Source organism: Zalophus californianus, chromosome 10 (genome assembly GCF_009762305.2).
Source record: "Zalophus californianus isolate mZalCal1 chromosome 10, mZalCal1.pri.v2, whole genome shotgun sequence".
Lineage (NCBI taxonomy): Eukaryota > Metazoa > Chordata > Mammalia > Carnivora > Otariidae > Zalophus > Zalophus californianus.
Genome location: NC_045604.1, coordinates 104,826,132 through 105,106,736, shown reverse-complemented (window position 1 = coordinate 105,106,736; position 280,605 = coordinate 104,826,132). Strand labels below are relative to the sequence as shown.

The 280,605-nt window shown below is 51.7% G+C and overlaps 8 protein-coding genes across 21 annotated transcripts; 3 read left to right on the top strand and 5 right to left on the bottom strand.

Annotated features, from left to right (window-relative positions):
• Positions 1-5,588: 5,588 nt before the first annotated feature.
• Positions 5,589-30,450, top strand: YWHAG (tyrosine 3-monooxygenase/tryptophan 5-monooxygenase activation protein gamma). Its single transcript, XM_027611704.2, has 2 exons — positions 5,589-5,896; positions 27,025-30,450. The coding sequence occupies exons 1-2, from the start codon at positions 5,810-5,812 to the stop codon at positions 27,679-27,681; spliced, it is 744 nt and encodes a 247-aa protein (XP_027467505.1). The 5' UTR covers positions 5,589-5,809; the 3' UTR covers positions 27,682-30,450.
• A 13,767-nt stretch (positions 30,451-44,217) lies between these two features.
• On the bottom strand, positions 44,218-45,795 carry HSPB1 (heat shock protein family B (small) member 1). The gene is made up of 3 exons (XM_027611576.1): positions 45,219-45,795; positions 44,642-44,705; positions 44,218-44,536 (listed from the first exon to the last, which is right to left on the bottom strand). Exons 1-3 carry the CDS (start codon positions 45,586-45,588, stop codon positions 44,347-44,349), a joined length of 624 nt encoding a protein of 207 aa, XP_027467377.1. The 5' UTR covers positions 45,589-45,795; the 3' UTR covers positions 44,218-44,346.
• Positions 45,796-51,041: 5,246 nt separating this feature from the next.
• On the bottom strand, positions 51,042-105,936 carry SRRM3 (serine/arginine repetitive matrix 3). Of its 2 annotated transcripts, XM_035722602.1 has the most exons (16): positions 105,808-105,936; positions 84,986-85,250; positions 78,778-78,879; positions 70,766-70,894; positions 70,610-70,687; positions 70,135-70,164; positions 69,654-69,716; positions 69,499-69,534; positions 67,467-67,517; positions 66,918-67,022; positions 66,345-66,522; positions 55,726-56,120; positions 54,641-54,865; positions 54,401-54,538; positions 53,971-54,050; positions 52,386-52,589 (listed from the first exon to the last, which is right to left on the bottom strand). In XM_035722602.1, the coding sequence occupies exons 2-16, from the start codon at positions 85,216-85,218 to the stop codon at positions 52,528-52,530; spliced, it is 1,905 nt and encodes a 634-aa protein (XP_035578495.1). In that variant the 5' UTR covers positions 85,219-85,250; positions 105,808-105,936; the 3' UTR covers positions 52,386-52,527. The 2 variants fall into 2 exon arrangements, with proteins under 2 accessions (XP_035578494.1, XP_035578495.1); XM_035722601.1 differs by lacking the exon at positions 53,971-54,050 and having other exon boundaries at positions 51,042-52,589.
• Positions 105,937-126,041: 20,105 nt separating this feature from the next.
• MDH2 (malate dehydrogenase 2) lies at positions 126,042-141,823 on the bottom strand. The gene is made up of 9 exons (XM_027612632.2): positions 141,644-141,823; positions 136,118-136,286; positions 134,581-134,664; positions 134,005-134,114; positions 132,622-132,747; positions 129,676-129,753; positions 128,308-128,407; positions 127,847-127,998; positions 126,042-126,356 (listed from the first exon to the last, which is right to left on the bottom strand). Exons 1-9 carry the CDS (start codon positions 141,707-141,709, stop codon positions 126,225-126,227), a joined length of 1,017 nt encoding a protein of 338 aa, XP_027468433.1. The 5' UTR covers positions 141,710-141,823; the 3' UTR covers positions 126,042-126,224.
• A 47-nt stretch (positions 141,824-141,870) lies between these two features.
• Positions 141,871-201,107, top strand: STYXL1 (serine/threonine/tyrosine interacting like 1). Of its 8 annotated transcripts, none has more exons than XR_003523202.1 (12): positions 141,871-142,228; positions 150,993-151,045; positions 151,134-151,240; positions 163,588-163,649; positions 167,316-167,454; positions 171,497-171,642; positions 174,586-174,663; positions 177,321-177,466; positions 185,533-185,630; positions 187,232-187,344; positions 188,176-188,525; positions 200,859-200,982. XR_003523202.1 is itself a non-coding variant. In XM_027612640.1 (12 exons), the coding sequence occupies exons 3-11, from the start codon at positions 151,138-151,140 to the stop codon at positions 200,096-200,098; spliced, it is 900 nt and encodes a 299-aa protein (XP_027468441.1). In that variant the 5' UTR covers positions 141,871-142,228; positions 150,993-151,045; positions 151,134-151,137; the 3' UTR covers positions 200,099-200,119; positions 200,859-200,982. The 8 variants fall into 8 exon arrangements, 7 of the variants coding, with proteins under 7 accessions (XP_027468441.1, XP_027468439.1, XP_027468436.1 ...); XM_027612640.1 differs by lacking the exon at positions 188,176-188,525 and adding an exon at positions 200,084-200,119; XM_027612638.1 differs by lacking the exon at positions 188,176-188,525 and having other exon boundaries at positions 141,871-142,213; positions 151,137-151,240; positions 200,859-201,107.
• A 1,372-nt stretch (positions 201,108-202,479) lies between these two features.
• On the top strand, positions 202,480-208,640 carry TMEM120A (transmembrane protein 120A). The gene is made up of 12 exons (XM_027611339.1): positions 202,480-202,676; positions 204,336-204,454; positions 204,691-204,807; positions 206,691-206,750; positions 206,978-207,073; positions 207,150-207,239; positions 207,397-207,462; positions 207,591-207,652; positions 207,767-207,859; positions 207,973-208,037; positions 208,153-208,221; positions 208,301-208,640. Exons 1-12 carry the CDS (start codon positions 202,596-202,598, stop codon positions 208,412-208,414), a joined length of 1,032 nt encoding a protein of 343 aa, XP_027467140.1. The 5' UTR covers positions 202,480-202,595; the 3' UTR covers positions 208,415-208,640.
• Positions 208,641-208,775: 135 nt separating this feature from the next.
• On the bottom strand, positions 208,776-270,067 carry LOC113932354 (NADPH--cytochrome P450 reductase). Of its 6 annotated transcripts, none has more exons than XM_027611337.2 (16): positions 269,651-270,067; positions 235,193-235,383; positions 218,371-218,419; positions 214,929-215,057; positions 213,457-213,606; positions 212,783-212,907; positions 212,368-212,457; positions 211,913-212,011; positions 210,875-210,991; positions 210,652-210,770; positions 210,348-210,529; positions 210,110-210,259; positions 209,741-210,011; positions 209,500-209,645; positions 209,333-209,418; positions 208,776-209,246 (listed from the first exon to the last, which is right to left on the bottom strand). In XM_027611337.2, the coding sequence occupies exons 2-16, from the start codon at positions 235,369-235,371 to the stop codon at positions 209,102-209,104; spliced, it is 2,037 nt and encodes a 678-aa protein (XP_027467138.1). In that variant the 5' UTR covers positions 235,372-235,383; positions 269,651-270,067; the 3' UTR covers positions 208,776-209,101. The 6 variants fall into 6 exon arrangements, with proteins under 6 accessions (XP_027467138.1, XP_027467139.1, XP_027467137.1 ...); XM_027611338.2 differs by lacking the exon at positions 269,651-270,067 and adding an exon at positions 269,556-269,577; XM_027611336.2 differs by lacking the exon at positions 269,651-270,067 and adding an exon at positions 269,233-269,342.
• Positions 222,672-224,776, bottom strand: LOC113932356. Its single transcript, XM_027611341.2, has 3 exons — positions 223,841-224,776; positions 223,511-223,624; positions 222,672-222,749 (listed from the first exon to the last, which is right to left on the bottom strand). Exons 1-3 carry the CDS (start codon positions 224,028-224,030, stop codon positions 222,727-222,729), a joined length of 327 nt encoding a protein of 108 aa, XP_027467142.2. The 5' UTR covers positions 224,031-224,776; the 3' UTR covers positions 222,672-222,726.
• Positions 270,068-280,605: the final 10,538 nt, after the last annotated feature.

Genomic DNA, 280,605 nt, shown 5'->3' with positions numbered 1-280,605 from the left:
CCCAAGGTCCCGATTGGTGAAACATTTGGTCCAAGTTCACACAGCTGAGTTTTGGGAGAATATTCTAGATCAGGCTCCTCTACCTGCAATGCCCATCTCTTGAGAATGGCACAGTTTCTCTCTTTGTTTGAGATAATGGCACTTTTTTTTTTTTTTTAGCCATTTCTACCACAGACAGTTCTTGGTGTGGTACATTTTGAAGTTGGATCTTTTTAGCAGAATGCAAAACTTAAAATGTAAAGATATATTAGTGGTGCCTACCTGGCTTAGTCGGTGGAGTGTGTGACTTTTGATCTCGGGGTTATAAGTTCGAGCTCCGCATTGGGTGTAGAGATTACTTTAAAAAAAAATAAAATCTTAAAAATAAAATGTAAAGATATATTAGACTTTTCAATCTCTTCCTCTTTCCAGCTCCATCAGTTTTAGGGGATTTGAGAGTTAGGTCCTAGATTAGGGAGGCTGGTTTGCTAAGGAGTGGTCAGCCCCAGAGAGTCAGAATAGAGCATTTCTGCTGGTAGTGAGCTCCATGTCAACAGGCCCTTCTTTGAAATCCTGTGTGGATGCTCTTCCTACTGGGTGTGGCCCTATTTGCTCCTGGGACTGTTTACAGTTCTGCTTTCCTGAGTTTTTGCCGTAACTTGGTCGTGACCATTTATTTTGGGGGAAAACTTTTCAAATCCTCCTCAAGAGGTAAGACCATCACCAGGTCACTCCTTTCTTGAAGTGGAGAGTCTCTTTCATTGAACCAAACTTCTCTGAACACCTGTACCATGCTAGGCTTGGAGCTTAGAGGTGACTCAGATGGATCTCTGTCTTTGAGGAATCCATTTCTAAGACTTCAGGGAAAGAGAGACTCATATAAATAGAAGTGTAATAAGGAGATTCAGACCCCTTGCTGGAAGTGTGTAGCATAGGTTGGGGCCCTAAGGGGGAGCAGTCAGTTCAACTTAGAGTGTCTGATTGGGAAAGGTAAGAGGTAACAATTGAATGGGGGTAGGGGTAGGAGTTCCCAGCAGAAGGAAAAAAAAAAAAGAAATCTTGCCATTTGCAACGCCGTGGATGGAACTAGAGGGTATTACGTTAAGTGAATTAAGTCAATCAGAGAAAGACAATTACCATATGATCTCACTGATATGTGGAATTTAAGAAACAGAAGAGAGGATCATCGGGGAAGAGAGGAAAAAATAAAACAGGACGAAACCAGAGAGGGAGACAAACCATAAGAGCCTCTTAATCATAGGAAACAAACCGAGGGTTGCTGGAGGGGAGGGAAGTGGGGGGATGGGGTAACTGGGTGGTGGACATTAAGGAGGGCACATGATACAACGAGCACTGGGTATTATATAAGACTGATGAATCACTGACCTCTACCTCTGAAACATTATACATGTTTCAGATACATTACATCTGAATACATTACACGTTAATTAATTGAATTTAAATTTTAAAAAATGGGGGGAAAAAAGAAAGAAAGAAAAGGCCCAGAGTTAGGGCATCTGGGTAGCTCAGTCGATTGGGCAGCCACCTCTTGATTTTGGCTCAGGTCATGATCTTGGGGTTGTGGAATCAAGCCCCACATTGGGCTCTGGGCTCAGCATGGATCCTGCTTGAGATTCTCTCCCTCTCCCTCTGCCCCTCCCGCTTGTGCTATAAATGAATGAATGAATGAATGAATGAATAAAATCTTAAAAAAGGAAAGAAAAGAAAAGGCCCAGAGTTGGAAGAGGGTGCTGCATGGCTGGGAAATGCCAGTCCAGTGCCTTGTGAGAGGTGCAGCTAAAGAGGCGAGCAGGGGTCCTTAGGAAAGGCCTTTAACTCCAGGGTAAGGAGCAGGGACTTAGGCTCATGTGCAATGGGAGTGGCACATATGGTGGAGCCAAGGCCAGGGAAGGAGAAGTTGGGATGTATATTTGGAAAGATCCTTGAGATCTTTTACCGGGGAGGCTGGGCAGGTGCTGAGGCAGGCCAGTTGAAAGGCTGTTGCCACAGGCTAGATCTGAAAAGGCATCCATCCAATTCTTTTATTTTATAGATGCACAGTCTGAGGTCCAGAGAGGTAGTGACTTGCTCAAGGTCACCCAGCAAGATCAATAGCAAAGTTAAGGCTTCAACCTGTGGGTCCTGTCTCCCAGCACAGGCTTCTTTCGCTGCCCCACTCTCCTCAGGAAGGTGGGCAACACACTAAGATTTCCCTGTTGTCCTTTGCTTCTGAATCTTTTATGTGCTCTGCCCCTACCACAGCCCAGGGGGCTAGGAGAGTGCCGGGGAAGTGTTCCCAGAGGACAGGGTGGGGAGTATTGCCTGCTTCAGAAAATGTTCCTGCTGGTGCTACTGCTGCTCCCTCCCCTCCAATCAGGGAGCTTTCTAGCCGCAGGAGGAAGCCAGGAGCCAGGGGATGGGGCTGCAGTGATTTATGACTGCACAGAAACAGCAAGACAGTAATGTCTCTGGCTGGCCTGCTTGTCCACCAGCTCAGCCAGAGAGCATGCCTCTAAAGGTCATGTCCTCCAGTCCTGGGGTTGGGGCGGAGGGTCAGCCATACCGTGTGCCTGCCCTTGGTGTATCAGGCCCATTACCAGAGAGGGTCAGGGCCCCCCTTCCTGAGCAGATGCCGAAGGGTAGATCCCCGTAGCCTGGGCAGGGAGTCTGGAAGATCTGCCTGGGTTTGAATTCAGGCTCTTGGTCAGGCGTGTGAAATCTGGCTGGTCACACAGCCTGTCTGTCTCTCGGCTTCCTGGTGTCAAGAACAGGGATGATTCTGAGCCGCTCAACCCTTGGGCCTGAATCATCTCCCAGTTCTGCAGGTACCGATTGCCTGTTTCCACCGCTAAAGAGGAGGAACACGCCGAATCTAGAACTATGATTTGTCACAGCTGGGTGGGGCACTTGGTGCTCATTTTGTTTGATTTCTCACTTCAGATTTGGGGAAATTAAAACCCTGAGAAGGGACGGGCTTTGCACACAGAGCTGGGGGCCAGGCAGAAGCCAGAAGGCTAGTTTTCCACCTCCCTGCTCCAGGTTTTTTTTTTTTCCCCAGCAGTACCAGGCAGTGGAGAAAGGAGCCAGAATATTAATCCATTTGCTCTGTGTAATGCCGCCATGCCTCTGAAGCCGCCCTCTAAACAGCCAGGGGCTGCTGGGCTGCTGCAGCTTTAAGCTTAGAGTCTTAAAAAAATCAAAAAAGAAAGGAGGGCAGGGCCAGCTCTCCCCTGCACCAGTGGAGGAAAGCTTTGATGTGGAGACTGCAGATGTCATTCCTCTTTGACTTTGGAACATCCTTTTCTTTGCATCTGCTTTACTTTTCCCAAACAGATTTGGCCTGGATTTTTAAAATGATGATTATTATTAATGCACATTGGACTGGTGGAGGAAGGAAATGAGGTGGAGAGGTCAGAGAGGCAGCCTGAAATGTGCCAGGAAGTTCCCAAGATTTTGCTTCTGGGGCCCGAGTCATTGACACATACAATGCACATGAAGATGAGCCGGGTTGGCTATTAGGGCTCATTGCTGCGGACCTGTGATGCCCAGGCCGGAACGGCTCAGGCCTGGCCTGCAGGGAGGAAGAGAGAGGAAGAGGAATGACTTGGCGAACACTCATGTAAGAGACAGAAGGAAGTGGGAGGGTTTATTCACCAGCAGGACTGTATTTTGCTGGGTGTTGTAGTAAGAGAAGAGGGACTAGATCCCATGTTGATGGTGAGGAGAGCTATTTGCTCACTAGACCCTTTCCTCCACTAAGTCCATCTCCTCCACTTCTGCCAGAGCGGTCTCCCTGAAGAGCATGCATTCAATAATCCATTTATTTCATATGTTCCACATATTTACTGTGTGCCAGGCATTGTGCTAAGCTCCAAGGAGGCAATGATGCGATGAACACAAAAAACAAATCTCATCATTTTCTGCCCTCGTTAAAATCTCTCTGCAGGCTTCCTATTTATTTCAGGATAAAGACTTCACTCCCTTGCCTGCCATTCAGGGCTCCTCATGTTCTGGCTCCTGACTCCATCCCTGGTCCCACTACCCTTCACTTAAGGCAACAAACACATTGGATTCTTTGCCTAACGATAAATATGTCATGGAGAAACGTGCCTCTGAGTCCTGTAGCCTATGCCCCCTTCATGCTCTCAAATGCTACACATCCTTTAAGAGCTGGGTTGAAAATGTTACCAATCTCCCTGGAGAAGCTTTTCAGAACTGCTTCCTATCCAGCCTGAAGGAATTAACAAACAAACAAAACTTAACTGTACTTAAAACATTCTAAATTCCTTGAGGGTAGGGTTCCGTGACCTGTTCCTCTACCATGTAGCATAGAGCCTGGAATATTCCCTTAGAGACTCCTTCATTCTAGATTCACATACACAACTTCCTATCCTGAATTTTTTTTTTTACACTCCTTATCACTTCCTAACATACTCTACATATTTATCTTCATCTTACCTATTTTTTGGCTAGGGATTTTTTGTTTTGTTCCTTGCTCTCTCCCATTGCTTAAAACAGTGCTTGGAACACAGTAGGTGCTCAACAGATAATTGCTGAAAAAAATTAAGCAGATAAAATGTGCAGTCAAAACCACGGGCATGTGAGCTACATGGGATGTGGAAAAGGGAAGCATATGAGCAGGAATCTGTCAGCCTGAGCTCCGTGTGTAAGTCCTAGGTGGGCAGAAAAGGGTTGGTTAACCCTCAGATACAACCTCACGTTAAGCATTCAGTAGGCTCTTGGCAAGAGATTTGAATCTTTGACACTCCACCCTGGAGAGGAAGAAGGAGCTCCCCAGGGGTCAGCCTGCAGACAGCTGCATCCTTTTTGTAAATTAACCAGTATGCCTGGCCAGTATTTGTCCTTCCATGTTTTCACCTCTTCGGGTCCACGGACCTCAAAGTGGGTATGCGGAAATAGAATCTTGTGGGGGAGGGTGACAGTTTAGCTCCCAATATTAAGCTCCTTAATTCAACCCAACCCGGGGCGGGGGGCACTAACCTAACAAGTTTGGATCTACGGTGGACGCGCGTCCTCTCCTCTGTCCCTCCCTGGCCTGCTGCTACTTTATCTCAAGAGACAGGGGCCAGGGCTGAGGTCCTGGCCCCCTCCCCTCGAAATTTCCCGGAGACTATGGGGCGGGGCGGTGAATCAGCACTCGCTCGGACTGATGCAGCCTCAGTCCCCGCCAGGGGTCCCCAGCGGCCGCGGAATTAGAGCCCCCCCACTTCTCTACCTCTCACGCGCTATGACCACTGGGAGATGTAGTCCTGACCGCCCCTTTGTCCTTGCTATCTCCAACGTATCACGCCACCGCTGAGTGAACTACAACTCCCAGGGGCCCACGCGCTGGGGCCTGACAGGGCGGAGGTGTGAGGGGGGTAGTTTGGAGCATAGTCTGGAGAAACTGGGGTGCAGGAATCGGGGCGAAGTGAAAAACGGGGAGCACTGGCGGAGGGCACCGCGGAAGAGGGGGACGCCCAGAAAGCGGCAGCGAGCTGAGTTAGGGAGGGGAAGCCCGAGAAGCGGAAGGGCCGGGGCGGGGCCAGGGCGGGGTGCGCGGGCGGGTGGGCGGGTCCGGTTGCGTCACGCGGCGTGGGCGGGGCCGCAGGGGGTTGTCCGCCCGCGGCACGCACAACAGCCGCAGCCGCCTCGCGCCTGGTCCCGCGGTCGCTGCTCGAGCTACAGCCTCCGCGCCGCCGTCGTCGCCTCAGCTGCTCGCTTCGTGGGTCGGTCCCTCCGGCACACGGGCTCCAGCCGCGTCGTAGCCGCCCTCCGAGCCCTTCAGGCCGCCCCGGTCTCCTCACCCGGCCCGACCCAGCCCGCGAAGATGGTGGACCGCGAGCAACTGGTGCAGAAAGCCCGGCTGGCCGAGCAGGCGGAGCGCTACGACGACATGGCCGCGGCCATGAAGAACGTGAGTTTCTCCTCCCCTCCCCCCGCCTCGCCCCAGCCCCTTCGCAGACGCGGGTCTTCGCGTGGACAGCTCGGGGACTAGTCGCCAGTCGCGACTGCAGCGTTGGCTGCCTCTCCCCACCCACTCGGGGACCTGGGGAGGGCCCCGACAGCGATAGGGACTCGGGCTGTGACGCGGCCTCTCCTCGAGCGTCCCTCAGGGTTGGCGGCGCTGCCTCCTCGGCCCTCCCCGGGCTCGGGCTGGGGCGGGATCTTGCAGGTCTGGTCTCGGGAGCGGGGTCTCTGGCCCCGTGTCTCCGGGTCCGCTGGGGACCTGAGCGGGGGCCGTGAACATCCTTTGTGCCCCACTTCCCCTCCTCCCAGCCTGGGCGTGGGGGCGGGGGACCGCATGGATGCGGTTCCTCTTTCTCTCCCTGGTGTCTGGGCGGCGCCTTTCCCATTCACTCATCAGGTCTCCTGGTTTTCTAATACTCCCCCCCCACCCCGCCCCCCAAACCTTCCCCACTGCCTCCCCTGATGGATCCTTTAGAACCTACCCAGGAAAAATACAGGCTTTCCTGAAACCCTGGGCTCAGTGGTGCAAAACCGAAACCTCCTTGCTGCTCTCACGTTTTTCTTAACAAAAGGCTCTTCTTTCTCTGTACCCTAAAGCAGATCCTCTTGCTTTTAGGCAAGGGGAACGTATGTCTCGTTAGCTTTTTCATTGATCGTTCACAACATGTCTTCTCCATTTTTTTCTAATTTTTTTTTGTATTGTAAAGGGTAGGTATTGTCTTTAAAATAAAGGCTGTGCATTTAGCTGACTGGTTCAATTTGTGACACATGCTGTTTCTTTTTTAAATATAGGCACACATCTGTTGAAATTCCTATAAGTTGAAAAAATATTCTCTCTGATCTGATACTGCAAACAAAGCAGTGGTGGGAGGCAGTATCAAGTCATTCTAGAAGATTCTGCATTTGTCATATTGCAGAGAGCCTAGACAGGGTGGAGGCTGGGAGGAGTTATTTTAAAGGAGAAAAAGTCTTTTTTTAAAAAATAATTTGTTTTAGGTATATCTGAGGCTTTTTTTTTTTTTTTTAAGAAAAGCTAGCGCATCCTCATACTGATGAAAAGAGAATGCTGATCGCCAGTTGTCGCATTTTGTCTGGGATGCAGATTCCTGCCTGTATTGCACCATTTTGTCAGTAACACTACATTTATCTAATAGGCTATCAAGGAGTTTGATATTAGAGGAGGGGGCAAGTATTGGGCATTATTAAATGAAACATGGAGAATTATCTAATGAATGATTTAAGGTTTCCTACTATCTTAATATTTAATTTCCTGCCTTATGTAACAAAGGTTTTGAAAATGCATTTCCAGTGTGAAGTGAATTCAGGAGTGTATCTTCTTGCATGTTAAAGCTTTTTAATGAAGCAATATAGGTATCACAGATTAATTCTTGAATAGCTTTGCTATTTCATAAAAGATAACAATGCTGATGCTTTTTTATTTAAGCCAGCTACATTAACGAAAACGATTTTTATCTCATTAAGGAAGAGCCCTGATTCTGAAATTGGGAGTATTGCTGTATTAATGTATTGCCACAGATGCTGTCTTAAAACATTTTAAAGCTCAAATGATAACTTGTGCGTTTAATAGATAACAGTATTGGAAATATGTTTAGTTCATGCTATTTAGACTCTTCTAATTTTTCCATATTTCTAGTTTCACAGGAAAGTGAGTGACCTCGCACCTATATCCATAGCAACCCAGTGATGTCACACACAATGACACAGAGGCTGCAATGCACCTAAGGGCTGGTAGGGAGTATGCAAATGGCATTTGTCCAAGGTAATGCAGAAATTAGCAGATAAGCAGGTGGAATTGAGCACTTTACCTTATTCACCAGATAGGAGTTGGTCCAAAAAATAAGGATTTCATTTACCTTTAGGCATGCAAATCAGTGACCTCTAGATGTGCATCTTCATTTTCCAATTTCTAGTTTACTCACAAGAGTGTAAGATAATTTGTATTTTAAAACATTTGTTTCGTTAAAATTGAACAATAATGGAATAAAAATAGCAGTTTTAAACAAGAATATGTCTTCTGATCATAGTGCTGGGGTGGGCTGTATGCTTGGGTTTATTGCAGATTATTAAGTTGGCAGGTTTTAATAAAAGCCTTAAAAATTAAGACTTTCTGGGTCATATTCCGTAATGTTAGAGAGTGAGAATTCATTACAAAACATTTACATTGAGATTTGGAAAAGTTCTCTTTTGCCATATTTATACTTCTGCTTCTTGTCAGAGTATGGAGGAAAGAACAGTTTGTAAAATAAAGCAGACCTTTTTTCAAACCTGTTTACTGTGACTGAGGAAATATGCTTACCTCTGACCCTCATTTTCCTCATCTGTAAAATAGGTCAATATCTACTTGAAAAACTTGGGAGGATTAAATAAGGAATGTAGTAGGTGCTCAAAAATAGTAACTATTTATAAAACTTTGTTTCTTCCTGTGTTTATAAAAGTCATCTCATCATGGAGAATTTGGAAAGTACAGAAAGATACAAAGAAAATACTCAGTCCTGTCACTCAAGTGAGTGCCCTTCTAAGGCTGAAATCATCCTGATGATGGGATTAAATTTATTTGCATTAAATGAAATTACCCTAGTAATACTGTTGGGACATGTGCAGAGTGGTAGTTGTGTGTGGGTGACCAGGATGGGAATAGCATGCAGTGTTTTGAAGAAGGAAGGGGGAAGTTTGTTTTTTTAAGGTAATTTTTTTTAGCATTTCTTTTTTAAGATTTTATTTATTTGACAGAGACACAGCGAGGGAGGGAACACAGCAGGGGCAATGGGAGAGGAGAAGCAGATTACCCTCTGAGCAGGGAGCTCGGTGTGGGGCTCAGTCCCAGGACCCTCGAACCATGACCTGAGCCGAAGGCAGACGCCCAATGACTGAGCCACCCAGGGGCCCCTAAAGTTAATTTTTTTTTTAGTAATCTCTATACCCAGTGCGGGGCTTAAACTAACGACCCGGAGATCAAGAGTCACATGCTCTTCCAGCTGAGCCAGTCACGCACCCCAGAAGTTTAGTTTTTTAAGAGAAACCTGTAGTCTTCCATTTAAGGGGGAGTGAACGCCTAGATGTTTCTTATTAGACAATTCTGTCTTGTCCTTGGGATGCTAATAGCTTCTTCAGAAGTTAATATGCTAAGTAGGCTACTGGTACTTGCCTCAGGAGGGAGAAAAGGTTCTGGGCTACTCATCTTGTTGAGGTGACTGGGTTAGGGGGCACTGGCTGCAAAAGGCTATCTTAATTATAAAAAAAAGTGCTCTTAGAATCAATATAGTTTAAAATTCTTACTATCTTAAATATTCTCTTTTTCCTGCTAGTTCTTCCAGGACGCTAGATCAATAACCATTATCACTAATGGAGTAATGACACCTCTGCGGACTTCAGAGGTGGAGTTTTGCCAGCCATTATTCTGAGTCATGTGGTTTCAATTGTTCTCTTCTTTGGGGTGGAAAGAATACAGATAACAGTTGGCTTTTTATGTAGTATTCTTTGCAATAACTGAAATGACATATTAAGTGCTTTTTGTAATTATTTAAAAAACCTTTCTATATTTTTTGAATTACATCAACATAAAAGGTGTTGCTAAATGTATATTCTTGTTACAGAGCTTTGGGTTAATAGCAGACCATGGGGAGAATTTCATCCCCTAGTACCTTTGGGAAACATTTATTCATTAAGCCAAACTCTAAATTATTAAAAAGTAAAGAAAATGATTGTTTTTATTGAGGTAAAAGTCACGTAATAATTAAACTAACCATTTTCAAATGTACAATTCAGTAACATTCAGCACGTTCACAGTGTTGTGTAACTGTCATCTCTAGTTGAAAAAATGAAAAAATGGTATTTCTAAAAAGGGATGATGGTTTGGCTGTAGCTGGCTGGATTTCAAAACATTACTGATTCAGGAATGTGTCAATAATGAAGTAACCACAGCAGCTCACAGCCAATGGTAATCGGCACCCTTTTGTCTTTGTTTTCTGACATCTGAACCTTTTCAGCATAAATTGGAAAAAGAAACTTCTTTTAGCTAGGCTTATATTTAAGAAGTTACAGAGCTTTAAAACCAGATGATGTTCCCCCAAATTAATAAGAACAATTTATTTGAAATCGGAACAAACTATTAACTATTTGGAGATTATGGAAATGTTGCTGGGTTCTTACTTTGACTCATTTTCCACCCCAATTCTGACTTGGTTATAAATGCTTTCCCTGCTGTGGGGCAACGGTCCTCTAATGAACACTGTACAGCACATTGAGAAGGGTGAGCTTTTCAAACACAGGATGCTAAACTGATGGGAATCCCCTATGTATGATGTTAAATTCATCGTTAGGGGGCTTCTGAGGTTGCCAAGAGCGTCTCACTCCCATTATCACCAGCCTTCACCCTTTTATCTGGCCGGGCATCTGATTATTTCTGTATTGCTATCAGATGCCATGGGATGTCGAAGAAAAGCACAGACCATATTACAGGTTTAATAGTCAAGGGGGAGAAATCACACATAAATCACTGTCTTTTGTCTTTTTTGCTTAAGTAAACTCTGTGCCCAATGTGGGGCTTGAACTCATGACCCCAGGATCAAGGGTCGTATGCCCTATCAACTGAGCCAGCCAGCTGCCTTGTAGTCTTTCCTTTCATAATCATTTTCCTGTTGTCTTCCCCAAATTCTATTTTAGGTATCCAATATGATTTTGGTTCACTACCACCCTATCATCTTACTTTATTTTTATTTATTTTTTTTAAAGATTTTTATTTTATTTATTTGAGAGAGAGCACAAGAGGGAGTAGGGTCAGAGGAAGAAGCAGACTCCCTGCCGAGCAAGGAGCCCGATGTGGGACTCTGGCGCCCTTACATCATCTTACTTTAAATTGGCACTCGTAGAGGTCCTTGAATTTTGATTTTACTTGTTTATTAATTTGGATAAAAAAACAGTTCCATGAAAAGTGATCAGTAGAAGTTCCCAAAAGAGAGCTTTAATTTTAAGATAAATGGTTAAAGAATTGATTTGGTCCCATGATTTTGCAGCAACAATAAAAATTAAATCTTAAGGACTTTGCATTGGTCTTTTTTTTTCTTCCTTTCTAAAGAACTAGTGAAATCTAAGGCAAATTGTCATCAGCTTTTCACCTGTAAGGGTGTGTCCACAGAGGGAGATTTTTCTTTAAGTTGAAGACTGTTGATGTGCTGCTTAGTGTTAGCTGGGTTGTGAGTAGGTAAATGGGAATGAGTGTGTTCTCACATGTGTAGATTTTTTTCCATGGGATTTCGAAAGTACATCTCCAAGTAAACTCGGTCTTGGAGCAAGATCTTATTTTTGGAGAGATCAAAAGCCAAACTGAGTAGGATTCAGGTGTAGGGTCAGCTTTCTCCTCTTAATTCTGTTCCTAGAACAGGGGTGTCAGAACTGGGAATAGGACAGTGACAGCAATGGGCAGCTGCACAAGTAATGACAGGAGCTCGAGAGGAATCCCTTAGCCCTCCTCCCCCACAGCCGAGTGTGCAGAGCGGCTGCAGAGAAAAGGCTAAGAGGTAACAAGAGGAAGGCTTTTAAAGATGCAGGTTTGTTTTGAGGAGATAGGTCATTTCAATTTCTTGAGCTTTCTGAAAGGAATTATTAATTATTAATATGACACTTGAGCCTACCATATTTAAATAACCTGGATCTAACTGGTCTCTTGGTGCCAGTACTTCAAGGATGTGGAAATAAGCTTAAACTTTTTTTTTAACTGAATTGTTTCAATGCAGTACCATTCAGATCAATACAGTGTTCTTTTTGTAGCAGTCTAACATGAAAAGGTGGAGGAGTTGGCCTCTGCCCTGGTGGCCCCGGCGTGGATCTAGTAGCCATGCAGATGGTCCTATCCTCTTGCCAGCACAGTCTTACAGGAGGGCCTGCCTGACATGGGTGGACTGGTGGATAGATGCGATTTTCAAATGATACTCCACTCTTCACATATGACCTATATCTAGTCTTTTTAAACTACATCTGTGCAGTAGAAGTGGACCTCAGGCACTAGATTTTTTCTATTAAGTTAAAAATGACCCAGTCCAGACGGGCAAGGAGAGAATAAGATAGGCTAAGAACAGCAGGAAGGAACATCCCAAGGCACGGAAAAGCTCGTTGGAACAACTGGGTAGTAGAGAAGGAATATTCTTTAAAATTTTTTTTAAGATTTTATTTTTAAGTTACCTCTACACCCATTGTGGGGCTCTAACTTAGGATGATCAAGAGTCAACCAGGCGCCCCTAATTTTTTGTTTGTTTTGTTTTGAGAAGGAATATTCAGGAATATTTTGAATTTTGGGATGCTATTATTTTTTTTTAAAGACTTTATTTGAGGAAAGAGCATGAGAGAGAGATCATGAGCAGAAGGGGTAGAGGGAGAGCAGACTCCCTGCTGAACAGGGAGCCCCATGTGGGACTCTGTCCCAGGACCTTGGGATCATGACCTGAGCCGAAGGCAGACACTTAACCGGATGGAGCCACCCAGGCTCCAGGATGCTGTTATTTTCTAAGGGGGTCCGGTTTTTGGAAGGCTGTCATCAATGGGACTGATTACTGATGACAAAAATGTCTGGCCTTTAGGATGTTAGGAAATTTGGGGGAAAATTAACAGGTATCACCATAATAATTCCCCATGCAGGGATATTTCCACCGTGTCTTTTTCTGTAGGGTTTATTAGGCTTGCTTTTGTACCTTGCCTTCTCTCTTGACGTTATTTCAAGGGTCTTTTATTTAACATTTATACTCTTTCCAATTTTGTGTAATAGTGCCGTGAATACCTTTGTGGCTAAAGCTTTCAACATAGTTTATATATTAGAACAGAGACCCAAAAGTGGAATTGCTGAAAGACTAAGCATAATTTTTAAGGTTCTTAAAATCATTAGTAGGTGCTGAGTTTTCTTAAAAGTAGTGAAAAATGTAATTGAATAGGCATTACATACACATGGTTCAAAATTCAAGGATACCCTATGGCACTTTTACTACATGAAGAAAAAGTCACAGGGAGCTTGACTGCTAGCAGCAAATCTCCCTTTTGTTGCTTTCTTGTGGTTGGAATGATTACCTTTAAAAAAACACGGGGGCATCTGGATGGCTCAATCAGAAGAGCATGAGACTCTTGATCTCTGGGTGGTGAGTTTAAGCCTCACTTTGGGTGTAGAGATTACTTAAATAAACTTAAAAAGAAAACACTAATAGTGAAATTTTCAAACACTTGTAGAGATGAATAGTAGAATATGTGTCCATACAACCAGCTTCACCATTTGTCAGCATAGCAGTCAGTTTTTTATCTATGTACTTTCTACTGGTTGGCCCCCTTGGGATTTACCATCTTGGAAGATGGCTTCTTACCAAAAATTACCCCTCATTTGCCATAAATGCTCAGGTTACCAGCAAGATCTCTCTACATTCAAATTTGGCAACCTCTAATGTAGTTTCTTGCTTAAATCATTTAATCCAGATGACAGATGATTTTCATTTTTATCTTGATTTTCAGAGGTGTTTCTCTTCTGTTGAAATGCAAGTGCTGCCTACCATCAGCCTTTTCTCATGGGGGTGGGGGGATGAAAGCCTGGGTGGGTCATGAAGGGGCAGAGGATGGATGGTGTTAAGAGTTCAATCGTTACAGAACTGTGATTCCTCTCTTACTGCCTTAGTTTTTGTTTTATTTTTGGAAAGGTAGATTCTTCTGTTATTTCTGGCTTTTATCCCTAATCTGAAAGGAGCTAAAACCCAATTGGTTTGTTGAGGACGATGTGAGGAAACAACTTTGCTTTTGTTTGGCTTTGTTGCTTGCCAAACATTTTTTATTTGATTTTATTTTTTTTTAAGATTTTATTTATTTATTTGACAGAGACACAGGGAGAGAGGGAACACAACCAGGGGGAGTGGGAGAGGGAGAAGCAGGCTTCCCGCGGAGCAGGGAGCCGGATGCGGGGCTCGATCCCAGGACTCTGGGATCATGACCTGAGCCGAAAGCAGACGCTTAATGACTGAGCCACCCAGAATGACTGAGCCACCCAGGTGCCCCTGCCAAACATTTTTTAAAAAATCATTTTTGCCTTAAGGTCAGTATACTGCTGGGTGTTCAGATGGATGAATATGCTGGTGGGTAGGTAGTAAGCATATATCCTGGCTGTCTGGCCCCAGACACCCTGGCTTTGAATGCATGCTCACAGGTATGGAGCTGACCAATTTAATGAGATAGCAGTAATTTAGGTGGATATGTTGCCATTTTACTGTTTATTGCCATTTGAGGGTCCTGCGGGAAAACTTGAGATTTTTGGAAGGGGATCCATTTATTGAGGAAAGGAAAATAAGTGTGGTAAATTTCAAACAGCTATAATTGCAGTAATAGAGTAACAGGACATCGAAGTCACACTGGACTTCAGGGGCTATTTGGTATAGAAGTGATGCTGGAGTAGGGTGTTGGGCTAGAAGGGAGGGGGAGAGCATAGAGGAAGGAGGAATAGCCTGTGTAGTTCCAGAGTGTCTAGGAGCAGAACGTGCTGCGGTAGTGTGTGCATTTGCGGTACTCTTAGCAAGAGCCCACAGAAGTGAGTAGGGGCCAGTTCACAGAAGGCCTCATGAAGTCTGAGTTCTTCCTTAAACTATGGGGAGTCCTGGAAGGACTGTAGGCAGACGAGGACCATAATTCGATTTTTGATCTGAAAAGATTTGGAAATTGAAAAGGACAGTGAGGCAGAGGGAGAGAGACTGATTAGATTGTTATGGGGGTCAAGTCTGAAGGGATGAGAACCTGGACAAGGACAGTGAGGGCAGGTCTGAGGGGGAGTTTGATGGCTGGAAACAAAGAGGAGGGAGGAAAAATAATGGACGAGGTGAATTCCATTGTAGTCGAGCTGAGTTTGGGGAGCCATGTAAGTGGAGGCAGCTACATGTTAACACGTGCAAGGCACTTAGAACAGCACTGTGCACAGGGCAAGCACTGTTAATATTATTTGTTCATCGAATAAACGGATATTTTTGTAGGACCACTTAATGACCAGGCTCTGGTCCCAGAGCTGGGGAATACATGGCCCACCTTATGGGGTTCATGGAATGGACATTCGGGGTCACTTGTCTATCCATGATGATTAAAACCAGGCATAGTAAAGTCACCTAGGGAAAGCGGAGAGTTGGGAGTCAGAATAAGGAAGCTGAGCCTATTAGTTGGTAGTGACGAAGGCCCGAAACCAGGAGAGAATGCTAATGAAGGGAAGAGCGAGTCAGGAAAGGGGGAGTGGTTGGCAGTGTTGGATTCATTTAGGAACAGAGATTTAAGTTGAAGATGTAAGGAACGTTGGTTGGGGACTGGAAATAGGAAGGACAGTTGATGGCTTTTTTGAGTTGGGTGCAGGGGTGGTGGGGTGTGGGGTGAATGAAAGGTGAGGACGTGCTGAGAAGTGTAGACTTATTTTCAGGAACTTGATTTTGCAGGAAATAAGAAATGAGATAAATGAGATAAAAGGCATCACTTATTTTCGTCCTGAACTTGGGTGATGTGTTAATGGGAAAAAGCAGGTGAGGAGGAGGGAAGATCGAGGGGAGAGAATGACTGCTGGGCTTATAGTGAGGGGGAGGAAACACTGGGTTGGCACACAGGGAGGAGGCAGTGATAGCGCCAGTTGTCTGCTAAGAAAAGGCTCGGCTTCCCTCGTGGTCACTCTCTTCTGTGAAGAGGCCAGAGGAAGTAAGGATGGCGAGGCAGTAGGGCTCTGCTGAAGTTAGAAAAACCTTAATGTGCAGGGACTTGTCTTAGGTTGATGTCTCTCTCCCTGTCTCCTCTCACCTCAATAGGAAAGTTTATATTCATACAAAAATAATTGAATTGATGGACCTTAGAAGAAAGGAATAAAGCCTAAAAGAAAAGAGAGAAAGGATGGGGTTTAGGAGCACGAGCTAGTAGGTAGGCGTGAGGACAGGTATTACTGGATGGAGGTTGTAAGAGTTTGATTTTAAAGGTGAGTGATTTTGAACAAGGAGGTTAGTTAGGGGTGTGATTTGTGGGTTAAGTTGTCAAACTTGGTGAGATAGTTGAACTATTGTTTATAATTAATTTGGAGGAATAGCCTTGGATAATCGAAGTGGAACCAGAGATCTGGACACAGGTATGGACATAGGCGAACAGGACGTTGATTCCAGGGGAAGTTGTAGAAGCCCAAGAAAAGGCCTAAAAGGAAATTATTATGAAGGGAAGTAAGTATGGGTTTGTATAAGAAGCTGTTTAATTTTTTTTTTTTTTTAAGATTTTATTTATTAGCACGAGCAGGGAGGAGAGAGAGAAGCAGGCTCCTCGCTGAGCAGAGAGCCCGGCACAGGGCTCGATCTCAGGACCCTGGGACCATGACCTGAGCTGAAGGCAGATGCTTAACTGACTGAGCCACCCAGGCGCCCTGAGAAGCTGTTTAATTTTTAACTAATTTTGATTTAATTGCTTTTTAGAATAGGGTTATGTGACTACTAGCCATGGGAGTGCTAGAATTAGTATATCTGAATTTTTTCAAGACATTCGATCAGGTGTTTTCCTGGTATGTGGGGTTAAACAGCAAGCTACAAAGTTTTGACAAATGTCCTAATTGTTAGAAAGTCAGCGGGGGTGGGGCGCCTGGGTGGCTCAGTCATTAAACATCTGCCTTCGGTTCAGGTCATGATCCCATGGTCCTGGGATCAAGCCCCGCATTGGGCTCCCTGCTCTGCAGGAAGCTTGCTTCTCCCTCTCCCACTCCCCCTGTTTGTGTTCCCTCTCTGGCTGTCTCTCTGTCAAATAAAGAAAATCTTAAAAAAGAAAAAATTTTAGTGGGATCAGACTGGAGCCATGGGTGGAATCTAGGCTACTGAAGTGGCCTTATTTTTGCTTAAAAGTCTTGTACTTTGGCCCCCAAATTCAGCTTTTCATGATTACATTTGTGGCGGATGGCACCCAACAGTAGCACTTTGGGGGGAAAGTGACATAGGGCATTAACTGAGATCTCAGTATGAATTGAGACTGATTGACTTTCAGAAGTTAATTTAAGCAGAATTTAACATTGCAAGATAATAGTATTTTTTTTAAGATTTTATTTATTCATTTGAGATAGCATGAGCAGGGGGAAAGGCAGAGGGAGAGGGAGAAGCAGGCTCCCTGCTGAGCCAGGAGCCCGATGTGGGGCTTGATCGATGTGGGGCTTGATTGCAGGACCCTGGGATCATGACCTGAGCCGAAGACAGATGCTTAACCATCTGTTAAGCCACCCAGGCGCCCCTGCAAGATAATGGTATTAAAATGAGCATATAAGTTAAGTTAGTTTTTGTTTGTATCAAATTACCCAAAAGATTTCTTATTTCTCACAGTTCTGTTGATTGGCCAAGTAGTTTTGGTTTAGGCCAGCCTCGGTGTGGCTAGTTGAAACTGCAGTGGCCATGGATGTTTCCCAGCAGCAAGCCCTTTCTGATTGACAAGCACTTTTCAGGCCTCTGCAAAGGAAGTCACATGACAGAGTGCAGATGATAGGGGTGGGGAGCTACAAAACATACTGCAAAGGAAGGAGATCTATACAGGGTTGGGAGGAATTGTTAGTGCTACTTACTTTTTTTTTTTTTAAGATATTATTTATTATTTGACAGACAAAAAAGAGGGAACACAAGCAGGGGGAGCGGGAGAGGGAGAAGCAGGCTTCCCGTGGAGCAGGGAGCCCAATGTGGGGCTCAAACCCAGGACTCTGGGATCATGACCTGAGCTGAAGGCAGAGGCTCAGACGCCTAACGACTGAGCCACCCAGGCCCCCCTATTAGTGCTGCTTATGCAAACAGTCTGGGCTTGATAGATACATCATGTCACCTAAACATTTCAAAAGTGACTGTTCGGTACCATGGTGATTCATAGGTGAGTGCAATGTGGTACCTGCCCCTAAGGACTTCAGTTGTTCTGGGAAAAGAAAAGGTATGCATTTAACAGTACAAGGCATTAGAAGTAAGTATACAAGATGCAAGGTAAAAGTTACTCATACACAGAGTGAACAGTGATTAGAGCTGCCTGAGAATTTTTCAGAAGATTTCAGGAAGGAAGTGTATGTGGTATTGGAATTAGGACTTGAAGGATATATGACACATTTTTCTTTATGGGTTCTGGAAGTGTGTCTAGGTGGTTGGAAAAGCATGAGAGCACGGAAGTGTGCAGTATGAGGAAGAATGAGTATCATGACCTGAGCATTGATAACTTGGCACAGGGTTTTTCTACGTTGGTACCATTGATATTTGGATCATAGTCTTCACTCTTACAGAGGGGCTGAGCTGTGCATTGTAGGGTGTTTCGGAGCATCCCTGACTTTTGCTCAATAGGTAATCTCTGTAGAGCTGATTTTAAGAAACTGCAGCAGTGTACCATAGTTCATATAGCACTTGTATACACACCAGCTTGTTTAATTTTCTGCTGGGAGCGTACCCCTGTCTCCACCAAAACAGATCTATGATAAAAGCAGCAATTATAAATACTAGCTCATTTGTTTGCTTGCATTCAGCAGGTAGCCCGGCTGAACTTTGAAGTCTTGTATTCTCCGTAGCAGGCTGCAGGGTAGTGACAGAGCAGCTTACTTGCGGGAAGAGAGTCAGGAGGGTGAGGGGAGTTGTATACAGATCATGGAAACAGTAAGTAGACAAGACCAAGAGTTGAGGAGGGCTGCCTTCACCTGTTTTGAGGAATTGATTGTGGCCCTGGGAGATAAAATTCTTAAGGCTAGCACATGGCAGTTGTAGGGAGATAACCTTGGTTGTACCATGAAGTTAGTTTCTTTTTTTTTTTAAGATTTATTTATTTGAGAGCGAGAGAGAGAGAACACAAGCAGGGGAAGAGGGAGAGGGAGAAGCAGAATTCCTGCTGTGCTGGGAGCCTGATGCGGGACTCGATCCCAGGATCCTGGGATCATGACCTGAGCTGGAGGCAGACGCTTAACCATCTGAGCCACCCAGGTGCCCATGAAGTCAGTTTCTGAAGGTGGATTTAGGCTGAATTCTCACAGGTGTGTAAGTAGAGGGTGGAAGACCTTCACTTAGGATCTGTAGGAGGGGAAGGAACTGTGGTTTGCTATTAGTGTGGATTGTCTGTACTTTGGGAAATTACGTACATAATCTCAGTATGTTTCTCTCCTTGTTGTTACCCCTGCCCCAGTAGTGGCAGGATCGAATGCTTTACAATGAAAAATACTTGTGGTAGGGAACATAAATTTCTTAGCCCTTTTCAGATTTGCTTAAGCATACCCGAGCAGTAAACCTACACAGTACTCTCGTTCTCATATTGGGGGAGGAGATGAGAAATAGTAACATACATCAGACTACATAGGAGTTTATTGGAAACCACAAGAGGAGAATTAATTATTAGAGGTTTGTGCTCTGTGACGAGTGACTTTGTATAGGCCCACGTATTACGAAGTGTGAAGTATTTGGAATTCGGAACTCCTTGAACACACATGAGTTAATGTTTAATTGCTGGTGTGTGTGAAAGTGCTGTGTAGCCTATGGTGTAGTGCAGCAGTTTTATTTTTACAGCCTTATTGAGATATAATCCACATACTATACAGTTCACCCATTAAAAGTGTATAGTTTAGTGGTTTTTAGCATTTCAGGGTTGTGTTAGCTGGTCCAGGATCAGAATCCTAGAATAAATATCATTATTCCCCAAAAAGGAACCCTGTACTCATTTGGAGTCACTGCCTACTCCCCTACCCTCAAAACTCCCCAACCCTAAGCAACTACCAGTCTGTTTTGTGTTTCTGTAGATATTTGGGACATTTCCTGTCACTGGAGTCCTATAGTATGTGGTCTCTTCTGAGAGGCATTTTTCATTTGGCATAGCGTCTTCACTGCCATCCATGTTGTAGCCTGTGTCCCCATTCCATTCCTTTTTATGCTTGCGTAATACTCCATTGTTTGGATAATACTGCATTTAATTTAGTCTGCTTACCAGTTGACATTTAGATTGTTTTCGCTTTTGGCTGTTTTGAGGAATGCTGCTGAGAACCTTTGTGTACAAGTTTTTGTGTGGACATTGTGTTTTCATTTCTCTTGTATGTACTCACCTACTGGTGGAATTGCTGAGTCATGTGGTAACTCGCCATTTTCAGGAACATGGTGCTACCTTTTTTTTTTTTTTTTAAGGTTTATTTATTTGAGAGAAAGAACAAGTGGGAAGGAGAGGGAGAAGCAGGCTCTCCACCAAATACATTACTGCCTTTGGGCTTTTTTTTTTTTTAACTTGGTTCTCAAAATTGGTTTTAAACTTTAATTGTAGGTACAGTTATCAGGGTGAATTATGGAGTGGGTTTGTTTGAATTGGTACTGTAACAGGTCAAAATTCAGTCTTCTCAATCTTGACTGCTTCCCAGCCACTCTGTTTTCACACCTTTCTAGAAGTACACTGAGAAGACATACTTTTTGAATGGCTATCTAAGAATTCCACAGTATGGATGTGGCATAATCTTAATTAGTTTCTTTTTTTAAAAATAATTTTTTTAAACATTTTATTTATTTGATAGAGTCCACAAGCAGGGGAAGAGGGAGAAGCAGGCTTCCGGCTGAGCGAGGAGCCCAACGTGGGGCTCGTTCCCAGGACCCTGGGATCATGACCTGAGTCAAAGGCAGACACTTAACCACCCAGGCGCCCCTAACAAGTTTCTTGCTGAAGACCACTTAGGTGGTTCCAGGCTTTAGCTGTTAGCAAAAATGCAGTGAATCAGTTTCTGGAAAGGGAATTGCAGAGGGGTGCCTGGCTGGCTCAGTCCCAGCAGTGTATGACTCTTGATCTTAGGGCTGTGAGTTGAAGCCCCACGTTGGGTTTAGAGCTTACTTTAAAAAACGGGGGTAGGGGTGGGCATTGCAGAGTCAAAAGGTTGTTGAATATTTGTAATTTTGTTAGTCCCTTCCAGATTGTCCTCCATAAAGGTTGTACCGGTTTCTAGTTTCCCACCGTGGATGAGAGTGCTGTTGACACCATCACCTTCACACAAGTCACAAGACTTTGGTATTGCCAGTCTGATTGGTGGTTTATTCCTCTGCCTGTACAGTATATAGATAATGTGCCCATTATGTGGATACTGATGCCCATCCTGCACCTTGTCATCTTATTTTTTCTGTTTTTGGTATAGGGTGTTCATATATAGCAATCACTGTGTTTATCTTTTTCATGTTCTCTTGGCACTTCCAGGTGATTAGGGGGCACAAAAAAATTCAAGATGGGGCCAAATGTTATCCCTAGTGTCTGCTAGTCCCCCCCTTTTTTCATCTTTTCTTTACAAGACTATTTTTTTTTAGAGCAGTTTTAGGTTCCTAGTGAGATTGAGTGGAAAGCACAGAGCTCCCGTGTACCATCCCTGCCCACAGCCGCCCCCCTCCCCCACACACAGCATTCCCCTACTATCAACATCTCAGTGGTTTGTTATAATCAGTGTCCTGGGGGCGCCTGAGTGGCTCAAGCCCTGCATCAGGCTCCCTGCTGGGCGGGAAGCTTGCTTCTCCCTCTCCCACTCCCCCTGCTTGTCTTCCCTCTCTCTCTGTATCTCTGTCAAATAAATAAAATCTTAAAAAAAAAAAAAAATCAGTGTCCTGAGACCTACAGTGACACATTGTTATCAGCCAAAGCCCATGGTTTACATTAGGGTTCACTTGGGGTGTACATTCTATGGATTTTGGCAAGTGTGTAATGATAAGCATCCACCATTAGAGTATCATATGGAATAGTTTCACCACCCTAAAAATCCTTTCAAAATCACCTATTCATCCCCTCTGTCTTGTTTTTTGAATGTGAACCCAGTTCTTTGTGGAGACTTTCAGCTTTCTTAAATCAGTGTGTCTTACATTCACTACTGTAACTCTTATTTTTTTTTTTCTTAAGATCTTATTTAGTAGAGCAGAGAGCACAAGTGGGGGGGGAGGTGCAGAAGGAGAAGGAGAAGCAGGCTCCCCTTTGAACAGGAAGCCCAAAGCGGAGCTGGATCCCAGGACCCCAGGACCATGACCTGAACCAAAGGCAGAGGCTTAACCAACTGAGCCACCCAGGCGCCCCTTATTTTGTAACTTCTACACAAGCTTTTGCAAGATAGAAATAGATTTTAAATAAAATAAGCCTGATGGAGGTTTTTTTCTTATTTAAGAAGCTATCAAATATATGAAGTTGCATTCATTACAATTTAAGGTTCTTGATAAGTTGAGGATATTGTAAAAGACTGGGTGCTCTAAGTGTTGGGGTCAGAAAGTCATCTAAATAACTTTCCAAGATTCTCAAGGGTTGCTAATCTTCCATTGAAAAGTCTGCATCAACTCTTAGGGGAAAACAGTTGACGCTAATTAATATCTGATTCCTTAGCATCTGGGATTTGGGGAGTTCCAGTTCTTAAACTGTCCTTTAACTATCTGAGAATAACAGACTTTGGGGGTCTTTTTACTCATCTGTTTATCTTTAGCTCACTAAAAGAAATTTGAACTTGGGCTAGTATCCTAGTCATTGAGAAGAGAGAAACCTTAATTTTGTTTTTAGGCAGAACATGTGACATGCCAGAGGATGCAGACTTCCTACATCTTACAACAGCCAGGACAGTGTATTTTGGGGACCGTATTTACAAGTGTTGCATTCTTAGAAACAATTCAGTGACTGTTTGGAAAAATAATTACCTCCCTTCCCAGAAGATACATATCTCTCATCTTCCCAGATTGAATTCTCTCATTCTATCTTGGTTAAACCTTTTCTTGGACACTATTAGCATATTTTTTTCCTTTTAAAAGTTAACTTTTGGGGGCGCCTGGGTGGCTCAGTCGTTAGGCTTCTGCCTTAGGCTCCGGTCATGATCCCAGGGTTCTGGGATCAAGCCCTGCATAGGGCTCCCTGCTGAGCGGGAAGCCTGTTTTTCCCTCTCCCACTCCCCCTGCTTGTGTTCCCTCTCTCGCTGCGTCTCTGTCAAATAAATAAATAAAATCTTAAAAAAGTTATCTTTTGACTTTATATGTATTTTAAAGATTTTATTTATTCATTTGAGAGAGAGAGCATAAGCAGAGGGAGAGGGGGAAGCAAGATTCCCCACTGAGCTGGGAGCCTGATGTGTGGGGTTCCATCCCAGGACCTGGGGAGTTCATGACCTGAGCCTGCCAGATGCCCCATCTTTTGACTTTCAAAACTAGTACCTTTGGGATCTCTATTTTAATGTAAAAATCACAGATTGATTCTCTCACAAGTTCTTTTGATCTTAAAGATTTTTGAAATTCTGATTCAAGTTTTTTAGAGAAACTTTCCTTTGAGCAGACTTTTTAAAAAAATTTTTTATTATGTTAATCACCATACATTACATCATTAGTTTTTTTTTTTTAAAGATTTTATTTATTTATTTGAGAGAGAGAGAATGAGAGATAGAGAGCACGAGAGGGAAGAGGGTCAGAGGGAGAAGCAGACTCCCTGCTGAGCAGGGAGCCCAATGTGGGACTCAATCCCAGGACTCCAGGATCATGACCTGAGCCGAAGGCAGTCGCTTAACCAACTGAGCCACCCAGGCGCCCCACATCATTAGTTTTTAATATAGTGTTCCCTGGTTCATTGTTTGTGCATAATACCCAGTACTCCACGCAGAAAGTGCCCTCTTTATTTTTTTTTAAGATTTTATTTATTTATTTGAGAGAGAGAGAAGAGCACGAGAGGGAAGAGGGTCAGAGGGAGAAGCAGACTCCCCGCCGAGCAGGGAGCCTGATGCGGGACTCGATCCCGGGACTTCAGGATCATGACCTGGGCCGAAAGCGGTCGCTTAACCAACTGAGCCACCCAGGCGCCCAGAACGTGCCCTCTTTAATACCCATCACCAGGCTAACCCATCCCCCCACCCCCCCTTCCCTCTAGAACCCTCAGTTTGTTTTTCAGAGTCCATCTTCTCTCATGGTTCGTCTCCCCCTCCGATTTGAGCAGACTTTTTAAGAGTTAAAGGTTCTTCCCTCTAACTTAGTTTTTCAGTGGCGGAGAACATCTGGGTATGTTCCAAATGTGGTTGTTTACTGTACGTAAAGGTGATATTGACACTTCATAATCTCCATGTTCCTGTTTGTCTGAGGCAACTATGTAGACTTTACATAAGCACACAATGATGCCTCTGGGCTCTGCAGCTATACTTCACTTGCAGCAGGAGGAGACCCAGCAGTATAGGGAACTGGTGAGGTCATTTGAGCTTTAAATAGTTGCTGGCTCTGGAAATAAGGACAGCATGATTTAGGGGAAAGGCCAGAAATCGATCTCAATGGCCTGAGGCACTCTGGCTTCTCTTTGCATTGGAGACAGTGATCAGGTTGCACTAGAGGCAGCCAGCCTTTGGTATTTAGTGAATATAGGCTGCAGTCCTATGGTATGCGTGCCTGAGGCTTACAAAGGCCTCAGCTTGTTTGAAAGCCAGTCTGGGGAGTTTTTTCAGGCTATATGAAACTAAAGTTTATGGAAAGGAAGTGATGTAAGGTAGCTAAGGAAATTTCAATTTAGAAGAGAGAACAGGATGAAATGGAGATACGATACTTGATACAGGGATATAAGCTAGCAGATGGTTATGTAAGAAATTTAGAGGCTTCTTATGCTGAGAATTAAAATGGAAAATCATTCAAGGTATTCTCAAAAGTAATTGCTCACATCTCTGTCACTTTACTGGGTCAAGAGCACTTTATCGTTTATCTGATACACTCTTATAATAACTTTTTATGAAAGAGGCAGAAATCTGAGTTTAACAGAAAAGAAAATCAAGGCCCAGAGAGATGAAATTTTTGCCTCAAGGTCACTTAGTAAATGGTGGGACTGGGAATACCCATCTTCTGGGTTAGGTGAATACACATCAGAAATCAGCAGGAGTGACTGTGGTCTGTGGGTTGAGCAGAGGGTCTCCAAAGCCTAGAATATGTAAAGAAATGGATGTGGGGAGAAAAAAAAGAATTGGATGTAAGATGATATGAGCTGCCTCATGCCAGAGAAGTGGTGTTTCCACAGGGGAATGGGGGTCGAGGGTCATAGAACAGAAAGCACCTCTGTCCTGGTTTCCTTCTGCTCTGAAGTCCAGTAGTGCAGAAACCCTGTCTTCCCAACTCTACCGTCTGTTTCACAAGAAGGCCATGTCTGGTAGAGGTCTTATTCTTTAGTATAATGGGAGAATCAAAAATGCATAGTAAAACAGTAACATAAGAAAAGCTGCTAATCAGTATAGGAAATATTTTGAGTATAGGGCACCTGGGTGGCTCAGTCGGTTAAGCGTCTGCCTTTGACTCAGGTGTGATCCCAGGGTGCTGGGATCAAGCCCCACATCAGGCTCCCTGCTCAGTGTGGCATCTGCTTCTCCCTCTGCCCCTCTCCCCACTGGTGTGCGCTTGCATTCTCTCTCAAATAAATAAAATCTTTAAAAAAAATATTTGAGTATTTGTCATTTGCTATATATTGTGGGAATTAGTGAGCAAAGCATGATTAATTCTTTCAAAGAATGAATTGCTTGCAGTAAACTAATAAGTATGATTTGATTTGTGTTCTGATTTAATTATCTCCTGAGAGATACTATTTAATTTACACAACCAGTTGTGCTAAGCATAACCCTTCCCCGCCTCACGGTTTATGAAAGTGCCATACATACTAAATGTGAATGATTTCACACACAGAAAAAAGTCTCTTGGTATCCCAACCCCCCCCCCCCCAAATAGTTTTGGTCTTTCACTTTGGATTATATCTCCCTGCCCCCCTTCATATCTATAAGTAATAACAAATGTTATATAGATGCTATGGTTGATCCACACAGGGATCAGTGAGGATTAAAGAGAGTGGCCAGTTTTAACGGGGTGGAAGGAGGAGATGGGGAAGATTTCATAGAGGATGTGCATATTAACTGTTAACTTGGTTCTTGACACTTGTATAAGTATTCTGGGCAGGGGGAGAAGAACAAAAGGCAGAAGTATGAAGTTTTTGTTACACTTAACATGTTATGACTGGAGGCAAAGGTAGGAGAGGACAAGGTGAGAGAAGTATCTAGTCCTTCTGAAATAATTGATGACCTGGGATTCTTGATGTTGTGGCTTAGCCACTGAGTATACACCAGTTTAGATACAATAGCCAGACAAATAAAAATGTGCTGACTGATTAGGAATAAAAAATAAGCTCTAGCCTCCTTGTAAAAGTTTCTGTGTTATGTGGTGGACAGTAGTATATGGCTCTGATAATGACAGGCATGAGGTAACAAGTGAATGTAGTGTTACTGACTTGATTTAATTTTTTTGTTATAAGTAGTTGTTTGGTAGTCATAAAAATATAGATCATTGGTGTGACGTTGCTTTAGTTTCCTCAGGGTGATTAATTGTTGGGATGATGAAGATTGAAACTTAGAAATGCCCATATTGAAGGAAGCATTAATTGCTTTGGCCACTTCAGCTTAGAAGTACCTTGCTCGTCTCTGCATTCTTTTGTATCACTGATAGTGTTCGGCGTGCAACAAATGTGTTCTCACAGTTGCTAACATATCTCAGTGTTCAGACTCAGTCCCGTGCCCCCAGTTTTGACTTCCCTTCCTGAGGTTTGTAATTCATATAGTCTTAACCCAAGAGCAGAAAAGCCACCTCCTGTCTCAAAAGGCAACTTGAATTTGACTTCTGAAAAGGGATGGAACAAGACAAGGTTAGAAGGAAAGTGTCAGTTTGATTGCCAAAAAAACTGAGGCATCTAACAGTCATCTGTGCTTAAAATCCCCGGGATTGGTATGTATGTAATGTTAGAGGAGAGAACTATTGACCTTTTGCAATTTAGATCCAAATTTGGTTTGTCATCTAAGAGCTCAACTTGATCTTCAATGAAACAGCTATGTGAAAAGCATGTGTCCTTTTCTAGGGAAGAAGCAGGGGTTCAGGCACCACTGATCCAGCTGCAGTGTTTTCCTTCTTTGTCATTCGTTCCAACTGTCCCCCTTCCACGCACCTGCACAGTCTCACCACTCTGTCCATTGCTCTCGTCACCTGGTGGATCTGTTAGTGTTGTAGTGGCATGAAGATGTGGTTGACCCAAGCAACATCATCTGGACCATAACTATTCTTCATTCTCTCCTCCTCATAGGTGACAGAACTGAATGAGCCACTGTCCAACGAAGAGAGAAACCTCCTGTCTGTGGCCTACAAGAATGTTGTTGGGGCACGCCGTTCTTCCTGGAGGGTCATTAGTAGCATTGAGCAGAAGACATCTGCAGATGGCAATGAGAAGAAGATTGAGATGGTCCGTGCTTACCGTGAAAAAATCGAGAAGGAGCTGGAAGCGGTATGTCAGGATGTGCTGAGCCTGCTGGATAACTACCTGATCAAGAATTGCAGTGAGACCCAGTACGAGAGCAAAGTGTTTTACCTGAAGATGAAAGGGGACTATTACCGCTACCTGGCTGAAGTCGCCACTGGAGAGAAGAGGGCGACCGTCGTGGAGTCCTCTGAGAAGGCCTATAGCGAAGCCCATGAGATCAGCAAGGAGCACATGCAGCCTACTCACCCCATTAGATTAGGCCTGGCTCTTAACTACTCCGTTTTCTACTATGAGATCCAGAACGCCCCAGAGCAAGCCTGCCACTTGGCCAAGACCGCCTTCGATGACGCCATTGCCGAGCTCGACACTCTGAACGAGGACTCCTACAAGGACTCCACTCTCATCATGCAGCTCCTCCGCGACAACCTAACGCTCTGGACAAGCGATCAGCAAGACGACGACGGCGGCGAAGGCAACAATTAAGGCCCCAGGTGGACTGGCAGCGCCCGCTGATGCTACTACTGCAGTCTTTATTTTTTCCCATGAGCTGGGGGTCGGGTGGGGGAGGGAAAGGGAGGGACGACCTTCCTAGGGAGAAGCCCACGACCTGTCCTGTCTTTGATTGCCTCTTTTGACATTTTTGCCAAAATACCACTAGTGGAAAGTCAGGCTAGCTGTGCTGGTATTGGAATAGCAGCCTCACACTGGCGTATGGACTGTTCTGTAGAGAATGCAGGTGGAGCTGTCTGTCTTTAATCTAACTTATTGCTAGAGAATAGGGTTTTAAGACGAAAAGAAAACTGAAACGGGATGGCCCTCATTCAGTAAGTTCTGTGGTTCCAGTAAGGATTTGTATGTACATACGCTCTCGTCTTACGTTTTGGGTACTTTCTATCTCATCTTTTAGCTGTGCGTTTTTTTTCAGGGTGTACTCGACCAGCCATGGACTAGTTTAAATCCCAAGCTGACAGACTTGGCACATGAGGTGTGTTTATCCTTATGGTTTAGGCCTTGCCAGTTTCCTGAAGTCTCGGATTAGCTGACAGTATTAACACTAAATTGCAGTTTACAGTATTTCTACATTACAGCCATATGTAACATCAAGCCATTGATTGTGTATTTTTCTTTGCTAGTCATTCTGGCTTTACATCCTTAGTCAGCCTTATCCAGGTTGGTTTTGCTGTTCGCTGTCTCCTAGGCCAAAAGACTTGCCTGAGGAGAATTCAAAGCTACTTTAGGTTTTGGTTAATAGGTGCTTGGCAGGTGGCTGTGGGATTTTTGTCCTTTTCCTCTTAACTCAAATCCACCACAAAAATGATTAATCACTTTAATAGAAACGTTAAAACACCACAAAAATAGAGAAAATTCAGGTCTGTATGTCATTTATTGTGTTGATATTTTCAGAGAACTCCTGATTTTTAAGCTGCCACAGCTCCTTCCTCAGGGATCACGCTGCCATCACTCTTCACTTGAGTGTTCCCCACTGGACCTTCTGCTGGTGGCTCTTGGGAGGGTGGAGACGCTGTTGAGCTGGAGAAGCTGGGCAGTCATCTTGAGGAAGTTTGTGGTGCAGTGTGTGGAAATTCAGGTGCTAGAAGCTTACTGGTAGAAAAATCCAAAGGAAGAGCTCTTCTATTCATAAGCATTCTGTCCAATTTTGGGAGCCTCGTAAGCATGTCTGTTTTTCCTCCCTGAAAACACTCCTTCCCCAAGCAGTTGTTGTCGGAAGATGAACTAAAGTCATTATCAGATAATAAATCACTTATATTTGACCAAGATTTTTTCTAAATATTTTTTTTTTCTTTTTAACGAAAGCATTGAAGCGGGAGAGTCCTTTCTCTCTTGTACGGTTGACGCACGCTCTGGAATCGAAGGAAACTACATTGCTGTTTCCACAAATCTGTTCTCAGTTAGCCTTAGGTCCTTCATTCTCATTTTGGAAAAATCTGTCTGAAAACATGACCTGTTGAGTGTGTGTTCAGCCTTTTTTACAAGATCAGAAACGGTATGAACTCCCAAGATCTAGGTAATGACGCCAGACTTGTTTTGTCTATTCCTTTGGTTTATTTAGTCAAGGAGAGGTGAGTAGTAATTGAGGAAACACTGACAGTTGCTTTTGCTGTTTACCAAAATTGGACTTACAGTTGGGAAATGAAGATGTTTGACAGGATCCAGGTGACAGTGAAGAACAGAACGGTGATGCCCTGTAGCATGGCACAGTTTACCCAGCGTGACTTTCCTTAGAAGGTTCCCTCCATATGCTAGAGCAAAAGTCCCAGTTAACTGAACCCTAGCAGAACTAGAAGAGGGCTGTATAGCTTTTGTGCCGTCACTGGGGCCTAAAGTCAGTGCCATGGATGGGAAATGATGGGGGGGTGGGTAGGTGGGGCTTTCCTTAACTTATCTTCATGTCCAGTGAGCAGTGTTGTGTCCTTCCTTGTAGCCTTTGGAAATGATTTACTGGAATTACAAAACCTATTTTTTCTTTTAAATTTCAGCTTTGGCTCTGGCTGCTTTTTAGAATAATGCAAGATGCAATTATACCTGAGGGCTAAAAATGAAGAGGGAACGGGAGACTTGATATTTAAGCAGCTTGAATGGTTTCTTTTCTTTTCTTTATTTTTAAAGAAATGCACTTGCCTCTGATACTGTCTCTCCAATGAAATGATCACTCCTCCATTACTCTATTGATACAATATTGTGCATGCTAGTGTTGTATTTCTATACAGTAGCTTGAAATTTATTAACTTATACTGTAGGTGTTATGTATTCCTATGACAAAAAAAATTAAGTCTTCAAATTTTTTAAAGTTTTTTTTTTTAATTTAATTTTTTCCTTTTGGGGGTACAGTTTGCTCTACCAAATAGTGATCGTAACAAATTGATCTGTTTTGGATGTTGCTATAGTGACATGCAGTTATATATTTTGTTTTTTGGGCTGGGGGGGAAGCAAAAGAAAACACCAGTGTTAGCTTAATCTTAATGTCTGGTGTTTGTCATGGTGAAATTATAACTATTACAGTGTAGGAGAACAATGACTATGTTCTCTGAATGAGCCTTTGTGCTTTTTGTCATGTTATGCAGTGAACTATTTTTAAGGTCTAATCAGTGATTATTTTTCCAACTCCGTGTTTCTCTAATGAATTATTTCACACACGGACCATTCTTAGCAGTTTTCCTCAGTGATGGAATATCATGAATGTGAGTCATTATGTAGCTGTCGTACATTGAGCAAATAAACTTACAGATCTGATGTCAGTGCTACTTAGTTTTATTTAAATGACTTTAATTTCCCTTTGCTTTCCAAGGGTTGGTTGGATTGGGGGCAAGGGACAACACTGTCTTGGAAAGTGTTTATAGCTGGGAGTCAGACCTGTGTTTTCTGACCTTGAAAAATCATTGCACCTTTGGGCCTCCATTGTTTCTCCTACAGAATGAGCATGTTCAGATAGCTCTCTAAAGGCCTTTCAGGGGGTATGATTTGTGAGAAGCACAGATCTGAGTTTGAATTATGGCTCCTTTTGGTCCTTGGGCAAATTCTGAAACTTCCAAGCTTTGGGGTGTAGGTCTAAATGGAAACTGGGTCGTCTGCCTGGTTCGGTCTCCCAATGAGGCACCCAGTATTGTTGGAGATCTCATTAAGTCTTAGTTGAGGTGGTTCTTTGTGCTGAAAACTGTTCATAAATAAATGGTCTTACGTCTAGTCCCTCTGAGGTGGTTGGCAGCCTCAGCTGGTGTGGCCTGAGCCCTCAGTAGCGTTGCTGTTGCTGGTGGCAGCTGTCAGAATGCACCCCCCCCATGAATCACGTCCCGGGTGTGGGGGTGTTCTGCCTTGATCACTGTGGGGAGGGATATTTGTCTATAGGAAGGAAGAATGCCAAGGCAAAGGCGTTCCTCCATCAGCTTGGGTGTGCTCCAGCAAAGGGGTGGGGGGTGCGGGGTATTTGAAAGAGGGTGGCTTTTTAATTTTGGGGGTAATCAGAATTCACATTGTAGGAATAATGATTTGTGTGAACCAAGTTTTTGCTGCGTACTGGATGAATTCACCTATGTTGGCTCATTTGTCGCTCAGAACCACCCTGAGTGCCACCATGGGCACAGCTGGGGATACAGAAGCAGCGGATGTGCCTGAGTTCCCACGATGTCGGAGCCCCAGGCCTGGGCCGTCCTGGGCCCTCCTGAGCCTTGCCTACAAATACCAGGCTGTTTCTGCTCAGCCAGGAGACTAAGAAACTGAGTGGCAGCCACCATTCAGCACGTGGTGACAGCTCTTTCAGTGTAGGAGTTACTTAGGGTAGAGAGACGATCAGGCGACATCTTACCAACAGCACAGTACACACGCGGGCAACATCAGAGCAGTCATGTAACAGGCTCACCAGAGCTCAGCAGAACGAAGGGGTGGCTCCTGGAATTTGACAGAAGACTGGAAATTGCCCAGAGTACTTCCTCATACACTTAAATTTCTCTTAAGATAAAATGCTCTGTTGCATTTCTCTCCAGTTTGGAAGAGTTCCCCTTAATGCAGTAGTTCTCAAACTTTACAGGACCCCTTTACCCAACTCTGTAAGAGCTTTCGGTTATGGGGGGATGTATCAGAAACCAGAATTTAAAAATACTCATTTGTTTAAAAATCAATAGAAGCCCATTACATGTTGAGATAAGTAACAGTTTCAGGGCGCCTGGGTGGCTTAGTACATTAAGCGTCCCAACTCTTGATTTCAGTTCATGATATCAGGGTTGTGAGCCCCACATCACGCTCCACATTGGGCATGGGGCCTGCTTAGGATTCTCTGCCCTTCCCACCCCCCCCCAAAAATCAATAAAAGTAATTGTGTGTGGTCCCCCCCCCCCCCCGCCCCCGCAAAAAGGAAGGGGAGCATTGTTTTACAGTTTTGCTGATCTCTTGGTAGAGGTCAGCTATTGCTCTCAATCTGTTAAGTGTTTTTTGAGCTGAAGTATTTGGAAAGAAAAAAAACCTGGCATCACAAGGATAAATAGTCGGGAGATGGAAGGTCCTAAAGAGTTAAGAAAGTTAGAATTCAGAAAACGCACGATGCCCCATGTTAGGCACCAGTGATCGTGGTCCTCCTAAGTACACTCCAGAAAGTAAAGCTAACTGGTAGTGGGAAGCAGTTAAACAGTGGGTGATGGGGGAGGAGAGCATTTATAAAGGACTGGATCCCCTTCCCTTGGGCCATCCGTAGAGCAGAATTCTCCATTCCAAGAACTTGGAGGGTGGGGCGGAAGGGCTGTCCAATGAGATTCAGTGGCAGGGGACTTTCAGTGTAGCAAGTAAGTTGCTGTTCGGGGCCCTAGTTTCCCTCCACACTATTTATGTGTAATTACCACATGCATTGGCCTCTGTGTTGGTCAGCTGAAACTGCATGTTGACTCACACAGGCTGATCTGAGTGGCTAAGAATGGCAGCTGCCTCCTCCTGGGTGTACAGTTGTCAAAGCAAGCTTAGAGAAAAAAATCTGAAAACTAGCTGGGTAAGACTTCTGTGATTCTAGGAGTGACATTAAGTGGTAACTCAGCCTAATCAGAGCATTGAAATGTGGTCTGCCAGCTTGCTAATTAGCCTGCCAGTTTGAATTTTCCAATTCTGGTACGGATCAGGATAAATGGTTGAATCTGAATAGCCAAACTCTAGCTCTAATTAACTAGATAACCTGTGGTTGGTAGGCCGTGGGGCGAGAGTCTTTAATACCAGGTCAAGTTTGTTGGTATCTCATGTTCATGCTTTATCCACACCTGGCAAGACAAATGGGTCAGGATTTCCCAATTTCAGTAATGCTCTGAGACGGCACTCACTTATCCCCCTGTGGGAGAGGAAAGTCAGGAATTTGGGGAACATGATATGGTTTTTTTGGTTTATATTTCAGTAGGTAGTGCAGGCACATTAAAAATACAGAAGTGCAGTCTAAAACAGGTTTTTGTACTGCCTTCGAGCTAAGAATGTTTTTCACATTTTGAAAGGGTTGGAAAGGAAAAAAAGTGCAAAGGGACAGTATGTTGCCCATGAAACTTAAAAGTGTCTACCATCTGGCCAGTAGTCTGGTGACCCCTGGTTTATCAGTAACTCATTCTCCCATACCTGTTTTCAAACCGCCCATTTCCCCTTCTCAGAGGTAACCACACTTCTCTATTTTTTATCTGGCTCAGACTTGACTGGCTTTGAGATGGAAGGATTTCTGCTTTTGAGCAATAAGTGACCTTTGGTCCATAAAAGGTTTTGCCTTGTGATTCTAAATACGGTTAATTGAAATTTGGTGATCTGGGGAAAGTACCTCTTGAATTAGAGTTTAAAGGGTAGCTCCGTGGTGGTGGCGGTGGTGGTGGGTGGGGCATTTTACCTCCGACATTTTGTTGTTTAAAGATTTTATTTATTTATTTGACAGAGACACAGCGAGAGAAGGAACACAAGCAGGGGGAGTGGGAGAGGGAGAAGCAGGCTTCCCAAGGAACAGGGAGCCCGATGCGGGGCTCGATCCCAGGACCCTGGGATCATGACCTGAGCCGAAGGCAGACACTTAACGGACTGAGCCACCCAGGCGTCCCACCCCCAACATTTTATTTTGAGAAATTTCAAACACAAAAGCTGAAAAGAATGGTACAGTGATAACCGAATATTACTGGTACAGCAGTTAACATTTTTTTGTATTTGCTTTATATTTCTCTGTATCTTGTGGAACTTTGAAAGTAATGACATTTACTCTATATTCATATTTCTCTTAAAAATGATATTCTCTCACAAACACCTCGTTATCATCACACCTAAGGAAATCAACAATCCCCTAATGACAGCCCATACTCAAATTTCCCCAAGTTGGCCCCAGGATGCCTTTGAAAGCTCTAACCACTCCTCCCCACCACCAACTCGGATCTAATTAATTCATTCTAATTTCATTATTAGGTTTCTTTAGCCTCTATTCCTTCCACCTCCTCTTTATGCTAATGACTTTTTCAAGAAACCAGGCATCTTCAAGAGATGGGTTTTTTTTTTTTTAAGATTTTATTTTTAGGTAATCTCTACACCCAGCGTGGCACTTGAATTTACAACTCCGAGATCAAGAGTTGAGCACACGACCAACTGAGCCAGCCAGGCGCCCGCAAGAGATGGTCTTACAGAATGTCCCATGTTCTGGGTTTGTCCAGTTTCTTCCTGTGTCACTTAATTTGTTTCCATCCCTGTTGGGGCACATTTTTGTCTTGGGTAATGCTTATACTTTGCCCCTCCAATCCAGTCTTTTCAGTGGTTTATGTGGAATTGAATTTGAATTGAATGGAGGCCTGCTGGTGCTCTACCGGGAATCAGATGATCTTAAGCAGTAGTCAGCACCCGGGCCTGTTACCTGAGCCCATGAGGACTAAGGTAAAGGAAAGGCTAGAGGGAGTGCCTGCCACCCACAGGAACCAAATGTTTTCTGAGTCTTCCCAGCTAGGATGTTTTGTCTCCTTATAACCCTCTGCCTCCCCCAGATGGAGAAAGTGTTAGATAGGTGCCCAGTCATCACTTGCTTTGACATAGCAAGCCCAACACATGCACCCCACATGGTGAGTCCTGGTGGTCTACCGCAGTTCTGCCTCTATGCCTGGGGAAGGTGGTGAAATGGTATAGCCTGCCATGTTCCCAGGAGTTCTCAGGGACAGTCAAGCATGCCTGAGAAGCTGCCTTCATATGGAATCTACATCAGGAGAAAGAATCTCGACTTGGTTTAACACTATCTTGGTGTAACTGGTTCTTCCCACAATGATGGACAAGTTCCCCCTACTTACTGACTCTTAGGGACCAAAAAGGTAATCAAACCCTCTTTTCACTTAGCCTGAAGCTAGATTTTAGGGATTTTTTTTTTTTTTTAAGATTTTATTTGACAGAGACAGCAAGAGAGGGAACACAAGGAGGGAGAGTGGGAGAGGGAGAAGCAAGCCTCCCGCGGAGAGGGAAGCCCGATGTGGGGCTCAATCCCAGGACCCTGGGATCATGACCTGAGCTGAAGGCAGACGCTTAGCGACTGAGCCACCCAGGCGCCCTGGAACCTGCTCAGTTTTAAAAACGTTTCTTTTGGGGAGTGTTGTGGTCTCTCCGTGATGGGTTCTAGGTTGCAGAGGATTGGGTAGTGGGCAGAATAAGAGTGAAACCTATTCTCTTGCCCTAAATTAGGAGCCTGCATTAGAAATAGAGACAAGATAGATTTAGGGAATGGCTAGGTAACCGGTATAAAGGACGAGCAGCTTATGGCTGACTGCAAGCACTTTTGGGCGAGTCCCTTTCCATGTAATCTCCCCAAATTCTGTCCAAGATCAAACAGCTACTACATTCTACTGCTGGGCAAAAGGGGAAATAATTGCCCCCCGAAAAAAACCTAGATAGCAGAACTAAAACATCCTTGGTGCATCCCTCACGACCCCCCGCCCCACATGCACCAGCGACGACTGGTCAGGCCGCTCGTGTACTATTACCAGCGGTACCAGATGGCTTGCTGGGCCCTGTTGTTGGGAGTGGGAGGTGTTTCCCCGCATCCACCTGGGCCCAGGCCCCGCCTAGGCACTGTCCCCTGCAGGGCGCCGCCCGGCTCGGCCCGGCTCTGCCCGGCTCTGCGGCTGGCCGGCATACACGGAGCCCTACCCCGTACCGGTCGCCGGGTTTCCGCCGGGTTCTGCTTCCTGCCAGCCTCTGGGCCGCCTCCGCGCCAATCCACGTGGTAGCCCGGTCCACGGGCTTCTCTCGGGTCACCTCCCATCCCAAACACCTGAGCCCTGAAGGCTTCAGTTCCACGCGGGTACAGGGGCGAGGCCTCGTTGAGTGAGCCGCACGGCCCTACGCGCACGCGCGCGCCCCACAGGTGCTCGCCCCCACGCTCCCGCCACGGGACTACCGACGAGCTGACGCTCTAAAGCGCCGGGGGCTCTCACGAGCCTGGATCGCGAAGGTTCCAGGACCCGTCAAAACCCCCGGATATGAGCTGGGCGGGACGCGGCCCGCCTTCAATCTCGGGCAGTGGCGAGAGCCAATCACAGGCCAGTCTGCCCGGCTCTTCCAATGATCGGCCTGTTGCTAGCGCTGCGCCAGGATCTGCCTGCCCAGTTGCCCAGGTCCGATTGGCTCCCACCGCGGGGCTGGGCCCTCCCTTTCCGCCCTCCCGCAGCCCGCCTCCGCTCTCCTCGTGCGCAGTTGTCCCACAGAGTAGCTGGGTCCGGGCTCTGTGAGGTCTTAGGGCGGCGTCTGGCCCGTTGGTCGCGTCTCTGGGCACTGTCCATCGCCGTGGTCGGTGGCAGGAGCGCGCGGCGGGGGAGGGGGGTTGGGGACACGGCCTCAGACGCCAGCTTTCCCCCTGACCCCGTGCTTCTCCCTCTGCCTACCCCTCCGCCTCAGTTTCTGCACAGCCGGCACAACCGCAAGGGCCCTGAGCAGGTTTGCTGTGCTCTCTAACCCGCGCAGCCGTCGCTCTGGCACCAGCCCCGGGGGGGCTACATTTACCCCACGTTGCAGAGGAGGAAGCCGGGCCTCAGTACAGCCTGCCCGACCCTCACAGCAGTCGAAAGGGGCTCAGGGCGGGTGGAGACTTGGGTCTGTCACACCCTGGCCCCATGGCGCCATAACCTGGATGCACTGAAGCCGCCCCTGCCTGTTTTGGCATTCAAGGCTTCTGCAGCCTCACCTGCCGCGTGCCACAGCCCTGTCTTCCTGAGCGAGGGCGGGTTCCACCCCTGAAGGCCCTCTCTTCCCCCACACGCCTCCCGACTTGGAACTGATAGTGGCGGCCCAGGGCCAGCCCCAAAATCAGACGGCAGAAACGTTAGGGAGCGCGTGCACCCCAATCTCTGCCCTAAACAGCTCCCCGCCTAGAGCTAGTACGACCTGAGGGCCCGGGAGGGGAGACGGGTAGGTCAGCTTCAGCGTGGCTAGCTACTCTTTACAAAGGTGAAATGTCTGTCCCTCAGCAATGTCTGTCCTGTTCCAAATGAAAGGGCTGTCGGTAGCAGAAAGCTCAGGATTTGAATTCCAACCCTACCGCGTCCTAGTTGTGTGGTGTAACCTATCAAGTTCCTTAGCCTTTCAGACGGACAGTTTCCCAGTTTCCGTATCTGTAAAATGGGAATAATACAATCTACCTCATAAAAATGCCTAGCATGACTGGGTGTTCGGTGTGTGGCTCAGGCTCTGTGTCAGAGACTTAAGCTGTGTTCATTCATATAATCGGCTTCACTTTGCAGAGGAAGAAACCAAGACTTTGTAACTTGCTCAAGGTCCTCTACAGTTAGTAAGTGGCCCAATGAAGATTTGAACCTAGGCAGTTTTGACCAGTGACAGAAAGCATAACCACAAGCCTCTACTGCCTCTCAGCGGCATTCGGTTGCTGTGAGGATTTCATAAGCTAAGGAGTGATTGGCAGCTAGCAGGTGCCCAGTACATGCCAGTTGTGATAAGTAACAAACAGTGCTGAACACTTATGCAGCAGGGCACAGCAGGGGCTCTGACTCCAGGCCTTGGCTGCCAGGCCCTGCAAAGGCAGAGGCAGGGGTGGCAGCCGAGGGAGTGAACTGGGTTCCCCAGATGGGATCTTCTGGGAGGCTTGAGGGTTCTCAGAGAGTGAGGTGCAGAACAGAGAACAGGGCCAAAGGTATGGAAGGTGCAAGCCTCAGGGTGTCAGTGTTTTCCAAGACGGGGTCTCCTGACCCATTTCTGCTCGGGGCCTGGCAGGACCTAGAACCTGGGCAGAGATTCCTGAAGGTTCTGGGGTACGCAGTGTTAGAAATCTGAGTGTCTCTGAGAGAGCACCAGGGGGCAGTGATTTACTGTCCTGTCTGGGCCTGGGGGAGGGGAGGGGAAGATGAAGACACCCAGCCCCGAGGGGGCGTGCTGGGGGCAGTCAGGGCCTGCCTTGGCACTGCTCCATCCCCCTTGAATGGGGCCTAGGCTAGGCTTCCTTTCTGAATTTGACCAGTACTGCCCAAGGTCTGAGCTGGCAGGGCCTGCAGCCTGCTTGGTGGATATTGGTTTCTCCTCCAGAACCTTTCCGGAGGAGGGCCTTGGAAAAAGCTGGTCGGGCCTAGAGAAGAGGGTCTTCAGAATCTTCAGCAGGCCCGCTGAGGGGATTTTAAAAGAATAGCTTACCTACCAGGGTTCAGAGAGAGAGGGGTAGATTTCAGAGGGGGAGGGGAGCTCAAATGAGGGAGAGGTATAGTGATGGGAGGTGGAAGTTCAGTGAAAATGGAAGAACTCGGATGCCTGGGTGGCTCAGTCGGTTGAGCATCTGACTCTTGGTTTTGGCTTAGGTCATGATCTCATGGGTGGTGGGATCGAGCCCCATGACAGGCTCTGTGTTCTGCACAGTCTGCTTGGGTTTCTCTCCCTCTGCCCTTCCCTCCTCTCTCTCTCTCTCTCTAAATAAAATCATTTAAAAAAAAAGATGGGAGGGAGACGACTGGGTGGCTCAGTTGGTTAAGGGTCTGCCTTTGGCTCAGGTCATGATCCCAAGGTCCTGGGATCAAGCCCCATGTCAGGCTCCCTGCTCAGCAGGGGGTCTGCTTCTCCCTCTCCCTCTGCCTACCACTCCCCCTGCTTGTGAGCTCCTTCTCGCTGTCTCTTAAATAAATAAATAAAATCTTAAAACAGTTCTAAAAAAAGAAAATGGGAGAACTCTGAGAAAGGGGGGTCATTGAAAAGGCTTGGGGTTGGGGAGGGATGCAGTGAGGGGTGGGTCTGAGTAAGGGGGTGCAATCAGGAATAGGGAAGACCAACCAGGGTGGTGGGAGATCAGAAGGGTCTTGGAGAGGGCTGAGAGAGGGTGGGAGAACTCAGAGAGGGAGAGGGCTTAGGGGGAGAAGGCTCAGTGACCTCTCTGGTCATTCATTCACCTAAATAAGTCCTCAATTACCCGTCCCATTATCCCGCCAGCCTGAGCACACAGACTCACACAGCCATCCTGGAGGGACTTCCAGAGAAACTTTCAACCCATCTTGGGGGTTGGGGGCGGAATGATGTGAGAAGGAAAGGTTTACCCAGACCTGCCTTGGGGTCAGGGCCAAGCCTGAAAGCCTTCCCCATGCCAGGCCCTTCTTGGCCCTACAGAGAGCTGTCTTTATATCCTTGGACACCCTTGGGACTTTGGCCTTCCTACAATTGTTAGGAGACTCTGGGCAGCTGCCAGTCTTCATGATTCTCCCTTGATTCCCATCCTGCAGAGGGCTGACAACACAGACAGCCAAGGTAGGAGAGGGGCCTTAGAGGTCATCAAGACCCCAAAATGGAAACTGAGCCCACACAGGGTGGACCCCAGACCATACCTCTAACAGGGACAGAGCTGGCCTCAGCCCAGTGCTTTTTCCTGAACACAGAGCTGCTTTTGCCACCTCAATCCTTTCTTTAATCCAAGCCTTTCTGGAAGGTTCTGGCCTGTTCAGCCCAGGGGAGGGAGTGGGGATAGACTTTCTTCCTCTGAGGCAGCCCGTGAACCACTGGTGCCACATCTTGATTCAAACACTGCCACCACAGTTTGGACAGGGTGGTGTACCAGGCTGGTACGTGTGCTAGGCTGGAAGGAAGGGTGGCGGGGGTCATTATGCTGCGGAGACCCCTCACAGGGCTGGTGGGTTTTCCCCCAGGGTCCCCAGACATGATCTTTTCTCTCTGGATGTTGGGAACCCTGGCTGGGCCCTTAGCTTTCCCTTGCCTTCAGCCTGCCCCTCAGAAGAGATGGAGGTGGCTGGCTGGCCAGTGAGGCTCTTCCGCCCTCCATGCTCCTACATGAAGCCATCTAGCACTTCTATTATTGATCTGGAGCTATTCCTCTTCACTAAGCCTGGGATTCCTGGCATTTTTCATGCTGCCAGTTCTCCCACCACAAGGAGTGGTGGGCAGAGCTGTCTCCTAAGAAGCCCATGAGAACATGGCTCATCCTTGGGATAGAGAGTGAGGTGCACACAGTGAGGTCCAAAGCCACCTGGCCAGGTGGAAGAGGTGGGGAAGACCCAGAGCCCTTAGCTAAGAGGATTGTGGCGGGGATGGAGATATTTTCCACTCATGTGTGGGTCTCCCCCCGCCCCCCACCATGGAACCCTGTGCTCCTCAGGGCTGGTACACAGGGGCATTGTTTGGTGGACAGACAGTACGGATTTTGGGGTGGGGGGCACATGCTTGGCTTCTTCCATATTCCCTGGGGCCACTTTCCTGTTCCTGGGAGGGCAGCATGAGGGTGGGGCTTAGCCCCCATTTCTCTGGGTCTGAGCTGCCAGGCCCAGTGCCAGATCCTGGCTAAGACCAGCCTAGGCTTGCCCTCACCTGTGCAGCTTCCTCCCTACCTTGTTCCTGAGCTGGCAGCTCATTGCTGCTACACAAGTCTGGGTCAGAGGCCAAGCTCTGAACTCGAGGGTTGTCCCAAATCCCCACGTCCCACTGTGTGCATGGGGGGGTTATGCAAGGGGGGGTGTAGGGGAGTCCAGGGTAAAGCAAGCAGATAGGACCCTCACCAACCTGATCCCTGCCCAGTCTTAGGTTCTGCCAGGGTTGAATAGTACGTGGGTGGCTGCCAATAGACCAGGGGGTCTGGCGTGTCTGTTGACCCCATGGCCAGTCCCTGGGCAGGGCTCCTGTCCTGCCTGACCCTCCTCTCCTTTCTTTGCTTGGTTGCCCCTGCCTCCATCACAAAGGTGCTCTGACCATATGCCTGTTGGACCCAGCACTAGGGTCCTCTGCAGCCACTGTCCGGGCAGCTTTTCTTCCCACCCACCCTCTCCCTGGAGCAGTCTGTGCCTGACAAACCCTGGGTTGATTCTGTAGCAGGGAAGATGATGCTACTGGGAAACAATTTACTCCCCCAGCAGCAGAGGCGTGGGGTCTGCCCAACTTTGCAGAGACTGAGGTCAGCATGCCCTAGGCAGGGAGCCATGAGAGTCCAGGGCTCAGGGCCTCAGCAGATCCCTTTCTTCCCCTGCCCCCTGCACCTCCACATTCCAGTCTGTCACCCCACACCACAGAGCCTGCTGCTGCTACATCCTGGCACCTGGCACCCTTCCCCCCTCCCCCTGGCAGGACCCCTGCCCACTACACCTCAGCAGCACATTGTCCCCTGCCTCTTGACTGATTCCTCCCAACCACTCTCCTCTAAGATCTGGACCCTTGTTTCTAAAGCAGGGATGCTTAAACCTCTCCGGTAGCCTGCATTTAGTGTGGCCTGCAGTGCCCACCCCGACCAAGACTGGTCCCACCCACCTCCCTCACTGACCCTCTTGCTCTCCTTCCTCCAGCCTGACTGTGCCAGCCTGCCAGCCCTGGCCCATACCATTGCCACTTGCCTATCCAAGGGTCGCTTTTGGAAATCCCTTTTTCCCATTCCACTAAGACCCCACAGGATGTCCCGCCCCCTTGCTAATGGCATAATGCTGCTTGTCATTGAGCTGTTTCCTCCATTTGGCCCCTTGAACAGGGACTTGGACTGACTGGCTGGGTCCTGGGCCCAGAATAAGTGCCAACACGGGGGCAGATTTCACAACTAGGAGGGAGAGAGAAAAGGAGAGACCCAGGGATATAGGCCTGGAACTGAGGATGGCTTGTGCACTGCACAGATCCTTAGGGAAGCTGCAGCTGGTGAGGGGTGACTGGCAGCCACAGGGACTTGAGGCCTTCGTCATCAGTCTGGAGCACCGAGCATTGCCCCTCAGACACCTCCAGCTGAGCAGAGGGGCCCCGATGCTAGCATTCACTGAATCAAGGCCAATATCTTGAGTCTGCAGACTTGAAGGACATCAGAGGCCTTTAGACAGGGACCCACTGAAAATCAGGGAAAGGCCTGGAGAAGCTTGGAACTATTCCTGCCCCACAGCAGCAGTGCAGGGACTCACCAGGTGTCCCCATGCCAAGTGTCAGCCTGTCTCAGGGGAGACCCGCAGACCTGAGCCAGCCAGCCCTATTCACTCTGCCCAGAGGCCCTGCCCCAGACCCCACCTCTGAGTGGAGCTCTGGGCATAGGGCCGGCCCAGCTTCAGACTCCCCTCCTGTCTCTGCCCCCACAGTGGCCCAGCCAGGCTACAGTTCATCTCCTACTTTAGTTTCCCTTGGAAACTGGGCTCTGTTTCCTTTGCAGGGATGGAATTCTTCCCCTCTCACCTACCCTGTCCCCAGCTGTGTCCCAAATAATGGCCTGAGCCCCCAAGATCTCAAAGCTGTTATCCTTGGACTCACTCCTGTGGTAGGCACCCCCTGAGGGCTGACTCCTACCTGCTCCAGGCTGTGGCCCTGGACTCTGGGTCTGAGACCCCTGGCAGCTCCCTCCAGGTCATTTGCAGCCTGACCCCCTGTGAGCAGCCTTGGACCCCAGACTCAGCTGCATCCCTGTCCTCCTCTGTGGCCCCACCAAGCCTCTTTCGGAAGCACTTCAAGCTTGCCATGTGGAGCACTTCTACACCTTCCCCCCCCCCCCGCCCCCCACCCCCCGCCCCGCAGCCTTCCTGTGTGAGCTAACCTGCCCTCTCCTGCCTGTGGCCACATTGATGTCCCTCCGCCCCTCCAGGACTAGCTGTGTGGACCCGGGCAAGTCTGTTCACCTCTTCGAGGCTCTCGGTGCCCAGGTGTTCGGCACGACTAACCCCACCTCTGCAGAGTTGGAGTGAGGATTATCTTGTCAAAGGCTTGGCACCAGCTTTCCCACACTTGCAGGGCGCTGGCAGCCTTGCTCTCGATCTCTCTGACAGGACTGACAAGACCGGAGGAGCAGTCACACCCCTGCAGGCCGGGGCCATCCTGTTGCCAGCCAGAAGGGAGCTGGCACTACAGAGCAAGAGTGAGCCCTGGACAGGCTGATTCGGTTGTGACCACAGGAATGTGGACGTGTCCAGGAGACACCTGAGATGTAGCATGTCTGTTGTCAGGGAGGAGGATGGCAGATTGAGGAGACTGGAGCTCGTGCAATGAATGGTGGTAGGGGTGGCGTAGACCGGGCCGTGCCCTGGCCAACAGGTCCAGACCTGCTCTGCTAGCTGTTCGTGTGGTTATGTCCCTGGCTGGCCTCCCTCCAGGCCCGGCGAGGCCTCTGAGGCCTGGGACCTGCTTTGGCTCCTTGCCTGCTCCAGATTGTGGTATCCGCACCAGGGAGTGGAAATTAAGAAGCTGGGCAGTGGCGAGGGTAGTGAGTGTGTGTGCATGCTCCTGGCCCTTCCCTACAGGGTGCTGCTCCTTTCAGAGACCCTGGGAAAGTAGGGCTGTGGGCTTAGAAAACGATGTCATGGTGTCTTGCCACAGCTTCAGGCTCTGTGACCTTTGTAGGTGGAGATGGTGTGGGATCTCTCAAGTTCCTGGGGACCTGAGACCGGGCTCCAAAACCCCTTTCGGCTCTATCCCTCCCCCGGGTCCCTCCAAACCCTTCTTGGGCCAGGTGAGAGGGTGGTGGGTAGGATGAGGGCCAAGGAGAGGACCCAGGTAGGTGTGACTCTTCCTACCTGGGTTAGTCTTCCCTGTCAGGGTCTTTGCTTCTCTTCCACCAAAACCTTGACCACACGGCCCTCATTCTTTGCCGAGTGCCCTTGACCCAAAAGCCTAGGCCTCATCCTGCATGCACGGGCATCAGGGGATGGAACCTTTGACAAGGCCAACCTCCTCTCAGGAAGTCACCTGGAGTGCCACACCTCCCATGCCTTCTCCGTGGTCCTGCCCCTCTCTGGGAGAATAGTGAAGTCTCAATGAAGTGAGCAAGGGACTCTGAGCTCCTAAGAAGCTCCCCTCCCCAGGCCCTGCTCTGTCCCCCAGGTGCCTGACTCCGGCCTAGGTGTCCCTGAGTGCCCAAGCCTGGACCAGTTGCCTCACCTGGTTTCCCCCATCACTGCTGGTTCCGATCATTACTTCTCTCTTACTGGACTCAGGGTTGGAGAACTGGGGTATGCCCCTGCTGTACCCCACTGTACCCACAGGGCCTAGCATGGGGCTCGGCACACAGCAGGCCCTCGGCAAATGTGATCCATGTGTGAGCCAGCGAATGGCACCAACCCCCAGGCCTCCACAAACACCAGAATCTGAGGCAGTGGCGGGCAGTTGCTTTGAACTTTATTTGAGAAAAACAGAAGGTAAACGTATCAAAAAAGCATACAGATGGGCGGGTGGGGATAGTCAGTGATGGCTACTGAGGTGGGGGTGTGGACAACAGGGCTAAGGCCTTTACTTGGCTCCAGGCTGCTCCGACTTTCCAGCTTCTGGGCCCCCAATCTGGGCACGTGCCTCGAAAGTGACAGGGATAGTGATTTCTGCCGACTGGGTGGCTGGCTTGGGCATCGGGGCCTCCACGGTGAGCGTGCCCTCAGGGGACAGGGAGGAGGAGACCAGGGTGGGGTCCACACCAGGGGGCAGCCTAGACAGGCAGAAAGGGAGGACAAGAGTTACACACCTGTGCTTCACTGCCCCCCACTCCCTGCACCCCTCCTCAGGTCCCCCCGGATCTGGGGCCAAGACTTACGAGTATTTTCGGGTGAAGCACCGGGAGATGTAACCATGCTCGTCCTGCCTCTCTTCGTGCTTGCCTGGGTGGGAGAATGAGGTCAGAGGCTGCGGGGGGAGGGGCCCGCCCAAATCCACACAGGGGCCCGCCCAAATCCACACACGCCCCCATGGGTGGTCGGACTGTCTCAGGGCCCCTCAGAAGCTTCTGGAAAGTTGGGTTCAGTGCTTTGGGGGGGTGGGGCGCGGCGCCAAGGAAGCGCACCCGCCCCCTCCGCGGACCCGGGCTTAGGGGCAGGGGACAGGGACAGCGCCAGGGGACAATGGCCTCTTCGTCCGGGCCTGTGGGTGGCCCCAAGGAGACCTGGTCATTTGGGGGAGGGGCTGGGGGATCTGCGCTGGAAGGCGGCATTTTTTCCCTCAATAAAGCGTTTTTCGGGCCAGAGGGGCCCTGAGGAACTACCCGAAGTCCCCGTTCTAGAGTCGGGGCCACAGCCCGGGGGCAGGGTGAGTCCCAAATCTTCCGGGTCCCTGGTGGAGTTTCCCTGCCCAGTTCCCGCCCCGCCAGCAGGGTCCCCGCAGGGCCGGGGGCTCACCAGTGATCTCCACCACGCCATCCTTCGTCTTGACCGTCAGCTCCTCGGGGGCGAAGTGGTTGACGTCCAGGGACACGCGCCAGCGGTCGGCCGTCTGCCGGATCTCCGAGACGCCGCTGCTGAGCTGCCGGCTGAGTGCGCGGTTGTAGGCGGGCGCGGCCACCGCGGCGGGGCTCTCGACCGCGGCCGGGGGCAGCGGGCGCACGTAGCCCGGCCAGCCGCTGTGGCCGAACCACTGCGCCCACTCCTCGGGCAGCCGTGGCAGCCCGAAGGCCTGGTCGAAGAGGCGGCTGTGGGCTGGGTACCAGTCGCGGAAAGGGTCCCAGCTGGGGCTCCGCAGGAGCGAGAAGGGCACTCGGCGCTCGGTCATGCTGGCTTGGCTTTGCGCTTCTGGCTGAGGCTCGGAGAAGTGTGGGGCGTCGGCGCCGCAGCGCTTTTATGCGGCTCCAGCCGGGTATTTTTAGCAGGCGGTGTTTCAGGTCTCTATTAAAGGCAATGACGGGCTGGGGGCAGCCCCTCCCCCTGCATTCCTCCCCCCGCACACGGGGCGGGGGCGGGCCGAGGAAGGCCCTGCCCACATCTGGAACCTTCTTGTTCAAGAAAACAAATGACTGGAACACCGGTCCTGGTGCAGTGCCCGCTGCCGGACACTGTCGGGCCTGGGAGCTAAAGCTCTCGTCCAGGCCTGGTGGACAGCCCCGTCCGTTTGTCCCGGTGGACAAAGCCCAGAGAAGCTGGGCTACTTGTCCCAGACCACATGTATCTAGAAGTGGCAGAGCCAGGATTTGAAGCACAAGGCGTCCCGGGAAATAATGCCTTAAAAAGCAGCCTGGCGTCGCAGATAAGAGTGTGGGCGCTGGAGCCAGACGGTCTGACTTTACATCCTGTTCTGCCACTAATGGGATGGACTTGTGCAAGTTAGACTCTGGGCCTCGGTTTCCCCGTCTGGAAAACAGAGATGATGATGATAGTAATAAAAATGCTTGCATCATTGGATTGATGTGAGGATTCAGCAACTTAATGCAAGTAAGGACTTTAGTCCAGGGCCTGGTACCTGATAATTGTTCACTATTGTTATGTTATTTATCTGCAGTTAAAAGGGCTGGGGGAGGTGGTGGAAGGAGAGTGTGTAAGTATCCCAGTTGCAGAGGCAGTGACCCAGGTCAGAAACCCCGTGCTGAGAGGGGGTCAGGAGGAAGGCTGTTGTCAAATCCCCCCATGGATCTACTGTTCCTTGAGGAGCCCTGGACAGGGAACTTGAAGGGCAGTAAGTAACCTTGAATCTAGCCTGGGCTTTGCTGTTGATTTACTGTGATTTGGGGCAAGGCCCCTCCTTTCTCTAGGCCTCAGTTTCCCTTTTTGCAGATTATGATCTCGAAGTACAGTTCACTCAAACATGCTTGGAACCTGAGGCCTGCCCCTTGACCCCCACCTCCTGTCTGAGCACCTGTGGGATCCAGGCCCCCATCTCCCACCTTTGAGAGAGGGTGCTGCACCTAGGCTCCTGCCATAATCCTGACATTCCCTCTCTTCTGCTTTCACAGGCATGAGCCCCCCTCCAGTCTTCCTTCTCCCATTTTACACCCTGTTATCCCTCCTTTTTAGATGAGGAAACGAGTTCCAGGAGATACAGTGATTGGTGCACTGTCTCCTGTAAGACACTAGCAGAGTAAGCCTCTTGCCTGTCTAGTGCCCATGGCTCTCACCCTCGTGGGACTCCGACCTCGGGGAGTCTTCCACTTCCTCTCTTTCTGAGGCCCACTCTGCTTGCTGCCCCTTTCCCAGGGCTGGGCTGAGGCTGAACCCCCACCAGTTTTACCGGGGCCATTGCCCTGCCCAGGACACCTGAGAAATCAGAAGCCAGACTCCAGCCACTTGCTTCGATGAGCAGGGGGCAGCAACAAATCTCATGCCTTTTCTGTGTCTGCTTCCTCTTCAAGAGGGAGCTCCTGGATGCCTTTCTCTCTTTCTTATCCACCTGCTCCCCATCAGGGAAGAGCTAGGTCTGGGTCATGAGTCCGAGGTTGTTCTGGTTACCTCTGAGCTCCTGGGGCTTTCATGGGCCAAGGGTGTGAGGCAGACAGGACCCCATCTCTGCTCCGCCTCCCTTGTTGGATCAGGTCACGGGCCCAGTAGGTCTCCTTTGGGAACTACTGGCGCCCCCCCGCCCTGCCCCAAGGGTCTCAGCTTCAGCAAGCCCCAGGTCTTGGCTCCCTGGCACTTCCAACACCACCCATTCCCAGCTCTATAAAGTCGAGGTGAGGTCAGGAGCCAGGGAGGGCTCTCAACCGCCTCTGCTTGCCCACCTTGGCCCAGACTGGAGTCCAGGAGCCCCACCCTACAGGAGCTGTCAGGTGTGGTCATGGATGCTTTCAAGTGTGGTCCTGCCAGGCCCAGCCACGCTTTGGGTGGGGGCTGCCGGGCTGCCTTGCCTGCCAACCCTTTGTAGACAGAGGCTCCCTTAGTAGCTCTCTGCATCTTGCCTGAAGCCAGGGCAGGGAGGGTCCATTCCTGCTGCCCCAGCCAGGAAGTTGTGCAAACCAGGGCCCAACAGCTCCCAGCACTCTGCCCATGGTGGGTGGGGGAGGCAGGACTGAGACTTCATATCCATCTTCAGTGGGTCGCTTCTTGAGGGACCTTGTCAGTCACAAGGGAGGGAACATGGGTGGCTCTGGGTGGTGGCAAGAGGGGGTGGGGTTGCAGGAAAAACTGGGTTTTGGGGTCAGACAGGCTGGGCTTGAACTTGGGTGCTGCTGTTCACCGGCCTGGTGACCTCCTTGAGCCCGCTGTCCCCATCTGCAAAACGTGGGTAGTAATAACACACCCATCTTTTGGGGTTGTGGTGAATCTCAAATGCAATAATGTGTGGGGAGTGCTTGGTGCTCAGTAAGTGTTCACCTTTATTAAGGAAAGAGGGCCTTTAATTTTGGGTACTGAGACTTACTTAGGCTAATAAGAATCACGCAGTTGTATGCACTTTATGGCAGGTCTAAGTATCTTCTCAGAGTCCCATTTCTGAGATGAGAAAACTGAGCTGGAACTGCCCCAAGGTCACAAAGTTGGTAAGCGGGTGGAGGGATCGGAACTCAAGCGTCCTGACTCTCTTTGAGCAGGGGAGAGACTTCCTAAGCAGTCCAGGGTGGGCTGTGGGCTCTGGGCTGGTGGGCGCAGGGGGAGGTGTGCGGCCAAGGGGCAGGGAAGGTTGGGCCAGCCTCTCTGGAGTCCCTTCCAGCCCTGACCGTGCACCCTTCCCGGAGGTCGCACCCCGGTTGCTCGGGCACAGGGCAAGAGGAGCAAGGGCTGGATGTCAGCCCCCACTTGCCCACCTGCCGAAGTGTTCTTTGACAGTCTTCCACTCTATCATTCTGGGCACTGAGCTGCCAGGGCTAGTATTTCTGGGATTAAGAAGACAACTCCACCCCCAGGGATTTCCCAGTAGCCACAGGTGCAGTGATGGGGGAGGCAAGCTTGGGTCTGGGGTTCCTTAATCAGAGGGGCCCCTCTCCTCGTCCCTAGCCCCACAGTCTGCGGTACTCTGCGGCAGCCCGAGACCAGCCTCCCAGCCTCCTTGTCTGGCAGGGAGCGCCAGGCCTTGGCCACAGTAGCCACACCTTTGACAGGCCTTTGCCAACTGCGGCTGAGCCAGCCCCTCCCTCCCTGGCTCAGCCTCAGAGAAAACGCCGAGAGTCTTCAGGCAGCTGCCCGAGCTCCCTGGAGAGACCTGACAGCTGATGGATTGCGCCAGTCACTGGGTTTACTGGGAATTAAAAATGTGGGCAGCAGTAATTAGAGCACATGGGGGTGGGGGGCACAAGGTCTTTCTGGAAGCATCTAGACACTGCCTCTCTGGGAGTCCCTCTTCAGCCTGCCCATCCCCTAGGCTTCTGGCTAGTCTTGGGTGTCACCTCACCCCCTCACCACTAAAGGGGGGCCAAGGAGGGGCCGTGTGGGGAGGGCTGGCCTCCCCCCCGCTCCACTGTCTAGCAGAAAGAATCTGTCTAGCTTGGGAGTCTGGGGACCTGCTCGTCTCTGGCTCTGTGACCTTGGCCAGCAGCCGGCTCCCGTGACTCATTTTCTTCATCTGTACAATGAGACCATTGGACTGGATGTTCTCGAAGGCTCCTTCCAGCATAGTGAATCAACAGTTTCTCCTCCACTCGCCCTCACTCCCCCCACCCCCGGCCATCTGCACTGCCCACTCTGCCATCTAATACTCCTGGAGGGGTGTGTGTATGGTGAGTGGAGGGAGGTGGTGAGGGAGGACCTGGCATCCCCTGTGGTGGCTGCGGAGGTGGGAGGCCCTATGGCTAGAGCACTCTCGTGTCTTGGTTGTCCTTGAGTGGCGAGGGGCCTGGAGAAGGAAGGGCAAGTGTCTGGTGGTAGGGCAGGTTTGCTGAATATGCCCTCAGCATATTCACTCACTGGCCGGTGGGAGGCCAGGGGGCTTCCAAGACCATCTCAGAGAGGCAGGGGATGGGAGATGCTCCCTGGGACACCCAGACTGGGGGTGTGCACTGACTTGCTACCCTGGGTCTGGGGCTGCAGGAAACCAATTAAGGAAAAGAGAAAATATCTAAGAGGACACAGGAAGCCCTGCCCAGCCTGACTCCCGGCTGCTGTGTGTATTGGGAGGGTAAGGACAGAAGGGTCCCCGAGGCCCCCATCTGCAGAGACACCAGGAGAGGACCTGCATATGACACCCCAAAGGCCCACATCCTGGGAAGGTTCCCCCATGCACACATCCCCCCCACCCCTGGCTACCAGATGCAGAATTGGAGTTTCCTGTTTTCCTGCTTGCCTTCCTGGAGGTAGTTTTCCCCTTTTCCCAAGGTCTAGGGCAGAGTTCAGGCTGAACCCTCATTCTGTGGGAGGGCAGGGGCTTGGTACTCTCCCAGTCCTTCCTCAGGAATTGGACACTGCTTCTCCAAGTAGCCAGGATGGGCGCTGAGGACAGGAGCTTTGGGTTTCCAGGCTGACATAGAACCTCTGCCCAGGGCTCTCCATTCCGGCCTGTTCAGTGCTGACAGGCAATTTTCTTCCTCTCTGTTGCCCTCTAGTGTCTATCTGCCACCACCACACCTTGCCTTTGGTCCCTCCCCTCCCCCAAGGCTTCTGGACCCGCTCACTCCCTGGCTCCCCGGTTCACTTGTTTACTCATTTGACAGACATCTCAAGGGTGCCTATTTGGGGGATGGGATGCAGAGGCCAAGAAGGCATGGCCTGGGCTCCAGAAACTCACAGATTTAGGGAGAGATGGACATGCCCACAAATAAGCCGTACAAGAGCTTGGGACCCTAAAGGCAGGTATAGACCCGGAAAAGCGGGAGAGACCCAGAGGTGAGAGTGGCCACTGCAGCTGGGGACCAGGAAGCCTCCTTGGAGTAGGAGGCAGCTGAGCTAGGTCTTGAACCATGAGCTCACCGGAACCTTTGGTGGTGGAGAGGTCATGCATGGAGGGCCCAAGGAGGCAGGTCAGCTGGACTGGGGTGTATCGGAGTCAAGGACAATGATGGGAGAGGAAGCTAGGTGGGGCGTGGGGGTTGATGGAAGTGGGGATGTTCAAAGCCCCCAGAGTCTGCAGGCTGAAAGGAAAGTCTTCCTGGGTCCCTGTTTTCCTCCCCACTGAGCCGCATGCTCTGCTCCTGCACTGAGGCAGGGGGATGGACACACTGGCCTCTGGCTTGTTGGTGCCAGATCTTCTGTCTTGGGTGGAGTCTGCGCCCCTCCCACTTCTCGGAGGGAAGGACCCCAGGACCCTATGCCCTCCCCACACTCCGCAGGTGCCCAAATCCACAGAGGCCTGGTCTCACCACCTGTCATCCGGGCACCAAGTGTTTTATTAGAGTCCAATTTTTATCCGCACCGCGGAGAAAGAGGGAGGGGGAAATAGAGGGGGAACCCGGACCAGACCCCAGACCCCTCCCCCCATGGGAGCCCAGGGCAGGTGCCCTGTTGGGCCAAGGAAGACTTTGTGAGATCCCTGAGGGCCCCAGGAGGAGTGGGCTGGGAGCAGCAGAAGAGGGCTGGGGGTGGGGGGCCACTGCTTCCCCATCGATGCCCCAGGCCAAGGCCCTCAGTCTAGAGCTAACCCTAACCCTTTCTTCAAAGGGCTCTAGCACTCTTCTCTGGGTAGCCTCCACTGACCACCTCCCCACCAAACCCCGAGAGGGAAGTGCTCCCTTGGGCAGGCCCCGAAGTGCATGTTATCCCATGCCGGTGACCCTGTGCTGCCATCGGGCCTATGTCCCAGACATAGGGCACACTGGGACACCAGGGCTTGCTCGGTCATCGGACTGCATTGCTCTCCCCTGCTCCTCACAGGCTCTTCTTCCATCTACCCCTTCTCCCTCCCACCTCCTGACCTGAACCCCTTTTGACCTCAAGGTCAGATGCAGTGTGGTCCCAATGTCCCACCTCTTGTCATGCAGAAGGCCTGGCAGCTGTGGCCTTGGCTCAGGGCATGGGGTGAGGGCTGAAGGGGAAGGCCTGGCCTAGAGAGAAGAGGTGGGACCAAGAGTGAGCTCCCTGGCTCCTCAGGCTGGGGCTTAGGGGCCCACCTAGTGGGTCTGGGTACTCCTGGGCCAGGGGAGGGGCTGGAGGAGGCTGTGGAGCCGGCCTCCTGCCCTGCCCTCAGCCAGGATCGTGCAGCCAATTCAGAAGGAAGTAGCTCCCCAGCCTGGATGGTGATGCACCAAGGGTTAGACCATCCTTCCTTCTGGATAACTTAGATCCTGCTTGCCTTCCCACCTCCTTGTCTGCCCATTGATAGAGAGGAGCCGAGGGCCCTGTGGAGAGGGGAGAGGAGGCTCCCAGGTCTGGCACCTTCCGAGGTGTCCCTGGGTCCACTGAGCTGTCCCCAGCCTGGTGAGCTGGCATCAAGCAGGAAGGGGGACAGGGTGCTCCCTGTGTTCGCAACGGCTCTTTGTTCCCTGGACATGGTGGGCAGGCAGGAGGTGGGGGTGGGGACCCTCCAAAAGCAGCAGAACCCAGCTCCTCCTCGTCTGCAGGGCGCCCACCCTCAAGGTCTTCCCTGGCCCGGGGACCTCTTTGTAGCAGTGGGGTGCAGGCCCCTTCACAGGTCCTGGGGCCTGACCCCTCGCCTTTCCCTATGCCAGGGGGCACCAAGCTGGGTCTGTCTGGGCTCAGAAGCCCCCACTCTCTGAGCTGCTCCGGCTGTGGTAGCTGGGACTGGGGGTCCGGGAGGGGCTGCGTGTGCGGCTGCGGGTCCCGCGGCTGCGGCTGCTGTAGCTTCCGTGGCTGTGGCCCGGGCTGGGGCTGCGGCTGGGGCTCCGGCTTGAGTAGTCACTGCTCAGGCAGCTGGAGGAGGACGAGGGGCTGGGCCGGTAGTAGGGGATGGGACGCTTTCGGGCACTGCCGGGAGGGAAAAGCTGATTACAGGCCATTCGGGTCCCTGAGCTCTGTCTTGGGCCCTCACTCAGGCCCTGAGCCCTTCCCCAGCAGTGGCCAGGGCTTCCCTGCCTCAGTTTCCCCTGACCTCTGGCCTTGGAGTGTCCCCTGCCCCGAAAGGCCTGGACAGTCAGTGGTCTCTTGCCAATTTCCTGTGGGTCATTTTGTTTTTCCTCACTTGTCTTCAGAGAAAGGAGACCAAGTCTCTGCTTGGCCCGAGAAGGTGCTCAATAAATATTTGTTGAATAAATGAAACTTTTAAATATAGACAACTCACATCAACCAAGCTAAGCAGTGGTTTCTGGGCATGGAAAGGGTTGTGGATAAGGCCCAGCCCTGCTTCTCTGGTCCCCACAGAATCGAGGGTTTCGGTTTGTCAGGTCACTTCAAGGGAACAAGGAGGAGAGCCCTGGCCATTGCTGCCCATGCCCATGGCCTCCCGTCCCCACCCCCAGTCCCGCTGGCCCCTTCTCACTCAGCTACCTCCCGCCGGCCCGGAGTTAGTTTGAAGCCAGGAGGCTGTGACCCAGAGAAAAGAAAAGAGAGTGGTTAAGGGGGCAACAGTGCCCCATGGCGTGGGGTTAATTCTGAGGAAGAAAACAGGTGTACGTTAGTGGGAGGAGGAGGCAGCCTAGGAGAGGGGCTGAGGGGGTGCCAGGTGGAAGGTGCAGGGCTCCAGGTGTCTAGGGCCCTCCGCATATATGGGTGAGGTGTGTGGCCTGTCTAGGGGGTGTCCCAAGCCTGGCCATCTGGCCTCTAGCTCTGGGCTGAGGGGAGGAGGCGATGCCCTCTCCTCCCTCCACTTTCTGCATCACCAAGGACTTGGAAGGGCTAGTTTGAGAATCAGTCCCTGTTAGAGCTGAAAAGATGCTCAGGGAGCTCTGCTTATTGTTCAGACATGCACACCCAGACCCAGAGAGGCACACCAATCTCCTAAAGGCTGCCCAGCAGGGTCTGTGGCAGAGCTGGGCTCAGAATTTTGCCTGTAGCCCTCAATCCCAAGTCAGGGATCTAGGGCTTCGGACTGGTTTCCACAAACACAATATAATTTCATGGGGAGACCTAGGCCCACACCCTCCAGTCCTGGCAGAGAAGCTCTCTGATGTGGCTTCTGCCATATCTGCCACACACTCCCCACAGCCCCATTGGACTGGGGTGGGGGGAGGGGAGAGTGGAAGGGACAGGCCCTCCCACAGCTGCCCCAGAGAGCAGGCTGCTGGTGCCCCCTCCTCCGAATTCCGCCCCCTGGTTGGCGGGGGGGTTGCGTTGGGAGGTGAGCGGAGTGAAGTTAGTGACAACATGAGAGGCAGACAGATGACAGCTGAACAGAGCCAGATCAGCTCACATGGGCATCTCCCCTGCAGCCTGTGGGGAGGGGGTCCACTCGGCCCCCAGGCCGGCCACAGGCCACTCGGCAGGCTGGACCTTGAGATGAAGGAGAAAAGGAGACATCATTGCCAGGAGATGGATGTAGGGAGCACGAAGAGAGGGAGGGGCTCCAGGAGGATGGCTGGAATCTTCTGGAGCTGAACTCCATGCTTGCTGCTGCCCACTCAGACCCAAGTACACAGCCCCCTCCCCTCCGTGGGCCTTCAGACCCCTGCCTCTGAGTCCCACCCTCCCCAGCACCCCCAGTTCTAGCCTCTCTCATCCTCCAGGGGCCTCTAGCCCTCACCAGGCCCTCTTCCCTCTCCTGAACCCCACCTCCCCTGCCTGCACCCGGTTCAGTGCGTCCCCCAGGAGGTCCCTGCGGGCCCGGCCCGGCCCCTCCGTACCTGGTGATGCGCCGTGGCTCCATGAAGCTGGGCGAGTCCCGGCGCCGCTTGCGGATGGGCGAGTAGCTGCGGGAGCGGCGCCGGGCGCGGGCGGCCTCGGCCTCGGCGTGCCTCGCGCGGCCCTCGCCGTCCTTGTCCCTGCGGGCCCGGCCGAGGTGAGCGACGCGGCCCGTTGGGTACCCTCCGGGCCCGGGCCCGCCGCCACCCCTGCGCCCGGCGGGACCCCGGGTCCGCACTTACCGGCCCAGGGTTTTCTTGGGCGACGGCGAGCGGCTGGGGCTGCGGGTCCTCTTCTCCGCAGAGCGTGAGCGGGACTTGGAGGGCGAGCGGCTGGAGCTCCACGAGCGCGGGTGGGGGCCCGGGCTGCGCGACGAGCTCTTCCCCTCCGGGCCGCCGTGCCTGCCGTGCGCGCCCGGGGACGGGGAGGTGCTGGCCGGCCGGGCGCGCGGGGGCCGCTCCTTGGTCCTGGAGGAGGGGCGCGGTGACAGGGACTCAGTCAGCTAGGGAGGCAGTGGGCTGGGCGGGGGTGGGGTGGGGTGGCGGAGTGGGGTTAAAGGGGTGCCGGTGACAGGGAAGGGGTTCAGCTAGGGACAAAAGTGAGCTCAGTGGAGGGAAAGGGACTCGGTAGGGGAGGAGTTCTACGGAGGAGATGTGGATGAGGAGAAGGGTTAGTGAGGGGCGGGGGGGGAAGTGGTGCGTGAGTTGGTGGAGCGGGACTAGATTCCCAGAGGAGGGAAAAGGGCTAGGGGTGGGCGTGGGGTAGTGACATAAGTGTGGAAGAGTGTGTTCCGTGGTGTCGAGGGAGAGTGATCAGTGGGGGCGGTCAAGTGAGGGAGGCGAGTGCTCCTTGATGGGAGGAGAATCACGGGGGTGGGACTCTGTTGGGGAGGAGAGTGGTCAGTGTGGGGAAGGGAGGGCTCCTTGGTGGGGAGACAGCGATCGGTTCGGGGGGATCTCAGGGAGTGGGGAAGGAGAATGGCCGGTGACGGGGAGAGAGGGATCCTTGGGTGGGGAAGGGTGCTCCATGGTCGGGCGGGGGCGGGGAGGGCAGTGATCATGGAAGGGAGAGCTTACTGAGAAGGAGGGAGAGTGGTCAGTGCGGGGAGAGGGGTCAGTGGGAGGGGGTAGGGGGGATCTTTGGGGGCAGGGAGAGTGGTCAGAGGGGCCGGTGGGGGGCTGTTCCGTGGGGAGGGGGGGTCAGGGCGGGGAAGGGTGTTCCAGGGGGATGGTGAGGGCGCGTGGGGGCAGGTGTTCCTTGGGGGGGTGCGGCAGAGCTCAGGGAGGGGAGGGGAGCCCCGTGCGGGCCCCGGGGCCGTGCCGCTCACCGTTTCCCGTGCGCGCCGTGGCCTCGCTCGGAGCCGGGCTCGGGCCCGGGGCCGGGGGCGCCGCCGCTGCCGCCGCCGCCGCCGCCGCCGCCGCCACCGCCGCCGGAGTCGCTGCTGGAGCGGGCCCTGCTGAGCGAGCGCGACGAGCCTCGGGGCGGCGCGGGCCGGGCGCGCCGGCGGCCCCTGCGGCGGGGCGCGGACGCCGAGGACCGGGAGCGCCGCCGCCTCCGCCGCCGCCGCCGCCGCCGCCTGGCCGCCCCGCCCGCCGCGCGGCCTCCTCTGCCCTGGGACGACGGCGCCGAGCGCGGGCTCGGGCTCTCCTTGCCCCGCGCGGGCGGCGTGGCTGCGCCGGCCTCCGCCTGGTCGCGGGCCCTGGGCGAGGGCGAGCTGGGCTTCTGACGGGGAGAGAGGCAGAGAGGGCACGGAGGGGGTGGAGAGGGGACGGAGGCACAGACAGAGACGGGGCGGAAGAGACGCGCGCAGAGACAGAGAAAACCGAGGAGGTCGAGAGTCCAGAGCAGAGAAAGAGAGAGAGAGAGAGAGAGAGGCAGAGCCGGAGGAGAGAGAGCAGGGGAAGTTAGAGAAGCAGGAGACGGGCAGAGAGAGGAAAAGAGAGACAGACAGAGAGAGGACAGACCAAGAGAAGGAGCGAGGTCGAGGGTGAGAGAGCGGGCGGGTGGGGTGGGGGGAGAGAAGGAGAGGGGGCTTTCACCGGGCCCAGGCCGGGGGCTGCCAGTCCCGGAGCATCGCACACACGGTTCCCCGCGCCTGCCCTGCCTCTGCCTCTCCTGAGTGTCCACCTTCTGGCCTCAACAGTGCAGCTCATGCAAGGTTCTCGGCATGCAAAACACAAGAGGGACGGAGCGGTGGGGGGGAGGGGGGCTGAAACGGAGGGGGCTCCAGGACGGGCACGGGGGGCTGGCATTGGCCCCCGATGGGACGGACGATCCCGGCAGAGAGTAGAGAGAGGGCGGGCACCGGGAGGCCGGGCCAGGGCCAGTCCCCCCAGGCCAGGCCCCCCAGCGCGTGGGGGTGGGGGAGGAAATGGAGGGGGCACACGGCACACAGATGGGGGTGGGGGCGGGGCGGGACAACTGAACTCAAAACTGAACCGAAGAAAGGGAGGAAAAACAGAAATAAAAAAACCAAAATCCACAAATGTCATTAGATACCAAAATCAAAAACAATGTCTGAACTCCTGGGGAACTGACATTTTTTTCTGTTAACATTTTTCTTTGTTTTCCGGCCCTGCAGAGACCTGTGGAACTGTCAGCAGCACCCGACTGTCTTTCTGTTTCTCTCTTTTCTTTTCCTTTTTTTTTTTTTAAGTTCTGATTTTTTAAGTCCCTCTTGGTTAACGTCCACTTACCAATAAAGTGGCACTTCCTCCTTTAGTAGGTAAGATGTGTAAGAGAAGGGAAAAGTGTGGCAGCGTAAGTTCATCATCAGATTCACAAAAATGCAAGAGAGATAGAGAGAGAGAGAAAAAAAACGCAACCACCCCACTCTAGGCCGAGAGGAGGCCACACCGCCTCTGGAGGAAGGACTGGCAGCGCCCGGCTCCTCGGGCCTGAGCAGGCACCTCTTGGGTGACTGCCGGATAGAGATGTCAAATGTTTCTCCAAAAGTGCAGTTAGGACACAAGGGTTGGGATTCAGAAAACCAGAAAGGGAGCCTGGGACCATCAAACGGGCCCTGGCTGGCCACCAGGGGTCTGAGAGCCTGCCACTACCTCGCTGAGTGACCCTGGCCAAGTCCCTTCCCCATCCTGGGCCTCAGTTTCCCCATCCACAAAGTGAGAGGGTTGGGCTTTGCTTCCTGATGTCCCTTCCAGAGCAAATATTCCAGGATTCTCTGTGCACCCCTGGCCACCCTCTCCATCCTCCTCCCTTCACAGAACTGACCCCTCCTCCTGTCGTTGGGTTTCAGTCTGGTAACGGTTGATTACGCTCCTCTGTTTAGAAGTCCATCGCCCACCCTTACCCCACCCCCAATCACCAGCACCAACTTGACTTTGAGCACCCCCAGGGCAGATTATTTTGTTGGATTCAGCTCTGTAACCTCGGTTTTGATCACAGAACTTGGCATCTAGGAGGTCCTCAATGCCTCTTGCTGAGGAAGGAATAAATGTTTGACAAGGGTGGGGGACCAAATCAGGTTCGTCCTAGAAGAAGGGCAGGGTCCGGGCCAAGCTTTTTTGGCAGGCTTTTTGGATGGGAGAACAAACCAACTACCACCCCTCAGGGCACCTTGCTGCCGAGAGACTGGAAGGAGCATGGTTTCCTTGGCATGGCCCTGGTGCTTGCAAGAGGCAGGGTAATGCCAAGGTCTTTCTGTGCAAGCCTGGATCCAGCCAGGGCTGGGAGGCAGAGCCCAGGAGACAGTCTCCTTGGTGGAAAGGCACAGCCAGTTTGTGATTGGTGGCTGAAGCAGCCAATGAACACTGGCCATAGCAGGTGCCGCTGTGGTCCAGTGTCATATGGGCCATGAAGGCCTCCTGGGACAGCCTGGTGTTTCCCTCTGGGGCAGAGTGGATATCACTGGGTACTGAGATGCCCCCCTGAGCACCCCGACTCTCCTGATCACCCCTCATCCTAGGCTAGGAGACATGAGAACTGGGCTGACTAGCCAAGGCCCCTCTGAGATGGCAGTTCCATTCTCAACAGACCTCACCAGGAGACCCTTGGCTTCCCTGAGACATATCCCCTCCACCCCAGCAGGTGGCCCGTGCCTACAGCTCCCAAACCCTCAGGACTAGGTTCTGTCATACAGCATCCCTTTCCCTCCAGAGGAAGCAAATGAGAAAGAAATCTCCAGGATCTTCAAATTTCCAAGTTCTTTCCTATCTCCTGAGTTGTCTTCGAGAGTAAAGCGAACAGATACTAGGTGGGGGAGTGGGAGCCCTGGGAGTCAAGGCATAGTGACCCATACATACCCAGGAAACACTGGACCCAGCCTTTAAGAAGCCCCTGCTTACTACTGTGGTGGGGGCAGGTAGCAAGGCAAGCTGGCAGGATATTAAACTGGAGGTCAGGACCTGGCTGTGGACCCTGGCTCCAACCTAGACTCTGGATCTGTGCCACCTTCTCTGACTCCAGGAGAGAGGCCAGCAGTGGGGGAAGGAGACTGAAGGCCCTGATGTTCCTTTCCATAGACACCGTGGGGGCCCTCTCTACTTCCCACTGTTGGGCTGGGAGTGTGGTGGGAATGTTAGGAACAAAAAGGGTCTGGGTTGGGTGGATGCCCACGCCCACCATGTTGCCACCCACAAGCGCTGAGGCCCAAGCCTCTGCACGAGGCCCCCTGTGCTTCTCTGGATGCTTGCTGCCTGGTGTGCCTTGAAGTCGAAACCTCTCCCCTCCTCCAAGCCAAATACCATAGCTGCAGAGGATAGTAACTGGCAAAGTGGAACACCCTGGAATCAGCCCTGATGTGAGTTTGCTGTGAGACCTCAAGGAAGTGACCTAACTCTTGGGGGCCTCAGTTTCCTCATTGGTAAAGTGGGGATAACTGGGGTCTTTGCTGGGTGGGCCTGAATAGGGGCTGAGTAGTTCTTTTGAGAGCACCAGTGACTGACAGTCCCCTCGTGCATGCACAGGGTCAGAGCAGTGCAGGAAGGCCTGGGCACCCCCACGTGCCAGGATGGGGGAGGACGGGAGCAAGGCGCCACAGGGCAGGGTGGCACATAGCACCTTTCCTGGGGGAGGATTCCTAGGGTCAATCTCACACCCTTATCCATCCATTCCTCCCTGGAGAAAGGGTCGCCACGATCCTGCCAGAGGGTGAGCCTCATCCTCAGCTTGGCTGGGTCTCATTCTTCCCAAGAATTGAGGGAGATCCAAGTCCAGACACCATGGGATTTCATAGCTAGACAGGACTGCTGTGGCCAGGGACCTCCAAACATCTACTCCAGAAGCCTGCTCTTTGTGACTCCGGTCCCCTCTTCTCCTTCCCTGCCTCCCCCCTCCCCCCACCCTGCCAGCCTGTCTAATGCCTATGGGCCCTCAGCTCAAGACCACCTCCCCCAGGAAGCCTCCCTTGACCCTCACCCTGAGTCAGGTGCATTCCTCTATGATCCCACAGACCCTGGTGCCTTCCTTCAGTAGGGGCTGTGCCAGGGTGTGCTAGAGCCGGGCCTATGGTAGTGAGCAGAGCTCCCCAACCACGGTTCAGCTTTTCTCTCCAACTGTTCTGAGCCATTTTTGTCAGTCCTCTAGCCTGGCAGGTGGGAGCCTCAAACCCAGGTCGGCCTGCCTCTCGCCAGGCATGGACACCCACACGAGGCCTGGCATGGAGGGGCGTGCTCAGCAAATGCCAGCTTAGCGTGTGTGTGAACGAATGAGTAAGTGAGGGCACGGGACCTTGCCTGTCTTTGAGCCTGGCTTCCAGAAGCCGCTCTGCTCCTTGGTACCACCTGCTATCTGCTATCTTCTCTTTTGCTTACGTAAGAAATCTTTGAGGGGAAAAGACAATGGAAAAGAGTAGCAAGAGATGGTGCACTAGCCCAGTCCTGCTATTTTTAAGGACAAGAACACTGAGCATCTGGGATGCTTTACCCTTGCTCCCCCCAGGGCTCAGACAACTACCCCCCTAACTCAGCACTGGACGATCCCATTTCTGGGTCCCTGGTCACACCAGGTCCTCCCAGAGGATAGGGCCTCTACTCCTCCCATCAGGCTGGGATGGAGTCTCCCTGTGGGACCAACAGCTATTTCTCCCTCCCTGAACAACTTCCTGCCTGCCTTCCTGACACCACTCACAGATGAGGAATGTTCTGAGTGAGTGAACTCCTCACCACATGCCCCTGGGGTGGAGGGAGGGGGGAGGAGATGATGGGGGGAGGAGAGGATGGAGAGCCAGGCCTACTCTTTCCAAAGCTGAGGATGGAGGCCCACCTAAGCCTCACAAGGGCTGGGATGTCGGACTTCTGTAGCTACTCCCAGATGGGACAGGAAACAGCTTAAAGAGCAGGGATGGGGAGGCGGGTCCCCCGAGGACCTCCTCCTGATGGGTACCCTCAATGTGACTGGATGAGCACGGGGCTGGGAGTTGCAAGCCTCAGGACCTAGGCTTGGTTCTGCTCCAACAACGTGGGGGAACCTAGCCCTTACTGACTGTCCTTTCTGACTCCTTCTCTGCACATTAAGCTCAAATTCAGAAGACAGAAGGATGCTGGGGGGTTGAGGGAGCCCCTGTCTGGGATGGATGGGTAGTGGTCCAGGCAGGGGGAGAGTGAGCTGAGAGTCCCTTCCATCCCCCAAATTGCCCCACAGAAACTTTGCTAAGTAGGCCCTCTAAGTCCAGTGCAAATTCACTGGCCCCCTGAAGTTCAACTCCCATTACACCCAAAAGATGGGGCTGTGAGGTTCAGCCCTGAGGCCAGCTGCAGCCCCAGGTCTGTAGCTCCCACCCTAAAGTTCCACCTGCCACCAGGACAGGACCCTTGGGAACCCTTGGGAACCCAGCAGGCCCTAGAGGGTGGGGCAGGGCTCTTTCCTCAGGCTTGGCCTCGGCCAGAACTTCTTCCAGGATCTGGAGGCCAAGAGATCTGGCACAGGTGCCTCCACCACTGATTACTGCCCCAGTGGGCCCCAGGGGCTGGTAGGGGTGAGGGGTGGGGGGCTTAGCAGCTACTCCAGACAACAGAAATCAAATTGGCTCAACCGCAGCATACAGTTCAGGAAGGGAACACAAACTTGGAACGCTAACCACACAGAAATGCATTCGGACAACAAAATGAGAAAGAGAGGGAGTGGAGGGGGCTGGAGGTGGGCAGGGGTCAGGGTGGGAGAGGAAGAAGAAGGAGCAGGGCAGGTGGACAGGAGGGGAGAATGAACAAGAAAAGTTGTGGGGGGTGGTGGGAGGGAGTCAAGAAAACCAAACGACAAACCAGGAAACACAGCTTTGTAGCTCATTTGGAGAAAATGCAAGGTTACAAATGAGTAGTCACTAAAATAAAGAAAGAAAAGGGAGAGGGGGAGAAAACCAACCAGAGTGAGATCGAGAGAAAGAGAGAGAAAACCACATTCAAACCAAGCAGAGTGGAGGGGCTTATCTGGAGATGGGGAGCGAGCGGGCGCACAGCTGAGCCGGGGTACCTACCTTCTCAGTGGTCAGGGACAGGAATGCAATAATAAAAAAGAAAAGAAGGTCTCCGCATTGGGAATGCAGAAGGGGGGGGAGACAGAGTGACTCTAGGCTGCGCTCCCCCTTGGGAACCAGCACTTGTGCAGCCCGTGTGGCTTTTGTTCTAGTCCCAGGGATGGGAGGGGGCTCCTGCCCAGCCAGTTCTGTTTGCTTTTTTTTTTTTTCTTTCTCTCTCTCTCTTTTTTAAACCCACCGGCTCCAATAAGCCAAGCTTTCCTTAACTCTTTAAACAACAGAAAACCTCCAGAGGGCATGCAGGAAGCAGCTGATGGAAGCAGAACCAGAGGGTGGGCTAAGGAGAGGGGCTGGCAGCATGGGGACAGAGGCCCACGTTGGGGAGAGAGAGATGGAGAGAAAGAGACAGAGAGACACAAAGAGAGCGAGCGAGCGAGAGAAACAAAGGCAGAAGGAAATAGACAGACAGGCAGGGGATAGAGAGAGGTGGGCCCACATTGAAAAAGGAGAGAAAAGCTGTTTCAACAATGCAGAGTGGTTGGATGGGGTGAAGGGATGGGTGCATTTAAAAGGGAAGGCAACCACAGATTTGGTTGGAGGTCAGATCTTGCCTCAGGCCTGCCACTTTCCTGGGGCTTCTGCATCATTTTAGGAAAACTCATCCCTCCTACCTTCTGGCTTCATCCTGGAAGACAGGCCAAGATGCCCCTTCCTATTCTGACTGCCTCCCTCCAGCTGTGGTCACTGCTCTTTCTGGGGGCAGGTAGAGGGGAGGCCTGGGATGGGGCAGGTCAGGCAGTGCCATGGGCACCTCTGCTTGGGGTCACCCTAGGCTGCCCATTTTGTGATGACATTTGAGCCAAAACTAGAGGCCAGAGAGAGCCTATAGGGGCCTTGCTCAGGAAGCTTCTCTGCCACCCTCACCGAATAGTGAGTCTTCCCTTTGACACTTGCAATGCCAGGGACAGGTAGAGCCAAGGCAGGGGCGCTACTTCTAAGTCCTTAAACCCTGCACACCTTTTCTAGGACTTGGGCTCAACATCTGACTTCTCTGTCCCAAATCATGTGCCCCCTTCCCTCTCTGCTTCACTGTTTCTGTCCCCATACTGGGAGGGCATAGGGTTCCCTGAGTCATTGAAGCAGCCCTCATAGGGAGTTGGGCTTGCTGAATGCTGGGCCCACCTACACCCTGGTCTCTGTGTGGGCAGGCCCCAGTGCCAGGGAGTTGAGAGCTGGGGGTGTGTCACTGACATCTGGAGGGGTTCCCCAGGGGGAAGGCAGGAGCTGAGACAACCAGCATGCACCTCCCGAATCCTTCTCCCCTTACTCAGGGTTCCCAGAATGTGCTTTCCATTGACCACTCTCTCCACATCTTGGCTGTGGCTGGTGGTCTTGAGGTGAGAGGGCTGGAGTCTCCTTTTGGGTCTACCTCTAAAAAGCTGTGTGACCCTGAGCTGGTCCACTTGACCTTTTTGAGCTGCAGGGAGCAGTAAGTAGCAGAACCCAGAAATCCCTTTGGGGGTTTCTCCCTGGCGTGGTATGGAACAACACAAAGATGTGTTGGGAGCCAGCACCCAGCTGGCCCTAGTCTCAAGATGAGGATGGACTTGTTCTCTTGCTGGGAGTGTCTGGCTTTGAAGCCCTCACCTGAGCTAAACTCTCTTCGGGGTGTACAGCTCCCTCCTCTAGGATCTGAGGCCTGCCACAGAAGGTGCTCAGCAGACTGGCCCTGTCATCCCCAGCCATCTTATACTAGATGGAACTGGGGAGACACCGGGTGCTCACTGCCCTGGGATGCTCCCCAGGTGACTCGGGACAAGTCTCTCTTCCTCCCTGGGTTTCCCAGCTTCCCTCCAAGGTTCCTTATAGATAGGGACATGGAAGAACAGTCTGGGCCACTTCTGTTCATTTAAAAACTGAGGCAGTTCCAGCACAGGCCCTGGGGTCAAGGAGAGGATTTGCTGCCGCTGCAGATTTGGCAGGAGCTGTTGGCGTGGGAGTCACTTTTTAAGAGTTATCTTCCCTTTTAAATTCTGGTTACAAAGGAAAAAAGAATAAGTATATAGAAATATGTATACGATTAATGTTCGCTTGAGATTCAAAGCCCATCTCTGCATTAGAAGGAGAGGCTCCCACAGTAACACGCACAAAAGCAAAATTCTAGAACAACATAGAAGATAGGAAAAAAAAACAAACAAACAGAGAGATAGTTTGCATTTCTGTACATTACCAAAGGAAACAAAAAAAGAAAGAAAATACAAACAAAAACAAAGTAACAGGAAAAGTTACATAAACTTCCCCACCCTCTTCCCTTGCCAACTAAACAAGAAATGGAATCACAATATTACCACGGTTCAAATGGGAGGCTAAAAAAACAAGCAAAAACATAGACGGGGTTAAAAATGGTGAGCTTTTCTTTTTTTTCCCGTTTGTTCTCTCTCTTTTTTTTTTTTAAAGGTAGAGTCCAAGAATACCCCCACCCCCCCCAGTACTTGTCCCCAAAGACATTTTTGGTGAATGGCTAAGTCTATGACACCACCCTCCCCCTCCCCCCGCCCCCATCTCACCTCCCAGGAGGTGCAGGTGAAAGGCCTGGATGTCCTGAGGTCCCAGATCTCGCAGGGCCCAAGGGCAGGGAGAGGATTTGGGGAGCATGCTTTGTGAAAGGGGTAACAAAGTGCTGTCTCCCCAGAAACTCCCAGGGCAGTGCCAAAATGGAATCCCATTCTGGGAGGGAGTCAAGATTTGGGTGCTGCTGAGGCGGTGTCCTCCCCAAGGCTGGAAGCTAGGCCGCCTTCCTTGATTGCTCTCTCCTGGGGTCTATGTAGACCATGGCCACTCTGTCAGTACAAGCCCAGGGCCCGTGGTGGCCTATTGCTCAGGGAGGAGAGGCTACCAGAAGTGGGATGGAGCCTCCTATTGGCCCTGGCTGCCTTCTGTGCTTTTCCAGGAGGACGGGAAGCTCCCGTGAGAAGGTGTTTGGGCTTCTCACTCGGTGCCCTTGGTGGTGGGGGGATGGGTACACCCTCTCCTGGGTTTTCCCAGATGGAACCATTATCTCTGGGGCCTGTGGCACCAGCCGCTGTCCTGACTGCGTCCAGCTACCTCTGTGTGTCCTCTCCCACCCCCAAGGCAGATCCTGGGACACGGGTGTGATCCTTCCTACGTGGCCCAACCAGGCCCCTAGGAGCTCAGGAGCCTGGCACCCTGTCCAAGTGGGGCAGTCTCGAAACAGGTAATGTCCTTAAATAAAAATTAATCTTGAGATCAATAACCTTTTGTCAGCTGCCTTTGGCTTTCCTCCCTAAGGTCTTGGGAGTAAGGGTGTTTGAGAAAAGAAAGGGAGTGAAGGAAACAGCCAAAAATCAAAATGAAACTGACCAACACGGACATGTTTGCTGCTGAGACCTGAGGTCTGGGGAGGGGCAGCCCCCACCCTCCCTGCTGAGGCATCTGGGGCAGTTTGGGTCTGGTGGGGGGAACCTGCAGGCCTGCCCATCCCAAGTCCCCCATGCCCACCCCGTGCCTCTGCCAGTACTGCAGCCCCCTCTCCCTGAGGGGGCTCTATCCTGTACTTCAAAGTCAATAGACAAAAGGGGATGTGGGCCTCCCCTGGGGCTCAGGAGAGCCCCCCACTCCCAGCCCCAGCCCATCCACCCGGGAAAGGCTGAGAAGCCTGTCTGTTCTACCAGCCCCTACCATCACCACACCTGCCTGTGGGTCTCAAGGACTCTGTGCCTCTCCTGGAGGATGGGTGGGGACAGTTTTGGAGTGGTGTTGGTGTGGAGTCCCTGAGGGAGCCATGGGGACACTGGCAGGCGCTTTAGGAAGGATGGGACATGGGAACCTGCAGGGTTGAGACATCTGTCCACGTGTGGGCGGTCCCGGGGCGGGGGGGGGGGGGGGGGGGGGGGGAAAGGACAGACTCTCCTTGGAGCAGGGACTTTAGAAATGCAGCTCAGTGGCAGCGGCTCGGGGCCCGAGAAAGGGGAGGGCTCTGAGGGAGGGGGAAGTGAGGCAGTGAGGGGGTTGAGGAAGGGAGGGTGCTCAGAGAGGGGGGAAGGACTTGGTGGGGAGAGGGAGACTCAGGGCCTAAGTAATGCCCAGGGGAGATCCTGTCTCTTGAATCCGGTTCCTGACTGCGACCCCTAGCATCGTCCATGCCCCTCCCACCCCAATATGCCTGGGGGGAGGGGCGGCAGGAGACCCTGGGTTCTCCTCAGCTCTGTTCCCAACCGGCTGAGAGCCGCAGTGGTCAAGCCCCCTCTGGCCGTCCGTTTGCCAAGCTCCAGGGTGGCCCAAGCCTGCAGGCCCCCCTCCCCCTGACACTCGGGCCAGGTGGGCGCAACAACCAAGCATTCCAGATCGCCCCCCGCCAGCCGGTAGGGGGAAGCGGCGCATATCCCCCGTTGCACACTCACCGCGCCCTACCCGGTGGTGACGCCCCCACCCCTCCGCCCCCATCGCGGCGCAGCCCGCACGGCGCGGGAACCCTCTGCAAAGCGAAGCGTACGTACATCTGGCGGGCTGTGCGCCGAGCCGGGGCGGCCCCCGTGCGCTCCGCTCCGCTGTCTGTTGCCGCCGTTCTGCTGGGGCGACCCCCATCCGCTGCCGCCAGACGGGGAAGGCGACCGGCTCCCGCTGGACCGCTGGCTGCCCGTCTTCCGCCCGTCATCTCGGTGCTTGGGGCTCAGCCTTGGGGGAGAAGAGAAGATGGGGGGAGCCGGCGTGGGACGCCCCCTCTGCAAGTGGAACCGCTGCCCCCGCACGAAGAGCAGTCCCCCCCCCCCCCCGCCACCCGCCTTCTCCCTTGCATTCAGAGAGCAAAGCCCTAACCTGTACACTGTCTCGATTTCCAGTTCAGGGTCTGGGGCGTCTCTGGGCAGGGGCCGAAGCTCTTCGTCGCCCACTGCCAGGGTGGGTGGGCACATGCTCACCCTCATGGTAGACTTCCATCCCTCCCCCCGCCCCATGCTGTTCTGTCCACCCTCCTCCTCCCCCCGCCCCTTCTCCAGCCCTCTGGAGTGTTCAATCTGCAAGAAAGCGGAGCTGAACCACCTCTGGAGTGCTCCCAGGGGCCCAGGACCTACCTGCTGGGTGATCTGGAATCGCTGTAATGGGAGGAGAGGGAGGGGCTCTGAGAGCTGCCGCTGCTGTGGCGATTGGACCTCCGACCCGGGGACTCCGCATGTGGCCTGGGAGAGAAGCCCTCCAGTACCTAAGTTCTGCCTGACCTCCCCAAGGGGGACCCCCACCCCCTACAGTCTCCTACAGATATAACCTCCCTAGTCCAGGTGGTGGGTCATTTGTGGGAATTAGGAAAAGGCGTCCTTTTGTCTAGACAACTCTGGTCCCCGAGACCTCACGGACCCCTCAGCTGGTGCTCTTGTGACTAGGGGTGCAGGGATGTTGGGGGGAGTGACGAGGCCTGAGCTTGAAAGAACCCTGGACTAGGAGGCAGGAGGCCTGGGTCCCAGTTCCCGCTCCGCCACTGACTGGCAGGGGCTCTTGGCTTCCTCTCTGGGTCTGAATTTTTCCATCTGGGCAGCGGGGACAAAATGAAGTATCTCCAAGGGCCCAATTCTGTGATTCTAGAAGGGGGGAGGGGGAGGAGCTAGAGAATGGCGAAGGGTTCTCACCTCTTCTTCTCTTTGTTCTTCTCTTTTCTTTTGCTCTTGGGGCTTCGAGATCTGCAGAAAGCAGAGGCTGAGGTGACAGCTCAGCCTGAGCCCAGCAGGGGGGCAGGAGGAGGGCTGTGCCTGGCTGTGCATCTGAGATTTGTTCCTGTCTGGGACCCGAGTTCCCACCCCCAGCCGGGCGGACTTGCTCATCCCACCCCACTGCTTTGGTTCCTTTCACTCAGCCAAGCCTCCTTCCTTCCTTCTCCTGTAGGCCCTGGCCCACGACCACGGCCTGTCTGAGCCCCAGTAGCTGCTTCTCCTGGGGGTGCCATAAGTGATGTGTCCACCGCCCCAGAAAGAAGGCTGACTTGTCCTTTCCTTCTGGAATCAGTCTCAGGACAGGCCCTTCTATAAGTCTTCATGCTGGAGTGACCCCTCCACACCTCGTTTGTGTCCCCTGGGCCCCAGGTCCCCTCAGATGGGGCTCTCTAGGGCAGAGCCCAGGCTTTCCTGCCTCTTTGCCCCCTCAGACTGTGGCTCAGCTCTGGGCCAGCTCCCCAGGAGTTTAGGAAAGAAATACTCTCGCTTGGGCATGATCTCCCTGACATTTGGGTCCTCTGGATACTCATCGAGGGTTGCCCCTAAAGCTTCCCATCCCACCCAATCCTGCCCCATACTGTCCCATCCCATCCAGCTCTCTGGGGCAGGCCCCACAGTGCTCCTTCTATCTTTGACAAAAGGATTGAAAAGCTTCCTAGTAGGTGTCTAAGGTCTCACTCCACCCCTGGTCCCTGTAGGCCCCCTCAGCCCCACCCTCCCTGATGCCACCAGATTCCGGCTCGATCCTTCTAGCCCTGAACAGATGCCTTCTTCTGACCAAATATCCAGGTGATGCTAAGAAACAACAGGATGTGTTTTTCACAGGAGCAGGGTGGGTGGGGACAGGCCCAGGAGGCCAAAGATTTCATTTCTAGAACTCATGTTGCTTGCTTTGGGCCTCAGTCTCCCCATCTGGAGCTGGTGTAGCCCGAGGTCACCTTTAGGTCCTTCCCAGGACCAATGGGAGCTGGCCGGAGGATCGGTGCACACTGATGGTGACCACTAGGGGGCAGTAGGGGCCCACACTGGCCCCTAAGAAGAGGGGAGGAGAGGAAGGGAAGGAAGGGGGGATGGGAAATTGGGGAAATTGGAGGGTCAGGATTAGGGTTTTTTAAAAAAATGTTTTATTGTTATGTTAATCACCATACATTACATCATTAGTTTTTGATGTAGGGATTAGGTGTGTGTTTATGCTCCTACCCCACCTGACAAGTGGCCATGGGCAAAGTCCCACTGCAGGAATGAGACTGGGGACTCTGACCCTTTTCAGGGCCACTGGGAGGGGCTCTGTCTCCCATGCCAGCCCTGGGGATGTGACCGCCCTACATCTTCCTTTCCTCCTTGCTGAGTTTTATGCTTTTCCCACCCCAGCCTCTGCCAGGGCTCTTGACTTTCATCTCCTCCTCCCCCCTCCCCCAGTCCATCCTGAACAAGTCTCTGTCCTGCTCAGGGCCCCATGCTGGCTCCCAGCCCTGTCTGGTTGGAGGCTACCTCATTGACCTGGCAGTCAGGTCGTTTGGGGGCTGGCACCTGTCCCCTAGACACCACGGCTAGCCACAGCCTGCCTACCGGTCTCTTAGCTACTGAGCTTTCCTTCTGTATGGATGCCCTTTCCCTGCAATTTTGGGGTCCTGATGCTTCTTCCTTCTGACACCTCTATGGACACACCCCTTGGATAATGGACCTGCTGTGTTGTCTGGAAATTCTTAGGGTCCCCAAGTCAAGGCTGACTCATGGGACCAGCAAGTGTTGCAAACAATTGGCCTCCATCCTCCTCTCCCGCCCTCCTTCCCCTGCTTGGCTCTGGGAAGGAGTCCCAGGACGGGGGGAGGATGGAGCAGGGAAAGACCCTCACCACGCCCCTCCCATCATTGCTTCCCTTGGGCCTTGGCCCTTGGCCCTGCACGGTGGCACTGGCCTCTGTCCACATCCTCAGCAGGGCATCACTCACCTGTGTCGTCTCTTCCTCCGGGACCCAGAATCAGACCTGGAGGGTCACAAAAGAGTTCTCTTGAGTTTTCCTGGGGTGGCCTAGGGACACAGATCCGCACAGCCACAGTCCGGGGTCAACAGAGGTGAGAGGAGAACCCAGGGGAGAGAAGGTACCTGTCTCTGCGGTGCTTCTTCACACTCTTCTTCTTCTTGCGCTGCGGTGAGGAGCTCCCACAGCTGCGGACACAGGGGGGTGGGGGCTCTGGTGAACTGCTGCCCGGGAGGGGCGGGGCAGGGGCAGCTGGACATGGCTGGGAAGTCTGGCCGCCTGGGGCATCTAGCTGAAGCCAGCTGCCCGTTGCACAAAGTGAACCGGGGCCCCGAGAGTCAGCAAGGTCCCTAAGAGTGGGTGACGGAGCCGCCTGTGTTGTCCCCTAGCCACCCTTCAGCCTCCTTGGCATCCTAAGTGAGGGCTGTTTCACACCCAAACGTCAGAGGCTCCAGTGGTGGCATTCCTGGCCTCCGTGGGGAACACCGGCACACTGGCAGTTTCCAGGGTCCAGGCTCTGCTGTGGCAGGCCGCCTGCCTCTGGGGGATGGCCTTGGAGTCTCGCCCACCCAGACATCCCCACCCCTGCCCGCCTTTATCACTGACCTGCACTCGGAGTCCAGTCTCCTCTTTTTGCTGAAGGGCCAGGGAGAGAAAAGGACAGACAGACAGTTGGGGCTCAAACGTCTGCCAGGGTCTCATTAAGGACAGGAGAGGGGGACATACAGATGGGGAACCGCAGAGGTGACCCAGCTAAATCCTTCCTCTCCAGGCCACTCACACTTGGTGTGGTGAGTGACTGCAGGGCTGCTGGGGGAGGGAGGAAGGGGCACCTCCAGCAGATGGACTGTCAACCAGGGGTCAGTATTCCAGTTCTGGGGTTGGGTGAGTGCCAATGAGGGGACTCAGTGAGTCGAGGGCCCCGGCCAGTGAGGGGCCAGTGAGGGGGGTGTTGCTCAGCGAGGGGCGGGGCTCCCAAATGCAGCCTCTGGTCTCTTGCCCGCAGAGGGGTGGGCACCCGGGGACCGCCGCCCTTCCCGCCCCTCCCGCCCCCTCCGGCCTGGCGGTGAGGCGCTCTCACCGGCTTCTCCGGTGGCCGCCTTTCTTTTTCTTCTTCTTGGGAGGGGGCGACGCCGAGCTGCTGGACCAGTGCTTGGTCCTGGGGGAGAAGGGGAGGAGGGGTGAAGGAGGAGGGGCGGCCCTGCCCCCCCCGCCCCCTGCCGCGGTGGGCGCTGACCTGTACCCCCGGTGCCCGCGGTAGCAGGCGGCCGGGCAGTCGCAGTCCACCGGGCCGTCGTCCTCGTCGAAGGGCGCGTACTCCTGGCCCGGGTCCGCGCCCTCGAGCAGCCGCGGGGTCTCCGCCACGCTGCCGGCGACACGGACGCTCACCACCCGCGCCCCGGGGCCGCGCCTTCCGCCTGCCCCTTTCTCCGCGCAGCGCCCCGAGGCCTGGTCCCCCGCAAGGTCGTTGGGGTGCGGCCCCGACCTCTAGAGGGTCAGGCGGGGATCTGGGTGAATGAAGGGCTGCCTCCAGGGCAGGGCTCCCCCACCCCCCCACCCCCCCACCCCGCCTCAGCGGTGCCCTCCCGCCTCACTTGGTCCTCACCCCTTCTACGGTCTCACCTGAGCCGCCTCCTCCTTGGTGAGGCCCTCCCCTCACCGAGGCCCTCAGTTCCATTCACGGTGTTCCTCTCCTCTCCCCCGCCCCCCTTTCCCTCATAGAGCCCCTTTCACCCACCCCTAGCCCCCTGCCCCTTGCTCAGCCCACTCCCCCTCCACGGCCCCCCTTCCCTCGTGAGCTCCCAGAGAGCCCCTTCCCATCTCCTAGCTCCCCTTCTGGGGTGTCAGTCTTTCCCTAACTCGGGCTCACTGGCCCGGTCCCCTCCCCCCACCCCCGCCCCCAACACGCCGTCCCCCAGCCCCGGCTGCCGCTCTGAAATATTCATGGCCTGTCCTCCCGAGGCCTGGCTGCTCTTCTCCCGCTGCCGGGCTGTCATCAATCACTGCCCGGTGGCAGCGCCGCGGGCCCCAGCCCTCCACCGCCTCCGAGGCTCCCCATCCATCTTGCCTAGCCCTCCGCTGCACTCAGCCGGGGCGCCGCGGCTGGCTCGGGAGCCCCCAGCCATCTTCTGCCACAGATGTTTGCTCCCTGCGGGCACTTGGTGGAGGGAGGCTTGCCTCCTAAAGGCAGCTGGGCTTCCGGCAAGAGCATGAGCTTCCAAGCGACAGAGGAGCCCTCATCTCGCGCTGGCCCTGAGTCCCCGTGTGACTTGGTACCTGTCATGCCCCCTGCCCGAGCCTCTTCTCCAAGATGAGTGTGATGACTACGTTATGGGGCTTCTGGGAGAATTCGCTGAGGTAACCAGTACTGTGCAGCTCCTTTTTTAACTGAACAAGCCCAGAAGTGACCCTCCAAAGGTCAAGCTCCAGGGCAATGGCTTCAAGGAGGGGGCCTCCCCACCTTCCATTCTTCAGTTCACGCAGGTTCAGACAGTGCCCCTCCCAGATGGAGCCTCATCCCTGGTTCGGCACCACTACCCTCACTCCTGGGTGCCCTTCACCAGGCTCACTCTTTCCCTGCCCAGAGCATTAAGGATATGACATGAGCTTTGGATTCACACAGACAGGTCTCAATCCAGGCATGACAAATGCTCGTGGAGTCTCTAGCTCCTTATATCTCCACAAGCGGGAAAAGAATATCCCAGCTGAGGAGAGGATTAAGTAAGATTCTGTTTGTGAAGCTCCTGACAGGAGCAACAGGCCTGGCCCACGACAGTTGTCCCGCACATGGTCACCACTGTTAGAGGGACCTCTGTTAGACACTAAAGCACTGATACCTTCTCTTCCAGGGTTGTGACACATGAAAGAAAGAGCAAGAATTTTCAGGGGCACATCTCCAGTAGAGCACCCACGAATCTGCTCTTTGAAGGACTGATGTTGTATTAAAAAAAAAAAAAGAATGGGGGGCCCCTGGGTAGCTCAGTCGGTTAAGCGTCTGACTCTTGATTTTGGCTCAGGTCATGATCTCAGGGTCGTGAGACTGAGCCCCGTGTCAGGCTCTGTGCTGGGTGTGGAGCCTGCTCGAGAGTCTCTCTTTCTCCCTCTCCATCTGTCCCTTCCCCGGCTCTCTCTCTCTCTGTCTCTCTAAACAAACAAACAAACAACAACAACAACAAAAAAAAAACCTCCCCCCAAAAAAGAATGTAACCCAAATCTGACAGGGAAGCGATACCTCTTGGGGCCAATATCAAGAATGCCATTTGGTTCCTAAACACACACCTGGTCTGGGCAACCCTGAGGTCACACAGGTAGTATGGGAGATTTTTCTGGGATGGTGGAGGAGGGGTTCATGTCATCCTCCCTTATCCCCACAGAGCCAAACATCCCCACATCCCTCCATTCAAACCTCTCTTCCCCACATTCCTCTTCCTGAAGCCAGTAGCTTCCTCCTTCCTGTTTCTGAAATCTCCAGCTCCTCGGCCTGTCCAGCCTCCCACCATCCCCAGCCCTGTCACCCCCACACAGCCCTCAGCCACACAAATGCCGAACACATAAAACACAGTCTTTAGCAAAACTTAAGGGCCCCTCAAACATCGTGTGGGTGAGCTGATGGCTGGAGGGAGCCTCCGTTTATCTTGACACAAATGTGATGAAGGTTATTTACAAAATAGAATAGCTCAGTTTGGGCACTGCCCTCTGCAGGAATCCTTTTTTGCCTGGAACATCCGAACTCCTCCTTCCTGTGCTGTGCCCTCCTGCTCTGCTGGCCACACCCCTACAGACATCTTTCTTCCTCTGGCCCAGGGATAGAGCTTCTGCATCCTCCCTCCCTGGGGTCCTCTCATGTGGCCTTTTTCACTCTCTGGTCCCTTCTGAGAGGTTTACTTGGGATCTTGTCTGCTAGGAGCATTGAAAGACAAGCATAGAGCCTGAGTAGTGGGCTCAGGGAGAGGCACAAGTTCTCAGAACTTTCTGGTAAGACTTGCCTTGTATGTTCCAGGGCTATAAATGGGCCTAGGCTGCGGCCTCTCTTGCTGAATTTGTACAGCTGGTATCAGGATATCTGTTTTGTAGGATCTCCCAAGGCTAGAAACCTGCGTTCTCCTAGCCTGCCTTTCCTGGATGATAATATCACTAACAATAATGTTCTCTAACGTTTCCATGAGCTCCTCATGGTTCGCAAATCCCAATCTGAGCCACTACCTGATTAAGAGAAATCGCACCCCCCATTTTACAGATGAATAAACTGAGGCCCAGAGAAGGAAAGGAACATCCCCTTTGAGTAGAGAATGTAAGTTCACTTAGGCAGTTGGCTTTGAGAATTCATGGTCAAACAGACAGGCCTTGACTTTCCCAGCTGGCCTCCGCTGCAGATGTTAGCCCAGCCATGGCCTCTCTGCTTTATAGACACATTTGTAGGTACATGCACCAAGTTCCAGATTTGTTCAGCACTTCCTGCTCTTAAATTCGTGTTTGTCAGCTAGTCGACACCTCCCCACGTCTGTGGACTAGGCAGGGGAGGCGTTACTCCCCTGTGACGGAACAGTCCAAGCCCCACAGAGCTGGCCAGAGCCAGCCACGCACTCGGGGTCTACTGCAGAGGGACGGAGCACGGATGGAGGTTCCGCACCGCACAGGACACCTGTTGGGACTGGCTGCCCTGGGCAAGGCTCTGACCTGGGTAAAGACTGCCGCTCACACGCTCTTCTCATGCCAGTTTCTCTAATGAACTTGCTCTGCTTGCCACTAGCCGGGAGCATAATAGCTAACTGACAGATGAATGAGGCCAGACAGAGGAGGGGAGGATTCCAGGCAAAGGGTCTGCCCTCTCTGCTGATTCACACAGCCAGCGCCAGGCCTGCCAGGCCTGCCTGAGGCGTGGGCAGGGGGGGAGCGGGGGAGGGGCCCCCCACCGTGGCAGGAACAGGGATGAGTCAGGCCTGGGGCCCCCCCTCTGGCTCCTCACAGTGCCCTGGGGCGTATTGCGATAATTACTAACGCAGGTGTCAGGTACTATTCTAAGCGCTTGATGTGTGTTTATCTCATTTAGCCATTTAATGCACAGAACAAGTCAGTGACATGGGTACCATCATTAATATTCTCATCTTATAGATAAAATAATGAGGCCCCGAAAGGTGGCTCGATGCATAAAATTAGATGCACAGAAAAAAAACAACAACACTGGAATTTGCTCACTGTGTGAGGGAGTAGCTTATGAATGTTGTTTTCCATAAGCCCTCTCTCTCCCAAGCATTTTGTGATGTTACATAACTATGAAAGCAATTATTTCTTAAAGGTTGTCTATCAGAGTGAGGGACGAAAAAATAAAAAAGAACTGATAGCAACCACAAGAAGTAAGAAAGCATCGTGTGGTTCCAAGGAGGAGAAGATTTCACTTTTATCCCAAGAATATTGGGAAAGTGGTTTTTAGAGGCAGCCTTGAACGATGGGGCGAACTTGAACCAGGTGCAGAAGGGCCTAGAACGAGCAAAGGCATGAAAGGAGAGTGCACCGGAGGGAGCTGGGGTCTGCCAGCAGGTCGGACTGGCTGCTGCGTGAGGCTGGGAGTGGGGCACGAGGCTGGGCTGAGAGTGGGGAGAGCCTCCCAGCGCCAGGCCAACGAGTCCAGCTTGGTTGCATGGGTGGTGGGGAGCCACAGAGGGTTTCCAAGGAGAAACAGGTTCCCCACATTGATCAGTTTCCAAGGACAAAGGCGTGTCCTCTCTCAATGTCTCTGGGACGTGCTCTCTCTCGCCTCGCTTCCCGATTAGAGTGCTAGCTGCCCCACTAATCTCCCTGCCGTGTCACCCTTCTGATTCCTCTTCCCAAGAGGAAAGTGCCCAAACACCTGTCTGACCACATCACACCTCCCAGAAACCTTCCACTGGCTCCCATCATCTGTGGAATAGATGTCCTATATCCAGTGTGGAGAGTAGACCGAAGGGGGTCTGTCTTAAGAGGCTGTCACTCAGACCAGTCGATTAACTTAAGGAAAAAAGATGCTCCCTGGGGACAAAAAGCTCTGGGAGTGACCCTGCCCCATCGAGACTCTTTTCTTGAGTGGGAGGTGCCATGGGCTCTTACAGTCCATAGCGGGTTAAAATCAGACCTCCCTCCTCACTTCCTTCCCGTGTGGTGACCCTTCCACTGGCTCTGGCTTTGTCACCTCACTCTAAGAGGGCATCGGATTTCTCCATGTCTCAAAATGCCAGTGTATGAGGGCCTGGGGTCTCAGGGGCAGGAAGCCAGATGCATAAGCACAGGGACTGCCGGGTGGTCCACTGTATAAATAAAGAAGCAAAGGCCCAGAGAAGTCAAGGACCTGCCCACGTTACACAGCTGGGGTGTGGCAGAGTTGGGAACCAGGGCCCAGGCTGTTCACACTGAGCTTAGAGGTTGGGGCAGGTGAGGTGTCTGACGCCAGAGCCCATACTCTCCTTCCACTACCCCAGACTCTGAGCTAGGAAGTGAAGACAGGCTCAGATGCCCGGTCCGCAGGAAGGCAGGTCAATCTGTCACCAGCTCCCTGTCACCTCTCTGCCTTGGGCCTTGGGTTCAGCACCGCAAACAGCTAGCTCCTCCCAGCCTGTGAGGATTCCAGGCAGCCATCAGCCTCCTTGGCTTGCTGTAGTCACCAGAGTGCTATTTTCACACCATTTGGGCTGCCTGAGCTAGGAGAAGCCTCTGACCCTGTCCCTTTTCCCATATAGAGGAGGAGACAAACTTCGGGGAAAATCGGGGAAGCTGCACTGTTCTAGGCACCAGGGAGATAGCAGTAAAGAGAACCAATAAAGATTGTGTCTTCAATGTCTTCCAACATGAGAGTGGGATCCCAGGACCCCTGGTCAAGGCTATATTCTCCTCTGCCTCCAGAGCAGGAGTCCTCCCTGACCCCCAAGTCTTCCAGACACGGCCCCTTCCAAGGGACCCTTCCTGACTGACCACCCCCAGCTGCCTCTCTCTCTTCCTCCACTGAACACACACAAGGCCCAAGGGCTAAGGGGTTCAAGGGGCCACCCTGTTGTCTCTTCTGGTCAGGAGTTGCTGGTAATTCCTGGCTTCAGGTTGCAGAGGGCGGGGGCCCCATCTTCCCCGCTTCTCCTCCCCACCCCTAGCGCTGGCACAGGGGGAGGCGTGCAGCACTAGACCCTCAAGGACACGTCTTCTGATGATGGACATGGTGGCCGATTTCCCAGTGCGTCCCTGGTTCTTAAATGCATCATTCCTTCATCTGAGGGAAGATAAGATCAAGACGACTGAAGAAGACTGGAGAGTCACTGGCTCAGAGGAGGCAGTCCCAGCTGGCTCACAGATGAGATTCCCCCCAGGGAGTGGAGGGAAGGGTCCAACATCTGGGAGGAGGGCAGGAGCAAGAGAGACAGAGAGAGCCACCGGAGGGGCAGGGGGCGACACAGAACCGGACCCTGGAAGCCAGGGGAAGAGGAGGCTTCCAGATGGGGAAGCACCTGCCAGAGAGAGAGGCCAGGCCTGCAGAGAGGCACAGGGCCAAGAGGGGTAGGGCTCTGGTGGCCACAGGGCGAGCAGGGGAGGGCAGAAACCCACCATGGCTCCCGTGGCCGAAGGAAGTAGAGGCCAAGTGGGCCACACACTCCACGGAAATTCGGTTGAGAAAGGAGAGAAAAACGTAGGGTGGTGGCCAGAGGAGGAAGTGGAGTTGAGGAAGGATGGGAATTTCATTAAAAGGAAGGAGCCCGGGGGGGGGGGGGGGTAGAAGGGCAGGCTTCTTGCTGGAAGGGCCAGGGAAGATGGCCGGAGAGTCCACACAGGCCTCCTGCCCTCACACTGTGTGGAAGAGCGTGACTTTCCAGAAAAGCTCTGGGGTGATCTGAGGGGGCACAGGTCAGAAAGTCTTGGTTTGGAGGAGGCTCTGGTTGTCAGGAGCTCTGGGAAGGGGAGAGAGGCATTGACCCTGCCCTTGGGTGGGTAGGGCTGGATGGGCACCACTGAAGGGAGGGCGCAGGAGTGGCTGGGGGTGCTGTGAGTGCTGGGTGCCTGGAGAGAGGGAGGTGGTGGTAGCATCACCTCATCACCTCTGAGCCTGGCTCCCCCGGATCACCCAGGAGCCCCCCACGAGCCTGGGGCTGCTCTGACCATGTTTGCTCCTACCCGACCCCGAACCGGAGAGGTGAGGTTTAGGTGAGGTCAGGCGGGACTCCCCCACCCCTGGAGCCCTCAGCGGTCCAGAAGGAAGAAGAAAGCGCTTCCCCGCTGCCCATCCAGGTCCGTCTACTCCCGAAGGGCCATTTGTCCTTACGGCAACAGCAATGGGAAAATCTCTCAGGAGGTGTTGCTGTCCTTTTGATTTGTGTGAGATAAGGTGACAGGGGTTTAGGGCCTCAGCAAGAGGCTTGCTTCCCAAGTTCGTCCCACCGTGGAGGAAATGCCAGGGGCATTTACCCTGGCTGCTCACCCAGCCTCAGTCCCACCTAGAGCCAGGACTGGGTGGGCGCTCCGAGGCTGAGCAAGGGGAAGGTTCCACTGAGTGGATTCCATGATGCTCCTTCCGTGCACACTGCCTGCCGGGCATGGGGCTCGGTCAGCCATCGCCCCACCCCCACCCCTCGGCCTGGACACTGGCAGGGACAGGCTGCCTCCACCATCCTCACAGCAGCCTGCTGCATTCTCCTCTGGCTTGGAGTGGTTCCCAGGTCTCTAACGTAAGACAAATCTGCTGCCCCATCCCTTCCCTGTTGGATGCCCAGGGGCCTATGGCACGCTGGTACTCCTCCTGGCCCATGACAGGAGCAAGAGATGACCCGCAGAGCCCTTGTTCTTGTTGCCCGACGAGACTTTGGCCACACGAGCAATGGCATTTGGTGTGTTGGTTCCTACTTTCCAGAACCCATGTTTACTCTGGGGCCCATTGTACAGGTGGTAATAGTTGGGGAGGACGGACCGGCCCGGGGCCACACTGTCAGCCAGTGGCCATGCCTGGGATCAGAACATTTCTAAGTTTCCCCAATTTGCAGCCCAGGATTCCCCAAGTTGGGCTCTGGGCTGCCTCCCCACCACTGAGCCATAGCAGAGGAGCCCTGGGGGATGCTGGGGGGCCCAGTGGCCCCTGATTTGTGCCCAGGGCCAGCCTGGAGCTTCCAATGGATGGGATGCACGCCCTCTCCTCCACCTTGCGCCGCCCCCCGACCCCCTCTGGAAAGACCCTTCTGGCACCCAGCTGCTGCCTGAGCTCACATCCCCCCCTGTCCCACCCCCAGGCAGGGGAGCACTCACATGTGGCCCCCAGGCCGGTCCTCCCTGGTGAGCATTCCCTCCTTCTCCATCAGCATCTGCCGGAAAGTCCTGACCTTCTGCCGGGTCTCCTCCTCTGAGTACCTGTAGGGGCACAGGGAAGGTGAGGTCTGCTGTCTTGGCTTTCCTTCCCTCCCTGCCTGCCCCCACCCCCCCCATCACAGGTGCACCTTCCAGCTTGCAATGACCCGTCCGAGGTCCCACCACCAAGCAAGGCTTTCAGCGCTGGGGAAGCTCAAGGCCTACCCGTTTGGCACTGAACCAGGCAAACCACCAACTAAACAAACAAGCAACAACTAGCCAAACAACCAAATGAACTAAAGGAATTGTTGTTCTTAGAGGTGGGGAGACTGTGCAGCGGAGGCTGTGCCCTTCCTGCCAGTCCTCCTCTACTCCCAGGGCAGACTGCCCGCCCACATCCAGACTACAGTCACTCTCTGGAGACATATTAAGGGAGAAATGAAGATCCAGGCCTTTTCTGCTTTCCTGGCTTCAAAGACATCTGATCCTCACACCAGCCTCGGGAAGTCCTCAGAGCATCCCAACCTCTGCATGAGCAAGGCTGCCAAGTGGCCTGACCCAGATCCCAGTGCTAGATCCATTGTTTCCCAGTCTGTCCGGGGAGGTGGGTGAGGTCTGGTCTTGAATGAATCCCCTGACTTCTCTATTCCCTTCTCTCTCCCTCCCTAAGCCCAGGCTCAGGCTAGGGACCAAAGTCCAGAATGTTCACCCTTACTCCCACGCCCTGGGGTCCATCATGAGCCTCTCTCACTGCAGCCCCTGTGACAGTCGCTGCAGGACCTCTCAGCTCCTCTGGCATGTCCCCCTCCAGCCATGTCCATGCTGCCCCAGGGCAGGGGTCGGGGGGGGGGGAATCTTTGCTCACCCAGCCCCTTGCCCTGGGCCTGGCACACAGCACCTGTCTGTTGCTGAGTGAGTCTCAGGGTCCTAAACCCCTCACCCCCCCCTTCCTGGGCTGCAGGTCATTGTCCCAGATGGAAAACATGGTGGTGGCTAAACAGGAACCAGGTCCTGTCTCGTGCCTGTCCTCCGCTCACCAGCCGCTCTGTCCACACCGCAGACCCAGGCCTCCGCATGGAGCATGTCCGTGAAAATGGCACGTCGTCGCCCCTCGGGGACCCCATGGCTGTCCTCCCTCCTCTTCTCCTCCCTTCTCCCCCACCCCCAACTTCTCCAACAGGTGTTTGGGATTGGCCCAGCCTTTTTGGAGAGCAATTTGGCAAGTCCTTGCAAAAGCCTTAAAAAATGGGCACATCTTTTGACTCATAAAATTAACTTGCAGGTCGGGCGCCTGGGTGGCTCAGTGGGTTAAGCGACTGCCTTCGGCTCAGGTCATGATCCCGGAGTCCCGGGATCGGGTCCCGCATCGGGCTCCCTGCTCGGCGGGGCGTCTGCTTCTCCCTCTGACCCTCTTCCCTCTCGTGCTCTCTCTCATTCTCTCTCTCTCAAATAAATAAATAAAATCTTTAAAAAAAAAATTAACTTGCAGGTTTCCCCTGTGGAAATAATCATGGCTAAGCACAAAGACGTGACTCGTGGGATGTTTACAGCAGGACGGATACCCCCGCCCCACCAGGTTAGGTGACCGCGTTTGTGTTTCCTTCGCAGCCTGTACCTCCAGGTGGCTCTCGTGCTAGTCTACCTGTTGCCTGACTCCTCTGTGTCCTACACTGGCCTGGGAGTTCCCTGAGGGCAGGGCCTTGTCTGTCTGGATTGCCACTGTGTCCCCAGCATCTGACACCTTGTCTGCCACGTGTGGCATCCACATTTTTTTGACAAACAAGTGGCTGGTGATGGAGAGGCATCGAACTGTTTGCAGGCTGGATTTTCATTTTGGACATCCGGCTCTGGTAGCTGCACAGCTGGAGGGGCGGGATCTGGAGGCAGGGAGGCTGGTCCTGGGCTACTGTAGGGGTTTGTGCAGGAGACGGTGAAGTCGGAGCGAGAGAGTGGCCATGAGGAGGCAGGCGAAGAAGTGGACAACAATCCGTCAAGGACGCAGGACGACTGCGGCCTGGAGACCGACTGAGGATATCGGGGGCTACGTGAGGAGCACTAGCTCCTTCTTAGCACGCATCCCCTGACCCCCAGCTGTGCTCTGTCCTTCTGCAGGTCCAGGCACCTGTGTTGTGGCCCATCGTAGGGAGGATTAAGTCATGCCTGCAAGAGCAGGGGCCCCTCTCTTCCAAGCCTGGGTCTTGGCTCATCAATGTCCACCCCAGGCTCTGTTAGCCTCAGCCTTGGGCATTTGGCTGGAGGTGCCTTGGCCTTTCTTGTTGGGCAGTGCAGAGCCCTTGGTCGGCTGGGCTGTCCTGGTGCCCAGGAAGAAGGAGTGGTTGCACTTTCTGAGCAGTGGAGGCACGGAGGAACTCCTCCCACCTCACCTTCTCCTCGGGAGACAGGCTTGTCATTGGCAGCAGCATAGAGACGAACAGCAGAGGCCCTTCCACACTGCCCTGCCCCCCCTGTGGCTCACAGGGCTCTGGGAGGGAGAGACAGGCTGGCTGGGCCATTAGGCATGGGGCCCTGGGCCCAGAGGGGTTGGGGAGGAGATGGTCCAAAAGCGAGGCTGGGCCAGCTCCTCAGTTGAATGGGATGAGCTTCAGGCCAGGGTCCACATTCCCCGGACTCCTGGGGTCTGTGGAGCATATGAGGCTGGGCGGTAGGAGCGGAAGTCAGGGTTTCATTGAGACCTGGAACAGGACACGTGCAGGGAAGGGACTTAGGGCTCAGCCTAGAGCCGGCAGGCTCCAGGACTCCAGCACGTGTCACTGGGAGGCCGGGAGGGCTGGACTGAATGGATGTGGAGACTTGGGGAGGACCCCTTTATGCCCCGGGACATCTTCCTGGGAGAAGCTGGGGACCCGAGGATGGGCAAAGAGATCCTGGGTACAACCACTACCTCCAAGTCTCCTGCTCCCTCATGCCTCTTGAGGTCAACCCTTAGCCAAGGCCACATTGGACCATGAGTAAGGGAAGAGGCCAAGAGCCAGGAAGTCCTATTTTTGAGGCCTGGCACCCCCCACTTTCTAGCTCTGTGACCTTGGACAAGTCCATACACTTCTCAGCCTCAGCCTCTACATCTGTGAAATGGGGTAGTAAATTGTCTTTCAAGGCTGTCACAGGATTAAGGGAAATGATGCTTACAAAGCACTTTGTGCAGTGGGTGGCACATAGTAGCTGCTCAATAAATAGTAAGGACTGTTTGGGGGCCCTGGGTAGCTCACTTGGTTGTGCCTCTGCCTTAGGCTCGGGTCATGATCCTGCGTCCTTGGGATCGAGTCTCGAGTCGGGCTCCCTGCTCAGCGGGGAGCCTGCTTCTCCCTCTCTCTCGGCTCCTCTGCCCCAGTTCGTGCTCTCTCTCATGCTCTCTCTCAAATAAACAAAAAAAAAATCTTAAAAAAAAAAAAAGGACTATTTGTCTCAGAGCAGGAGGGACAGAGGATCTAGTGGTCCTAGGCTCCCTGCCTTTTTCCACGCTTCTTCTCCCTGGAGGCAAGGGCCAAGATAGGGAGGCTGGTACCAAACCATCCACTCCTTGGGGTGGCAGCACTTGGCAGCTTAAGGCCATGCAGGGGGTCCAGCTGCCGTGCCAAAGTCTCAGGCTAAAAGTCAAAGGTTTGGCCAGGGAACTGGGGACGGGGAGGGCGGTGACTCCTGTCTCAGTGTCCCTGCCAGGAAGGGGTCACAAGGGAAGGACAGGCCAAATTCGTTGTTGCTCCCTGGATGGCCCTCTGAGGTCGGGGTGTGGTAAGGAGACACTGCATTTTCAGAGGTCCCCAGATTAGAAATTGTGTCATTCTGCCCGTCTCTGCCCAGACCTGGAGGTTCCTAAATAATCGCTTCCTTGGTCACTGATTTGTCTTTCCCTGCAGCTCTGTGGCGGTGGGCAGCCTTCCTCTTCCCATCTGATGGATGAGGAAGTAGAACAGGGAGAAGGGAGGCCTCCAAGCTCCAAATTCTGTGCACCCTGTGAGTCCTCACAGGAAGGGGCATTAGGTGGGTGTGTGTGGAGGGAGTTGGGGCTGGGGTGGGAGCAGCATACCACACAGGGGGGGCTCTGATCCTGGCCCTCTGGTGATTGCAGGCTGCCCACGGAGGCTGCCGGGGAAGGTGACTCCAAAGCAGCATCAATCACCAGTGAATTAACCAGCCATCCATCAATATTAGGGAAGGGATTGCTTTTTAATGGGGCCAAAGAATGTGTGTTCCTGTGACTAGTGGGAATATTTGTCAAATGCCCGAGAACCTGGTAAATAAGCTCGAATGAACCAGTGTTTGTAGAAATGGATATTGATGACTAGATTCTATAACAGAGCAAGGGTGCCCCGTGTTTGTGGAGCACCTTATGGGGACTGGCTGGAGGTGGGGAAGCCCCGAACATCTTTAGCCCATGGGACTCTCAGAACAACTCCCTATTTTACAGGCCAAGTAGCCGTGGCTTGCTCACATCTGGGATGTGCCCTCCACTGACCAGACCGCTGCTAAGGGGTAGGAGTGGGGGGGCTGGTGACTTGAGAGCTAGCTTTCCGGGAGACTCCAGTCTAAGGACCACCTGGAGTGAGGGCTTGGGTGGGGGAAAGGGCACTCACTGGAGACCTGGTGGGTGCCTCCCAGAGAGGCATGGGTCCTTGATGCCAGGGGACTGACATCAAGGACATGGCCAAATGCCGACCCCTTCTGCCTGAGGCTGCTCTCATCTGATAATGACCCTCTGGTGTGCAGTGAGGGGCTGGGGGCTCCTGGAGGAGAAGGCGATTCAGCGAGGGGGAGGAGGCTTGGAGGGGAGGGGCGCCATGAGAGGGGGCCTTAGGAGTTCCCTGAGAGAATGGGGCTCTGCAAGGGGCTCTGCCTCCTTCCTCTCTGGGAGGGGAAGGAGGCAGTTCCCACGAATACAGCACAGAAGGCTGGCCCTCTTCTGGCCCAGGCACCCCTCCTGTTCCCTAACCTTGCCCACCTGCCCACAATCCCTTCAAGGCCTGAGTCTCCCAATTTAGCAGGATTTGTAGGTTGATAAGGTCCTCGGGCTCTCCTCTTCCCACCCCTTACTCAACCCTCTCCCTAAGGGATCTCGTTTCCTCTGTCCACATCCACGGCTCATCAAACCTGGTTTCATTGCCAGCTGGAAGCCTCCTTTCTGCCTGCCTTCAGCTGCCTTCCATCCTTTTATCACTCTCTGCAGGGACCCTCCCCACCCCCACCTGGACCAAGTCTCTGTGCCCCAGGGAGCCTGCCTGGCTGCCCCCTGAGGACCCTGGATCCAGGCCCAGCCTGGACATTCCCATGTTCTGTTTCTTTGCCTCCAGCCCCATGTGCTAGGCCTGTCCTGTCTCCACTGGACTTTTGAGGGAAGTCCCTAAAAAGATCCTTCCTGACTGATCAGTGCACAAGCCCTGACGAACTCCTACTCATCCTTCAAGGCCCATTCAAACATCTTTTCTCAGAATCTCTCCTCTGAGCTCCTGAAGCACTTGGCCCTCTCCTGTCCTGTCCTCTAACCATGATTCTAATTTGTTTTATGGTGGAGTTGGTTGTAAACATGCTTGTTTCTCTCCTGAGACGGGGAGGGAGTAGGGGGACGAGGGGTGGTCTTTGAGGAAGGGACTCAAATCTGGCTCTGGGGCCCAACATTGCCCAGCACAGTACATGGCGCCCTTGCGTGTCCCTGTGACTAGTTCTAAATTGGACAGGTAAAACCGAACCTTTCAGGTGTGGCTGCCGGCAGGAACTCCTCTGCTGAAACCACAGGCAGTCTCCCCGCCCGCGTAGTAAGGGCCCATTGTGCCCTCGGGCGTGGCTGCAGCACCTGCTTGGCAGAGTCCAGGAAGCTCAACAGAGCCGTTTTAGAGAAGGGCAAACTGAGACCTTGACTTGCCATGGATGTTTCGATGCTTCTTTCCCCCAACCTCCCCCCCCTCCCCCCGCTGGACTGGATGTTTCTGGAAGACACGGACTGTGTCTCCTTGGCGTCCGTGCATCTGAGCCTAGTTCAGAGCTCGACGGAGGGCAGGCGTTCAAGACAGCTTATTGGTTGAATAAACGAATAAATGAATGAAGTTCGTCTGGCCTTGCAAGGGCCCCACCCCAACTGGATCAGTCTGGCCCCTGGCCAGCCCGCAGGGTTTCAAGCCTCGCCGACCCCGCCCCGCCCCGCCCCCGGCCCGCTCACCCTTGCTCCTCCATCATCTCCTGCAGTTCCATGCACTTGAGCTCCACGCGCCGCTTGCGCTCGTGGTCCAGGATCTCGCGGTGCGCGCGCTTCACCAGGCCCGGCTCTGCGGCGCGCAGCTCCTCCTCCGCCCGCGGCCAGGTCCCCGAGGAGGCGCCCGGCTGCGGGAAGCCGTTCGCCGCGTCCGGTGGGGACGGCATGGTGGCCGCCCCGTTGTTCACGGTGGAGGACATGGCGGCTGGCCCCGGAGCCGCTGGCCTCGGCCCTGTGAGACAGACACAGACACCAGGCGGGTGGTCACTTCTCGGCCACCTGCTAAGCTCCTGTGCGCTCGGGTTAATCCTGGAGATTTAAAGGCCCACTCATGGCTCTAATCCGCTTCCCCTCATGCTTGGGTGGGGGGGCGGGGGCTGATGTCAGGTTAGCACCTTTGGATCACACCTCAGGGCATGAGGGGGGGATTGGACACCAGGCTTTCCCATCTGCAAAGTGGGTGGATGCTGGACTAGAATGCCTCCAAGGGCCGCCGGCTTGGAATAGTCATCTCCAGGGACCTAGTAACCACCTAGGCAACGCACGCTCCCTTATACCAATTCCTGGGCCCCTGCTTGCACACCTGCTAGTAACTTCCCCCAGGTAACCACATCGGTCTCTGGGAAAATTTGTTAGTTGTCTTTTTTTTAAGTTTATTTATTTATGTATTTACGTATTTATTTAATTAATTAAGTAATCTACACCCAATGTGGGGCTCAAACTCACAGCCCTGAGATTAAGAGTTGAGTGTTCTTCCAGCTGAGCCAGCCAGGTGTCCCAGGTAAAATCTGTCAGTTTTATTTTTGTTTTTCCTTCAGCCTCAGTTAAACTTCTCCACCTCACTCTGAACACCCACTGACCCCTGGCCTATGGGGTCACAGGCTACATGGACTCCCCATTCCCAGTAGGTTCCCAGGGCAGCCCTGCGGGAGATGGGAAGATGCAGTTGACTGCAATCCCACCCACACGTGCGGTTTTCAGTTGATCTGGCCAACTTTTCCAAAGCCAACCTTCCAGGTGTGGGCCGGATCCAGAGGGACGCCCACAGGTCTGTCCCCTCCTTTGTTCTGGAAACGCTGCTCCTGAAGATGTGACCAAAATGGCACTAACATTAGCTTTGCTGACAGCTGCATCCTCCTGCAGGCTGAGTGATGTGGGAGTCAGAATGGCCCCAAAGGTAGGAGGCCCTGGCTCCACACTAGGCTCAGAGTAGAGTATGCACATGCACACGGGCAAGCACCCTCATGTGCACCAAGGACCTATCTTGACAGAGGGGAGGCACCTCCTGCTATTTCCATTTCCTTTCTCCTAGGCTCCAGCTAGTTGCTAAGCAACAGAGAGGCCTCCTTCCCAGGGAGTGGGATAGGAAGGAGGGAATTGTGGAGGGAGGTGGGAAGAAGGGATTGGGCATGTCTGGACATCCTAGATGGGGCCTTTCCTGCAACACAACCCCACAACAGTCACTCCCCTCACTGGCCTTGTAGTGATGGGGTGGGGGTGTTCGGAGCCACAAAAACTGGAAGGGAGGGAAGGGGACAGAGTGACAGGCAGTAACGGTGACGATGAGACCATAAACTCTTTTCCCATGAACTCTTTTCATCCCCCTAAATCCCAAGCCCCTGGGTTCTAGGCCAGGCTCCCCTACTCCTTGCTGTGTGACCCTGAGGATGTCACTGACCTCTGAGCCTCTGGTCCCTACCTGTGCCTGGGAGCATCATCTAGACTCTTCTGGAGAGGAAGGCTCTTGGGGCTTTACAGACCAGACCTGTTCTTCTAACCTCTCTCTCCATCCCTAAGCCCTGCCAGCTTCCCACCTCTGTCCTAGCCCAGCCCTGCCCCCAGCTCCACCAGGACCTCTCGTGGGGTGACCCACAAGCACCACACATTTCCCAAGCCCCACTCGGAGCTCTGAGAGCCCTGCTCTCCACCTGCCTTGGCCACAGTGCTTGGCCATGGGTGACCCTTCTGGCTGTTGGTCACCCGCACCACGGACCAACATGTGTGGACATGTGTGGGGCTTGGAGACCCCTGTTGCCCTGGCCCACTGCAGCTTACCTGTCGCCAAGTTTGGTCCCCATCACCTCTTCTCAACATGGCTTCCATTTATCCACTTGGCTCCCCTCCTGACACCAGCAAAATCCAAGCCCCTCACTCTGATCCGCTGCCTCTACATCCTGCCTCCCTCATCCTTCACCCCTCACCCCACCATCACCATCAGCAACCTGAGAGATCAGTCCAGGAGCACATCAGACTGTGTTATGCCCTGGTTAATAGCCTCTAGTGGCTGTTGTCACCGTGGGCTCACAGGTCTGCCCTCCCCCACCTCCCCGCCCTGAGAGCTGCTTAGCTTTCAACTCCTAGTGCCAGCAAACTGCCTGAATGCGCAGGTGGAGCTTGATGCACATGGGTGGAACAAATAGAAGATAATTACAACAGGAGGCAGGATCGAGTACTGCCTGGCAGAGTCCTTAACAACGTGTAAGACCCCTTCACATTTTGCCTTATGCTATCTTGCAACTTCCTCCCTTGCTACGCCTCATCCTGCAGCCAACATCCAGCCCCTTGGCCTGGGTCATCAGTCCCCAGACATGTACTCTCATTCCTTTGGGCCCTTGCCTATAGAGTTCCCCTGTGCTGGAATTCCATTTCCTCTCTTTCCCACCTGGGGAGCTTCTGCTCATCCTTCAGGGCCCAGCCCAAATGTCACCTCCTCTGGGAAGCTGTCCTGGCTTCTCAGGAAGAGTGGGCCATTATCTATTTGTGCTCCAGCTTTTGTCCTCACCTCTATAGATACTGAAGTTCAACTTGTTGTTTGCATCTGACCCCCGCCTCCTGAACTGTGAGCCCTTTTTTTTTTTAAAGATTTATTTATTTATTTATTTGAGAGGGAGAATGAGATAGAGAGAGAGAACATGAGAGGGGGGGAGGGTCAGAGGGAGAAGCAGACTCCCCGCTGAGCAGGGAGCCTGATGTGGGACTCGATCCCGGGACTCCAGGATCATGACCTGAGCCGAAGGCAGTCGCTCAACCAACTGAGCCACCCAGGCGCCCTGAACTGTGAGCCCTTTGAGGGGAGGGATCCCTTCATTCTGGTTCCCCAGAGCCTACCCATCACTTGGAAGAGGTGTGCTGAGGGTATGGGGGGAAAGTGCTTAGGCTCCAGGGGAGCCCACGGAACCAGGTTCTGAGCCATGCTGCCCTGCATGCTTTTCCTCTGACATGGGCAAGGCTCCCCAGCCTAGAAGTTGGCCTGAGTTCCTTGAGGGCAGTGGGGAGAGGAAGCTGGTGGGAGCAGTTCTGAGCACACTCAGATCTCCAGGCCCCGTCCCGAGGAGTTCTATCCCCAGCACTAGAGAATACCTGGCTAAGATTGCTAGCCCGCTGAGGGCAATCTTTCAGGAATGGCTCTAAGAAGGAAAAGAGAGGGTATATGGGCACGGGGGCAGGGGCCATCTGGATTTTCACTGGGACGGATGGTGGATTTTACCAACTTCACCTGGTGGGTTGGAGGCTGCCACCAGGCAGGAATCAGAGATAGGTTATTGAAGGATGACCCCTGAATGCCAGGCCCCTAAGAATAGTCACTGCATGTGGAGCCCATTTCCTTCCAAGCTGCAGGTGCTGGGCCAGCCGACCAGGGAGTTACTGCAGGCACAAGGTCTCTCTGAGAGGCATCTGACCTTATCTTTTATGGAATCCCTGTGAAACTGCATAAGGAGAGAGAGATATTGCGGTTATTGGAATGAATATTCTGCACTGTTGTAATCGGTGGATAGACTGACCTGTGCTCAAAGGGAGCTGATTCATGGGTCAATGTCACATTAGATGGAGGTATTTAGTGGAGGACCACAGGGCTCTGTCCTCCCCCATGTCTGATCTGGTATGTTCACCACTGACTGGATGGAACATTGATAATCTGATGATCAGATTCATCGAGGACAGCACCTGAGAAGCCTCATAAATAGAGTCAGTTTCTAAAAGGACTCAGTAGGCTGGAAAGATGAAAGGAATTGAAGAAGGTGGAACAGGACAGAGACAAATCCCTCACTCTGAAGCTGGATCCCAAGCTAACTTTCTAAAATTGGAATGGGATGGACATGATTTAGAAGCAGCATATTTAGGAAGGATTTAGGGATCTTCAGTGGTCACAGACCCGATTTGAGTCAATATCATATTGTGGCATGTTATCTTAGGCTGCCTCAACAAAGATATGATGTCTAGAATAGGGAGGTGATAAGAGTATACAGGTGGTCAGAATCCCTATCTTCAAATACTTGAAGGATTGTAGAAGATTTAGGCCAAACCTGGCTGAATCTGTAGGGAATCAGATAGGGTTGGGATGCCTGGGTGGCTCAGTCGGTTAAGTGTCCAACTCTTGATTTCGGCTCAGTTTGTGATCTCAGGATCGTGAGATTGAGCCCTGTGACAGGCTGTGTGCTGAGCGTGGAGCCTGCTTAACATTCTTTCTCTCCCTCTCCCCCTCCTTGCACACAAGTCCGCATTCTCTCTAAGATTAAAAAAAAAAAGATTTAGGTAGGTTTATTATTATAAAAAATAATAGGGGAGGGTGCTTGGGTGGCTCAGTCGGTTAAACATCTGCCTTCGGCTCAGGTCATGATCCCAGGGTTCTGATATCGAACGCCACATGGGGCTCCCTGCTCAGCTGGGAGCCTGCTTCTCCTTTTCCCTCTGCCCCTCCGCCCTGCTCGTGCTCGCTCTCTCTCTCTCTCTCTCAAATAAATAAATAAAGTCTTAAGAAAAAAATACCAAGATACACAGTTAAATGAAATTTGAATTTCATGAATTTCATAGTTGGGGCATACTTATACAAAAAAAAATCATTGTTTATCTGAAACTCAAATTTAACTAGGTGTCTCATATTTTATAGGTCAAGCCTACCTGGGACCCACCCCAGATCTACTGAACCCGAATCTCTGGGGCATCATTCATGTTTCCTGAGTGATTCTGATGTAGACTCTCTCTGGACCAGCCATTGGGAGCTGGTGTCTGGAGCAGCAGTTCTCGGATTTTATTCAGCATCAGAGTCACTCAGAGGGTTTGTTAAAACACAGCTTCGGAGTTTCTGATTCAGTAGATCTGGGGTAGTGTCTGAGAATTTGCATTTATAACAAGTTCTCAAGTGCCCTTGATGCTGCCAGTCCTCCATCACACACTTGCCAATCTGGGCTGTTCCAGAAGAAAGCCAGGACTCCTGCAGGGAAGTCAGCTAGAGTGGACTTCAACTAAGCCCAAGACAGGATTTTTTTTTTTCCCCTTAGCAATGAAACCTTTAAGAAAAAAAGTAAGCAGTTCAGTTCATCCTAATATAAGTGAGTTCCCCATCACAGGAATGTTCGAACAGGAAGTAGACATTATAATCACTCAACAAACACCCACCCAGCATCTACTCGGGCCCGAGCGTATGAAAGGCTGGGCATTTGGAGATGAACATGACCCTATCCTGGCCATCTGTGAGCTCATCTGGGAGCTCATGGGCTGGTTTGGGAGACCAGATGGATGGTACAGCCGTTTACTGTAATGGGGAACATGGAAGGCAAATTGGGGGTGCAGTGAGAGTGAGGAGCTTGTGGGGGTCAAGCAGGCTCTCACTTTCACCCTGACCCTAACATGATAAGGTCCTTGGAAACATGTACATTGAGTTTCTTTGGAGGTAGAGCAGCAAATGGGGGAAGTCTTTAGTGCTGATTGGCTGTGAGACACTGAGAAAGTCACTCCCCCTCTCTGGACCCTTTCCCCACACTGGTCAATGAAGATGGTGGACTCAAAGATCCTGCAGGTCCTTTCCCCCTCTGGAAATCCAGGTAATACTAACTCGTATGTATACCGCCAAGCCTTCAGCCTGGCCCCTTCCTGCTGATGTAGTCAGTGGCCAGAGCCACACCAGCCACCCCCAGAGCTCAGCCCTGAGGCTGTCAAGGGCAAGCCCAGATGCGGGGGGGGGGGGGGGGGGGGGGGGGCGCCACACCCACGTGCATATTAACAACACTGGCTGACGGGGGAGCATCTTCTCTCCTGCTGGCCAGGAAGTGGTTCAAGAGCCAGAGCCCTGACTTCCAAGTCTTATGGCTGAATCCCTAGGCTGGCCTCGGTCCCTCAGACCCAAGCCGGGCTCCCCTGAGCTGGCCTGGCTGAGAACAGGATGGAACGCAGTCTGGCTGCAGGTACCTTCAAGCCCAGCTCTGCTGGGAGAGATTCACTGAAGGGGAAGCAGCCTGTCAGTATTGCAGGGTCCAGTCTGCTGACAGGCACAGAGGCTTCTCAGCTAATGAGCTCATTACTCACCCCGGGACTCAGAAGGGTAGGATGCTCAGGTACAGTAGTGACCTGGCCATGTCTGGGAGAGGGGGCAGTGGACCACATATGCATCTGAGGGGGGAGAGTGGGACCTGCCCTGGAGAACCTCGGTTTGACGAGGAGATATGGAGGCTTTTGGGGGGGAACTCATGAGCTGAGGGGACCTTGGTCATGTGACTAAAACTCTGTGCCTCAGTTTCCTTGCCTGTAAGATGGAACTAATAATAGCATTCTCCCTCTGGGTGTGTTGTAAAGGTCTAACCCCTGGGAAATGTTATCCCAGTGCCTGGCAGGCGATGAGTGTCTCATGGGTGGTGCTGGTGGTCACTATTGTTGCTTGTCAATGGTGACTGTCCTCTTTTGGACACAATGGGTGTGAGGAATCCCTACACGTTCAGGTGAAGATGCCTAGGAAACCTCAGATCAGGGGTATGAGGAAGCTATGATCTGGCGCCTGACTTGGGAGTTGTCATTACATTGGGAAGACTGAAACCCAGGAATGAACCAGGTAGTTGACTGGGGAGGGAGGAGAGGGCAGAGGTTGGCCAGGGCAGGGGGTGGGCACCATTCCAAGGAGTTTGTTGGACTGACCTCAGCCACTTTCCCTTCCTTCCCTGTGGCTACTTCTCGCCCTTCCCATTTCAGCCTCCAGCACTACAGAATCCCCAAGGTGGGCCCCCTTTGATCCCTAGAGAGCAGCACCCTTCCCTCGGGGGCTCCTTTACCTGCCCCTGCCCTCGAGAGACCCACCTCCCCAGATACAGTGCTGGGACTCAGGGCCACCACCCCCTCAAGGTACAGATTTCCACCGCTTCAAGCAAGCCCTGGATCCATGGTCACACAATTTAACCACCATCTTGCCACTAAGGTCCTTCTGTCTCCCGTTGGCCCAGGACCGGGTTGGGGAGTAGACAGGAGCATGGATTCAGAGCCAGAAGACTTGAGCTTGAATTCTGGCTCGACCACTTCTGTCTGGGTGACCAGGGTAAGTCCTTAAATCTCCCCAAGGCTCATTTTTTTCTCATCTGTAAAATGGAGACAATACCCTCTACTTCATAATGTGGTGGGACAGTTCATTCTTTCAGTGACAAGCTGTTATGAAGACAGATCCTGATGACCCTCCTCACCCTATCCCTTGCTGGGGGAACAAGAAAGAGACCAGAGGGCGTCTGTTTTGTGAAGCTCTGGGAAGGCTTCACAAAGGCAATGGTGTTTGAATTGGCCCTTCCAAAGATGAGTCTGTAGAACGAAGGAGTGGAGGCAGGGCACAGCACAGGCTGAGGACAAAGGCCTGGCCCGGGCCAGGGACCTGGGACCACGAGGGGCAGGGTGTGTGGGATGCATGATGCGGTGAAGCCAGTCTGTGAACAGAGGGTGAGCCCTTCCAGAGAAGAAGCCCAGTGTGTGGACAGGGGGTGGGGAGGGGCAGGCCTCCTGAGTTTCCTGGGGGAATAAAATTCTGATGTGGCACATCAGAAACGTGATGGAACTTACAAACACACAGGAAACTAGGTACTTAGGTTGTGAAACTAAGTCCGGGTCTTTGTAAAAATGAGTGCGCAACCATAGCGGTTTCTCAAGATATTTTATCAAGCTGGAAAAGGAAACCCATCTCCACTGTGTCCAAGGAATCTGGGTGTGCCCCTACCCCACTCCCACCCCTGGCACTGAAGCCAGGCTGCACCCCTGGCACTGACATGTCCCCTGGAGCTGAAGTGGGGGTTGCTCTCCTAGTACCCCTCCCTTCCCTGGGGGACTCTTCTCTCAACCCCCAGGCCATAAGCATGAGCATGGGGAGATGGGCAAAGGTCATCAAGTACTGGGTAGAACAAACTGGAAGGCTTCCCTGCAATCTGTGCAGGAGGGTGGGGCTGGGGGCTCAGGACCACGTAACAGCCCCCTCAGCCCTAGGTTCAGGTCACTCATTCATGTCACAGCTATTCAGTGAATGGCCACTCTGCCACCCCCCCCCCCCCCCAAGGATAAGAGACGCAGGGGAAGATGCACTAATGCCTATAATGTAGCAAGATGAGTGCTGGGATGGGGGATTTGGCAGAGACATCAACTGAGTTGGGTGTGTGGGGAGAAGCATAGCTGGGAGGTCCTCCTGGAGGCAAGATCTTAAAGCCTAAGGAGGAGTTTGTGGGACAATGAAGGGGAGGAAGGATGTCCTGGGCAGAACGTGGGGATGTGTGGGAAGAAGGCTTGAAGAGGAAAGAGGGAAGAACATGAGCTCTTGCATGGCTGAGCACAGAGGGCCGGAGGAGGGGGGCTGGGGAACTGAGGAGCTAGGATCATAAACCTGCAGGTAATGGGGAGCCAGTGAAGGCTATTGAGCTGGGGAGGTCATGGTTAGATTTGCATGGTTAGATTCAAGGATCTCTCTTGCTGCCCGGTGCCCTCACTTTTGGGGGTCCCTGCCCTTTGGAGAGAGGTCTGACTCTAAGGGTCAGCCCAGCTCAGACGTAGATCTGCAAGTGGCCGAAGAGCCAGCCAGGGTTCAAGGCGCTTACCATGTGCCCTAAACTGACTTAATCTCTGTGCTCAGTTTTCTCACCTGTAAAATGGGATTAATATAAATCCCCCCCCCCCCCGCCAGTTTAGGGTTGAAGTAATTAGCCCTTAAATTAAGGGTACATAGTAAGTTCTATGTATAAGCGTTAACTGCTAGTCTTACCCATAAACAATGCCAATGGGTCTTAAACCACTACAGGCGGGAGTTAACCAATAAGACCTATAGATCAGTATAAATCAGAACAGATCAGGTAGATAAGCACCGTTCCAAATCAGCACCAGCTTGTAAAGACTAGCAGGCCTACAAGGTCGCTTCTCACAGATACGACCCCCACAGAGCCTGCAGCATGACTGGGGAGTAAGGCACTCAGGCAGGCCGGCAATGAGAGGGTTAAGCAGAGTGAGCTTCCTCCCTGCCTTCTTGGAGTCTCTCTTGGGAGGTGTTGGCACTGCTGTTTGTTACCCAACCCTCGAGAAGATGCTGCAGAGGGGAGGGAGAGCCGCTGAAAGCCTTCCTTTTAATTATTCAGCAGCCGGAGCTTCCTGCTGCCCTGGGAGGCAGGCCCTGGGGCGGGGGTGGGGAGGGTGGGGTGGGTGGGGTGGGGGGGGGGGAGGGTGCTGGATCTGGCTGGGTTGGGGGAAGGGCTGGTTCCAGGAGGGGCAGGCAGCCTGGCCCACGAGGGTGCTGGCCCCACAGTCTGGGCTGCAGCCCTTGGGGGGAGGAGGGGTCCCACTCCTGCCCCACTGTCCAGCCAGGCCTGGGCGGGGCTTGGAGCTGTCCTCTGCCTACAGCCTGGGTCTGCTGTGGAATGGATGCATGGATGCAGCGGGGCTGGCCAAACTCCTAGAGCCAGGCTGGGGTGTCCGGGGCAGGCAAGGGAGGGAGGGCAAGCCCACTGTCCACAGGAGAAAGCCCAGGTAGGTTAGCCGGCACCTGAGTCCTGAACAACCTGTCCAGACCCCCTGTGTCTCAGACACACTGCACTCTAGAACACACCAGCCCCTGCTGCTCCCTCTCCCTGGAATGCCCTTTCTCTTCCATTTTTCCTTACAAGACACTGCTCAAGCATCTCCTCCTCTGTGAAGCCTTCCCTGACCTCCCGTGGGGGACGCACCTCTGCTGTGCTCTCAGAGCCTTACCCTTGGGCTGCCACTCCGAGCATCTGCTCCTTTCTACTGTGACTGCTCCCTGGCCTGGTGGGGGCTATCCCAGGGCAGTGGCTCCAAGGGCTCTCCAAGGGTAACATCCATCTTTGTGTCCCTTGTGCCCAGCACAGAGCTTGGCACAACGCAACCAATCTGTGAGCCTTTATTAAACCATCTGTGAACTTTTATTGAAATTCAGCCTGTGTTTGTGCTGATGGGGAGCTCACTACTTATTTTTTTACCACTTCCAGAGACCTCAGCAGGAAAGGTCCCTGGTTACTGCTTCAATGTGCCCAGAATTTGCGTCTCTTGGCATTTTTTGCACGGGTCACGTTATCATATACTTGGTAAACCTTGGAGTTCAGCTCTGTCTTTGAATGGGTAGAAAGGACTTGCCTGGCACCCAGGCTCCTGCCAATCAGCCCAGGGCCCCTGTCCCTGTTTCCGCTGGCTCTGATTTGGGGTCCCAGAGTAGAGGACTTGGGTGGCAAGTCCCTAAGGACAAGGAGGCCTCAGCTGTCTGCTCCCTACAGAGGAGCCCACAGTAGAGGTGGTACAACCCTGGCAAGACCAGTGCAGTCCAGGACAGGCCACAGAGGGCCTGAAGCCAGAGTTCAGACTGGATTCATCAACAGAGGACAGTGGCGGAACCCACAGACCAATGCAGACCAGCATTAAGACCAATGGAATAGAGCAGAACATGCAATACTGGTCATTGAAAATAATGCAGACCAGTTCAATTTGGAAGGGAGACCTGTATAGACCAGTGCTGATCCCAAACAAACAAGTAGTCTATTAGTCTCCCTTCCCTGCACTCCGGTGGAACAAAGGAACCCCGTCCCACCCAACCCACTCTGCTTCTCTTCAGAGTCCTCACTGGCCTTCGGATGGCAGACAGCTTCCCTGTGGCTGCCTGAGCTAGAATGGAGATTTGAGGTTTGGCGGGGGCGGTGGGGGGGGGGAGGTGTAACTGGAGAAAGAAGCTTTTCATGGCTGAGCTGTCACTGATGGCATGGGCTGCCAGGGAGGTGATCTCTGTGTTCTGGGGAGGGTCCAAGCCAGATGGCCTTGGCGAGGCATCCTGGGGAGAGATACCTGTGTGCCAGGACTCCGTACTCTCTGAGGACTCTCCCTAGCTGGCCTTGGGGGCTGAACCGTCAGTGAAATCAGACAAGCCTGTGGGCTGACATCAGTTTCCATCATGCCCTTCACCCCCTTCTCCCCACAAGGATCAGATCCCTCAGGCTCACACCTGGGAGCTGGGCTGAGGAAGGGTAAGATGGGCCAGAAGCTGTAGGATCAGATCTCTTTTCCTTTTTGAGACTCAGTTTCCCCATCTGGCCAAAGTGTCAGTGGCCTGGGTACTACTGGGGCCAGGGTAGCGCTGGGCTCTGAGTCTCCGGTGGTCCAAGACTTAGAAGAATCAAAGTTGGTGGTGATGTGCTGCCCTGGGAGTTCTCAGCAGGAAGGATGTGTGCAGGACAGATAGACAAGCCCCTTCCACCCACTGGGGATGGTGACAGGACAACCCAGGGCAGCGGCCATTCTCAGCAGGAAGGATGTGTGCGGGACAGATAGACAAGCCCCTTCCACCCACTGGGGATGGTGACAGGACAAGCCAGGGCAGCGGCCTCCACTGCCCACACAATCTCATTATGGAAAATTCCCTCTATTGACTCAGCTCTAATCAAGCAGTCTGCCCTGGGCATCCCCCCCAGGTTTCTGCTGGGCCGGGTGAGATCAAAGAGAGAGAGAGCCGGGCTGGGGGCTGGAGCCTTGCCTGCCATTCCCATCGATCCAGATGCGCCTCCCGTTGCTAGGCAACAGCCTCCAGTCTCTTCTGGTCCTTCCTCCCCCAGGGGCTGCAGGATCGGGCAGTAAAGGGGGAGAGAGAGACCCCACATTCGTTCTCTAGGTCTTCCCTTACCAAGCTGGAGATCTCTGTCACCCAGGTCCCCCTCTTACCCAGGAAGCACCCCTCCTATCCTGGCAGCTTGACCCTCACGCAAAAATGGACCCCTTTTCTCCTCTCACATTTGTATTCATCTCCAGAATACTCGAAATTCACACCTCCTGTGCTCCACATAAACACTCAGGAAGACAGGCCCAGGGATTCTGGAGAGGGCAAGGGACCCACAGGGGGTCTGCGAAAAAGTCAAGGCTACCAACTTCCAGCCCAGTGTTGGCCTCCTAGATGTAGAAGCCATTTAAGCTTCAGACAGCAGCTCTGAATTCACACTCCCAGTTTTGAGTGGGTTGGCACTCTTTTTTTTTTCTTTTTCCAAAACGTAGGATGCATTTCATAGTAGTTTTTTTCTTTTTTGTTTCAAGTGCTATAAGTTAAAACTGTAAGTTGTGTTTTAAAACAGGCATAAAAATGTACTGTGGGTTTTGGGGGCTGTAATTGACTAAATAATGCAAATCTGATCACTTGATCACATATGATATTTTGCATATTTTATCTGCCCTATACTGCTCATCTTTCCCTTTTTTTTCTTTAGCCAAATATATCCATGCCATCCAGCAGTTGTTATGCGGTGACCTACTTATATAATGGCTTATTTAGGATTTTAAGGTGTCTCCCCCCTCCAAGGTCTTTGCAGCCCTTAAGGTTGGAAAGTATCTCCCTTTTCCCTCTGGTCCCTCATCAGACCTTTTTTTTTTTTAATGCAACTAAGGGACAGGAAGAGGGATGTGTTTCCCAAAGCATGAAGAGCCGGAACTCAGGAGTTCAAGGGCCCAGCACTGAGAGCCACTGGGGGATGCACAGTCCCTGTGCAGCCGTCCTGGTGCCCTTGGCCCTGCCACTGCCGGCCATCTGTCCCCTCAGCTCTGCAGCACGGTGATAACTCCTCCCTGACTCCCCTGCTCAGCCCCAGTCACACACTTCAACTCTGAGAGGCACAGCTTTCCAGGGTCCTTGACAAATGGTAGCCAATTAATGTCAATTAATCTGATTAGCCTAAATAGTTAATTAAGCAGTTAATTAACAACATCATTGACAATAACCTACGGCTCCTGAGGGATTGTGGGTGGGAGGCAGGAATGGTGGGGGCTCTTCTTGCTCTGGGAAGGGGTGAGTCCCTTAAGGTCAGACTGGGTGATAGGGTGGGGGCCTCTCTCCGAGTCGCCACCTCGCTCTGCCTTCAGCCCCAGAATCTTCATCTGGGCTTTGTCTGATTCCCCCCCCCCGCCCCCCGCCCACAAGCCCTCCCCTGGTCCCTGGCCGGGATTGAGAGGGTCTGATTTATGCTGGACAGGCTGCACCTCAGCACAGCAGAAGAGGGCTATTGTCTGGAAAACTGTTCCACCCTAAAATCCCAGACAGGAGTCCCTGCCTCTGCTGCCACCATCCCCACTCCAGACTGGGCACCTCACTGCTCCAACCCCTGTTGGACTCCCCAAACAGCAAAGCAGCCCTGGAAGGGTATCGTCACCCTGAAGCCCATCCTACAGATGAGCGCACGGAACACCTCCCATAGGCCAGACCCTGTGTTTGCACTGGGGACCCACAACAGTGACTAACACAGGGGTTCTGCCCTCCAAAAGCTCCTAGTCTGCGCTATCATCGAACGGTGTGGCCTCTTTGTTCCTACCGTGTCTTAGCTGGGTGATGCTTGTGACTTTATTAGCCGCTCTGTGCCTCAGTATTGCCCTGCCGTGACCTGACTACCTCATAGGACGTTGTGAAGACTAACGAGTTAGTACATGGGAAGCCCTTAGAGCAGGACCCAGCACATGGGACATGCCCAGTGGGTGTTCACGGCCTAGGGAGACGGAAGGGTAAACAACCAGCCAGGACAGAATACAAGAGGGACCAAGGAGGAAGTAGCACGGGACACTTGGGGGCGCACGGAGGGAGGAGAGCTTGGAACAAGGTATTGTCCAGAAGACACGTGAGCAGAGGCTGAAGTTCAAAGAGGTAGAGGAAGGGGGAAGAAGGGCATCCGGGCAAAGGCAACAGCATGGGCAAAGTGATGAGGCGCTGGTTCCCAACTCTGGCATGTACAATCACCTGGAGCTTTAAAAAATGCAGGTCCCCAGACCCCACCCTGAATCCATCATTATGGGTGGGGCCCAGGAATCTGCTTTTCACGGGGTGTTCTGGAAACCCTGAGGTAGGTACTCTGCACCTAGAGACCCATGGTTGCCGTGGTTCTGGGTGTGTCAGGTTGGGAGGAGCTGAGCTGCAGTAGGAGAGGCCCCTGGCCATGTGACCCATGTTCTGAGAACACACTGCAGGCCCCCTCTCCATCTGTCCAAATCATGTTTGCCCTTCTGGGGTGACCTTCCCGAAACAGCTCTGGCCATTTGCTTACCTGCTGGAAACATCCCTTGGTTTCTCCATTGCCCACAGGAGAAAGGCCCGACCCCACCCCCCACCCCAGATTGGCACTAAGGCCCCTCATGAGGCCTCCTTCTCTAGCCTGATCCTCAGCCCCTGGGCCCAGACCCCAACTCTCCAGCTACACTGTTCCCCAAGACCTTGGTGTTCTTCCCTCCGCATCTCTGCTCATGCTGTTCCCTCTGCCAGAAATGCCTTCCCCTTTCCCTCCCCCTGGCAAACCTGTACTCCTATCAAGTCCATCTGTGAAGCCGGGTCCAAAGTCAACTGGGCAAGCAACCTCCCCCACTGCCAGTGACCCGGCTGTCCTTGGAACACTCCCTCATTAACCCATATTCTGTCTCAAAACATTCACCAGTTTATGGGCCTTGCTCCCCACTGAACGGAGGACTGCTGCTCCCTTTCTCCAGTGCCTAGCACAGAATTTGGGGATGACAAGGGTAATTGAGCTGTTAAGTTCAGAGGAGGTGCTGAGCAAAAGTTTGACGTAGGAATGAATGAATGAATGAATGAATGAATGATCACCTCTGCTTTCTGATACATGAGGAGCAGCGGACAGAGGGAGAGAGAACCTGGAGGCGGAGAAGAGAGGTGTCTGGGGACACTGATGGATGAGTCACAGGGACAAATAAACACGTGTCAGACAGGGCCAGACAGGGAGGGGGGACAGGGCTGCTTGGAGGCAGGACCTGCTGAGTGTCCCAGCTTCCTTCCCAGAAGTTCCCTCTGGTGCCCTCTTGGGAAAAGGGGTGGCTTGGCTCCTCTGCCAGTCCTGAAGCCTGCTCCCCCAGCCTGGGGTTCTCTGTCTGATTCCGAGGGCCAGGCCAGCAGCCAAGGCGGGGCACCCCCATCCTGCCCTGCCCCTGGCCCACAGGCCTTTCTCCCACGTGCACCTACACTCCTGACAATCTCCCGGTGGCACGTCTCCAGTACCTGTCCCCTTTGCAGTCACCTCTTCTCAACCCCCCACCTGTTTGTCCTTGGTCTTTTTCTTTCCATGTTTTCCCCCCACCCCCATGCAGCCAGAGTGGGCTTCCTAGAAGGCAGATCTGACCATTTCATGACGATGCTCCAAAGCCTTCTTTGACTTCCATTGCTTTCCAGATAAATCCCCAGCTTACAGTGGTTCTTAAGATCCTTCCCAACCTGGGCAGGCCTGTCACTGTCCCCTGGGCTGCCGTCCACCTTCTACTCCCAGGCATGCCCTGTGTGCTATGGCTACATTAGATTATTCATTATCCTTTTAGCTCACCAGGACTTTTCATACCTTTGTGTCCACGCTGTTCTCTGGAGTGTCATGCCCTTGCCTTCTCTGTCTGGCACCTTCCCTGTTGTTCTCGAAAGCCCAACTTCAATACCCCCCCCCCGCCCCCCCGCCAAAAGCCTCCTCTGGCTGCCCACATCAGCGTGGTCACCTCAGCCCTATCAGAACATCAGCTCTGTTCCCTCATGCCTGCCTTTCCCACTAGTCTGGGCACTCCTCAAGGTCAGGGTTGGTGTCTGGGTCACCTGGGTCCTCAGTGCTCAGACCAGGACCAGAAAACAGGAGGCACTCCGTAGATCTTGACCATGTGGTCTCACACTCAGATGGCTGCCATGTCTGGGGGGAGTGCACTGGATTTAATCCTGGCCCGAGTCACTTCTCATCACACATCTGGAGGCAGGTATCCTTATGCCCATTGTATAGGGGAGGAAACAGACCCAACTGTGGAGGTTGGGACCTAAATGAGATCAGAGCCCAGGAGACTGGCAATCACCTGATTCCCCGTTCTAAACTTTCTTCTGAAGTCTTTTTGGATCCAAGGGGATGTATGACCCTCACATGCTCCTCCTCCCCCAGCAGCTTTGGCCCTCCCCTCCTCAGTCTCTGGCTGACTGTCACAGGGCCCAAAGCCATCTCTCCAAGGGAAACCCCCATAGCCAGAAGACCTGAAAGGTGTGTGCCCCACCCAAGAAGGAAGGACGGAGGTCAAGCTTCTCCTCCCAGCTCTCACGGGCTCCCTTGGGAAGCAGTTCCACCCATGTCCAGCCTTCAAATGGCCATTAAAGAAAGCTTTTTGAAAAATCTTTAAAGACATCAGAGAATTCTCATGATAGAGTGAAAAATAGGATGCCAGCTTCCCTCAACAGTGTGTTTCCAGTTATTGAACTCTAGGTATCTATGAACACATGGACAAAATCCTGGAAGAAATATCCCCCATGTTCACAGTGGCTACCTCTGGGTGGTGGGACTACAGATGATTTCTATTTTCTCCTTGGCTTCTCTATTTTCTCAAGTCTTGTGCAAGGAAGATGTGCCGTTCTTAGAATCACAAGAATTCAATGAGACTTGCTTTTACCTGTCTCCAACCTGGGGAGTTTTGGAGGATGGTGGTGGGGATGGAGCTCAGTATGGGACGGGTCTCAGAGCCACAGGCCCTGCTCAAAGCTAGAAATAAAATAGGTAGGCCAAGAGCTCCCCAGCTCAGGAAGCTGCCTGTACCCCAGGGTCGGGTTCACTGGGCCCAGACCACCTCATAGGCCTCAAAGACCCCAGCAGGATGCTAAAGGAACTGTGGCCCTGCTTGCCAGCTTCGGCTGGCACGGCAGCCTCTGCATTGGGCGAGAGGCCAGGGAGGGGGTGGCAGGAGGCAGAGGCCAGGCTGAATGCCCAGGAAGCAGCACCGCAGGTGGATGGGCTGGCAGCATTTGGCTGGGGGTAGGGGTGTCCTTGGGGCTTGGGGGCTGCTCTAGAGCTAAGACACACATGGCCACTGTGGCCTTTCTCCCAGGCTGAGAGTCAGTTCGGGCAGCTGGACCTGCTCACCTGCCCCGGTCCCCTAGGCCCCCATTCTGGGTGACATGGAGTCAACAGGGCTTGGCCTCTGGGGATGGAGCTGTCACTCTTCTGTGCCCAGAAGAAGGTGAAGGAGCAGAACCCAGAGGTCTCGGCAGGCACTAAACCACAGTGAGAACCTAGGCTGGGCCAGCCTGGAGTCTGTAACTGTTGGTGATGAGCCCCTCCCTGTCATAAGCCCCTCTGCTCACTGGGGCTCCTGCCTCCTCACTGACCTCTCTCTCCTCTCACAGAGCAACCCACCACCCTCCTTCCTCTCTGAGCCCACTCTCACTGATTACCCTCTCTGATCCTTCCTCCTCTCTGAGCCCCCCACCCTTTCACACCTAACACAGGTGGGTGTTAGAATTGAGAAGGAACTTTCTTGCCTGACCTCCCCTCCCCACTCAGACTAGACTAGTCACCAGACCAACTCACTCCCTCTCCTGGACCCTGCATCTGCTCTTTAGAGCATCAACTGCAAAATCCCTCCCTCTCCAAGACACCATGAATAAGCCTCAACCACCACACCCCTGCTGCATCCCTGGATTTGGGGCCTGGGCACTTGTGTCCTGGGAGCCTCCTGGAGTCTAGTGAACAACTCTGGGAGGAGAATGGAGGGCATCTTCAGTGTCCCTGCAGGTCACCTCCAATCCTGGGCCAGGACAGCTAAATCCTGGCTCAGCGAAAGAATCTGGGGTCTCCGAGCCATATTTTCCCCCTTTAGTTAAGACTCCAAGATTGTAGATGGGAGGGACAGGTGAATTTTAAATCTCAGCTCCAACTAATAAATCAAGCCCTGAAACACTTGGAGGTGACTTCTACCTCTGCCGATAGAACCACAGTCTTCCCGACATACACATTTATAGAGCAGAGAGATCTTAAAATCGTGGTGCTGGCAGTGCTCTCGGGGGTCATCCAGCAAACCCCATCATTTTATGGCTGAGGACGTTGAGGCCCAGAGACAGGAAGGGACCTGCTCAAGGTCACACAAGGAGCCAGGGGCAGAGAGGGGCCCAGAAAGAAGGTCCTCGGACTTCTGTCCCAGAGCCCTTCAGCCACCTCTCCCGCCCGCTTCCTCCCACCTCCTGCTGGCCCACAATGCCCTCGCTGACCCTCACCCAGGAGAGCCTGGGGAATTGAGGACAGAGTGGTGTTGTGGAAGCCAACTGGGTCCCTGCGGCAGTGGGTGTGGGCTGCACCAAGACCTTCCTCTGTGACCTTGGGCTTCCAGGCCCTGTTTTGCTCCTCTGTGAAAGGAGCAAAAACACCTTTGATTCCAGGTTTTGTGAGGGGGAAATGAGGTCACGTATGTGAAGTGACAGGTGCATGGCAGGGGCTCGGAGGGTGTGCGGGAGTTAAGGAAGGGAGGGTGGGCTTCCCTCATCTCCTCAGCAGATCCCCTGATGGCTGCTGGGACAGGAGGAGCCTTGATTGTGCCCCTGGGGGCAGTAAGAAGTGGGCAGAGGAAGAGTAAAGTCAGTAGCGGAGGCTGACCCCAGCAGTGCTGCCAGCGGCTTGTGACCATGGCCCTGTCTCGGGGGTGGGGGCTAACCGCTCGGAAAGGAACAGGCAGTCACTGGCTTGCTGAGGTCAGCAAGAGGCTGGCAGGCAGAAGAGGTGAGAAGTGGGTATGGCAGTGAGCAGATGGGCCTGCCAGACCCAGAGTGCCCCTCTGGCAGGCGTGACAGCGGCAAGGGTGGGTTGTGGTGGGGGCACCCAGCTGGCCAGTTCAAAGCACGTTCCACCTCCAAATATCCCAGTGACCTTGGGGGAGTCAGCTCCTCACTGCACTGCACACCCTCACTCATACGCCTCAGGCTCCCCACCTGGAAAGCCCGCATCACGAATCAAGAAACTGGCATTTAACTGGGCCTTGCTATTAAGGGGCTGGGACAGGTCGTCAGCTGCACTTCTGCCCCAGGGAAGACAGCTTGGGTGGCTTCGTGACCTTGGGAAAGTTACTCCACTCTCATTTCTCAGCCGCGAAATAGGGACAACGATGGCTTCCTTGGGAAGCTTTTGTGAGGATTGAGTGAGTCATTTGTAGCACTGTGCCTAGCACGGAGCCTGGTACGAGGCCCTTGGCCAACATCCACCTCCTCTGGGAAGAGAAAGACGTACTTCAAACAATGCTGAAAACTTTCCCACCTTTATCCAGCTTCTCCTTAAGAAATGCTTACTTGCCTTCAATCGACTAACACTAGCCCAGAATTTTCCAGCCCCCAAGTCATCTCCCATCCATTATCTGGATTATTTCTTTGAATAGCAAAGTAGATGCTGTTAACATGACACCTGTTTTACAGATTGTGAAACAGGCTCAGGAAGGGTCAGTGGCTTACCTGAAGTCGTGCAGCTTAGATCTGAACTGTGTCTCAGACTTCAGAGTCCACGACACCCTACCTACCTACCCCCACCTCTTAAAATCCAATCAAGTCTTTATTCACCCTTCAGGAATCCTCCTCCACCCCTCACAGGAGAGTGGGATGGGGCATAAAGTTAAGGAGCCCAAAAGCTGGTAATGTGTGGGAGCAAGTTCCTAACCAGCTTGGTCCTATTTCTGGCTGGGGAAGAATTTGGTACCTGCTGGGGCCACGACCTTAAGATGCACAAAGAAAGTCTCCAGCCCCTGCCCTGCTCTCCATCTAAGTTCCTGCCTTTTCTCTTGACACAGGACCAAAGGCCAGCCCCGGCCCTCTGATGCCAGAAGTGGGTGAGTGAGTGAGGTCTTTGGGGAGTGAGAAGTCACAGCTGGGATAGAGCACAGGCATTGAAGTAGCAGCAGGCCAGACCTGGGTGCCCTTCTTTTGCTCCCCACCAAACCATCCCCACAATGGACCTGCTGCCAGGAGCAGGAACTGCAGGAGGCTTCAACACTGCCCTGGCAGGAGCCCTGGGAAGGAGGGGGAGGAGGATGTGAGGCAGAGGCTGCGTCTCTTCTCTCATCTCTCCTTTAGACCAGGAATTTGCTCTGAGCTCGGGCCCACTCTGAGCTTCAGAAACTCTCCCCGGGCATTCAGGGAGGCCACAGAGAACCCCCCCCAAAACTCCTCGTGGCTATTTTCTCTTCCTGTACCCTCCATCCTCTTTCCAGTGTTAGAGTAAATGCCATCCTGGGTGAGACCCAGTTCTCGTTGCCAGGCCTGCCTCCCTAGGGGCATTTGGGCAGCTGGGAAAGGGGCCAGCCTGTCCCCTGTGCTGCCACCCCCTGCTGGACAGAAGCCCAGCATTCAGGTGGGGGCCTGCTTCCTCCACCCCTCCCAGTGACCAGCATCTCCATGGGGGTCCCTGCATTGATCTCTCCCTTCCCTAGGGAGCAGGTCCTTCTCCACAGTTGGGGGAGGGCAAGTGGCCTGCACTTGGGGGCCTCCCTAGCATCCTTGTGGGCCAGGCCATGGTCATTTATGCCCAGGGGAGTCCTGCCCAGGACCCCGCGGGGTTCCCACTTTCTCCATTCCTCTCAATGAAATGAACAATGTTCCTTATCTGTTTCCCAGTGTCTCGCACCCTGGATCAAACACTCTTGCAGTCCCCCAACCTACCCTCTGCTCCGGGGCCTGAGGACTCTGAGCCCCTGTCCGACCGTGGAGGCCTGAGGTTCAACCCAGCCCCGGCCCCTCTGGGAAATGCCCCCGCCCCACTAGGGGCTCTCACCTCCCCGCTGACCGCCGCGCTCCGCCGGGTGCTGAAGCCAGGCCCTCTGGCCCCGCTAGTCCCGGCTTCCTCCTCCGCTCGGCTTGGCAGGGCAGCTCCGCGCCACCCACGGCCCCGCGCCCTCCGTCTCCCCGAGGACGCCGCCGCCGCCGCCGCCGCCGCCGCCGCCGCCGCCGCCGCCGATTGCTGAAATGCTGGACAGCGCACCACCATGGAGGCGGCCTCCCTGCCTGCCCGCCGGCCAGAGCGGCCCGGCCCCCTCCAACAGCGCCCCCTGCAGGCCCGGAGGGGCCCACGCAGGAGAGGCAAGGAGTGGGGCGTCGAGCAAGGACTCTCCACTGCAGCGACATCAGTTCCACTCCCTGGGGGTGGGAGCACACCAGCACCCGGAGGCGCCCGGGGTCCGGGAGGTTATTAATTTGGAACTGGAAGCAGAACTCGCTAACCTGAGTTCTCGCCAGGACATTGACTGCTCAGCTGGTGTTTAATGGGGCCCTAGGATGACCCTGGGAGATGCCCCAGGAGGCCCCTGTTATCATGAACCCCGCCTCCCCGTAGCCGGACCAAGGTTGGGAGGGGACGGGAGGGCCATCCTAACTGGGAGAGGAATTTGAGAACGGAATCTCTGGACCTTCGGTGGTGCTTGGTTGGGCGTCTGGCATCGCGGGTTCAAGTCACCCTTTGGTTACTCTCTTCGTGGCTTTGGGCGGCCTGTTGGTCCTGCAGCTAACACCTTCCTTTCCTTGACCGAACACTGAGCGGGCAGAGTGCGGGGAAATTCGTGGGGGGGGGGCTCCCGAAGAGGATTTGGAAGCCCAGAGACCTTTCTGCAGTGGAAGCCAGGAACGTGAGGTCTTTGTGGGGGACCCACCAGTGGAGTCCCTGTAGAAGCTTCCTGTCCTAAGGAACGGGGCTGAAAGTGCCAGGGCAGGCTTGAGCAGCGTCCAGACTAGGGTGAGGTGAGTGACGCTCTTGGGGAGCAGCTTTTAAGAAGGCATTTATAGGACACTGAGAGTCATTCCTGGATGGAGTGTGGTGGTTGTAAGTGTGTGCGGCTTTATGTGCATGTGTGTCCATCTGTATATACGAATGTCTGTGTGTGCCCCTCTCCCCTCCCCTCCCTGCCCGCCCCCCCCCCCCCGTTTCTTCACCCACATGTGTCTTTGGAGTATGTGTGCCTTTGAGTGGTTGGAATCCTGGCACTGCAGGCCCTTTCTAGTCTGCTGAACAAAGCTGGGGGTGGGAGAGAGGGGTGGGCCACAGCTGCTGCTGCCGTTACCACAGCCTCATAGCCCCAGGGGCGAGTCCTGGACTGGTCTCCTGCCTTCTGGCTGCATGAATATTTCATCGGTTGGGGCCTTGGGCTGGCTTAGCACCAGTGTGCTCGCTCCTCCTGCCCCCTTTGCCTGGCCGGGCCTCCCAAAGCAGAGCAGGGAGTAGATAGATCAAGGGCTGGGAGAGGGCCTCTGAAGGGGGCCTTGCCTTGCCTGAGGAGCCATGGCTGAGTGTGTGGAGGGGGTGTGGGGGAAGCCAGAGGAGGTGCAGGGAGGGGGCATTCTCAGGGGGAAGCCCGTTCCTTAAATGGAGTCAAGTTGGCTTTATGGAACCTCACCACACTGATTTGGTATCTGACCAGCCCTGGCTTCAACTGTTTGGGACTAGTGCCTGGGCACACCTTGCCCTAGCTGGGCACGCTTCCTCTGACCCTCCCCTCATCTGCCTCTGCAGCCCCTGGCCCTCTGGCTTCACAGTGGGAGGTACTTCAGGGCAGAAGGGGAGAGGGGCCTGCAGCTGGCTGCAAGCTAGCTTTCCCAGCTGCCTTGGGCCCTCTTTCTACCAGACGTGGGATGGGGGAACCCCGGATGCCTGGGCAGCCCCTCAGCACCAGTAACCCCTTTACCCCTTACACCTCCTTGCCCTGCCTTAAAGGAATAGGTATCTTCCTTGGGCTCTCTACCGGCCAGCTAATTTTCCAAGAAGGGTTCCTTCCCTTGTGTTACTCATTTCAACAAATGGCATCACCATCTGTGCTGTTTTTCTCCATTTGCCCCTCTGGGTCCATTCTCCTCCCTTCTCCGCCCTCTTCTGGGGCTTTCGAGGCTGACCTCTGCAGACCCATTAGCCAGGTTCCCTTACCCTTGGCTACTGGTTGAGTTCATTCAAGGGGAAGCATCACCAGGAGAATGAAAAGCAGGAGGAAAGAGAAGCTAGGTATTTATTCCCCTGAGGAGTTCCTCTCTAGCTCTGGCCCAGTGACCCCTCATCCCCAGCTCCAGGGCTCCTGGCCCGGCTCTGGCGTTGTTTTCTCTCTGTGGCCCTTCAGACGGTGTTGGTGGCCCCTATAGCTATGAACATGGGCACTTCTCTGTCCTTCTTGGCTTGTTCTTATATCCTGACCTGCAGCTCTGTGCACGGTCCCTTTATCAGGCTCTCTTCACTTAAGGCTTTGGAGGTGCTGTCTACTTCATTCTGGGTCCCTGCCCCAGGCACCTCCCCGCCCAAAGCCCAGCCTCTAAGTCAGAGCCCTGTGAGGCGTTGAGCCCTCTGGTTCCTCTTCTCCCTGCAGAACTTCTACCTCCTGGAACTGTCCCTCTTTTTCACCTCCGTGGTATCTGCCTGGCCTAGGTCCTGGACCCCTGCCTGGTGCCCACTCCTCCCCAGTCCCTCTCCCCTGGAACATACATCTCTACTTGAATCACACTTGACCAATGAGCTCTTCAAAGACCTCCCCATATAGAGTAGGGCTATTGTCCCCTCTTACCCTCCTTAAAAAAAAATTATATATATATATACATACACATAACATAAAATTTACCATTTTAACCATTTCAGGTGTACAGTTCAGTGGCATTAGCTCCACTCACACTGTTGTGCAGGCATCACGCAAACCCAAACTGGAACTCTCTACACTTGAAACATTAACTCCCCATCTCCTCTCCCCTCAGGGCCCTGGCACCTGGCGCTCTACTGCTGCTCTCTATAAATGTGACTACTCTAGGGACCTCACAGAGTGGAACCATATAGTATTTTCCCTTTTGTGACTGGCTTATTTCACTTAGCATCATGTCATCCATTTTTTTAAAAAAGATTTTATTTTTTTAAAAGATTTTATTTATTTATTTGAAAGAGAGAGCGAAAGAGACAGAGAGCACATGATGGGGGAGGGTTAGAGGGAGAAGCAGACTCCCTGCCGAGCAGGGAGCCTGATGCGGGACTCAATCCTGGGACTCCAGGATCATGACCTTAGCCGAAGGCAGTTGCTTAACCAACTGAGCCACCCAGGCATCCTAAAGATTTTATTGATTGATTGATTGATTGAGCATGAGTGTGGAGAGGGCCCAAGGGAGATGGAGAGAGAGAATCTGAAGCAGACTCTGGGCTGAGCGTGGAGCCCGACGTGGAGCTGGATCCCACAGCCCTGAGATCACGACCTGAGCCAAAACCAAGAGTCAGATGCTCAATCGACTGAGCCAACCAGGTGTCTCACCTCTTTAAAATTTTTAATAATAGGTGTGAAGTGGTGTCTGGTTTTGGTTTCTATTTGTATTTCCCCGATGACTAGTGATGTCAAACATCCCTTCGTGTGCTTAGTGGCCATTTGTCTATCTCCTGCAGAGAACCGCCCTCGTGTTTATTTTGTCACCACCATCGTATTACTCACCCACTTGTGTTTTTTTCTGTCTTCGCTCCCTACACCTTGAGCTCCATGAGGGCAAACACTTTGTTCCCTGCTCTATTCCCAGTTCTCACACATAGTAGGTCTGCTCACTAAATAGTTATTGACTGAATGTCTAGATGTTTCCCTTGATGTTTTCCCATTCCATCTTCTGCCTAGCCTCAGCAGCCAAAGTTTGTCTGTCTCACATTCTGCCATTTGTATCATGAGAACAATATTGACATGCATGAGAGGCACCTGGATAGCTCGGTTGGTTGAGCATCTGACTCTTGAAATTGCCTGGGGTCTTGAACTCAGGGTCCTGGGGTCGAGCCCCGCGTTGGGCTCCACGCCGAGCATGGAGCCTGCTTGGGATTCTCTCTCTCTCCCTCTCCCTCTGCCCTGCTCGCACTCTCTCTATTTCTCTCTCTCTCAAATACATTAAAAAAAAAAATAATGCCATGAATGAGCCTTTCCAAAGTAGATACGGGACCCAGGGTCTGATTCAGAGCCTGGCACCTGGAGCCCATTTGTGTTCTCCCATTTCCCCCATAGCCAGACTCACTTGCCTACGATCTATCCCTCAATGTGGCATCGCCCACATCCCCTGTCTCTTCCCCTCCCAACCCCTTCATCCCCCACTGGCCTTTGTAGTTGCTCTTCTCCCAACTATAACACCTGTTCCTCTATCTCTGTCCCTCAACATTCAGCTCCAGGGAGAACTCCCCTTCCAGGTGTCCTCCCCACACCCCCATGCCTGAGCAGCCCTTCCAGGGGCCTCACACTCAGGGCCAAGAGCAGGAAAGACCCTGTGATGAGGGGCCAGGCCAGGCTGGCATCCTTCACTCACCAGAGTTCCAGGCTCAGAGAGTGGGCTTGACCTCAGAACTGGCCCTGCCCTTTCTCTCTTACTCTGCTGCATCTCGGCCACCCTCTTTCAGTGCTACCTTGTGTCTAGAACATGACCTCCATGAAAGCAGGGCTGGGTCATGCCTATCTCCACATCTCCCACTCCAGCCACAGGAGGCAAGAGTCATTGCTTGTCGAATCGAGTTGTCTAGTTTTCTGTCTGTCTTCAAGCTGCTCTCTGTCTTTCCCCCTCTTTTAAAAATTTTTTTTGCCTCCCCACCCCTCAATCTACTCCGCTTTCTTTGTCTCTGGCTCTGTCTTGTCTCTTTCTATTTATTTTTCTGTATGATGTGATGTAGACGTGTACTTGGGGCCCTTGACCTTAGAGTCCATCCCTGTCTTCTGGTGCTAATTAAAGTGTTCCCTTGACCCTCCGCATCAGAGCCATCTTAAATGCTTGTTGAATGCATTGGTGTCTGAGCCTCTGTCCAGACTTACACTAATGATAGCTATTGCTGTGTAACAAATACTCTAAAACTAAATGACTCAAAACAACAACGATTTTATATCTCACAAGTTTGCAGGTCAGAGATTTGGGCAGGGCTTGGCTGGGGGTTCGTTTGCTCTACAAGGCATTGAATGGTGTCATTTTAATGGGGTGGTTTTTAGCGAATGGGTAGCTTATGGACTGGAAAGTGCAGGACACCTTCCTTCATTCATGTGTCTGGGGCCCCTGGTGAGGACAGCTACAGGGTTGGACTCACCTTGCCTTCTCTCTTTCTCCAGATAGTCTTGGGTCTCTCCATGTGGTGTCTTTAGCAGAGTCATCATGCTTCTCACATGGCAGCTCAGGGCTCTGAATGCGAGTGTTCCAAAGAAGAAGAAGTAGGGCACGACCTAAACTTCCCCCATTTTTTATTGGCCAAAGCAGGTACAGACACCACTGCACTTAGAATAGTGCTTTGTCACTCATATTCAAAGGTGGGGGACATAGATTCCCACCTCTTGATGGAAGGAGGAGCAAGCAGTGGGCGGCCATCCTTTCTTTTTTTAAAGATTTTATTTTTGGGGATCCCTGGGTGGCTCAGTTGGTTAAGTGTCTGCCTTTGGCTCAGGTCATGATCTCAGGGTCCTGGAATCGAGTCCCACATTGGGCTCCCTGCTCAGCAGGGGAGTCTGCTCTTCTCTCTCTTCTTCTTTCCCTCCCCCAGCTCATGCTCTCTCTCTCTCTCTTTCTCTCAAATAAATAAATAAAATATTATTTTATTTTTATTTTAAGTAATTTCTATACCCAACGGGTATAGATCCAGCCCTGTGGGATCCAGCTCCACGTCGGGCTCTCGCTCGAATTCATAACCCCGAGATCAAGAGTCCCATGCTCCACCGACTGAGCCAGCCAGGCGCCCCTTGGTGGCCATCTTTAATCTACCATATCTACGGAGTCATACTCTGCAGTAGACCCACGGATCATGTTCCTGAACTTGAAGACCCAATGCTATGGCCCTCATAACCCCGAGATCAAGAGTCCCATGCTCCACCGACTGAGCCAGCCAGGCGCCCCTTGGTGGCCATCTTTAATCTACCATATCTACGGAGTCATACTCTGCAGTAGACCCACGGATCATGTTCCTGAACTTGAAGACCCAATGCTATGGCCCTCACCCGCCCAAGAGCTCATGCTCCTCAACCCCTGGGCTGTTCCTTTGCCTGGCATGCCTCACTGCCCTGTCACCTTGGATTTAGACTATCATTCAACAGTCCCCTTCTTTAGCCTACCTCCCCACAGCACACAGTGACACTTGTGTGAGACACGTGGGTAGGCCCCAGAAGGATGGCAGGATTCAAGCACACGCGGCCAGCAGGCATTTGCAAGAGACTGCACCAGGCATATGGTGGATGTTGGGCGATTGCATAATCCTGTTCTCACCAGAGAGAAAGACCTGGAACTGGAAGACAAAAATAAGTCCCTTGAACCTCAACTCCAGGGGATTTGTGCAAAGCCACCAGGGCACATAAGAGGTGACAGTCTGAGGCCACCTGGACTTGTTGATCCTCCACTGAGTGATGAGTGTGTGTCTGGTGTGTCCCTGGCTAGCTGTGGGCCTGGGGACTCTGAAGGCATGGCCACTGTCCTCCGTGCAGGCAAGAGTGGGGAGGGGTCAAGGTGCCTAAAATGTCTCCCAAGACTGGCTGGATTTGAGCCCTCAGGAAGCTACGGGAACAATCTGGGAGGTATTTTTGGAGGAGAGTCTTGAGCTGGGCCCAAAGCGTGGGGAGGGTGTGACAGACTCTGTGGGAAGAGCGGGGTCTGGAGCCAGATTTGCCGCTGACTAGCTGTGTAGATTTGGAAGAGTGATTTAAGCCTTGCTGAGCCTCAGTTTTCTCATCTGCAAAATGGGGCCAATAATACCTACCTGACTATTGTGCTCCTTTTCTAATTATTATAGATCTTCTCAGGATGATAGCCTGAAGTAAATTGGTGATGTGGGTGAAAGGCCAAATGATGTTCTGGCAAATGACAAGCCTTGGGCATCCAGGTCACTCCCTCTGTCCTGGTACCTTAACTGCTCACTCTTTGCCCCCAGCCTAACCCATCAGTGTTTCTCTGCAGTGGTCCTTCTTCTTTCCTTGGTCCCATCCCTGTCACCCTGGTGCCCTCTCTGTGCCCAGTACTATGTGGGGTCCACAATGCATTCAGGGGGCTATCGCTTCTCTCCCTGTACCTCTGCCTAGCCCACCGCAGGCCTCCTCTTCCTGTCCATTTCCTTCCCCTTCTCTGGCACATCTCTCTCTCTCTCTCTCTCTGCAGAGCCTGGGAAATTGAGGAGTCCCTTGTGGCAGACAGGCAGGGCTGACCTTGAAGTGGATCTTTAATAAAAAATGAGCAGAAGCGGCAGCCTCCCCTGCTCGCCTCCCCTCCTCCCTCTTGCCTCCTGTTCCACTCTCCTTTGCCTGTGAATCTCCCATAAGGGGCACTTGCTCTGGGTTAAGCATTGCCTTCATTAGGGAACTTTTGGAAGGCGCAAATCCCTAGGGTGTGGGAGCGTGAAGGAAGGAAGCTTTTGGTGGCATTGGGGCAGTGGTATGGGGAGAGGGGCTACCCTCTGAGGCTGTGGGCCCTGCCTGATTCTGCCTTAGAGCTTTGCATGGGAATCCACCCCACCAAGACTCACAACTGTCCCAGTGGTTCATCCCCCATCCTGGCCCAAGGCCATCACGGACTAGAGTTGTGGGGCCGTCAGCAGCAGCAGTATCAAGTGGACCGAGGAGTGAGAGTGGCTCACACTCACGGCCCAATCCCAGTGTTGTGTTCATTCTCATTCTTTCAAATCCTCATGATGAGTCTATGAGTTGGAGATCATTGTCCCATCTCACAGATGAGGATGCCAAGGATCAGAGAGGTTCAGAGCTGCCCACAGGCACCTAGTCCATAGGTGACCAGGGCAATGACTTGAGTCCAAAACCCAACTCTCCCCCTGGAATCACTGGCCTCAGAGCTGCGCACAACCTTACTTCTCCTCCCTGGGTCTGGGGCCCTGACCACTGCCCTGACCAGGGCAACGAGCTTCTCTTCCCACTAAGGCTGGAACCCACTTAGGCCCTTGAATGTAGTCCCTGTAGGCAGGACAGACTTCCCAGAACTAGGTTGCCAATTTCCTGGCTCCTCAGTATGTCCTTCTTTCCCCCTGGACCTTTTGGGATCCCCACTTCTGAACTGTGCACATGGTGGGTGTGTGACCCTGGCTGGCCCAGCCACTGTGCCCTTAGGGCTTGAATAGGTCTTACAGGTATATAGGAGCTATAGACACATGTATGGATGTGTGTGCCCAGATGAGCAAATATAGCATGTGTAAAGCATGTGGGGGAAAATGACTATATGAATTTGCAGATGAATGAATGAATGAATAAGTCACTTGAATGGATAAGTGAATGAGGCGCTGAGTCAGTGGACTCTGCCTGCCAGACAAGGTAGATGCAAGAGCAGAGATTGCGTCCTCTCTGGGCTCTCCCTTCCCATGAGGCCCGCTGTGACAGAGATGCCCACCACATGTTCATGCTTCCCTTCCAGAGTGGATAGTCGTCAATGGGATCTGAATGCCCATCCAGGGACTACATCTCCCAGCATTCTTTGCATATAGATAGACCATGTGACTAATTCTCACCAATGGAATGTGGGCAGAAGTGACATTTTCCTGTCAGAGGAACCTAAGAAGCAGGTGTGCCCTCTCTCCCCTCTCTTCCCCCACCTGCTGGCAGGATGAACCAGGCCCTGGAGAGCGGGGGGAGGGGGGGTGGGGGTGGGGGGTGGGGGGGTGGGGGGAGGGAGCCACAAGATGGAAGGAGTCTGGGTTCCCGTGTCATCACGTGGAGGAGAGCTTGCCTGCCTACCAGAAACATCAGCATAGGACCCTTAGAGACTGAGAAATGCTAAATAGTGATAAGCTGCTGACACGTTAGAGTTCTCTGTCAAGCAGCTAGCATTGCCCTAACTAACACACAGAAGCTAGTCGTTCATTGTCAAGCTATGGAACTTAGCGGGGGCCGTGGAGACAACTCGACAGGCATCTGTGATGAGGGTATACAGCACAGCCTCACGGCTTTCTCCTCACTCCCACATTCAGGGAGGAGTTCATGTTGCTTCTGAGTCGAGGGAGGGACTCAGATGTGGGGGTTAAAACTGACTGATGAGCCAAAACTAATCTACAGTGTCAGAAGTCAGGATACTGGTTTTCCTTGGGGGGTGGGGACTAGAAGGGGCACACGGAGGGCTGGGCATGTTCTGTTCCTTGATCTAGATGCTGGGTGCTTGGGTGTGTTCCATTTGTGAAAATTCAGTGAGCTGTATGAGTGCAATTTCTGCACTTTCTGTATGTATATTGTATTTCGAGAAAACACATTTTAAATGCCCAGTGGAGAGAAGGTAGGGTGTGGAGAGAAAAGGGTGGAAGGAGATGGGGTGGAAACAAGGAGTGGGTGTTGATAGAGGGAGGGGGGAGGGCAGCCTGAGACGGATGCCTCCTCTCTCTTCCTGGCAGGCCACCGTAGGCCATCACACACCACCCTTCATCCCTCCATCCCACACAGGTCCAGGAAGCATCCAGGCCGTCCCCCTGGGCAGGTGCCATGGCCTGGGGACCCTTGCCCCCCGGGGAGTATACAGCGAGCGCTCCTTGGAAGCTTAGAGCACCACCCTCGGGTCCATGTGCTCCAACTGGGACAGGGCACGTGCGGTGGGGGTCAGGGTCAGGGTCGAGGTTGGGGGGAGGGAAGGGGGAGGATGGCTGCAGAGATGGCAGCTGAGGCTGTCTTGGAGGATGTGACCCAGTTTCATTTCCAGCGTCCATCTGCCAGCAGAATAGATTCCAGTCGCACACGTCTACACAGCACGCACACCAGACCCACACACAACTCGAGTGTACCTCATGTACATGCCACAGGCACTGTCCCATACACGTGCCACGTGCGTGCCCCCACACTCCTTCATATCTTATAAACACGCCCCATACACGTGTCCCATACCCGTGCCTCATGTACACACCCTACCCACATGTTCATACTCAGGTCACATACATGCCTCATACAAGCACCGCCCCCCGCCATATCCACTCATCCAACACACCACACTTGTGAAATATCTACACCTCTACACGTGTAAAACTCGGATACACACCACAGCACACAACTCCTGACACACAGCACATACCCACTCTGGCATCAGCGCAGGCCTGGCACGCGTGGGTGCATCCACCAACGCATCAGACCCTGGGACAGAGGTGGCTAGAGATGGCCTGCCTTGGGAGGAGCACACCCAGAGTGACTTGGACCCCAGGCACCCAGAGGCAGCAGTGGATCGACTGAGGGTCCTTCCGTGGGTCTTAACCCAGGCTCCATTACTCCTATGAGGGTCTTTCCTGACTGTCCTCCCTCACATGAAAGGTGTCCTTGTCGGGATCTGCCAGAGCCCCAGGCCCTGCCCCAGCAGGGTAGGCAGCAGCCAGAGCAAGCTGGGGGCAGAGCTGCGAGGCAGAGCCAGGTGGGAGGCACCCCCCCCGCCCCAGGCCAGGGAGCTCCAGGGTCCCCTGGCTGGACCGACTTCAGCATGCCCACCGGGGTGTCCTGTTCTGGGGAGGCACAGATGTCTGGGGACGGGCTGTCAGGGTGGGACAGGGAGCGAGCTGGCTACCTGGGAAAGGACTGTGTGTGTGTGTGTGCACACATAGCGATTGGTAGAAATATGGTGCATTTAATTGCACACTACCCAAAAGTCTCCTGATAAACTGACGGCAGCAGGACCTCCTTGGCCCCCCCGGCCCTGCTTTAATTACTTCTGCAGGGACCCTGGCAGGCTGAATTTGCCTCCTGAGCCAGAGGCCAGCTCAGACAAAGCGGGGTGGGGGCAGGTAGGCCCTGCATATCTGCTTGGCCGGTGGTTGCCCTGTGGACCCCCAGTTCTTTATCTCTGGCTCCCGCTGTACCCGACCAAAGCCCTCCTTCCAGCAGCCCCCCTTCTCAGACCAGGAGCCTCCCTGTAAGCCCCAGGAGGGTCCTGACCTCCAAGTGAGGAAAATGACAAAGACAGTTACCATTTATTGAGTGAATGCCTACGGTGTGTTGTGGACTTTGTTACTTAGTCCTCTCAGCAAGGCTGGCAGTGGGCATTATCAGCTCCGTCTTCCTAGTGAGGAAGCTGGGGCCCAGAGAGGTTAAGTAATTTGATGGAGGTTCCACAGCCTGGGTGTGGGGTTGGTGCTGGGGTTGGGGAAGAGATCTGGGGTCTGGAGTGAGGGGACCTCCTGTTGGCCCTCAGCAGCCTCATCTTCCAGGCTGTCCTCCTGGACTACTCCAGCCCTGCTGGGCTCTCCCTTCTGGAAGGTTTTGTGGCACTGGGGAGTATAGAGTCAAATTTATAATGGAGCACGTTGCCCGTGAAACCTGAGCAATTCGAGAGTTCCGTCTCCACATTCTTGCTCCTCTGAGTGCCTTCTGTGCTACTTGCTATTGAGCGCTTCCTTGAAATCAGCTCGTGTTTGAGCTCAGCCTTGGGTGAACAATGCTGCCCAGGATGTAGCATTCTTGACGTGCTGGTTTCCAACATTGAGACACACATCACAGTCCATGTGGCTAAGCCACGGCAGGGTCCCATGGAGAGGCCTGGCCTGGTGCCCAGCACCAGCGTGTGGTCAGTGCTCCCTGTCCTGCGGCCTCTCCCACCGCTGCGGCAGCGGTCCCTCCCCTCCGGCAGCCAGGCTGAGGACCCTGCTTCTCCCTGTAGAAAGCCCCCTGGGCCGGGGTCTCAGGTCCCAGCCAGCAATCACCACTGGCAAGGTCACTTGATTTGAGCTTCAGTTTGCTAAGTGTCCTCACACCATCCCCACGCCTAGTAGGTGTGCAGTACAGAGTAGCCCTCCCGTGAAGGTGGCCGAGGTTGCTCTGGGCTCGCATGGGGAAGGGGGCGGCTGGGCAGACCCTCTGTGCTTCCCGCTTTGTCACAGACGCCTCTGCACAGGCAGATGTGGAAAGTTCTGGTAGCACAGGATGCTCTGGGAGGCACACAGGAACTTCCTGGTTTGCTCCAAATGGGCAGCAGCAGGGGCTCAAGGGTCCCACCACACCCCCTCTTTCTTGAGCCCGGTCTTTCCCCTGAGCCCAGCCCAGCACAGGTATACCTGGCATTTGCTTTCAAAGCTTCCAATGTTGGCTCCCCAACACACACACCACACACACACACACACCACACTCAAGCACATGCACACCACATCACACACACATTGCGCGCGCACGCGCGCACACACACACACACACACACACACACAATCACCCCAGCCCACAAAAGGAGCATTTCCAATCACCCCCACCCCAGGCACCCAACCAGCCGACCTCCCTGGCAGGAGGGGAGTTAACCTAATTACTGGCCTGGTCTGCCTGTCACCTGGCTGGGAGAATAGTAACACCAGCAGGAGCCTGGGAGGGAGAGAGCAGGGCAGAGAGGAGTTATTTTAGGCCATGAGGTGGGGTTTGCAGTGGAGCTGGGCCTTGGCTTAGGGACGAGGGGGCTCAGAGAGATGGAGGAGGCAGCCTGGCTGGGCTGTGGCCTCCCTAAGAGGGCCAGGCCAGCCTGGAGTTCCCAGGCCGGGGGTGGGGGGGGGTGGGGGCACTGAGGGAAGGAAGGAGGGATTTGCCAGCGCTCCCTAGCAGAGGGGTCCCACTGGGTGGGGGAGGGGGCTGGGGAGAAGGATGATTTGACAGCCCCTCCCCCACACCCACAAACAGAGAGACTGGGTGGGAGGAGGGCGGTGCCTCTCTGTCAGGCCTTTGAGAGTGGCCGGGCAGTGGCAGGGACTGTGATGTGACATCTCAGGCATGCCAGTCCCTCTGCATATGGCCTCTATTTAGGCCCTGAGCAGGGATCCATCCCCTGTGGAGTTCTGTCAAGAATCTGCGTGCGGGGGGAGAGTGCCACGGTGGGGACCCTCCCTCTCCCCTCCACTGGCACCGCAGAAGCACGTAGGACATCAGAGCACCGATGAGCCAGGAACCCAAGAAATCCAAGGATCTGGTTTCAAGGGACAGAACCAACCCACATGCAGGGAGGGTCTGCCCCATGGTGGAGGGAGCTACTAAGAGGTGAGATGTCTGAGACACAGCCATGCATGGGCTGCAGGCGTTCAAATCCCAGCTTCTTTTACCTGCTGTGTGACCTTGGGCAAGTTACTCAGCCTCTCTGAGCATCAGTTGTCTTGGCTGTGGAATGGAGATGCTAATTGTACCCACTTTAGAAGGGTGTGACAAGGGTTAAAAGACATATGCCTGCAAACACTGAGGGAGGGGAGCGTCAGCTTCCTGTGGCGGCAACCCCAATTACCACAGACTCGGTGGCTTATTATCGAACAATTATCTAACAGTTCTGGAGGTCAGAAGTTCTAAAACCAAGGTGGTAGCAGGGCTGCTGTTGTTCTGGAGGCTCTAGGGGAGGCTGTGTCTCCTTGCTTACCCATCTGCCTTGGCTGGTGGCCCCTCGTCCGTTCTCCAGGCTCGAAGCAGCATCTTCAAATCTCACCCTGAGCTGCTTCTGTCCTCACACCTCCTCCTCTGGTTCCGACCCTCCTGCCCTCCTGTTGTGATGATCCAGGAGGCTCCCCCCATCTTACAATATTTCACTTAATCACATCTACCACGTCCCCTTTGCCATGTAAGGTCGTATATCCACAGGTTCCAGGAATGAGGAAGTGGACAACTTTGGGGGGCCATTCTTCTGCCTCCTGCGAGACTTGGCAAGTAGGCAGGACTTAGCAGATGTGAGAGAGGAAAAAAAATGTGTTCACGGCCTGGACAGGGTGATACAACAGGGAGATGGTGTCATCAATAGGGGCTTCCAGGGGCAGCCAGGAAAAGCTGGCCCTGTTTTAGGCAAAATGTGACATCAGAATCAGGTACCAGAGACATTACAACTCCCCGGTACACAGCTTTTATAGTTTGTAAAGGGCTTTTCGTGATCTCCTAGAAGAGGAAACTGAGGTTTAGCCAGTGGACGGTGCTTCCCCCCAAGGTCACTTGGGTATAAATGGCAGAGCTAGGACTGAATCTCGGACTGTTGGACTCCAAGGCCAGGGGTCTTCCCACCACGTGCCAGGGGCCCCTGTGCGCACCAGAGCTGATGAATGTGGGATGCGACAGAGGCCAGAACGCCGGGAGTGGGTACAGCCACTGAGAAGAGCACAGCGCCCTGGGTTTGGGGCCTGGCAGCTTGAGCTCCCACTCTGCACTGTCACTCACGCTGCGTGAGCTGGGGCAAGTCACCGTCATCCATAAAAGGGGCAGTAACAAGTGGCTGTTGCATTACATGCCAAGACCCATGCATAGACATACGGCGTGGTGCTAGAGTCTGGGGTCTAGAATCTCAATAACATGCTTTGGAAAGACACAGGTTTTAATTTTAATTTTTAAATTTTTTTTAAGGTTTGGGATTATGGAGGACAAATGACCTCTTTTTCTTTTTCTTTAAAGATTTATTTATTTGAGAGAGAATGCACGCTCGCCGATGCCTGTACACGCAAGTGGGGGGAGGGGCATAGGGAGAGAATCTTCAAGTGGACTACCCGTTGAGTGTGGAGCCCGACTTGGGGCTCAATCTCATGACCCATAAGATCATGATCTGAGCCGATACCAAGAGTCAGGCGCTCAACTGACTGAGCCGCCCAGGCGCCCCTGAATTTTAATTTCATAAGCGATATTCATTATGCATTCCAACCTCTGTTGGGAGGGATCTCTTTTTCACTGTGCAATATTGGACTCTACAAAGTGTGTTGGTGTATTGCGGCCGCTGGACCAAACTATCGCAGAGAAGTTCAGGCAACAGAAATTTATAGTCTGACAGTTCTGGGGGCCAGATTGAGGCGTCTGTGGTATCGATTCCTTCTGAGGGCCATGAGGGAGACTCTGTCCCATGCCTCTCCCCTGGCTTCTGGTGGTCTGCTAGCAATATTTGGCATTCCTTGGCTTGCAGATGCATCACCCATCTCTCTGCTTTTGTGTTCACATGATGTTCTCCTTGTGTGCATGTTTCCCTTTTATATAAGGACACCAGTCATTTTGGATTAGGGGCCCACCCGACTCTGGTGTGACCTCATTGTACCTAACTCCATCTGCAACGATCCTATTTCCAAAGAAGGTGGCATTCTGAGGTACGTGGGGTTAAGACTTCAACATGGGAATTTTTAGGGACGCAATTCACCCATAACACAAAGCATACAGGATAGAAAGCTGAGAGCACCATACCTGCACACTCTAGAGGCAACCCCCTTCCTCATTCTCGAAGTTAATACCAAGCTAACTGGCATGAATTCTTTGAAGACCTTTTCCTATGCATTTACCTTCAAATACAAATGGGTATTTTGGGGGTTCTGTGGGACTTTTAAAAAATATTGCTATTTTCTACCCTGCATGGAACCATATTATACACTTTCATTTTCATTTATTAGGTTGGGGAAAGCCTTTTTGTGTCAGACTGCTTCATTTACTAGCTTTGGCCCTGGGGAAGGAGATGGGGTGGGTGAAGCTGATGGAAACCACCCCCAAGCCCCGCCTCCACCCAAGCAAGGCTGTGGGGCGGTCAGAACCACCAGGGGGCGCTGTGCTGGGCGGGGAGCCTGTTCTCCAGCCTGCTCCTCGGTTCCTCTACAGAAGAGTCCGCCACTCCAGGGTGGTATTAAAATATTTAACCACCAAAAGCACTTTGGTACTGGCTAGTCGGTTTGGGAGATGCCATGCCACCAAGTGTTACCCTTTCACTGGTGGGGAGGCCCCCAGGGGTCCCAAGGGAGGGGGCCAGCAGACTGGGGCAGAAGCTGTTCACTAGTTGGTTCAGGGATTTATTTCACAACCAGATTAGCTCTACTGGGGCAAACCAGCCAAAGCTCAACAACCCACCTGGCCCCGCTTGGGGCATCCGGTTCTGGGTGACCCTATTGGATTTTCTGAGGGGATTTAGTTAAGCATCCAGAAGGAAAGAAAGGGCACGCAAGAACACATTTCTGGTTGGCCCCAGCTCTGGCTGCTTTTAGGAGTTTGCCCCTGGCAGTGAGCCCACGGGCCTGGGAGGGCAGACTGGGGGAGGATGTGGGGTGGCTTCTGAAAGTGGGTTAACTGAGGAGCTCGGTCGAAGCCCCAGGGGGTAGAATACATCATGTCACCATCCCTGTCCCCACTGGAGAGGTCCAGAAAGCACCGCGTGGGAACTCGGGCAAGCACCTGGAGGCCCCAGGCCATCCCCTTGCAGGGCCTGGTGGGGTCCTGGGGCTTTCTCTCCTGGCCGGCCAGCAGCCTTTGTCCACCCTGGGTTTGGGTTAATGAATCGCCACCTCCTCGGGATGCCAGAAGGAGTGGCCTGCCCTTGCTGTCCGCACAGGGCACTGCAGACCAGAGGAGTCCAAGGTTACCCAGTTAACGGAAGTGCGAAGTTATCCTCCTTGCTGTTCCACCAGCTCACGGCGGGGAGGCGGGGGCGGGGGCGGCGGCGGCGGCGGTGGTGGTCGTCGTGGTGCTCAGGGCCTTGAGTCTTGGGCCAGGTTAATGGGGAAGGGGGTGTTTCTTTCCCAACCCCCCCCCCCCCGCCCCACCTCCGGCCACCACCTCCCTGCCTATTGTGCCTCCAGGCCGGTTTCCACAGACTTCCCTGGGCTCGCTACCAGGTCCTTTCCCGTGTTAGAGGCAGCCACCCTCCAGTCTGGGTGAGCAGAAACGGCACAGGGCAGAGAGCCGGATTTGGCTCAGGAATGCTAATCCTCGCTCTGCCACCTGACCCGCCTGTCCCTAGGAGCCGCTTTGCAGCCTCCAGCTCCCTCTCCGGGCAATTTGGGAGAACTGCAGAGGAGGGGGGCAGCGTATAAGTCCCTCCTAAGCGGGCTCAGGGTCATTCCAGGTTAAGCTGTCCCAGCCCCTCTGCCGTAGCAGCGAGGCCGCCATACTCTGCTTTCCTTCTAATTAGCCAACGTGGCGGTGTCTACCCCGGACGTGCACGCGGTCCCTCTACAGGACTAAGTCCTCGGCCATGTAATTACCCTCGGTGGGGACGCCCCATGGCTTCCACACCAGGCCTCCCTCTGCTCTCTAAAGCCTCGTTCTTGGTCTCCTCCAGCAAAGGCCTCAGCCAGCTCATTATGGTCATAAACATCATACACCCAGCCCCTGGGTTTTTGTCCCTCGCTGAGGGGGGACAGGAGTCGTGTGTCAGGAAGGCGGCCAGAAGGCGGCGATGGCCGCCAGTCCCAGGACCGGGAGGTGCATCCCTGGAGTTTGGAAGCGGGGGCGCGGTGAGCTTAACCCTCCCCGATAACTGGCTGATGGACTTCTGCGTGGTGGGAACGGGGCTGGGAGTCGCTGCTTTGTCTCCGTGTCCCTGTCATCCCTTTCCTCCCACTCACTGCCACCCTATTTTGGGCCCTCAGCCCTTCTGCTGCCGAGCGTCCTGAGTGGGTCCTGCCGCCGCAGCTTTCCTGCTTAGAGGAAGCCTGCAGGCCTGGAGCAAGGGTGTCCCCTGGGCCTCACCCCAGGCTCCTGAGTCACACCCTGGGATCGTGTCACCATCCCTGTCCCCACTTCCACAGAAAGAGGTCCAAGTTCTTCAGCCTGGCATTCCACACCGTCCCCAGAATAGTCCCATTCCCTCCTCCTGTGCCCTAGGCTGCAAGCCAAATATTTGGCCTTTCCTCAAGCCCATCTTGGGCCCATTCCCTTAAGCCCAGCCACTCCTGCGGCTGCCAGACAAGCCCGTCCTGCTCTCCCTGCCGTGGGAACCCAAGCCAGCCCGCAGAGCCTGCTCAAGTGCTCCTCCCTTGCTCCCTGCCTCTGCCAAAATATCCAGAAAGAACCTGGTCCCGAGTCCTGCACTACTTCATCTGCACTCTTCTCCTGGGCTCTCACGTACCCGACTTGATCCCTGGACGGCAGGAGGCCTATGGAGTAGAAAGAGCTCTGGGGTAGCCAGTGTCCAAAACGTGGTGGGTCACCCCCCCCCCCCCCACTCCCCAGCATAATCTGGAAGAGCCTGCAATGTTTTACATTCTTGGCCAGCCCCCTTCTCAGACTGCTAGGTCAGAACTTCTGAGAGGTGCGGGCTCAGGAAGCTGCATCTTTAGCAAACCGTTTGGGAGGCTCCCCATGTGGTGACCGCCGGTATGCCCTGACCTTTTTTTTTTTTAAAGATTTATTTGAGAGAGAGAATGAGAGAGAGAACATGAGAGGGGGGGAGGGTCAGAGGGAGAAGCAGACTCCCCGCTGAACAGGGAGCCCGATGCGGGACTCGATCCCGGGACTCCAGGATCATGACCTGAGCCGAAGGCAGTCGCTCAACCAACTGAGCCACCCGGGCGCCCGTGCACTGACCTTCTTGAACCTTCCTGAACATGCTCTGAGTCACCTGTCAGGGCTGCCTCAAGGATCCCATGACAGAGCTGATGACCCCAGAGAGAGCTGGCGTGGCTTTTCACACACAGAACTGCTGGGAGGAATTAGTCCAAAGGCAGTATCCAGAGCCCTGCTCTTTACAGTAGCGAAACTCTCAGCAACCAAATTATCCAACGGCAGTGGAGCAGTTACCATGGGCCCCCCATTAAGGGTGACCCTGTTATGACAAGCGATAAGGGAAAATACATCCGTGCTTAAAGAGTGGTAGCTTGTCTCCAAAGGTGGCCCCTGAAGAACCAGGCCTTCCCAGGACTCCCGCCCTTGCGTGTCCGGTCCCCTCCCCCCACACGCCTGGGCCTGCCTGGGGACTCGCTTTCACCTCGAGGACGGGGCCAGTTCTGAGCCTGTCCTACTGCCGGGCAGTTTCTGCTTTTGCACTTTCGAGAACCCTGAGCCGCCAAGTAAGAGATCTGCCCGCTCTGCAGCAGGGGCCCCGTGAAGAGTGACAAGCCCTGCGGCCTCCCTGGCAGCTCCTACACACCAGCCACACACGAGCTACCGTCTTGGATGTGCCAGGCCGACTGGGCCCTGCAGCTGGGGCAGAAGCAGCTGGCAGAGCCTTGTCAGCCTGCAGAAAGGCTGCGGGGGGAAAGACGACAGATGACACAGAAAATGGCTTTAAAGCAACTAGACCCAGGGGGCGGGGTGGTGTTTCACCAGAAGAGCAGGCTACAAAATGGCACATGAGGCCCTATCTCAACTTTCAAAATAAACGAAAGAGGACAGATACCATCACCCATGATTATTTTCCTTTTTTTGGCTACATTTTAGGTTATTTTTAATTATTATTTTTTAAGATTTTATTTATTTATAGACAGAACAAGCAGGGGGGGCAGCAGAGGGAGAGGAAGAAGCAGACTCCCCACTGAGCAAGGAGCCTGATGTGGGGCTTGATCCCAGGACTCTTGAGATCATGACCTGAGCCGAAGGCAGACGCTTTAACAGACTGAGCCACCCAGGCGCCCCACATTTTAGGTTTTAAACCGTGGATGCCTATTACTCTTATAAGAAAACAATGATGTCATAATGATAACACCCATTTTAGTTTTAAGGAAAAGCTGCTATAGATTGAGGAGTGTCCTGCCCAGGGCAGAGTTCTGCCCCCACCTGCCCTTTCACCTGGTCACTGGAAGGTCATCACCTGCGGCCACCAACTTCCTTCTCAGGCACAGGGCTCTGTTTCCCTTTCCAAGGAATGGAACATGCCAGACACTAACGGGAACAGGTCCTGCTCTAATTCCCCACATTTCCCCCAAGCCCAGAGGATATAGCCAAGTTCCTGTTTAGGTCCTGCTGGAGACACGAAGCCAGCCCTCCTGCGTCCCCCATGCTGCCCAGCAGCTGGCGCTGCATTTCAGCCCCTGCTCCAGCCTTCACAGCTCTGGCCTAGGGTGGCCCCCGTCCAGGAGATTTGGAGCGGGACAGAGGTCGGCCGAGGCAGCTCCGATGTAGGAGACGGAGCTGTCAGCTGAGCCAGAAACCACCATATGGGAGGAGCCAGGGACCGAAAACGGCGACTGGGCATGTGCCACCAACTGTCACTCCGGGACACTGGGGAATCGGGCCGGAGCCGAGGGACGAATGGTGTGGAGCAGGGTTGGGAGGAACAGCTACTGATAAATTTTTCAGACTTTGTCGAAGCTACTGATGAAACCATCATGCGTCAGCCTGATATTTAAATAACATCTTGTTCTGATTCATGATGGAGACGCCAGACAGGCCCTCTGAAGCCAGCTCGAACGGGGAACAAAGCACGTTTGCCGAGACCTTGAAAAAGAAAATCAAAGCCTGCTTTTACTGATGCGCCCACAGACAGACCGCTGATTTGGAAGGGATGGCGACGCTAACACACTTGTGGTTAACGCAACTCAAAACACAGGGGGAAGGAGACGCCTTTACAGGGACGTGACGCCTTCGTAAGCTGGGGAAGCGGACTCGCTGGCTGCCCCTCTCATTTCATGTTCTTCACAAACTCCTCTCCCTTCTTGATGGAGGCCTTCAGCTCGGGGATGGCTTCCGCGATCATCTTCTCTTCGAAAGAGGAGATCTTGCCGATGCCTAGATTCTTCTCAATGCCCTTTTTCTGGAGACAGAAGGCGGTAAAATTGGACAATTTTAAGAAGGATCACTGAAAATACTGTAAGTTTTACAACAGGTTTCCAAGAACGAGGCTGTTAAGGAAAACCTGACGTGTAACTTCATGACCCTGCCCGGCCCACCTGCCCGGGGCAGCTTGCCGAGGGAGCCCGGCCCCCTGGGACGGCGTGAGCTGTGCCCGGAGCCTGGGCTTCAGGTAGACTGCCCCCCGGCTGGGATCCAGACCCTGACACTCCCTCCATGTGCACCTCGGCCAAGGCGGTTTCTTTATCTAGAAACCGGGCGGGCGTACTATCCACCCCAAAGGAGGCCATGAGAACACCTGTGGGCGGCTTGGCACACGGAGCACTCAATCCTTAGCAGCACTGAATGTCATTCTCCTCGACACGGAGCATACTTTTGGGTTCTCGTCTTTTGCTAAGTTGGTTAATATCCACCCAAGTCCAATGTAATCAAGTAGTGAGACGGAAGACATCAGGAAAACAGCAGGTGTCTGTCAGCCTGTGTGTCTGCAGCTGCATACACGGCTTCTGGGCCGCCTCCCCGGAGAGCCCTCCCTGATCTCAGGGCCTGCAGGCCAACCGCACACACCCGCGCCGCACCGGTCCCAGAACGGGTCTGCTTAGTGCCTGTCTCTCCACCACACGGGGTCCCCGAGGCCCGGGGCCATGTCTCAGGGATCTTTGGACACCAGGCGTCTGTGGGAAGGGCCTCTGGGTGGCCCGGCACATCGCCAAACTGTTTCATTCGGGGCAGGAGATGAAGGCAGCCACCCCTCTGTCTGATGTCAGCCACCCCTCTGTCTGATGTCAGCAGCTGCCGGCACATTGGAAATGGAAAGCTGGCTGGACGGTGTGTGAGTGAGACCTAGCGGTGTCTACTCCCCGAACACTCAGGAAGAGTCACCAGACTGGACAGCTGCCTCCAAAAGAGCCTGGCCGAAGCCAAGCCATGTGACCAGATGGCCTCCGTCCTAGACGCCACCACTTCAAGTGGACAACCTACAGCACGCTCCAGGAAGAAAACCAGGAGCATCTCACAGCTCAGCAACCTCTCTCTGGACCTCCCTGGAAGAGAAATCTGGCTCGGTGGGCCTGAGGTCGGGACAAGAAGGAACAAGTACGAGCCAAAGGGTACAGCATGCAGGCTGGTGGAGGGAGGCCTCTCCTTCAGAACTGTCCACGGCTGCCTTGAGGTGGAGCAAGCGTTTCATCAAGAAACACACCACGTCAGCTGCTGACCAGCTGGCTGATCCACGGGGAAGGAGGGTTCCCACCCCATTTGAAGTTTCTTCCTGCTCTTACTTCTGGGACTTGGGCCCACCCTCAAAACCCCCAGCACAGCCCAGGCACTGGGACGCAGTCACTGCACAGGGGAAAACTGAATTATGGAGCAAATACACCAGGGCTCCCCATCTTAAGTACAGAGAACGCACCTGCTTCCACCGTCACAAGACCCAACCTCTGGGATACATACCCCCAGCATTAACGGGGTGGAGAAATAGGCACACTCTGCTTCTTGGGACTTAACGAAGGAACACTCCACAACTCCTTCCTTTCCGTTCATCGCATCCACAAGGGAGAAGACAAACCGGGCTCCGGCGTACGCCATGGACAGGGTGGCCGAGCCTGGGAGGACACAGGCGGGTTAGCCGAGCTGGTACCACGACTGGAAGATCCGGGCAAGCCTGCCCTCCCAGCTAAATAAAGCAGCTGCAAAACCTTCAGCTTCAGCTGTGAAGAATTTAGGTCGTCATCTCTTCATTTCACAAACTCATGAATGGCACGGACGTCTACCGCCACTCAGCTCCACAAAGCCGGGCTGCCCCCTGCCACCAGGCTGGCTTAGCCAGTGAACGTACAGGAAGCCGAGAAGAGCATTCGTTGCCTGCCCAGGCCCTTCCGGTCTTCAACTGGGGACTGCCCCCAAGAACCCACCTGCTCCAGCTTTGGCCTTCACCACCTCTGTGCCGGCCTCCTGGATCCGCCCAGTGATGGCTGTTAGCTGGTCCTGGGGAAGGTCCACCTTGGGAGTGCACTGCGGGCCAAAGCCACAGGGACCACGTGAGCAGGTGCTGCCACCACTCCCAGACTCCACAGCCCTCCCCCGCTCGTGGCAGACCCCTCCCCCACCACACTGCCACGACAGGGGAAACCGAGACCAATTCTTCTTTAAAGAAAAAGTCAACTTTGTTGGGAGGTGTACTGTGGCCCCTACCAGCCCCCTCCCCGGCCTTTTTTAAAAGTGAGCTCCACATCCAATGTGGGGCTTGAACTCACAACCCTAAAACTGAGTCGAGTGCCCACTGACAAAGCCAGCCGGGCACCAACCTACCCCCCCTACCCCTACTCATTTTTAAAGAACTTTTAATATTTTGGACTAATTTTAGACTTAGAGAAAAGTTGTAAAAATAGCACAAAGATTTCCCTCACCCGGCTTACCCCAATGTTAGCATTTACATAGCCACAGTGCAATTAGGAAGATCTAGGAAATTATCATCGATACATGAACTACAGACCTTACTCAAATGTCACCCATTTCAACACCACCGTCCCTTTCCTGTCGCAGTTCTCACCCAGGACCCCACCTCAGTCCGTTTCCTAGCAGTCCTGTCTTCCCGGACACTTGTCAAGAGGACTGACCGCTCGTTTTGTAGAATGTCCATCATTTTAGATTTATAGTAGGTTTCCTCATACCTTTCTCATAGGGTTATGCATTTTTGGCAAGAACAGCACAAATATTTTGTGTCCTCAGTGCATTATACTCAGGGGTTAGGACACTGACTTAATATATCTTATTCTCAGTGGTGTTCACCTTGTCTCTACTCATTTTTTTTTAATTTATTTTTTTAAACATTTTATTTTTAAGTAATCTCTACACCCAGCATGGGGCTCAAACTCGGAGCTGAGATGAAGAGTCGTAAGCTCTAGCGACGGAGCCAGCCGGGCGCCCCTCTACTCATTTTTACACAAAGCAGCTTTACCTGCTCTGACCCAACCAGGAATTCAGTGGTTTCCTGCAGCAGTTTTCGTTGTGTGCTGGGAGCTGGCCACTGTGAGCATCTTCTGACCACACTCACTCCCACAGGTGTGGACCCCCGAAGTGCTGGAGCCTGACCACAGCCCTGCAGGCCACTCAAGAACCGCCCCCACCCCCGATAATGGCTGGGGCTATACCCACAGCAGGAATTCTCTCAAAATACGACAGATGCTTCGTTCTTTTTCAGTCTGTCTTCAGGACCTCGAGGTGGAACCTCTTAAAGGTGCTCCCAGTCTCACGGCTTCCTGGCAAGGTGACACACTTACCTGGGAGATCAGGGGGATGATGGTCTTCCCAGCATGGCCACCAATGACAGGAACATTGACTCGAGCAGGATCCAAACCCTGGCCACCAAAGTATGAAGCTTTGTTAATTTTTAAAGCTTTTTAAGTATAAACTATGTCATATCCACGCAAAGCACCAATACTGGAAAAAATCCACAGAAGTCAGAACAAAGAAACCACAGAAGCCTGAGTCCAGCTGTGTTCAGATCTCCTGCCATGGCCCCACCACCCGCATGGAACATCAGTTGGAGCGGCGCAGCAAGGAGTACGTGTCACTTGGTGAGGTCACTTTGAGGGTCTTCCTTTACAGGGAGCAGAAAACTGCCTCCTTGTAGGATCCCCCCATTGGTCCCTATCAGTCTGGTTATCTTCTGAGAATCAGAGAAGAGTCCTCTTCCCTAGAGCTAAGGTCATTCCCCATGCACCAGCCCAGATTCACGTCCCCATACTTGGTCACAGAGAATGAGTCCAATTCACTCCCCCTCATTGTAGAGCAAAATTCAAAACAATTCCAGAAAACCAGGGGGTGAGAAGTCTGTCAACTCACAGTGATCAGGACAGAATAAAACTGAGCTGTAAGGGGTCAAAACACCATGGTTCTTTGTCAGGGCTTAATAGGAGAGGCTGATTCATTTGTTAAACTGGAGGCACAATACCAATCTGCGGACCAGGTGTTTTTCTGTTTTTAAGATTTTTTTAATTTATTCATTTGACACAGAGAGACAGAGACCACAGCAGGGGGCAGGCAGACAGAGGGAGAGGGAGAGGGAGAGGGAGAAGCAGGCTCCCTGAGGAGCAAGGAGCCCGACTTGGGGCTCGATCCCAGGACCCTGAGATCATGACTTGAGCCGAAGGCAGACGCTTAACCAACTGAGCCACCCAGGCGCCCCGGACCAGGTATTTCTTAAGACGGTCCAAAAAAAAAAAAAAAAAGAATCTGGTGGGAGTTAAGGGAGGGATGTGAGCAGTCCCCCAACGATGCCACCTTCCCTAAATGCCGCAGCTGCTAAAGACAGCAGCCCTAAGTTAGGAATCCGCCTTGCCCGGGAAGGGAGACCCAGCGTTGAGGGGGGCAGACCCCGCAGGACCAAGTTTGCGGAGCAGGAAGCTCACACAGTGGCGCCTACGTGCCGAGGCAGTGTACCAGTCACCAGGGACACAGGCAGGAGGCCCTGCTTTTGAGACCCTCACTGTCGATTACGAGACAGAGACTAGTGACGTCCCCATGTGCTGGGCTGAGATGGCCACACAGGGCGGCTCTGGAAGCAAGGGGAGCACTTCATCAGCCCGGGAGAGGCTTTCTGGGACAGATTTAACTTCATCCGGGAAACAGCAGCATGACTTTGCCAAAGGAAGTGTATTCTAGGCAAAAGGAGCAGGAAGACCAAAGGCCTGGGGCCATAAAGAACATGTATCACATTAGCAGAAAAGCCAAGAGAAGGTGGCAAAGTGGCGGAAGATGGCTGAGAGGCTGAGGGAGGCTCCAGACACTGGAGCTTTAAGGGCCAACTTTCATTCCTGATACAAATCAGGATTTTTCCAGAATGCCAGAGAGCCTGAGGGAGAGGACAATTCACTTAACTGAAGCTTGACAAGCACTAGGTTCTCTGCCAGGGGCCAAGATCCCCCTTCCTCCACCTCAAACAGTAGAACTTCCCAGGCTATGACAGCACCATCCTGTAGAACTTTCTGCGAGAACACAGGAGCCACATGTGGCTACCGAGCATCTGAAATGTGGCCAGTACAATGGAGGACACGAATTTCTAATTTTCTGTAATTCTAAGTAATTTACATAGCCACGGGCAGCTACATGTAGCTAGTGTGTTGCAGCAGGACCAGGGACCCGGGGGAGATGGCGTGCTTTGGCCCCCAAGAGCTGGGAACACCCCAAAAGCCCAAAGAGAATGAGCACTGTGGCTCCCAGGAAGCTGGGCTGTGAGCCTCAAGAGGCCCGAACCCCACCCTCCCGGGCTGTCCTTGGTCAGACTCAGCGGGAATGCAAGCTCCTCCGGAAAGCCTGTCCCGACTCAGACAGCCACCCTCCACGTCCGCGCCCAAATGGTTTTTACATTCCACTGGCTCTTGAATCCCAAGGCCTGGCCCTGTCTTCTGGATCTCTGGGACCCCCGCCCCTAGGGCAGGGGCTGAGGATGTGCCACAGCATGAACGAAAGCAGGGCACCACACTCCAGAAGCAGACCTGTCTGGCACATGGGGCATATGATCAAGGTCAACAGTCTCATGTGTGCAGGACAACTGTTCCTACTTTAGAGAGGCCCCCTCATCTGCAAAGCCAGCAAAAACTGGCCTGAAGTTACATCTATCCCAGAAAGCCTCTCATGGGCTGATGAAGTGCTCCCCTTGCTTCCCCTCAAGACACTTCCACAGGCCGGAGGAAGTGGTTCTGCTGAGGATGCCAGCACTGGCGCTGGTGCCCCCCGCCCCCCCCCCCCCGCCCCAGGACAGGCCCAGTGGCCAGGTCAGCAGCCCAGCAAGCTGCAGGTGACTGCAGTCAGAACTACATGCCAGGATCGATGATCCTGACATCTCAGGACTTCAGGAATGTTCCCAATTCTTCATGTTTGCCGATTTTATTCATTTAATGACAGATACCATTAGCAGGTAAATCCTGTTAGTTCTAGTTTTTAGAGGCAAGGAACTTAGCACAGCCCAGCTGAGGCAGTGAGAAGTCCGGGGAAAAGCCTGGTCCCTCACACCAGAGAGGACAGAGAGGGAGCAGAGTCAAGACTCCAACTGGCTGCGGTTTAAACCTGCAGGGGTCTGTATGGATCCCCCAAGGAAACCTGAGAGCTCCTCTGCCCCACCAGGGCTGGCCCCAAGAGCACTGGAGATCCCCTGGTCTCCTATGCTCATCGATCAGCCAAGGACGGCCGGAAGGGAGCCTGAAGAACACCGATGCGTCCCTTACCTTCAGTTCCGCAATGAAAGTGTTGGCTCTGACAATGTCCAGGGTCGTCACCCCGAAGATTTTATTGGGGTTGTAGACTCCGTGTTTCTTGAAAACTTCCGTTGCGATTGGGATGGTGGAGTTCACCTGGCAAATGCAAGAGAGAGGCATAACTTGCCCTCACCCTGAGAGATGAGACATGCCACAGACGGAAACATCTCTTCCCCAGACCACTAACAAGTCCTAAGGGGCCAAACTGCCCCGGTAACTCTGTTTACAGGCAAGCTGCCCTCGTGGTGGAACAGGTCACGGTGGGCCAACTTTCTACTCCCCCCCATCCCCCACAAAGAACCCTTCATGGAGACAGGCGCTCCTCCCCGTAGGGGCCCCCAGGGTCCATGGCTTGGATGTGCACGCGACCTTCCAGCTGTCAACCTAACAGTGAGGCTGACTCCACAGGACACCTCCCGCTCCCACTGGGGCCGACACCTGAACAAAGCAGCGCACTGCGCAGGGCTAAAACCTCAGACGGCCTCGGGTCAAGTCCCACCTCGGCCACTCTGAGAGGTAAGCCTGGGCAACTGGTTTCCTCACGGCAGAGACGACCACCTCCCGAGGCCGTGAAGGTTACAGGACTTAAAGAGACAGCAAGCGCTGACACAGGGCCTGGTGCACAGAGAGAGCATGATAAAGATGCAACCCAACCGCAGGATTTACGTTAGGCGCTAGGTTAGCAAAAGCGGTGACTGCTCCCTACTGCAGACCGGTTGCCCTGAGAAGGGTGAGCTAGTTGGGGATCGGCTCCTCAGAGGCCCTGGGGACAAGCTCTGGGCGTGGATTGGCGGGCACAGCCCCCAGTCAACATCACTGTCACTGCATTTCCACCCAGGACCTGAGCCTCAGAGGCCGGCTTCACCTGGGAAGGAGGCACAGAGTGCGCTGCCGGCCGATGCAACCCAAGGGACTGCTGGGGAGGCGGGGGGGGGGGGGGGCGCATGTGTGGGTACTGCATGTGTGCTTTTGGGAATCAAAGGAGAAGCTCCTCACAAAAACCCACGAGCAGGGCCCGGGGTGGCTGAGCAAGCCTGATGGGGAACCAGGAATCGCAAACCCCGAGCAGAACAGGGTAAAAGCGGTTAATGGGCCACCACAATCAGGGCTGAACGGAGCCTCAAGAATGGACTTTGCAGGTGGAGAAACGGACACAGAGAGAAGTGACTTGAGTGATTTGCCCAAAGGCACATGAGTGGTGGGAAAACCAGGCTGGAATTCACACTTAGTTCATCCCACGTGCCTGCTGATGCCCCTTAATTGGATCTTGGGCCCTGTAAGCACCTCCACCTCCTTCTCCTCAATGTGGGCTCCTGGCATGGCATTAGCGGCCCACCGGCCAGCGGCACTCACCGGATTGGAAATGACGCAGATCATGGCCTCGGGGCAGTGCTGGGCGCAGGCAGCAGACAGGGTGGCCACAATGGAGGCATTGGTGTTGAACAGGTCATCCCGGGTCATGCCTGAGAAATTCAAGATGGTCACAAAGCACCAAATGAACCGCCCAGTGCTGTGTGTCAGTTGTTCCAGGGAAACCAAACATTAGAGACACAGGGTGCCTGTTCCAAGCCAACCTATCTTGTAGGAAAAACAACCTAGTGTGTCAAGTGGAGGGGGTGGAAGGCGGGGAGGGGCCTCAGGGAGGGAGGTATCTGAGGAGGATCCTCAGGGATCAGCAAGAGCTCCCGAGCAGAAGGTGGAGGAAAGACACTCCAGGCAGACAGCATGCACAGGAGCACAAGACCGGGCAGGGCACAGACATGGCAGACACGGGCTGGGCCAAGAAAGGGACGCCTCTCTATCCCAGAGGGACTGGGGAGCCTCTGGAATTCTTCTCTGCCACGGAGACACTGACTCGATCCACTGTAATGGAAAACCACATCCCCACCTCACTGCCAGGGATATGCGAGGCAAGGCTTCCAAACACACCTGGTTTTCTCGGGACTCCTGCTGGAATAACCACCACATCGCAGCCTTTCAGGCAATCCGGCAGCTGCTCAGGTCCGAGGTAGCCTAGACACCCCCGCCCCAGGAGAGAGCAAGTTCACCTTTTCTGATCTGGAGAGGCGAGCACAGTTGTGGGGACGGAGCCAGGGGAAGAGGGCCCCCGCTGGGTCCGACTGTTCCAGCCGCCTTTCACACCACTTTCCTCCAGCCTCCAACTGCCTAGGTCCCACCCCCCTGTGGAATGGATCAACTGTCTAGCCACCTCTCCCCCCGCCCCAAGTTCAGCCACTTGTCTTTATCGGACCCGCTAGCACCTGTAAGGCCTTCCTGGCTCCCAGTTCCAAGAGCTGCTTATTCCTGCCCCCCACCGCCCGGGCATCCTAACAAATGCTCCATCTCGGGGTCAGATCCGAAGACACACTGAAAGCCACGTGAGAAAATCATGGTGCTGATAAAGAAGGACTCTAAGTATTGGTATCTCTTGTTTATTCCTATCATCTGAGGAGAAAAAAAGGTCCATTTTCAAAGGCTGCAAGGGAAATTTGCTCCGACGACCAAAATCTGCTTTGATGTGGACTTTTCCCTTATTGCAGGAGCTTTCAGAAGCTCCAAAAGAAAATGAGCCAACAAATTCAGAGATTACGGAAAGCACAAAAACATCCGAGCTGACAGCTGACCTCCCAAGTTGTGCCCACCGGCTGAGGGCGCGTGTGAACACCATCACGCAGGGCATTCCCACGCATGGCCAGCAGAGACAGAAATGACTACCACCTTTCTGGACCGCAATTTGGGACTTTACAGTCATACCTACTGATTCGACTTCTGGCTTCTAAGAAACAAGATGTAAGGATGAAGATGTTCGTCACGGCTTACATATTTGAATTTAGAGTAGAGCAAAATAGGAAATTGCTCAGTGGCCAACAGTATAGGTAATACACTAAACAAATGGTAAATTATAGCGCCGCTTTAAAAATGACTTAACCAAGAATTTGGGGACGGGGGTAAATACTGCTATAAAGTAAAGGTAAAATAACCAGGATTTATGGTATGTATGATGACGAATTACTTCTTGGATGGCATACACCTGTTTGCCTGGCAGGAAGAGCACATCTCCCTAAGGAGGCTGTGCTTCTGGGAACCTGGCAGAGGAGCCTAGGGTGGCAGGAGGGCTGGCCCAGGGCACGGGAAGGCAACCTGCAGCCCCGGGGGGTACAGCATTCCTACTGCACCCCAATCTCCAGAAGTCCCCGAAAGTCCCCATCCTATTACTTTTCAAAATGAGAAAAAAATTAAAAATGGGAAGATTAGATCACCTTTGTTTTTCTGAAAGATGCTGCTATTTAAATTTTTTACAAGCTCAAGTCCAAAAAGATGTAGTCACTGTGAATTCAGTTCTACGATGCACGTGGAAACCCCGCGTTTCTGATCTACTTTCACTGAAGAACCGTGTTCTATCGCTTGGACCCTGCTCTACTGGGGAGAAGGGAAGCAAAGTCTCCAGGCTCAGCATGTCCAGTACCTTTCACGGTTGCTCTGGTCTCGATGTGGCTCAGATCGGCGGCCACTCCGGGCGTATGAGCAATATCGTAGAGGGTCAGGCGGCTCACCAAGGGACTGTTCTTGAGGAGAAGCGCAAGAGGCTGCCCGATTCCTCCGGAAGCCCCTAGCACGGCTACTTTCGCATTGTTCTAAAAGGCACAGAGAAAGGACTCTTAATACAGATCAGTATTAGAAGTAGGCACGTGATAGCCCATAAAATATCGTGCTGGGTCTCTTTTATTGCTGTGGTGCCAAATGAGACACCAGCGTCGAATTTCTACCAGTCCAAAGGTCCGGTTTTCTTCTGAAGCGTAGAGGCTTATCTCCGGGAAACAGGGAACCTATGTCCACAGCTGCTTTGACAGTCGGGGTCCTACTGCAAACACCCCCCGAACGATGAACAAGCTCTACTCGGGCACCTGCCACTCAACCTGCAGTTTTAACTATAAATCAACCTGCAGTTTTAACTATAAACACACACATACTGAGCACCTCCCAACAGGCCGTTCACTGTACGTGGAGAAGCAGAATGGGGAAGAGCTCTGCTGACTCTGGAGGGGACAAGGGAAAGGAGCTGATGGGGGAGGGGGGCACGCAGCATCAGGAGGGATGTGTGTTTCGAAAGGCTCCCTCCCTAGCAGTTAAGTTAGATCTGCAGCCTCAGGCACCTGTGCCCCACACTTCGGGGTCTATCAGGATTACCTGCCGGGCTAACAAAGCCCACAGAGGACCAGGCTCCTCAAAGTAGGACAGGGCTCAGGCCTCTGTATAGCCAACCATTTCCGGGTGACTCTGGCACTGGCCGAAGTCTGAGAATCACTACTGCACACCAAGCCAGGCAGAACGCGCAGCAGGTGGCTCTGGGCATGTCGGCCGCAGGGAAGAGTTAAAAAGTGATACAGTTGAGAGACTCGACTGCCTTGCTAACATCTAGAAGGCTGGAGCTAGAAGTCAAAAGACTTGACATTCGACAGCTACTTCAGAGCTGTCGAAATCTAGACCGCCATCACTTAATCCCCTTCTTTTTCTTATACCAAGGAGTGGGATTGAGGAGTCATGTGGCAACTCCACATTTAATCTTTGACAAAGTGCCCGACTGTCTTCCAAAGGGGCTGCTTATTCATCTTTAAGGCTCACCTCCAATTCAATAGGCATGGACTTCCTACCTGCCACACGCCAGGCTGACCTGCTAGCACCAATGACAAGACCTGCACACCAAAAGGCGTGCAAACCGAATAAACAGCATCTAGTGTGACAAGTGCCACGGAGGTAGACACTAGGAGAGAATTAAGCGTGAGGAGGTTTTGAAGGAGGAGCAGCAGTTTACCAGATGGACGCTAGGGGTTGGAGCTATGGAGTACGGCCTAGTGAAGGGAAGCAGTCCTCTACGGCTCGGGCATTGCTGGACGCATATGGAAGAAGGAAGTAGGTAAGGACAAAGCTGAGAGCCTAGCAGAGTCTATCTGGCCCTTCTGGGTAATGGGGAATCGGTGAAAGGTCTTAGAAGCTGGGGAAAACATGTCCAGAACTGTGTTTTTAAAAGATATGAGGCAGAATGGAAGACGGCCTGGAAATATCCAAGAATGGAGGCAGGAGACTACTGTAATAGTCCGAGCATGACTCAAGGGTGGGATCCAGGCAAGCAGGAAGGATGGGCGGGCTACAAGGGATTCAGTCACCTCTCCTCCCCTTCCATCTAGATGGTGAGTGGAGGGAGGAACCTGGGATGACAACACTGCCTTTAAGCAAGAGAGGGAACTCAGGAGCGGTAAGGGGTTTGGGACAAAGAATAATGAGTTCTGTTTTGCATGCTGAGTTTGAGCCCCTTGAAACATCCAGACACACACGTGCCCAGTAGGCTAAAGGCTTGGTCTGGAGGCCCTATGCATCTGCACTGAGATTAATGGTAGCCCCAGATGTGGACAAAATACAAAAGGGAACACAGTGACAGGAGCACTAGGGACAGAGCCCTGTGAACACCAGCATTTAAGGAGGAAGAGGAGTCTCTGAAGGATGACGACCAAATGGGACTTACAGCCACCCCCACCCCAGCCATTTCCAACAACTAAGCGAATGACTGCCTCTTGGTAACCTTTCCCATGAGGGGCAGAATTTATTATACAGAACTTCACCTGAAACTCCCGCGATCCAGCAACCTTATCTACTGGGAACGCCAGCAAGATGGTAGCCGCGGGCCATTCATCAGGTCTGCCCTGTGGCTGGTACTGAGCTACAGCTTTCCTTACCTGATTCTCAGACTCCATTAAGTCATATTAACGGACTCACTTCACAGATGAGGAACTAAGGCACAGAAGTTGTAATATACCCGGGCCCCAAAAGATAGCAAATGAAGAAGTAGGATACAAGCCAAACACAAGCAACTTGATTCTTCAATTTGGGCTTAAAAAAAAAAAAAAAAAAAAAAGGAAGAAACGCTTAGGAAAAAACATCTCTTCTAAGCCATGCCCTACAGCTCTCTCTCATTATACAAAAGGTACCCTTCCCCACTAGGGCTCCCTCAAGGCCTAAACGAAGCTCCTTGGTGAGCTTATTGCTACTCTAACCTTACAAATGAGAAGGGGAGCCTATTCTGGGCCAGCAGGGAGCTGCCAAGGAAGGAAACAAACTAATAGCAGGGACAAGAACCTGAAGCACCACATGTGGTCCTCTCGGGCAGATTCATCTGCTTTGGGTCCCTATACTCACTGCAGACCGCATTCTACGGCAAGGGCCACTAGGAATAATGGACTTTGGTTAGCAAACCCCGAAACCAAAGCCCAGACAGACAAAACCCACACTGTGTCATCTGCTTAAGAAAGGTAAACTCTAAAAGCACATACAACTTAAAAATCTTGACTTCAGTTGTGATTTTTTTTTTATTAAATTGGTGCTGTAAAGGGGGACCCTTGACTTCCCAGAAAATGTAACTAGCCAGATCAGCCCAGAATCGAGGGCTGGCAATCTCACCACTTCTCGATCTTCAGTCAATCACTCTCACATCTTGTCTCTACTCCTAGGGACCTCCAATTCCAACTCCCACATTCCCAGCTGTTAGGCATTCCAATGGTCCCATAAGCCCAACCGTCTAAATAAATGGATGCTTTCTACCTCTCCCACCCTGTTCCCAAATAGTACCTGTGTTCTCCCAAATTCAAACCCTTAGAACCACTTCCTGCCTCTTCCCTTATTAGAGACACCCAGTTAGAACTTGGAGGATTTGGCATCTCAAACATTTTCCCAACCTTCCCCCCACCTTCCTTCCCATTCTATTATCTACCCTAGGCCCTCAGCTCCACCTCAAAACCATCCTTCTGAAAATTAACTTTTGATCATTTCACTTCCTTACTCAAAAATCTCCTTGAAGTCCCTCATGCCCAGATTACTCAGACTGGCTTCCAAGGCTGACTAGTGCAGTGGTTCCACTGTAGAGCCCCACACTGGGTGTAGAATTACTTGAAAATGGGAAAGTAAAAAAGAAGGAAGGAAGGAAAAGGAAAGAAAGGAACTGACCTGATGCCCTCACTAGGGTCTGTAAGTGAATCAGTCCCTTATGACACATAAGATGACCTCCTCACTCATTCTGTTGCTTTCAGTGTTGAGGTGATGTCATTATTTGTATATTACAAAGTTTCATCAATTTAGTTAATATGTATAAAAATACAGTCCTTCAGTGGTGGAATCTTCACAATGTAGAAAGAATCTGTGGTATTGCAGAGATTAACTCATGATCTCTTTGCAGAAGACCAATTTCCAAACTTGCTCATCTTTTCTGCACTGAGTGGTTGTTAACAGCACACGCGCTCAGCAACTTTTGCAAATGGGTAACACTTCATTTATAAGTTTGCTTTAAAATATGTCTATTATGATTTGTTTTTAAAGTTCTATTTTTTGCGTTGTAACATATATATTAGTATATAACTGCAGAAATAAATATATTGAGTCTGTGCTCTTGATACATTTTTGCTGTTAAGGATCCAGGAGCACCTGGGTGGCTCAGTCAGTTAAGCCTCTTGATTTCCACTTGGGTGGTGATCTCAGGGTTGTGGGATTGAGCCCCAGGCTCAGCGATGGGAATGGGGTCTGCTTGAGATTCTCTCTCTCCCTTGCCCCCTCCCCCACACTCTTAAAAAAAAAAAAAGATACAGGATCCAAAGTCTCTAGACCAATGTACCTACTTCACTCAAGCTCATCATTCTCACTTACCCTAGTGCCTTCCAGTATCACCACTTGTATGTCCCATATGCATTTTAAATTCAACATCTCAAACTGAGCTCCTGATATCCTCCCCCTACCCAAATCCACTCTTCCAGCAGCCTTTCTCATCTCAGCAATTTCAAAGCCCGAAGTCTTTGTGTCCTTCATTCTGATACCCCTCACCCAACCGTCCCTTAGCAAATCTCACAGTCTTAACCGGAGTTCAGTTCCCTTCTCCCACGCCTCAGCATCAGTCTTCAGTACCTCCACCTGTCCTAAGTTTACTCATTTGGGGCCTATCTCAAGTACCACCCCTTGCTCATCTTGGTATCTCCTGCAGCACCCAGCACAGATGTTGGCGAGCACGGATACTCAATGCTCTTACTTGTGTACTTATTTTTCAAATGAACTGAATGCACAAGAAGCTGATCTGAAGGACAGAAGCTAAAGCAGAAATCTGGAATCTCCTTTACTCCTCAACTCCCTCTTGGGTGCAATAAAGAGGCAATGTGAGTATCTCCTGGGTTCTCAAACTATAGTTATATTAGAATCACCTGGGGCACCTGGTAAACATAGAAAAGGTGCAGGTCCTACCCTCCCTCAATGCACCCTGGCCTGTTCTTCATTAGCTTCCAGGTGATTCTAACACACACCGGAGTTAGAGAACCACCATCCTTGAAGAGGACTAAAAATAGCTTAGGCTTAAGCACTACCAAACCAAGCCCTGCACAGTCACCACACCTGGGGGGCAGGCCCAGTCAGCCCACAGCAAGCAGGAGCCTTCAAAAGGGTCCTGAAGAGGAGGCAGCGTCTTAGCGTTCTTAAGAGGGAAAGCCTGATGATCCAAAACCCACTCACAGCGGGCAGGAGAGCGGACTTTTAATTCTCTGGACGAATGACTGTAACCTTGGACCAGTTCTCTACCTCGGTATCTCAGTCCGCCTGCACTATGGAGTTAATACACGTTATTTGTACGGATGCTACAAGAACAAGGTTAGTCGCTTAAAGTACTACAGAAAGTTGCCTACAAGCGTAAGTTATTTTCGGCCCTACAGCCAAACCTTCTCAACCCTGAAGTTGTGCGGACCAAGTGGAGGCTCTCTGGTGGTCCGGGGGGAAGAGCCGGACCCGGCTTTCTTTCGGCACGTCCCTTCCAGTGTCCTGGCCGGCCCAGGGCGCCACAGGCGCGGGTCGGTACCGGACGACCCTGCGGTGTAGGCTAGCCCGGGGATCAGGGCTGCTCGCGAGCTCAGAACCCACGTGGCCCCGGCCGGGGGCCCTCCACCTGCAGGAAGCCCCTCATCGGGCCTACCTGGGCCGAGGTGCTGAAGCTGCGGCGGAGAACGGCGCCGGCAGGGCGGGCGAGGGCGGAGAACATAGTTGAAGCTGGCGGGGAGCGGAGCGGCAGGAGAAGGCGCAGACGGCTGGCAAGTGACACCAACGACCTCCACACCGTACGGGGCCTCCCAGCTCCGCTCTGCCCGGCCTCGCGAGAGTGGCCTGGCTTCCGGCCCCGCCCACCTCCCGGATCTCGCGGTAGCACGTCGGTCTGGGCTGTGGAGGAGGAAGGCCGAGGGGCGCTTCCTGCGCGCAGGGAGCACGGTCCGGGGGGTGGCCGTAGCGCATCTTGTGTTCCGTGCGGCCGGTGTGGGAGACGCGGTCGCGAGTGGGAGGGAGAGTCCGCACCACAGAGGTGGAAGAGGACGGGATTTAGGCTGGAAGAGCCTTAGAGGAGCCATTTCCAGCTGGGGCCCCAGACTGACGCTCTGACAAGGAGACAGGTCAAGGTCGCGCTGCAGGCCCGGCGGAGTGGGTGCGGTCCGGGCCCTAGACCTCAGCCAAAGCCACCTACTCCTGGAGGCAGGAGGGCCTCCGAGCTCCGGAAAGCTCTGGAAAGGGAAGTGGGGAGAGAAGGTTGAGTCCTGGGGTGGGTGGGGTGGGAGGATGGGGTTCTCTCTAATCAGTCACTTCAATGCACAGCGCCCCCCCCCCCCGCAACAGACACACTGCCCACCGGCCAGTGCCCTCGTCCCTCAAGGTGCTCGGGACCTTCACAGGCACCGCCATTGAGAATGGCAGACGCAGCACAGTGGGCGAGGCCCTGTCGTACGAGTTTACGGGAAAGCAGCCCGGTGTTACAGACGAGGAAGCTGGTATCCAGCGGGTAACTTGCATGGTCACCCGATCCCTAATGCTCAGGTCTACGCAGCCATGCTATGAACATGGCTACATTGTTGCTGCTGTAGGTACGAAGAAACTGTGGCTGAGCCCAGTTAAGTGGATTTGTTGAGTTTGTCCAAAGTAAAGATACGGTTCTTGCTCCCAAGGAATTTAAATTTATCATTTAAATTTGTGAGTTGAATTAGAGGCTTCATTCTTCCCCCCACCCCCAACTATTTTCTGGGTGTATAGAATTCCTCAAAAAGTTCAGTCAAGTGGGGCAGATAGATGTGCAGCAGGTTGTTGGTGTATCAAGATCTGCCCATTTTCTGACTTTTAAGGAGCTGAGTCTATTGGAGACAGGTGTATTGCAGGCAGCATGATAGGGGCAACACTAGGAAAGTTATGAGTGTGGGAACAGAGGAGATACATCTAACCCACGTTTGGGGTGGGGGCCATTTGAGAAGGACCTCAGGATGAAATATGTAGGCGGAGACATTCAGGAAGGAGTTACTCAGTGGGACCATTCAACTCCAGAGGAGGGAGAGATCCTTGCCTGGGCATGGGAGTTCAAGTTTTAGATGAGCAAGAAGAGCCCAAAGTAAAACCTGGGGGTAGAAAAGCCTAAGTCTACGGGTGTTGAACAGATCCTCTCTTTTGGAGTTGGGGACGTGCAGATGAGCAGTGTCCTTTATCTTATCACTAACTGTTCTCTTGTTCATTACCCCTTGTATCTTACCACTAGAACTGAGTTCCTTGTGGTCAGATAGGTCTCTTATCTCTGAGTCTTTATTCAGCCATGTCACCAGGTTGAGGGTGGGTCTCTGAGTTTTGGAAGAGTTGAATAGTTTTAGATAAGGCTGGGAAAAGCAGGTTGCAAAAAACCAGATTGTGCAGGACCTCCGAATGTTCGCTGAGAAGTTTGTATTTTATTCCTTGGGCAGCAAGAGTTTATCAAAGGCGTTTATGATGCCACTGACACTATAGGGAAGATTGGACTGACTTTGGCGTGCCAGGGTTTCTCATGGAAAGATGTGGAGGGCAGGGAGATTGTTCAGGAGGCTATCTTAGGAGATGTTAAAGATCTGAGTTATGACGGTAGCCATAGGAATGGAGGGAATGGGGCCAATGAGGAAGCAGTCTCAAGAAAAGGATTGATTAGTCTGTGCCTATCTGGGTTTAAGAAATGAATACGAGGGATGCGGAACATCAGGCTGAGAGAAGTATGTATGCGCAGAAACAGGGGACTTGGGGTTGTGGGGAAGGAGAGCTGGCTGGAGGCAAAAGATAAAGAACTCCATTTAGATGGGTTGAATTGGAAGTGACGGTGAGTAGGCCACATAGAAGTACCAGTGGGCAAATGGGGAGTTTCTCCAACATGAAATGTGGGATTGAACGCCCAAGAGAGGCTAGGGCTGAAGGTATCCCTGTAGAGGGGAGAGGGGAGGCCGTGAGAAATAGAATCACAGATTCTCAGGCTCACTCCCAACACTGGGGGCTTGAGTCCCTCCCCCTCCCTGCCAAGTGCTCTACTCAGGCCACCCAAACAACTTGACTGTTAGGAAAGCCCGCCTCACATTCAGTTCCCAGCTGCTTCCCTTTCAATCCCAAGATGGTTCATAACGGTATTAACAGCTACTGTATTAAGCACTGATTCTGTGCTCTGCTTTGCATGTGTGACTGTAATATCAAACATGTGGGGTCTCAGGAAGCCTCTTGCAATCCTAAAACAGTTTTGTCATCCCACACTTTCTTGCTTGCTTTCTTTGCTTGCTCTTTGGGTTACACCGAGGCACCAGAACAGACTCGCTGCCATCGCCTTCGTGTCCAGTTCACATTAGTTGTCAAATCTCAACTTGATTCAGTGGCAGAGCTTCTCTTCCCCTCTCAAGCTTGCTTTAGGCTCCCACCGTTGGAGGGAAGGGTGCTTGGCTTCTCCATTTCCCCATCTTGCTTCCTCACAACGCCCCTCCCCTTTTAGATTGTGGCTTCAGACCCATGGGGGTTGTAGGAGTAGAGATGGGGGCAGGAAAGTTCCCCTGTCATTGGCATTAGCATTCTCTGAGCCGGACAGGAGTTTGTAGCTGACTGTCCTCCATGTGGTACTTTTGTGGTGTGTTTCCTTTGACCTAGGTGGTGATGCCTCAGTCTTGCTGCTTTCCGTAGTTCCTTCAGCCCCTGGGTTCTAGAATTCCATACTACCTGCGTTGGCCCATGGTCCCTTCAGGTGGCAAGTCTTGGGCAAAGTCCCTTTACCATGGCTTCTAGTTGACCACCTCTCTTGCCAGCTAGCCAGCCTCAGACTTTCCCAGGCTGGGGCCCAGCACCAGCCTCTCCGCCCGCACTAGCGTCAGAGGGCACAGGCCAAGCTATTCTAAGGGTTTCCCGGTTTCTTGAGTTGTTTCAAGAAAGCTAAGGCTTGTGAATGTTGGAATTCAGAAGGATGCTAATGGAGGGAGACAGCTTGGAGATTGCAGAAAGGAGAGAAGGTTTAGGTGGGAGAGGATAAGGTCAGAGGATTCCAGGAGAAAGCATGAAGCCCCATCACTCCCACCCCCCAGGGGCAGCTGGCTGAGGAGGGGTGTTCACACTCAGTGGCCTTAACCTTCCCAGGCAAGAACTGGGAAATGAGAGAAGTTGCTCCATGGGGAGCCAAGGAGGGTTGCGGAGGTTTGGATAATTGTTACAGCAGTTGGGGAAAATTCTGGGCAAATGAACAGTGACACGGGGATTTGTGGTACCTGTGAAGCCTGAGCTGAATTCTGCAGTGTGTACTTGCTGTGTGTCCAAGTCCACATGGTTTCCACAGCCCAGACCCCACACCAAGGTCATCCATGTGCAGGTGGGGCTACACACGTAGGCTCCTATCCACACATACACACAAACACGCATATTCATATCTCTGAACACAGAAACACCTGGATCTACACGGGATTTATTCTTACGGCCATATAGTTTACATAAAATACAGTGCACAGATCTTAAGTGTTCAGTTGGATGGTTTTGACAATTTACACCCTTAAGCACCGCCCCCCAAAATCTGTAGAACATTTTCATGTTCTAGAAAGTTCCTTCATGCTCCTTTCAGAGGAGCAGAGGGTGAGGCTTAAGCCCGATCAAGGAGCAGAGGAGAAGCAATGCTGAGGGCAGAGTTGGAGGGGTGAGACCAGATGTTACGATCACAGCTTTTGGGAGACTGCATTACAGTTGATCAGCCCCTGTGTCTGCCAGGTGAATGGCATGGACAGACCTGTCACTCTCCCAGGACTGCAAGGGTCCCTCTCAGGTGTGTAGTGGGCCTAGGTTTGGGGACACAGAAGTGAGGGCAAGATAGAAGACAAGGGACAGGGATGTGGGCGCCTGGGTCTGGGCCTCTGGCCCATACCTGTTGCCTCAGAAATCCAGAGATTCTAGCAATCACTAACGATAGGAGCAGGTGCTCATCTGAACCGAGAGACTGATCTCAAGACCACTTCTGACCTCCACAGCTCGGGGGTGCTCTAGCCTGGAACTATGTCCTCTGGCTTTGTCAAGGTTCAGGCCACAAGGAAGGTGTCTGGCTGTGATTGAGGAAAGACCATACCAGATCCTGGGGGATCCTGCCCCTCAGGCAGCACCGAGGCTTGCTCCACTTAGAAACGTGGTCAGCTCCTTGGCCCGAGATGCTCTGAACAGTGCTCTCTGTCTATGGGATTTGTAGCTATCAGAGGCTCCTGGGCGAAACTGGGAGGAGAGAGCTAGGGCAGAAGTAAAGGAACGTCTGTTTCCCTGAGCTCCTGCTCTGTGCTAGGGCCGGTGCTAGTGTTAGGCAATTGGTGTGTGTCCTCTCGACGTAACCTTCCTACAGCCTTTCCAGTGGAATCCCGTGTAAACTGCCTCCCTTTACAGGTGAGGCTGTTGAAGTCTGTCACTGTATTAAGCCTTGGTCATCTTTGCACAGCCTCCTGCTTCATACAGAGAACCAGGGTGTAGTGGGGTTCTCTCTGGACCCTGAATCCTATCTCTGCAGTCTTCTGGTCCCTGCTCAGTCTGAGGCAGGAGCCCAAAGTAAAGCTTACGGCCTGGCTTCTCCAGGAGCGTTGTGCCTCTCCTCTCCACCGGAAGCAAATGCCCATCAATTGTGTCCACCCAGACTGCCTGAGGCTGAGCAATAGACCAAACTCTCTGTCCTGGAAGTCCTTCAAGAAGCCTGATGTGAGGCCTGGCCTCTGACAGCCATGCTGTCAGTCAGAATGAAAGGCCTCATGTGTTGGTGAAGCCCAGGGAGGCAAGAAGGGCTGGGTCTGGCCAGTTTCCAGCTTCATCTCAGGCTATCACAACCCCTAAGGAAACATCCCTTCCCAGTTGGTTTGTGTTCCCCAAATATAGACATGTGTTCTCACTGGAGCTGCATTCAGCAGCCCAGCTGTGTCTAGACAGCTCTGGGCTGGCAGAGAGCCACATACAAACCTCCTGGTTTGGAGAGAGGCCAGGCCCCTGCAGGGGAGGGTGAAGAACCTTCCTACAAGTGGGTGTCCAATATGCAAGGACAAGTCTTGTGCTGGCACCCTGCTCTCTTGACAGAGTTAGCGGCTTTGCTTGCCACCCAAAAAGCTGTGTGGATTTCCCAGACTGGTCAGTTCATAGGAAGATCGGTCTCTCTGACCCCATGAAGCCAGATCCTCAAAGTGCTTCCTCTTACCACTCTTGTGTCTGCCTGCCCCATTCGCCTGCAAGAACCATCACACTGAACCCCTCCTGAAAGTCTCAAAAAGTGCTCTCTCTGCTCAAAGAATCTACAGGGGGATGTCTTAAACTTGCCATTTTGATGCCACTGTTTTTGAACAGGTCACTAGGAAAATTACTTCTACTTGGTAGAAGTAATCATTACGTACGAAACAGTGGGCAGAAACCATACTTGGTCGATGCTGCTAGGATAAGAATCTGACTAAGGAATCAAATCTTTATTGTAAAATTCACACGAGAGAAAGACTTGGTCTTGGGAAAACTGATTTTGGCTAAACAAAATTGAAAGGGGAAAAAATAGGAATTGGTGAACTATGAAATAAAATCAAGGCATTATATTGGCTTAATGGAACTCACTAAGGACAATGCTTTTGGCAAAAACTTGTCACTAATAGTTTAATGGTCTGTGTAAATGCTCAATGGCAAAATATTCTTAGGGTGCAAATGGCAGAGCCAAGAACATCTTAAACCTTGTAGAGTTTGGAGTACGCTGAAAGGGGGCGGTGAGCACTCCGTCGTCCTCCTGCCCAGGCTAGCAGCACCCCGATCTCAGCTCACAGGGCTGAGTCCTCCCTCTCCCCCTCTCCCCCTCTCCCCCTCTCCCCCTCTCCCCCTCTCCCCCTCTCCCCCTCTCCCCCTCTCCCCCTCTCCCCCTCTCCCCCTCTCCCCCTCTCCCCCTCTCCCCCTCTCCCCCTCTCCCCCTCTCCCCCTCTCCCCCTCTCCCCCTCTCCCCCTCTCCCCCTCCTCCCCCTCCTCCCCCTCCTCCCCCTCCTCCCCCTCCTCCCCCTCCTCCCCCTCCTCCCCCTCCTCCCCCTCCTCCCCCTCCTCCCCCTCCTCCCCCTCCTCCCCCTCCTCCCCCTCCTCCCCCTCCTCCCCCTCCTCCCCCTCCTCCCCCTCCTCCCCCTCCTCCCCCTCCTCCCCCAGAGGAGTTGATCCCTGGGGCTGGGTTTTCACCTGGATGCCTGGAGACCATCCCGCCACTCACGAATAAAGGGATAGAGGTTGCAGTGGGGAGAAAGCCAGGTGGGAGTTTGAGGATGGGCTCTGAGCTACAGACGAGACAGGTTCGGAGCCAATTTTTAGGTTGGCCTATGGAAGCTGTGGGGCTAGATGCAAAGCTTGTCCTCTCTCCTCTACTCACTGCCTCCCAAATATTCTGAGCACTGGGCTTTCAGAGACAGAGGATCTGGGATCTGACTGGGGGGTGGGAGTGGGGAGGTCCTTAGGTACAACCCACCTGTGGCATCTGTATGTATGGCATCAAGTCAAGATGGCCCCATTAGTGAAGAAGGCAGGAATGATGACTAACAATTTGTTCACTGAATGCGTGCTTGTTGAGCACTACTCTGCATGAAAAATCCTGGGCCCTGTGTGAGGATACAGTGAACCAGCAGAACAAGGTCCCTGCCCTTGTGACCCATACACTCCAGTGGGAGAAGATGGATAATAATGCAAGCAAACAAACGAGTGCAGTAATGTCGGATGGTGGCAAGTGAGATGAAGACCAAGAAACTCACAGTTTGAAAAGACACCCCCCCCCCAACAGCCATGTAAAGATGAGATTGTGGGGAGAAAATATGAAGCAAGAGGTACCGCTGGGGAGTATGACATCCTCAGAGAGAGAGAGGACAGTACCTTAGTCTAGGATGTTAGCCCCGGAGCTGGAGTGAAATTGATGGGTTTGGAATATATTTAAGTACTGAAGCTAACAGATTGGGTGTGAGGGGCTGGGGGAAAGAGGGATTTGAGTCATGGACTTGAGTAACTAGGTGGATAATGGTGCGTCCTTTGAGGCTGAGAGAATGAAAAGACAGGCATTGGAGGTGTGGGCACGTGTGAGTGAGAAGTTCTGTTTGGGCTGTGTTACATTTCAGATGCCCATGAAGCATCCAAGTGGAGTCCAGATCAGTGGAGAGATCAAGCAGGGGCTATGATTTGGGACTCACTGGTATACAAATGGGATTCAGATCCCTTAGACTCTAGATCTTAGGGTGGTGGTTCTCCAGTAGTGGTGACTTGCCACACCCTTCTTCCAGGGGACATTTGGCAACATCTGGAAGCATTTTTGGTTGTTACGCCTGGGTGGGGGGAGGTTTGCTACTGGGTGGAGGCCAGGGATGCTGCTAAAAGTCCTGCTATACCCCCCACAGCACAGAATTATCTGGCCCCGAATGCCAGTGGTGGTGAGGTGGAGAGCCCTGTCCTAGAGAGAGTGTAGACAGAGAAGGAAAGAGAGGACAGCCCCAGGACCTACTTAACGTGAGGAGGCAGAGCCTCCTGCACGGAAGACTGAGTAGCAACAATCAGAGGTAGGAGAGAAGCCTGGAGAGCGGAGTGTCCTGGAAGTAGAGAGCATTGGGAAGGAGGGGTGCTAAACTGGGCTAAATGCAGACAGACTCCATCCTTCGAGCCCAGAGAGAAGCGACAAATGGCTTAGGCAAGGTCACTGTTGATAACCTTGATTAGAGCAGTTCCTGCGGTCTGATGGGTTAGAAGCTCCAGGGGAGAAGGTTGCATTTCTTCCCTGATCAGAATGTCTCATGTGTGTGCTTTCATTAATCCACACGCAGCAGGGAGGTTCTATTATCCTGGCTTTACAGAAGTGGCAGAATTACTATTACCCCATTTTACAGAGGTAGAAACTGAGGCATGGAGAGGCTAATTACTCCCCATGGTCAGGCAGCCGACAGTAAGTGGCACAGCCAGGAGAGTTTGGAGGTGAGGAATTGGAGGCAGTGAGAAGTGTCTCTGTAAAGGAGAACAGAGATGGGTACAGAGGATGTTTGCTGCTGATATGAATGATCCATGTGGAGGCTGAAATTGACCATGTTGGAGGGGAGGCTGAGAACCAAAGTCTGAGTTCATGAGAAGGATCCCAAGGCCCCTGTTGAGGGGTTGACCTTTCCCAGTAACATGATACCAATAATCCTAACTATTTTGAGGAAGATTACCCCTAGACTCAGCTTCTCTCCCACATGCCCCCTGCTGGCCTCCAGAGGCCTGCTGGGCAGCTCTCTGTAACCCCCCACCCCGACCCCTGCTAAAGGGTGGCCTCCCTGTAGGAAGCTGCTGCACGGGCCCAGCCCTTCCCGCTCCGTGTCCTTGGGGCACCAGAGATTTTATGTGCTCAGGAACCAGGATAGCAAGTAAGGGCAGCCCTGCAGTCAGGAACCAGAGCCCAGGCTGGCTGGGCAGTTCGATCGATACACATCAGCGATTTTCCACCCAAATTTGACTGCCTCCATCCTGATCCTAAGCCTACAAGGCCCTGTCCCAGGGTCTTTGCTCATCACTCTCTCCCTGCGATCACCACACACACCAACCTCCTTTAGGCTCTCAAGTACTGAATGTTCTTGCCTTCTTCACCTTCTCTCCCTTCACTACCTGGCTAAGTCTTGCATAGCCTCCTGAATCAGGAGCTAGAGAGGGCTTAGCTAGAGAGGGCTGTCTGAGAGGTGACTGCTAACAGCCCCAACTAGATGAGGTCCTCTCGTTCGCTCATCCTCCAACACTGGATGCTGCCTCTTTGGTAGCGCTGTTCCTATGTATAATGTGTTTTTTTGGTGCAGTGTCTGTATTCCATGCTAGGCTGGAACCTTCATGACGGTAGTCTAGTGTACTGGTTATTTCCAGGGCCTGGCATACAGTAGGTGCTCACTAATTATTTGCTGACAGAGGAAATGAATCGCTGACTATAGTATAGCTACTTGGTATTTCTCTGGCTCATACATGCTGTGTTCAGCACTTTATTCTCCTCGACACACATTTTACTACAGATTCTTGAAGCTTTCCTGATCACCTGCACGGTTACTTTCATCTTGGTTTGAAGGTGTGTAAAGGGGTTTAATCCAGTATCTTTGGCCATTCATTTAAAATAGAAAGAGGTACTAAGCTTTTACATTATTGATTCTACCCAGTAGGATGGCTGGTTTGGTTTTATGTGAACCAACAGAGCTTTACAACATCTTGAATCAGGTCACAAAACTATCCCGACTGACTGAACCCAACTATCTCTGCTTATTGGGTAAGTGCTTTAAAAAAACTATGTTGTGTTCAGTATCCTTCCAATACTATTTTAGGTGAATCACCAAGCTTACAGGGATCGGGGAATAAATGACTATAGGAAACTGTTAGACTCCTTTGACATAGCTTAAAATGCTTCTACTAATTGTCACTTGACTTGGAAATAACTCCAGATTAAATCTAGAAGTTCTCGTAAGACTTGTGTTCTTGTTTAGTGAAACATTTCGAACATCTAACAAATATATAGTAAGACTAATAAATGCCCATGTACCCACCGCTCAGATTTAACATAAATGTTATGCATAGATGTACCCCTCTTTTGTACCCCTATCCCAATCCCATCGCTGCTTCTCCCCAAAGATGACAGCTTCTGTATTTTTTTTACATTTTTACTATAGATGCAGGCATCCCAAAATGTGTGGTTTAAACATTTACACAAACTGTACCGTAATGTACAGTTATTCTGCAACTTGCTTTTTCTTGAAATCTTTGAGATTCCCAAGTCTAAATGTGAAGATCTATTTTAACTGTTAGTTAGGGTAGTAGCCATTCCTAATCAGTTGTGGTGTGTTGCCTGCGTTGTTTCTGTTATGAACAGTGTTGCCCTGAAGAACCTTGACCTCTTATTTACATGCAAGAGTTTCTTCAGGATACCGATCTAGAAATGGAATTGCCAAGTTGCGAATTCTGCTTCATTACATTATTGTTAAATTGCCCTCCGAAAAGATTGTATCAATTTGCATTCCCATCATCAGTGTAAGAAATATACCTCCCAATACCTGTTTTCTTCAGCCTTTAAAATGTTTGCAGTCTGATTGGTGTGAACTTGTATTATGATGTTTGCTCCCCCAATTTAAAAAATTGATAAAATGGGCGCCTGGGTGGCTCAGTCAGTTAAGCGTCTGCCTTCGGCTCAGGTCGTGATCCCAGGGTGCTGGGATCGAGTCCCACATCGGGCTCCCTGCTCTGCGGGAAGCCTGCTTCTCCCTCTCCCACTCCCCCTGCTTGTGTTCCTGCTCTCGCTGTCTCTCTCTGTCAAATAAATAAATAAAATCTTTAAAAAAAATAAAATTGATAAAATGCACATAACGTAAAATGTGCTATCTTAACCACTTTTAAATGTACAGTTCAGAGGTGTTAAATATGTCCATCATGTTATACTGCCTTATGTGCACCACTTTCCATCTCCATAACTTTTCCTCTTGTAAACTCTAAAAGGAACTCTATACCCATTAAATACTGTCCTTCCTCCCATCCCTTAATCCCCTGAAAATCCCCATTCTCCTTTCTATCTCTATGATTCTGACTACTGTAGGTCATGTAAGTATAATCATATAGTATTTTGTCTTTTGGCTTATTTCACTGAGCATCATAATGTCCTTGAGGTTTGTCATGTTGTAGCATATTGCAGAATTTTCCTCTTTAAGGCTGAATAATATTCCATTGTATGGATATACCACATTTTGCTCATCCATTTATTTATCAGAAGATGTTTGGGTTACTTCCACGTCTTAGCTACCGTGAATCATGACGTTATTACCATGGGTGTGCAAATATCTCTGAGACCCTGCATTCATTCATTCCTTCATTCATTCATTATTCACTCATCTATTTACACATCCATTTATTCATTCATTTATTTATATATTCATTTATTTACCTATTCATTTATTCATTCGTTTGTTTATGGTATATAAACCAGAAATGGAATCACGGGATCTCTTGGTAATTCTATTTGTAATGTTTGAAGAGTTGCCATACTGTTTTCCATAGCAGCTGTGCCGTTTTACATGAACCCAAGGGTTCACAGGTTTCCAATTTCTCCACATCACTGTCAACACTTGTTATTTTCTCGTTTTGGGGGGATAGTAGTCATTCTAATAGGAGGGAGGGAGTATCTCATTATAATTTGGATTTGCATTTCCCTAACGATTAGTGATGTTGAATATCTTTTCCTGTACTTCTTGGCCATTTGTATGTTTTTGGAGAAGTATCCAAGTCCTTTGCCCATTTTTGAATCAGGTTTTTTTTAACTGTTGGGTTTTTAGGAGTTATCTACATATTCTGGGTATTAATCCCTTATTAAGATTTAATTGTCATGAAGTTCAGTTTGTCTTTATTTTTTTTTCTTTTGTTGCCCATGCCTTTGTTGTCCTATCCAGGAAATCATTGCCAAATCCAATGTCATGAAGATTTTGCCCTATGTTTTCTTCAAGTTTATACTTTTAGGTCTTGCATTTAGGTCTTTGATCCATTTTGAGTTAATTTGTGCATGTGGTGTTAGATAAAGGCCCAACTTCATTCTTTTGCATGTGGATATCCAGAGGGAGTGGGAGAATCTCAAGCACGCTCTATGTCCAGTGTGGAGCCGTATATGGGGCTTAATCTCACGACCTGAGATCATGACCTGAGCTGAAACAAGAGTTGGATGCTCAATCGACTGAGCCACCCAGCTGCCCCTCATTGACATAATTTTTAATACATACAAATCTGTAGTTTTAGTTTCAGAACCTAATACAGGCCTGACAATCAAAGCCTTCGTTTTGGAAGAAAGGTCTTAGGTCCCACTCAATCTCTAGTAAAATATTTTCACAGGCTGTAGTATTTTTATGCCGTTTTTTAAAAAATATAAGGTGCCCCCATAGCAACACCAGGATAGTTACAATTCATTTGAGGCCTCACCTGTAGAAAGAGGCGGTCATGGGACAGTTTGTTAAAACTCCACTCTCAGAATTTTTTTAAAAAGTTTTTATTTATTTGACAGAAAGAGAGCATGCAAGTGCACAAGTGGGGCCGGGTAGCGGGGCCCTCTGCTGAGCAGGGAGCCCCATGTGGGGCTCGATCCCAGGACCCTGGGATCATGACCCGAGCCAAAGACAGACGCGTCACCGACTGAACCACCCAGGTGCCCCAATCAGAATTTTTCATCAATGCTTTTCCTGATCTTTCATATCGTACTGCCAAAATCTGAAACCTGCCTCAAAGAGATCATCCGATAAAAGAAAATCTAAAAGTGATTATTTTGGAATAGAACCCAGGAGATCAGAGTGGTTCAAGATTCCCTATTGGGACCATACTTCATATTTTACTGCAATGCGTAATGATTTTCAGCAAGAATTGCCAAAAATCCTATGTTGCGTGCTTTCATACTCTCTGGTGACTGGCCAGAGAAGCTACAAAAAAGTTTGGGAGTCCATACCCTTTTTAATGCAAGTGCCCCCATAGGCTGAATTGCAGGATAAATACCATTCATTTGAGGCCTCGCCTGTAGAAAGCTGTCGTGGGACACCCAGGACACCTACTAGTTTGTGAACATCCCTGAGATAGCATGATTTTGTAAAGATTTTATTTTTTTAAGTCCTCTCCACACCCAACGTGGGGCTCAAACCCACAACCCTGAGATCAGGAGTTGCAAGTTCCACTGAATGAGCCAGCCAGGCACCCCAAGTGTGAATTTTTAATCCAGATTGTACTTGAGTTTCACCAGCCTTTTTCATTGTATTTATAGGAAGTTGCAGCTGGTCAGCCAACAATCCTACCACCTCTCTTATCCTGAGTTTGTTCTCAAGCTATCTATGGCTTTGGAATCTCGCAAGTGATATTCCGTATCATTTGAAAGAATAATCCTGCCTCCTCCCTCCAGCTTTGCAGTTTCCAAATATCACTTAGAGTTTTTTATTCAGCTGAGTAGCTGAGTATGGACAGCAACCACCTATAAAGAAAGGGTTTTCTCAAATACATGACTTAACACTATGATTTAGGAAGTAGATGTACTAAAATAGGCCAGAAAAAATTACTGATGGTTGGTATTTGTGATAAAAATCCATTCAATATAGAGCCTAGTTGTTGATCTCCCGCCAAATCGAAACTGAGAGCTGTGAATTTACTATATCCATTAAAAATAAATAACCTATGAAATACAGATTTTGGCTTAGAAGATGGGAAAATCAAAATCAGTGTATTGAACCTGCATGTTTCATTTGCTCACAAACTTATACACACTAAGATTCTACAAAAAAAACTATTGCACCAAAGAGAACTGCCCTTTTGATTTTTGCTTGATTTCTTCGTTGACCCATTAGCATGCTGTCAGAAAACTGCCTTTTTGCAAATAAGCCTAAAAGTATCCTTCAAAGAGACCTATATAAATATTCATATATAGATCTAAAGTATTACTGTTCAACATAAATGTTATTTCTAGAAAAAACTTAACAGCAGAAGTTAGAACAACCAACAATGTATGACCTCTTCAGCCACTAAAAAAACACCAAGTCAAAAAAAAATTCAAAATCACTGTTTTTATGATAATATATATAAATAAATATTGATCAAAATTGAGGAAGTAAATACCTGGATTGACACATGTCAATAGTTGGAAGATTTTTGTTCAATTTAAATGTCTTATCTCTTAAAAAAAGTTTAAGTGCTAACCTATAAAGCAGGCAAATTCTTCAAGTAATTTGCTGTTAGGAATGCTGACTTTTATAAGAGCTGAACAAGGAATGAGAATAAAATGAAACAGGAGGGTAGACACAGGGGAAAAAACTGACCAGTTGTAGCTGGACAGATGCTACTATATATAATCCTGGCCCGCTCATTTCAATTAAATGCATGAGCTAACAGATTCGGTGTCTGCTGATTTAGTATACTAACTCCTTAGATTTGCTAAAATTCCTGCAACAATCAGTAGGCACACATGAAGTTTTAAGGCAAAGACTACCACTTAAAAATCAGCATTGGACACCAACTAAAGCAGTCTTTAAAATGTTTTTATTATCCACTATTACTGTGAATGAATATAAACTGTAATCAGTATTCCAAATTAAGAACTCTAGCCTCGTCCAAAGTTTAATGACTTCCGGAGGGGGCACCTGGCTGGCTCAGTCGGAGGAGCGCGGGACTCTTGATCTTGGGGAATGAGTTCAAGCCCCACCTAATGACCAGAAGTCCTTGGACTTCTGCCTATCAGCTGTTCCTTCCAAGAAGTTTTCTATTAACCAAATGGTGATTTGCTGTAATCTTTTTCCTTCCTACAAGAAGGAGCGGTCTATTTTCTTCTGTGCCAAGAGCAATTTTTGGCCTTTTTGACTCCTTTTGAGTTTTCCTTTAGCAGCAGTGGTGATCATGGGAAGAGATCCTGGGCACTGTACTTTCTTTTAGATTCGTTTCACATATTGGACTTTTCCTTTTTAGGATCTTTTCAGGAAGGAGACTTTTTGGGAATTGGCTCCTTGGGAAGAGGAAGCTCCAAGGCAGGAGGTGGTCCCCTCCCACCGGGGGTGTGGGGGGGGCAGGCCCCTCCCACCGAGGGGCCCCTCCTGAACAGGCTCAGCTGCTTTTTTTCTCTTGATTCATGTTTCAGCATTTTCATCTTTGTGCTTTTTTTCTTGCAGGTATTTTGCTTTTTACTCTCTTCCATTTTGCTGTCACCTTTTGGCACTTACTATTTTTAAAATTTGCTTTCTCTTTTTTTTTAAGATTTATTTATTTTAGGGAGAGAGGGAGCATGAGCAAGTCACGGGGAGGGGCAGAGGGGGAGAAGCAGACTCCCCGCTGAGCATGGAGCCAGACACAGGGCTCCGTCCCAGGACCCTGAGATCATGACCTAAGCTGAAATCAAGACTCGGCTGCTCAACTGAATGTGCCACCCAGGTGCCCTCTTTTTTTTTTTAGTGTATATGCAGACATTTATTACTAAAATCTATATCTATAGGCTTTTTTTTTTTTGTAGAAAAGCAAAGATACAGGACCCTCTCTTAGAAGGGTGCAGGCCCAGGCAATGCCTGCAGCGGGAGCTACCAGGCTTTCCTACTGTCTACATAGAAGCCATAATAAGAGGTTATACCACTGTACCCACCCCCCAGCTCCCCAATTCCCCAACCCCTGCAGTTGCTGAACCTAAGGAATGGCTTGCCACTCTACATACGCACCTAATATCTTAGATTATAAATATCACATACAAAGCCTGTTTCTGGAAGGATAAGCAAAAACCGATAATAGTTTCTGGGACACCTGGGTGGCTCAGTCAGTTAAGTGTCTGCCTTCAGCTCAGGTCATGATTCCAGGGTCCTGGGTGGAGCCCCATGTCAGGCTCCCCCACTGGGCAGGGAGTCTGCTTCTCACTCTCCCTCTCCCTCTTTGATCTCTCTGGCTCTCACTCTCTCATATAAAAAAAAATTTAAAAGAAATCCTGTTTCCAGTGGAGAAAAATGTAACTTTTCACAGTGAGGGTGTGGTAACGGTACCAAGGACTTCTCCTTGCCCTCTAGAAACCTATTATGTTTAATAGGAAGAAAACACTGGAAAGAAGAGAAAACCCATTTCCCAGCAGCCACCTATGTTCCCAGCATGCTCCTGCTGTTTGGGTTTGCAGGAAGAGGGCCTGCTGCTGGCCTCTGCAGAGAGCAGATGGTCCCCCTTCCTCACTGCTCCTGGTCACTGTGGGTGACAGACGCAGACCCAGGCAGAGAGCCTCTTGGATCTCCAACTGTAGGGATCTTAACTGCCTGATGGTCCCAGATGCTGGGCCTCAAATGCATCACTGCATTCTTCCCAAGGGCACACTGCCCACATTGGCTGCACCCCACCCCCCCACCACCTTGGCCTTCAGTGACATGAGCAGCAGGAATACTAAGGCAAGCCCATTCCTGCAAGATGTAGGATCCCTCTTATGGGTGTCTTTGACTTGAAGACTCCCCATTACCTTGACAAAACTTTCTTAGAACTGCGCTGTTGTTTATGGACCTACCTTCCCTCCCTCCCTCCCTCCCTCCCTCCCTCCCTCCCTCCCTCCCTCCCTCCCTCCTTCCTTCACAGGGCTCCTACCTGCATCATGACTGGTAGATCCCTGTCTCCTTTTCTTGCCATACGTTTCCCTCATAAATCTCTTGCACATCTTATCCTATACTGGCATTCGCCTCAGGCCATTGCAAATCATACAGAAATTGGGGGCTGAGAAAAACAGATGGAAAGGTGGGATTTATGCCTCACCGCTTGGCAGGTGCTGAGGGTCCTGTCCTGAATGGTAGAGGAGTGTGGATGTTTCTCTTTGTCACCGGTTCTTCATCGCTCGCAGGATCACTTAAGGAATGGGCTTCGGTTGCTACTTTCCTGTAGCTTTTCCTGGTTTTACAGGATTTTGCTGAACCATTTTCTGTATGCACATCCATTTCTTTAGTCTCTGTTGCTTGGGTCATCAGGCATTACTGCAAGTCTTTTCTCTTTTGAAACCTTATCTTTTCCCCCTGACTTTTACAGCCCATTGTTTTATATACGTATATACACATATATGTGTGTATATGTTTATATGTTGTATCTAGCAACCTTTTTTAAAAAAGATTTTATTTGAGAGCACACGCACGAGCGTGTGCATGCACACGAGCGGGGGGAGAGGGAGAGGCAGACTCCCCGCTGAGCAAGGAGCCCGATGCAGGACTCGATCCCAGGACCCCGAGATCATGACCTGAGCCAAAGGCAGACGCTTAACCAACTGAGCCACCCAGGTGCCCCATCTATCTAGCAATCTTGATGTGCTGTCCTGTTAATACTAATTGTTTGTGGCTCTGTTGGATTTTCAATATAGACAATCCTATTTATGACGGCTCCAGTTCTTTTAAATTCTTATACCTTTTACTTATTCTTATCTCACTGCATTGCTGTGCCCTTTGCTCTCCAGTGTGGTGTTAGAGACACAGGGACTGTGAGCGTTTTGTCTTGTTCCTCCCTTTATCAATCACTGTGATGTTTGGTGTAGCTATTCAGTAGTTTTTCCCATGAGGTTAAGGAAGTTCCTGTATATATCTAACTTCCTAAGGATTTTTTTTTTCCGTGATGTGAATTGAAATTTTCTGCGTGCCAAAGAAGGTTCAAAACAGCGAAAGGAAAACCAACAAATCATTGAAGTAGTAGTTAGTAAAAAAATTATTGTATACACACCAAAAAGACAGTTTGCAAACTGGGAACATTCAGACCAGACTGTGGGATGAGGCTCAGGGGTGTATTTATGATCAAGCTTCATAGTGAGAAAGCCGTGAGGATTTATTTTTCAGGGACTGGTCACAGTATTACAATTTTCTGTGGTTCCCTCTTATCAGCCTTGAGAAACAGTTCAAAGCTTGCTTATTCTTTCCAGAGACACAAGCAAGAGATAATCCAGGTCAAGTTAGCCTTGTAAAATAAACCGAATTCAGCTTTGTTCGTATGACTGACCTGGTTTTGTCTGCTCAGGGAATTTGCAAGGTTGGTCTCCATTTCTGATTTTAACAGCATCTGTGGAAATAAACGTACAATTTTTCTCCTTTAATATCTTAATATGATTTCCTAGTATTACATAGTTCCTGCTAGATTATCTTGTATTTTGTGAACACTGTTAGATTTGGTTACTATGATTTCTGATTTTCACATCTATATGAATGAATGAAATGAGCTTACAGTATATATACTCTGCTTGGTTTTGCTTGTTTTTAAACCATACAGACCATGTATCTGACTTCTTTTGCTCAAGGTTATATTATAAGATTCACTCATACTGTTATATGTAGCTACATGTGGTTGGTTTGTTTTTGTTGCTACACAGCATCAAGGGTAAACAAAGCCAGGCTGTGGTTAAAGTGGTAAGGACACTACTAGGTATTTATCCAAAGGATACAAACATAGTGATTCAAAGGGGCACATGCATCCCAATGTTTATAGCAACAATGTCCACAATAGCCAAACTATGGAAAGAGCTCAGAGGTCTGTCGACAGACCAGACGAATGGATAAAGAAGATGTGGTGTATATACAATGGAATACTACTCAGCCATCAAAAAGAATGAAATCTTGCCATTTGCAATGATGTGGATGGAACTAGAGGATATTGTGCTAAGCAAAATAGTCGGAGAAAGACAAATACAATGATTTCACTTATATGTGGAATTTAAGAAACAAAACAGATGAACATAGGGGAAGGGAGGGAAAATAAGATGAAATCGGAGAGGGAGACAAACTGCAAGAGACTCTTAACTCTAAGAAACAAACTGAGGGTTGCTGGAAGGGAGAGAGGTGGGGGCATGGGGTAAGTGGATGATGGGCATTAAGGAGGGCACTTGATGTGATGGGCAGTGGGTGTTCTATGCAACTGATGAATCCCTAAACTCCATCTCTGAAACTAATAATACACTATATGTTAATTGATTTTTAAATAATAAATAGAAAGTGGTAGGGGAGATTTTAATCAGTAACATACTGTTGCAATAGGAAAGAGTCCAGCATGAACCGAACTCTGCTTTGGTTTGTACAGAGGTGACTGGCTAATTGAAGGGAGAGTGAAGGAGGGGGGAAGGAGGGAGTGAGGCTCAGGGGACTGGGAGAATGAACAATTACAGGAAGGGTAGGGGATGTGGTCTGTGTGAGACCCATCTGGGTTTGCTAACTGGCACTTATTAAAGTTAGGCTCCTACCCTTCCCCGGAGACTGGGAGGCAGGGATCCTATCTTCAGGTGTTGACTGGGACAAACAAAGTTCTTTTGATAGCCTTGAGTCTTTTCAGGCAGGCACTTTAAGGGGAGCTGGGGTCAGCCTCAGCCTATGGCCTTTAGCTGTTTCTAAAGATGTCTTAAATGTATCTTCAGATGTCTGAAGTTTTTGTTACTGTTTTTTTCACCCGTTGAAAAACTCTGGATACAAGTCTTGTTACTTGTATTGCAGATTTTTTTCTCACTCTGTGCCTTGCCTTTTCACCTTTTTTTTTTTTAAGATTTTATTTTATTTTATTTTTTATTTTTTAAAGATTTTATTTACTTATTTGATAGAGAGATGGAGAGCCAGAGAGCATAAGCAGGGGGAGTGGCAGAGGGAGAAGGAAAAGCAGGCTCCCCGCTGAACAGGGAGCCTGAGGCGGGGATTGATCTCAGGACCCTGGGATCATGACCTGAGCCAAAGGCAGACGCTTAACTGACTGAGCCACCCAGGTGCCCCAAAGATTTTATTTGAGAGAGAGAGAGCGCGCGCGCGCGCGCGAGCATGAGCAGGGGGAGGAGCAGAGGGAGAGGGACAGACTCCCCACTCAGTGGGGATTCTGACTTGGGACTGGATCCCAGGACCCTGAGATCATGACCAGAGCTAAAGTCAGATGCTTAACTGACTGAGCCATCTAGACACCCCTACCCTTTCACCTTCTTAATGTTGTATTTTAACGAGAAAAGGTAGACGTTCTTAATTTTTTAATTAACATATAATGAGTTATTTGTTTCAGGGGTACAGATCCGTGATTCAACAGTCTTGCACAATTCACAGCGCTCACCATAGCAGCTACCCTCCCCAATGTCCATCACCCAGCCACCCCATCCCTCCCACCCCCCCACCACCCCAGCAACCCTCAGTTTGTTTCCTGAGATTGAGTCTCTTACAGTTTGTCTCCCTCTCTGGTTTTAGACGTTCTTAATTTTATTAGGATTAGGTTTGCCCGTATTTTCTTTTTTGGTTAGTGCTTTCTTGTGTCTTTTTAAAAAAGAAATAGACTTTATTTTTTAGAGCAGTTTTAGGTTCATAGCAAAATTGAGCAGAAAGTACAGAGATTTCCTAAGTCCCTCTGTCCCCCCACAAAAGCATTGCCTCTCAAACTATGCTCAGCCCCCACCAGAGTGGCATTTTTGTTACAGTTGATGAAACTAATTTAATACCTTGGTATCACCTGAAGCCCAGAGTTTACAGTAGGGTTAGTGGTGTACGTTCTCTGGGTTTTGACAAATTTATAGTGACATGTGTCCATCATGACAGTATCATATAGGATAGTTTCACTGCCCTAAAAATCCTGAGTGCTCTGCGTATTCATCCCTCCTTCCCCACTAACCCCTGGCAACCACTAATCTTTTTACTGTCTGTACAGTTTTGTGTATTCAGGAATGTCCTATTGTTGGAACCGTATGGTAGGTAGACTAAAATTGGCTTCTTTCACTTATATTAACTCTCCTCCATGTCTTTTCCTGGCTTGATAGCTCTGTGTGTGTGTGTGTGTGTGTGTGCATGCGCATGCATGCACGCGCGCGTGCTCAATACTCTTCCATTGTCTGGATGTGCTGCGGTTTATCCATTCACTTATTTAAGGACATCTTCGTTGCTTTGAACTTTTGGCAGTTATGAAAAAAGCTGCTATAAACATTTGCGGTCATAGATTTTCAGTAATTCGGGTAAATACCAAGGAGCAAGATTACTGATAAGAGTATGTTTAGTTTTGTTAGAAACTGCCCAACTGTCTACCAAAGTGACTACCATTCTGTGTTCCCACTAGCAATGAATGAGAATTCCTGTTGCTCCACATCCTCACCAGCATTTGGTGTTGACCGTGTTTTGGATTTTTGACGTTCGAATAGGCTTGTAGGGGTCTTGTATTTGTCGTTTCAATTTGCATTTCTTTGATGACATGACATGGAGCATCTTTTCCTGTGCTTGTTTGCCACCCGTATCTTCTTGGGTGTGCTGTGTCTGTTCATATCTTTTGCCCATTTTTAAATCAGGTTGTTTGTTTTCTTGTTGAATTTAAGAAGGATGTCTTGGGGGTGCCCGGCTGGCTCAGTCAGTGGAGCATGTGACTCTTGATCTCGGGGTTATGAGGTTGAGCCCCATGTTGGGTGTAGAAATTACTTAAAAAATAAAATCTTAAAAAACAATGATGTTTTGGATAACATCCCTTTTTAGGATTTAGGGATAAGGCTCTCTGTTCCTGTTCACATTCCTCCCAACTTTGAGGACATCAGTCACACCGTGTGCCCTAGCAGGGGCATTAGAACCTCAGTTCTTGGGTTTGAGTCTGAATTTGGGTCTAAAGTTCCATGAGGCATTTAGTATGAGCTCACTCTGGCTTTGATTTCTCCCCTCCCCACTTTTTTGGACCTCAGAGAAAACTTCCCTTAAATCAAAGATACAAAGATTCCCTACCCCTTAAGGGGATGTGTGGGAATGGGTATGATGGGGCAGGAGAGCCATGTGGCAGCTTAGAACAGTGGGACTATACGCCTTGAGTTTTATTTTTTCTTATTTTTTCAAGATTTATTTATTTGAGAAAGAGCATGTGCTAGTGGAGGGGGGCAGGGGGAGAGGGAAAGAGAGAATCCCAAGCAGACACCCCGCTGAGTGTGGAGCTTGACACAGGCTTCATCTCACGACCCTGAGGTTATGACCTGAGCCAAAACTGAGAGTCGGACGCTTCACCGACCGAGCCACCCAGGTACCCCACATGCCTTGTTTTAAACTGACAATTAATATCACCCAACTGCCAAACAAACATGTGTTGAGGATGGTGCAAGTATTCCAAGTAGTTTGATCGTATGTTCCTTTGCAAATACGGTTATTAAATACTTTTCCTTTCTAGATGTGCGTTCCAAACGGGAGTATGACGAAAGCCATGTGATTACAGCCCGTCGAGTGAAGAAGGTAGAGTGGCAGAATCCGAATGTGGGGCAGGCTGGCCACCTTACAGGAGGGTCGGGGGAAATGGGGGATTTTATCCTAGATCCAGAAGGTGGCAGGGTGGGGGACACTGAGCAGCAGAGGCAGGACCACCCCTGTGCATTCACCAGGAGAGTCTCCCACACCCCTCACATGCTCCCTACGGTGTCCCCACCCCCCATCATGGCCAACAGCTTCACTGAGCAAACGCTGATTTAATTTCTTGATGGGCCAGGCACTGTTCCAGACCTTGGGGGATACAACCGAATACAAGATGCCCTCGGCTCACTGTCTTCTGTCCTACTCAGGGAACAGACAATAATAAACCATCAAGATAATTACTATAATCCAGCCTGACTCAGACTCAAGGGCAAGCAACTCTTGATCTAGGGGTTGCAGGTCTGAGCCCCATTCTGGGTATAGAGATTACTTAAATAAATAAACTAACAAAAAACTATAATCCAAAGATGGAAGCCACTTTGCTTCCCTTCCCTATTTCCCTGCTCCTCCCCCATTCCATCTTTTTAAAAAAAAATATTTACTTGAGAGAGAGCGCAAGCACACAAGCAGGGGGAGGGGCAGAGGGAGAGGGAGAAGCAGACTCCCCGATGAGCAGGGAGCCCAACGCGGGGCTCCATCCCAGGATCTTGGGATCATGACCTGAGCCGAAGGCAGACGCTTAACTGACTGAGCCACCCGGGTGCCCCTTATTCCACCTTTTTTAAAAAGACTGAGCCCTGCATGCAGTCACCATGCCCCCCTCCTGCACTGAGGCCTCTTTCTCCACCCCCACAGGATATCTTCTCTGTCAGGTCATTGCCAAGCCTGGCAGCCTCCGCTCAAGATCCCAACCTCATTCTCCGCCCTCTTCTCCCAAGGTCTGTCTTCCCCGGTTTCTCCTCTGTGCCCTTGGTTCAGCTTCCTTTTCTCCTGCTGCTGCCTGAAGAAAATCACTGCTTCATCCTTGCTCTAGATCTGTCAGTGTACCTTCTTGCTCAGAGATTTCACTCAGGCTTCCAGTGTCAGCTGTCCAACTGCAATTAGCTGTCCTGTCAGTTTTTTACTTCTAAAGTTTTGTCTGGCAACACTGACCCCTTCCCCTCCCACTGCCGCTGTGCTGGGATGCACTCCATCTCTGGCCCTTTGCCATGCTGAACTTGACAGGGAGCCTGGGCCCTGGCTCAGGCATTTTTCCAAGATAAGCTTGCTGCTTGGGGGGCATAGCTCAGTGGTTAGAGCATTTGATTGCAGGATAAGCTCACTGCCTAACACCCCCCTCTTCCCACCCCCAAACCCATCATTACCTGCTTCTCCCCGCCCCACTTCTGGGGTTTTCAGTTGGCTGGCTTCAACCTCTAGTTTCTGGCTCTACTCTCATATCTGCATATTCTTTTGATTCTGGCAGCACCCCCAGCTCTGGAAGAGACATTCTTTGGGCCTCAGCCAGGCTGACACCTCTTGGCTCCCCTCCCCAACTTCCCTGCCAACAGCCCCAGCACGGCCCCAGCAGGACACACAGCCCCCAACTGGGTGCTCCTGGCCTCCCTCTCCAGCATGCATGCTTCCCTTTTTTTTTTTTTTTTTTTAAGATTTTATTTATTTGAGAGAGACAGAGTACAAGCAAGGGGAGGGGCAGAGGGAGAAGTAGACTCCTGGCTGAGCAGGGAGCTCGATGTGGAGCTCCATCCCAGGACCCTGAGATCATGACCTGAGCCGAAGGCAGATGCTTAAGTGACTGAGCCACCGGGGCGCCCCGGGCATGCAAACTTCCATTCTCATCTGGCACCTCAACAGTACTGCCCTACTGCGTTGCCTTGGTTCTAAGATGCACATATCTACCCCCCCCCATATTCAAACATTTCTGAAATTGCAATATATCCTACAATAGGTGTGTACTTTATTATTTTTTTTTTTAAGATTTTGTTCAAGAGAAGGAGTGAGGGAGAGAGCAGCAGTGGGAACGGGAAGGGGGGAAAGGGAGGCAGAAGCAGACTCCCCACTGAGCAGGGAGCCCGATGTGATGCATGGGCTTGATCCTGGGACCCCAGGATCATGACCTGAGCTGGAGGCAGATGCTTAACCGAGTGAGCCACCCAGGTGCCCCAACCAGTTCTCTCAATCTAGGACAGAGTACCTGTGCACACCTCCACCCCTCCCACCCCCCCCCCCCCACCCCCCGCTCCACGCCAGTGCACTGCTCTCTCAGGCCTCCAGACCTTTTGCTGGGAGCACAGGGATGCGTGTTCCTTGCTCATCACCGTATCCTGGAGGCTCCATCTGGTCCTTGAGGCATCTGGGATGGGCTCAGCACGTTTATTGACTAAAGTGAACGATCGGAAGCTGTTCCTTCTGCCTGGAACGTTCTCCCCACTCTTGTCTGTCTGGCGGATTTCTCCTTACCCTTGCCGCCCCAGCCTCCCACTCTGTACAACCTTTCTGAGTCCTCTGGGCCAACTCGGGGTGTTTGCCTGTGCTGCTTTGAACCTCTGTATTCCAGAACCTCACACGGCGTAAGCATAGGGTGGACCCTCAACGTATACTTATTGAGCAAACAAGTCAATGTCCAGCCACATCTGTCCTGCCCTCCCACTTGCTCCACGTCTCCACTCCCTTCCCCTTTGCTCATGTTCGTCTCCACACCCAGAAACCCCCCTTCCCTCATTATCCATGCAAACCCTGCTCGTCCTGAACACCGGCTCTCTCCTAGTTCCTCCAGACAAATGGGATTCCTCCCTGCTCAGTCCCAGAGAACTTTCTGGTTTGTCCCTCCACAGGCCTTGCTTGACTGCCTTGTAGCAGAATCGATATAAACTCGCCCTACCCCACCTGCAGGTCCTCTGTGGGGCCATCTCTGTCAGCCAGACAAGGTTGCAAGGGACAGAGTCAGGCTCGGGATCCCCTTAGTAGTGGGGGCCTTAGGGAAGCCTGTAAACGCATGAAGACTGACCTCTCAGCTGCCACCCAGCCAGGCCTCCTCGAGCTCTGGGACACCCTTTGGGGTCCTGGGCATTGTTCCTGCCCCCGTGGTCTGCCTTCCTGGCAACTCAGCAGCTCCTGGCTACTCATGACCGTCCTGGTTTCTGCTTGCCCTTTCCTCCCTCTGACCGTATTTATAGCCACATGCCAGGTACTGTTCTAGAAGCTCAGAGTACATCAACAACTACAAAAGAACAAAAGTTCCCGCTCTCAACAGAGCCTACAGGTGAGTCTGCCGCATTATATCCGCTTGCTTATGATTTCTGCTTATCTAAGCCTTCTGCTTATTGCCCTTCTTATGGCAGGTTTTGGATTTGGCCTCCATCACCAACTACCTTCCCCTAGAGAGAGGATGCCCTCACTTCGGTTGCTCTGAGAGCATGCATGCCAGGCCCCCTAGTGGGCCGCGGGCTGCTCGGTAGACCAGCTCTTGGGTGAGGACACCGTCTCTGGTCCGGTCAGCTCTGGCCAGCTTTGTCCATAGCAGGTCATGTGGGCGTGGAAGGTGCTCGGCGTCCAGCACACTCTCTGGCCCCTTCTCGGTGCTTCCGGGCCTGTGTGTGTAGTCAGGGGAATGGGCACGGTCCTCCCTCCAGCTGCAGCCAGGGCTGGAGTGCGGGGAGTATGTGCCCAGCCGAACCACCCGCCAACAGACCTCTCCTGTGGTTTCTTTAGAGGGCAAATGAGTATCTTCTCCCGGGGTCTGTGGATCTGGAGTGCGTGAAATACTGTGTGGTGTATGATAACAACACCAGCACCCTGGAGATCGCCTTAGGAGGGGAAGACGAGGACAGCACCGAGGACAGGAGACACGGTAGGTTTTTAGGAGCGCGGCCGGAACAGCAGCTGGTGGTGATGGAGCCCTTTCGCAGTACGCCGGGAACCACACCGAAGGTGCTCCCTGGGTCAGCTCCCGCAGAACACGCCCTGGAGAAATGGGTTATGCCAAGAGCGGGGGAGGGGCTGAGATGTTTCCTTCCTTGCAAAATGCCAGGTGAGCCTGCCACAGCCTCGTGGGTGCTGGCAGAGGACGTGAGGCTCCCGGGTCAGAGCAGTGAAAGTAGCCAGACTGTCCTCCTCTCCTTGCCCCGATGCCCGAGCCCCCATTCTCACAGGGTGACAGGGAAGAGGGCCAGAAGAAAAACCTACCCACACTGTGGGTTGTATTACAGGAGAACCCTGAGCTCGGGGGACCGAATCTTCTTTCTTTTTTCTTTTTTTAAAAAAGACTTTGAGAGAAAGCATGAGCACAAACAGGGGGAGAGGCAGAGGGACAAGCAGACTCCCTGCTGAGCGCGGATGCGATGTGGGGCTCGATCCCAAGACCCCAAGATCATGACCTGAGCCGAAGGCAGATGCTTAATTGACTGAGCCACCCAGGTGCTCCCAGGGCCTGAATTTTTTATAATGGGCAGAAAGCCTTCCCGCCCCTAGCTCTAGAGGGAGAAACGATCTATCCTCCGAGGCTGTTTGATATACAGATACTCTGGAAAAGCCAGTACCTTTGCTCACAGGACACGTAGAAACCTGAGAGGCCATGGAGAATGGTCTCTAATAGGTAACATCCCCATTTTATAGATGCGGAGATTGAGGCCAAGAAAGGTGCATGCAGTAACTCACTCAAGGTCTCACACGTGTTGAGTTAGTTATTTATTGCCATATAATGAATTGCCCCCAAACTCAGTAGCCTAATACAGCAAATATTAACTGGTACCAGGTTCTGGTATGGCGTGTCTGCTGAGATTGCAGTCGAGGTGCTGGCTAGGGTCCCTGTCATTTGAAGGTCTGACTGGGCTGGGATGATCTGCATCCGAGGGGCCTCACATGGGTATGGCCAGGAGGCCTCCATTCCCTTCCACCTGGATCTCTCTGTAGGACCGCTTGGATGGCCTCACGACACGGCAGCTGGTTTCCCCTGGAGCGGGCCATCTAGGAGAGCGGGAGAGTGAGGGACATCCACATGCCTCTTGCAACTGAGTCCTGAGACTTCTGGTCATTTCTGCCCCATTCTGTTCATTAGAAAAAAGTCACTAAGTGCAATCTACCCTCAAGGGGTGGGGAATCAGACTCAACCTCCCTTTATATTCTTTCAAATATTCTTGTATTTGAAAGAATTTGTGGACTGTTTTTGAAACCACCACACCTAGTAAGTGCTGGGGTTGGGATTCGAACCCCGGGCAGGTTGGCTCTGTCTGGTCTCCTCCCAAGGCCTGGATAGCAGAGCAGGAGAGCAAAGCAAAGTTGCTCCAGTCCCAAACTGGAGCATTAAATCGTGGTGGGCTCTACTCTTCTCTGTGTTCTGAGGCACCCCTACATTCTCCACGCAGCCCCTGGTTTGGGGCTGACAACCCCTTTCCTTTGGCCTAGGGGCTCTGCGGCTTGTGGCTCAGCCATGAACCTGTGGGGGTTTCCATGGGCGCAGGCGCTCACAGTAGCGGTCACTGGGTGGCGCTAGGCTTCCACCTTTAATACCAGTCTTCCCAGGCGGTCCTTCACCAGGATATCATGCCCTCTTCCCCAAGTTTATCGGGTTGGTGCCAGTCTGCAGTCCTAGGATTGTAGGCTGGACCCTAAAACCATAGCAAATGGTGGTCAATAAAGATAACCCCCTCTATGTTCTATAAATGACCTCATGGAGCCCCCATTCTCAGTAGGAAACCACAACAGCAAAACAACACAGCAAAACCCCAAACTGCATGCACGTGTACATACATACACTCGCACATTCGCACGTTGTCCACTCAAGGCACTTTTCTCCTTTAAAATGGCATCTTTCAGGTGAATGCAGAGTCTCTGGGGTAAAAGACCATTTCGAGGTTTCTCTCCCTATCCCCTTTCTACTGTTAAGCACCCACCTCCCCACCCCCCAAGGGAATCTGGTCATGGGTGGAGCCTCCATCACCTCCTAGAAGCAGGGGTCCGACTCTGTGTGGTCCTCTCTTGCTGGCCTTGGGCCACGGGCCTCTGTCCTTGCTGTGTCTGTGGCTGAAATGTCCCCATCTAGGGTGAGTCAGGGGGGGTTCCCTCCCCTTAGCACTGTGACCTCCTTCCCAGGTGTTCCACAGGTGCTGCTGGTCCCTGGGCTATGGCAGCTTCTCTCCTCTCCTGCCCTGCTGGGGGGGCTGTCTCAGGATTCCTAGTGGGAAGCGGGGCACAGGTGCTTTTTAGCACGCCTGCCCCTGCAAACATGGTGTTTTTACCTTCTCAGCTGGGTCTCTTCTTAGGAACCTGGAGAGTACCTTCCCTTGTCTTGGCCCATGGGGCTCTTTCTCTAAACTCCTTTTACCAGGCAAAGGGCAGCCCCCTTCTGGGAGGAGAGACCTTTCCCTTACGTTAAATCGGCCTGCCTTCCTTGCAACATATGAATTAGAGACCCTTCAAATGGGGCTCTTGATAGGTGTGGGTGGAGTTCCCTGGGCTGGGGCATTCAACACAACTGTGAGGGGAAGCTTTGGGAACATGGGCATTTTTCCCCCCTCCTCTCTGAACAAAGCCTGACTTTCAAGCCAGTTGCCTGGCTAAGGACCCAAAGTAATTTAACTTAAAACTCTCTGCTGAGCGGAGAGCCCGTTGGCCTGGATGGGGTCTCTCATCCTCCTGAAGCAGTGGGTGCCCCAATTCAAAGTGTGCGAAGCCTCGTATCATTGGTGAATTCCCGATTAATAGGATTAAAAATAAATTTAATGTTAATAACCCCATCATAGCTGGGTAGCCTGGGCTCCGGACTGTCGTCCTGGCTTTCCTCTGAAATCTCTAATTATTCTCCTGGAAACTGGGCTTTCTCCGGCGCTGACCCCATGGCATACCAGTGAATAAGCCTCCAGGGGGTCATGTGACATTGGTGGGAGAGCGGCTGTCTGGCTTAAAGGCAGCAGCAGTGTGTCCTGGGACTCCGCTCTCCTGAACCCTCTGACCCCTGAGCCATTATTCAGTCACTTGCTCAAGAGGGAGACGGTGTTCAGACACCGGGGACTCTGGCTTCTAAGCCAGGCCTTCTATGATAGGGTTTGGCTCCTGTCTCTCGCCTGCCACAGTTTCTCTCCTGGCCTGGCTGCTGACCCCAAGGCTCTTTCTCCAGATCCAGTCCTCCAGACGGGTCTCAGGCCCCTGTTGTCCTCAGTAGCCCCTGCTGGAACCGGCTTTCTCTGGCCAAAGGTTCAATATAGAAGTCAGAGTCAGAGTCCCAGCCTTAACCTTTCCCCTTTTAGCTGGTTCTCCAGAGTCTGCAGGGAGGTATTTGTCTTCTTTAGGGCTTAGATCGTCGCCTCGGGGGCGGGGGTGGGGGTGGGGGGGCGGTATCTTGGCTTAGCCTTAATTGTGCAAACTTGCTGATAGATATCTAATTTTCATAGAGTCTCCTAGTGATTCTGCAGAGCAGTGAAGGCTGTTGGTATCTGACCAATACTAACACGTGTCGATGAGGATGTGGAGAAATTGGAACACTCCGCCTGGGTGTTTGAAGGGAAAGGAGTGAAACCTAGCTCGTACAGGGTTTCTTTTTCGGGTGATGGTTGCACAACTCTGTGAATATACTGAAAACCATGACTTTACCCACCTTAGGTGAATGGTTTGGTATATGATACGTGATGTATACATGCGAGAGACCTTTCCCTTCTGTTAAATCCTCTTTCCTTGCAATAATGTGGAGATCTATATCATCTAAGAATTTACAGAAAAGAAGGATCAACTTACTTGGTAACAAGTGGCTTAAATTTGAGTTGTTAACACTCCCCTCCATTTAGATTTCCTTCAGGTTCCCAGACCGTTGCTTTTCCAAATCGAGTGGCCGTCAACCGGAGCTTTAGGCAAACGATGAGCACACGGGGGCTGTTCACCTCTTTGGTCTCTGCTCTTAGAACTGGTGCCTGGAGCTGCCGTGGAGTGTGGCAGGGCGCTGGCCCACCTCACCCACCACCCCATCTGCATCCTGAAAGGAGGCTATGAACGCTTCTCGGCCACGTACCACTTCCTCCGGACACAGAAGATCATCTGGATGCCACAGGTGAGGCAGGGTACTGAGCCCAGGCAGGCTCGGATGGAAGCATGGTCTCCCCCTGGTTGACCAAGGGATGGGGAGCAGGACAGGGGAAAGAGGAGGTGGGCCACGTGGGAATGACGGAAGGGATGGAGACTGTGCTCGGGAAACGGACCTGGGGCAGCCAGGAGGTCCAGGCCACGAAGGTGAATTTCTCATCGCTGGATTCAGGCCAGAGTCAGCACGGTGGTGAAGAGGTGGGGCCCGTCCAGAGGGCAGGGGTCCCAGGGGGAGCTCTGGATGGCAGGCTGTCATCAAAGATAGGCAGAGGCGCCACAATTTGAGGCTGCCTGTCCGTTCTCAGCTGTCTGGACCCACAAGCCCAGAGGACACAAAAAGGACAAGCTAGCATCCTGCCTGTGAGGAGTTCTTGGCTAGCGGGAGAGACAAGGGCCGCCCCAGGTGAGGTGAGGCCCCTCCTGGAGCCAGACCAGAAGGAGGAGGAGGAACTTGCAAGGAAGAGAGGTGGGTGGAGGGTGGCTGAGGCAGGCACGGGGTGGCCATGACCGACAGGCAGGGGCTGGTCCCTGGAGGGCATCATGCAGCCGGGGGCTTACTGAAGAGTCTGAATGCAGTGGGGTGTAGACATGCAGGGGCTTCATTCTTTCTACTAATTACCTTTGGCTCTTTGCCCTTAGCAGCATCTTGGGCACATTCCAGAAATTCTGACTACTTTTAAGCGAATCATAAAATGATGGGGGAAATGTGTGTATCAACTGGATCTTTCAGAGATACAGAATGAAATATTTATGGGGTAAAACAATATGACATCTGGCATTTCAGAATAGTCTGGGGTGTGTTGGGAAGTGGGTGAGGATAGAGCTGAAATAAACTGACCATTAGTTGATGATGTTTGCAAACGGGTGATCAACCCAGGCGTTTATTATACTATTCTCTCTCCTTTTGCATATTTTTAAAATAATTTCTTAAAAGCGAAGAAAAGCGATCAGGCCAGTACAAGCGAGGCTAGTGTAACCTTCCAATCTCAGATCTGAATTAAGTCTCATCTATTCCCATCTCCCAGAGCTGGGCAGTCTTCAGTTTGCTGGGGTGGGAGTAGCCAGGGGTGTGGGTTGGCTGCAGGGACCTCTCCTCCTCTCTTCCTTGCTCCTGGGCCTGTGACTTCGGTGCTGGGGGTTCAAGGTGGGGCCTGTCTTGTGGGACTGGCTGCCCGTCAGTGGTGGGGCCAGGCCTTCTCACTCTGTTCCAGCCCGGTTCTGTATGTTGCTGGTGGCCTTAGCTGCTGGTTTCCTTGGGGCCCGGTTTAGGGGCCCCATCCGCTACTAAGAATCTTCCAAAGAAAACCATCTGAGACTTCCTCCCAGGAGCACCCCCAATTCCTTGTTTTACTTTGGCATTCCATGACTCCCTGACCACATCTGCACTCCTTCACACTATGATTTTCAGCTCCACTGGTGTCCCCCCAGTCTCCCCGTCCTGCCAGGCACTGCTCACTCCTAGAGGAGCACCCCTTACTGGCTTTTCCTTGTGCAAAATAAGTATTTCTCTGCAAACCTCACCCTGCTGATAACTCACTTCCTTCCCTTTGGAAAACAAGCTTTAGTAAGGTTCAGTAACCTGTAAGTAAGTTCATCAGGAGGAACAGCACATATTTAAATGTACATTTTGGTCAGTGTTGGCATGTGTACACACCTGAGACTTGCCCTCGCCCCGTCTTAGGTAGATTGGGAAGAGGGGTGCGTGGTGGCTGGTGGTGGCAGCTAGCAGGGCTCTGCCCTAGGTGTCTGTGGCCCTCCTTAGAGTGTAGGCACCTAGTATTTGTCGCTCCCTGCTTTGGGGCTTTTGTTAGTAGTTCAGGGGCACGAGTGAAAGCCCCACTCCCCTCCTGCTATGTGTTCTGAGACACTGGAAAACAGGGGTGTCCCTGCTGCTCCCCAAGGAACTCCTTCTAGGAGGGCAGGTGGCGGCGCTGAACGTGACCTTTAGACAGAGCGACTTCTCATTTCCTCTGCTTTAAACGTGGCCTCCCTTAAATGAGATTTCGCTTGGAGCAAAAGGTTCGGGGACCAAAACGTGAAGCCCACACCAGAGAGAGATGATGGTGAGCCCCGGGCTGCCTGGTGCTGTCAGATTGCACTTGAGAAAGTTCACCAGTGATCGTGGTGTGGAAAGCAGACCCGTGGGGGCTGCCAGGGGGGTCTGGGGAAGGCGGAAGGCCGCCATGGTGAGGAGAGGACAGATTCAGGAAACACTTGGGTAGTGGCACTGATTAGACACAGGGAGGGGTGGGGGGGTGAGGGCGGGACATGCGGGGAGGGAGGAGCCTGGAATTAGTACCCTGGTTCCCTGTGTGGGTGACAGGTGGGGGACACGGGAGGCAGAGACAGCGTGGGGGAGGGCAGCGGGCTCAGTTTGGACATCCTTATGGATGTGGGTGTCAAAATCATGGCATCTAGAATTAACATGCGCTTGCTCTTACCAGCCTGGTGTGTTTTTCCCTGCCACACAGCCATAGGAAAGGAAGCTGGTTTGAAAGCAGCAGGAAGAGTTGATAGATCTGTGTCGGGTGTTCAGTGAGATTTTCCGGATGAAACTAGGAGGGTGTCCTTTGGCTCCAGCAAGCTGAGCATCCTGGGTGTGGTCAGCCCGAGCTCTGGGGAGGCTTTGGATCCTATCGAGCAGGCCTGTCTGCAGGTAGAGGGGTCCTGCGTCCCTTTCGCACACTTGAGCATCGGCTCAGCTTGCTGTCTGCTCTTTGAGAAAGGCTTTTTGAGGCTGACAGCTTGGGAAGGATGTAGGCTTGCAGTGGGCTCACTGGGAGGGGTTAAGGCTAAGGCCAGAAGGCTCTGAAGCCTCTGGACAGCCAAAGTAGCCTGCAGTGCTTATTTCTGAGTCCGACTTGGAGCCAGAGGAATTTTGGAACTAGGTTTGACCTTTGAAATTACGTAGGTCAGCATTTCCCGTGGAACACTCGCGCAAGAAAGGGACCTCCAAACAGATCATATTGGAAACAACAGTTTATACAACGTGAGTGTGGTTTTTGTTTGTTTTCTTGAGACTATGCTTAGCTTTTGTACTAAATATCACGAGTGATTTTCAACCCATGCCAATAATAAACAAGTAGCCACTGTGTTATGATAAACATCTGGGCTACAAAGTCAGCCCGAGGAACCAGTAGGAAGGTTTTTAGCAGTTCCTCGGAGGTACGCTTTGAGAATAGTCTTAGCCTGCCATGCTTTACTGGCTGTTTCCCAACTAGTTTGTAAATTATTATTTGATGACAATTTTTTCTAACCAATTTTTTCTAACCACCTGGTTGACACTCATAATCTTTCCTTGGAACAATCAGATTTTGTAAATTTTCCCCTTCAGTTTTATTGAGATATAATTGACATATAACATATATAAGTTTAAGGTGTACAGTGTGTTGACTTGATACATCTAGAGTATATTGTGAAATGATCACCAAATAGGTGATCGAACCTATCCATCACCTCACCTAATTACCATTTTTTGTGTGTGGTGGTAAGAACATTTAAGATCTACTCTCCCCACAACTTTCAAGTATATAACACAGTATTAACTAAAGTCCCCATGAACTTGTGCCTCTTTATGTCTGGAAGTTTGTATCCTTTTGATGAACATCTCCCATTTCCCCCACCCCCCAGCCCCTGGCAACCACTGTTCTACTCTCTGTTTCTATGAATTTGGCCTTTTCAGACTCCACATATAAGTGAGATCATGCAGTAGTTGTCTTTCTCTGTCTGACTTACAGGCATGTCCTGAAAATATTGTGGATCTGGTTCCAGACCACTACAATAAAGCAAATATTGTAATAAAGCAAGGCAAATGAATTTTTTGCTGTGTATAAAAGTTATGTTTAGACTATACTGTAGTGTGTTAAGTGGGCAATAGCATTACGTCTAAAAAAAATAGACATACCCCCCCTTTTCTTTTAAGATTTTATTTATTTGACAGAGAGCGAGAGAGAATGAGCATGAATCAGGTGAAGGGCAGAGGGAGAAGCAGACTCCCTGCCAAGCAGGGAGCCTGATGCAGGGCTCAATCCTGGGACTCCAGGATCATAACCTGAGTGGAAGGCAGACGCCTAACCGACTGAGCCACCCAGGCGCCCCAATGGTGGACATACCTTAATTAAAAATACTTTGTTACTGAAAAATATTAACCATCATCTGAACTTTCAGTGGGTCATAATCACTGATCACAGATCCCCATAATACATATAATAATAATGAGAAGGTTGGAAATTTTGTGAGAATGACCAAAATGTGACAGAGACACGAAGGGAGCAAATGCTGTTGAAAAACGTCACTGATTGACTTGCCCGATGCAGCGTTGCCACAAATGTTCAATCTGTAAAAATTGCAGTATCTCTGAAACAAAATAAAATGAAGCACGATAAGATGAGGTATTCCTGTATTTCACTTAGAGTAATGCCCTCAAGCTCACAAATGGCAGGATGTCCTTCTTTCTCATGACTGAATACTATCCCATTCCGTATACATGACACATTTTCTTTATCTGTTCATCTGTCGATGGACAGTTAGGTTGTTTCTGTGTCTTGGCTACTGTGAATAATGCTGTAAGGAACACGGCAGATACTCCTGCAACATCGTGATTTTATTTCCTTTGGATATATACCAAGAAGTGGGATGGCTGTGTCGTATGGTAGTTTTATTTCTAAGTGTTTTTGAAAAAACTCCATACTGTTTTCCATAGTGGCTGTAGTTAGCGGATTTCTTTGCTGCCGTTTACTTCTCCGGCCTTTACTTGGTAATGTACATTGTGAATTTCTGAGACAGGGATATCCTAGGTACTGCTTCCCATATGTACTTGATTCTCTAAATCCTTTTTTTCACAGTGCATTGCGAGGGACCACTGTTTTCTAGGACACACTTTGGGGGAATGTAGGAATCATCTTCCTCTTTGTGTCTTTGTTTTTCAAAGAAACCCCAATTTTTCATATCTTAACTTTGGACCTGGAATTCCAGTGAGCTCCCATTTAAGTGGTGTCCTGACCTCCCTACCTGTCTACATCAGAACTCATCAGAATTTACTTCCTAATGACACATAGGCTCTATGTGAGTAGTTTTAGTGGTTTTTTTCTTTTAAGAAGGTGTTAAAATTCTGGTGGCCTCCAAAAATATAATACAATTATAATTGTGTCATTAATAAGATAATTATAATATATAATTATATAATAAAAGGGCTGTCCCATCAATGATAACATAATATAATTATAATATGTAATAATATAAGGCTTCCCACCCTCCCCCTCCCCCTACTGGACACGCTCTGGATTTATGCAGTTCTGCATCAAGGGGTTTCAGATGCCAATCTTTGTGCACCCAGCAAAGTGCACACAGGTGCCCTGGGGGGTAAGTGGGATGTCCACGTTCAGATGCAGCATACTGTCCCATGGCTCAGTGGCTCCGTCCTGTTACTATCAGCCTTCTGACTCCTCATGCCAGTCAGTCTCATTCATTATTCTGGAGTATCTTTCTAATGCTGAGCCACATTTCAAGAACCAGAAAACAAAAACAAACAAAAAAATCCAACAACAAAAACCAAAAACAGTTTCTTCCCTGGGGAAAGAATATCTTCTTCTATGACATATAGCATATGTATTCTATACAGCACCCTTTCTCCTTCCTTTCCCTCAGGAACTGGATGCCTTTCAGCCCTACCCTGTTGAAATCATCCCAGGCAAGATCTACCTGGGCAATTTCAGGCAAGCCTGCGACCCGAAAATTCAGAAGGATTTGAAAATCAAAGCACATGTCAATGTCTCCATGGAGACAGGGCCATTGTGAGTAGAAATACTATTGATTTTTTTTTTTTAAATTAAGCATTTATATAAGATTCCTAGTGCCATGCATTTATAGAGCTGAAAGGGCCTTAGAAATCAACACACACTGGAATAGGCTCTGTACTTACCTTCAGCTGTTCCTGGTTTGTAGTCTATTTCCTGGCTTAGCCGTGGCATCCTCTGCCACTGAGACCCAATACTTGCCCTTCAGATCTTACCACTAGGAATGCTTTCCTAGTGTTTAACATTATGGTATGGAGTATTCCATTTTACCCTACTTCTCAGGCCCTCTGAGAAGTGACCCCTGTCTTAGCCCATTGGGGCTGCTCTAGCAGAATACCATAGACCAGTGGTTCATAAACAGAATACATTTCTTTCTCATGGGTGTGCAGGCTGGGAAAATCCAAGCTCAAGTCACCAGCAGACTCAGTGTCCAGTGAGAGCCTGCTTTCTGGCTCATAGACAGCCCTATTTTTACTGCGTCCTCTCATGGCAGAAGATCACCTTCTGGCCCCTCTTTTACAAGGGCATTAATCCCATCTCTTAGGGCTCCACCCCCATGACCCAGTTTACAATTCCACTTTAAATGACCCCCAAATCCCAGACAAAACCTTAAAACAGGGGTTTCCAGACAATGGCCAATAGGCAGCATAGGACATTGATTCCTGAGAGGAGGGAGAAAAAAAAAAGCAAGATGAGCCCCTCAGTTGACCCAGCTTATTAGTAGGAGACTGCAGGTCATAGTACAGGAAGCAGGCCAAGACAGATCCTGTCATTCCTTCTGAGTTGAGCGTATAGAGTTGAGAAGTCAGAGAGGTCAAGTTGGCTGGAATTTGCAGGAGAGAGTAGCATGGAGAATAGAGAATGGAGAGCTGAATATAAAGAAAAAGCTCTTAACATCTGCAGAGTCCCCCCCCCCCCCCAACCTGAGTCTTCAGCTGAGTACTGATAAGCACGTACACGTGAGGAAACGAGTCAAGGCTGGGAGAGAAACCAGTAGAAATGAGCACACAGTACAACCCCCAGAGATCATGTAGGGCCAAGAGTAGTTTGCATTTCCAATCAGAGTAGACAAAACTCACAACATACTGGGCCTCAAAGAGGGCACTGAGAAAAGTGTTGCTTCAGTTGTGAGGAAAAACTAGCTCTAGGCTAGGGATGAGGGTGTCTGAAGTGAAACATACACTGGATGGATTTAAAGGCAGATTAAACACTGCAGAAGAAAAGATTGGTGAATTAAACACTGCAGAAGAAAAGATTGGTGAATTTGAAGACACATTGGTAGAAAGTGTCCAACATGGAACCCAGGGAAGGAAAAGATTAAAGAAAGACCAGAACAGAAACATGTATAAGTTGGAATCTCCAAAGAAGAGGAAAGTGGAAAGACAGAAAACATATTTAAAGAAGTAACAGCCAAAATTTTTTTTCTAAATTTGATAAGAACCATAAAGTTTATCACCAGAAATAATTATGTAGATAAATATAAAACACTTTCGCTGTCACTTTTATATCTCTTCAAAACACAATTTATCACATGGGCTGCCTGGGTGGCTCTGTCAGTTAAAGCATCTGACTCCTGATTTTGACTCAGGTCGTGATCTCAGGTTCATGAGATTGAGCCCTGTGTTGGGCTTGTGCTGAGCCTGGAGCCTGCTTAAGATTCTCTCTCTCCCTCTCCTCTGCCCCCCACCCTCTAAAACAACAAAAACAAACAAGACAAAAAAATGAAAAAAAAATAATTGATCACAGAAAAAATAGTAACAATGTATTTTGAGATTATAACATATGTAGAAGTAACACGTATGCCCATAGTTTACTAAGGCGGGAAGAGGCAGAATGGAAGTATACACTTGGAAGATTCTTACTCTATGTACATGAAGTGTTATAATGTAATAAAAAGTTAAAGATGTGTTCTAGAAACTCTAAAGCAATTACCAAAAGCTAGAACAAAACAAAAAATAAAACAGTTATCAGTAATAAGACAAAAAAAGAAAAAAATGGAATCATAAAAAATCCAAAAGAAGGCAGGAAAAGAGGAACAGAGATGAGGCCAATAGAAAACAAATAGCAAGGTGATCATGTCAATAATCATACTAAGTGCAAATGGTCTAAATACCCCCAATTTAAAGGCAGAGGTGTAGTAGGCTATTTACAAGAAACATACTTTATTTTTTTTTAGGTTTATTTATTGAAGTAATCTCTGCACCCAACGTGGGGCTTGAACCCATGACCTTCAGATCATGAGTTGTATGCTTCTCTGACTGAGCCAGCCAGGTGCCCCAGAAACATACTTTTTAAATACAAAATGAAGATAGGTTAGAATGGATGGAAAAAGATACTTCAGGCTATGACTAATTAAAAAAAGAAACACACCAACTTTTGGAATGACTCCATTATTAGATGAATTGAACTTCATAGCAAAGAATACTACTGGATATAAAGAGGGTCATTTCATTATGGGAAGATGATCAATTGATCTAGACTCTAGATTCTAGAGAAATCCACAGTTATAATCAGATTTCAACATCTCTCTCTCAACAGACAGAAAATAGGCTATAATTTCAAAGAGTAGAAGAGCAAAATTGCCTAATTGACAATTATAGAACACTCTGGCCAATAACAGTAGCGTTCTTCTGGTCTTTGAATGTATTCTACAGTATACATTCTTTTTAAGAGAACATGGAACATTTTTGACAAGATAGACTATTCTGGGCACTAAAACAAGTATCAAAAATAATTTATAAAGAATTATGTTCTCTGACTACAGTGGAATTAAGTTAGAAGCCAGTAAACCAAACAAGATATCTGGGAAGAATTCCAGATGCTTGGAAACTAAGTAAAACACTTCTAAGTAGCCTGTGGGTTGCAAAGAAACCAAAAAGGAAGTTAGAAAGTATTTTGAACTGAATGAAAATAAAAACCCCACATATCAAAATTTGTGGATGCAGCTAAAGCAGTGCATAGAGGGAAATTTATAGCCTAAATGCCTATATTAGAGTCTCAAATCAAATCAAGACCTAAACTTTCACCTTAAAAAAATTAGAAATCATAAGAAGGAGGAAGGAAGGAAATTATAATGATAAGAGCAGAAATAAGTGAAATAGAAAACAAAACAATTTGAGAAACACAATGAAAACAAAAGTTGGCTCTCTGAAAAGAGCAATACTGGGGCGCCTGGGTGGCTCGGTCATTAAGCATCTGCCTTTGGCTCAGGTCATGATCCCAGGGTCCTGGGATAGAGGCCCACATCGGGCTCTCTGCTTGCCGGGAAGACTGCTTCTCCCTCTCCCACTCCCCCTGCTTGTGTCCCCCCCCCCCCCCAAATAAATAAAATCTTAAAGTACTATTGCTAACCTATGCCAAACTGATCAAAAAAGAAGAGAGAGAAGACAAAAATTATCCATGTTAGGTGTAAAAGAAGGTATATTTTCATTACAGATCCTACAGATATTAAAAGACATTCTCTGGGCACTTACCCCACAGAAGTGAAAACTTAAATTCACATAAAACCTGTACATGAATGTCTGCAGTGGCTATTCAGCTGGTGAATGGTTAGACAAACTGTGGTATACACATACCATGGAATACTACTCAGCAATAAAAAGAATGAACTATTGACATATGCAACAACTTGGGTAAATCTCTAGGGAATTAACACAGCCAATAATAAATAAGAAGAAGGCAGCAGTCCCAAAAGTTTAGATATTATGTGGTTCCACTTAAATAGCATTTTTTATATCACAAAATTTTATAAATGACAGATTAGTGGTTACCAAAAGTTAGGGAAGTTAGAGGGTAGGGGGTATGGTTACAAAAGGGCAACATGAGGCATTTTTGGTGTTAGAACTGTTCAGTATTTTGACTGGTGGTGGACATGAATCCACCCAGGTGATAAATTTTTATAGAACTTCTTACACACACACACACACACACACACGCACGCACGCACGCATGCACGCATTCCCAAAATACAAGCAAAACTGGGGAAATCAGAATACAATTGATAGATTGTATCAGCATCAATATACTGATTGTGCTATTACAGTTTTGCAGAATGTTACCATTGGGGAAACGAGGCAAAGTGTACAGTGGATCTCTCTGTATTTCTTACAACCGCATGTGAATCTACAGTGATCTCAGTAAAATTTTTAATTAAAAATTTAAAAATAATTAGGAAATATTAGGAGTTATTTTATGCCAATGCATTTGAAATTTAAATTAAATGAACCAATTCCTTGAAAGACTCAAGCTATCAGTGCTCACTTAACAAGAAATGGGTCATCTGAATAGCTCCATATCTATTAAAGAAATTGAATTCATAGTTAAAAAACCTTTTCACAAAGAGGACTCTAGGCCCGTATGGCTTCACTGGTGAGTTCTGCTGAACATTTAAGGAAGAAATAATACCTGATCTGCACAGTCTTCCAGAAAATAAAAGAGGGGACACTTTCCTATTCATTTATGAGACCATCATTACTCTGATACCCAAAACTGACAAAAACTTTATAATAAAACGACAAACCTCATGAACATAGGTATAAAAATTCTTGATAAAATTTTAGCAAATTTGACCCAAAAATATATAAAAGGGATTTGATCCAGAAATATATAAAAGGATCCAAAATTTTTGCAAATTTGACCCAAAAATATATAAAGAGAAATGCATGACCGAATGTATTTCTTCCAGGAAGGTCAGTTTGGTTCAACATTAGAAAAATCAATGTAATTTACCATATTAACAGACTAGAAAAGAAAAAAACTTAAATTATCTTCAGAAGAGAGACAGAAAAATGGCACCCTGCAACTGCTGAATCTGTATTTTTTAAAACGTTTACAGGGAGGGGGACGCCTGGGTGACTCAGTAGGTTGAGCATCCGACTCTTGATTTCGGTTCAGGTCATGATCTCGGGGGAGGGGGTGGTGGTGGTGGTGATGGGATCAAACCCTGGATCGGGCTCCCTCAGTGGGGAGTCTGCTTCTCTCCCTCTCTCTCTGCCCCTCCCTCCACTTCCATGTTCTCTCTCAGATAAATAAAATCTTTAAAAAAAAGTTTACATGGAGGGAGCATTTATAAAACTCGATCCCAGGACCCTGGGATCATGACCTGAGCCAAAGGCAGATGCTTAATGACTGAGCCACCCAGGTGCCCCATACGTTCATGATTTAAAGAAAAACTCCAAGCAACTGGAAATCGAGGGGAATTTTGATCTAATGAAAAAAAAAATCTATGCAAATCTCTATAGCAAACATCACATTTAATGATAAAATATTGGAAATTGTTCCTCTGAGTCTGGGAACAAGGCAAAGGCGCAGCTATCACTAGTATTTAACACTGTACTAGAGGCCCTAGTTAGTGAATATGACAAGAAAAAGAAGATAGGAATTGAAAGGGAAAAATACTTTATTCAGGCAATATAGTTATATAAGCAGAAAAGCTGAAACAAGCTCCCAAGAGATTATTAGACTTAAGTTTGCTGGATTCAAGAAATACACAGACATCAATTGTTTTTCTGCACACAAACGAGAAACAAACTGAAGATTTAAAAACATACAATAGCATAAAAATATTAAATACCTAGGATTATACCTAATTAAGGATGTGTAAGCTCTCACCAGAAAATTACACAGCATGGCTGGGAATTATTAAGACTACCTGAGTAAACAGAAGGTGTTATTTTATTTTTAATTAAAAACATTTTTTTTAATTAAAAACATTTTTAAGTAACCTCTGTACCCAGTGTGGGGCTTGAACTCACAACCCCAAGATCAAGAGTCACATGCTCTACTGTGACTGGAGCCAGCCAGGCGCTCCACAGAAGATGTTATTTTAAATTACCTGAATAAACAGAGGATGTACTGTGGTTATGGATTAGAAGCATCCATTTTGTAAAGATCTTGGTTCTTGTCCAATTGATCTATAGATTCAGTGTAATGCCCATAAAATTCCAGTAGGTTTTAGAGTAATGCTAAAATTTATATGGAAATGCAAAGGCCAAAAATAGCTGAATATCAAAGAACAACAAATAGGATACTTGCTTGACCAGGTACCAAGTCTTAAAAAACAAGAAAGGCATTGTGATATTGGTACAGGATAGAAGAATACACCAATGGAGCAGAGTAGAGTCCAAGCAGACCCATGCCTATACAGACGCTTGAATTTTGACAAAGATTTTCTCCTATGTTTTCTGCTAAAAGTTTTACGGTTTTAACTTTAAGAATTTGTGATCCATTTTGAAATAATCCTTGCATATGGTGCCAGATGTAGAAGGTTTTCTATATGGAAGCCATTATTTGTTGGGGGGAAAAAAAAGATCCTTTCCCTTTGACTTATTAGATACCTTTGCTGGAAATCAGTTGACCATATGTGTGTGGTATTATAACTGGATTTTTAATTCTTTTTTATTGGCCTGTGTTTTTCTTTATATCCATCTGTATTTTTGACTACTATAGCTTTATAAGAAATGGTGAAGTCAGGTAGAGCCAGTCCTCCCCTTTCGTTCTTTTTCAAACTTGTCTCCTTTGCATTTCCAATAAATTTTGGAATCACCTTGTAGGTCTCTACAGAAAACCTGCTGGAATTTTGACTGGGATAGAACTGAATCCAATAGGCCAGTTTGGGGAGAACTGACATCTTACCAATGTTGAGTCTCCTGATCATGAACAGGGGTCTACCCCTCCATTTACTTTGCTCTTTCATTTCTCTAAAAAATGTTTTATAGTTTCCAGTGTACAGGTCTTGCACATCTTGTGTCTGATTTCTTCCCAAGTATTTGGTATTTTTGAGGTGGTTATAACTGGTATTTTTAAAATTTCACTTTCTGATTGTTTGTTGCTAGTGTGTAGAAATGCAGCTGATTTTTATATAGTAACCTTCTCTCCTTCCACCTTCTCCATCTAGATGCCTCCTACATTGTGAAGCTTTTCCCAGCTCCCTCAACTTCTCCCTGCCCTTCCTCTCCAGTATCACATGCAGGTCTTTATCCCCAAATCTAGCCAGTTGGATTGGGGTTATTTGTTTCTGTGTCTGCCTCCGCCAACAGACTGGGAGCTCCTTGAAGCTGGGAGAGGCTGGCCCTCTTTGGTTCAGCTTCTGTCCACTAGGGTCCAGCCCAAGGTCTGGCACACAATAGGCATTGAGGAAAGAATGAATAGATGGATGGATGGATAGATGGGGGAGGGGGAGAGAGAGAGAGACAGAGAGACAGAGAGAGAGAGAAATGGGGAAGAAAGGATGGATGGACAGATGGAGGGATGGGCATTGTGCTTGATCTGCTGAAACTAAACCAGCCTCCCTTTATTTCTGAATCCACTGCAGCTTCCTGCATGCTACAGTGGTCTACATGCTGCCCAATGTCCTCAGTAGACCAGTCTTCATAATTAACATTGCCCAAGTACTTAATGCATGCCAAATGTTTTGCAGGCTCCTTGCAGGCATCTTCTACCTCCTGGCCGTCCCCTCTCTGCCTTGTTCGGGATGTTCTAGCCACTCTTACCTCTCTGTTGTTTCTCGAGTCCATTAAACACACTGCCTCTCAGCACCTTTGCACTTGTGTTCTCCCCTACCCAGAACCCTCTTTCCTCAGATGGCTGCCTGGCTTGTTCCGTTACCTCCTTGAAGCCTCTGCTCAAAGCCTTTGCTGACCACTGTGTCTCAGACAGCCACCCGCCCCGCTCCACTCTCCATCTCTCTTACCTGGCTTTCTCCATTTAACGTAGCAGGCTCATTCTCCAAGCTCATTACATATTCCTGCCCATCCTCATCTGGCTTTCCGCACCATACTCTAGGAAAGTACCATGAGTGGTTAATGATAATGATGTCACATTTGTTGAGCATTTACTATGTGCCAAGCAGATTGCCAAATGCTTTCCATAGATGAACTGATTTAATCTGCACAACACCCCCATGAAGCGGGTGCTTGTTTTCTGAGACAGGCTCAGTTATTTGCCACCTCTCCCTGAAGCCGACTCAGCATTGCTGCAATGTGGTCCCGCTGCTGTGCACAAGGCTCATTCCAGGGGGGCTGTGTGCCAGTCTGCCTGATTTCCTGGGCTTTCCTTCTGTTTAGTTTTGTAGATGACAGTGACAAACTTCTGCACATCAAGATTGAAGATTCCCTGGAAGCCAACATTTTCCCCTTTTTACGGCACCTCTGTCACTTCCTTGGTAAGGAGCAATCTCTGATTAGGCAGCGGATGGCCTGTGCCCAGGGGCCAGAGGGGCTGTGGCACCTTGTCTACACGGCTGTTCCTGATCAGGACAGCCAGCACTGAGGAGAGGAAGGGCAGGGCCCAGCACAAGCCCAGCCAGGGGTGGCCAAGCCCCAGGACAAGCTCAGCCCTCAGGAGCCCTTGGCCATGTGGACAGCCACACATTTACCTCTGGGGACATGGGGCCAAATAAGAGCACCAGATTGTCGATTGAGTACCCCATGTTGTGGCCCTGGCTGAACCACTAGGACCTCTGGGGGCTGACCAAGCCCCAGTCCTGGCCTCGCTGAGCCTCTTGGGCAATGGGCGGGTTGACCCACCGTGGGTGCAGGCGTTCAGGGACGCCTGCTCTGGGCTGGGCTCCGGGGACCCACAGGCGAATCGTGCTCCATCTCTTCCCTACTGTCTGGTCTGCAGGGTGGGGTGGAAGGAAAACTCTGGAACCCTCCCAGCCCTGACTTCCATGATCCCTGGTTGTGTGCACAGCGCCCTTTCGGCTCTCCCACCACACATGGCAGTGACTGCTCATTGAAGGTGGAATTTTCAGTCATTCCGGGGCCAGGATTGCCCAAGGAGAGCAAGATGGGCTGGAGAGAGTGAGGTTGAGTCGGGTCCACACCAATGCAGCCCCAGCTTGAGGGGTTGCACAGGAGGCTGGAAGATGACGTGTTGGCCCAAACATCCCTTATTTGCCCAAGAGGTTGCAACTATCACTTGACGAGTATCTGAGATTGTGACTTGCCACGTGTCCGGCCACGGGATGGCAGAGCCCTGTGGCACAGAGGGCCCCTATCCAGCCCTACCTTGCTGGGTGGCTCTGGGCCAGTCCTTAACTGCTCTGTACCTCTGTTTCCTTGTCCATACGATGAGGCACTTGGCCTTCATCATCTCGGGGTCCTCCTCCAGTGCTGATAGTCTGTGATTTCACGTTTGATATGTTTATCTCCAGTTTTTTTTTTTTTTTTAAGATCTTATTTATTTTTGAGAGCAAGAGTGAGAGAGTGCACAAGTTGGGGTCAGGGTAAGGACAGAGGGAGAAGCAGGCTCTGAGTCCAATATGGGTCTCGATCCCAGGACCCTGGGACCATGACCCAAGCCGAAGGCAGACACCCAACCGACTGAGCCACCCAGGTGCCCTGATACGTTTATCTCCAGTTCTTAGGGGTGACCGGGCTAGCTTAGGAAGCCAGCTTAGATTTCCTCCCATCTCTGTCGGCATCCAAGTGGCTGGGAGTCGGGTGGGGGGAGCATCTTCTCGTCCCACCTGGGGACGCCAACTGGTAGTAGAGCTTCCTGGGCTGGCAGCCTGGGGAGCCAAAAAGAGGCCTTTGCAGGGTAATGCTGAACACCCAATGTGATTCTCTTGGACTGCCAGTGAGGTCTGAGGGTCCCTGTTTGCCAGGTGACAAAACGGTGTCCTAGAGAGGTCACGGAACTAGCCCAGGACATGGTGGGCTGGGTCCGAACTCACTCCTGGACCATGGGCCCACTGAAGCCAGCAACTCACATCCCATGTGCCCCACTGCCCCCTCCCCACACCTTTCCTTCCTCTTGCAGAAATTCACCTCCGGCTTGGCTCGGTCATCCTGGTCTTTTCCACCCTGGGCATCAGTCGCAGCTGTGCAGCCACCTTGGCCTTCCTCATGCACTGGAAGGAGCAGACCTTGAAGGTATGCATTGCCCGGTCAAGGCTCAGACTGCAGCTACCTCCAGCAGGCAGGGTCAGAGCTGGACCTGGGAGGAAGGGGGCCCTAACTGGGGGGTGGGAGGAGAAGGATCTGGAAAGGGAACTCCCAAGTCCAGTGCTTCACCCAGCATACCACACCCAAGGGCAAGGTCCCAAAGATCTGGGTCAGAAGCTGAGGCTGTTGCATGGCCTATGGGACAGGCCCAGGGACTCAGGCTGGGCAAGGCCACGGCCAGCAGCACCATCCGCGTGTCCCCCTCTGCTATCAATCTCTCTACCAGCGTTCATTCAGGCTTCTCAATGGAGGCGCATTTTGGTTATTGCTTGGAGCCAGAGAACTACGACCCTGTCAGGGCTCCAAGGGCACCTACTCCAACAGTCTTGACCGGGACCAGAGAAGGGGGTGGAGACCTGTCACCACAAACCCCGTTCGACCAGCGCTTGTGAGGCCGAGGGCAGTGCCTTCCCACAGCACGAGGAGATGGCGGCCTGCCCCGAGGGGAGGCACAGCTTTTGCATGACTTCAGAGGGCTTTGGTGGGACCCGAAAAGCTCCCAAGTATGCCCAGGGCTGTGCTTGAAGGAAGGGGGGAGGGTCAGAGAATGACCATGGTCAGAGCCCATTGCCAGCGGTTTAGGATGTTGGCCCCACGTGCTCTTTGGGGGTGAAATTGCCAGCTAGAAAGAGTCTCGGGTAGCCAGCAGTTCCACCTGTAGGAGTGGAAGCCAGGGCTCAGATGTTTGTGGGGCCGTGTTCGGAGCAGCATTACTCACCATAGCCAACAGGTGGGAGTAACCCATCTGTCCATTGACAGATGAAAGCATAGTAAACGAATGGTCTGTCCACACAATGGACTGTTACTCAGCCTTGCCAAGGAAGGACATTTTGACACCTGCTGCCACATGGATGAACCCGGAGGACATTATGCTGCGGGAATGGGGAGTTGTTTCATGGATGTCAAAGTTCTGGAGATGGACGGTGTTGACGGTCATACAACATGGTGAATGTACTTCTTGCCATTGAACCGGACCTCCAAACATGGTGAAAATGGGGAGTTCTCTGTTACGTCTGTTTTACCACAATTGAAAAAGAAAAGTGTCTGGAGGCAGAATCACGGGGCCTGGAGCGAGAGGCCCAGAACCCTGTTCTCTCACCCTGTGCAAGGTGAATTGTCAGGGATCCTTGCCCGCTTGAGTATTTTGGGGTGTGCTGGGGGAAAGGGGGTGAAGTTTCTCATAAATCTGGGGAGGGAGGCCTCTGCCGTTGCTCCTATAGAGATGTGTCTCCAGCCACCTTCCCAGGAATGGGTTCAGGCCTGCAAGGAACCTTCTTCGCTGCCTTGTTGAGCTGGAACATAGAGAAAGAGAAGATGGGGAGCTGGGGGAAGGCAGGCCGAGCCCTCTGCCTGCAGGGGGCGTTACGGGACTCGAGGTCCCCTGGAGCTTGCATGGGGCCATTTGGAGACCTGGCCTGTGGTGGTCCTGGCTTCCTGATCGCTCACAGTGAGGTTTGGGCACAGAAAGGTTGATAGCCTTGTGACTCTGATGTTTCATGATGCTTCCCAGCCCTGACCAGCAAGTCACAGTCGTCTCTTTGTTCATATCACAGGCAGATGACAAGCTGCTTCCCCAGCTGGCTGGGGGGAGAACAGAGAGAGGACTCCCACCTGGCTCCTCTGAGTTCTCCAGCAGTGAGGGCCAGGCCCCCTCAGCGACGGGGCACATGTAGGCCCACACCCTGACCTTTACTGGCCCCTGCATGACTCCAGCAGGGAGGGTGAGGCCTGTCTGGGTGTAGCTGTCGCTGTCAGTGGTCAGTGGGTGGACAGGTGCTTGGGCCCCTGAGGGCCAGATTGCCCTTGCTCTCGGCAGAAGCCCTGGGGCTCCCATCCTGGGGCAGCAATCTCTGTCTCATGTATAGGGAAGTCCCGTTGCTGGGCATTGTGTCCTGAGATGCCATCTAGATAAGTCTCGGCAAAAGCAGCTGTGCCCCTGGCTGTTGTCAACGGTGATGGTCAGAGCCCATGGGACTGGCAAAAGGGTGTGGGCCACTCTTGGGCAATAGACTGCTTCCTGGGGCTTATGGTCCCAACTCAGTCCCTTGGGGGTACCAAGACCAGGAATGGGAAGTTGAGGAGTGAACTGGGAAGAATCTGGTATCCAGGGCCACCCTGTCTGCCCTTGGCTTTCAAAGCTTTGGCACAAGGTCGTATGGGCTCCCAGAGCCAGTGAGCCCTTAAGAAACCTATTTCAGTTCCTTTAAACTACTGGGAGTAACTTTGTCCCTGCTTGTGTTCCCTCTCTCACTGTGTCTCTCTCTGTCAAGTGAACAAATGACATCTTTAAAAAAAAAAAAAAATCTTCCGAGGAAAAAAAAGAACAAAATCGCAAACCAACTCCTGAGGTATTATAATAGCTAACATTGGCAGAATGCTTCCCACATGCCTTTGTGAATACTTTATGTGTGATGAAAACACAGTGACCCTGCAGCATGTTATTAACCCCGTTTTGCAGGAGGCTTATAGAGGCTGAGTAATTTGCCCAAGGCCCCATATCTGTAAGTGGCAGAGTTGGAATCCAAAGCCACATGACCCAGTTTTGGAATCTGGGCTTTCCACAGGGCCCTAAGGCAGCAGGGAAAGCACAGGCCTTGAGTCTGAAGAATGGGGCTGTGGGCTAGCTGCTTCCCCTTACCAAGAGTTACCTGGCCATGACCCTTTCCCCTTTTAACCCACTGGTGTTTGCTGTGAGTCCCAGCAGATGCTTTGTGGGCCAGAAAGGGGTTGTGAGCAGAGAGCATGGGGGGCTATGGTTATGGTTTGTCCTCAAGGGCCCAATCTGACCTGACCAGGACTTAGTAAACCTTATAACTACATAGCTCCCCCCAGGGTACCATGGATTTTTTTTTTTCATAATGGCAAAATGCACATAACACAAAATTTACCATCTCTGTCATTTTTAATTACACACAATTCAGCAGTGTTAAATACAATCACATTGTTGTGCAACCCATCTCCAGAATTCTTTTCATCTTGCAAAACTGAAACTCTATATCCATTAAATAACGTCTCCCCATTCCCCTCTTTTCCCAGCCCCTGGCAACTACCATGCTACCTCCTGTATCTATAAATTTGACTATTCTAGGTACCTCACATAAATGAAATCATACAGTATTTGTCCTTTTGTGACTGGCTTATTTCACTTAGCATAATATCCTTAAGGTTCATTCATGTTATAGCATGTGTTCAAATTTCCCTGCTTTTTTTTTTTTTTTAATTTGACAGAGACACAGCGAGAGAGGGAACACAGCAGAAGGAGTGGGGGAGGGAGAAGCAGGCTTCCTGCTGAGCAGGGAGCCTGATGCAGGGCTCAATCCCAGGACACTGGGATCATGACCTGAGCCGAAGGCAGATGCTTAATGACTGAGCCACCCAGACACCCCAAATTTCCTTACTTTTTAAGGTTGAATCATATTCTGTTGTATGTAGTATTCACCAGTGAGTCCATCTTGGCCTGGTGCTTTCTCTTTTGGAAGATAATTTTTTTTTATTTATTGATTCAATTTCTTTATTTTATTTATTTATTTGACAGAGAGAGAGAGAGAGAGAGAGAGCGAGAGCAGGAACACAAGCAGGGGGAGCGGGAGAGGGAGAAGCAGGCTTCCCATCGAGCAGGGAGCCCAATGCGGGGTTTGATCTCAGGACCCTGAGATCATGACCTGAGGCGAAAGCAGGCGCTTAATGACTGAGCTACCCAGGTGCCCCTGATTCAATTTCTTTAATAGATATAGGCCTATTCAGATTGTGTGATTTTGTGTCAGTTTTGGCAGATTGTGTCTTGCAAGAAATTGGTCTATTTCATCTAGATTCTATGTGGACATGGAGTTGTTCATAGTATTCCTTTATTATCCTTTTAATGTCCATGGGCTCTGTACTGATGTCTCATTTTTCATTTCTGATATTAATAATTTGTATCTTCTCTCCTTTTCTTAGTAGCCTGGCTAGAGGCGTATCAATTTTGCAGATTTTTTTTTTCCAAAGAACCAACTTTTGGTTTCATTGATTTTTTTCTGTTGATTTTCTGTTTTCAATGTCATTGATATCTGCTTTAATTTTTTAAGGATTTTATTTATTTTTGAGAGAGAGTGGGGGGGGAGGAGCAGAGGGAGAGGGAGAGAGAGAATCTCAAGCAGACTCCCCACTGAGCACAGAGCCCAATATGAGGCTCAATCCCACAACCCTGAGATCATGACCTGAGCCAAAACCAAGAGTTGGAAGTTCAACTGACTGAGCCACCCAGGCACCCCTGCTTTAATTTTTATTATTTCTTTTTTTTGACTTATCTTGGGCTTAATTTACTCTTTTATTTTTCATTTCCCAAGAGGGAAGCTGAGATGATTGATTTAGATGAACATTCATCTTGGTGAATATTCTATTTGAGTGTGAGAAGAATGTGTGTTCTGTTATTGGATGGGATATTTCTATAGATGTCAGTTATATTGAGTTAATGATGCTGTTGGGTTCAGCTATGGTCATCCTGATTTTCTGCCTGTTCTATCTGTCCATTACTGAGAGAGAGGTGACGAAGTCTCTGTGACAGTGGATTCATCGATTTCTCCTTGCAGTTCTATCAGTTTTTGCCTCACATATATTGATGCTCTGTTAGATACATACCAGTGTGTGTGTATACACACATTTTATTTATCCCTTCATCTGTTGATGGGCACTTGGGTTCCACCTTTTGTCTGTTTTGTGAATAATGCTGCTGTGAACATGGGTGTATGAATATCTCTTTGAGATCCTAATTTCAATTATTTTTTTTCTGCTTTACTTTTTATTAAGATATAATTGACATGTAATATTATAGGTATACAACAATTATTCAATGATCACTATAAAATGATTAACATCCATCACCACATATAGTTAAAAAATTTTCTTCTTGTGACAAGAACTTTTAAGATCTACTCTCTTAGCAACTTTAAAATAAACAATACAGTAGTGCCTGGGTGACTCAGTTGGTTGAGCATCTGCCATTGGCTCAGGTCATGATCCTGGGATTGAGCCTTGCATTGGGCTCCCTGCTCAGTGGGGACGCTGTTTCTCCTTCTGGCCCTCCCGCTGCTTGTGCTTGTGCTCTCTCTCTCTGTGTGTCAAATAAATAAAAATAAAAGCCTTTAAAAAATAAAATAAATAATACAATATTAACTGTAGTCACCATACTGTATATATCCATAGGACTTATTTATTTTGTAAGTGGAAGTTTGTACCTTTTGACCACTTTGACCCATTTTGCCCAGCCCTGGCCCCTACCTCTGGCAACCATCACTCTAGTCTCTGTGTCTGAGTTGAGTTTGTTTGTTTGTTTTTTAGGCTCCATAAGTAAGGCTCTCTTATAAGTGAGATCGTATGATAATTGTCTTTCTCTGACTTATTTCACTTAGCATAATGCCTTCAGGGTCCATCCATGTTGTCACAAATGGCAGGATTTCCTCCTTTTCAATGGTTGAATAATATTCCATTGTGTGTTCCATTCCATTTCACATCTTCTTTATCCATCCATCAAAGGCCACTTAGGTTGTTTCCATGTTTTGGCTATTGTAAATAATGCAGTGAACATGGGGTACAGATATCTTTTTGGGTTAGTATTTTTGTTTCCTTTGGATAAATACCCAGAAGTGGAATTGTTGGATCATATGGTAGTTCTGTTCTTACTTTTTTGATGAACCTCCATACGTTTCCTAGTGGCTGCACCAATTTACATTTCTATCAGCAGTGCATAGGGTTCCCTCTTCTCCTTATCCTTGTCAGCACTTGTTATTTCTTACCTTTTTGGTAATAGCCATTCTAACAGGTGTGAGGTGATAGCTCATTAGTGATTTTGATTTGCATTTCCCTGATGATAAGTAATGTTGAGCACCTTCTTAAGTACCTGTTGACCATCTGTATGTCTTCTTTGGGAAAATGTCTATTCAGATCTTTTGCTCTTTTTGAAATAAGATTTTTTTTTTCTATTGAGTTGCAAGTGTTCTTTATATATTTTGGGTATTAACCCCTTATTAGATATATGATCTACAGATGTTTTCTCCCATTCTATAGGTTGCCTTTTCATTTTGTTGATGGTTTCCTTCATTGTGCAAAAGCTTTTTAGTGTGATGTAGTCCCACTTGTTTATTTTTGTTCTTGTTACCTTTGCTTTTGGTATCAAATCCAAAATATCATCACCAAGACTGATACCAGGGAGCTTACTGGATATGTTTTCTTCTGAGCATTATGGTTTCAGGTCTTACATTCAAACCTTTAATTTATTTTGAGTGTATTTTTATGTATGGAGTAAGACATGGTCTAGTTTCACTATTTTGCATGTGACTGTCCAGATTTCCCAATGCCATTTATTGAAGAGACTGACCTTTATCCATTGTATATTCTCATCTCCTTTGTCATAAATTAATTGAAAATATATGTGTGGGTTTATTTCTAGACCATTTCGTTCCATCGATCTATATGTATGTTTTTATGCCAATACCATACTGCCTTGATTACTGTAGCTTTGTAATATAGTTCAAAATCTGGATGTGATGCCTCCAGCTTTGTTCTTCTTTTTAAAGATTGCTTTAGGTATTTGAGGGTCATTTATGGTTCCGTACGCATTTTAAGATTGTTTGTTCTATTTCCGTGAAAAATTCCATTGGAATTTTGATAGGGATTGTATTGAATCTGTAGATTGCTTTGGGTAGTATGGACATTTTAACAATATTGATCCTTCTAATCCATGAGCACAGAATATCTTACTATTTATTTGTGTCTTCTTCAGTTTCTTTTATCAATGTCTTATAATTTTCAGTGTACAGGTTTCCACCTCCTTGGTTAAATTTATGCCTAGATATTTTATTCTTTTTGATGCAGTTGTAAATGGGATTGTTTTCTTAATTTCTCTTTCTCATAGTTCATTATTAATGCATAGAAGTGCACTTGATTTTTGTATATTGATTTTGTATCCTGTAACTTTACTGAATTTGTTCATTAGTCCTAACGCTTTTTTGATGGAGACTTTAGGGCTTTCTTTTCTTTCTTTCTTTCTCTCTTCCTGCCTTCCTGCCTTCCTTCTTTTTAAATTTTATTTATTTGACAGTGAGACACACAGCGAGAGAAGGAACACAAGCAGGGGGAGTGGGAGAGGGAGAAGCAGGCTTCCCACCGAGCAGGGAGCCTGATGCGGGACTCTATCCCAGGACCCTGGGATCGTGACCTGAGCCGAAGGCAGACACTTAATGACTGAGCCACCCAGGCCCCCCTTTTTTTCTTTTTCTTTTCCTTTCTTTCCTTTTCTTCTCATTTTTTCTTTCTTAGATTTTATTTCTAAGCAATCTCTATAACCAGTGCGGGGCTTGAACCCACAACCCTGAGATTAAAGAGTTGTATGCTCCACCAGCTGAGCCAGCCAGGTGCCCCTCAAGATATTTTTGATTTCTCTTTTGATTTCTTCATTGACCCATGGGTTCTTCAGTAGTATCCATATATTTTGCATTTTCCAATTTCTTCTTTTTTTTTTTTTTAAAGATTTTATTTATTTATTTGAGACAGAGAGAATGAGAGAGAGAGAGCACATGAGAGGGGGGAGGGTCAGAGGGAGAAGCAGACTCCCCGCTGAGCGGGGAGCCCGATGCGGGACTCGATCCACGGACTCCAGGATCATGACCTGAGCCGAAGGCAGTCGCTTAACCAACTGAGCCACCCAGGCGCCCTGCATTTTCCAATTTTTTCTTATAATTGCTTTCTAGTTTTATGCCACTGTGGTCAGAAAAGATGCTTGATAATATTTCAGTCTTCTCAAATTTATTACGATTTGTTTTGTGGCCTAATGTGTGATCTGTCCTGGAGGATGTTCCATGTGCACTTGAGAGGAATGTGTATTCTGCTTTGGGATGGAATGTTCTGTAAATGTCTGTTAAGTCCACCTGGTTTATTGTGTCATTTAAGGCCAGTGTTTCCTTATTGATTTTCTGTCTGGATGACCTATCTGTTGATGAAAGTGGGGTATTAAAGTCCCCTACTATTATTATATTGCTGTCTATTTCTCTCTTTAGGTCTGTTAATATTTAGTTTATATATTTAGGTGCTCCCATGTTGGGTGCATAAATATTTATAAATTTTACATCCTCTTGTTGTATTGACCCCTTTATCATTACATAATGACCTTTTTTGTCTCTTATTCCAGTCTTTGTCTTAAAGTCTATTTTGTCTGATATAAGTATAGCAGCCCCAGCTTTCTTCTGGTTTCCATTTGCATGGAGTATCTTTTGCTGTCCCTTCACTTTCAGTTTGTGTGTGCCCGAACATCTGAAGTGAGTGTCTTAAGCAGCATATAGACACTCTGTCTTTTGATTGGAGAATTTAGTCCATTTACATTTAAGGTAATTATTGATAGGTATGGACTTACTGCCATTTTGTTAACTGTATTTTGGCTATTTTTGTAATTCCTTTTTCGTTCTCTTGCACTCTTCCTTTGTGATTTGGTGATTTGTCCATAGTGGTATGCTATTCCTTTATCTTTTGTGTATCTATTATAGGTTTTTGCTCTGTGGTTACTATGAGGCTTACATAAAACAACTTATAACAGTCTGTCTTCAGTTGATAACAACTTAAATTTGAACACAGTCTAAAGCTCTGCATCTTTACTACCCAACTCCCACATTTTATGGTTTTGATGTCACAATTTACATCTTTTTGTTTTTTATATCATTAAAGATGTAGTTACAGCTATTTGTACTATTTTTGTCTTTTAACCTTCATACTAGATTTATAAGTGAACCTACCACCTTTACATTAGATTATTCTGAATTTTACTTTACCAGTGATATTTATACTTGCCTGTTTTTCTGTTACTTATCAGCTTAAATCCCTGTAACATTTCTTGTAAATCCCTGTAACATTTCAGCTTAAATCCCTGTAACATTTCTTGTAAAGCTGGTCTAGAGGTGATTAACTTCTTCAACTCTTGATTGCCTGGAAAACTCTTTATCTCTCCTTCAATTCTGAAGGACTGCTATGCTCTGTAGAGTATTCTTGGTTGGCAGTTTTTTTCTTTCAGCACTTTGACTATATCACATCACTTCCTTCTGACCTGCAATGTTTCTGCTGAAAATCTGCTGAGAGTTTAATGGGGCTTCCCTTGTGTGTACCAAGTTGTTTTTCCCTTGTTGTTTTTAAGATTCCATCCTTGTCTTTAACTTTTGACAGTTTAATTTTGATAGGTCTTGGTGTGGATCTCTTTGGGTGCATCTTTTTTGGAATTCTCTGGGCTCTGGATATCTATTTCCTTTTCCAGGTTAGGGAAGTATGCAGTGTTATTTCTTCAAATAAGTTGGCTGCCCCTTTCTCTTTCTTGTCCTTCTGGGACCCCTGTAATGTTAACATCGATCCTCTTGATACTGCTCATAAGTCCTTTAAGATATGCTCACTGTTTTCTCCTTCCTTCCTTCCTTCTTTCCCTCTTTCCTTTCTTCCTCTTTTCTTTTCCTTTTCTTTTCTTTCCTCTTCCTTCTCTTCTCTTGTTTTCTTTCTTCTTTTTCTGCTTTGATTCCACTCCACTGTGTTTGAGTCCACAGATCCTTTCTTCCACTTCATGTAGTCTGTGATTGAATCCTTCTATTGTATTTTTTTCAGTTCAGTTATTGTATCCCTCAGCTCTGTGATTTGTTTGGTACTTTGTTTTCTGTCTCTTAGTTGGAATTCTCATTTTGTTCATGCATTGTTCTCCTGACCTCGGTGAGCATCATTATGACATGAACTCTTTATCAGGTAAATCACTTCTCCCCATTTCATTAAGAGGTTGTTATGAGGTTTTATCTTTTTCTTTCATTTAGAATGTATTCCTCTGTTTTTTCATTTTCCTTGACTCTGTTGGTTTCTATGCATTAGGGAAAACAGCCACCTTTCCCAGTCTTGAAGGAGTGGCCTGGTGTAGGAAATGAACCTTATGGTTAAACTCTTTGCTAGTTCTTGGTTATCTCTCAGACCTTTCCCATTGTCCAAGCAGCCTGCTTTGTTCTTAGTGGCTCTCAGTAATTGAGGGTTTGCCAAGACCTATCAGTGCCCTAAAGGGGAGGATCTCGGTCTGCACTTGGATTCAGGCTGATTGGAAGCAACTTTAAAAGTATGTAAATATATCTATCTCAGGGGAAGACTGGAAGATAGGTGTTTCTGTCTGCTCCTTTTGCACTGAGCCTTGGGATGATAGCCAGTTAAGAATTATTTCTTGTTTTGCTACTGTCCTTTTGAGCCCATAAACACAAGCCCCACTGGCCACCTGCTTTCAGTTATTTTGGGTATTATATACCCAGAGTGGAATTGCTGGATCATATGGTAATTCTATTTTTACTTTTTTGAGCAATCACTCTACTGTTTTCCATGGCAGTTACACCATTTTACATTCCCACCAACAGTGCACAAGGGTTCCAGTTTCTCCACATCCTTGCCAACACTTGTATTTTCTGTCGTTTTTTATTAAATGGTAGCCATCCTAATGGGTATGAGGTGGCATCTCATTGTAGTTTTTTTCTCTCTTTGTATTGTGTTAGAATACACATAATGCAACATTTACCATCTTAACCACTTTTTAAATGATTTTATTTATTTTAGAGAGAGAGCACATGCAAGAGGGGGGCAGGGCAGAGGGAGAGAGAATCTCAAGCAGACTCCACACTGAACGTGGAGCCTGACATGGGGCTTGATCTCATGACCCTGAGATCATGACCTGAGCCAAAACCAAGAGTTGGACATTTAACCGACTGAGCCACCCAGGCACCCCTTAACCATTTTTTTTAAAGTGTACAGTTCAGTGGTATTAAGTACTTTCTAGTGTTGTACAGCCATCACCATCATCCATCCCCATAACTCTTTTCATCTTGTAAAACTGAAACTCTATGCCTATTAAACACTAACTCCCCATTCTTGCCTCCCTCAGGCCATGCAGCCACCATTCTACTCCCTGTCTCTCTGATCTCAACTACTCTAGGTACCTCATATCAGTGGATCGCACAGTATTTGTCTTTTTGTTGCCTGGTTTATTTCACTTCTCATAATGTCCCCAAGGTACATCCATGTTGTCTCGTGTGTCAGAATTTCCTTCTTTTTAAAGATAGAATAATATTCCATTGTGTATGTATGCCACATTTTGTTTTTCTATTCATCCATTGATGGACACTTGGGTTGCTTCCATGTTTTAGGTATTGTGAATAATGCTGCTACAAATATGGGTGTATAAATATCTCTTCAAGACCCTGCTTTCAGTTCTTTTGGGTAGATACCCAGAAGTGGAATTGCTGGATTATATGGTATCTCTATTTTTAATTTTTTGAGGAATCTCCATACTGTTTTTCCATAGCGGCTGCACCATTTTACATTCCCACCAACAGTGCAGAAGGGTTCAAGTTCCTCTACATTCCTGCCAGTGCTTGTTGTGTTCTGTTTTTGTTTTTTTTTTTTTAAATATAATAATTATCTTAATGGGTGTGAGGTGGTATCTCATTGTAGTTTTGATTTGCATTTCCCTAATGATTAGTGATGTTGAGCAAATCTTTTTATGTGCTTATTGATCATTCATTTATCTTTTGGAGAAATGTCTATTCAAGTTCTTTGCCTGTTTTTTTAGTTGGGTTGTTTGGGCTTTTGTTGTTACTGTTGAGTTTTAGAAGCTCTTTCTATATTCTTCATATTAACACCTGGATATATATCAGACATATGATTTTGGAATGTTTCCTCCCATTCTGTGGCTGCCTTTTCACTCTGTTGATCGTGTCTTTTGGTGCATAGAAGTTTGTTATTTTGATGTCGTCCAATTTGTCCATTTTTTAATCACCTGTGCTTTTGGTGTCTTATCAGAGAAATCATTGCCAAATCCAATGTTATGAAGCATTTCTCCCATGTTTTCATCTAGGATTTTTATAGTTTAAGCTCTCACATTTAGGTCTTCAATCATTTTGAGTTTATTTTGTACATAGTGTGAGGTAGGGGTCCAGCTTGACTCTTTGCATATGGATGTCCAGTTTTCCCAGCACCATTTGTGGAAAAGACTGTCCTTTCTCCTTTGAATGGTTTTGACACTCTTGTTGAAGCCATTTGGCCATATATGCAAGGGCTTATTTCTGGGCTGTCTCTCCTGTTCCTTTGGTCTAAATGTCTGTCTTTATGCCAATACCACACTTTTTGATCACTGTAGTTTTATAATAACTTCAGAGATTTGAAATCAGAAAGTATGAGAATTCCAGTGCTATTCTCTTTTTTCAAGATTGTTTTGGCTACTTGGGGGTCCCTTGAGATTCCATATGAATTTTAGGATTGGTTTTTCAGTTTCTGCAAGAAATGCTGTTGGGATTTGGTAGAGATTGCATTAAATCTATAGATACTTTGAGTAGTACTGACATCCTAACAGTATCAAGTCTTCCTATCCATGTGCATAGGTTGTCTTTCCATTTATTTGTGTCTTTTTAAGTTTCTTTCAGCCATGTTTCATAATTTTCAGGGTACAGGTCTTTTACCTCCTCGGTTAAGTTTATTTCCAAGTATTGATGCTATTGTAAATGGAATTGTGTTCTTAATTTACTTTTCAGATTGTTCATCGTTAGCGTATAGATATGCAACTGATTTTGAGTGTTGATTTTGTAATGTGGCAACATTGCTAAATTCATTTATTCTGACAGATTTTTTTGGTATAATCCTTAAGGTTTTCTACACATGAAACCACGTCATCTGCAAACAGGTAATTTTACTTCTCCAATTTGGATGCCTCTTTCTTTTCCCTTGTCCCCTCCCCTCCCTCCCTCTTTTGTTCTGGTTAGGACTTCTAGTACAATGTTGAATAGAAGTGATGAAAGTTAGCATCCTTCTCTTGTTCCTGATCTTAGGGGAAAAGTTTTCAGTCTTTCACCACTGAGTATGATGTTACTCGTGGGCTTGTCATATATGGCCTTTATTAGGTTGGGATGCATTTCTTCTCTTCCTAGTTTGGCCTTTTCCTTTTTCCTCTGTCCTCCATCCAGACAGAGACCAGCTTGTCCTTTTCCCTCCTGCATTTTAAGGTGGACGTCTGAAAGAAAGTGGCTTCAGTTTCCCTTTTTTGGAGAATTTCCCCTATAGTTCTCTTCCCCTTTCCATGAATTTATCCATTCACAGCGCAAACCTTTGTTGAGGTTGCATTGTGTGCCAGGCATGGGCATGGTGCTCTCCTGCCCACAGGAGTTTTCAGCCATGTTGTCTGAACCTTCACAGGGGCCATCTGAAAGAAGAATGATCTCTGTCTCCATATCTAGCAGCAGAGGGGCTTGCTCAGAACAGAGCCAGTTCCTATGACTCCTTGCCCTGATGTATTAACCTTGGGCTGCTGCTATCTCTGTCTAGCCGTTAAGCCATGTTGCTGGCCCATGGGCAGGTGCCTCCTGTCCCTTCTGAGCTGGCCTCGGTCCAACCCTGAAGTCTGCTTTCTTTCCTTGCATTGACAGAAGTCCTGGGCCTATGTCAAGAAGTGCAAAAACAACGTGCATCCCAATCGGGGCTTGGTGGCTCAGCTTTCGGAGTGGGAGAAGGTCATCCTCGGAGACTCTATCACAGACATCTGGGATCCACTCTACTGATCTTCTCTGTGGTCCAGCTATGGGTCCTGAAGAACCTCGCTTGGGGACCTCTTGTGGGTAGTGGGCCAGGCTGTGTAACCAGATTGGTGTGGAAAGAGAAGGCCTTTGCTGCCTGGAGTCTTGTGTCAGCCTCTTGCAGTGGTTCTTCTCAGGCTCCTCGTTCACGCCCCAGAGCGGGCGTACTCTGCTCAGACTCAGCGAGAGCCCCCATCCCTGGGTTTTCCTGGCCCACCCCCACTGCTCTTCTGAGGCTGCCTCTGGAAGAGCATCTGGCTCCTGAGCAGCTATCCCGCATGCCCCCGATGACCTGGACCCTTTGGAGGCTGGCTTGGAGGAGCTCCAAGGGTTCCCCCTGCCTTGTGTTGGTCCACAGGGTGTCACAGTGCCCCCATGGGTGGAGATCTGCCAGGCCCAGCGTTGGCCCAGGTGCCAGGCTCCACAGCTCTGAGAGGCTCCTGGCACAAGTACACCCTGTATCATCCCGGGTGCCAGCACTCCCCACCACTCTGCCCGTTGATGACTTGTTCAGATTTCCTTTCCTTCCTCCCCATTCCTCCTGGCTGGCTTCCCCAAGGAGAGATTTCCACCCCTCCTATCTACTACACCCATGTTTCTAGAAATTCCCCAGGTCTTAAAGGGAATTTTCTTCAGAATGTACTTCCTAGCGCTGGTTGCACCACAGCACCAGTCAGGAGAGGGCAGAGGATGGGACTGACGGGGGCTTCCGGATGTCCATGTCATTCAGCAGACACTCCCTGCCACCTGCGTGCAGCCCGGGAGGGACAGAGAGGTGAGGGCCATCTCACCTCCCAGGACTCTCTGCAGGAGGGTGGATTCCCCCTCCCCCCAACGGAAGCCCAAGCCCTCAAGGAGTGGGGTTTTGCTCTACGGGTAAGGGCTTTCCGGTCAGCGCAGGCTTGGGATCAGGATAGGAGCTGGGACCGAGACTGGGAAGGCTGCAAGCGATGGCTCTGTGGGTTAGGGACCTGGTGGGAAGGGCAGAACCACTGGTAAGTTTCCGTCAGGGACATGGTGGGGATTAGGCTGGTGCATTAGGACCGGCAGGCTGGTGGCTCTGAAAGAACAGTAGCAGTGAGCCTGGAGGGAGGGAGACAGTAGGAAGGTGGCCGCTGTAAAAATCCAGCCGAGAAAAGAGGCTCAGAATCGTCTCCGGGCAGAGGCGCAGCTTTCCCAAGGACGAGAGTGTTCGAGGCAGGGGTCACCTCCGTGGGCCTCGGTTTACTACCAGCATGACGGGCCGGAGCTCTGTGGGCCACACCACGCGGTCCGCACGACCCGCGGAGCCACAAGCCAGCAACCACCGCCGCGCCCGCCCCAGGCCCGCCGAGAGTGGCGGGGAGAGCGCCCCTGCTGCGCTTGGCCCCGCCCCGGCCCCGCCCCGGCCCCGTCCCTGGTCCGGATTGGCTCAGACGGCGGGCGGGGTTAGCACGCTGGCGGCTCCAGGCCTTTTACCATTGGTGGTGGCGGCGGCGCGAGCCCGGAAGCGGACGGGGGCGGCGGCGGAGGCGGTGGAGGCGCTTCGGGAGGGCCGGGGTTGCGGCGGGGTCCTTGACTCGGCTTGTCCGGCGCGTGGCCCCGGCAGCCATGCATCCCCTGGCTCCGGGCCCGCTGGGGGACTGCCTGCGGGACTGGGAGGAGCTGCAGCAGGACTTCCAGAGCATCCAGGTGAGTGCCAGTGCGGGCGCCCATTGGCCCTGAGCCACGTTTCTCTGGCTCGAGGTCAAGGGTCGGGCAGCCGTGGGTCAGCAGTGGGGGGTTCCGGGTCAAGGGTCGGGGACCCCGGCGTCGCTCCGGAGGGTGGCGAGGCCCCGGGTCCTGGTGGTCCTGGCTGGCCCCTCCCCTCAGCCTCAAATGAGTGTCCGGCGGCAGCCCCCATCGCCCGCGCGGCCGCTGCGACCCTGGCGGAAACCCACTGAGCCTGGCGGACCTGGGGCCTTCTGCGGGGGGGTCGGGGGGGGCTCCTTCAGGCCCCGACCCCTACCCCGTCCTCTCCTAGGAGAGTGGCCCCCTGAGTCAAAGCCGGACGGGCCCAACCTTGGGTCAGTCACTCAGCAAACATGCTGTGGGCGCCGGCGTGGCTCTAGGGCAGCTCAGGGGGTCTGGGCTGAGTGCGGCGAGGGGAGCGGCCCGGTGGGGGAGCTGCCCGGCCCAGCCAGGGGAAGTGGTGTTTAGGTGAAGTGCCTGGATGGGGGCGGGGCCCCGTCCAGGCTGGAGGACAGCGCCCACGAAGGCAGGGTTATGTGGCTGGGGAAGGAGAGGGAGGGGAGAAGCGGGTGGGCCAGACCCTGCAGGGACGTCATGGGCCCGGACGGGCTTGGAACATTTCTGATACCACTGGCGAGCCATGGGAGGATTCGTGGGGATCTGGCTTGTGTGGACCATTGTGCCGTTCTGTGGGGAGGCCAGCAGGGGAGAAGGCTGCTGGTCTCCATCAGGAGAAAGTGGTTGGTAGGGACAGACAGATGTGGCCCATGTTGGGTTTTGAAGGGGTGTGGTGGCCCCTTTAAGGCATGAGAAACAAGACCTGGAAAGGGTAGAGCCTGGGCTGGCTGTGTATTCGGTCATGCCTTTGTCTCTCCTGGACTGGTTCCAGCCCCTTCCTGTCTGCACGGAAGCCTTGCTGCCCCCCTGGCCAGGCTAACGCTGCTGCCACTCGTGCCCCTGCCAGTCCTGAGCAGGGCAGACCTTTCCCAGCCTGGCCACCCCTGCCTGACCTTCCTCACACTGCGCCTTGTTGTCTCCAGGCTGCTCTTCTGGAAACTCACCCACCAGGGCAAAGTGCTCTGGGAGGCTTTGGGCCAAAGGTGCTGGGGGAGGGGTAAAAGGACTGGTCTTAATGGCAGGAATTCTAAGGGCTGAAGCCTGATGACCTTTAACCTGGGAGGCAGATGCTGGGAGGGCCAGAGCGGCAGGCTGCTTGGACAACCCCAGTTCCCTCTGCACTAGTAGGCTGGGTAGGTAGGAGGATCACAGAGAACCAGACTGGCTGCCTGAAGGCACCTGACTGGTCCAGAAGGTAGACCCTTGCGCCTGGAATCCGAACTCAGGGTGGCACAGATCTGGGCGGGGCCAGCTAGTAGGTGGGCTGAGATGAAACAAAGCCTCTGGGACCTAGTCTGCTTCTGGGACAGGGGTGCTGTTTCTGGGCTTGCAGGGGGAGCCCCATCTCCTGGCCTGCCTGGGGGGGAGGGCAACCTCAGGGGGCCCCTCGGCTGGCTGCCTCCTTTCCTGCTCAGACCCTCCCAAAGAGCCTGGGGGGAGTCTTTGCCCCACCTTCTGCTCAGCAGGCTCCGGCTCACTCTGGTCCCCCGCCCACTGCCCCAGGAGACCCACCGGCTATACCGCCTGAAGCTGGAGGAGCTGACCAAGCTGCAGAACAGTTGTACCAGCGCCATCACTCGGCAGAAGAAGCGGCTCCAGGAGCTGGCTCTTGTCCTGAAGAAGTTAGGACCCCCGCCCCTGCCACTGGCCTTGATTCCCCCAAGCCTCCAATACCCCCTGGCCTAGGGCTGGGGGTCAGATCTGGGGTGGGGGGAGAGCAGGCACTGACCCTTGAGTGTCCCAGGGCATGGCTTCTCCCCCTGCTGGGCCATGTTCACCTCCTGCCCCGCAGGTGTCAGGTGTGCTACTGGGTGGGGGGGTGCTGCTCTGACTCTGGCTTCCGTGGGCCCACCTACAGATGCAAACCCTCCCTTCAGTCGGGGGCCAAGGAGGCCGCCCAGGAGCTGGAGAACCAGATCAAGGAGCGCCAGGGCCTCTTCTTCGATATGGAGGCCTATTTGCCCAAGAAGAATGGGTGAGACCCTCCCTCCCCCAAGCTCAGTTCCCAGATGCCCCAGGAGAGTGGCCTGAAGCGTGGTCTCCTCTGCTTGGTCACTTGGCCAGCAGATGGTGCCTGGACCCACTGTGGGCTGAGCAGTCAAGCTGGCGGGGCAGCTCAAACGACGGTGACAGCTGACGGAGATGGGTGTTTTGTGATGGAAGGACAGGGAATGAAGGAGCACAGTGAGGGTGCCTCGCCCAGCTTGGAGGTCAGGGAAAGCGTAGAGGATCAAGGAGGGAGCCTGGCAGGCACAGGAGGGTGGAAACAGCGTGTGTGGCCAGAGCTCAGGGTGGGGGGTGGTGATGAGACCAGAGGCCAAGCCAGGCTTCGGAGCTGGCATCGGGCCCAGTAGGCTGGGCAGAGCGACCCTTAGGCCAGCCATGGTCACTGAGGGGAATGGCAGGGGCCAGGGCGCAACCCTAGGGTGAGTAAAAATCATCCAGGGGAGGCCTGGGACAGCAAGATGGCTGGAAAGGAGCATGTCCCAGAGGGCGACGGGGGGAAGGAGCAGCTGATAGCCTCAGATCAGACAGCCTGGTGGTGGGGGTGGTCAGGAGCCATACAGAAGGGGCAGTGTCTCCTGGAGTCAGGGAGGGAAGCGCTCTGCAGGTTAGTGGAGGTGGAGGTTGCTAATGGGGGGACAGGCGAGTGTAGGCAGCTCTTCAAAGCTTGGCTGGGAGCAGAAGGCGAAACCAGCGAGTGGAACTCGGGGTGGGGGCGGGAGGAGGCTTGTGCTCACGGGTCTGTGTTACTTGGTACCCAGGGAAGACTGGAGCTCGTCTCCCTGCCGAGAGCCCGGGCCCTTGGAGCACAGACCCAGCAAAGGGAAACCGTTGGGGAGGTGGGAAGGGCGGGGCGTGGGCCCTTCTCTCTTGCGATGGGAGGGTGTTGAGAGCGCGTGAAGGGGGGGGGGCCTCCCCGGAGATGTGAGATGTCAGCCGGGAAGGAGGGTTTGACAGGGCCTCTGCAGGGATGGCGTAGGGAGCCGGTGGCGATGCTGAGAGGGGGCCTGGTCCAAGTGCCCACTGCACCCCAGCGTGTCTTTGCGGCCTGGGGCAAGTCCCTTAACCACTCTGAGCCTGTGCCCGACGGCCCGAGCATGAGCAAGAGCTCGTGTGTGGGTGTGCTGCGTCCTGCACACGTGGGACTTGGTCACCTCTTGGGGTTCGTCTGGCAGAGAAGGGCCGGACAGGCTCCGTCGGCGGGAGTGACGGTGGCAAGAGGCTGGGGGCGGTGGGGTTGACAAGAAAGGGGCTGACGTGGAAGGGGGGCCTGGGGACTCAGCTGGCCTGGGAAAGGAGAACTGGGGTCGGGGGGCCTGGAAGCCTCAGTGAGGGTCAGGGTCCGCCCGGTGAAACCGGCTTGGGAGGCTGGGCACTCGGGGTCAGAGTGCGAGCAGTTTTTGAGGGAGCCCTTCCTGGCTGGGAGGGGGGCCCTGGTGCGGCCATGGTGTGGGGTGCTGCGGTGGACTCAGGGCCGAAGGTTCTCGGAGGTAGTGGGAACCCGGGGGTGAGGGTAGGTGACGGGGTGGGTGTGCACACAGGCGTTGAGTCCTGCCCAAGGCCCACAGGGGCAATAGGGGCCGCGGGCACGGCTCCCATGGGGTGGGAGAGCCCGGCTGCCCCGGAGGCCCTGAGGGGGGGGCCCCGGGAGGGGGGAGGAGAGGGAGGGGATGTCGGTTTGCCCCGGAGCAGGCAGAAAGGCTGCGCCCTGGTGTTTCCTTCCCGTGGAGCTGGTGTGCCTAAGCCGCCGCCGTGGGAAGCCGCGGGGTGGGGTGGGGGGGTCGTCCCTGGCTCTGTGCCACTGGCTTTCCTCTCCTTGGGGGTCTCTCCTTACCTGGTGTCCCCCTCCCCTAGGTTGTACCTGAGCCTGGTTCTGGGCAATGTCAACGTGACACTCCTGAGCAAGCAGGCTAAGTAATTCGCTGTCGTGGGCTGGGTCCCAACTCTGCTCTCCACCCTCCCGGGTCCTCTCTGCTCTGGCCCCCCCCCCCCCCCCCCGCTTCCCGGGCTCAGCCCCCCCAGGGCGCTGGCCCCGAGCCGCCTGCGGGAGCACCGTCCAGAGCGGGAGCCTCCCTCCGGGCCGAGACGAGGGTGGGCCCTGCCGGCAGCCCAGCCTGCGCCACGAGTGTGTGCCCACCCAGGTTTGCCTACAAGGACGAGTATGAGAAGTTCAAGCTCTACCTCACCATCATCCTCATCCTCATCTCCTTCACCTGCCGCTTCCTCCTCAACTCCAGGTGGGTGTCCTGCTGCTCGGGGCCGCGCCCCGCTCCGTGCAGGCGCCGGCACCCACGTCCTCTGTGCCCTCTGCAGGGTGACGGACGCTGCCTTCAACTTCCTGCTGGTCTGGTACTACTGCACGCTGACCATCCGGGAGAGCATTCTCATCAACAACGGCTCCCGGTGGGCTCCCGGGGCGGGGGGGGGCGGGGGGGGCATGGGCCCCGGAGGAGCAGGCCCGGGATCGGGGTACTGGCTTCCTCCCACCACAGTCTGGCTCCCCGTCCCCGAGCGCCGATGGGGCCACGGGGAAAGGAGTGACAGCGGCTTCCCGATACAGGATCAAAGGCTGGTGGGTTTTCCATCATTACGTGTCCACCTTCTTGTCGGGAGTCATGTTGACATGGTGAGTGGCCAGACTTGGCTCCCAGGGCCTGGGGGGTGGGGGTGGGGGGCAGGGGGTGCAGGGGAGCGCGGAACAGAGAGAGAGGGGGTCCCTGAGCTCCCTCCCCTTCCTGCTGCTTTCTGCCTTAGGCCTGACGGCCTCATGTACCAGAAGTTCCGGAACCAGTTCTTGTCCTTCTCCATGTACCAGAGTGAGTGTCTCAGGGGGCCCCGCTCCGCTCGGGAGCCGCCCCCCCCCCCCCCACGGGGACGGGGGTGCCGAGGACTGTGAGCTGCAGCCCAGTTCCGCTGCCCCCCACCCCCAGGCTTCGTGCAGTTCCTGCAGTACTACTACCAGAGCGGCTGTCTGTACCGCCTGCGGGCCTTGGGCGAGAGGCACACCATGGACCTCACTGTGGGTGAGCCGGGCCCGGCCTCCTCTCTCGGGAATCCTGACGGGGGCTGGGGAGGGCCCGTCCTTTCCCGACCACGTGGGGCTGAGAGACCGTGTCTCCCCCCCCACCCCCCGCAGAGGGCTTCCAGTCCTGGATGTGGCGGGGCCTCACCTTCCTGCTGCCCTTTCTTTTCTTTGGACATGTAAGTTGTCTCTGCCCCCCACCGGGTGGGGGCCGGGCACCCCGGGTTCTGGCTGTGGACCCTCGTGGGGACCGGCTTCTGTTTGAAACCCTCCATCCCCCCCCCCCCCCCCCAGTTCTGGCAGCTTTTTAACGCACTGACCTTGTTCAGCCTGGCCCGGGACCCCGAGTGCAAGGAGTGGCAGGTGAGCCCGGGGCCCCGGGGAGGAAGGAGCCTGCGCAGGCCAGCGCCCGGCCCGGTACTGACCCCGCCTCTCCCCCCAGGTGCTCATGTGTGGCCTCCCCTTCCTCCTCCTCTTCCTTGGCAACTTCTTCACCACCCTGCGGGTTGTGCACCAGAAATTCCACAGTCAAAGGCATGGGAGCAAGAAAGAATGAGTCTGGGCCTGCCCGCCATGCCCCCCCCCCCCCAGCTTGGCAGGGGCTTCTGTCCCCTTTGAGGGCGTAGGGGGGGGCTCCCCTCATCTGGGAGGGCCCCTTCTGTTCTCCCTGGGGTTTTGTGGGCTCTGTGGGCCCCGAAGGCGATGCTGGAGAGGCCTGGGCCTGGGCTCCGGGCCTGCAGGCAGCTGGGGGCCAGCAGCCTGAATAAAAGAAGAGTGGCAGAGAGGTGGCTTGAGGTGTGTGCTCTCCCAAGGGTCAGGCGCGGGCCTCAGCGCCACCCCTGCACGGCCTCTTGGGGGCTCTGAGTTAAGTAGACCCAGGGGGAGACCCCGGATCTACCCAAGAAATAGCAGTGAAATACAGAAAACAGAACTTTATTCCAAGGACCAGAGATTATTTAAAATTATTTACAGTCATTGAAAATAACGTGGAGGGGCTTGGGGCCCAGCTCAGCTGAGAAGAGCCCCTTCTGTACGGCCCCCGAGGGCCTGAAGTGTTTGTTTACAAAATACACACCCTTGACCCGGGGCCGGTGTGCGCCTGGGGCCTGGACCAGTCTCTGCCCCCCGGGGGCAAGGCCGTGCAGAAACCACCCAGGACACTGGCAGAAGGGAGCGAGGGAAGTGATTACATGGGGAAGCAAGTCTGCAGGGGCCCGAGGGGCAGGGGCAGGCCGGGCGGCCCCTAGCTCCACACGTCCAGGGAGTAGCGGCCCTTGGTCATCAGCTTCTTGATGTAGTCCACGGCCTGGGCGTGCTCCATGGGCCCCCCGTCGGCCACGATGTCGTAGAAGGCGTTCTGCACGTCCCTCGCCATGTTCCGAGCGTCCCTGGGGCAGGAAGGAGGGGGTGCTGGGTGGGGGGGGCCCCCCCGCGGGCGGGCCTCGCCCCTCCCCCCTGCTCTGCCCTCACTCACCCGCAGACGTAGATGTGGGCGCCGCCCTCGTGGATCAGCTGCCACAGGTGCTCCTTGTCCCTCCTCAGTAAGTGCTGCACGTAGACCTGGGGGGGGCGGGGGGCACTGTGAGGAGGGCCCCCCCCACCCCAGCCCCGAGTCCCAGCACCCCGGGCCCGAGGCCTCACCTTGTGGGGCTGCTCCCGGGAGAAGGCCACGTTGAGCTGGGTGAGGGAGCCGTCCTGGTGGAGCCCGGCCAGCTCCTCACGGTACAGGTAGTCTTCGTCCGAGCGGCGGCAGCCATAGTAGAGCAGCGTCTCCCCCACCTCCTTGCCTGGTGGCGGGGCAGGGGTGAGGCTGTGCTGGGCGGGGGGTGGGAAGAGGCACGCCCCACCCCCGCGGGCCCCCGGCCCGGGCCCACGCGCTCACCCTGCCGCCGCAGCCAGGCCCGCTCCTGGATGAAGCCGATGAACGGGGCCACCCCGGTGCCGGGACCCACCAGGATGACCGGCGTGGTGGCCTTGAAGGGCAGGCGGAACTGGGACTTGCGCACGAACATGGGCACCAGGGCCCGGCCGCCGTTCTCCCCGGCGGGCTCCTTGGCCCGCAGCCAGCTGGTGGCCACACCTTTGTTGACGCGGCCGGACTTGGTTTTGTACTCCACGGCCACCGCACAGATGTGCACGGAGTTGGGGTGGACCTGGCGGGGGCGGGGCAGGGGTGAGCGCGCGCCCGAGGCCCCTTGCCGCTGCCCCCCCCCCCCCCCCCCCCCCCCCCGCCCCGAGGCCGGCCGCGCACCTTGGAGGACGAGGCGATGGAGTAGTAGCGGGCCTGGAGCCGGGGCAGCAGCTCGCACAGGTGGTCGATGGGGGGCCGCAGGGACGGGTAGTCCTGCAGGATGGCCAGGATGTGCCTCCGGGCCTCCACCACCCAGCTCAGGTACAGCTCCTGCGGAGGAGGCCGGCAGCGGGGTGAGGCGCGGGCGGGGTGCGGGCGGCGGGGCCGGGGCCGGCGGCGCCGGCGGGGCCGGGCCTACCTTGCCCTCGCCCGAGGAGGAGGCCATCCTGCGCAACCGCTCCTGCTCCGAGGGATCGGAGGCGTGCTGGGCCAGCTCGTAGAGCACGTTGGTGCGAGGCGGGTTCGTGATGTCCAGGTAGTAGGTGAGGGCCGTGCGGTAGGAGGTGGGGCAGGGGAAGGGGTGCTTCTTGTTGGACTCCTCTGCGGGGAGAGAGGAGGACGAGGGCCTGGGCTCAGTGGCCGCTGACCAGCGGGTCTGCTCCAGCGCCTGGAACTGTAGGGGGGTGGGGGGGTGGGAATCCAGCCTAGATTCGGGGACTCACCATCGAGATTGTTCAGGGACATGACGACGTCCAGGTCGGCACCCAGGATCTCACCGAGCTGGCTGACCAGGGTAGAGTCATTGGCTGGGTAAACGGCCACATGGTCCCCAGATTCATACCTGGGGTGGGGGGGGTTCGGGGGGAACGTGAGGCTCAGGAGGGGTCCAGGGAAAGGCGGCCCGGAGGCCCTGAGTGGGCTGGGGGAGGGGGCGGCTGCCGGCACCTGAGTTTGGAGTCTGAGATGTCTAATTCCAGGTGCATGAAGTGGCGCTCCGTTCCCTGGTTCAGCTTCCGGTTGGCGGTGACAGCAGCCAAGAAGGGATTCTTGGCATCGAAGGGGCTGGGTGGGGAAGAGGGCAGTGCAGTGATTGGCCGGGACTTCAGTCTGAATCTCCCTGCCCCCAGGGGACCCCTCGGGTTTCACAGAACACAGGGAACCTTAGAGCCGGCCTCCAAGGGCCCCAAGAAGGCTCTCCAATTATGTGAAAGGTTCTCCCAGCCTGATCCAAGGCAGGGCCCCCAGCAACCCCCCAAAGTGGGCAGAGCTAGGTTATCAGTTCCCTATTTGCAAACAAGGAAACAGAGGCTGGCCCCTAAAACCTGGGGAGACCCTCCACATGCTACCTGTTTGTGGGCGGAGTGCGCAGGGGGACCCGGCCCCCTTGAAGATGGCTCCCCAAGACCGAGGGTGCCCAGGCCCCCCAGTGACTGTGGAGCAGAGCTCCTTCACCCCACATGCCCTGGACCGTGCACCAGCAGATAGTTTTACTCTGCACAGTCGCTGGTCTTAAATTCTGGGGATGACCTTCTCCTGGGCGGCACCCAAGAGTAAGGTGAGTCAGGGGCCCGAGACAGGAACACTGTTTTTGGACAAAAAAGTCCAAATACCAAGGTGGGTTTTAAGGAAAGTGAGCCCTTCTGCCAGAGTTCAGCCGGACTCATGCTGTCCTGGTCCAGGCACGGATCTGGGCCTGGATCTTTACAGGGCAAAAATGTCAAAGGAAGCGCTAACGGAGCCGGTGCCAGTCTCCCAGGTGCCGTGCCCTGGCCTGAGGGACCGCTGGGAGGGCCCGGGGCGGGCGGCCTCCGCCTCTCTGCTCTGGGCCTTATGCCCTCCTGTACGGTGGGGAGGAAATCATGGGTGCCCCCACCCCTGCCCGCTCCGTGACGAGGGTGGAGATAAGGAGGGGACACAGGACTGCTGGCTGCTCAGTGGCAGTGGACCCAGGGCCCCGGGCCCCCACGCGCGCCCTCTACTCACGGTTTCTGGTTCTCGTAGCTCTTCAGACGGCCCATCTCTCCCACGTACACCTTGGCCGGGTCTATGTCTGGGTGGACCACCAGCCCATACTGGCGAATGCTGGAAAGGGGAGACAGGGTGAGGCGGGGAGGGGCCCGAGAGGAGGGAGGCTGCCTCAGGGACAGGGCCTGAGACCATGCCTGCCACCCTGCCGCGGGGAGGGTCCAGAGGTGGTGGGAAGGAGAGGGAGCTGCCACGGAGGAGGGCCGGGGCGGCCTGGTGAGCTGCCGGCTTCGAGGCCATTCCGTGAGAAGACAGGAAAGCCCCCTACTGCCCAGCACTGCCAGGCAGAGCCCAAGTGCCTGGACCCAGGCCCCTCGCGCTCTGGGACTCGGCTGCTACCGGCTTCTCGCAGGCCAGCGCTCCCACCCCTGGGGGGCCCTCACCCCCTGCCCGGCCCACGGGCACACACTCACCTGCACTCCTCTCCAGTGGCCTCCACCCCGAAGTGCTCGCACACGGCCGGCCAGAACTGCTCACGCCATGTCAGGAAGTCCTCCTCCAGGCTGGCGACACGAGGGAATGAGCCCGGCCCCAGGGAGCCCGAGGGCCGCTCGGGGATGTAACCCACGGCGCCGGGCAGCATTTGGAGGGTCTGTGCAAATCCCGGGGCCGGGCCAGCCGAGAGGAGGGGGCAAGGCAAAGAAGGGGGTGCAGGTGGGGGGGTGGGGACCGCCTTCCCTTGCCCCGGGGTGTGCCTGGCAGGAGGCTCGTTGACATGTGGCTTTGCACTCCCCTCCCCTCCCCTCCCCTCCCCTCGTGTGCCACAGTCGGCCCTAACCCCCTAACCCCCGTGGGCTCCGGGTCGGGCGGCGGGGGGGGGGCACTCACTTCCCATCGTCATCGCCCATCCCCAGCTCAAAGATCCGCTGGGCGCCGAGCTGCTCCAGCCGCTTGTCCACGTACTTGCCCATGGCATTGAAGTGCTCATAGGTCTTGTTCCCAAGACCAAACACCTGTGCAGACAGAGGGGCGGGTCTGAGGCCTGGTCAGGGTCAGGGGTGGGTTTCCCCAGAGCCGGCCACGCCGCACGCACGCTCGGGCCTCCACGGCTGCCAGATGCCCGGCCTGGTGAGGTGGGCCACCTTGGCCCCCGGAAGTAGCTGGGTTTTGGTGACCTGCAGCCTCTAAGCCTCACCCCTGGGTGAGCAGCAGGGGCAACTCACCGTCCCTACCCGGCGCTCCTGGCGCAGCCAAATCGGGGCCAGCCTGCTCCACCCTTCCCACCTGTCGTCTCCCGCAGCCCGTGCCCCCGGGGAGCAAAGTGGGGCTGGGGACAGGGGAGGAGACGCTTTCAGCACGGGGCCCAGGCCAGAAGAGAAGGCTGTCCCCGGAGCAGCCTCCCCACCGGCCTCCCTGCCAGGCCCCCCAGCTTGAAGCACCCTGGCCGATCAGAGCGAGGTGGGAACAGGAGGGAGGCTTTCCCCTTGGACACGGGGTTCCAGAGGCCCGGGAGAGGCACCACAGGCAGGGAAAGCCACTGCAGGGAATATGGGGTGACTCACCGCATACTTGACTCCAGTGAGGTCCAAGTCAGTCTCCTGGAGCCAGTCGTAGAAGTCCTGGGCGTTGTCTGTGGGGTCCCCCTCACCGTAGGTGGCCATGCAGAACACGGCCAGGGAGTTCTCGATGTCTGGCAGGCTGCCCAGGTCGGCCTGGGGACACAAGAGCGGGGCCCGGGCCCAGCAATCCCGACTGAGCCACGTCAGGTCTGTGCCTGATGGGATGCAGAGAGGCGGGCCCAGGCCCTGCCCGGGGCAGCTGCCAGGCAGGGACGTCCCACAGGCTCCGGGTCGGCCGGGGATTCCTTCAGGATGGGGCACTGAGCAGTCAGGGAGGGCTGCACGGAGGGGGCTGGCATCTGAACCGGTGCGTGGGGCAGTTAGGCATCTGCAGTTTGGAGTGGAGGGGGGGTGCATTTCCCGAGGGGAGGGAACAGCAGGCACAGATGAACACGGGTGAGGGCCTGGGTGCTGAGCCCCCAGCTGGCACTCAGAACCTGGGCCCCTGGGGGAGAGCCTCCTCGTCCTGCAAAGTCCCAGGAGCACAGCGGAGCCGGGCTCTTGCAAATTCCTAACCAACCGTTGACCAACCTAACACAGAGATCTGCAGCCAGAGGGGTGGCTGTGCTGGTCCCTGAGACTGAAGGACGCTGGGCCGCGTGCAGGTCAGGTCTGGGCCATGACCCACAAGGACCCCATCCGAGCAGGACAGCAACTCCGGACTTCTCCCAGGACCACCTGTTCCTGGCCAGCCTCTTCCCCTCCCTGGGGCCAGGGGCCTGGCTGGCATTAGCTCTCCTACCTCCCCGCCCCATAAACGGGCAAGCAGATGGCTGGAAGTTTCCATCGCCATGCTCAGGGAAGGACAAACAGCCACTGCCAGGAGGCCAATGAGCAAGGCGAGCCTGCCCTGCACCCCACCTCCAAGAGAGACGGGGCAGCGGAAAGCAGGACGTGAGCACTAAGTCTGGCAGACAGGCCTGCGGTGACCTGAGGGGAGCTGATGGGAGACAGAGGCGTCCTGCAGCTCCCAACAGGGGGCCTTAATCCCCAATTCTCAGGCTCCCTGGGCCCTTCCCTCCGGCCCTGTTCCTGTTCCAGTTAATACATGAGCTAATACAGCCTCATTTCACAGCCCAGCGGCAGGGCTCGGTGCGGTGCCCCCCCTCCCCCTCCCAGGGCTGCCCAGGCTGCCTCCCCTGCCACTGCGGTTTGGGGGCGCAAGGGAGAAATGGGAAACACTTCCTCCCTGGACTGCTGAGACCCGTTCATCCACTAGGTGCTTGAGTCCCGTCTCCCTGCACCGGCCAGCCCGGGGAAGCCTAGGGCGTGCAGGGCAGGGGAGGCTGGACGTGCACGGCGCGGGGAGCTCACACCTGCACACTCCTTCCGCTGGCTCAGCCCCTTACGTGTCTCCATGCTCCGGACGTCTTCGTCAATGCTACTGGAAGGGCCAAGGTGCGGGGAGTGCTCACCAAGTCATACTCCTCGGGGTCTGCAGCCATGCCCCGCATCCCGTAGCGGTGGGCGTCCTTGGACAAGCGGTTGGCAAACTCTTCCGCCGTCCCCGTCTGGGAGCCGTAGAACACGATGATGTTCCTGCCCTAGAGAAGACCAGACACGTGGGGTCAGTGAGGGACCAAGAGCCACAGGCTTCACCTGAGACTCCAGGTGACCGCAGGGCAGGCTAGGCAGGTGGGGTCCCTCAAGGGGACCCTCTTCCTTCCTGCATCCAGTCCTCCTAAGTCACTCCGGGGCAACCCTCTTGCTGCCACGGCTACTGTGACAGATGGTGACCAAGGCCACCCAGACACACGGCTGCTCGAGATCACGCTTTGGACAGATTATTAAATGACACGGGAAAAAAAACACAATGTAATGTTCAGTTAAAAAAAAAAGTGACCAAACAGGTGTGTACAGTATACTCCCATTTTGTTCCAGACATCGTGTGTACCCTCTATGCGTTCTGTTTATACACACACGCACGGGGGGGAAAGACTAGCAAGCGGCAGACCAACAGTCTCCACATGGAGAACTGTGCGTGATTACAAAATATTCTTTATAAAAATCCAGACGATAGGAAAGGTACCCAGTGGATGGGCTCCCATGCTCTTCACTCCACCCCCCTCTTCCTGTGGCCTCTCCCGCAGCTGTTGGGAAGCCAGACCCCTATTCCCCAGACTCCCTTGTGGCTTGGGGTGCAGCAAATTAGGCCCAGCTGACTGGATGTGTTCTGCAAGAGCTGGGAGGCGGAAGTGAGGCATGTCCACTTTCCGGTCCCCTCTGTAACATGAGGTCTCTCTGCGGTAGGTTTCCAGTGCCCTCAAGCCCTAGACTGCTGTCTGGTTTTTCCACGGAGCCCTAACGTGTGGGTACAAAGGGGAAAAAAAAGTATGGATTATAATTGCTTTAAATTGTTCTCATATCTTTTCTATTTCCTGAATGGCCTACAGATCATCTACAAAGGTTCTTTTAAAGAATCGTTACAAAAACTAGTAAAACAGGGAAGTCTTAGGATTTCAGGTTAAGGGGACAAAACAGGGTATGAAACAGTACCTAAATGTTTACAGTGGCATCAAAACATATGAAGTACTTAGAGAGAAGCCTTCCGAGGAACCTGCAAGAAGCTCCCGATGAAGGCTTCAGCTGAAGCAAGAGGCCCGGAGTTTGCACACAAAGACTCAACGTTCAAGAGGTCCGTTCTCCCCCCATCAATCCAGAAACCAACACCAGCCAGCGCAACATCCGAACAGCTCTTTTTACCTCCACAACTTCATCCTCGAGGTCGTGTGGAGAAATAAATCCCTCCACTGGAACGTGATTTGGCAACGAGAAGGAAAGCAGGGCCGGCATGTGCCACAAAACGGAGCCCGAAGCCACGAGGCTCAGTGAAAGGTGCCGGACATGAAAGGCCACACACGGAATGATTCCGTTCATCGGAAAGGTCCCCAACAGGCAACTGTCCAAGGGGCCCAGGAAGTGGACGAACGGTTGCTTCAGACTGAGGGGGGGTGCGGGTTAGGGAGTGGGGAATGGCTGCTAATGGGTACAGGGTGGCTTTTTGGGGTACAGGATGTTCTAGAACGGACTGTGGTGGTGGTCGGTGCAAATCTGGGAATACATTCAAAGTACTGAAGTGTATACTTTAAAAGGGTGACCTGCATGGAACGTGAACTGTATCTCACTAACGCCATTACCCCAGACAAATACATATAAAAATAACGGCCAGGAAAACAGGAAAGTAAGAGCTGGGGTGGGGTTGGGGGCGGGGCCTAGCAATATGGAAATTAAAGCAAGCTTTGTAAAACCTCAGTAACTGAAACAGCAGGATGTTGTCCACAGATGGCCAGATCAAAGTACTGCGACAGGAAAATCTAGAAAAAGGCCCAAATACAGGTAGGAAACATATACTTGATAAACCCAGAGGGGAAAAGACGGGCACAACTGCATGGAGCTTAGCAGTGGATCCACACCTCGCATCGTACAGCAGGATAAATTCCCAACAGACTGAATTTTAATTATGAAGGAGAAAGTATTAGAAAGCACTGAAAAAAAAACGTGCAAGGATTCTTTTCTCTTTAGTGTTAATGACTCAAACTGCAAATAACTGAAAGTCCAGAAGTCATAGGAGGAATAAAGTGCACTCACTGAATAACTTCACACGGCAACACACACACACACACACGTGCACATGAACCAGGTCAAAACACAAATTTTTAACTGGGAAAAATATTTGTAACTTGTGTCACGAGCAAGGGGTTACTCTCCATCATTTTAAGGAATTCCTCGAGAAGGATCAATCCCGACAGAAGAGTGGGCAAAAGATTTGAAGAGAAAATCTATAAAAAAAAGAAATGCCATTGGCATAACCCACAAGAATCTGCTGAAACCCATTCATAAGAAAAATGCAACTTGGAGATGGCTTTTTTTTAACCTAGAAAACTGGCAAACCTCCGAACTTGGATGATAAACTCTCCTGGCAAGGCTGTGGGCAACAGGTTTGCCCACACACAGCTAACAAGGGTGCACTGGTGTGACCCCGGGACGGGCGGTGGGGCGGGGGGGCGATCTGGCAGCTTCTATCACAACTACAAATGCACACACCTTTGGAGCCAACGATTCCCCTTCTGGGATTTTACTATATTTGCAGATGTGGACACTGGTCTCCAGAATCCCAGCAGCATCGTTTGTAAGAGCTAAAGGTTAGAAATAGTCCAACGGCCCCCCCCACAGGGCAGAGCAAAAACAAAGGATCATATTCACGGTCACAGAATGAAATCACTAGGCAGCTACAGTCAAGGACGGGGAGTCTTGAAATTGCTATGGAAGGAGCTCGGACACACAAGTTTAAAAAAAAAAAAAAAACAACCAGGTACAGAAAAGCATGGTTTATGACATGTATGTAACTGCCACCTTTTGTGTTCTGAAGAGATGTAAAATAAGGACCTGGGGGTTTTTTGGTGGCATAGAGGAGCCCTAGAAGGATCCACAAAAGGCTAAGAACAATGGTGATGAGTGGCAGGGACAGGAGAGTTCGGGATTTTAAGCGTTTGAATGTAGTACTTTCCCATAAAACGAAATACTTCAACAAAACCAGAGAAAACCATAGCTGAGCTCCGGCCACAGCTGTATGAGGTTTCTACCTGCTCGAGCCCGGGGCCTGGACCGGGAGGGTGGACAAGGGAGAGCCCCCCGAGTCGGAGGGAGGGGCTAGTCTTACAGTGCAGTTGGTTCAAGACGTAAACATCCGAAAAAGAGGGTAAGCCTTCTGGGCAGGGCAGAGCAGCTTCAGGCTTTGGTTAGCTGAGAATGTTCGCGCCCGCTCTCCCCTCCTGTCCAGCGGAGCTGGCCTTCCTCCCCCGTCCACCAGGGCCACGACGCCCCCCGGGGAAGGGCACAGACATGGAGAAAACTCACCGTCTTCTTCATCTTTTCCACAAAGCTGCTGTCTCTGACAGAGGAAGTCCTGAAAGACAAAAGCACCCGGTGGGCATGGGATGCGCGTGGCCCGGGGGCAGGACTCTGAGCTCCCCTCCGGCTCAGCCTCCGCACATCCTCTGCAGCCAGTCCAAAGTCTCTTGAGCCCTGACCGTGACCGCTGCCAGAGGGCCTGCCTCTGGGGGCCAGCCCCCAGATCCATGCGAGCAAAGAAGGGTCAAGGACATTACTCCCGTCCCTCGCCATCCAGCCAGGGGTCCCGATGGCCCTGTCTCACCTCCAATCCCTGCAGGCTCCCACCCCCACAGACTGGGGCATGGAAGTCCCTTCAGAAGCTGTCCCCGGCCTCGCCTGCCACTCCCTTCCACACGCCATACTCGGACGCACCGATCGGTACACCACTTCCTCCGGGATGGCCCCCAGGACTGTGCCCCACCGTGGGCTCTAGCCCAGTGCTCCCATCCACTGCCTCACCCCACAGACCCCTGCTCCGCTCCCAAGCCCGCCTTCCCATCCCCGCGCAGGGGCCACTGTGACCTGTTCCCTGGGGCCGTGGCACCTTCTAGAACCCTGCGCCTTGTCCTCCCCAGACAGCAGCACCACTGCCGGCCCCCCCTCCACCGCCCTGCTGCTGGCCCCCCCCCCCCCCCGTTCCATTTCCGGTCCTTTGCCTTCCCTTCTTCCTTGCCCAGGCCTGCAGCGTCATCCAAAGAAGCCCAGTGAGGGGCGCCTGGGTGGTGCAGTCGGCTGAGCGTCGGACTCAGTTGGGACTCAGGTCGTGATCTCGGGGTCGTGGGATCGAGCCCCGCGTTGGACTCCACGTGCCATGTGGAATCTGCTGGACATTCTCTCTCCCCCTCCCGCGCGTGTTCTCTCCCTCTCTCTAAAATAAATAAATCCTTAAAAAATGATAAAAAATAAAGATGCCCAGTGGGCCTGGCCAGGGACCCTCAGGCCTAAGACAGCAAGGCGCCAAAACCAGACCTCTCTCTGAATGGCAAATCTTCGAGATGTGTGCAGTGTGGCCAGTCTGAATAAAGTGACAAGTCTGAACGCTAAAGTGTGGCTGTCTCCATTCAAAACGGCACTGTTAAGGAAATGAAAGGCGAGCCATGGCACGGCAGATGTCTGCAACTTCTGTATATCTGACAAAGGACTCGGGTGGAGAACATAAGAAAACCCTACCAATCAACTAGCAAAAGACTGGATAATCCAACAGAAAAACTGTCAAAAGACCCGAGCAAGCGCTTCCTTAGAGCATCTAACGCTACTGTCGAGAGTGGCGGCATTATTATTAGCCGCCCGGGGAAACGGGAAATAAGACCACAGCGCAGTGTACCGCGTGCTCGTTAGAACGGCTCCTACCAGGAAGAGAGCCGAAGCCGCTGGAACGGACCTCGGCTCCGCTGCTCCCGAATGCTGCTTGGCAGTCTCGTCTGTCCGCCCATAACCCAGCACCTCACTCCCTGGTGCACACCACACAGAGCACAGTGGGGCCCGTGCATCGAGATACGCGCAGAGAATGTTCCAGCAGTGTTAGACATGTGGGTGCCAAACGGCAAACAACCCTCATCAACGTCCACCCGTAGGAGAACAAACCAACCAACCGACGGTGGCATATTTAGACAACGGAATGTTCTCCACCGCGGCATGAATGAATGATCACTACGCGCCCGGGAATGAATAAGTCCCAGGGCGGGGTGCTGAGCGCGAGAAGCCAGATGGAAGAGAGAGTGTGAGTACGACTTCATTGTACAAAGTCCCCAAACAGGCGAAACCAATGCACACGGACCGGAGTCAGGACACAACGAGGGACAGCAGGGGTTCCCGGGGCATCGAGAACCACCTGCGCTTTGATCTGGGCGGTAACTCCCCCTTGCTCACCTGCTGAGATCATCTCTCTGCGTGTTACCTGTCTGGGGATATTCTATTTTAATAAAGTTTATGCTTCCACAATTTGCTTCTCAAACCCACTTTTCCCCCCACAAACAACACCCTCGGACCGGCAGGGGTGCCACGAGGGGGAGGGCTGAGCAGGGGCTCTGGAGCCGGGCAGCCCGGGCTGCAGCCTGCAGATTTGCACCGAGTGAACTTGAACCTGGGCTCCATTGCTCCTCAGCTTGAAAATGGGACTAACAAATACCACTTTGCAGGCTTTTGCAAATGTCACATGACACAGACATAAAAGGTGCAGCACTGTGTCCTGTGGGGGGAATGGGTGCCCACCTTACAGAGGCCCAACAGCGTATTAGTTTGTGGCCAGTAAGGGGGTCTGGCAAGGGCCCGATCGCAGTCTGACTCTAAGGTCTTTGCCCTTTCCACGACATCCTGCGGCCTCCTGTGCATGGGACAGTGTGATAAAGTCAGGCGCACACCCTACCACTGCATGGAAGTGCTGTCTGTGGGGGCCAGGGGGCTGGAGTCTGTGGAAAGACCAACAAGGAAGCTTCCTTTTAAGGAAGGCTCTGCCAAGCTGTTTAGACACACGATTTTGCAAACGTAAAGGTAGCAGAAGTTCCTGTCTACGCGCCCCCTGGGTTTTTCACTACATTAGGTCCAGGGCCCCAGAGCTCAAGGGCGTTACCTGTGGGGTCCCCTGGGAGGCAGCAGGGTGCCGCTGCCCAGACCTTCCCGCCCAGCCATGGCCCCGCTGCCCAGGAACCTGGAGCAGGCCCTTCCTGACTCCGCATCACCGCACCCAGAGGCCCCCCCCATCCCCGCTGCCCCCCGGGGGGTAGGCCCACCCCTCCCGGCAGCAGGGCAAAGAGCAAGCCTTGGAGGCCCTCGGGCTCGCACCCCTCCCTTCCCTGCTCCAACATCTCAGACTGCATGTCCGGCTTCTGTCCCTGCCCCGCCTCGAACAGCCCCGTCTTCCCTGCCCTTCCCGTCTGTGTTCTGCCGGGACCAGGACACTCTCCCAGGGCTCGGAGCTGGGACTCCCACCACTGCGCGCCTGCTGAATTCTGAGCCGTGGGAGCGGACGACCTACACTGAAACAAACTAGAATGTGAACGGACGCTTCAGCGACACAAACCTTGCTGACGAGACACTAGAAGAGAAGAGCAGGGTCGAAACCACACGTGATTTCCCTTTGTACGTGGCCACGGCCACCCGAGAGCCACTGATCTGTACGTTTTAAAAAAATGGTCAGAATGGCGAGATTCACAAGGTGTGAGTTTCCCTCCAACCGAAACCGAAAACAAACGAAATGCACTCGGTTGACACCTAAAAAGCGTCCACCCAGTTGTGCCCCCCAGTGCTGACCACGACACGGCCTCCCTCCCACGCGGCCGCTTCTGGGGGAGGATGCGCGACCCAGAGGAGCAGAACAAGAGTGTGTGTCCTTAAAGTAATGGAACGCACACCATTAATTATTCCCAGAGGCAGGGCTTCCAGGGAAATACCCCAGCACCTTGAGAGGGGATATTTCGGGCTTAGAACATGAGGCAGGTGCTTCCTATGATGTTCCCAATTTTGGTTTTTCATATTACAAACGCATTTTACAGTTATAAAGGGGGGGGACAACTCCAACGTCTAAGAATCAGGGGGAGGCTGGACAGGGGAGCGCGGATCACATCCACCAGCGGGGAACGATGTTCATGATACGCTGCCAAGTGGAAAAAGCAGGTTATAGAATAACGCAGGTGGCACAGTCCCATTCCGATGAGAAGGGAAGGTACGGAAGGGCACACACGAGCACACTGAAAACTGTTCCCTCCCAGGGCTGAGGACTGTCTTTTTTTGTTTCCTTCTTTGGCTGATTTCTATTCCCATGTCCCCCGCCCCTCTTTTTCCTACGAGCACGTAACGCTTCTGCACCAAGAAAATAAAAACTGCATCCTAGGTTTAGAAACGTGCGTGCAGACAGATCTGGAAGGCTCCGTCCAACGAGGACAATTAGAATAGCGAAGCCCCGAGCAGGGACCGTATCACAGAAGCTACTCCGAGAAGCACAGAGGCCTCTGGTGTGGAGCACGTCTCGCACCTTCCAGACGCCATGGGCCACGCCAACCTCCCGCTCACAGCTGCCCCAGTGCCTCTCCTCACGATGCCCTTCCTCTCTGGCCCAGAGCTCCTACATATCCCTTAAGACACAATGTACAAGTTCCTCTTCAGAGCACCTCTCCCTGCTGCTCACGTGGCACAGGCCTCCGTCCGGGCCCTCAACTCCATGCTCCCGACTCACTGCTGGATCTGAGGCTCGGGATGAGCTGCTTGGGCCTCCGCGCTCAGCCCCACGCCCGGAGCCGGAGAAGGCTGTTGGAGGGCTCCTGACCCACCTGACATCAGGGTCTGACAGCAGCAGAAAAGCCAACTCCTGCCTCTTCTCAAGGACTAAGGTTTCGTAGAAGCTGCATCTGAGGAAGGGGGATTTGAGACTCGCTCATGGAAGGGAGGAGGGGTGCCCCCACCACCCTGCGAGTGCCAGCACCAGCCTCCGTGGACAATCATGGAGGATGGGAGGCCCACCCTCCGAAGTGGGGGAGGCTCGAGTTTGAATCCCGGATCTGCCACCAAATGGGCCTGTGACAGACGAGTGGTGGCCTCGCAAGGCCTCGGATTCCTCTTACTGAAAACACTGTGTCTTGGCTTCTGCACCCTCCCCTCCCTGTTCCTTGTAGAGCATCCGGAGCCTGGTTAACTCTCAGGAATAAAGAGGGTGTTCCCTAGAAGAAAGCCGTTTGGGTCACTCTGGGGCTTGAAAGATGCCCAGTGGCACCGGGTGGTACGTGCTAAGACCAAAAGGGTGGACCACATTGTCCACCCACAGGGCGTCTGAAACACCAGCAAAGGCCTCGCGGAAGAACTGGGCTCTCTTCTGAGACAGAGAACGGTTCCCAAGGGAAAGCCACAGAAACCGGGCAGCCGACGGGCTCTTGGATGAGGCCCATGCAGCCGGGGGTGGGGAGGGAAGGTGGGCGGAGCTCAGCTCTGGCCGCCCAGGGGTGCGTGGCTCTGACACATGCATGGGGCGGGAATTCCAGGCTGGCAGCTCGGGAAGTGGGGGGCAGGGAGGTGGGGGGCTCGCCAGGCAGGCCTGGCTGGGAACGTTCGAGGGCGGGCAAGATGGGCTAGCCCTCCTGCTCGGAGGGGAAGTTCTCTCTAGAAGCATGAGCACCTCTGGAGGCCAGCACGGGCCCCTTCAGTAGCTTCAGCCCTGGGAAAGCACGAACACTCCCACCCTCTCCCCTGGGCTCCGGGGGTGGCTTCCAGAGATCCGGGGCGGACCGCGCTGCATGGGGAGAAAGGGAGAGCTGAGGAGATTGAGGAGGACCCGGTGCCTCTAGTCACCACCCCAACACGACCCGGTGCAGTTTGCTGATGTTCCCACCGGTTACACGCAGCCTCGAGGAGCAGGAGAACCTGCCCACCCCACCCCCCCCCCCACCCCACCCCCACTGCCACCGCCACAAAGCCCGGCTGCCAGCCTCGGGGCGGGAGAACTCACCTGCTCCGTCCACGTGGGTCCACACCTGAGTGCCCTCAACCGGCCCGACCCCGCCGGACAGCTCCACACTGGGCTGTGTGCCTGGAGCCCGCTCTTTCCCAGGTTGGGGAGCCGGCCACTGGGGCCTTCCTTCGGAGGCAGGGAATGCAGCCTGCAAACCGGGACCCAAGCAAGAGACCAGTGGTCCCATGCACCCGGTGGGCCCCCCCGGGGAACCGCCTGACTCTGCTGGTCAACTCCACAGGGCACCCTCTTCATGCCTCCAGGGCAAGCCTGCCCAGGCGGGGGCCCCCTCCCGAGGTGCATCGGCGCGGGCCGCCGCAGGGACACGTCTGGAACTGACCTTCTCAGGCTGGGCTCGTCCCGCGGAGAGGAGTACGTGCACCCCATGGCTTCTCTCCCGACCCCAGGACTTAAGGGAGAAGGCAGGTTCCGGCCGTCTCCCGGAAACGGGCAGGGAGCCAGCGGCCAGGAACTCGGGCTCTGTCCATCCCTCCGCAGTGCTGGCGGGGCGGGCCGTGAGCTTGGAGAGTGCCCTGGACACCCCAGCCCTGCTGGAGCCTCTGCCGAGCCCTGGCCTGCACCCGTCCCCACGGGCGCAGGGAGGACTCACCACTACAGCCCGGGACCTCCCGCGATCCCCCGCGTTTGGGCACCCGCCCCTCCTCCGCCTGTATGGACCGAGGGAAGGAGAAAACCTTTCCAACCCCGACTCGGGTCTCCTTGGTAACTGCTTATATCGGAGCCCTTTCTCCCTACTTCCTCCCCCCTTCCCAATTGAAAAAAAAGGCGGGGGGGGAGTCATGAGGCTGAATACCGCTCTTCTAGACACTAGAAGGCAGGTTGCTATGGCAGGGCTGACTCTCCACAAAGGAAGCCGCATCCATCCCGCTGCCAGGGCGCCTCAGGACCCTATTAAATTAGCTCTGGTTCCCGTCTTCCCCGCCACAAAAGAGCCGTGGGCAACGGAGCCCCAGCCCCCGGGCCTGTGTCACCTGGCAGCAGCCTGTGTGCAGAGAGACCACATCGTGCCCTCCCACTGTGCGGGGGGGGGCAGGCACCCCGCACGGCGGGCCCCAGATTCGCTGCTAAAACATTGCCCCCCGAGGGGCGGCCCTTCCGAGGCACCCTGAGTACAAAGAGCCAGCTGAGGAGGCTGCAGAGGGCTCAGGCTCGGAGCCCAGTGACCATGCGGGTCCAGTTAGGGCTTTCCACTCCTAAACTGGGAGCAGGAGTCTCTCTGGTTCGGGCCTCAGACATCATCTGCAGGCCACCCAGTGGGGAGGACGAGAGAGAGGGCGGACGAAAGCACTGAGTCACTTGGCAGGGGACGAACCCAGCCGTCCAGGTGGTGATTCATTTCATCCCTACTCCCGGGCAGTGCGCAGAGTTCACGAAACTCCCAACTCTAGTGCAATTCTCTACGGGGCGGATGTCTCCTGAGACTTTCCCTGCCCTTGGCGAGCCAGGGGGCAGCTGCTGGGGAACGGCTGCCTTCCAGAGCCCGGTGTGGAGGCAGAGTCTCTGCTCCCCGGGGGCGAGGTGCCCACGACTGGAGAGTGGGGAGCTCTGAGCTGCCACGTGCCGGGCAGCGCCGGGGTCAGGCTGGCTGGCACGGGCTCCAGGACGGGGCCCAGATTTCTCTACCGCAGGCAGGGCAGTTCCCCGGGCCCCGAGGCTGAAAGCGAACGGTTTGCAAGAGCTGCCTTTGATGAAAACAACGTGATGTGTTGGAGCTTACATACGACCCAGCGGCCCTCTCGCCTACGGGAACAAGAACGGACCAGTAGTGGTGCACCCAGTGGGGACGGGGCCTCTGGCAGGTGGGAGGCCACGGGTCAAAGCCAAAACATGGAACGGGAACTCCGACTTATTGAGTGCCTACTGTATGCCAGCTAGTATTCAAGGAGCTCTATATTGTATTTCATTTAATCCTCTCTACCCCCATTTCACAGCCAAGGACAGCGAGGATTGGGGTATGGTGGGGGGAGGGGGGCAGGAAGCCAACTCCGGGCCACGAAAGCCCAGAGCCGTGGCAGGTCACGACCGCCCCATGAGCAGAGCAGGCTGTGCCTCCCCTATCCCACCCTGTGAGGCTGAGCCCGGCTCACCGGAGTCCCCGGACACGCTCAGAGAGCACCTCATGGTCCTTCCCAGCAATGTCCAGGGCTCCTCGGCCCCCAACGTGTGGGGTGCTGTGACGCTCAGGGGTTACGGTTTCCCTCAGGGACACCCTCCTATATTCCCCAGCATGCAGACCAGGACTCTACACCTGCCGTGCATGGCCCAGGTGGCCCTGCCTTCCCAACAGCACGGGGCAGCATGCTGGCTTCGCCCTTCCAGCCCTGCAGACCCCCGGGCAGTGACCCCCAGTTCCCTCGGTGACCCTCAACTCCCTTCCTGACAACAGACTCCCTTGGTGACCTCCCGTGGTGACGCCTCTCCCAGAGCCGCCCTGCCAGTCCTCACCCTGAGCTTCTGCACGTGCTTCTGCTCTGTGTGCCCCGGCTGCGTCTGTGCTGTGGGCCCGCTTTCTACTTAGCTCCCCAAACTCAGTTTGGGGGCACCTCAATCCTGACACAAGGGGAGGGGTGACCCTCTTCTGCATTCCCACCGTCTCTAGAAACACTCATTGCTCCCCAATGCGCGGAGCCCCCGGGGACACTGCCTGGCATGGAAATGGAGTGAGCAGCAGCGAGCCCTGGGTGAGGCCCAGCGATGCCCAGGGGTCCACGGACGCCCAGCTTGGCAGACAGGCCACCTTCAGAGCTGCAGGCACTAGATCGAACGGCAAAACCACTCCGATCTCAGCAGAGGACGGAGGAAGGAGAGGCAGTGAAGTCCTTCACGGTCAGGCGGCAGTGGACAACCCAGCCCTGCGCTCGAGGGGGCGGTGAGAATACCCCGAGCCCCTTCTCCCACCACTTCCCCTGACGGTGGGAGGTTTCGGGCACTGCTCACCCTCCACGTCCGCAGAGGCCTCTCCCCCGTGCCTGCCTCTTTGTCCAGCTCGTGTGAGCCTGTTTTCACGTTCGGCAGAGCCCAGCACCTCTCTACAGAGAGAGTGACCCTGGACTGGACATGGAAGAACTCTGGCCTTCTTTCCATCTGCCGGCGCTCCAAAGAGGCAGACGGATGGGCATGAGGCTGGCAGCCTTGACTCGTGGCTTTCCCGGCCCTTCGGTGGAGAGCAAGCCCCAGGATGAAGGTCACGCGGGAAAATGAGCTCCTCTGTGGCTTTTCAGAAGCAAGCCCCAGTGGGATGCCACCAGCAAAATCCAGACTGTGGGAAACTGTGAAACAGACGATCTGGTTTCTGGAACAAAAACGCTGCAGGGAGACACCCGGGATGGAGGGGCAGCCCATCCAGCGAGAGACTTCCTGTCACGTTAAGGAGGAGAGGCCAGGCACCAACGGCTGTAGCTGTGTCATTCCATTCGCATGACATTTGGGAAAAGGCAAAACTACAGGGACAGAAGTAAGATCGTGGTCACTTGGCGGGGTGCAGGGTGGGTGGGTGTTCACTGCACAGGGACACGGGGAATGTTGTACGTCTTGACTGTAACACTGGTTATACAACCACATGTCTCTGGCAGAATTCACCAAACGGCACTTTTTTTTTTTTTTTAAGTAGGCTCCATACCCCACGTGGAGCCCAACATGGGGTTTGAACTCACGACCCTGAGATCAAGCCGGGAGCTGAGATCAAGAGTCGGATGCTTAACTGACTGAGCCACCCAGGCACCCCGAACTGCATACTTTAAAAAGGCGGGTTTTGCTGCAGGTAAATTACACCCGACATATCTGACCCCCCAACAGAGAGTCTTACAAGATTTATTTATCAACTACCGTCTTGCTTAGATCCTGAATTAAAAAAAAAAAAGGTGTTAAAAAAAATCTATCAGTTAATCAGGAACTATCAACAAATGCTACTGAGTGTCTGAGGATCCGGAAGCTTGAGGCTGGACAGCCCCGAGCTGCGTTCAAAAAGGAGGCCCTTGAATTTTAGAAGGCTGGACTATTTTAACATTCCATACAATTCCATATGAAAGATCTCCAAATCTGCTACGAAATCATGATTCCTTTATTCAGATTTCACATGGATGGCATGACTACTTCTGAAATATGATGGTTCTCAGATAAGCCAGGAGCAGTGGGGAGGGGAGGAAACATGACTCCATACGGGTGGAGGGCTGTTTACGCCGGGTGATCGGGGCTGATGCTTGAGTTCACTCTTTTGTGCTCTGTGCTTTGGGGTTTGTTTGAAATGTTCCACAGTAAAAAGCTTTGTTTCTCTTTAAGGCACTCTCAGGCGCCAGACGTGAAGCCGAGGTATGCGTGGGGGCACCACGGCGCTCCTCACCTCCAACAGAGCAGAAGAGTCCAGCGGCCCGGGCTGGGTGCAGGCCCCCCTACAAGGGCGGCCCTGTTCAGCTGCACACTGCTGCCAGGCCTCAGCGGGGGCCCAGAGCCTCTGATTTCTTTTTTTTTCCTTCAAGAGAAGCTATAAGTCTGGATTTTATGTACCAGCCTTTGCCATGTTCTAATTTATTTTTTGGGGGGGGAGGGGCAGAGAGAGAGGGGGAGAGAGAGAATCCTAAGCAGGCTCCACGACCAGTGCGGAGCCTGATGCAGGGCTCGATCTCATGATCCTGAGATCATGACCTGAGCAGGAATCAAGAGTCGGACGCTTAACTGACTGAGTCAGTCAGGCGCCCCTAAATGTTCTCATTTAAAACAATGTTCTAATTTAAAGATCTAAAACCCCCGTGTAAGCCAAGGCCAGCCTGTGGGCCAGTCCGCCCCAGAGGCAGCCGCGGGAACAGGCTTAGTGCTGACTAATAACAGCCGTTCTCCGAATGTCCCACGCGAGGGTCCCACACAGGGGAGGTGCCCAAGGGGAGGCAGAAATACCAACGCCCATCCGACAAGACAGGTGCTCCACGCAAAGAGGGGGCAGCGGGGCCCCTGGGGCTTCGGACTCCTGTGGGAACCATCATACCCTGGTGGTCTTTGACCAGGAGCCACCCTGGAACGTTCTGTCCAGGGGCACAAGCTGGGTGGAGGCTGAGGACTAAGTGGGAGTGGACAGGAAAAGAGCCACTTTCGGAATTACTACCAGCATCGTTAAGAGAATGAGCTGCTCTCTTTAACAAGCCTTTAATTGCTATTACAAACAGTTCAAAAGGCCTCCCCAGGGCGTACAACCGTGTTCGTGGACCAGAAGACTCCATATTGTAAGGTGCCAATTAACTTACAGATGTGATCCAATCCCAACTAAAATCCAGCAGGGCTGGTTTTATTCCCTCTTTGGTTTTGGTGGACATTGACAAGCTGGTTCTAAAAGTTACACGGAAATGTCAAGGGCCCAAAGAAGCCAAGCGAATCCTAAAAAAACAAAGCTGGAGGACGTGGCCTACCAGATATAAAGTCAAGAGTGACTACGAAAGCACAGAAAATAGAATAGTGCGGTACTGACGAAGGGACAAAAAAGCAGATCAAAGGGACAAAACAGTCTAGAAACTGACCCGCATTTTGCAGGTCAATCACGGTTCCCTGATTTATATCAACAGTGATGCTGAAGGGCAGTGGGAAGACAAGGGCCTTTTTCAATACCTGGTGCTGGGTCCAGTGGATGGATGCCCACGGGGGACAAAATGAACCTTGAAGCGCCACACACAACCGGCCAATGCCAAGTCAATGTCAGCTGGACAGAGGTCTAAGTTTAAAAGCTACACCAAAGGGACGCCTGGGTGGTTCAGTCGGTTAAGCATCTGCCTGTGGCTCGGGTCATGATCCCGGGAGCCTGGGATCGAGTCCCACATCTGGCTCCCTGCTCAGCGAGGAGTCTGCTTCTCCCTCTGCCCTTCCCCTGCTTGTGCGTTCTCTCTCCCTCTCTCCCTCCCTTCCTCCCTCTCTGTCTCTCAAATAAAGTCTTTAAAACAAATTAAAAAATAAAAAAAAATTAAAAAAAAGATTTATTTATTTTAGAGAGAAAGAGAGAGAGCAGGGGCAGGGGGAGGGGCGGAGGGAGAGGGAGAAGCAGACCCCCCACTGAGCGTGGAGCCCGACTCTGCGGCTTGATCTCACGACCTGGAGATCATGACCTGAGCCGAAAAGAAGAGTCGGATGCTTAACTGACTGAGCCACCCAGATGGCCCTCAAGGAAGCTTTTAGAAGAAAACATAAAAAGAACATCTTTCTGACCTTGGGATGTTAAGAATTCTTAACCTGGACAGAAAAATATCAACCGTAAAGGTTTAAAGGTCAACCGAAAGGTTGAGGAATTGGACTAAGTGTAAGTACTTTTTTTTTTTTAAAGATTTTATTTATTTATTTGAGAGAGAGAGAATGAGAGACAGAGAGCATGAGAGGGAAGAGGGTCAGAGGGAGAAGCAGACTCCCCACTGAGCAGGGAGCCTGATGTGGGACTCGATCCCCGGACTCCAGGATCATGACCTGAGCCGAAGGCAGTCGCTTAACCAACTGAGCCACCCAGGCGCCCCAAGTCAAGTACTTCTGATCATCAAAAGACATGAATAAGAGGGTAAGGAGGCAAGTTACGGGAGGGAGACGGTATTTACAGTATGTTGCTCTAACAAAGGCCTCATATCTAGAATATAAAGAACCCTGACAAATCAACGGGGCCCATAACCCAGGGGGAGCGATGGGCAAATTCTTGAACAGACCTTCACCAAAGGTTTGTGAATGTCCAGTAAAAGATATGACAAGGTCACGGGTCTTCACAGAACTGCAAATCAAGACAGGATGCCACCACATGCCTGTTCAAATGGCTACAATAAAAAAGTTGACAAAAACAAGGGTGAGGATGGGCCATGCCGGCGGCGGGCCAGACACTGGGCCAGACACGTTGGGAAACCGTTCAGGAGGATCCACCGGAGCTGAATCCAAACCTGCCCCACACCTCGCCAGCTCTGAGTCACGGCACACACGGAACAGAAACATGTCCGTACAGGAACCAAACACGCCCACTAGAATGTTCACGCAGAGCACCGTTTGTAAGTGTTCTCCCGACTGGAACCCGTCGGAATGTCTGTCATTATCAGGATGAAGAAATTACGGCTATTCACATAATGGAAACCCAAATGAGACCAAAGAACGTCACATATACCTCAGAGCACGTGCTCTGTGACACAGATACTGTGGGGTCCATTTTGGTGACATGTCCATCAAGCCGTGCGTACTTTTATGTCTGTGCATTATATACACTTCAGCAGAAAGGTGACTTTGAACAAAAACAAAGCAGTCCTTCCAGAACTGACCTTCCCTCTGACCCTCCCTGGTCTCCTGCTCATCTCCCCTGCTGGCCATGGGGACCAGACAGACAAAGGAGTGGCGGGTGGCCTAACCCTGCTAACCACAGCTCACTCAGCCTTAACACAAAAAACAAAAGCCTTAAAAAAAAAAAAAAAAAAAAAGCCACGGTCTTCCTTCTAGTAGCCTGGCCCCTCTCTTCTCTAGTCACCCCATCCCCCGATGCTTGCAAAGGGTCCAAATCTCTTACCTTCGGGTTTTGCTCGGCTCCCTTGCCCCACCCAGCTACTCCCAGAGGCATCCTCAGTCTCCCCAATTCCCAAGCCTGCCTTGCGCAGACTCCCGCCGGCCCTCCCGGCTCTTCCCGCCCAGGCCCCCGTGTCCCATCGGCTGTGCCTTCCCTGGGCCAGCCCCAGGGCTCCCTTCTCGGAGCCTCACCATCTCTCTCGGGCCCGCTTCCTGCAGCGCCCCCTCCACCCTCCTCCCGACGGCCCTCCACCCATCCCTGTCCATCCCCCATGCAGCCCACGTGCGGCCCTGCTGATCAGGCTCTGACTGCCTTGTCTGCACCCCCCGGACTCCCCCAAAATACTTCCCACACCAGGAAGGCACGTGGGCCAGCCGGTCCTTCCATCCTGCCTCACCATGTGAGCCATGCAGCCCAGGGCCATGCACAGTCCCCACACTAAGCCTTGTGACTTCCCACTGAGCTAGGGGCCGCGGAGGCTCTGTGCTGCGGCAGAGACCACCTGCACTGGCTGGAGAACGAAGTGGCCAGGGACAGAGCTGCGGGATTTACAGCAGGAGGGCCAGGCTTATGGCCCTGGGGGGCCAGCTGAGTGACCTCTCGGAGTCTGTTTTCTCAGGTGTGAAACAGGGCACTGGCACCATCTTAAGATGCCGAGGGCATCGCGGTGAAGGGGGAAGCGTGGCTTGTGGAGTCTGCAGGTCTGGCTGGACGACCGGCTCTGCTCCCTGTAAGTTAGGTGACCTGGTCCTCGGTCACTGGCGTCTCGTATGCTCATCCGCAAAGCGGGGCTATAAAGCCTTCCTTGAAGGGCTCTGGTGAGACTGGACAGGATATTAATAGTAAGGATAAAGACAATACACGTCATTCGGGGGCGGGGCCGCGGCCATTTGCACCCGGACCTGGGCAAAGCACTCACGGATGATTACGATTAGAGCGTTTCAGTTTTACAGCCCAGGACATAAGGACAGTTATGACCTCCATTAAGAGCCAAGGGCATGGACTTGGAAAGATTGAACGTCGCACGACTACTCAGCAGTAGAGGCAGGACTCGAACCTTCGTCTCCCAACTCTGGGGTCTGGACCCACGGCACTGGGAAGGGGTCCTCTGCGGAAGGCCCATGCACTCAGGGCACGGGTGTGCGGGGGATACCTCCACTTTCCAGATGAGCAAACTCGGGGCCACTGGAAACGGGGACCTGGTCACTGGTCCCTTACCTTGTGTACCACACTTTTCTCCTCCCAAATACTTTCCACACCAGGAAGGCACGTGGGCCAGCCGCAGCACAAGAGGCTGGAATCCTGTGGGCCAGCCGGTCCTTCCATTCTGCCTCTGGCCCTCTGCGGGCAAAGCCCTCCAAGCCTTGGGGCGTGACAGCACCTTCTAGAACCTGCTCAACACCAACTCCCCTCGGCACACCTTCCGGTCCCTCTATCTTCAAGTTCCCAGAGGCTGTGTCTCCCTGTCTGCCTGGGGCTGTGGCAGAGGTCCTGATCAGACAATGCACACGAGCGCATTTCCTAGAGCATTTGTACAAAGTACCCCTCGATGTCCTGACTGTGCATTTTCTTTCACGTCAATGCCACCTTTGTCTTCTTGCAGTGCCCAGCACAGGGCTCGACACAAAATACACTCTGACACACGCTGCAGCCACTGGCACCAGGAATGCGCTAGGGGACATCACTGTCGCCTCACCTTATGCCCACACGAGCCCCAGGGGATGGGGTCATTGTCTCCATTCAGCAGACGGGAAAACTGAGGCAGGGCGAAGGGAGGGTCTAGCCCAGGCCCCGCCCAGTGACAGACTGTGAGCTTGATGAACGCGGGGACTTCCTCTATTTTGTTCCTGGCTACCTGGGGCAGAGCGGGGCCTCGGGAGGTATTTGCTGAGCTTTTGAAAATGGAAAATGACTGTCCTGTCCGTGGTACGAGGACTGTGTTCTCTGAGTATAGGCTGTGACATTTGAAGACCGTAAAACTTTTCTGGGAGAGGCAATGGTTACCACAGCTGGAACAGGGAATTTGGAGCCCATGGGACCCTGAGTGCCCAGCCTGGGGATTTCTGGCCCGAGGGGCCCCAGGGCCTGCACCTGGGACTGGCTCTGGGCGGGACTAGGGGTGCCCCCTGAGGGCAGGCCCAGGCCTTGTGGCTCTCAGCACGGGACCTCCCCCAGCACCCCAAACCTGCTGGCAGGCCTCTGGGGTAGGAGTTTGGGTAAAACACAGGCAACAGTAAATGTGACAAAGTGACTTGGTTGCAGGAATGATTCAGAACTCAGGCTTGGGGGGGACAGTGGTTTCATCACTTTGTCACAATGTCCTTTTTTTATATCCAAAAACCAGGTGCGCTCTTAAACTTTCTTTCAACTAATTCGCCTTTTTACTTAAACCTTCTTCCAAGGAAGCTTTATGGAAGGTTTAAAAAAAAATTAGTAAAGTAAAAAAACAATGTTAAAGTGAGTAAAGTCAAGCTGGACACTGTCTGTGACATTGTGACTTATAATAAATACATATTTGGTCTTCGTACCCTTTCTGCCACAGAGCTCCTAAAACCCTGGGCATTTCCTAAGTGATACGAGCAACGAAGGTGTCTCCCGTTCCTCAGAACGAGCCCCCTTCAGCCACACTGGAGTTTATGTTAATAAAGTGATTCCTGGAAAGCCCCTAAGGACAGGGCTGGTTGGAAGGTGAACCAACCATGTGACAGGCTGGCCCCTGACCTCCGGGAGGGGAGAAGGGCAGAAGGTGAATGAATCCCCAAGGGCAGATGATTTCATCAGTCATGCCTGCACTGATGTAATGATGTCTCTGTAAAAAAACCAAGAGCACGGGGTTTCGAGACCTTTGGGTTTCAGCGTGCTGAGCACTTCTTTGGGGGTGCTTGAAGCAACACAGCCCCCCATGCCTTGTCCCCTGCACCTCTTCCATCTCGCTGTTCCTGACTTACATCCTTTATAATAAACCCATAACCTAGTAAGTAAACAGCTCTCCTGAGCTCTGTGAGCCACTCTAGCCAATGAATCAAACCTGAGGAGGGGGTTCTGGCAACTTCTGATTTATAACTGGTGACACTGGGATTTGTGACCAGTGGCGGGGGGGCTTACCCGTGGGATCCGAGGCTAACTCCAGGCGGACAGTGTCACACCCGGCAGTGTCCGGTGGGTGGGAGAGAACTCTCCACACATCCGGGCACAGAACTGTTTAGTGTGGGTCTCAAGGAGAGCAGAAAAACAGTTCTCCTCCTCCACTGTCTCTCCTAGAGCCCTTAGCTTGAGGCCGCTAGGGCCACTGGGAAGCGTGAGGTGACAAAGATGCCTTAGGGCCAAAGTGCCATCCTGCCCACGTCAGTGAGGCCACGGGACTGAAGCGATTATCTGCATCCCTGTGTGTGGCCCGTGCAAACAGCACAGCACCTCTCCACCCCCTCACTTCGTGAGACAAGATCACAGGCCTGGAGTGAAATATTAACTGGGTGCTGGCGGGAGCTGACGACCTTTAATGCCCCCGAGCTTCAGATGATCTACCCGTGGAACGGTGCCTTCGACTCTGAACGGTCCCTGTGAGGTTCCATCGAGAAACGCGAACAAGAAACGGCCCCGAAAGAACCTCGTGAACCCCCACGTGCTGTGGACACACAAGGGGTTAAGGGAGATGTGAAGCCCAGGCCACCAAGAAGGCACCACCCACGATTCGACCCAAAGGGCCGCAAGGAAGCCTGCACCTCTCTCGCCTGGCTCCCTCCTGACCCGGGCCCACGGGTGGGGCCCCGCCAGGACTGACGGGCGGGCTCTGGAAGCTTGAGAGAGGGGCCCTGAGGGGGGTCACTTACACTGGTTGAATTTTGGTGAACTCTGGGACTTCGTCTTTTTTCTTTCTGAAGAAGAACCAATAGGTCAGGAGGCCCACAATGAGGGAAAACAGAATCATGTCCGTCATGCTGAGAAGAGACACTTCTTCGGCCACAGTCTCCGATACGGTGGCGCCGGCATCCATGCAGGAGTCCCCCATGTTGACAGGAAACTGCAGGGAGAAAGGACAGGGATGAGCAGGGTCTGCCTGAGGCCTGCGGGCGAGCACCTGAGCCCCAGAAGCTCCAGCCAGGGTCTCTAGGCCCCAAGGGGGGGCAGCAATAAGCAAAGCACCGGGGGCAAGAGCTGGTGGCCCCGCACATGGCCGCTGGTCCCTCTGAGACAGCTACAGCCTTGGACCGAAACTAAAGTAGCGAACGGCGCCACGGTGTCCAGAGGGGTCCTACCGCTGGAGCTGGGACTGGGCCCCCTGCAAACACAGAGAACGGAAGCCACAGGTTCCCAGTACCACCGAACACCCTCCAGCCCCACAAGGGCTTGGAAGGCTTGGTTCCACACAAGAGCGGGGCCACTCGGAGGCAAGTCTTTTCCCCAACTGTGCAACAGGCCTCGGCTGCCCCAAGCCCTGCCCCTCCCAAAGGCCTTCAGGACTGGCCCTTGGATGGCTCCTGGGAAATCCCTTCTGAGCCAGGCAATATGCCGCCTGATGAATGTCTGTATACCTGAGACCCTGGGCCACGGGGATGGTTTACGCTAACCATGTCATTCAGGACAAACGCCTAGGGCTCCGAATCACATCGCATGGGTTTGACTTCCGGGGTGCTGGAGACCGAGCAGATAAAGTTAGAGACGCGGCACCCCACGCCTGCAAGGCTGACTCCCAGTACAAGCCCTGCACACCAGGGCAGCAGTGAGCTCCCCAGTAATTCTTCATACACGTGGCCAGGCACGGCTGCCGTGAGCGCTGAGCCTCCGTGACCCCAGTGGGCAAAGACAGGTGGAAGCTCGTGCCTCATTTCTCCCAGACTCAGCCCTGCGAAGCCTTTTCCCTTGCTGGTTTCGGTCTGTATCCTGCCGTGATACACCATAAAAGAGCTTTTCTGAGTTCTGTGAGTCCTGGTGAACCACTGAGGACCCCCAGCACCCCAACCTCGTGCGTTCCCTTGAAAGATGCCCAGTTGGTGCTTCCACGACTGAAACCCGGCAGGGAAGCAGATCTGAGTCCACGAAGTCAGCGGGGAGTACCTACAACCCCAGCAGTGCACTTCTGCACTTGACGAGGCCGGGCTCGGCTCTGCAAGGCGCGTCGCTCCATTTTGCAATCCCCCGCTATTACCAAGCCGGCTGTTTCCACCACGACCGTGGCTCCCAGCCTCGGTGGGGAAAGCCTTAGTCGTATCTCAGCAGCTCAGGCACAGGAGATTGCCTCACGTCTGACTTCCGTTCACTGTCCCTGCCTCTGGGAGACACCAGGGCACGCCCCTCCCACAGCTGCCCTTGCATCCAAGGGCCCCCAGGAACCAGCTCTGCCCTCCTAGGGCCTGCGGGGCATCGGCCTGCTCGGAGCGGACCCTCGAGCTTGGCCCTCTACTTTCTCATTCACTCAAAGTGCTTTTCTAATGGCTGAGTCCCTGTGATAATCTCAACGCATCCTCTCTGCCATGTGACGCTACAGGACAAATTTAACTCTAGTACCCACACCGAGCACTAGATTATTTAAGGATGAACTCGCGCACGTTGATTATCTCTTCAGCGTTCGTTCGGCGTGTCTTCCATCCAACCCTGCCAGGGTCGTCTGGCACGCCCACAAGCGTGGTCCATGTGGAAGAGGACCCCGCCCACAGAGTCATGCCATGCAGACCCTCGGGGTGCGGCTGACACAGGAAAGCGCCCCCCCGCCCCTGGCACCCCCCACAGAGTAGCAGCCAGCCAACATCCGCTCCCTGTCCCACTGCCCTTCTCGCTCCGGCTCAGGTCACCCAGCCCCCTTACTTTACTGGGGGGGAGACTCACGGCCATGAAGCGAAATGACCAATGACTACTTCCTGACGCATACGCGAGCTGCCCGTACCACCTGAGAAAGTGGTTCCGCGGGGGGGTTCACAGGGACGGTGTGCTGCAGAACAGGGGATGCACACAGTCCCACTCGCCCCACGTTTGGTTCCAGCCACCTAGGCCACTGCCACAGATGCCCAAGGGGCCAGCTTCACAGAGTAGCCGCAGGGAGCCTTTTTAAAAAGCCAGATCATGTCCTTAAGCAAACCCTCAGATGGCTTCATGTCCTACTTAGCACAAAATCCGAAGGCCTTAGCTGGCCACTAGGCTCCACAGTGTCTGGCCCCTCACCTTTCCTCATTCCTCACCAGTCACACAGTCTCCCTGCTACCCCTCAAGCCTCCAGGTCTGCTCCTGCCCCAGGGCCTTTGCACGTGTTAATGCTGTGGCCTGGACTCCGTTCCTCTAGTTATCTGTAGGGTTCTCTCCCCCACTTCATTTAGGTCTTGGCACGCATGTTGTCACCACCTCAGGGAGACTCTTCCTCAGTATAGTTTCTAGTCCTTCTCCCTCCCCGAGCCCACTCACAGCACGGATCACTACCTAGCATTACATCATACATCCTTCCCACCGGCCATCTCCCTGACTGCAGGGTAAGCCCACAAGAGCAAGGACTTCACTTTGTTCACAGCCTGACAGATGAGGAGCACCTAATGTCAACCTGTTGAATAAATGAACATGTGATTCTAGAGAGGGTGGCTTGGCAACGCCTGGCACATGAATTACCAAGTGGTTTTATCAGCCACAAAGCACAACACGATACATCATTACCACAGTCTGTGAGGCTATGTTCACTCTCCTTCAGTCTGGTTCTGTCTCTGATACCTGCACTTACTGCTTCCTTCAGCATCCAGGCCACTCTCCTCAAGCTCAGAGTAAGGACCCCACTCATTCTCGCACCTCGTGGAAATGCCCAGGCGCTGCCCCCTGGGATGCTGACTCCCTGCAGCAAGTCAGGGTGGGGCTCCGGCCCCGAGGCCCCACAGAATGGGGGATAGTGCCAGCACTCGGGGGTCTCAAAAGCACTGCGAGGCATAAAACTTCGGACAAGAGTCACAGAGGAGCAACAGAAAGGACCCAGCGACCATTTTATCTGAGGCCTCCTTCTACAGTAGGGAACGGAAGGCTCCCAGGCGGTAAGCAGTTCACCCGAGTGAAAACTAGAAAGGGGACCCTGCTTCCCAGAGGAGGGCTGGGTTCCATACCCATCTAAGTAGGATGAGTTATCGGACACAGGGCTCTCCCCTGCACTGCTACGGGCTCCTGAACGAAGAACAGTATCGTAGGTACCTCTGTGTCTGGAACATGGTGGAAAGGGAGGACTGGCAAGAAGGAAGTCAAGGAAAATCCTTACCCCTACGCTTCCCGTCCGAGGACAGGAGCAGCGGGCCTGGGGGCTGAAGCGGTGAACGAACTGTTAAACCACGATTTTCATCCTGAGCCACTGGTTTCACATTGCAGCTCACACAGACGCCCATCCATCTCCCCAGCCTAAGCCTCTGCACCGCTGCCCCAGTGCCTCTACACGTGCCCGAGCTGCTTTTCCTCTCGTTGCTTCCTGCTTCAGACCTGGGGTCTGACGACCTCAGCTTGACTGTCACTCCCACGGGTCCTACTTTCCTGGCACGGAACTTGGCGCACCATCTAATGCTTGATAACTCCCCATGGAATGGATGGAAGGAGTCAATGAATATATTATGACACACGGAATGTAAAATTGTTATCATGAACCGATAAAACAAGTAGACTGAAGAGAAATCTGGGGCTGGTAATGTGTCCGTGTGGTAATCCACGAGGACAGATGGTGCTGAAATTTCTTGGTTCATGGGCCTGTCCCCAGGCCCATGGGAATACCTAACAGCTCCATTTATGGACTAGTTAGGTCCAAACAACCACTGGAAACCCAGCTTGGCAAAGACACAAGTCATCCAAAGGAAGGCGGCATGATCTAATGTTAAAACCGTGAAGCAACACAAGCTGGTATATAATTCACGCGGAATTTGACAGCTGGGACTTCCACCATGTTGGTAAAATTAGGCGCCTCTGGGAGTCTGTCCTGAGGCACCTCTGCCTGGTCTGGTATAAAATCACTCTCCTCTGCTGCCTGAAATATTCTGATGAGAACATTTTGGACGTCCTGCCTGACAAGAGTGTGCTCCACATCGAATGTGGCAGGGTGACCGCAAGAGAGTCTGTCGGAGACACTCCAAGGAGACTTCGGGAGCCCTGTGCACTCTTTCTGCCCTAAAAGGGTCTTTAATCTGTAGGTCGTTTCTTCTTTCTACATTTAGTGAAAAGGAGGAATACTGAACAGTGCAGAGTTCTTGGGGGGCCAAATGCAACATTTGTCAGCAACAGAAACCAAAACAAAACCAAAAATGAAATGTACGTGTTTAAACAGCAATTTCTTAACTAGAGCAGGCCCTGCCACCAGTTGGCTGGGACTCCAGCCGAACTTCTTAAAGGCAGCAGGCTTTCATGTTCTCATCTGGAAAATTAGTCCCAGGAAAAAAGGGCAGATCAAAAGACCAGCCAACGAGGTCCTGCTAACCCCAAACAGACCAGATAGTATCTGACCTTTTATTACAAATTAGGTCTGTACATAGAGCTTTCATTTTTATTATAAAAGACAATATACATACAGGAAAAGACAGACATAAATAGGCAGACATATAAGAGAGAAGCCATTCCTCCTGAATTTCAACAGTTGATGCCGGAGGCCAAGGGCAACCCATTCTGGTGCTTCTGAAAAGGCAAACAAGGAAGAAGAGCCCTTTTTCCATCTGACCGGTTTCCAACACTGCAGGGTAAAATGATCCTCTAGGAAGTACTTGTGGCTTTGCCTTTACTGTATGCAATTTCTTTTTTTTTTCAAGATTTTATTTGACAGACAGAGAGAGCACAAGCAGGGGGAGCAGCAGAGGGAGAGGGAGAAGCAGGCTCCCCGCTAAGCAGGGAGCCCAATGTGGGGCTGGATCCCAGGGCCCTGGGATCATGACCTGAGCGGAAGGCAGATGCTTAACCAACTGAGCCACCCAGGTGGCCCCTGTACACAATTTCTGATCAGTAAACAAGACTGATCAAACAACCTGGCACTGACACGGGTGAGCTGTTCACCTGAAGCAGCGACTAGGAGGGAAGAAGCCCGAGCAAGTGATTTAGTTGGCCCCTTCGGTATGCAGGTCACCCAGTGGCAGTCACTGGCACTTGGTGGCATCCACCCCCAGATGCAGTGGGAACAGCAGCTACACAAGTTCACAAACGTCTGCCAAGGATTAGTGGTTTCAAGATGAGGAAAAAGCCTCAAGGAAGCCAAGCCTGCTTGCGCCTGATAGCTTATCCTCCAGAGACAGGGAGATGCTCAGGGGAAGGGCCCTCCCCAAGGCAGCTGCTAAAGAGCAGTAATCAAGAGAGCCATGGAACAGATTTCTCTGTAGCTAGCATGCCCACAAAGTTCATCCTCCAAACCAAGACACATCCGGTGTGGATATCTTTGGATTTTCCATTTTTAGGGTTCATTCAGCTTCCTGAATCTGTAGGTTTGAGAACTTTCAGCCATTGTTTCTTCAAATACCTTTTCAGCCCACCCTCTTTCTCTTTTCCTGGGACTACGATGACATAAATGTGTTTTGTGACTGGTCCCCCAAGTCCCTGAGGCTCAGTTCACTTTTTTCCATTCTGTCTTGTTTCTCTCTGTTGCTCTCCATTGATCGGGGTAGTTCTGCTATTCTATCTTCAAGTCTTACGATGGAGCCATTCACAGTTTTCAATTTTCACTATGGTATTTTTCCGTTCTAAGATGTCTGTTTGGCTCTTCTTTACATCTTGTATGATTCCAACATAGGTGTCACCTTGATGTTGGAGTGTGTTGATTGGTTTTTCTCATTCAAGTTGAAAATTTCCTAGTTTTTAGTATGGTGAGTGATTTGTGACTGTATCCTAGACATTCTGGGAATAATGTTGTTACACTCTAATCTTATTTACATGTTCCCTTTTATCAGAGAGCCACCATGCGGGTGGGGGATGGAGGGTGCCAACTCATTGCTGTCATTCACAACCATGTCCCAGCAGGTACAACACCTTGGGGAAAAATCGGGCTCTGAGGAAGGGGAAGACAAGATGGTCCAAAACAGTCAAAGAGGGGCATCCAGGGACTAACATCTGAGCTGAGTCATGAAAAGTAACCTGGGCCCACCAGCCAGGTAAGGAAGATAAGAGAAGTCAGGGGAAGCATGTACAAAGCCCAGGACTACGGAAGAGCAGAGGTAATAGAATCGGGTGTGACTCAAGTGTGGTCAGATGGGATGCATTTGTATGGGTGGGTGCAAGGGTGTTCGGTAAGAGATGAGCCTTATGAAATACACTGAGACCAGCGTGCAAAGGGCCCAGGAGCCCTCTACATGTCAGGGGTCTTTGGGTCCTGGGCAGCCAGGGACAACAGGGTGGGGATATGGCATGATTACAACTGTCACAGGTGGGAACCTGGACAACAGTGCCTTCACCCACCATGTCAGTACAATCATGAGGCCTTGACCAAGGCAGGACATGCCAGGCCAGTGTTCCACAGGAGACAATAAGTGCCCCGAGCCGATGACCTTTCCCCCTATATAACAGGGCTTGTGGGTGTGGTCTGGAGACATATGACTGGCACTGTGTCTGATGCAATGATGTAAAAGAGGAAGGAAGCCAGGAAAACTGGATGCATGAAAGCATGACTTGGCAAGAAGCAGACAGGAGAGCCAGCATCACTCAGCACAAATTGAGCTGACCAAGCCTCACAGGAGCAGACCACTGAAACTGCAGCTGGCATGGAGAGCCGTGTGGGCTGGTTTCTATCACCCCCTCTGTGGCCACCTGTCCCAAACTCCAAGTGGGGCAAACCCACAGCTCCCCTACACCCTTGGCAAATACTCCAGGGCTTTTTGTGGGCAGACTTAGCAACACTATTAGAAGTTAACACAGGACAATATATGGGCACAGCATACTTCACAGAAGTTCTGTGAGGTAACAGAAAATATACATATTGGTCTCTGCCCCCTGTTGCTGGGACAGAGCTCCCAAAACCCTTGTAATTTCCTAAGTGATAAGAGCACTGGGAGCATCTTTTGTTCTAATGTGGCTCTGGGTGGGCTCCTGGATGGGAGATGGTCACCAGAAAGACCAAGCCACAGTTAGCAGCGTGGAACTTTCAGCCCTGCCTGTTCCGTTCTCTAGAGAGGGCAGAGGGGCTGGACGTAGAGCTAATGACTGAACATGCCTACTGAGGAAGCCTCCCCAAAGATCCCAACAGTACATGGCTCAGAGAGTAACCGGGTTGGTGAACGCATCCACATGTCAGCAGGGCGATGCACCGCAACTCCGCAGGGACAGAAGCTTCTGCACTCAGGCCCTCTCCCAGACCTCACCCTATGTATTTCTTCATCTGGTTGTTCATGTGTATCCTTTACTGTGTCCTTTAATAAACTGGTAAAGGTAAGTGTTTCCCTAGATGTGTGAGCTGCTCTAGCCAGTTCACTGAACCCGAGGAGAGTGTTGTGGGGAACCCCCATTTATTGCTGATTGGTCAGAAGCACAGGTGACCACCTGGACTTTTGATTGGCACCTGATCTGGGGGGAGCAGTCCCGTGAGACAGAGCCCTTAATCTGACACCAGCTCCAGGCAGACCATGTCAGAACTGAGCTAAACTGTAGGATACCCAGGTGGTGTCACAGAATTGCCTGCTGTGGGCACATCTGGGGTCAGAAGTGCCGTGTGTGGCAGCAATGTCACAGTAAGTGAGACACTGGAGAAAGAACTGGGCTTTTCTAACACAAGTTCATACCAATTCAACCTCCTGACTACCCCTTTGCCTCAATTAATTTTGAATACAAATGAGGAAACGAGAAACCCAGGAAGCTGGAGGACTTGCCTTGGTTTACGCCAGTTCTGGGCCGAACAGTTCTGAAGTCTCCTCTGCCTCTAGAGCATCGGCAGGTATAAGGAGCGACAGGCTGATGAGAACCCCCAAAGGGCAATCAGAACCCTCCCCATGCAGGGCATGTGTTCACACAACAAGCCTCAGCAAGGACGATGACACTCCCCCATGTTTTACAGAAATGGGAATGGGGTGGGCCAATGCCAGGATGGCTTCCCCAAACACTGAGGGCTCATGAGGAGAGCTACAGAAGGGCTCCACACTTAGCACCAAAGACTACGTAACACAATCAGGAGGAGTCCCCAGGATGGAGCGGTCACCAAAACATGCCACGTGAGAAACAGTCCAGGAACTGGAGACGTTTACCCTGAAGACAAGAAGAATCAGAGGCAACAGGCCCATCCCTTCTTTGGGTAGTCAAAAAACAGAGGAGGGAGAGGGCCCTGACAGCAGAAGTCAACCCTGGTACTGGAGGACAGGTATTTACACACTGTCCAAGAACTTTCTAACAAAGGTTAGAAGACAGAATAAGCTGCTGTGAGGCAGGGCTCCCAGCACAGGAGGTGTGTGAACAGAAGGCTGGGTAACTTAGTGAAAGAGAGAGTGTCTGCACCCCCCCGCCCCAGGAGCCGGTGACACAGACCAACCAAGTGTATGTTCGTTAAACTGGACTGGCTGAGGTTGGTGACAGTGCCAAGCCTCTGACCTGAGTTAATTCCTGGTTCCTGAGTCTCTTTCACTGAACCCTTTGAAACACACACACACACACACACACACACACACACACACACACACACACACACACAGGGTTCTAGTTCACGATGAACAAGAGCCATGGAAAGTAGAGGCAGAAACCAACACAGCGACAGAGGATCCTATGGCACAGCCTAAGGATCACAAAAGAGGAAGAGAAACAGGGAGGCTCAGAACAGAGCTCTGAAAAAGGCAGGAAGGGGGACGTATTGATTCTCTGGATTAAAAAAAAAAAAAACGGTCCCAAGAACAGTGTGTGCTTCACCCAGAGCGGGGCTTTCTCCTCAGGCTAAGCGAGGCTCCTGGCTCCCCAGGCACACCAGCGCCCGGTCCGCACTGCGCCTCTTCCCACCCACCTTGGTCTGCACAGACACAGATGCTGCCCCTGGATGGTCCCTTCCCTGCTCCTCTGGCGAAGGGAAGCCTGGGAATCTGTAAACCGTGACAGACAGGAAAAGGAATCCTGGACTCCACGCCCCAGGCTGCAATGACCATTTGTGCCCAGAAATTCCAGCCTCTAACTGAAAGCCTCCAGCCACAGGGGCCTCACCACTTCCCGTCCTAGCCTCTCCCTGCTCAAATGCTTTATGTTAAACAGTAAGAGCCACATGGCTGTTTCCTCTCTGGAGTTTTCCTTCATTTCTTCCAGACATAAATATATCACACATACACATACATACAAAAAAGCAGATAAAATGTACAGTTGACCCTTGAACAACACGGGGTCTAGGGGCAACCAACACCCCGCACAGTCAAAAATCCACGTATAACTTTTGATTCCCCCCAAATGTTACAACTACAAGCCCACTGTTGACTGGAAGCCTTACCAATAACAGAAATAATCAATTAACACACTTTGTACCTTGTATGAATTCTATACTGAATCTTAGAGTAACATAAGCTATAAAAAAGAAAACATCATTAAGAAAACCATAAGGAAAGGGTGCCTGGGTGGCTCAGTCACTTAAACATCCAACTCTTGATTTCAGCTCAGGTCACGATCTCAGGGTCATGAGATGGAGCCCTGTGTTGGGCTCTGAGCTGAGCATGGAGCCTGCTTAAGGTTCTCTTCCTCTGCCCCCCTCCCTGCTCTCTCTCTCTCTTAAAAAAAGGAGGGCGGGCAGCACCTGGATGGCTCAGTTGGTTAAGCATCTGCCTTCAGCTCAGGTCATGATCCCAGAGTCCCAGGATCCAGCCCCATGTTGGGCTCCCTGCTCAGGGGGGAGTCTGCTTCTCCCTCTCCCTCTGCCCCTCCCCCTGCTGTGCTCTGTCTCTTTCTCAAATAAATGAAATCTTTTAAAAAATCATAAGGAAGAGGAAATATATTTACAGTACCACATGTATATATATCAACAATCATCCACGTAGAAGTGGGCCTGTGCAGTCCAAAACTGAGTTGTTCAAGGGTTGGCCGTATTCTATTCTGTGAAACATTTTTCCATGTTGCTGGAGGGTCCTTTATAATGATACCTTTTTGGCTGCCACTGATTTGTTGTACCGTTATTTACTTAATTTCCTGTTCTTTGTTCATTAAAATAGTCTCGATCACTTAAATATACACAAGCACAAGGGGGAAAAGATGAGGAAAACCCCTCCTGCTGTGCGGAAGTTCACTGTCTGGTCAAGGAAACAGAGACAACACTATGGTCAAATGTGAACAATGCAGCAAAAATCAGTGCTCACAGAGTGCTGTGGGGACAGAGAGGAAGAAGTACCTGCCCCAGCGGAGTGGAGGAACAAACCAGGGCTCTCTGGGCGGTTCCCAAGTTCCCACTTTGCTGGCGACCTACAGCATGAGGGCCCACCACAAGTTACTGCTCCCTCCTTCTGGCCGCTGAGGTCAGAGCTCCGATGGGTTTACATGGTTGGTCTGAGGCCACATGGCTGGCAGGTCGTGGAGCCTGAATTAAAAATGTGGGTCTGTATTTCCGAGGTCCACCCTGACATCCACTCTAAATAGTAAGAAAAGCATCTTGAAACAAAGCTTTTCTCTTTTGAAAAAAAAAAATCCTTAAATTCTTAAGTAGATTTGAATTTTTATAACTCTTGATACAAAACGCTGCTCTCAAATAGGATCAACCTCCAGCCAGACTGATGAGTAAAAAAAAGAAAAAAAAAAAAAGGAAAAGAAAAGAAAAGATGGCGTAAATTGCCAATACAGGAAGTGAAAGCGTGGAAAGCGTAGATTCTGCCCAGATTACAAATATAACATGGGAAATTATGACCAACTTGGCGCCGACATCCGATAACATGGATAAAATTTTTAATAGACACAAACCACCAGAGCTCACCCAAGAGAAAGAGCCCTCTAAAAGAATTCAGATTAGTAGTTAAAACCTTCACTGGAAGTGAACTCCAGGAGCAGACAGCTTCACGGATACAGTCTACCAAACATCTGAGGAAGACATGACACCAGTTCTGTACAAATCCTTTCAGAAAATAGAACAGAGGGCCGCCCCACTTGTTTTACGAGGCCTGTATCACCCTGATACCAAAACCAGACAAAGACCATATAAAAAAGGCGACGGGCCAATATGCCTTTGGGGCAAGGGTCACGCGTGGGAGATCCCAGGGAAGCTACTGACATGCTAGACAATGTGTAGTATCTTGCTCTGGGGTGTAGCTGCAGAGAGGCTATTCGTGTACAAATTTCCTGAATTGCACACTGAAGGTCTGTGCCCTTTTACGGCATGTAAGTTACACTGCAACATAGGGGAGCATCCACAACACAACTGCGCATGTGCTCTGGCCCCAGTGATGGAAAAAAATGTACGCATATGCATAAAATGATATGTGAGTTGATCGTCACAGAGCACTAGCTCGGGGGGAAATTTTAATTTTCTTCTCACTTGCTTTTTAATGTATTATTTGCTTGGTTTCAAATAATGAGTGTGTGCTATTTACTTCATCAGAAAAATATTAAAACAAATGCCTAGCCGTCAGGGTCCAGTGATTCTCTTCCTGGGCTGTGCCTCTCACTAGGAGCAGGGCGCGATCACCGCAGGACTGCTGGGAAGGGCCCCAACCTGGCTGCTTAGGTTTTCAATTCCAAACAATGCAAACTTATGGGCGCCTGGGTGGTTAAGCGGCCGACTCTTGATTTCAGTTCAGGTTGTGAACCCAGGGTCCTGGAACTGAGCTCCGCATCAGGCTCCGCAGTCAGCAGGGAGTCTGCTTGGGATTCTCTCTCTCCCTCTGCCTCTCCCCCCAGCCCACACACACACACACACACACACACACACACACACTCTCTCTCTCTCTCTCTCTCAAATGAATGAATAAATCTTAAAAAAAAAAAAAATAAGTAGGTGGAACTATAGTACTCGCACTGAAAGACTGCCAAAACATACTGAATAAAAAAAAGTTATATTCTCATTACGAGACCATTAATGAAATAAAAAGTATCTATTTCTCCAGGAAAGTGACCCACAGTGACTTCCTCCAGGGGAGCGTCTGCAATATGAGTGTGGTGATGGGTGTCTCAGGGGCCCTCTGCTTTGTCCTTTTCTAATGAGATGGCTGGTATTCCTGGTACTCACGTGTTACTTCGGAAACTAAAAATAAATACACAGCAGCTTGCCACCGAGGAAGGGAGCCACAAACGTGGCGAGAGAGAAAGGGAAGGAGCGTGGTGTGCAGGAATGGGTGCTGTCAATGCACACGGATGCGTGTGCGTGCGGGTTGTATGTCCTATCCAGCTCCCAGATCCGGGCTTCTAAACACCGTTCTCCACCGGAAGGAACCAGGGCTCCTTGGAGGAATGGCGGAGTCCAGAACTAGGGCAGGAAAAGCAGTGACTGAGCCTCAATCACTCTGCTGTGCCAACCAGGAAAGAAGGGCTGGAAGAATGACAGGGGACGTGTCACAAGGACACAGGGTCCTGGAAGGGGTCCCCACTAGCTAAATCTGGGACCCTGTGAGCACTGAAATAAATCCCAGAGTGACAGATTAGAACCATGAGGACAAGCGGAGAGCACACAAGTCAATACTGATACGAATACATACATGAATCAATAAATACCTGGATGAATAAAGAGAGTTCTTCCTTACAGTAGAATACCAACTAAGAAAATGAAAGACTTAGAAAATCACCAATTGGCAACCTCTATAGCGATAGAGCCGTTTCAGGCAAGGATTTTGAGCGCTAAAACTTGTGGGTCAAAGTTTGATGAGAAGTTTACTGATTGCCTGGGGAAAAACAACACTTTACAGATGACAACTGGGCTGACATCACCATAACCAAGTGATCAAAGGTAATGGCTCCAATCCTAGGTCAGTGACATTGCCTACCACCTGCTATGGTGCTCCAAAGGACACAACGCCATTTCTGTGATATTCTGCCAAAAATACACAATCTCAATCTTATCACTGTCTTATCAGCAGATAATTCCACCCTGGGGGACATGCTACAAAGTGATGGCCTGACTTTTTGGAAAATGTCAAGGGCAAATATGATAAAGAAAATAATGAACTGCTTTGGGGCATAGAAGAGTGGTTATGGTTAAATGCAATCTTGGGCCAGGGAAAGAAAAAGGAAGAAAATATTTTTCTTTTGCTATAAGAGATGTGAATGGCAAAATATGAATAAACTCCACATTCAGAAAAATAGTGTATTGATGTGAATTTCCTGGTGGGAATTACTGTACTATGGTTCTGTAAGAAAACGTCCTTGAATTTTAGAAAGTAAACACCGAAGTACTCAGGGGTAAATGAGCGCCCTATCTGTAACTTATTCTCAAGTAAATCAGGGAAAAAAATATCTAAAAAAAAAAAAAAGATATAAATATATATATAGAGAGAGAGAGAGAATAAAACAAACATAGTAAAATGTTAATATTTGGGGAAACTGAGTAAAGAGTATTCAAGAATTCACGATTTTTGCAACTTTTCTGTAATCTGAAACTATTTCAAAATAAAACAAGTTAAAAATATACATGATCAGGGACACCTGGGTGGCTCAGTCGATTAAGCGCCTGACTTCACCTCAGGTCATGATCTCAGGGTCCCGGGATAGAGCCCCGTGTCCAGCTCCCTGCTCACTGGGGAGCCTGTCCCTCTCCCTCTGCCTCTCTCCCTGCTTGTTCTCTCTCTCTCTCAAATAAATAAAATCTTTAAAACAAAATACACGATCATTGAAAAACATATGCTAAATTTAAAAACATGAAGTTAAAGAATGTAACCCAAACATGTACTAGTTATTTTTCTTCTACCAGTTTTTTGTTGTTTTGGTTTTTTCTTTATAGATTTTAAAGTCATCTCTACACTCCACGTGGGGCTCAAAGTCACAACCCTGAGATCAAGAGTCGCATACTCCACCGACTGAGCCAGCCCCAGGTGCCCCTGTTCTACCAGTTTTTTATATGTATATCATAAATTCCTTTTTACCATTATTGGTTTTATACTACATATAATTTTGTCCTGTTTTTTTTTTCACGTACTAAATTGTGAACATGATAAATTCTCAAACGTTATCTTAGCCTATGAACATAAGAATCGCTTGCTGGATATTTTCACCATTATAAACAATGCCGTGATAAACATTATTGATAGCTTTTCAAGATAAATCTTTGTGCAACTTTGACTACTTCCCTAGAACGGAGTTTCCGAAAATATCTTAGAAATATCTCTGAATCAAAAGGAATAAATATTTTGAAGGCTGTTAAATTACTTTCCAAAAAAGCAATTTATTTTCAACATTTTTCTGGAGGTTTCCCTCCACGAGACCCCTCTGCTACCTGGAGCAAAGGGAGCAACTTCATAAAGCACCATGCTCACAGAAGCCTGGGAGGAAAAGAAGTAGAAAGCAACCCCTAAGTACCAGAATCAGTAAGCACTCCGGGGAGGCCATGACACCTGTGCCCCAGAAGGGTGAGCAGAGTGAAGAAACTGGAAAGATGGACGTGCAGACCAGGCAGGCCTTCTCAGGGATGGAAACCATTCCCAGGAAATAAGACCCCTAGTGGTAGAAAGTGGGAAAGGTGTGCATGGGGCGGTGCAGGCCCAGGGTCACAATCACACACTAACCTGAGGACCACAGCTAGGGGACATACGAGTTCCTCCGCTTAGCACTCCACTCCCCACCTGCTGCTCCTCGGCCCCCTGAGCCCTTCCCAGAGGGAGACCATCAAAGACAGGGCAGTGGGTGACAAGGGGAGGAAGGAGTCCTGGCGAAGCACATTTCAATAATCATGTCCAACACCGGTGTCTGGAAACAGATATGTTTAAACTCCTTACGTCATGACAACATCACACACACACAAATCTCAAAGCCTCTCTGAGCTTCCATTTCTTCCTTTATAAAATGGGGATATTACTACCTACCGCACAGGGCTGTTGGCGGAATTACAAAAGAAAAAAATGTGTGCAGGGTGAATCCTGCATAACGAAGACAAGAACAACTGTTCTGTTTTGTGCCTAGCGTACTCGGTGTGCTCAAGCTACGAGAATGTACATCGATGGCAGAATACTTCGGCTCTGGCCCCTGGAAGCCAGTCTAGGTGACTTCCAGAAGCTCTTCGATTTCCTTAAGAGTTTAAGAGAATACGATCTGGAGAAACCCAAAAGCTCTGGAGAAACCCAACCTTTACTAAGGGGAAAGTTAAACTTTGGGTTCTGAGGTCTAGAACTCCCAGAATCTGTCCAATTCTGCCAGACCAGGGGGCTTGCCCAGAGATTTGCCTCCAGTTGAGCTGGAACTGGAGGGACCAGCTCCCCTCCTTCAACTGCTACCCCTGGGGCCAACAGGAGCAAGGTGAGTTCCCACGCAATGTCTTTCAACTGTCCTTGATCAGCTTACCTTGACTTCCAACAGGACAGCCTTAATTTACGTCTAGGCCGGGTCACTTTATAGCTGATGCAGTACAAGTCCCTCTAACTAAAGGGGCGGAGGGCAGGGAGGGGACAAAGGCCCCAGAGGCTACTGCGAGGAGGACAGAAGACAATGCCTGGTGGAGGGCAGGCACAGAAGAGCCCAGAAGGCCTGCAGTCACTCTAAATGGTGCTGCAACAGCTCTTCCGGCCTCACAGGCTGGGACTCTGAACTCCTGCCAGGCCCAGTGCCCCTTTGGCCCAACTGGTCTACCATCTGTAGACAAGGTTAGCTCAGTCTTTGTCAAGTTCCACCAGTGAGAATGGCAACGGATGGCACCTCTCTCCCACTTCACCTGTCTTCTGGCGTGAAGAATAGCCTGGATTATTTTAGCAGGAAGACAAAAAAACAAAAAACAAAAAACAAAAAAAAACCTACCTATCTTTCATGTGTTCCTCCACAATGACAGTATTAGGTCACAATTTCAAATGCCCCCCCCCCCCGCATTCCAGGATCCCCTAAAGAAAGGTAGTCCCTCCTTCTGCCTCGTCTATTGACTCTGGGCTTCCTCTATTTCCGTCACAGCAAAGGAAACCAAGGTTACTTTCCAAAAGTCCTATTTGAGCTTCTATTAAAATCATGACTTTTCGGGGTGCCTGGGTGGCTCAGATGGTTAAGCATCTGCCTTCAGCTCAGGTCATGATCTCAGGGTCCTGGGATCGAGCCCCGCATCCGGCTCCCTTCTCAGCGGGGAGCCTGCTTCTCCCGCTCCCTCTGCCCCTCCCCCTTCTTGTGCACTCTGTCCCGAATAAAATCTTTAAAAATAATAATTAAAAAAATAAAAATAAAATCATGACTTTTCTAGCTAGAAGTGGTTTCACAGAGAAGGGACCGTTAACACTGAGGGGAGCAAAACAGCCCCAGCTCTGTTTTCTTTCTCTGATTTCTCTCTGGTCCACTGGATTATAAAACAGTATTAGCAGCCAAACGGGCAGAGGGCCATGATGAAAAGGGTGTGGGACTTGGTGGGAGTTCAGAGACCCAAATTTGGGTACTGGCGTTCCCACCGTCTTAGTAAATCATCTCCCCTCACCGAGGCTTGGCCAACAAGATGGGCTAACAGTCCTTGCCTGCCTTTTGCACAAATGATGCTTGTGGAAACATTCTGTGAAGTATCACAGACACACTGATGGTTGAGGACATAGAGGACAAGGGTCAAAGGTAAAATTGCCTTGAGGTGAAACACCCCACTCATACTAAAGAGCGGCTCTTCCACATCCATCAAGTATGCTATGTGCCCAGCACTGTGCTGGCCATATAAGCGAGGACAAACAAAGTCAGGGAATGTTCTCTGCCCCTCCCATGAAGAGACACAAGTGGCGGTTATTTCCTTGCCAGAATGAACAGTACAGGTGGCCAGTGCCAGTTCGCAGCTGGGTGAGGCTGGTGTGAGTCCAAGTGGCTAGGGAGGGCTTCTTGACCGAGGGAGGCACAAAATGGCAGGTCATAGAAAGGTGGGGGGAAGAGCGTCCAGAAGGGCCTGAAGGGAAAGTGGGCTCACAGCTTTAGGGGGAAAAGCACCAGTTCAAAATTGCTCTGCCACTTAATAGTTCTAGGACTTTTGGGCAAATCTCAACATCCCTCGGCCACTTTCCAACCTAAAGTGGAGTATCACCACCGCGGAGAACTCTTGACAGGGCTATGGGAGAGTAGCATGGGGGAAACCGCAGACACGCAAAGAACGCTGGATTATTGTCCCTCCCATTCCTATTTTCTGGGGCAGATCACAGTGAAAATAAGCATCTTCACCGAGCACCCACATTTTGGCTTCTAAAGACCATTCTCCAATAAAAGAAACCAGGGCTTCTTAAAGAACTAGCTGGTTTCAGGGCTGGTGCATGGGAAAACAAAAGATGAGCCTGGAACATCTCATAGTGCTGTCAATTAAGGAAAAGCTCAAGGAAACACGGGGCTTGAACCAAGAGACATCTCAACAGAGGTCCTGATGGCTAAAGCTAGAACAATTTAAGCACCCAAATAAATAATGTTCTTGGATGGGGGAGGGGGTGTAATTCATTTCTATGGTATTTTTTTTATTGTGGCAAAATACACATAACCTAAAATTTGCCATCTTAAAGTGTATAGGATAGTGAAATTGAGTATATTAAAAACGATGTATGACTGGGACGCCTGGGTGGCTCAGTTGGTTAAGCGTCTGCCTTCGGCTCAGGTCATGATCCCAGGGTCCTGGGATCGAGTCTGCATCAGGCTACTTGCTCAGCAGGAAGCCTGCTTCTCCCTCTGCCTGCCGCTCCCCCTGCTTGTGCTCTCCCTCTTTCTGACAAACAAATAAAATCTTTAAAAAAAATTTTTTTTTAATGATGCACAACCATCACCACCATCTAGTTACCGGAGTTTTTCATCACCCCAAAGGAAACACAGTAGCCAGGAAGCAATCAATCCCCACTGGCCAGCCCCTGGCAATCTCTCATCTACTGTGTCTGTGAATTTCCTTATTACAAACATTTCACATGAATGAAATCATACTATCAGCAGGTCCTTTGTGACCGGCTTCTTTCCCTGAGCATCACGTGTTCAAGCTTCACCATACTGTAGCAGGTGTCAGCCATTCACTCCTGTTTACAGCTGAATGCTAGTCTGACGTACAGATCTACCACACTTTACTTATTCATTCATTAGACGATGGAATTTGGGTTGTTTTCACTTTTTGGCTATCACAAATAATGCTGCTACATTCACGTACAAACATTTGTGTGAGTGCCTGTTCTCAATTCTGTGGGTAGATAACTGGATGCGGAATTGCTGGGTCATGTGGTCATGCTATGCTTAACGCATGGAGGAACTGCCACGCTGTTTTCCCCAGCGGATGCATCACTTCCCATTCCCATCAGCAACATATGAGGGTTCCAATTTCTCCATGTTCCCACCAACATCAGTTATTTTCTGGTTTAGTTTTTGTTTTAAATAGCCATGCCAGTGGGTGTGAAGTGGGATCTCACTGTGCTTTAGATCTGCCTTTCCCTAACGACAAATGATGCTGAGAATTTTTCATGTGCTTGTGGCCATTTGTGTATCTTCTTTGGAAAAGTATCTGTTCAGGTCCTTTGCTCATTTCTCAATTGGGTTGTTTTTTCTTGTTGTTGAGTTATGAGTGTTCTTTATATATGCTAGATACTTGAACCTTATCAGATACATGATTTGCAAATACTTCTCCCCATTATGTGAGCTGTCTTTTCACTTTCTTGATAGGGTCCCTTGATGCATCAAAGTTTTTTAATTTTTATGAAGTCCATGTCTTAGCTCAGACTGCTATAACAAATATCCTAGACCAGACAGCTTAAACAAGAAACATTTATTTCTCACAGTTCTGGAGGCTGGGGAATCCAGATCAAGGCACCAGTAGATCCAGTGCCTGGTGAGAGCCTGCTGCCCAGCTTGTAGATAGCTGCTTTCTCATATTCACACATGACAGAAAGCAGAAAGAGGAAGTAAGCCCTCCTGTCACTTTTTTTTTTTTTTAAGATTTATTTGTTTTTAGAGGGGCGTGGGGGGAAGGGCAGAGGGAGAGAGAGGATCCTCAAGCAGACTCCCCACTGAGCAGGAGGCTGATGTGGGGCTCAATCCCAGGACCCTGAGATCATGACCTGAGCCAAAATCAAGAATTGGCTGCTTACCCTCCTGAGCCACCCAGGCACCCCCCCCTCCTGTGACTTCTTATACGGGCACTAATCCCATTCATGAGGGTTCCACCCTCATAACTTAATTACCTTGCCAAAGCCCTACCTAAGACCATCACATCAGGGGCTAGGATTTCAACATATGAATATCAGGGGCACACAAACATTCAGCTCAAAACAGTCCAATTTATCTGCTTTTTCTTTTGTTGCTATGATTCTGGTGTCATATCTGAGAAACCACTGCCAAGTCCAAGGTCATTAAGATTTACCTCTATATTTTCTCCTAAGAGTTTTATAGTTTTATCGCTGACATTTGTTTAGGTCTTTGATCCACCTTGAGTTGATTTTTGTGTATGTGTAAAGCATCCAGCTTCATTCTTGTTGTGTGTAGATATCTAGTTGTCCCAGCACCATTTGTTGAAAAGACTATTTCCCTTTATCGAATGGCCTTGGTACTCTTGTCAAAAATCACTTAACCATATATGTATGAATTAGGTTCTGGATTTCAATTCTATTCCATTGACCTATAGATCTTTCCTTATAATAGCACCACACTGCCTTAATTACTGTAGCTTTCTGGTGGGTTTTGAAATCAGGTAGTATGAGTCTTCCCATTTTGTTCTTCGTCTTCAAGACTGGCCATCTGAAGTTCCTTGAAATTCTGTAGGAATTTTAGGATCAGCTTCTCCATTTCTGAATAAAAAGCCATAAGGATTTTGACAGAGATTGCACTGAATCTGTGTTCTGTTTTGGAGGCAGGGGACGTAATGCCATTTTAATGATATTAAGACTTCTGGTCCATGAACACAAAATGTCTTTCCATTTACTTAAGTCTTTTTTATTTTCTTCCAGCAACGTTTTGTAGTTTCCCGTGGAAAAGTCTTCCACCTCCTTGTTTAAATTTATTCCCAAGTATTTGATTCTTTCTGATGCTACTGTAAATGGGATTGTTTTCTCAATTTTTCCTCCTTGGATTGTTCACTGCTAGTGGAGTACTGGGTTTTGAACAGTAGAATAAATACCCATGACTCCACAGTGATATAAATAATCAAATAAATAAAGCAAGAGGAGAGAAGGCACAGCTCTTCCCCACGAGATCCCAACTAATAAATGTAGGAGGAAAGAGGGAAATAGGGAATTGCCATTCGACAGGTCCCCAGTAAGAATTATTGCAGACGAGACCTACCAGTAGATGTGCTAAAATTCGTGGGCAAAAGTCCCCGGAGAAACAGGATTTGCACAGTCTCAAAGTTCTCTCTCCCAAGATACTAATTAACTACAAAGAGGAAAACAGTAGCTTTGCAGACACCAACCCAACCAAAAGATCACGGTCGAGGTCACCAGTAACAAGTCCCCTGAGACAATGTACTCAGAAGGACACAGCACCGTCTTGGTGGTTTTCTTGCCACAGATGCATTACCTCCCTCCAAACACAAGAAAACATTGGTCAAACCCCAACTGGGGTGTGTTCTATAAGGTAACAAAGCTAGGACAGGCAAAGGAACTGTCACAGATGGGAAGAGACTACAGAGGCATGACAACTAGGTGCAAGGCAGGATCTTGGACAGGACCCTAGGACAGACGGAAGACATTAGTGGAAAAACAACTAGTAAAATTCTAATAAGGGATGTTGTTCAGTTCAGGGGTTGGCAAATTATGGTCAAGCATTGACCCAGGCTGTTGACTACTTTTGAAAATAAAGTTTTATTAGACTACAGTCATGTTCAATCATTTACAGATGACCTACAACTGCTTTCTTGCTAAAACACCAGAGTCAGGGACTTGTGACAGACATCTTACAACCCACGAAACCTGAAGTATTTACTTTCTGGCTCTTTATGGAAAAAGTTTGTCCGGGGGCGCCTGGGTGGCTCAGGTCATGATCCCAGACCTCGGGGAGTCTGCTTCTGCCCCTCCCCACGCTCCTTCTCTCGTTCACTCTGTCTCTCAAATAAATAAAATCTTTAAAAAAAAAAAAGTTTGCCCACCCTAGGTTTATAGTTAATAATACCATACCAATGTTAATTTCCTATTCTTGGTAACGGTATCACAATTTTATAAGATATTAACACCAAGGGAAATTGGGTGAAAAATATAAGGAAACTCGTTTTGTACCATTTTGGCAACTTCTCTGTAAGTCAAAAATTGGTTAAAAATAAAAAAATAACGCAGCGGCACCCTTCCTGCAAGGCCGTCCCATCAGCTTCCCTAGACACGTCTTTCACAGTACTGCCTCTTCTTGCTTCACTGTTCCTAAGAATGTTCTTCCCTTTTCTGTGGTAGCCACCAAAGCTGCGTCTTCAACGATGAACTCACGTGCCACTTCCTTCATAAAATCTGCCCCTGCTCCTTCCTACGCATGCTCAGTGATGGCAGGAAGCAGCACCTGCCTTGTAGGAAAGTTCCTTCCTTCCCCATCTCCTTCTCTCACCTGATCAAGAACTTAGGATCAAGAGGTATGGCTTGGGGGCGCGTGGGTGGCTCAGTTGGTGACGTGTCTGCCTTCAGCTCAGGTCATGATCCCGGGGGTGGGCCAACTCCTGGCTCACAGTGGCCCCAGTGAGGTCCCATGCTGGGTCACTCTAGGTTCGGCCAGCAGTAGGCTATGCCGTTCAGCAAAACCTGAGTGCACTAGGGCAGCGAGGACCAGGTAGCCGCTTAAGGCTGCTCTGGGCAACAGCTCCATGTCCAGAGCAGGCAGTAGGCCTTCTTTTTGTCCGCCAAGCGGCTTCACAACCCACCATCCTGCCTACGAGTGGACAGGAAGCCAGGGTTCTGATGGCAGACTGTGATGGAAACGTGGGCATCCCCTTCCCGGGAGGCCAATATTAACAAGAGGTCAGGTGAGACTGCCATGGGGCTGAGGCCTCAGATGGCACTGTGTGGAACCCCCTGATCCGCCCGTGCTTCACCTTGACATTCGGCCGTGCCACACATCAGATCAAATGTGTACCGAGGTCATTTCCGTGATCTGTGTCTGTGGATTCAAGCCATGCTTTTAAGCCACAAGATTTGGGGAACAGGGTTATTAAAAACTCACAACAACATGAGCAAGTCCGTAATAATCAGATGCTAGAGGACCATCCTGTGGTGTCTATAAAAGCACCCACGATGATCAGACCATTTACAAGACTGCTCGTCAGCACTAAACCATTAGCTAATAACAGTTTCTTATTGCCCCGACCACGTTCTCTTCGAGGGTGAAACACAAACTCCTCTGGTGCTGGGCTAACGTTACACTGTGCTGTCACCTGGGATACACAAGGTGCTCCCAAAGCTGACAGTTGAATCCGCCCTCTGACAGATGTTGCCAGGACGGCTGCTGCGTACTTGGCCACAGCCAGCCGCCCCACATGGGTCACAAAAGCCATGGCTCCCACTGCACCTGCTGTGGCTTCCTGCTGGGAAAGAGGCGAACCACATCACACAACACACCTAGGGGAGGGGCAAGGAGGACATTTCTCTAGGCCACCGTACTGGGAAAAGGTGTCTTCCTCTGACCCCCACACGCGCCCCGAGGAGGAGCTCACCACCTAACGTGACTCAATGGCTGGCGAAGGCCAGGTGACTCTGCTCGGCTCTTGGCTTCCGTAAGGGGACTCATGGGCAAGCCGCTCTTTCCATGTGACTCCACGACCTCAAAGGATAAATTTCAGGTTGCTGTGACGGGAGGAAGACTGAGAGGGATCAGTCCCCGTTCTTAAATGCTTCAGGCTGGAAGCGACACACGTCACCCCCTCTCAAGAGGGCTAAGAAATGCAGGCAAGTTCAGAGACACGCGGTGAGCCGTGCACGTGTCTGCTGCAGGTGTGCACAACCCGCCTGAGGTGACGGGCAGCCGGGGGCAGAGCCAGCGGGAGTCCAGCGGCCCAAGGACTCGTGGCCTATTTTTTTTTTTTAATTTATTTATACATTTAAGAGACAGAAGGCATGAGCAGGGGAAGGTGCAGAGGGGGAGAATCTCAAGCAGATTCCCTGCTTAGCGCAGAGCCTGACTCGGGATTCAATCCCAGGACTGTGAGATCACGACCTGAGCCGAAACCAAGAGTTGGACGCTTAACCAACTGAGCCCCCCAGGCGCCCCAAGGACTTGTGGCCTAGTAACTGGATTTTTAAAAATGGAGATCTAATTCACGTATCATAAAATTCATCATTTTAGAGCACGCAACTCAGTGGCTCACCCACACTGTGCGCTCATCACTGCTATCGAATTCATGAACACTTCTACCACCCCAAAGAAAACCTCGTACCTATCACCAGTCACTCTGCATTCCTGATTTGTCTGCCCCTCTTTCTCTGGACATTGGGAACCTCTGGACCAACTCCAAGCGCCACTAGCAGCCACACACTATCCTTTTTTTTTTTTTTCTCTTGTAAAGATTTTATTTATTTATTTATTTGACAGAGAGACACAGCGAGAGAGGGAACATGAGCAGGGGGAGTGGGGGAGGGAGAGGCAGGCCTCCCACGGAGCAGGGAGCCCGATGCGGGGCTCGATCCCAGGACCCTGGGACCATGACCTGAGCCGAAGGCAGATGAGTAACGACTGAGCCACCCTGGCGCCCCATCACTACTGATATTAAAAGGAATATTGAGGAATATCATAAGTAACTATGCCAATAAGGGTGACAAGTTAGATGAAATGGATAAATTAAGTTTTTGATGCAGTGTTCCATGATTCATTGTTTGTGCATAACACCCAGTGCTCCATGCAGAACGTGCCCTCCTCAATACCCATCACCAGGCTAACCCATCCCCCTACCCCCCTCCCCTCTAGAACCCTCAGTTTGTTTTTCAGAGTCCATCATCTCTCATGGTTCGTCTCCCCCTCTGACATACTCCCCTTTTCTTCCTCTCCTGTTATCTTCTTCTTTTTCTTTTTTCTTAAAATATGTTGCGTTATTTGTTTCAGAGATACAGGTCTGTGATTCAACAGTCTTGCACAATTCACAGCGCTCACCGTAGCACATACCCTCCCCAATGTCTATCACCCAGCCACCCCATCCCTCCCAGCCACACACTATCCTTAACCCTAGGTCCCCCACCATCACTTTCTATTTGCCTAGTCTATTTATATCTAAATAAATACTACCTGTAGTAACAATTAACATGTATTAAGCCCCTGAAATAGGACGTTCTCCCATTTCATTTCATCCTTACAACAACCCTCTGAGGTACGGGAACTGTAATCACCACAGAGGATAAAGCACCTTGTCCAAAGGCAGGGAATGGATAAGCGGTAGAGTCAGGCTTCAAACCCAGACCAGCGGGCATCAGAACCACCCTCTCCTCCATTTCTTTGCCCTGCAAAACCTTTACGGAACAGGGCAAAGTTATACCTCGAAGTTGCTTCGCTGAATGACCTGGGGTGCGTTTGGCAGTTAACATCCCGGCGGTACCATCAGGTGACAGTGCTGCTCAAAATTAAGCCACCCCTGGAGATGCGGGAGAGGCCGGTGTCGGGCGGGAGCTCCTCGAGTCTCTGAGCCCCCGGTGCTCAGGAGGCCTGGCAAAGGCACTCGGCTGACAGCTGCCGAATGGCTGAATCAACACAAAACCCTGGGCCAAAGTCAGCACTTGAAGGTACGGCCTGCTGGCCCTTCAGTCAGGAGCACTGGAACGGGATCAGCACGGCCTTCCGACACCTCTTGGCTCTGCTCTGGTTACTCACTAAGGGGAAGGAGCCAAGCCAGGTCTTTCGACTTTCCCAGCACGATGGCAGGACGCTGCACGTGGGCTGTGCTAAGAGCCTCATGACCTCCACTTTGGCCTGCCTGCCTCCCAACCTCTGGCAAAGGGACTCTCCCCACCCACTCTCCCAGAGTCTCCTGCTTTCCCCCCTCTGCCTGCCGGAATACATCCCGCCAAGAGTCTTCTCTTGCTCCCATTCCCCCAAAGGTCTGCCCATGCAGTATTACAACAGAGACTGAAGTTCTCTGCGCTTACCCAAGCGGGTCCCAGGAAGGGCTCCGTGTGGACCATGCTCCTCTGTTCTATGGAGCATTCCCTCTGCAGGGGGCCTGAGCCACCATCATCCTGTCAGTCTCGTCCACACACAAGTGCGGTCCGAGCACCTCTGAGAGGGCCTGGTACTCACAGGTGGTCTCCAAACACCTGCTCGGTATGGAAGTTGCTGCCCACTGCCTTATTCAACAAGCCCCGGATAAAGGCCCAGAGAAAAGTGCTTCTCGTGCTAAACTGACCTGCTTCCTTTTCCCAATGACGCTTGCTGTTCAATCCCGTCCTTCTTTGGCTTGCCTTCTAGGAAGCTCTGAACTGAGTTTTGTGCTTAATCCAACAGCTGCCCTTGACTGCTTTATCATACGATTACCTGCCTCCCAGGGTCCTCTCAGTTACTAGGCTCTCAGCTTTTAGTTATTTCCTTGGTTTGGGGTTTGGCTGAGGAGAGTGTTGGCCTTGGAATTCAACTAACTTAAAACCCAGTTGGGCCATGAAAGAACATGGGTCTTGTAGGTAGACAGACCTTGGTTCAAACCCCAGATATGCTACCTCCACACAATGGGACCCTAGGCACATGATCACTCAGCCCTGGGCCCATCACTAACCATCCTCACGGTGTTCTGATGACTACATGAGACACAAAATACCCAGCATGGGACCTGACATACAACAGACACTCAAAGGTTACACTAGAACCCTCTTATTAATTTCAGTAGCATTTTTAAGTAAACACATTGATTCAGGTTTTTGGCCTCCAGGTAATGATCTAGAAATATCTAGAGAGACTTAGAATACTATGGGGGAGATACCCAAGTTCCTTCTCTTTTTCAATTATAAAATGATTCATTACTGAATTACTGAATAAACTAGTAACTGCAGGAGGAACTTGAGACATTTCCATTGCCATACCTAGATGGAAAACTAAAATCCTCCCAAAAATTCATATTGCACCTCAGGTAATCTTGAAAGACACAGATGAAACCCAACATTGACATCTGGGCTCAGTCCCTATGCAGGAGGAAGCAAGAGACTAGGAAGAGAGAAGTCATAATCACTCATTCGCCCATTCTCTCCCCTGTTCAGCCAGTTAACATCCAGTGAGTGCCCACCTTATGCCTGGCCTGGTACCACGCACTGGCTTACTCTCATGGCAATGATGGGGAGGTTCCCTGTTCCCAGTGAATTCACATTCTGTTCCAACCATACTGCCATTAGGGGGAGGGAGGATTAGGCTCCTTCTATTACCAGCCACTTCCGCATCCTTCCTGGGGGGTAGACAGGGGACGAAGGGAAAAAGAACAAACAATCTGACAGCGACATAAATCTTTGAGCAAAGGAAGGGTGACACAAAGCAGGGCTTGGAGGTCAATCCAGCGTGGATGGATCTTGAGAAGCAGTGGGAGGAGTGGGAAGGAATTATGGACTCAGGGGGGCCAATTAGGGACGAGCGCTGCAGGAAATGAAGGGGCTACAATAACACCATAGCAGAGGGGTAGAGAGAGAGAGTCAAAGACGAAAAACGGACAGGACTGCATGGTGGTGGAAACCCAGAATGAAGAGGAAGGCAGAGGCCAACCGGTCTTTTGTCTTTAGAGCATGAGGGACCAGGAAGACCGTGAGGTCACTAACACGGAGAGAGAGACATTACTGGCGAGGAGCCGGGGCGGGAGGGGAGAGCGGGAGAGGGTTCCCACAGGTGGGATGGGAGGTTTCATCTCTGGTGCCATGCTAACCGACCTTTTAGAGTTTGTGAATCATATTACATAAAGCCCTGCGCCCAACCTGTCCACGTGACACTGGTTTCTTAAACAATCACAAAGGTTCTGAAACCCTTAACCGAAACCAACAAATGCTGTTCCTCCCTGGACTGCAAATCCAGATGGGAAAACCTGCTGATGCCTGGAATGTGCCCCAATCTAAACCCTACCCCTAGAAGAAGCCGGGCACAATTGGCTGATGGATTCTCCTCTGTATTCAAGAACCACCATCCCTGTTTGCAGTATTGGAAACCGACCCCAGGTGACCTACGGATAGGGTCAACACCTCTGAATTCAGAGGTGAGCACAAGTTCACGTGTTCCTACCCAGCCCTCAAATCTTTGTACGGACCCAGCCTACCCAATGCAATGATGACGTGTGCTAGCAAGGATCGAAGTATCACAGGTCACAGTGCTGTTACATGAGCACCAAAGGAACAGGTCATGTGGAAGGCAGAGCTTGGCAAATGCGGGGGGTGGGAGGGTCACAGGAAAAGGCACTGAAGATAAAATGAGGGTAGATTAAAAAAATGACTAAACATAATTCATAGATTTCACCCAGAAGCAAATTATGTAAGTCACACATCAGAGGGCACATCCCACAGAGTCCATCTTTCTCTGTGAGTACAACCAGGTAACAAAAGCCAACTTTTTCCATTCTATTTTCCTACCATAGGATGTCTTAAAGAATCCAATTCACTGAGAAACAATCCATGGCAGATGACACCACCGTTTGGCCCATCACTATAGTCCAGTTTGGCCCTGAAACTGATTCGTTTCTGGGAAGCACGTGTCTGATTCTCTGAGCTGTGTGTGTCTGATTCTCTGACAGTACAGACGCTGAGCGAAGATCACAAGGCCTCCCCCCTGCAGCACCCCAATTAAAGGAGATTTCCCCCTGCCACAGTCACCTCTTTATAAATGAAACAAGATCCCCACATCAGTTTTCTCCACAAGACACCCAGAAGAAGGACTGGGTCCCCGAGGTGCTTTGTTCACAACTTACTCCAGTGTTAACCGACTTGCCACACCAACCAGCATCAGGCATAACCAGCTGATGAATTCGGCTCCAGGGGACCCAACCAACAGACCAGCCTTCAAAGAGCCATGGTTTGCCCCATAGGACTCCTCTACCACCTTCATACACACACACACACACACACACACACACACACGCATGCATCCCGACAGGTACACCACACAACTAACGTAAACACCTCACCGGGGGAGGGGGCTGAGAGGAGGAAAAACACTTTGAGGATGCAGAACGCTGAAACAGGATACAGACTGAAGCAGACTAAGATTCCCAAATGATGAATTCACCCAGAAAGGAGGATACTGACAGTAAGAAAGTCCGAAAAGCCAATACGAGAATACGCTCCTCTGTGCCAGTCACGTCACTGACCTATTGAAAAGCCTTCCCATCTGGCGGGCTCAGTCGGTGAAGCGTCCAGCTCGTGATTTTGGCTCAGGTCGCATGATCTCAGGGGTGGTGAGATGGAGCCCCAGCTCGGGCTCCACGCTGAGGGTGGAGACTGCTTAAGATTCTCTCTCTCCCTCTCCCACTGCCCCTCCTGCTCATGTTCTCTCTCTCTCTAAAATAAAATAAATATTAAATAAGTAAATAAATAATTAAAAGCCTTCCCATCACTTAGCATGGTTCACAAGACTCCTTCAGAGAAGCCCCGATTGATCCCTAGCCTCATGCAACCTACACCCTACACCCCCAGGGGGGGAGGTGTGCCTTGGTGGGCTCAGTGAATTCCTACGTACCCTCCAAGACCCAAATCAAACGTCACTTCTTCTGTGGAGCCTGGCGTGACCCCCAAATAAAGGCAGCTCGACCTGAGTGCTCCCCTGAGTGTACACAGTGGGCTCGGCACCAAGGACAAGCACTTCACACGCATTATCTCAAGAACGAACCCCACACACTCCGCCATAACTGTTTATGTCGGTTCCCTGCCTTGTTAGAATTCCCAAGTGCCTGGGGGCGCCTGGGTGGCTCAGTTGGTTAAGCAACTGCCTTCGGCTCAGGTCATGATCCTGGAGTCCCGGGATGGAGTCCCGCTTCGGGCTCCCTGCTCAGGGAGGGGCCTGCTTCTCCCTCTAACCCTCCCCGCTCTCATGTACTCTCTCTTTCTCTCTCATTCTCACTCTCTCAAAATAAATAAATAAATCTTTAAAAAAAATTAAAAAAATAAACTATTAAAAGAATTCCCGGGGCGCCTTGGGTGGCTCAGTTGGTTAAGCAGCTGCCTTCGGCTCAGGTCGTGATCCCAGGGTCCTGGGATCGAGCCCCACATCGGGCTCCCTGCTGGGCGGGGAGCCTGCTTCTCCCTCTCCCACTCCCCCTGCTTGTGTTCCCTCTCTCACTGTGTCTCTCTCTGTCAAATAAATAAATAAAATCTTTCAAAAAAAAAAAAAAAAAAAGAATTCCCAAGTGCCTGAACCAGGCCCTAAACACAGAAGCTTAGACCCTGAGGGCCAAAGATAGGTCTTTGAAGTGTCATTCCACAGGGATGGAAACACTGCCAAGAATGGGAAGCATTAACTGCTGAAAAATAAACACCTTTTGAACTGTTCCAGGAGGCAGGTGAAGCAGGATTCTTTTTCCCACTTCATGGCTGAAGACAGAAGGCCTGGCGTGGGCCAACGCCTGTATAAGCTGGTAAGCTATCTCGGCCCCAGGAGCCTCTCCCCACCTGCCAGGTGAGTCTACATTTCTATCAAATGCCAGACATCAGAACTGCACAGAAAAAGCAGCTTTGTTCTGTAGCCTATATAATAATAATAGAGAACTGGCATTACCTATCTCCCCAAGATACTCATTTCATTTATGTTTCTTACACTATGATGAAATGTACAGTGAGACATATAAGACAGACATACTTAGGGGCACCTAAGCTTGTAGAGCATGCTCTCCTTGCACACCCTCCCAATTCACCTCCCTGCATCCGAGGATAATCTTTACATATGGCTTTTTATGGTAACCATCCTTTTGTTTTTTTTCTTTCTGAGAGAAAGCGTGAGAGGGGTGTGGGGGGGCAGAAGGAGAGGGAGAGAGGATTTTAAGCAGGCTCCACACCCAGCACAGAGCCCAAAGCGGGGTCCGAACTCACGACCCTGAGATCAAGACCTGAGCTGAGATCAAGAGGTGGACACTTAACCAACTGAGACACCCAGGGCCCCCACACCAGAAAAAAAATTTTTTAATTAAAAAAGACAGACATACTTATTGGTGCCTTGGTACTGGAAGCAAGGAGGAATAATCATCTAACACAGCACAAAAGGAAGGCGAGGGCTCTGGAAGCAGACAGTCCTGGGTGAGGCCTCAGCTTCACCCTTAGCCTTGACCAAATGATTGCATCTCTGAGATGCCCCCCGCCCGCCAGCTGTGAAGTGGGTATGAAAACTAGCCTTTTGGGGTCATCAGAGGAATTAACACACACACACACACACACACACACAATGTTGTGCATACATAATACAGACTTAGCACATATTCTAGCACAAATTTTCCCGAAATAAAAGCATCTCTGCCATTAGCAGTTCATCTTCACAACCGACCTGAGAATTCTGAATTTAAAAACGTGAGTCTCTGCTGGTGGGAACATAACAAGGGAATGTTTTTGGAGGGAAGTTTAATACCCACTGATACTGAAAGTCACACCATTTCTATACACACACACGCACACACACCCCTTTGTATTATTTTTCTCAGTAAAGTTAATGTCTTAGTGGAAGGCTCTGAAGGACTGTCTATACTACACATTTCTATAAGAGTCTTTTTTTTAAATAAGGAACACTTAGTTTTTTTGTAAACAGAAAAAATGCATTCTTATAAAAAGTCATTTCTCCATTTCACTTTTTTTGCAGATTTTAATTTTTAAATGAATCTGATATATAACAAAAAGTTGTATCTCAAATTATTTATCATCATTTGACAAATCATGTGTGTTGTCTGCCCCCAGGAAGAGATTAGAGCCATGGAGGATTTGTCTGTTTTGTTGACTACTAAAACTCCAACAGCTAAATAGTGCCTGGCATGTAGTACTCAGTATTTGGTAAATGAGGACATTGAAAAGTTCATGAACATTGATCCAGCTCTTCTAGGAGTTCACAATGCAAAAATATTTGCCCAATCGTACAAAGATAAAGAACAAAGGCTGGGCGCCTGGGTGGCTCAGTTGGTTAAGCGACTGCCTTCGGCTCAGGGCGCCTGGGTGGCTCAGTTGGTTAAGCGACTGCCTTCGGCTCAGGTCATGATCCTGGAGTCCCGGGATCGAGTCTCGCTTCGGGCTCCCTGCTCAGCAGGGAGTCTGCTTCTCCCTCTGACCCTCTTCCCTCTCGTGCTCTCTACCTCTCTCATTCTCTCTCTCTCAAATAAATAAAATCTTAAAAAAAAAAAAAAAGAACAAAGGCTACTCACTGCTGCAGAATTCATAAGAGCAAAAAGCTGCAAAAACACATTTTTTCAATAATACCAATTACTGGAATATTCTGTCATTTTTAAAGAGAATGAGGTTTTAAAAAAGAATGAAGTAGAAAAAAAAAGAATGAGGTAGAAAGAAAAAAGAATGAGGTAGAGCTTTACACAGTGATATATCATGGTAAGTAATTAAAAGCAAGCCTCAAAAACAGTATGACTGACAGCATGACTGTGTTTGAAATTTATAGTAAAATTGAATAGTAGCACATTTCTGTTGTTTTAAGTAAAAAAAAATTAGATAATAAATGTTTTTATATGTGAAAAAATACCTGGAGAATGTATACTATACCACTAGCAGTGATTTTTTTTTTTTAATCTCAGTATAAGGCTATGAGGGATGCTCACTAACTACACTGCATATTTCTTAATAGTTTTATTTTTTTAAATGAGCACTTAATATTTCTGTAAACAGAAAAAAACATTTTTATAAAAACAGCCATTTCTCCATTTCATTTTTTTTCTGATTTTAATTTTTAAATGAATCTGACATATAAGTTAAATCCCAAAGCACTAAACCGAGGCCCACAGGCCTGGGGTGGTTTGCCAAAAGGCACATGGTGTTAGTGCCTGAGCTGGAAGTCAGGTTCTTGGGCCCCTCCTCCCCTCATCCTGTGCTTTGCTCCTTCCTAAAACACAAGGAAGCAGAGATGCTGCAGGGGCAGCTGGGCTCTCTGGAACCATGGAAGGACCTACAACTACAGAAGCTTCCATCGGGGGCGGGGGGGGGGGGATAAAAACTGCTTAAGAGCTAAATTCTTATTAACCTGAAACGTTCCATAGGTCTAGCCAATAAATGTTCTAGATGTGCCAAGCAGTTCTGATTCCAAATACTCTCCTGAACACAGGCGGACTTAACCTAACTCAGATCCTGATTTTCAAGGGGTTAAGGGAGTCACTGGCAGATCCTAGGTTTGCCAGGCAACCAACAAATCCTGTGGCCATTTACAAACTCGTACCACCCAGAAGTATTCACCTGCCTTACTCATGTCGGCTGAGGTCAACCCCGTTTTCAGGTGCTGAAGTATATCCCTGGGGTTCCCTGCATCTCAAACCTATCTTCTCTTTTTCCAAATACTAGACACGAAGAATTCTGGAGAATTAAGACCCCCCACCCCCAAAAGTTTTCAACACCTCAACACAACTGGAAGCTAATACTCCATTCTCTGAAATGCAGCCCTGTTTTTTTGGACAATTGAGACAATGATTAAGCTCTCTGCCCAATGACACAGTTTCTCATCCCAGCTGCTAAGAAAATCATGAGCAGCTCAAGAACTGCCCATTCTCTCAAAAAGAAAAGAAGACCTCCTTAGAAGGACACAGAGAAAAGCGATCCCTTCTGAGTTCGCTGCTCTACCAACTGGGACTTTTGGACTGTTTTCCTGATCAAGCCAACCCACAACCACTCAGAGGGGATCAGTACAGGCGGAACTTGGAAGTAGTTAATCAAGGTCCTGTCACCAAATGAGAGGGCCTAAGGAATTACAGCACTGCACAGTGGGGACACTGGATCCCAGATGGTTAGTTAACTGTTCCGCATGTAGAGAATATTACAATTCTCAATGTCACCCTCCAAGACCAAGACCCTCTCTTTTGAGCCTCAGAACCTCAACCCTGTGTGGGTGGCAGAGTGGGCTGTATCACTATCTGTACCCCTTGAGGAGGAAACAAAGGCTCGGAGAAGTTAAGTGTCCTGCCAAGGGGCCAAGATTCAAAACCAGAACTACCCACTCCAGCCCAGTCTCCCTTGGTGCTACCACTACTCTCCAGTTTGGCCAAGCTCAAAGGTAGACTGTTTTATGGGTCTAAGAAAAGGAGGCAGCCACGTTCTCTGAAGTGGACCCAAACTCTTCAGTACCGTTCACCAGCTTACACAACGGTCTTGAGAAATGTAAGCAAAAATTCGAGGTCAAGTTCCCTGCAGCCCCATCGCCTCCCAAGAGACCTCGACCTCTTACCCAGTTACTAAGGGTGTCACGCTAAGGGTGTCACGGCTGCCCAGCAGAGCCCGGCAAAGACGTGTCGCAGCTGCCACCGAGACACGTGCTCGGGAGGAGCAGTGCCCCCCAGGGATGCCCTTACCCGCACCCAGAGCGATTCTCAGGGGAGGCGGGGCTGGCAGGCTCCCCGGAGCCCTCGATTGAGCCCACCTGATGCTGCAGGGTCAGATTCGGATCCCAGTCACATTCATCGAGCGTCTCCTACGTGAGTTACCTCAATAACTGCCCTCCTCCTGAGGCCCATGGTACAGACGGGGAAACTGAGTCTCAGAGAGGAAAAGTGGCTTAGCTGAGGATGACGGCGCGGAGACTGGAGCCCGAGCCCTCTGACGCCAAGACTAAGGAGGTGGGGTCCGTCGGGCGCCCTGTGCCGCGCAAACCACGACCCTCCAGGCGCCGCGAGAGGTCAGCTCGAGGGGGAAAGGCCGCCCCGGGAAGGACCAGGGAGAAAGCTGCACTTTCCGCGCGAGCTCAGTTGAGACACGCAGCGACCCGGCCCGAGAGCCCGCCCTGGCGCCGAGGGCCCGGGCAGCCGAAGCGGCCGAAAGCCGTCGGGCCCCGGACCCCGGCACCCTGACCCCCGGCGCCCTGACCTCGCAACCCCGCGACCACGAGCGCGCGCACTCACCGCTGGCGGCCCGGCAACACTGCGGCCACCTGAGCAGGACGCAGGCCCGCACCACTGAGACGCTACCACCGCCCGTGCCGGCCGCGGGGGTGGAGGCGTGGCCGTCGGGGGCACCGCCCCGCCCAACCGCGCCGCGCGCTCTTGGGGCCAGCCTCCCCCCCCCGGCGAATCCGAGCTCTTGGTACGGCCCGGCACGGCCACGCCCCCTCAGCGGCCTCGCCTCGCGTTCTGCAGGCGGCCGGAGCCTCGGCGCGCTGCGCGCCTGCTGCTGCCGTTCCCGCTGCCCCTGCCCCCGCCGGCCAGCCTGCCGGCCCGCCTCGTACATCACCGCGGGGCCATGGCTGTGCGCCGTGGGGCCTGGCCTGCTGCCGCTCGCGTGTGTTCGCGCTTTCTCTCTTCCACCGCCCAGTGCCCTTACCCGCGTCGGGGCAACCTGACCGCAGAGGGCCCGGACCAGAATGCGGACCTGCTTGGGGCGGAGGACGGGAAGTGACCAGGCAGGGGGCGCGGACTGGACCGAAGAGGCGGGGAGGGGGCGGAGGGCCCTCGGGCGTGAAAGGTCTGGCTGCCTGGCTGGTGGGTCTGAGTCCCACCTCTGCCTCCTGCTGTCGTTCTTACTTTATAGGGTCAGGAGGATCAGGCAGTATTACTCGTGTTCCTAAGGGATTTAACTCAGTGCAGTAGTAGGTGCTCTAGAAATGGAAGTCATTGCCATTAGGAGGAGTAGTACTACGTGCTCTGTTGCGAATTCCTTTCGAACAGTGGGCAACTCCCTGCCTTCAGAGCCCATTCTCCATCTTTAAAAACAGGACCAACCAACCAACAACCAATACTTTGTAAAGTCCTGTGTAAAGAGAGGATTATTCCTGTGGCCCCAGTTCTAGACTTCCAGGTCCAGTCTGTCAGGAACCAGTTCCTCCAACAGATGAGATGAATGCCATCGCCCTCAGGGTGGGGTGCACCCTGTCCAGGCAAGGAACCGAATGTGTAACTCCTTCACTTGGCCCCCAAGAGAGCAGTGGGAGTTCCTCCTCCAATCTCTGATACTCCCTCCCACCTTCCCAACACCCTGTTGAACATCTTCTGGGGGTGTCCCAGGGAATCTTCAGTCTTTGATTCTGAATCCTTGTACCTTGCTTCTGTGAGGCCAGAAATTACAACACTGAGTTCTCTCTGCTAATAATAGATCACCCAGGCAGGAACAGGCATCTTTTTTTGCTTTTCCCCACTGAACCAGTCACTGAGTCCTATGGATTCTATTTCCAGGACCCTCTCCCCACTTCTTACCTTATCTGCTGCCTCTGCCCTAGTTCAGGCCTCCCTGGGTTCACCTCTCACCTGGATGATCTCAGCAGTTCCTGACTGTGCATGTCACTCCAGTTTCTTCTACACCCACTGCCAGGGAAACGTCTTCATATTCTCTGCTCACTGCCCTACCTTCTGGACCCTATACCCATCCTCCCCAAAATAACACTCTCACTAGCCTGCTGGAAAAAAAAAAAAAAAGTAGGTTAGATATGCACCTCGTACTTCACATGAATAGACATTCCCGATGGATAAAAGATTTAAATGATTAAAGAAAGAGAGAAGAAAGAGGAAAAGTCCTATAAGAAATCATGGGACTATTTCTGTTACTCCCCAGGAGGCCTTTCTGAGTTATGACACAAACGCCAGAAAACCTAACCAAAAAGATGAGAAAATCTGCCTACAGAAAAATCAAAGCCTGATGCATGACAAAGACCTACAGGCAAAGTCAAAAGACAGACAGGAGATATTTGCTATTATTAAGAGTCAAAGGACTAGTTTGCCTCATAATGAGCCCCACTAATTAATGAGGGAAAAAAAACCAAATCAACATAAATGGACAAAAGATATGAATACTCAGTTTACAGAAAAAAAGAAATACAAATGGCTTTTAACCATATGAAGAGATTTCCAACCCCACACTTAAAAGAAAACGCAAAATCAAAACTCTGGCTGAGATACCTTTTTTCCCCTCTAACGATGACAAACCAAAAGTCTGATGACACGCTGCTGGTGCAGCTGTGGGGAAATAGGCACCGTCGTATCTTGTTGCTACACCCATGTGAGAATATCACCCAGCTATTAAAAAAAAAAAAGGCAAATGAGGAAGCTCATTGCTGACACAACCATCTCTGAGATGAATTGAAGAAAAGGAAGGTGATGACAGCAGTTGTAAAAAGCTACTGTTTGTGTTTTTAGGAAACATTGTAGCAGGAAGGGAAGTGGAAGATGTCCAGACTGTGTATAGATTCCCTTGTATGTGCATTTCCTCACTGGAAAGAAGAAAAAGTGCTAACATTGGTTGTCTCTAGGGGAGACTAGGAAAATTGGGACTGGGGGGCGAAGGAGGTATCTTTCACACATTGTGCCTTGCTAATGTTCACTCACCCAAAGTTGAATACATAAATACTTTTTTTTTTTAGTACCCAAACAATCTTTCTCTGGCCAAAGAACCAATTCCTTTTTTTTTCTTTTAAAGATTTTATTTATTTATTTGACAGAGACAGCGAGAGCAGGAACACAAGCAGGGGGAGTGGGAGAGGGAGAAGCAGGCCTCCCGCGGAGCAGGGAGCCCGATGCGGGACTCGATCCCAGGACCCTGGGACCGTGACCTGAGCCGAAGGCAGACGCTCAACGACTGAGCCACCCAGGCGCCCAGAACCAATTCTTTTGACTACATGCTTCATTTTTCTCAAATCAAAATTAGGCACACTTGGGTTACAGACAACAGTCTCCTGTCAATTCCCCTCTGTTTCTCCTTTACCTTCACTGCCCGGAAAGAATCACCTTTTACTTTGTTTAATGCTTTATTCTGGTCCTTATTTCCACACTGGTAAAGAAATGTTTACCTGTTACCTCTTGAGTCCTGCTAATGATGAGGAAGGTCATTAAAACCACAGCCTGCCTCCCCTGCTCACGCATTGCAACATAATTACTTATATACCTACTTGACTTCCTCTGTTAGTATAATTGAAGCAGCAGCCTTGGACCTTTCCCGATCCATCCCCTGCAGGCAGTATCTCTTCCCATGGTATGACATTATCAGCGTCCTTGTGGTTCCCTTTGCTCTGTGCCCCCACATCTGCTTCCCACCTTCAGCTGCCTGACCCTTGATGTTTTCACAATTGAGCTTGGTGATATTTACATTCTACGTGTGTTTTTTTCTTAGTCTGTGGCTTGCGCCACATGTGGGGTGTCCAGTCGATGGCAGCACTGACACCATTGTAACATTGGGCAGGGTGTGCACAGATGAGCCAATCATCCCTATGACTACAGGGCTCTTCTCTTGAGGCAGTCCTCTTCCCAGAAGTTCCTTTTTTTTTTTTTTTTTTTTTTTAATTTCTCCACCCTGGCACGATTTAAAAGAAACAGATCCTCAATCTCTCCCTGGATCTGGTTTATCAAGCTTTTTCCAGATACCTCCTTCAGGGTTCTCAGACAACCCCCCTGCTCCCATCCAGACTCGTCACTGTCAAGGTTGGAGTCTGAATTACTATCTGTTTCCATTCTCACAGCAGGTGCACAAAGTGTGTGGTATGGACAGATCTCCTTAGTCTGGAATGCAAGGGCATTCAAAAGCTGGCCCTGACTTGTCTTTCTAGCTTGATCTTCATAACTTTCCTCCACAAACTCTTTACTCCAGCAAAATTGGACAAATCCTGGTACACGCTGAAATTTTGATTGTAACCTCTGAGCTATCAGGAATGTCATTTTTTTTCCATGTTTTTTTATGTCCATATCCTACCAATGTGCCCACTTCTGGAAAGCTGCCCTGATCCCTCCAGGGGCAGTGGCTTCTTCACTGCTGTCCAGCCCTCCAAGTCCCCAAGTATCTCCTACTTAAAGTCATGTTTCCAGAATACTGGTCTTCATTTGCTCTGGAGTCCCTGCAGGTCAGGTCTGTGTTAGGGGCCTCCTCTGTCTGTCTCTCTGCCACTGCACCCCCCTCCCCCAGTGCTGCCAACTGCAGGCAACAGGAGGCATCTGCCAGAGGAGCCACAGAGGATTAAGGAAAGGTGGGCTGGAGTTCCAGAGACTAGGCTGGGGTGGATGGGAACTAGGGACTGGACTGTGGTCATTGCTGGACAAGGACTGGGTGGCCTGTCCAGGGCCCTACTTTGTTGGGTTTTGGGGGGGGGTCTGTCTCCACTGAACAGAACTGAAAAAGGTTTGTGCAGGTGTGTCTGCATTAAGGGTTCATCAAGAATGTGTGATCTTGGGGCTCCTGGGTGGCTCAGTCGTTAAGCATCTGCCTCCGGCTCAGGTCATGATCCCAGGGTCCCGGGATCGAGCCCCGCATCGGACTCCCTGCTCCGCGGGAAGCCTGCTTCTCCCTCTCCCACTCCCCCTGCTTGTGTTCCCTCTCTAGCTGTGTCTCTCTCTGTCAAATAAATAAATAAACCTTTTTTAAAAAAAGAGAGAGAGTGTGTGATCTAAGGGACTGCTACAGGCAGTCCAGTCCCACACCCTCCCTCAGTAAGTTTCTCCTGAATGTGAACAATGTGAAAACTCATTGCACCTGCAACAGACAAAGCATCTGTCCCTGGGAGCAGCTTTTAAACATGTAGCATCCTACGAAGTTCATCTTACCTTTGATCACCATAATCCCTTGGAGCCACCCCTTGTTCTATAGACCCAAATGTTTACTGAGCACTTGCAACGGGCTCCCACTTGCTGTGGAATAGAGGGGACTAACTACCATTTATTGAGTACCAAATAGATCCCAAGCACTGTGCTCAACAGGTTAGTGCCAATCTTCTCTCAAAAGTGTCCCCTTAAATCCCCACTTGACAAATGAGTAAACAAAGGCTCAGAGAGCAAAGGGATTTGTCCCAAGTTCCCCGAGATCCTACAACTAGTAAGTGTATACCGTGATAAGCCTGGTGCCCATCAGTGAGCTTGTCAAGTCTGTTCAAACCCTTCCCGCCCCACTCCATCCCTGGGAGTGCCAGGCCTGGCTCCCCCGGGGCACCCACTCAGCCCCTGAGGTCTTTGTTCAGCTCTTACTTGGGAGTGGTACCCTTCCCCACACTGGTGCGGGCTCCCTGCCCTTGTCCCCAGGGCAGCCCCTTCAGCTGAGGGCTCCGGCCTTAGCCTCTCAGGGCCCCTGTCCTAGAGGCCTGACTCTAACACACTCCCTCTGACTCAGGCTTCCTCCTTCACAGGTACACAGACTTCGTAAAGAATCTCCAAGGTCATGCCCTGCAAGCTCTTGTCTTGAGCAGGAACTCACTCCAAGTGTGCCTGGAAGGGGCTGGCCTGTCCTCTTGTAAGGAGAAAAAGAGGATCCCAGATCGGCCGGGCGCTCGGAGAAGTTGGATTGACATCCCCCACAGACGCAGAGGGATGTCGCTGGTAAGCGGATGTATGCCTCCTCTCTGCTCAAACACGCAAAGTGTCAGAGCAGCTCTCTGGCAGGGTGTCTGAAATGCCACCAGGGACTTTCCAAGTCTGTCAAATTAAGCATTGCCCTGGCCCTTTTCCCTGGGGAGGTTTCCAGGAGCGTGCAGGGGAAATGATTTTGCCGATTTCCTGATGCCCGTGATGAACCTGATACCTCCAGGGCCCGGGCAGTCACCAAAGCACAAAATCACAGAACCCCCACCAGGAGATCAAGGGGCAAATTCTGCTTTGACTGCTAAGCAGATGCACGGGCAGTCTCTTTATCTCTTAAGAAATCACTTTCCTTATCAGCAAAATGGAGTGGGGCTGGGGCAGGGATCCTGAGCCTGCCACTTCTCCAGGGCATCTTGCAGCTTGTGATGAGCAAAGGATGGATGGATGGATGGATGGATGGATGGATAGATGGATGTGTGACAGCAGGGCGGAAGGCAGGGACCCAGGTGAGCCTCACCGTCAGAGGAGAGAAGGGAGGAGCTTGAAGACATGTCCCCTGACCTCTAAGCCCAGGGCCAAACCTCCTGCCTGACCTCATGCCTAGGAGGACCCTGGATTTCCTGAAGCTCTTCGATGAGCACGTGCTCTTCTCCCCACTCTTATAGGTGAGGGGTCTGAGACAGGGACCTGGAGCGATAGCCCCCTCTGGCTGGTGCACCCCAAAGTCAGTTTTTTCTGCACAGAAAAGGGATGCTTCTCTGCCCAAATCTCTTTTCCATGGGGCTCCAGACCTCCTAATTCCCTTCGGATGTCAGGGACCGCTGGCTCGGCCGGCCCAAAGCCTCCTAGCTCAAGCCTCTTGTCTGGTCCTGAGCCAGGTCCTTATGGAACAGAGCACAGGGCCTGGCGGCTGGGCTGAAGGTGCCAGGTGTGTGTGGCCAAATGGCTTCAGGGTGAGCTGAACAGCTGGGGACAAGTTGGCCCTGCTGTGTGTAAACAGTGCTGTGGGGGGTGGACAGACTGTTCCTGGGGAACAGCTTCAGGCAGCTGGGGCACTGGGACAAGAAATCGCTGAAACCGGGAACATACAGGGGAAAGCAGGGGCCCCGGATGTCTCAGAGGCCAGTCAGCGGGCTGCCTACATCAGAACCAGCACGGGGCCTGTTCACCTGTTCAATGCCAATTCCTAGGGCACCCCCACCCCAGCCACTGGAGCAGAATCTCTGGAGGCATGGCAGAAATTGAAATTTTAAATAACTTTCATTCTTAAGCACATGGGAATATGAGAACAGCTGCCTGATTCGGTTAACTAGGCCCAGAACTTGGGGTGGGGGTGGGGTGTCCAAAGTCTGGCTCAGATAGAGCCAAACACAAAAGCAGATAAAGAAGGCGGAGTGTGAGGGTGGGGGCTGGGGGGTGGGGGAGGTTGTTAGGAAGAGCAAAATCCAGATGATGACCGGCCTGGCTCCCCAAGGTGTTAAAAACACTTCCCCAGACCTTCCTTCCAGCCTCCCTGCCACTCGCCCACCCTGGGGCCCCCTCTTAACCACATCCAAAGTTCAACAATTTCAAAGAGGCAGCCCTGAAATGAAGAAACAAATGGTCTTTGGCAACAGCAAATCGGGCTTCCAGTCTGGACACCGCCAAGGCCCCAGCAGGCTGTGTGGCCTTGGACAGCTCCTCAGGGGCCCTTGTAACGTGGCCGCTTGGGGTCTGGGTGAGGAACACAGGTTCATGCGTGTGAAGGCCAAGTATATGGTGGTTCTCTGGGGCCGAGATTCCTTCCTCTATGTGACTCCCTACGACCCTCCCCCGACGCCCACCCTTCCCTTTGGTCCTCTCTCTGTTATGCAACTGAAGATGAATCCTTTGTGGGTTCACCTGCAGCTGGAGCTTGCTGGCTGGCTCCCGGCTGCAGAGCAAACAGGAGGGTGTCCCTGCAAGGGGAGGCTTTGAAAGCCACATTGTCCATGTTCTTGTCCACATGCGGCTAGGTCAAGGATCTATGCCCCTTTTCCCCAATATTGGGAAGACCCCTGATTGTGTTCCCCAAAAGGCCTGGCTGCGGCCAGCTGTTGTCATGGCAACAGCATCCACTGACAACCATTTCGGAAGGGCCTCTGAGAAGGAGCCTGCTTGGCTTCCATACACGCGCAGTTCAAACTGTCAAACCGCGCGCAGAGAGTGTCTATCATGTACCCGCCCTGAGCAGCCACCTAGCAGAAACCAAAGATGGTTAGAGCTGATCCCTGGCCCTGAGGGGCTGGTGACTGATGTCCTGGCCAACTCCCCATTGAGAAACTACCTGCATAGTTCAGTGATTCTCCAAGTGCGGTCCCCAACCCAGAAGCATTGGCACACCTGGGAATTTGTTAACAATGCTAAATTTTGGACCCCTTCCCCAGTCCACTGAGTCAGAAACTCTGGGGAAGAGGGGCCCTGAAATCTGTGTGTCAATGAAAGCCCCCCACCCTCCACCCAAGAGATGCTGTTGTAGGCTGAGGTTTGAGAAACGCAGAGCTCATTAAAACCTCACACAATCCCAAAAGATGCGTACCACTGATCCCGTAATGCAGAGGAAGAAACAGGCTCTGACCTGGTCTGGTGTGTGGATGAGCTGACAGTGTAGAAAGGGTCGGACTCTTGGGTCCCACCCGATGTCAGAGTCTACCTCTGCAGCATCTGTGTTAAGATAACTTCTTCCTGGGTCCCACCCGGAGAAGCCCAGCCCCACGGAGGTATCTCACACTGCATCCAGCAGGGGCAGGGGCTGAGCTGGGCCTGAGCATCGAGGTACGGACACAGGCTCTCAGAAGGCAAGAGCCTCACCCCAGGGCAGAGAAAGGCCAGGAGGAAAATTGGGGAGAGCGGCCCCAGTGACAACCGCTTGCCCCAAATGTGGCAACACTGAGCTGACATAATGTCCCCCAGCCGAGGCCATCCTGGCTTCCAAGCTTCTTCCTGCCCAAACCCAATCCTGAGAACTTTTCTCCTGTGCTCACTCACCTATATGCGACAGTGGTCCCTGTCCATGCACCTGTCAGAAATGGAAACTCTCAGGGTCCCAACTTACACAGCATCTGCCCCAACACCACCTGGCCCCAAATATGGAATTGCTTCTTCAGCTAATGGCTCCCAGCTTCTTTTTTGCATATAAGCCGTGACTGGGCGCTCACTGCCTTTCCAGGCCACCCTTCCATGTGTGAAATCTCTGACAGGCTTAAGTTCCCTTGAAACGAGCTGACATACATCTATCTCCATGTTGCTTCTACCTTTCATACGATAAGTTAATCTAATCCCCTTCAACAGAGATCACAGGCTTATTTTCAAAGTCTGATGTGAAGTAAGAATATCTATGCCAATAGGTTCCCATGAACCTACTACCACCCATCTTTGCAGGTAAACAAGGCAGGTGAAACATACCAACCCATCACCTTGAGGACAGTAGGAATAAGCCTGGGGTGGGGGTGGGGAGGAGGGGCAGGAGGAAGGGCAAGAGGAGGTGGGACGAAAGACAGCTGACCTGGAGCCACCAGCCTGCCACCTACCCCCTGAGAGACCCTGGCAGGACTAGAGCAGGTTTTGCAGGGGCTGATGCATATTGGGGCCCCCTTCAAGAGAAAGGATGCAACATTACAAATACAAATACCCACAACTTGTTCCATTTAGAGAAATAACGTCACAGATGGATGGTCTGTAATGACAGGAAAGCTAAAACTCACACTCGGTGTTTTCAGCGATAATTTTCAGGTGTATTCTTTCTTACAGCAAGTGGGGATCTTGGAGCTTCATGGAAATCTGCCTCTGACCCTGGGTAGGTGGTCATCTCCCGGCCTCAGTTTCTCGTCTGTAAAACAGGGCTGAGCCCACCCACTTTCCAAAGTTGGTTTGAGAATTAAGTAATATCAACGAGGTGGGGAATATCTGCTAGGATGTTAGTATATTCTCTGATTTCTAAAGATCACTGTTGGGGTCTGGGTGTGGGGGACACCAGTTGATTGCTCCTAAGGCGAGTGGAGGGGCAGAAGGGCACCCCAGCTCAGCACTTTGCATGTGGGAGGCCCCCAGCAAAAGCTCCCCGTAAGAACCGGTGAGTATGGAGGACTAGCTCTCTAGTAAAAGACAGTGATCGACCCCTTGTCAACCAATCACTATATTGGTTTTCAGGATTATTTTTCACAAAATTCTTTCCCAAGTGGTCATCCCTCAGTGCATTCTGAGGAAGGGGCTTTGCCCGCATTGGGGCCCAGAGAGACATCCCCACCCCTGCCCCCACAGAGGCACCCCCCCGGGGCCAGGGAGAAACTCTTTGCCTTTGGAGGGTTCATGCCCCCCAAGGAAGGAGACCCGATCAGGCCCCTCGTGGAGATCCCCTTGGCTGGTAACAGGATTAATCATTTTGGCAATGTTGGCTCTGCCAAGTCAGCCAAGAGAAAGATATGACGCTGTTGCTTTGGAAAGAGAAAACAGTTATGACCTTGTTGCCCAGAACGTGTTTTGCAAGAAGGATTCATGTTTAGCAGGAGAAGGAAGGAGCCCTAGAAACTCCCTCGTAACTCCCCGGCCCGAGCCAGGCGCCTTGGGCTGCCCAGTTCCAGATGGCTGCTGACCCTATTGCCATGGAGAGTCCAGCCTCCCAGGCTGCAGGCAGCACCCCCATGTGTGGCCACAGTCTGCCTGTAGAGGGGACTCAGCCTCTCCCCCACCCTTTCCCAGGTCACCGAGAGCAGTGGCTTCCAAACCTCAGGAGGCAGAGGAATCCCCATGCACCCTGCCAAGATCCCCATTCAGGGGGCCAGGGGCTGGGAATCTGTGTACATTTTCACCCCGCGGGCGGTCCAGGAAGCACAGAGCTAGAGAGATGAAGGATCATTCTCCAGGAACTCCGCCTGACACCCTGCAGCAGGGCCAGCACCCCTCTGGCTCACTGCCAGGCCCACTGGAGGCACGGAGTACGTGCTGCCCTTGACAGGCGCGGCCTTGGGCACTCGGCCCCACTCCCCTAATCAAAAATGGCTGCGCAGCCAGCCTTCAGGAATCAGAGAAGATGACCATGAAGATCGGGGCACCGCAGGCCCTGGAAAATTCCCCGAAGTCACCGGTCTTTGGCTTGGGGGCTCAGGGCCAGAAATCGGAACTGGCTGAAGGACGGGACGAGGGTAGCGGCAGGTACGGCGGAGGAGGTTGCAAGAGGGAGAGCACGCCGCCCAGTCCTTCTTCCTCTAACTTAATGCACAGGGCGTCAGCACAGAGGACACTTCCAGATCATCACATGCCACCTCCTCATTTGAGAGATGTGACAACTCAGCCCAGAGAGGTTGAAGCTCCTGCCCGAGGTCACACAGTAAATCAGTAGTTAGCAGGGCTGGGACTGGAACCCTCGGTCCGGCATCCCTGTCCAGAACCTGCCGCACGACAGCACACAGGGACAGGCCCCACACCAGCTCCTTCCTTTCTCCTTCCTCCCCTCCGCTGCCAGGCTGGGACAGAGGACATGGCGGAGCCCCTCCGGCTACCCAGCCTCCCCACACAGGCTTCCCTATGCCATTCTGCCCACCCCCAGCTGCCTCGGGTATGGTTCCAGTTGTTCTGTCTGCTATGGACAGCCTGCTCTCGGCCCTCCTTGCCCGGAGCCAGCCTTCCCTCAGGGGGACAAGGAGTACTACCACCTCCTAGTGCTCAGCCTCCAGTCCCCTAACCCCCGCATCCTGCCCTGTCCCCGTGCTGAGGAGGCACCCACCTGGGCAGCTGGGGGTGGGGGTGCGCAGGGCAGGGCCGATCAGCAGGGGCAGGTTGTGCGGGGCACCGTTCTGCCTTCCCAGGGCTCGAGCCCCATAATGGCCTTTTATGGGGCCGAGGGGCGTGGTGTGAGGGATTAGTCCCGGGGTATCTGTATCTGAGAAATGTCCCCACCCTGTGTGCCCCTGCCGGGCGCTGAAAACAGCAAGCTGAGGCTGGAGCTGGTTCCAGAACAGCCTCTGCCCTGGCCAAGCCCTTCACCCCTCACAAAAG

What these genes read in the sequence shown, in the direction of transcription:
- LOC113932354 (XM_027611333.2), bottom strand. Translation starts at nt 235,933, where the DNA reads ATGGTTAGCGTAAACCATCCCCGTGGCCCAGGGTCTCAG. An exon ending in AGCTACGAGAACCAGAAACC is followed by an intron (nt 210,992 to 211,912) that starts GTGAGTAGAGGG and finishes TTCCCCACCCAG; the next exon opens with CCCCTTCGATGCCAAGAATC. An exon ending in GCCCACATCTACGTCTGCGG is followed by an intron (nt 209,247 to 209,332) that starts GTGAGTGAGGGC and finishes TTCCTGCCCCAG; the next exon opens with GGACGCTCGGAACATGGCGA.
- MDH2 (XM_027612632.2), bottom strand. Translation starts at nt 141,709, where the DNA reads ATGTTCTCCGCCCTCGCCCGCCCTGCCGGCGCCGTTCTCCGCCGCAGC. An exon ending in GCTTCAGCACCTCGGCCCAG is followed by an intron (nt 136,287 to 141,643) that starts GTAGGCCCGATG and finishes TGTGCCTTTTAG; the next exon opens with AACAATGCGAAAGTAGCCGT. An exon ending in CCACCCCGTTAATGCTGGGG is followed by an intron (nt 126,357 to 127,846) that starts GTATGTATCCCA and finishes TTCTGTCTCCAG; the next exon opens with AAAAAGGGCATTGAGAAGAA.
- HSPB1 (XM_027611576.1), bottom strand. Translation starts at nt 45,588, where the DNA reads ATGACCGAGCGCCGAGTGCCCTTCTCGCTCCTGCGGAGCCCCAGCTGG. An exon ending in TGGCGTGGTGGAGATCACTG is followed by an intron (nt 44,706 to 45,218) that starts GTGAGCCCCCGG and finishes TCTCCCACCCAG; the next exon opens with GCAAGCACGAAGAGAGGCAG. An exon ending in TGCTTCACCCGAAAATACTC is followed by an intron (nt 44,537 to 44,641) that starts GTAAGTCTTGGC and finishes CTGCCTGTCTAG; the next exon opens with GCTGCCCCCTGGTGTGGACC.
- STYXL1 (XM_027612638.1), top strand. Translation starts at nt 151,138, where the DNA reads ATGGCTGGTTTGGTTTTATGTGAACCAACAGAGCTTTACAACATCTTG. An exon ending in CAACTATCTCTGCTTATTGG is followed by an intron (nt 151,241 to 163,587) that starts GTAAGTGCTTTA and finishes TTTCCTTTCTAG; the next exon opens with ATGTGCGTTCCAAACGGGAG. An exon ending in GGAAGGAGCAGACCTTGAAG is followed by an intron (nt 187,345 to 200,858) that starts GTATGCATTGCC and finishes TTGCATTGACAG; the next exon opens with AAGTCCTGGGCCTATGTCAA.
- YWHAG (XM_027611704.2), top strand. Translation starts at nt 5,810, where the DNA reads ATGGTGGACCGCGAGCAACTGGTGCAGAAAGCCCGGCTGGCCGAGCAG. An exon ending in TGGCCGCGGCCATGAAGAAC is followed by an intron (nt 5,897 to 27,024) that starts GTGAGTTTCTCC and finishes TCCTCCTCATAG; the next exon opens with GTGACAGAACTGAATGAGCC.
- TMEM120A (XM_027611339.1), top strand. Translation starts at nt 202,596, where the DNA reads ATGCATCCCCTGGCTCCGGGCCCGCTGGGGGACTGCCTGCGGGACTGG. An exon ending in TATTTGCCCAAGAAGAATGG is followed by an intron (nt 204,808 to 206,690) that starts GTGAGACCCTCC and finishes CCCCTCCCCTAG; the next exon opens with GTTGTACCTGAGCCTGGTTC. An exon ending in CTCCTGAGCAAGCAGGCTAA is followed by an intron (nt 206,751 to 206,977) that starts GTAATTCGCTGT and finishes GTGCCCACCCAG; the next exon opens with GTTTGCCTACAAGGACGAGT.
- SRRM3 (XM_035722601.1), bottom strand. Translation starts at nt 85,218, where the DNA reads ATGTCCTCCACCGTGAACAACGGGGCGGCCACCATGCCGTCCCCACCG. An exon ending in GACCGGCCTGGGGGCCACAT is followed by an intron (nt 70,895 to 78,777) that starts GTGAGTGCTCCC and finishes TGTCGCCGGCAG; the next exon opens with CGTGGCGGAGACCCCGCGGC. An exon ending in CCCAAGAAAACCCTGGGCCG is followed by an intron (nt 54,539 to 54,640) that starts GTAAGTGCGGAC and finishes CCGGGCCCGCAG; the next exon opens with GGACAAGGACGGCGAGGGCC.
- LOC113932356 (XM_027611341.2), bottom strand. Translation starts at nt 224,030, where the DNA reads ATGGGACCACTGGTCTCTTGCTTGGGTCCCGGTTTGCAGGCTGCATTC. An exon ending in GACCCACGTGGACGGAGCAG is followed by an intron (nt 223,625 to 223,840) that starts GTGAGTTCTCCC and finishes CTCCCCATGCAG; the next exon opens with CGCGGTCCGCCCCGGATCTC. An exon ending in GCCCGTGCTGGCCTCCAGAG is followed by an intron (nt 222,750 to 223,510) that starts GTGCTCATGCTT and finishes CCCCTTCCTCAG; the next exon opens with ATGCAGCTTCTACGAAACCT.